Here is a 242,734-nt window from a genome sequence, read left to right on the forward strand (position 1 = left end):
CATCCTGGCTAACACGGTGAAACCCCATCTCTACTAAAAATACAAAAAATTAGCTGGGTGTGGTAGCGGGCGCCTGTAGTCCCAGCTACTTCGGAGGCTGAGGCAGGAGAATGGCGTGAACCCGGGAGGCAGAGCTTGCAGTGAGCCGAGATTGCGCCACTGCACTCCAGCCTGGGCGACAGAGCGAGACTCTGTCTCAAAAAAAAAAATAAAATAAAAAAATAAAGATAATTAGCTGGGTGTGGGACCATGCACCCTGTAGTCCCAGCTACTTGGGAGGCTGAGGCATGAGGATTGCTTGGGCCCAGCAGGTCGGGCTGCAGTGAACCATGATCATGCCCCTGCACTCCAGCCTAGGTGATGGAGCAAGACCTTGTCTAAACATATATATGTATATATCCCACAGTTCTAGAGGCTGGGAAGTCCAAGATCAAGCCACCAGCAGATTTGGTGTCTGATAAGGGCTGGCTCTTTGTTTCCAGCTGTGCCTTCACATGGTGGGAGCACAAAACAAGTGCCCTCAGGCCTCTTTTATAAGGGCACTGATCCTGTTCACGAGAGCTCTGTCCTCATGACCTAATCACCTTCCAGATGACCCACCTACCAGCACCACTGTACTGTGGGTTACATTTCAACATATGCATTCTGAGGGACACAAGGATTCAGACCAGAGCAACATGTAAAATGGAATAGGCTCCAGACCTGAAAGTATACCAACAGGCTTTTCACACACATAATAAGCATGTGGCAAGATAGTCAAAAGGTGATTAGAATGCAGAACAATCTGGTTTTTGTGCAGCATTGTGTCTGCCACTGTTGGACCTCATGTGATATCTCCCAATTCATTGTCGACAACCAAAAATACCCTATGAATTTCCAAACTGCTCCCTGCTGAGTAAACATCCAATGTGAATACTACTGGATCATTGAAAAGATTTGACTACTCTTTTCAAAGATTCCAGACCCACTTTCTTTCTTTTTTATCTTTTTCTTAGAGAAGGGGTCACACTCTATGCCCAGGTTGGAGTGCAGTGGTGTGATTATGGCTCACTGCAGCTTTGAATTCCTGGGCTCAAGCAATCCTCCTGCCTCATCCACCCAAGTAGCTGAGGCTACAGGTGCACACAACCACACCTGGCCAGTTTTTAAAATTTTGTATTTGTAGAGGTGAGGCCTTCCTATGTTTCCCAGGCTGGTCTCAAACTCTTGGCCTCAAGGGATCCTCCTACCTCAGCCTCCAAAATTCTGGGATTACAGGTGTGAGCCACTGTGCCCAGCCTGTTTTCTAGTAAGTATTAGTTTATATGTATTATATGTTGAAAGTGGATTTGAAGCAGTGCAAAGTGCCTCTGAAGCCTATTTTATCCAAGGATTGACCACCAACCCTAGTGATTATCTACTGATTTCCCCAGAAGGCTGCTGCAGAGAATCTCTGGAGGTTCGGAGAGGGACTTCTCAGCCACAAAGTGGAACAGGATATCACCTCTATGCTGGGGGAACAGGAGATACCATTTGTACACAGCTCGATACTTTGGAAGTTTGTGATTCTTGTTTGTTGTTTTTGGCCTTCTCCACTACTTAATAATTTTTAGGAAGAATTTCAGTCTATCTCAGCTATTCAGAAAGAGCACTGTACTAAAGGCAGGTGAAAGTCACTCTGCTTGACTAGGCCCAGTCTTAGGCTTTTCTCTCTGTCCTTGCAGAGCCGGGTGTGAGCAAGAATCCTGCTAAGTGGGTCTAGTGAAAAGCCTCTACTCTTGGTTGACCACCCTTGTTATCTGATCACCCTGGCCTGCTTTCAGCAGGAATCCTATCAGGTCTGTTTAGACAGAAACCCCCTTATCCTTGGGGCTTCCTCTTAGTAATTTTCCATGCGCTGCTTTCCACCCTGCTCCTTGATTATAAACCCCCACGTCCTTGGTAGAGTTGGTGTTGAGTTCAATTTCTCCCCACTGCAAGGCCCTGCAGTGCCCCCTACCCGTCACCATGGCCCTCTGGAATAAAGTCTGCTTTACCATCTGATATGGTTTGGCTGTGTCCTCACCCAAATCTCATCTTGAAGTGTAATCCCCAGGTGTCTAGGGAGAGACCTGGTGGGAGGTGACTGGAGCATGGGAACAACCATGTTGTTCCCGTGATAGTGAGTTCTCATGAGATCTGATAGTTTTACAAGGGGCTCTTCCCCCTTCACGTGGCACCTCTCTCTCCTGCCACCTTGTGAAGGACATGTTTGCTTCCCCTTCTGCCATGGTTGTAAGTTTCCTCAGGCCTCCCCAGCCATGTGGAACTGTGAGTCAATTAAAACTCTTTCCTTTATAAACTACCCAGTCTTGGCCGGGTGTGGTGGCTCACATCTGTAATCCCAGCACTTTGGGGGGCTGAGGCGGGTGGATCACCTGAGGTCAGGAGTTCGAGACCAGCCTGGTCAACACAGTGCAACCCTGTCTCTACTAAAAATACAAAATTAGCCGGATGTGGTGACAGATGCCTGTAATCCCAGTTACCAGGGAGGCTGAGGCAGGAGAATCACCTGAACCCGGAAGGCGGAGGTTGCAGTGAGCCGAGATCATGCCAGTGCACTCCAGCCTGGGCAACAAGAGTGAGACTCCATCTCAAAAAAATAAAAAGTAGGCTGGGTGTGGTGGCTCACACCTGTGATCCCAGCACTTTGGGAGGCCGAGGCGGATGGATCATGAGGTCAGGAGATCGAGACCATCCTGGCTAACATGGTGAAACCCCGTCTGTACTAAAAATAGAAAAAATTAGCCGGGTGTGGTGGCGGGTGCCTGTAGTCCCAGCTACTCGGGAGGCTGAGGCAGGAGAATGGCGTGAACCCGGGAGGCGGAGCTTGCAGTGAGCCGAGTTTGCACCACTGCACTCCAGCCTGGGCGACAGAGCGAGACTCCATCTCAAAAATAAAAAAATAAATAAATCTGGCTGGGCGCAGTGCCTCACGCCCGCAATCCCAGCACTTTGGGAGGCTGAGGTGGGCGGATCACGAGGTCAGGAGATCGAGACCGTCCTGGAGAACACGGTGAAACCCCATCTCTACTAAAAATACAAAAAAAAATTAGCCGGGCGTGGTGGCGGGCGCCTGTAGTCCCAGCTACTGGGGAGGCTGAGGCAGGATAATGGCGTGAACCAGGGGGTCGGAGCTTGCAGTGAGCCGAGATCACGCCACTGCACTCCAGCCTAGGAGACAGCGAGACTCCGTCTCAAAAAAAAAAAAAAAAAAAAAAATAATAATAAAATTACTCAGTTTGGGGTATTTATAGCAGTGTGAGAACAGACTATTGCACCACATTGAACAAGTGTCATGAATGATTTTTTCTTTAACCTTACCCACCTGGAGATTTTCCTGATGCTAAGACCTCAGAAATGCTGTTTTATTTTATTGAAGGAGGACAACGGCTTCACATCAGAATGAGCAGGATACAACATTTTGAAAGATACATTCCCTGTTTTTTATGGGCTCATCCTTTCACAGTAGAAGACAGAAACCCAATAACAGAGACAATGGCATAAGTATTATAAAGTAGGCATGCATCAAGTGTGATGATGGCACAAAAGAGGGGATAACTACTTCTGCCATTACAGTCTGGAAGAGGTATCATTTCAGCTGATATTGTGGCAAAGTGTTTTACCCGGCAGAGGGAGTATCCACTCAATGATGTTCTTAAAGTACCTAGGTAGGAGTGCTAGGCAGCAAATGATTCTCTTAATGTGTATATCCACACATTGTTACGTGTAAGTAGCCTTATTAATTTGGTTGTAAATAAAAGGTTGAGTAATAATAAAAATGAAATCACCAAATTCTACAAATTTGACCTCAAAATATGCTGTAAGTTCTGATATTATTCCTACTTTACCTGGGAAGGCAGAGCAGTTACCTAGGAAGGTGAACTGTGGAAGTCCGCTGTGGATTGGGTATACCTGATCTCATGATGAGTCAGGCTTACCCTGACTCCTTCTGGGTCTCTCTGGTGGAGACAGCCCTTCACCTCTACAAAGCTTATCCATGCGTCTGGTGATTTCTTTATAGCGTACATAGCTTCTAAGGTTTACAAACGTATACCTATTTCCCCAATGTAGAAAGCAGATTCAAAAACAGGTTCAACAAAACATAGTAAGGCAACAGGTGATTCCTAGAGACCAACAGATTGAGTTCTTGTAATAAAATCTAGAAAAGAGAAAAGGTGGAAATGTCAGCCAGGGCAACAGAAATGATATGCACCAGGAGTTCCAGGAATTCATAGTAAAGGTCGGATGAGTTACACGGGTGTATGGTTTCCTCCACCTCTGCACTTCTGACAATCCGGGTGGGGTAATTCTTCACTGTGGGCAGGAGCGGGGAGGTTGGCCCGGTATTGCTGGATGTTTAGCAGCACCCTTGGCCTCAGCCCATTAGATGCCAGTAGCACCCTCTCCCACCACGTTGTGACACCCAAAAATGTCTCCAGATATTGTCCCTTGGAGGTCAAATTTGTCCCCCTGCGAATCACTACACTAGTGCATCTCAGACTTTAAGGTGCGCACAAATTACCTGGGGTGTCTTGTTAAACGCCAGTTCTGCTTTAATAGGTCTAGGGTAGGGCTTGGCACTTTCTAGTGCAAACGAAATCCCAGGTGAGGCTGAAGCTGCCTGTCCACAGACCACTCTTGCTTCTTAGAAGACAAATCTGCAGCCACCAGTTAGCATGTTCAGGTCCTCAGGATGCAGAGTAGATGTACAATCAAGGTATGGATCACTATAGACACTTATGAGCAGAGTCTGGATGCCATACCATCTTGCATTTAGTTGCAAAGAATGTTTATAGAATTGAACGTAAGTGAAGGGTTTGTATTTTAAGCTTTAAAGCACTTTTTAATTTCAGTTCTCAAACTTTTCGGAATCCCTTTATTCTTAGAAATTATTAAGAACTACAGATCTTTAGTTTATGTGGGTTTATACCTATGAGTATTTACCACAGTAGGAATTGAAACTGAGAAATGTAAAAGATATATATGAAGTTCATTAAAAAAAATACCCATTACATATTAACATATCTAACACTTTTTAATGCAAAATTACTATACTGTCCCAAGCAAAAAAATATTGGAAGAATAGCATGGTTTAACATTTTGGCAAATGTATGCACGTATGTATGTATGTATTAATTTATTTTGAGATGCGGTCTCTCTCTGTCCCCCAGGTTGGAGTGCAGTGGCACAACCTTGGCTCACTGCTACCTCCACCTTTGGGTTCAAGCGATTCTTGTACTTCAGCTTCCTGAGAAGCTGGAACTTCAGGTGTGCACCACCACACCCAGCTATTTTTTGTACTTTTTGTAGAGACAGGGTTTCGCCATGTTGGCCAGGCTGGTCTCAAACTCTTGACCTCAAGTGAACCGTCCGCCTCAGCCTCCCAAAGTGCTGGAATTACAGGCCTAAGCCACTGTGTCTGGCGGGCAAATGTCTTTAATGTCTGGTTCAATAGAAAACAGCTGGGTCTTCATAGCTGCTTCTGCTTTCAGTTTGTTGGGATACACTGCTTTGGTTGAAGCATATAAGGAAAACCTGGCCTCACCTAGATACATCCCATGGTTGGAAAAGGAAGCATTTTAATAGCCTTTCAGGTGATACATTATTTTTTGATACTACACCATAACTTAGCAAGTGGTAGTTTCTTAAAGGTTAATTGCAGTGAGGAATCTGAAACCATATGAATGAACATTTTGGACTGTTACACTAAAGTTTATTGGTGTATTTTATGGTTCAAATTGATCTTTTATCCACGTAAGATTTCATAACATTATGCATCAGTCAACTGGAAAATCCAGTTATGTAGCTCTGTAGAGTGGAAAATCCAGTTATGTAGCTCTGTACAGTGGTCCAACTGTACAGTGGAAAACTCCACTATATACTTGAGAGAGTAGAAAATAAAACTAATGCTTAGCATTACTATGAAAATAGTTTTGGACTTTGCATCCCCTTAATGGGTCAGGGTGTAGCCCATCAACAGCTTCTGCAAACATAAAGGACCTTTTGACTGTCGTTTTCCTGAAAAATAACTCGAACGAACCTAAAGGTAAATGTAAAATGTACTTCAAGACTGTGAAAATGGGCTGGGCCCGGAGGCTCACGCCTGTAATCCCAACACTTTGGGAGGCCGAGGTGGGCGGATCACGAGGTCAGGAGTTCGAGACCAGCCTGACCAACATGGCGAAACCTCATCTCTACTAAAAATACAAAAAATAGCCAGGGTGGTGTCAGGCGCCTGTAGTCCCAGCTACTTGGGAGGCTGAGGCAGGAGAATCGCTTGAACCGGGGAGGCAGAGGTATCAGTGAGCCGAGATTGCACCACTGCACTCCAGCTGGGGAGAGTGAGACTCCGTCTCAAAACAAATGAACAAAAAAAGACTGTGAAAATGAACTTTACGAATAAAGCCTAAAGAAGCTAATAAAAGTCATACTTGTGCCTACTAAAAATAATCAATGTTAACATTTTGGCCCACTGGAACCTCTCTTTGAGGGTAGGGACTGTGTTGATCTACGAATCACAGATTTAGCACACTGGCTGGCACTTATAAGCACTGAAAATCCTTTTTTTTTTTTTTTTTTTTAGTACTCCATAGCCTATCCCTTTCATTTAGCTGGGTAGTGTGATCAATTTCCCCATAATATGCATTCTCACATAATTGTATGTATTTCTGGGGTACAGTATGATGTTTCCACACATATACACATTGTGCAACCATTTAATCAGGGTAATTAGCACATCCATCACCAAAACACTTGTCATTTCTTTGTGGTGAGAACATTCAAAATCCTCTCTTCTAGCTATTTTGAAGTTAACATTATTGTTGAGAATAGTCATCCAAATGTGCAAGAGAATACCAAAACGTATTCTTCCTAACTGTAACTTTGTGCCTGTTGACCAACCTCTCCCCATCAAGAATAACCACTGCTTTACTCTCCACTTTTACGAGATCAACTTAAAAAAAAAAAAACTTTTTAAAACGACTGCATATGTTTTCAGGCTCACACTCATTTAAAAACCGTGACTTTGGCAAAGAGTAACTTCATTCTGCTGGGGGAAAAAATTTAAATGGCCTGAGTCCGGAAGCTCGCCAGGGCAGAAGCGCAGGGTCGCTCCGCCGGGCTCGCCGCGCCGGGGACCCCTAGCCACCCGCCACCACGGCGGGGAGGGCAGGGTGCTGACTCCCGGGACCACGACACTCGGCGCCGGTGGTGGGGATTCCGCGCGGGACCCACGCGGGAACAAAGAGACGGCTGGATGGCCCAGCTCTCCGCACCCGGAAGGACCTGTTCCACCTCTCCGGCTCCCGTACCCCTCTATCCGCATCTGAGTGACCAGATCCCACTGCAGTCAACAGCCCGCGGGGTAGCCAGCTTCGAGGGACTGCCGGGAAAGACACAACGGGCGTGGAAGGCGCCGGGCGTCCAGTCTCGGGAGAGATTAGACGTGGCGCTCCTGCCCAGCGCCGGCAATCCAGGGGAATCCGCGGCCATCGCGGATTCACCAGGGGTGAGGCGGCCCTGAGCACAAGTGTGAGGCGGCACTAAGCAGAAGTGTGAGGCTCTCGGGAGCCACGCCTCCGCTGCCCCAGTGCCACCCGCTTTTACCTCAGGCGGTTCTGACCGCCGTCTTTTCAACCTGGAGAGGTGGGCCCTCCCCTACGGACGCACTTCCCTTCCCCGGCAGGAAGGAGGGCGCTGTCGCAGGGGGCGCACGCCCCTGGCTGCGCATGCGCCGTTCGTCAGCGGCGAGTGGCCTCGCGGCGCCGGATTCGTCGCTCCGCCAGTAGTGCGCCTGCGCGGTCGCTGGGGCTCGTACCTCAGCTTCCCCTCCCCCTGACCCCCTCGGGGGCTCCGAGCCCGGCGGGACCATGTTCACCACCACCGGCTCCAGTGGGCTCTGTGAGTACCGGCCTCCGCCATCCTGGCTGCCCCCTACACGCCATCCTAGGCACCTCTTTGAGGAGGCTGGGGCAGCGGGGACCCTCGGGTTTGCCGGAGGTTTTACCTTCGGGTTTGTCAGACCCGCGTCCGAACCCTGCTAGTTCCTGGTCTTGGGGGTCAGCGGAAACCGCCCCCATTTCGGCCTGGAGGGGCGAATGGGGACAAAGCCACGCCGCCCGCCCCGACCCCACCTGGTATCCCCAGGTGCGATGCCCAGGAGTCTCTTGGGGGCGCCGCAAGTGGGCAGGTGCCCTGGTGTTCTCGTGGGCCGGCCCCGGGCCCTTTGCGGAGCGTGTGTCGCGCTGAAGGAAGGGGCCGTCCCCCTCACCTTGCCCCATCTCTTTTAGGCTCCCGGGGACCGAACTGACTCCCCTCGCCCCCACTTGCAAAGTTCAGCCTCCGCTTTAGAAGCTGACCTCTCAGTTTCACTTGGATGTGTTTCTTCTCCAGTCTCCAAGAAGGGTTTTTAGACAAACAAACACTGATGAGAGTGCTTTCAAGTGGAGGGAAGTTAGGAAGTCGTGGCGAGGGAGCGCAGCTGTGCTGCTGGATGTTGCTGTTTTCCTGGCATGTTAGCGGTGGTCAGCAGGTAGGGGGCGGAGAAGTATTTTTACAGCCAGTTAAACGGCTTTTCTCACTGACACTGAGTGTGGAATTGACTTTCGGTAAGGTAGACTGCATGTTAACAGTTAGGCACGGGTACAGCAACGGAGAACAGCTCTAATTTTGCAATTGCTTGTCACTGTTCATACTCCATGTGAAGTTAATGCTGCTGGAGGACAGAAACATCTGACATTTCCAAATATTAAAGATCTGTTGGGAATGTCATGAATCTTCTGCGAATATGTGTCTTGTCTTATAGTCTGACAGTGAGTTAGTATCAGCGCACAGGCATAATTTTAAATCTTCCTCACTTCTCAACTTCTGAGGTTTTGAAGTGGTTTCAATATTTATGATTTCCTTTGTTTCATAATTAATTTGATTTATGGCATCTTTCATGCATTGGTCCCAGAGTATGCTACAACTACTAACTAATCTTCCCCAAACTATCCTTTAGATAAAGAGCGTTATGACTGTAGCTGAAGCTCACAGTTCAAGAAGGCAGTGTGGTTTTCCTGGGATCACACAGTGAGCCAGGAACTGGTGGTTATGAAATTAATGGTAGAATTCTTCAATTTCAGTTGTTTTTTAGCATTTTGATCTATCCTTGCTGGCCAGAGTACATATAAAAAACTTAAAGGGTAAGAGAAATCTTATTGGTTGCTGTACTGTATTAGCCATGAGATTATATTGGCCAAGTGTATTCAAATTTGATACAGGGCAACTGTGGGGAAGATAATATTTTATTATCTATGGCACATGGTGGTGAGTGTTGAATTCTGGGAACCAAACTGTTGCCCAGGGAGAGGCGTAGGCCTGGAGCCCCTCTGCAGCTGTCTTGGCCTGTTTCTAAAATTAAGTGCTTCTGCAGTGTAAAAGTTGCTGGGATGGCCGTTCCTCAGAAGGCTGTGTCTTACATGCTCATTTTACAAACATTTTGGGCATCTACTCTGGGCGATGAACTGGGCTAGGTGCTGGGAATGCAGCAATGAACAGGTCCTGGTCTCAGTGCTTACGGTGCTGACAGAGCTTAGGCACAGTTTTCCAGGACTGGTCATTAGAACAAGCTGTGTGTCAGCTTTAACATTTTTCTCTGGAGAAGCTATCCACTGAGGGGGAAGTGATTTCCTTTGTTTTATTTTATTTATTTATTTATTGAGATTGAGTCTCACTCTGTCACCCAGGCTGGAGTGGCACAATCTCGGCTCACTGCAACCTCCGCCTCCCGGGTTCAAGCAATTCTCCCACCTCAGCCTCCCAAGTAGCTGGGATTGCAGGCACCCACCATCACACCTGGCTATTTTTGTATTTTTAGTAGAGACGGGGTTTCGCCATGTTGACCAGGCTGGTCTTGAACTCCTGACCTCAAGTGATCCTCCCACCTCGGCCTCCCAAAGTGCTGGGATTACAGGTGTGAGCCACTGCCCATGATTTCCTTTAGATAAGTTGAGGGACCCTTTAGCAAATCAAAATTCTGATCCTGAGTAAGAATCTAAAAGAAGGATGATACGTGCACCTACCCCTATCCCCATGGGTGGTGAATAACAGTCCGTTTCCAGGGAGAAATCCTTGCCATTTCCTACCACCTGCATGTTTCCCACATTTTGTGGTTAGCAGATAATAGTATTTTAGTGTTAAACTTGCCTTTCTCTGTCATCCATTCAACAAGTGTCTGTTGAGTACCCATATCAGCCACACACTGTTGATATACAGAGGATAAAGTAATAAGCAGGATAAAGGAGACCAGCATCAAACAGGCTAACAAGTCAGTAAGATTCACATAGTGATAAGTGACATGAAGACAATGAGAGGGTAACTGCAAAGACCGAAGTTATGGTGGAGGACCACTTTAGCACGCATGGTCACGAAGGGTAGCCGGGAAGGTGACACTGAGCTGAGGCCTAGATGGTGTGAAGGAGCCAGCCATATCAGAGTTTGTTGAAAACTCTTCATTTTGAAGAAGCAATATAGTTTCAGACACAATACAGTTGAAAACACCCTGCCGTGCCTGTTTCAAGTGTTTGAAACAATATTGCTGTCTGCCAAGTCACGCAATTATGACCGGGTAAAAGTGCGTAGGATTAGTGATCATGACTTATTTTAGGTTCCTTACTTATTGACCTGGGGGGATTCATCCTTATTTGGTGAGAGGGCAGAGTATAGAGGTATAGCACATAGGCCTGGAAGTGAGACTGCCTGTACTTCAGATGCTTTCTTGATGGGAAGGAGGATGAGAAAAGTTAGTATGTGTGGAGGTCCTAGAATTTTGCCATAGTAACTACTCAGATTTAAGTAGTATTAACTGGATCCTTCTTCTGAGCCTATTCTTAAAAATACAAAAGTATAACCCATCCAACAATTCTATCATGTGCCTTCCCAACTGCCGACCACCTTCCTTCCAGCTCTTAAAAGGTGATCTTTCCTTATTTTTTCCCCCGTTCTCACCTCCCTTCACTTTTTAGTCTTGTGCAATTAGTCTGCTACTCTTCCATGGTGGGGCCCTGTTCTGGGCTCATTGTGGTCTGCTTCCGCCCTGCTGTACCACTGAGCTACTCTGAGTGAAACTCTTGTTTGATCCAAAACATTTGGTAGGGAGCCTTGGGCCAGATGCAGTTAGAGAAGTTTGATGAGCCTAAGGTCCACTGGTGTCAGCCTGTGGTGTGGACATTTGTCTCACTGTAGAGCTGGGTGAGCCCTCAGGACTGGTGGGGTCATTTGAGGCCTGCACTCTCCCCTTTCATTCCAGCTTAGGATCCTGCCTTTGGAACCTGAATACCTCGTCCCCTGCATACTGCTAAAATGGACACCAACGTTGACTCCTGAGGCTCTTTTTTTTGTGTTCTCATGAAGGAGCAAACTGTGTTCCTACTGACATTCTTTCTTAAGTATGCATTCAGTGTGTGGGAGATGATGCAAATAAATCTTTATTTTTGCCTCTCACTGTCTCTTTTTTTTTTTTTTTGAGATGGAGTTTCGCTCTTGTTGCCCAGGCTGGAGTGCAATGGCGTGATCTTGGCTCACTGCAGCCTCCGCCTCCCAGGTTTGAGCGATTCCCCTGCCTCAGCCTTCCAAGTAGCTGGGATTACAGGCATGTACCACCACGCCTGGCTAATTTTGTATTTTTAGTAGAGACGGGGTTTCTCCATGTTGGTCAGGCTGGTCTTGAACTCCTGACCTCAGGTGATCCGCCCTCCTCTGCCTCCCAGAGTCTTGGGATTACAGGCATGAGCCACCACGCCCAACCTTCACTGTCTCTTTCAAATACACTCGGTTGGGGAGCTGTTTGCTTTTATGAAAAGCTATCAAGCCTTGTGACTTACCCTTTATGCTTTAATTAACTGATTCAGCAGATACTTACTGAGCACTCCTGTGTGCCAGCCGGTCTTCTAGGTTCTCAGGATTTAATAGGAAGTAAAAGCCACATGTGTGTTTAAGTGGTGATGATCTTAGGTGATAGAAGTCTTGAAATGTAGGCTCCATTTAAAAATTAAGTGTCCAATTCAATATATTAATCAACACTTCAGTCTTCATTCAAAGATAAGACCTTCCCCCCTTTTTTTCCCAGTTAAGACTTGTAGTTGGCAACCATCTGTGTCAGAAAAAGCGGTGTGACAGGCTTCTGGTGCGTTCGGCTCCTCTCTGTCCCTCAGATTTCTTGTGTCTGACTTCACTAGGCTCTGGATTGAGTGGAATAAGAGGAGGAAGGAGAGGTGAGGCACTCAGATTGTTCTTCTGTGGCTCCCTGAGCCTCGCACATGGTTAAAGCCGACCCCGTGTCCTGCAGGTGCTTCAGTGGGCTCTTCAGAGACTCCCGACTTCTATCCCTGCTGCCTCCTTGACCTGGGGGTTTGCATCTTTATTTTGGTCGATTTATTTTGGGCAGTTTATTTGGTGACTCCTCAGCGCCTAGGAACTTAGATCCCCCTATAGTTTCCTCCTGCTGGAGTCCTTTTGGCCTGCCTGGGGGCACTGTTGTTTGAACCTAAGAAGACCCTCTGCTGGCTCTCGCACACAGCCTGGCTGGGACTGCATGTTCCTTGCCCTGGCTGTGCACGTGGGTCCCAGTACTCAGCACAGCTTCTCTGGCTCTCTAGATTTCCCAGGTTGGAGATCCACTGTACCCTTGCTGGTCACAGATTTAGCACGTGAATTAGGCCATCGAGCCCCTACCTCAGCTTGGTATGAAGGTGTGGCTGTACTCATAGCCCCTCAAGGGTTCACTTCACAAAGTCCCCTCTTCCTGTCCTGTCTTCACGTGAGGGAACCCTCACATTCCACTGTCTGTAGCCCTGACCTGGCTGAGAGGACTGTGGGAATCAGGGGACTGCCTTGCAATCACTCTTGGAAAGTTCTGCATTCTGCTATGGAGCCTCCCTTTGGTGGCAGCAGCCCTTCTCTTTTGGTACCTTAGTGGAAATTCCTGTTTTATCATCTTGTTTTGGTTGGTTTTCTATTTGTGGGCCAGGAACTGTTTGGCTCTCTTCTTTAAGGCAGGCTTTAGTGTTTATACTTTTCTGCTGTAACCAGGCCTGGGTTGCCCAAAGCTGAACAGCTGATTTACTCTTGGGGGCACACTCTTCCCCACCAGTCTTAAGTTTTTGGGAGCTGTATTATTGAAACTTCCAAGGAATACACTCTTTGTAAATTTTAGCGGCTGGGCACAGTGGCTCACGCCTGTAATCCCAGCGCTTTGGGAGGCCAAGGTGGGTGGATCACCTGAGGCCAGGAGTTCGAGACCAGCCAGGCCAACATGGTGAAACCCCATCTCTACTAAAAATACAAAATTAACCGGGCGTGGTGGTTGGCCCCTGTAATCCCAGCTACTCGGGATGCTGAGGCAGGGAGAATCAGTTGAACCCAGGAGGCGGAGGTTGCAGTGAGCCGAGATCATGCCATTCCATTGCACTCCAGCCTGGGTGCGAGACTGTGTCTCAAAAAACAAAACAAAAACCAAAAAACAAATTTAGCTAAAAAGGAAAGCTAGGCATTAACCAGGGAGGGACAAGCTTAAGAGAGGATGCTTTTAAAAAATGTTTCTTTTCATCATAAAAGTAATGTTAACCACACTGTAGGAAGTTTGGAAAATAGAAAAAAAAATGGTCTTAGCATTTCATTTAATTTCTTCATCTTTTCTTTTTCTATACACTTATGTTCTTGTTTTGAAATAACTGACTTTGTTATAAAATGAGTACGTGTTCATCAGAGACAATTCTGTGATGCAGGAAAGGAGTTCAGTGCAATGTAGGAAAGCATTAGGAAGAAATAAAATGGCGTTTATTAATATTTTGGTGTTTCTGCTGTTTTTCCAGTATAAAAATGAATATTTAAATAAATAGGTAAAAATAAATTTATCTCAATACTATTTTCTTGCTTTTTTTCCATCCAACAGAATCTTTTAAAATGTAATCATAATGAGCATGTATGTGCTCCGCTTTTTTCTTTTTCTTTTTCTTTTTTTTTTCAGACGGAGTTTTGCTCTTGTTGCCCAGGCTGGAGTGCAATGGTGCGATCTTGGCTTGCTGCAACCTCCGCCTCCCGGGTTCAAGTGATTCTTCTGCCTCAGCCTCCCGAGTAGCTGGGATTACAGACATGTACCACCACGCCCGGCTAATTTTGTGTTTTTAGTAGAGATGGGGTTTCTCCATGTTGGTCAGGCTGGTCTCGAACTCCCGACCTCAGGTGATCCGCCTGCCTTGGCCTCCTAAACTGCTGGGATTACAGGCTTGAGCAACCACGCCTGACCTATTTTTGTACTTTTAGTAGAGATGGGGTTTCAGCGTGTTGGCCAGGCTGGTCTTGAACTCTTGACCTCAGGTGATCCACGCACCTCGGCCTCCCAAAGTGCTGGGATTACAGGTGTGAGCCACCATGCTGGGCCCCGCTTTTTCCCTTTGTCATAAGCATTCCCCTAGGATGCTGCAGAATTAGGTTGTTTCTCCACCCCTTTTTTTTTATTTTAGTAATGCCGAGAGCATCTTAACTTTCAGATATTCATAGAAGTGAAAGAAGGTTAAATGAAATGTATTCTCGTATAACTTTTAGTACATACTGCCAAATTCCAATCCCAAAGGGTAGTACCAATTTAAACTCCACCAGCAATTTAAGGGAGAAAAGATTGCTTTTCTTAAGTTATTACATTTCATATTCACAGCAGCCCTATGAGGATAGGTATTGTTATTTTTTCCCTCCACAAACAAGTCTTTTAGGCTCAGAAAATAATTTGTCAAAGACCACATAGCTAGTAGTATGTGGAAGAGCTGAGATTTGACTCCAATTTGCCTGCTTCCAAAGCCTGTACTTTCTACTGTATCATACAATGAAAATGTAGTCCCTTTAGTAGAAAATGGCAATGGCAATATGACTTGTGAAGCGTTAGGACAAACATCTGGGAAAAAGAATCATTATTTAAACAAGGGTGCTACAAGTCTATATAGTTCTTACACCTTTTCAATCAACGACTAATAAGTGTGAGTTATTATTGGTTTTACTGATAAGATGCTATGCGTTAGGCACTGTTCTAAGCAGTTTACCTATATTGACTTACTTAATTCTCAGAACAGCCCTGTTAGGTAGGCACAGTCACTCTTCCCAGTTTGCAGATGAGGAAACTGAGGCACAGACATTTAAGTAACTTTCCTACTGAGGAGCAGGCCTAGGATTTGAACCCAGATGGTCTGGCTCCCTCTTCTGTGTTGCTCACTACTGCTTCTCAGCCGTCAAGAAGTTTATCTCCGTGTGTCTCCCAACCACTGGGATCATCTCAGGCGAGTGATGTAAGTAGTAGCTCAGGTTAGTGTAGAGCTTGAGTCCCAGTCATTGGAAACTGCATCATTGTGTCCTGGCAATGTGCTTTTCCCTCCTCCCCGTGGGACCATGGCAGCCTCCTTCCTGGGTTCTACCATGCTTCTTCTGGCTGCCAGTGCACAAGTCTCCCTCTCCCCACATCAGAACCAAGATCCAATTTACCTTCGGTAGACATGTTTTATGTCCTAATTAGGATCTTTTGTAGCAGTTAGTACTCTACAGTTGTTTTTATTTGTATATCCTCTGTTTTTCTCTTCCCTTACCAAGTCATCTTCCTTTTCCAACTTTTTCTGTTCTTAGCCTGTCTCAATATCAGTTTTAGTAATGTAGGTGGAACCTATCTTACATCAAGCAATTTTAAAATTGGCATTTTTATAGCATTTTAATAAGCGAAACTTCCTAAGGCATATCTCATCAATAATTTAGCATTTTTGAAGTGTGCTTTGTGAAACAGTACTATGAGGAGCTCCTGAAGTTTTAACCCTTATTTAAATTATGAGTGTAAATGAGAATTATAAAGTAATCCTTATTTAAATCATGATTTTCCCCCGAGATTTTTCCCTAAGGCTTTCTAAGTTACATTGCCGTTGTTTCAGTCATTTCCCAGAGTTTAATCCCTTCAGTGGATGTGATACAGTGGGAAGAGCATGACACTAATCTTTGGAAAGGGTTCTATAGCCAAGCTAGGTTGGGAATGCTGTTGGCCATATTGTTTTTTGACATTGACAATGCAGATTAACACTTCAAAGATACTTTGCAGCCCTGCAACAGAGAAATCTGTTTGACTTTATTAACTCTGTTTCTAAGATTTATTGGGGGACATAAAATATAGGGAAAAAACATAAATTTCCATTTCATTATACTGCCCAGATTTGATCATTATTTCTATATTGCTGTTGTATAAGTTTTTTTCTCCTTTATGTTTGCATATAAATACGCATTTTTAAAGGAAAGGTCAGCCTATCTACAGTTTCATATTCTGCTTTTTTCGTTTACTCTTCTTGAATGAATTCACTCCATGTCATTAAGTAATCTTCAAGGCCAACTTTTACCGTTATTTTTGTTTTGCCTTATTACAAAACAGAAACATGCTGAAAAAGTTCAAAAATTATACAAATATTTTATGTAGTGTAGAAGGGACTAGTCCCACATAATGATTCCCACACCCACGTAACCATTGTTGGTAGTCTAGTGGTCATTCTTTTAGACTTTTTCTGTGTATGTGCTTATCTATGCATTCTTCTTTTTTTCGACACATGTATATACACATACATACACCTATACATTTGATTTTATACAGAAATGGCATTCAAATACACATTTGATGTTCTTCCAACATCTCAGATATTAAAAAACATGAGTTTGAATGATTATAACTTTTTTTTTTCAATTTAAGATGGGATTTCGCCATGTGGGCCAGGCTGGTCTCGAACTCCTGACCTCAGGTGATCCGCACGACTCGGCCTCCCAAAGTGCTGGGATTACAGGCATTAGTCACTGCACCCGGTCGATTATAACATTTTATCATACTAAAATAAGTTTTTTTTGCAGTATTTTCCCATTAGAAACACTTAGAACATCTTTGTAACTAAGTTATTGATTGCATCTTTAACTTCATTTTAAAGAAATAATCACAAATGTTGAATTATAGAGTCAAAGGATGAGAATATTTTATTTTATTGTAGACAGAGTCTTGCTTTGTCACCCAGGCTGGAGTGCAGTGGCTTAATCTCAGCTCACTGCAAGCTCTGCCTCCCAGGTTCAAGCGATTCTCCTGTCTCAGCCTTCTAGTAGCTGGGATTACAGGTGTGCACCATCACACCTGGCTAATTTTTGTGTTTTTAGTAGAGATGGGGTTTCACCATGTTGGCCAGGCTGGTCTCGAACTCCCAACCTCAAGTGATCTGCCTGCCTCATCCTCCTAAAGTGCTGGAATTACAGGTGTGAGCCACCGCACCTGGCCTGATTATGTATTTATTGTAGAGCCAGGGTTAGAACCTAGGTCAGAAAACCTGTCCTGCTGTTTCTTGAATCTTGCATCATTTTTTGCCTTGGCATCTTTGTTTTTTTTGGTTTTTTTTCCTGGAATCCCTCCTGGAGTAAATTTTTTTTGTGTAAGGACACAAGTGTGAACTTCTGGATCTTGCTTGGCCATTCTTGTGCAGTCCTGAATAACTGGATTCCTAAGTACCTAGTGTGGGTTTCCTCTTTGTTTGTGGGTACAGCCTTTTCCCCGCAAGAGGCTCAAACTTCAAATGGCAGGGCTGACTCTAAGTTCTCTTCTACTATGCAAGGCATATGAATAGGCTGGTTTGCATATAGGTTGCAGAGGTGGGGAGCAGGTGGTGGTGGGGGAGGCAGACTGTGAGAACCCCCTGCAGTCATCAAAGGGTGGCTCAGTGCTTTCTGTGGCTTTTACTCCTGAGTGAAGCTGCCCTTCTTATTACCCTCCTTTTCCGTTCCCCGTCACCTGTGCTGTGATCTGGTTTGGAAGTTTGAAGTTACCCCAAGCTGTCTTCTACTTTTTTGCAGACCTCCAACCCCCTCAATGTTCTCCTTAAGCAGATTGCCCCCCATCCCACCCTTTTTGGAGAGTTTCTAGGATTTTATTTTGGGGAATAAATAAACTTCTTTCCAACTGAGATGGTGGTGGAAAGGCTGTTTGTAGACAGTGGGTTTGGGGACAGGTTTGAGGCCCCACTGTTGTCATGCTTGCTCGGTGGCATTTGCACCACTGGAGATGATTTTAGACAGGGTGTCAGGCCAGCAGTAAACAGGTCATGACTCCCTTTTCAGTTCTTTTCCTTTTTTTTTTTTTTTGGGATATGACCTTTATTGAGCTTATCCACCACAGTGGAAATAATGTCTGTACAAACCCAAATGTTTGTTACTATAACTTCTGCATTACAATTAAAATCCAAAAAGTTTTTTAAAAACAGTCAACTCAGTCAAAACCCACTACTTCAGAATCAATAGCTTCCTTGAAGCTGCAGTAACACTTAAATATGGTTAAGACTCAAATGCAGAAATTTGGTTGGAAAGCTAATTAAACTTCCAACTTGCTCAAATAGAATTACAAAAAGACAAAATTGTGTTTTTCACAGAAATACAGTCCACTGGCATCACCAACACTGGACAGCTGTTCTAGTGTTTAGACTCCTGAGATAACGAGGAATCCAGGCATCCATTAGACTATCTTCTGTTGTCCTTTCTTCCCAATCAGAGATTTGTGGATGTGTGGAATGACACCACCACCAGCAATTGTAGCCTTGATGAGAGAATCCAATTCTTCATCTGCACAAATAGCAAGTTGCAAGTGACGTGGGGTAATATACACTTTACCTTTAAGTATTTTGATCCATTTCCTGCCAGTTCAAGTCCCTCTGCGGCAAGGTACTCCAGGATGGCTGCGCTGTACACAGCGGCAGTCGCACCCACATGTCCATGACCTGTCGTCCTAGATTTCAGGTGTTGATGAATGCAGCCCACTGGGAACTGCAAGTTGGCTCTCAGCGAGTGGGAAAACCGCCTTTGTCTTGGCCTTTCCGGAGTCCTTCCCAGCCTTACTGCCAGCCATTTCGAATTCTGCTGAAGCTCAAGCAAGGCAGAGAAAGGGCTAATCAGACCCATGGTGAGATCCCACCATCTACTCCTTCGTCGTACCATGATTCAAACTGCCCTTTTCCGTTCTTACTATTCCTGATCGGATCAAAGAGAAAATCTTGATTTGGTGTTAGTCTGAAAGACCTCTCTAATAAAGGCTATTTTCCTATTGTAACAAAAAGAGCAGGAAGTAATATTAGTCTTTAATAAAACTTTGTTTTGTTATAGGTTGGTGCACAAGTAATTGCGGTTTTTGCCATTAAAAGTAAAATGGCAATTACTTTTGTACCAACCTATATTTGTGTGTGTGTGTGTGTGTGTGTATTTTTGCGACACAGTCTCACTCTGACGCCCCAGCTGGAGTGCAGTGGTGCAGTCTCGGCTCACTGCAACCTCTGCCTCCCTGGTTCAAGGGGTTCTCATTCCTCAGCCTCCCAAGTAGTAGCTAGGATTATAGGTGCCCCCCACCACACCTGGCTAATTTTTGTATTTTTAGTAGAGACAGGTTTTCACCATGTTGGCCAGGCTGGTCTCAAACTCCTGACCTCAGGTGATGTGCCCACCTTGGCCTCCCAAAGTGTGGGATTACAGGTGTGAGCCACTATGCCCGGCCTAGTGTGTTTATTTTTATAGTTACCACCTATTAATGAGAAAGCAACACTTGTTTTCCATTTACCGTAGTGATATCAAATTTTCTTTAAAATATTTATGTAAATCATAGGTGATTTAAAGAAAAATATTAAATAACAGGATCAGGGCAGGCAGAAACTGTGGTGCTGTAGTGGTAATGCCTGCAGTTTGAGAAATGCCCTCAATTCTCCTGAGGATTGTTCATATTCCTCCCCAGGTCTTGGTGTTTGTTGATTCTTTCTCTGGACTCAGTTGAAAGGACACATTTCTCTGGTGTTTTGAGGGTTCTTTTATTTTGAAACGACTTTGGAAGGGCGGGAACGTGGACAGGTGTCCTGGGTCTGCTGTCTTAGACTGGAATTTTACCCGTCGGTCTTCTTGGTTTCGTCGTTTTTGTTGGACTCTTTTCCTTTTTCTTTCTTTTTTTTTTTTTTTTTTTTTTTTGAGATGAAGTCTTGCCCTTGTCCCTCAGGCTGGAGTGCAGTGGCGCAATCTTGGCTCACTGCAAACTCTGCCTCCCGGGTTCAAGCGATTCTTCTGCCTCAGCCTCCCGAGTAGCTGGGATTACAGGCGCCCGCCGCCATGCCCGGCTAATTTTTGTATTTTTAGTAGAGACGGGGTTTCACCATGTTGGCCAGGCTGGTCTCGAACTCCTGACCTCGGGTGATCCACCCGCCTCGGCCTCCCAAAGTGCTGGGATTACAGGCGTGAGCCGCCGCGCCCGGCCTCTTTCCCCTTTTTCGAATTAATTTGAGTGTTTGGGGTTTCAGTGGGGCTTGTTCCCCCCTTCAGCTAGGCCATTGCTCAGCGTGAGTGGCTGGAGATGTTGGCAGAGTCAGTCCCCCCATCCATTAGGTGCTGAAGGGCCACTCAGAAGCCCAAACTTGAAAGGGTTTTTCTGCTCGGATCTCTTACGCTTTTCTCCCAGGGAGAGGTCCCGTGGCTTATCAGAGCTTTAAAAACCATACTTGGGTTTCTCCGCCATGCAGGCATATGTTCTGCCTGCCCTCTTTCTCCAACCTAGACCCACGTAGGCTATGCTGAAACTGGAGGCAGACCCTCTTGTGTGGCCTGGGGATGTTCCAGCGCCATCTTTGTAGCTCGGACAGCCTTACTTGTCACCCTGTTTGGTTGAGTCCGACTTCTTGGGTCCTTGAACACAGGGAGGCACCCCGGCTTGGGGCCAGCTGTTACCCGCGCTCGCCCCGGCATGCGGCCCTCTGGTGTCTCAGCTGCGCTGATGGACGCCCACCCCGCGGTGCTTCTCCAGGCCCCAGGCGTTTCCTTTGGTCTCTGTGGAGGTTGTGGGGGGCAGGTTGGAGAGGAGAGTTACTTGCCAGCACTTTTAAACTGGCTTATTTCAGACCTAAATTCAAGGTGTCTGTGACGTCCTGAGGCTGATGATCTGGCAGCCTCAGGGCCGAGTTGTTAGATGGGTGGCAGCGTCCACCGAGCTTGCGCCCACCTTCTTGCCATCGACTCCCCCATTTCACTGCCTGCCTGGCCTCCGTAGGCACTTGAATTTACAACACATTTTCTTGCCACTAACCACACATTTCCCCGCTTGAAAAGTATTATTTTTTTCTCTCTTACAGTTTATCACATGGTCCAGAACTTTCTGTGAGCTTCCTGATTTACTTTATTTAGAGTTATTCCAACTGTTAACTGATTTATCCCGTATTTGTGTGTTACAGTCATAATTTTTTAAACTTCTTTTGGCTTTTAAAATTATTATTTCATTATAATTATATTTCTTGTCTAATTAGTACCTTTAGTATTACTGCTTTTTACATTTAATCAGTGTTAATGTTTGTATAAAATCTCCCTAAGAAGTATAAACCCAACTGGTGGCCACCACAGTGGTGGGACCAAAATGAACATTTAGGTGCCCAGTGCCTTTGCTGACTTGCAGATTTGAAACACTTATCTCTGGCATGCAGGCCTCTGTGTTTGGTGCTGTTTTAGGACCAGGATTTTAAATTTTACAGCTCACTCTTTCCTCCCCTCTAATTCACACTGTTTAAGTATTTTAGATGTGGAGCACATTTTTTTGTATCTAGAGGGTAAGTCCTTCTCTTTCCTGCCTTTTTTTTTTTTTTCTTTTTTTCTGGAAACTTCTTAGCACTTTCTCCTGCTTATTTTCCTGATAAACTGTATAACTATTGCTTCGATAACAAGTGTTTATTGGCTGCCGTCCTGAGCCAGGCACTCTACCCAGTTGTTCGGGGTCCTGCATGAGGAGCGGTCAGTGTGGCAGGTGTCCAGTGTCACTGAATTCTCCCCAATGCGTTAGGGACAGGAGCTGATTGATGGATGGCTTCCAGTGTTTTACTTCTAAACACTGTAGGGAAACAGCTGTAACAAAAATAAACCTGGAACCTTTTGATCCCTGGACAGTCTTTGTTGAGATGATCACCAGGAGGCACTCATTCCTCCTTAACATGGTCACTGAATCTAAGTTTCATTAAGTTTTCTTCTAGGAAGTCCAGAGACTTGAGGAATAAATCATAGTGGAAGTGGAAGGTGTCTCTTGCAAGGCATGGGTTTACTGTGCTTTTATGGATTTCTGCCCTTAGTTTTGGTTTAGCTCCTTTCTGATGAAAAACTTTATAGGAAAGTTACTTTATGAGACACCAGGTCACCCCATTCTTGTGAGAATCCTGAGAAGTTTACCAAATAGTTAAGTAGTCAGACATAGGAAAACCAATGTTGTGGTAGGATATGGCGGCCCCTCCTCTCAAGGGTGTGAAGCATACAGGGCTTTTTGACGTGTGTATTTTTACATGCGTGACTTGTGGAGGCAGGCAGAGTTTCTGGGTTGCTCCCCTACCTGTCTGTCTTCAGCTAGAATGCTTCTGTAACAGCCCACAGGACTAAGCTTTGCAAGGCCTGTGGTTAGTGTCTCCAGTACCCAAAAGATACCTATTATTATTCAGATAAAATTGGCCATTTTAACCATTTAAAAATGTTCACTTATTGACTTCCAGTACATTTACATTTTTGTACAATTAACAGCAACCACAATATAATTGCAGAACATTTTATCACGCCAGAAAGAAACGGAGTACCCATTAAGCCAAGCTTGTCCACCCTGCAGCCCATGGGCCATATGCGGCCCAAGACAGCTTTGAATGCAGCCCAACACAAATTTGTAAACTTCCTTAAAACATTCTGAGATTTTTTCAATTTTTTTTAAGCTTATCAACTATTGTTAGTGTTAGTGTACTTTATGTGTGGCCCAAGATAATTCTTCTTTTCCAGTGTGGCCCAGGGAAACCAAAAGATTAGACATCCCTGTATTAAGCAGTCATGCCCCATTACCTTCTCCCAACTATCCCTGACAAACACTAATCTGCTTTCAGTCTGTATGGATTTTTAAATTCTGGACATTTCATGTAAGTGGAATCATATAGTACATAACTTTATATGACCGGCCTTTTTTCACTTAGCATGATGTATTTGAGGTTCATCTACGTTGTAGCATGTATCAGGATCCGTTCCTCTTATGACTGAACAATAATCTATTGTATGGATATACATTTTGTTCATTTGTTGATGGACATTGGTTTGTATCCACTTTTTGTGTTATGATAATGCTACTATGAACATTTGTATTTAGGTTTTTGTGGGAAAAAAAAAAACCCTGTTTTCAGTTTTCTTAGGTATATTCCTCAGAGTGGAATTGCTAGGTCATGTCGTAATTCTGTGCTTGACTTTTTGAGGAACCAAAAAGATATATCTTAAGTATTAAAATAGTACCCATATAAAGTTATCATACTTCCTTCTTATATATTAGAAAGAAATGGTTTCTTTATAGTCAGGCAGAACCAAGTTCAAATCCCAGCCCCTCTACTAACTAGCTGTGACCTTCAGTGAGTTGTTTAGCCTTTCTTAGTTTATTTCTTCACCTAGAGAATGCTGATAATTAATTCCTGCTTCAAGGCTATTATAGTAATTCACTGAGATGGTATTACATGTAAATAGCTTTTATTAGCACAGTGCATGGCATAAAATAATCCACATATACTGTAATATTTATTTTAGGATAATACATAGTCACCCAAGCCTGATTAGTATTTATTGCCTCAAAGAAATGACTATGTACTTGGGTCAAACCAAAGAGAAATCAGACCCAAAAGGAATTCTTAAACTTTATATTTTTATGTTATCTTTGCCAGAGAGGTACTTTGCATTTTTACTTTTAGATTAATGCATTGTCTGTTATTCTCAAAATCTGTAGCATCCACATTTTCAAAGGTGAAAGGATCTCCTGCAGAGAAGTGACTTTTTCTTAACCTTCTGCTTGATCTCTGCTTGGGTTCTGTATGTATGAACCATTTCCTGGCTCTGCTCACAGAGAGGCGGAAGATTGCTAGTGACTTGCCCCATCTCAATGCATAGGGATTCACCATATGGATCTTTTTCTTGAATTAGTAACTAGTTACAAATTATTTTTTCTAATTGTCAAATAGATTTTTTTTTTTGTAAAAAATTAAGATCTCCCGTGAACAGACCAGAGATTATCACTGTTAATATTTTGGTAGGTGCTTTTTAAAGAAAAGTATATATTATTTTTGTATAATAATACCACTAGAATATTTTGCAGTTACTATTTAGGAACATCTTTCCAAGGTATGAAATATTTTTCTACAACCTATTTCTTAATGTTGAATATTATTCCATTTTTATGGATAGGACATAATTTACTCATTTCCCAATTAGATATTTATATTGTTTTTGGTCTTTTCACTATTATAAACAGTGCTGTGATGAACATTTTTGTAGCAGAATCTTTGTGCACATTTATGATAATTACTTTGGGCTAAATTCCTAGAAATGGATTTCTTGGATCTGTGTTGCAGCCTCCACAAACTGCAGTCTTTTTATATTTCGTTCACAATTACATTTACTTTTGTTACACAGGGCACCACTTTGATTTCTGTTAGTGCTGTTTGTGATCGTGTATGTCTTTCACTTGAAATCCACCATGAAGGTGAAAATTTGTTTGAACCTTGGCACTATATGGCAATGCAGTGTAGTCAGTTGTGTTTGTAGTCCGGATTATCAGAGCTTGAATTCTCGTTCTGCTGCTCACTAGCCTCTTCTTGCGCGGTTTCAGTGTTCGCAGCCTCACCTTTTATTCTACTTCTACAGAGTCCCATTTGGTGTGTAAGCTGGTTTTTTGTTCTTATTTCTCTGTTCCTCCCGTGGGGCTTCTTTTCTGTGGCCACTCTAGACCATTGAGGATGGAAGCTGATAGATAAAAATGCTGCCCTGTTCCACCTGGGATGGTAGTTGAGACACATTCACAAGGCTTCTCAGAAAGTCCTGCAGGTTCCAGCACCTGTCAGAAACATCTGTCACTCATGGTGATCGCCTACTTGACAGTGCCCTTCTTTGGACTCTTCCTCTGTTTCGCTCCCTGTGTCCTTCACTACTGCCCCCTGGGATCACATTTCAAAATAAAGTCCCTGCCTGGAAGCCTTTGTCTCATCTTTTACTCTCAGGGGAACCCCGGCTAAGGCATTTTATATCATGGATAGGTAATGTACTCTCCGAGTCACAGTTTTGTCTTCTATATAAATCTGAGAAGAGTGATGTCTGCCTCATAGGGTTATTTTGAGGATTAAACCATGTAAGTAATTCATTCACCACATAGTTACTGAAAGGCAACTGTGTGCTAAGTGGTGGCATTCTGGCTATGGGGATATGGCAGTGAGCAAGACAACTAGGATCCTATCTTCATAGAGTTTACATTCTGATGAAGGAGACAGACAAGCAAACAAAGAATTTCAAGTAGTAAAGAATGCCACAGAGTAAATTAACCAGGATGATGAACTCAAAAGCAAAAAACCACGACGGGAGGCCACTCTGAGGGGGTGCTCTTTGAAATGAGGACTCAATGGTGAGAATAAGCTGGACATGGGAAGAACATTTTGGGTAGAGAGAGTAACAGGCACATAGGCCCTGTAGTGGGAGTGGCAGGAGCAAAGTAGCACACATAAAGTGTCATGCTAATACCTCCACTTCCTAAGTGCTTAATAAATGTTGGTTGGTGTTAGTAGTTACCAGTTGGTTATATTAGTAATTAATAATTGAGGTTAGATCAAAGGGATAGCCCATTGGTAATTACATAGCAGTAAGTGGTCAGTTTAGCCTTATGGATTGATGACAAATTGGTTTCATAGAATAAGCAGTAATTGGGCAGGATGAGAATGGTTTCATAGTATACTATAACTTGTTGATATGGTAAATTACATTGATTTGCTTTGCATTCCCAGGATAAGCTTTATTTGGTCATGATGTATTCTTTTTATATAACGCCAGGTTTGATTTACTGATGTTTTGTTGAAAATTTTGCATCTGTTAATATGTTCATAAAGTATATTGGTCTATTTTTTTGCCTTTTAATATCTTTGTCTGGCTTTGCTAACAGTGTAACATTGGCTTCATAACGTGAGTTGGAAAGTGTTCTCTATTTTTCTGTGTTGTAACAGAGTTTGTATAGAATTGGTATTTAAATGCTTGGTAGAATTCTCCCCCGAAGCCATCAGGCTTGGAGTTTTCTTTGTTGGAAGCCTTTTAACTATAAATTCAATTTCATAATATCTATAGGACTATTTAATTTACCCATTTCTTCTTGAATGAGCTTTGGTAGTTTGTGTCTTCCAAGGAGTTTGCCTGTTTCATCTAAGTTATCAAATTTATGGGCATAAAGTATTTCCTAACATTCCCTTTCAAAGAAAAATTTAGTTGTGATAAGAAATTTTAGTAGTGATGGCCGGGCCCGGTGGCTCACGCTTGTAATCCCAGCACTTTGGGAGGCCGAGGCGGGCGGATCACGAGGTCAGGAGATCGAGACCACGGTGAAACCCCGTCTCTACTAAAAATAAAAAAATTAGCCGGGTGTGGTGGCGGGTGCCTGTAGTCCCAGCTACTCGGAGAGGCTGAGGCAGGAGAATGGCGTGAACCCAGGAGGCGGAGCTTGCAGTGAGCCGAGATTGCGCCACTGCACTCCAGCATGGGCGACAGAGCGAGACTCCGTCTCAAAAAAAAAAAGAAATTTTAGTAGTGATAAGAAATACATACATAAAACTTACTATTTTAACTATTTTTAAGTGCATAGTTCAGTGACATTAAGTACATTCACATTGTTGTGCAACTTCTTACTATCCTTTTAATGTCTCTGGGATCAGTAGAGATGCCCCCTCTTTATTCCTGATATTGATAATTGTGTCTTCTCTCTTTTTGTCCTGATCATTTCTGCTAGAAGTGTATCAGTTTTATTGATCTCAAAGAACCAGCTTTGAGTTTCATTGATTTGTCTCTATATAGTTTGGTTTTTCCATTTCATTGATTTCTACTCTTAATTATTTCTTTATATCTGCTTGCTTTGGTTTTAATTTGCTCTTCTTTCTCTTTTTTTTTTTTTTTTAAGATTGTAGCCTACACCATTATTTGAGACCTTTTTTCTTCCTAATATAAGCATTTTTATGCTACATTTTCCCCTCTAAGCATTGCTTTATCTGCAGTCCACAAATTTTGCTTGGTTGTGCTTCATTTTTTATTCTATTTTAAATATACTCTAATTTCCTTTGTGACTTCCTCTTTGACCCAGATATTGTTTAGAAATGTGTTGTTGAGTTTTCACATATTTGGGGGATTTTCCATCTTTCTGTTGTTGGCTTCTAATTTTTTTGTGGCCAAGGAACATGCTTTATATGATTTTAATTCCTTTAAATTTTTTGAGGACTCTTTTATGCCCAGAATATAGTCTATTTTGGTGAATGCTCCATATGCACTTGAAAAAATGTGTAACTTGCTGTTGTTGAGTGGAGTGTTCTATAAATGTCAATCAGGCCAAATTGGTTGATAATGTTTTTCAGGTCTTGTATATCCTTACTGATTTTACTAGTCAGCTTGGGCTGCCATAACAAAATACCACAGACTGGGTGGCTTAAGGAACAGAAATTAATTTTCTCACAGACCCAGAAGCTAGAAGTCCAAGCTCAGGGTTTTGGCAGGTTTGGTTTCTCCTGGGGCGTTGCAGGAGCCTGCTGGCATCTAGCTGTGTCATCACATGGTCTTTCCTTTGTGTGTGCAAGCATCCCTGGGTCCCTCCCTTATAAAGACATGTCACATTGAATTAGGGCTCCATCTATCCTTACTACCTCACTTAACCTTAATTACCTCTTTAAAGGGCCTATCTCCAAACATAGTCAACATAGAGCTCCAACATACAAATTTTAGGAGGAAACATTCAGTCCATAACAGTGATTTTCTGTTTACTTGTATTTTCCATTACTGTGAGAAGAGTGCTGAATTCTCCAACTATATTTGTGGATTTATCTACGTCCCATTTCAGTTCTATTAACTTTTGCTTCTTTGAAGTCCTTTCTCAGCTCTCAGATTCTATGATTCACTGTGCACCCCCCACCCAATGTTTTAATTATGAAAAATTTCAAACATGCCACAAAGTAGAAAGAGGGGTACACTGAACACCCATATACCCACCACCTAGATTCTACAATTAACATTTTACTATGTTGGCTTTAGCAAATATCGATCCCTCTATTTATTTGATCAGTACCATATTATTTTTTAAAATGCATTTCAAAGTAAATTATAGTCACATTTTCTCTAAGCACTTAAATTGCATTGTTATTAACTAGAGTTTAATAATTATTTAAAGGGTTTTTTTGAGTTAAAATTTTTTACGTAGTAAAAGTACAAATCTTGAGTTGATGAGTGAATCTTGTTGTCTATAATGATACTGTATACTTATCCTGTGATGTGCAACTTTTTGGATATTTGTGTATTATTGCTTTCCACATAGGTTTTTGAGATCTGATTTTTGCTCATCTTGAGAGGAATACTTAATGGCAATTATCAGATCTGTATTTTTAGGGGTTTGTTTGGTCCTGGACAGAATTAAAATGGCTATGTAAATAGGGTCAGTTATTAGTTCAGTAAATATTTGCTTATATTTAGTTTTAATTTTTAATTGTGGTAAAATGTACGCAATATAAAATGTACAACGTTAACTATTTTTGTGTATAGTCCAGTAGTATTAAGTACGTTCATATTGTGCAGCCGATGTCTATAACTCTTCTCACCTTCAGAACTGAAACTCTGTACCCATTAAACAACTTCCCATTTCCCCCTTCCTCCCCCTGCGGTACCCTGCCTCTGGCAACCACTTTTCTACTTTCTGCCTCTGTGAATTTTATTACTCTAGGTACTGCAAATAAGTGGAATCATATAATATTTATCTTTTTGTGACTGGCTTATTTCACATGGCATAATGTCCTCAAGGTTCATGCATGTTGTTGCATGTGCCAGTTTCCTTCCTTTTTAAGGCTGAATTAAATTCCATTATATGTGTATGCCACATTTTGTTTACCCGTTTATCCATTCATCTGCCAGTGGACACTTGGGTTGCTCCTGCCAGTATGTGAGCACCTCCTTCACATCACTCCCCTTTTGTTTAACAAACACTCTTGACTGCCTTTATGTGCCAGGTCCTATTAGAGGCATGAGGGATGCTGCAACAGGGAATGTACCAGACAAAGCTGCTGCCCTAAATAAGCTTGTGTTCTAGTGGAGACTGAAGATGGGGGCATGGACGATAGACCAAGAAACATATTTCCTTGATTCTAAAATGCATTTATTCCCACGTTTTAATGATTCTAAAATTGGAACGTGCCTTATAATTGATGACGTCTTAGAATTATATTTGGCAGCGTTTATTTTTTAGTGGCGCTAAAAATAATGGTGTATCAGTTTGAATCATAGAGTTGATGAATCACTATTAAATCCACTGTTAAGTGCTATGAAAAAAGCAGGACAAAGGATAAGGTGACATTTGAGCACAGCACATGTTTAGTTGATATGTTTTCATAGCAGGACTTCATCCCTGAAGGAGGCAGTGTGTTGATTCACATTTGACACAAACTCTGACCCCACTGTGAGCTGGTAGCACTTTGCAGACTGGTTATTTTGAGTGGCACTGGTAGAGAGGAGAGAGAGACCTGGCAGGTGAAGGCTTGGGAGAGCATGTTGCAAGATGGGCCCAGATCTTGTAGGTAGGAAAGACAACATGTCAGTAACTTAGGGCCATCTCAGTAACTGCCAACAGTTCTTCCAGTTGTCCAGAACAAAACTTAGTTTTATTCTTGACTTCTCCATCTGCCCATACACCCAGTTAGTCAGCATATCCTGCCTGCAGTACCTTCACAACATATCCCAGTTCCGACCTCCCCCTTCATCTCCACCTCCACCCTGCTGGTTTGAACATCCTCCTTTCTTCCCTGGATTCCCTAACAGCCTTCTAACTGGTCTGCTATCTTCCACCGTTGCCTTGCTGTAATTTCTTCTCAATTTAGCAACCAAAGTGATCATTCAAAAACATGTCCAACCATGTTATTCCTCTACTTAGACCTCCCCAAAGCACCCTGTCACATCCAGAGGAAAGGTTAAAGTCCTCATGATGGCCTGTAGGGCTCTGGACCATTCCCCTCATCGCCACTTGTTTGACGTTAGCTCCCTCCGTGTCTGCCTTGTGCTCATTCTGCTTTTGCCAGTTGGCAGCCTTATCGTCTCTTAATCATGTTGAGCATGTTTTCAACTCAGAGCATGTGTACTTGCTTTTTTTTCCTCCAGAATCACCCTTCCCTCAGATATCTGCAAGGCCTACATCTTCAGGTCTCTGCCCAAATCCACATTACAAGAAGGTTTTCCCTAACCAGGTTGGATAAGACGGCACCCCTTGGCCGGGCGTGGTGGCTCATGTCTGTAATCCCAGCACTTTGGGAGGCCAAGGAGGGTGGATCACCTGAGGCCAGGAGTTCGAGACCAGCCTGACCAACACGGAGAAACCCAATCTCTACTAAAAATACAAAATTAGCCAGGCGTGGTGGTGCATGCCTGTAATCCCAGCTACTCGGGAGGCTGAGACAGGAGAATCCCTTGAACCCAGGAAGCGGAGGTTGCAATGAGCCAAGATTGTGCCATTGCACTCCAGCCTGGACAACAAGAGCAAAACTCCATCTCAAAAAAAAAAAAAAGACGGCACCCCTCCTTCCCCAGTTATGCTGCGGTAGCAAACAACTCTGAAATATCAGGAACCCGAGACAAGGCTTGCATCTCACTGGTGTTCCATCTCCACTGCGAGTTACCTAGGAGGGGTCCACTCCGCACTGTCGTCCGCCCTGGGAGCTGGCTGATAGGGTAACCACCATCTTGCACATTGGCAGATGAAAAGAGCAAGAATGATTCCCTGGTCTTAAAGGGTCCTCCTGGAAGTGACATAGCTTTCATTTACTTGGCCAGAGCAAGTCACATTGCCATGCCTTACTTCATTTGGGAGTGGGGGTGGGGAGCAGTCCTACCATGTGTTTGGGAAGAGACGGGAAATATGTGGTAAATAACAAAGCCACAGGTTTTATTTTCCCTAGTTCATTTCTCGTAGGATTTATTTCCATCTGACATAATGTATATCTACCTTGTTTTGTTTGTTGTTGTTTTTCTGTCCTGTCTAGACTCTAAACCACAAGGCTAGGGACTTTGTCCACAGTTTATTGCTATGCCTCAGGACCTAGAATAATGCATGGTACAGGTGGATGCCTACTCATATTTAGAGAATAATTGAGAATACCAAAGCAAACCATTCATTTATTCATTTGGTGCATGTGTTGGGAGTTTGGTATTCAAGTTGGGAGTGTGAATTAGGGAGGTTTGAGGAGAGAGGAAGAGATGGTGTGAGATAAGAAGTTGTAGAGCAGATATACTAGAGAAAATCAGTGGAAATGCTGGTCAGTGGAGAGTGTCACCTTGAGACTTGAGACCAAGAATTTATGGTGAAATCTTGTAGCTCAGCTGGGTGACTTTCTTGAGTCATGTTGAGTTGCTCAGAAGCTGGCAAGGAAGAGGAAGGAATGACGGGGTCCACTGCACAAGGACAGGTGGAAACTCAAGTTGAAGGAAACATGGATCAAGCTGCCCCTTGCACTTACATCACCCCTGCTCCATCTGCAGTCCTGTCAGAGTCACAAAGGAGCTTGCCTTTAATGGGGGAAGCCTGGAGTGTTGTGATGGTGCTGGTGGTAGGAGCAATATTCTCTATATTCATTCATTTTTTTTTTTTTTTGATACAGAATCTCACTTTGTTGCCCAGGCTGGAGTGCAGTGGCACAATCTTGGCTCACTGCAACCTCCACCTCCTGGGTTCAAGTGATTCTCCTGCCTCAGCCTCCTGAATAGCTGGGATTACAGGCGCCGCCCACCCCACTATGCCCAGCTAATTTTTGTGTTTTTAGTAGTAACGGGGCTTCACGATGTTGGCCAGGCTAGTCTCAAACTCCTGACCTCAAGTGATCTGCCCGACTTGGCCTCTCAAAGTGCTGGGATTATAGGCATGAGCCATTGTGCCCAGCCCCTATATTCATTCTTTTATTTCATTTTCTTCTCGTAACACTTTTGAGGTAGGTTCTCATCTCCATTTTACAGGTGAGGAAAATTGAGGCTGAAATGGCTCAAGAAAGGATTTAGGTTGGTTAGGCTCATAGTCATGGTGCTGTCTTCTACTTTTGAATTACTAGGCAATGAGGAACTCGGTTAGATTTTAGATTCCGTGGAGCCTTGTTTGCATTTTGGTCATGAAGAAAGTATGCAACCACTTTACTAATGGTTCCAGTTTAGATGCTTACGAGACCTTACCAGAGAGGAAATAGTTGGGCTATTTTTATATGCTTAAACGAGTACAATAACCACAATGTCAACTGTAACTGGTAAATTCGCCCCCAGGGAATTTCTTATGAATAAGATGAAGGTGCACCTCACAGAATCGGAGAATGTCCCCATCAGTGAGGCTTTTCTGTGATCTTGGCTGTTAATGCTCTGGACGTTTCATCTGTGCAAGGGATGGTGCTAGGCTTTATGGTGGATGTAGCGAAGAGTAAGGCATGTGGCCTCCCTTCAGGAATCTTTATTGTAATTGGGATAGCAAAACTGTACAAACCCTGGCTGCTCATAGTAGTGTGTGGGAATGAGGGTGCAGAGTGGGGGAAAAGCCCTTCAGGCTAAAATGGTTCACTCAGGCTGATGGAGGAAAGTAGAAACAACTGTAATTTGAAGGCTGCATAAGATTTAGATAAGGGAGTATCTGTGCTAATAAGGAAGGCATTGATGATATTGGAGATTTAAGTCTGGAAAAGTTTTCCAAAGACATGGAAACAGAAAGCAACATGTTCAGGAGGTAGTGAGCTGTGCAGTTTGATTGCAGCAAAGGCTCCTGAGAACAAAGCAATGGAGGTTGTGCTGGAGAGGCAGGAGGCCCAGAATGTAGGGAGGTCTGGACAACCAGGGACAGTGACTTGTCATTTGAGCTTGAAGGTCATACCAAAGTGACCACATTGCAGCCTTGTTTTAGGAAAGAGTATATACAAACACACACAGATAGTCCTTGCTTTGCAAGGTGATGCAGGACTGTAAAAATGACTGTGCAAGTTGAAACCAGGCAAAGCTATTTTAATAATCAATGGGGAAAATTTGGATTATTCTGTGACTTTTAAAAATCTTTGTTGAAAGAATGTTAAAACTTTAGACTTTCTCTTACAAATGTATAGTTATAAATGCATAGAGAAATGAAAAAATAGTAAAACAGTATACTGTAATTTGTTAAAAACATTAGCGACATTGAGAATTCAAGTGTTTTATTTCTTTGTAAGAAACTTACCAAGAGCAGTTTGAACAGTGTTTGCCTTCTTCCTGTTGTGTAACTTATAAGGAGTATCTATCTTAAACCTTGTGAATTGTCATACACCTTTTTGAGTTTGGCTGAGTTTCCATTATTTTATTCTCTTTGCTTTCAATGTGACAAAATATCTCTGATAGTTTCCTTAATATGTAGATTTTTGCCAGCATCATTTCCTCAGGGACATCATAATCACTGTTTTAGTGTACTATTGCTTCTCTAACAAATTATCACAAACGTGATGGTTTAAAACAAAAGAAATATGGCCAGGCACAGTGGCTCATGCCTGTAATCCTAGCACTTTGGGAGGCAGAGGCGGGCAGATTGCCTGAGCTCAGGAGTTCGAGACCAGTCTGGGCAACATGACAAAACCCTGTCTTTACTAAAAATACAAAAACATTAGCTGGGTGTGGTGGCGTGCGCCTGTAGTCCTAGCTACTTGGGAGGCTGAGGGATGAGAATCGCTTGAACCTGGGAGGCACCAGAGGTTGCAGTGAACTGAGATCATGCCACTGCACTCCAGCCTGGGCAACAGAGTGAGACTCTGTCTCCTCAATAAATAAATAAATAAATAAATGAATAAATAAAACAAAATAAATTTATTATTCTACAGTTTGAAGGCCAGAAATCCAAAATGGATCTCACTGGGATAAAATCAGGGTGTCAGCATGGCTGCATTTCTTTTGGAAGCTCTGAGAAGGAATCTGTTTCTTCACCTTTTGTAGCTTTTTGAGGCAGCTCACATTTCTTGACTCATGACCCAATTTTATCTTCAAAGCCAAGGGTGACTGGTGGACTCTTTCTTACACATTGTCACTCTGAAACTTACTCTCCTGCCTCCCTCTTGCACTTAAAAGGACTCCTGTGGGCTGGTCGCAGCGGCTCACGCTTGTAATCCTAGCACTTTGGGAGCCTGAGGTGGGTGGATCATGAGGTCAGGAGTCTGAGACCAGCCTGGCCAATATGGTGAACCCCGTTTCTACTAAAAATACAAAAATTAGCTGGATGTGGTGGCACACGCCTGTAGTCCCAGCTACTCAGGGTGCTGAGGCAGGAGAATCACTAAACCCGGTAGGCGGAGGTTGCAGTGAGCCAAGATTGTGCCACTGTACTCCAGCCTTGGCGACAGAGGAAGACTCCGTCTCAAAAAAAAAAAAAAAAAAAAAAAAAAGACTTGCGATTGCATCGAATCCAGCTGGATATCTTGGATAATGTCATCTCAAGGACATCTGATTAGCAACCTCAATTCTGTCTGCAACCTTAACTCCCCCTTGCTGTGTAACCCAACATAGTCACAGGTTCTGGGGATTAGGACGTGGACCTCCTTGGGGAGCCAGTTTTCTATCACAGTCACCTTCCTGTTGATAAGTTCGCCTTCACTGAGTTTCTCTAGCTGCCCACCTTGATTGATGGCAGTGTCAACATTCCTGTGGTTTGATATTTCTTTTATAACCTGATAACATTTGATTCATATTTCACTTCCAGCACTATTACTTTTGGTTTCTTTGCTGTATACTTTTTTTTTTTTTTTTGAGATGGAGTTTCTCCCTGTCGTCCAGGCTGGAATACAATGGTGTGATCTCGGCTTACTGCAGTCTCTGTCTCCCGGGTTCAAGTGAGTCTCCCACCTCAGCCTTCCGAGTAGCTGGGACTACAGGCGTGCTACCACGCCCAGCTACTTTTTATATTTTTAGTGAAGACGGGGTTTCCCCATGTTGACCAGGCTGGTCTCAAACTCCTGACCTTAAGTGATCCACCCATCTCGGCCTCCCAAAGAGCTGGGATTATAGATGTGTGCCACCACGCCTGGCTCTCTTTGTTGTATACTTTCATCTTTATTGACTAGTTCCCTCTTTTGATTATCTATTTTTGTAAAATGTCACATGAATTTATCATTGGAAGATGAGGCAACACAACTACATACTTTACTGTCTGTGCATGAATGGAATAACAGCTGCCCAGTGACAAGTCACTGACAGACTTGGAAAGAAGTGACATACATGATTGGTCGCTGATCATAATGCACGACTTATTGACATAATGATCTATGTACTGAAGAGCTGGTAGTGGTTTACCAAATCATGGTAACTGAAGTCTGTGCCTATCAGAGCTATGCAGAAATGAGGAACTGCCAGTGTGTGTATTTTTGTACCATGTCTACATGTGTATTTATATAGGTTAACGTGTGTTACTTGTTTTTTAAAAAAGAAAATGGGGAGTTAAGCTAGAAACTATTAGAAGTGTGTATCTATGGGAGTGGGTTGGGGGTATGGGATAGAGGGGATAAATAACTGAAGTGAAAGTAAACCTTTGTTTTTCATGGTTTTGGTTTTTGAACAATATAAATATTTAACATATTCAAAAATTTTAACGGAGAAAGGAGCAAACTTTAATATTGAATGTAAACAGAAATAAACAAATCTCTGTGTTATAACCACTAGGGAAAAGAATTATTTCAAGTAGCTTTTGAACACAAGACCCTGCCCATCCTTAGTTGAGATATATATATATATATATATACACACACACATACTCTAAGGACCAAAAAAAAAAAAAAAACCTTCAAAGGTATCTTAAACTTTGCCCAGTGGGCTTAATAAATAGTTTATTGTTTGTAATGATATGGATACTGTAATATTAAAATTTTTTGTATAACCTAGGATAAAGCAAGCAGGTAACTATTAATATTTAAGAGAGAAAAGACAGAAATGCAAAGAGCTTAGGAAAAAGCACTGTAGGCCAGGCATGGTGGCTCACGGCTGTAATCCCAGCACTTTGGGAGGCCGAGGCGAGCAGATCACTTGAGCTCAGGAGTTCAAGACCAGCCTGGGCCATATGGCAAAACCCTGTCTCTACAAAAAAAAAAAAATGGCCGGTCGTGGTGCCTTGCCCCTGTAGTCCCAGCTACTTCGGAGGCTGAGGCAGGAGGATTGCTTGAGCCTAGGAGGTGGAGGTTGCAGTCAGCTGAGATCATGCCATTGCACTCTAGCCTAGGCAACACAAGAAGCCCCTATCTCAAAAAAAGAAAAGAAAAATAGCACCGTAGTGTTAAATTGTTAAATTTGAATTGGAAGTATCATTATGAATCATGATTTCAAAAATATATTTTCTAGCTCTGATTACTGAAAGAGCTAGAAGCATTGGGACCCAAAATTACAGAATTACAGTGAGCACATCTAATACCCAGATTTGGTTTCTTTTTTTTTTTTTTTTTTTTTTTGAGACAAAGTCTTACTCTGTTGCCCAAGCTGGAGTGCAGTGGCGCGATCTTGGCTCACTGCAACCTCTGCCCCCCCAGGTTCAAGTGATTCTCCTGCCTCAGCCTCCCAAGTAGCTGGGACTACAGGCACACACCACCATGCCTGGCTAATTTTTGTATTTTTGGTAGAGACAGGGTTTCACTATGTTGGCCAGGCTGGTCTTGAACTCCTGACCTCATGACCTGCTCACCTCGGTCTCCTAAAGTGCTGGGATTATAGGCATGAGCCACTGCACCCGGCCTCAGATTTGGTTTCTAAAGACCATTTCCCAACATTCCCTAACAGGGATCCTTAGAGAAATTCTAGGTCTTGGGCAGGGTGGGTACGGGTGAGCCTAAAGCAAGGAAGACAAATGGGTAGGTGGGGCAGCCAGAGCAGGCATTGAGGGCCATGGTTGAAAGGCCACAGGAGCTGGTCAAAGGTCTTCCACCTGGACAGTTGGAATGTTGGAAAAAGAATGCAACTGATTGTAACACATTGACTAAGTAAAAATCCATGAGTGTAGTGTGATACCGAGATACAAGGAGAATGAAGACAGAAGGCCAGCTAAGAAATAGAAAAGTAATGACAGAATTATCAAAATTATCATTATGTAACCCCTAGTGTAAGTCTTAATTGTAAACTTTTTCACAGTAAAAGGATGGGAGGAAACAACTATATTAAGAGAAAAAAAAGGCAATGTTTTTGGTTCCTGATGAAGCTTAAGTGTTTCATTATTTGATGGAAATCTCAGCCATGTTTTTGTAACCAAATCTGCTGGTACCACTTGACTTTTCAAGACTAGTCTTTTGATACTATGAATATTACAGGGTTATTATTTTATTATTATTATTATTTTTTTCAGTTGCAGGATTTAATAGAGTGAAAACAGAGCTCCCATACAAAGGGAGGTATAGGGTTATTATATAAAGTAATTATTTCCAAGGAAAGCATGTTATTTCAGCGGTTTTCCTAGATTGAGATTCACTTTATTTTTCTGAGTCCCCATCATGGGCCGGACACTGTGCTAGCCATTTCTTTTTTTTTTTTTTTTTGAGACGGATTCTTGCTCTGTTGCCCAGGCTGGAGTGCAGTGGTACAATCTCGGCTCACTGCAACCACCACCTTCCAGGTTCAAGCGATTCAAGTGATTCTCCCGCCTCAGCCTCCCAAGTGGGATTATAGGCGCTTGCCACCACGCCCAGCTAATTTTTTTGTATTTTTAGTAGAGATGGGGTTTCGCCGTGTTGGCCGGGCTGGTCTCAAACTCCTGACCTCAGGTGATCCGCCCGCCTCGGCCTCCCAAAGTGCTGGGATTACAGGCGTGAGCCACCGTGCCCGGCCTGTGCTAGCCATTTCCACATGCATTACTTCATTCTTAGCATAACCCTGAGAATTAGGTCAGATGAGGTGACTGAAGCTCAGAGAGCTCAGATACTGTGTCCAACGACAAGCATCAGTAAGTGTGAAAATGAAGGTTCAAGGCCAAGTCTTCTGGGCCCCAGGTCCCTTCCCTTCTCATAGCTCTTGTTCTGTCCCATGGATTAGCTCAGCAAGTAGCTTCAGGGGCTTGTTTTCAGGGTCTATGAGAGAGGAAGGCATGAAAACACAAAGGTGGAACCAAGGAAGACCAGAGGGAGAGAAGAGGCTACCTAGATGTCTCACAATAGTGTACATTTTCATTAAATGACATACTTGGAGGAAATGTTCCTGAATAGGTAAAAGCTGGTATTTTGTTCTATTGGAAAAAAAAGTGAGCTAGAAGAAAACACAATTTGCTTCTTTTTTTCTCTCATATCAGAGGGAAGAGAGAAGACATTTATAGTTTCTAAAATACCCTCAGTAGTATAATTCTGTCATACTTAATATGTAAATAACTAGATCAAGGAGGAAGAGGGGCGTGACTGCTTTTAGTACAAGACAGATCATACTAGCCTCTCCTGGAAAACTGACCTGGGCTCCAACTGTACTCATGGTGGAAAATCTCAGGAGGCCACTACAGTCAGCAGTGTTAAGACTTTTAGCCTCTTTTAATTTTTTAAAAACAAAACACCTAGGAATCAATTAACCAAAGATGTGCAATATATGTGCAAGGAAAACAAACACTGATGAAAGAACTTGAAGAGGACATAAAAAAAAAATGAAAGGGTATTCCATGCTTATGGTTTGGAAGAATTAGTATTGTTAAAATGGCAATACTACCCAAAGCAATTTACAGATTCAATGAAATCCTCTCAAAATATCAATGACATTCTTCACAGAAATAGAAAAAAAGATCCTAAAATTTATATGGAAACACAAAAGATTCTGAGTAGCCAAAGCAATCCTGAGGATAAGAACAAGGTGAAGTATCACACTACCTGACTTCAAAATATACTACAGAGTAACCAAATCAGCAGGATACTCACATAAAAACAGACACATAGGCCAGTGGAGCAGATTAGAAGACCCAGATACAAATCCATGCATTTGCAGCTAAAAAAGGCGCCAAGAACATACAATGGAGAAAGGACAGTCCCTTCAAAAAAATTGCGTTGGGGCTGGGTGCAGTGGCTCATGCCTATCATCCTAACCCTTTGGGAGGCTGAGGCGAGAGGATCACTTGAGGCTAGGAGTTTGAGACCAGCCTGATGAACATGGCAAGACTCTCTCTCCAAAAAAAAATTAGCCAGGTGTGGTGGCTTGTGCCTGTAGTCCCAGCTACTAGGGAGGCTGAGGTGGGAGGATCACTTGAGCCCAGGAGTTCAAGGCTGCAGTGAGCTGTGATCATGCCACTGGACTCCAGCTTGGGCAATAGAGTGCTTGGGCAATTGTGCTGGTAAAACTGGTTAACCATATGCAAAAAAATTAAAGACCCATATTTCTTACTATATATAAAAATGAAATCGAAATGGATTAAAGACTTAAGTCTAAGACCTGAAACTATGAAACTACTAGCAGAAAATTTTGGAGAAATGCTCCAGGACATTGGTCTGGGCAAAGATTTTTTGTGTAAGACCTCAAAAGCACGGACAGCCAAAGGAAAAATAGACAAGTGGGATTAAATCAAACTAAAAAGCTCCTATTGCACAGCAAAGAAACAGTCAACAAAGAGATAACCCACAGAATGGGAGAAAATACTTGCAATACTTGCAGATTAATCCATCTGACAAGGGATTAGTAACCAGAATTTGTAAGGAGCTCAAACAACTCAATAGCAAAAACCCAAATAATCCATTTCAAAAGTGGGCAAAAGATCTGAATAGACATTTCTCAAAAGAAGACATACAAATGGCCAACAGGCATATGAAAAGGTGCTCAACCTTATTGATCATCAGAGAAATTCAAATCAAAACCACAATGAGATATTTCACCCGAGGTAGAATGGCTTTTATCAAAAAGACAGGAATAACAGAGGCAGGCTGCTGGGCACGGTGGCTCATGCCTGTAATCCTAGTACTTTGGGAGGCCGAGTTGGGTGGATCACCTGAGATCAGGAGTTCAAGACCAGCCTGGCCAACATGGTGAAACCCCGTCTCTACTAAAAATATAAAAATTAGCTGGGCATGGTGGTGGGTGCCTGTAATCCCAGGTACTTGGGAGGCTGAGGCAGGAGAATCACTTGAACCCGGGGGCAGAAGTTGCAGTGAGCCGAGACCTCACCACTTCATTCCAGCCTGGCCGAAAGAGCAAAACTCTGTCTCAAAAACAGCAACAACCAAACAAAACAGAGGCTAGCCAGGATATGGAGAAAGGGGAACCCTGGTACACTGTTGGTGGGAATGTAAATTAGTACAGTCACGATGGAAAACAGTATGGAGGTTCTTAAAAAAATAAATAAAACTACTATATGATCCACTACTGGATATGTATTCAAAAGAAAGGAAATCAATATATCAAAGAGATATCTGCACTTCCATGCTTATTGCAGCACTATTCACAATAGCCAAAATGTGGAGTCAACTGAAGTGTCCATCAATGCAGATGTGAGCCACCAGGCCCGGCCTTCTTTGTTGTATACTTTCATCTTTATTGACTAGTTCCCTTTTTTGAGTTTCCAATGAATGGAAAAAAAATGGATGATGGATAAAGAAAATTTTATGTGTATATGTATACACACACACACACACACACACACAGTGGAATATTATTCAGCTATAAAAAGAATGAAATCCTATCATTTGCAGCAGCATGGATGGAACTAGAAGACATGTAAGTGAAATAAGCTAAGAACAAAAAGACAAAGATTGCATGTTCTCACATGTGGAAACTAAAATAGTGGATCTCATGAAGATAGTAGGTTGGTGGTTATCAGAGGCTGGGAAGGGTAGGAGGGAGAGGGGGATAAAAAGAGGTTGGTTAATGGGTACAAATATACACTTAGAAGAAATAAGACTTGGTGTTCAGTAGATCAGGAGGGTGTCTGTAGTTGACACCAATCTATCGTACATTTCAAAATAGCTAGAAGAGAATAATTCAGCCTCAATAAAAGAGAGATATTTAAGATAATTATCCGGGCTGGGTGCCGTGGCCCATGCCTGTAATCGCAGCACTTTGGGAGGCCGAGGCAGGAGGACTGCTTGAGCCCAGGAGTTTGAGACCAGCCTGGCCAACGTGGCGAAACATGGTCTCTACTAAGAATACAAAAATTAGCCAGGCGTGGTGGCACGTGCCTGTAATCCCAGCTACTCAGGAGGCTGAGGCAGGAGAATTGCTTGAACCTGGGAGGTGGAGGTTGCAGTGAGCCAAGATTGCGCCACTGCACTCCAGTTTGGGCGACAAAGTGAGACTGTCTCTGGATGTGATTATATGAATGTATCAAATTATCACATGTACTCCCAAAGTGTGTTCCCTAATATGTATCAATTAAAAAATGAAATTAAAAAGGTATTTTTATATATGTATGAGTTTTGTGCATGCTCAGGAGCTAACTGGCTGATTTGATAGAAAACACACTTCTCTATTTCTTTACACTTGGGTAGCCATTTTCTGAAAGGGGTTCTATGGAAGTTCTGGCGTAAACTTGGTCTCATTTAAGAGCCAACTGGCAATGAATCCCTGCTAGGGCATTCTGCTTGTTTCCAGTGTCTTTTGATCACTTACATCCCCAGGTCAATGTTTTGAAAGTGGATGTTAGAACCAAATTTCAGAGTTTCTGGACTTTGTCTTCATTCTGATTTAAAAGAAATGAATTCTCTTGCTTTTCACCCATGTGGTTTTTTAAATCTTAGGAACAATCATTCTGAAAGTGGTTTCCTTTTTCCCTCCAGACAAGGCGCCTCTGTCGAAGAGCCTTCTGCTGGTCCCCAGTGCCGTCTCCCTCCTGCTAGCCCTCCTCCTGCCTCACTGCCAGAAGCTCTTTGTGTATGACCTCCACGCAGTCAAGAACGACTTCCAGGTGAGCTCTGCCTCATTGGCCCCTAGGAGGAGAGAGGACAGTTTTTTTTTCTAGATTTGCTTTTTCTTCCTGCTTTTAGTCCTGCAAAGCCCCCAATTTGTAAGAAATATTTATTATTAATATTTCATTAAGTAACTTTTCTAGTTGTATTTATTGATTTTTCAGCAAAACAGATAATAATGAAGCAATGGCAATATTTCCTTTTATTAGGCACATTTGTTTTCAGTTTCACTTTTTACTCAGAGAAGTGCAATTTATAACTTCAAGGGAATTAAAAACAATGTTAAATCTTTTTTTTAATGCCCAATATGCATACTTAGCTTTGCCAAAACCTTTTCTCAATTTGAATATTTGATTAGAGGAGGTAGGCTCTGTCAGTTGTATCAGATTATGAATTTATGATAACTTTTACAGTGGTGATTAAACGAAGTAAGACATTTCTCTTGAATTTCTGCTGTGGGAAAGAGCAGAAGTGCTTTTCAAGGTTTCTGGACTGATCTTGTTGAAAATGCTGGTGCTGGGTTCTTGTCTATGAATTGGAGTGTTAGTGCAAATTCTGGTATATGACTGCCACCCTTTCTTTGCTAAACACTTGGTTAGCCCATTTTAAGCACAATAATCCATTTCTGACACCTTTTCTTCATAGTGATATAATTAATACCATTGCTCAGATTGGCTTCACCAACTTCCTGTGCAGGTCTTTCAGTTATTTATCCGTATTATTTATCCATATTACTGATTTGTCAGAAGATAGTATAGCTTCTGTATTATTTCAGTTGCTATAATGCAGTCATTCTCAACCCTGGACACATTAGAATCACCTGGAAAAACTTCAAAGATCTGTCTCCATATCTATACTTATGTGAAGGTATAATTTATACCTAGATTTATATAAACCCAGTATCTCACCCCAGAACAACTGAGTCACAGAGTCTGGTGGTGGCGACTGGGCATTGCTCTACATTTAAAAACAACCCCTAGGGGATTCTGGTGTATGGCTGGCTTTGAGGACCACTAATGTAAGGGCCCCCCGGGCCTTTAGTTGATACCTTCCTAATTTCTGGAGTTAATTTGGTTCATTTGGCTAAGCCCACTCTGTGGGCATCTGTGCTTTAAAGGTGGTGACCTGCTTGGATGGAAGAGGACCACTCTTCTGTCCAGGAATGGGAATAGCCACATCCACATTAACACTTAAAATACCTAAAAGGCTCTCAGTGTGTATTCATGAGAGATATGGGAGTTTCAGTTCCGCCTTGGGAAATCTAAACACACACATACACATAAGAACGTGATTCTATAGGTCACAGGTGTACGTGATATCCTTGGGGGGTGATACAGGAAATAGGGACCAGTATTGGGGGCATACCTCTGCAGAGTCTTAGGGGTATGAGCTTTCAGTTTGGTCCGAAAGAAGGGATGACTGTTAATTAGCAATGAAGAGAGGGAAGGGCATTTTACTGCAGGAAGTAACATGAATTTCAGACCCTTAGGGGTGTGATACAGGAAGCATGCTTTGAGACAAACCCAGGCTTAGACTGGAGAAGTCCAGGAGGGCTCAGTTGATGAAGGGCTTTATTTTTTAAGTTCTAAACCTCCAGATTTTGGCAGTTAATGCAGAGTTACAGTCAGTTTTCTTTAGGTTGAGTTGCAGAAGCAGTGCTTTGCTGAGTGTAAGCCGGTAGCCAGTTATCAATCTTTAGGGGACATTCACCTGTATAATAATATGCAGTGGTTTATTCTCATACCAGCTCTCATAGTTTTGTGTCCTTGAGTATGATTGCAACACATAAATTATTTAAAACTGTAGCTAGCAGCTTTATTTTCATTAACTGAAAAAAATGGGGTTCTAGAAATGCAGTTTGTTATATCTTAGTAATTACAAACTGTCAATTTCCTTAATCCCCAGATTTTCTTAGTGGCTCTCAGAGCTTATCTCTGAGTAGAGTATTTTCATTGTAATATTAAATATGGGGATAGAGGACTTGGAGCTGCCTCTTACGGTTTTTTTTTTTTTTTTTTTTTTTTTTTTTTGAGAGGGAGTCTCGCTCTTTCGCCCAGGCTGGAGTGCAGTGGCGCTATCTCGGCTCACTACAAGCTCCGCCTCCTGGGTTCACGCCATTCTCCTGCCTTAGCCTCCCAAGTAGCTGGCACTACAGGTGCCCGCCACCGTGCCCAGCTAATTTTTTGTATTTTTTTTAGTAGAGACGGGGTTTCACTGTGTTAGCCAGGACGGTCTTGATCTCCTGACCTCATGATCCACCCGCCTGGGCCTCCCAAAGTGCTGGGATTACAGGCGTGAGCCACTGCGCCCGGCTCTTATGATTTTTGAATCTGGTGTTCTGAGGAGATGACAGTCATCATCATCTGACATTGGTAAAGTACTTGACAGTTTCCTATGTGCTCTCATATGTACTGCCTCATTGATCATACTGATGGAGGTATATGCTGCCTAAAGTTTCAGTGTGACTCTGGTACTGTTTCTCCTTGAGCCCAGCCATGGCCTCAACACAGCCTTAGAGGCAGCCATCCCCAGTTCAGCTGGGCTGGCAGGTGAGATGAACTCTGGTGGCCAGTACAGTCATGACAAAGACTCTGCCTGGTGTCTTGCTTGGAGTAGAGACATATGTGACGTGTTTTGACAGTTGATATGCTCAGACTTCTCATTTGTATTCTTATTTCTGTTGGCAAGAGCACAGGTTGTATGACTTTAGACAAATAGTTTCTCTGTGCCTCTTTTTCCTTAAGACAGTTGGCTGGGTGTGGTGGCTCACATATGTTATCTCAGCACCTTGGGAGGCCAACGCTTGCGGATGGATTGCTTGAGTCCAGGAGTTCAAGACCAGCCTGGGCAACATGGCAAAACACCATCTCTACAAAAAATACAAAAATTAGACGGGTGTGGTGGTGCACACCCAGCTACTCAGGAGGCTGAGGTGCAAGTATTGATTCAGTCCAGAGGGTTGAGCCTGCAGTGAGATGTGATCACATCACTGCATTACAGCCTGGGCAACAGAGTGAGACCCTCAAAAAAAAAAAAAAAAAGAGTTACTATTACCAATGTTCGCAGCAGCATTATTCACAATAGCAAAAAGGTAGAAACCCAAATGTCTATTAACAGATACATGGATAAACAAAATGTGGTGTATACATACCATAGAATATTATTCAATTATAAATGAGAGTGAGATTGATACATGCTTTACCACGAACCTTGAAAATATTATGCAAAGTGAAATGAGCAAATGCAAAAGGACAAATAAATGATCTTACTTACATGAGGTATCTAGTATAAGCAAATTCATAGAGACATTAAGTAGAATAATGTTTCCTGGGGCTAAGGGGAGAGGGAACAGGAAGTTAGCATGGCATTTCTGTCTAGGATGATGAAGAGTTCTGGAAACAGATAGTGGTGATGGTTGTACAATATTGTGAATTTGCTTAATACCACTGAATTGTATACTCAATAGTTAAAATTGTAACTTTTATATCTGTTTTACCACAATAAAAATACAAAGAAAAGTTGGAGTTAATATTTGTTTTACCTATCTCATAAGGTCATTGTGAAGGGGAAATAAGATTAGGATGTTTGTCAAATGTCATTGGGATTATCTTTAAAAATCTGAAAAATGTTTAAGCAGACTCAAAAATAGGCCTTCGAGTAGCTCTTTTTTTTTTTTTTTTTTTTTTTTTTTTTATGTCCCCTTGTGTGTTTTTTATGCAACCAGAAGTTGGGTGAAACAATGACTTAAATAAACTAATATTTCAAACCTAGTCATATTTAGCAGCAGTTGCCATAAATTACTTTGCATAGTTGCTATGAAGTAGGTTGATGATTAAAATTAAGCTCAGAAATGTATATTTTTGAGTTTATACCTAAGTTGTTTTTCAGTTACAACTTTGTCTTATTCAGTAACATAAAAATGAACATTTGTTAGTCTCATTCTAGCTTACGTATATAATTTTTAAAAATCTTACTAAACGTGATCCTAAAATTTCTTATAGGGAGTTTTCTGTTATCTTAATGAGAATGTGTTTTCTTATAAGCACAAAAAAATTTCAAGTACCTTTCGTGCCACTGTTGGAAGGAATTTTTACTATGAGAGACTTGAGCTCAGAGAACATACATATATAGTTTTCCTTTGGTGTGTGCGTTATGATTTTGTTTAGGATATTAAAAATAGGCAGTGTAAACGTAACAAATTTGCTAAGGAAGAGACCCGAACAAATTTTACTCTTGTTTATTGTTCTTTTTTAAATCCCCATCTAGATTTGGAGGTTGATATGTGGAAGAATAATTTGCCTTGATTTGAAAGATACTTTCTGCAGTAGTCTGCTTATTTATAATTTTAGGATATTTGAAAGAAGATATGGAAGCAGAAAATTTGCAGTAAGTTTTTATGTATTTCGTCTTTGCTACTTAGGCTGTAGAAAATAATTTTGTTTAAATGGATTTTATTTTGTTAAACTTGGTGGTGTTATTTACAGTTATCTTTTTAATTACACTATTCTCTATCTGATTTGAGGCACATGAACATTAGCCAAAGAAAATTTTAAAATGTAAGACACTAGCATAATAATAATAGTGATAATGATAATATGTAGTATTAGTTGTGAACACTAATACAAATTTTAATGCTTTGACTTTAATAAAATTATAATTTATTTTGCTTAGTGGTTTGTGTTTTACATGTTAAAAATATATCTTCAACGTACTTAAAAATTATGGAGGTTAATACATTTGAGCAATATGGGTTTACCCCGCCCATTTTCTAAAGTCTATTTTAATAAAAACAAATAATTTCGAATATATATACACACACATGCATGTGTGTATATATATATACACATGCATGTGTGTATATATATATATACACACACACACACACACACACACATATATATGAATACACACCTCTGAGCTGATTCTAGCTGAATAAATGTTAGTTTATTTTTAGGACACTTATCTCTATAATTTTTCTGCTGTTTTATTTTGCAGTCCTTTTTGCTGGGTTCCTGGGTTTTGTCAGCCTTATTTGACTTTCTCCTCGTCGAAGCTATGCAGTATTTCTTTGGCATCACTGCAGCTAGTAATTTGCCTTCTGGATTGTAAGTAGCACTTAAAGATTGACTTAATTTAGAACTACTTGAATCTGATTTAAAGTGTTGTTATTATATGTGAAAGTCAGTAAAAGAATATTTTAAACTTCTAGATATAAATTGATTCTATATGTAAAAAAAAGTCTAATCTGTGCCTACATTTTTATTATGTTCTTGAAATAGAATCAATTTTATGTTAATTCTTTAAAATTTATTTTACTTTTTTTTTTTTTTTTTTGAGATGGAGTCTTGCTCTGTCACCCAGGCTGGAGTGCATTGGCACGATCTCGGCTCACTACAACCTCTGCCTCCCGGGTTCAAGCGATTCTCCTGCCTCAGCCTCCCTAGTAGCTGGGACTACAGGCACGTGCCACCACGCCCACCTAATTTTTGTATTTTTTAGTAGAGACAGGGTTTTGCCATGTTGGCCAGGCTGGTCTTGAGCTCCTGACCTCAGGTGATCTACCTGCCTCGGCCTCCCAAAATGCTTGAGCCACTGTGTGAGCCACCACGCCCAGCCACATTCTTTTTTTGGCTTTGAAATTTTGTGTTTTAGAGAATTTTAAATGAATTTCCTATTCTGATCCTGATAGAATTAGTTTTGTGTGTTTTTATAGTGAAATTTGTCTTTGTAATTTTATGAACTAAACACAAAAATATAGTTTAATTAGATTGGGAAACAAAATTAATTTGTATGAAGTTAAGTTTCTGAAGAATAATTTTTTAAAAGCTGATAATGTTTTATACACTTCCATCAAACATAAAACAAAGCCAGTGTATAGGTTATAACTTTGTAGACAACCTGCCGTGGCCAACCCCACTCAGAATTTGTATGCTTTCATATTGCGTTGATCTTCTTTAAAAAAACAAAAACTATGTATTAGTGTGTGAAATAACTAGAATCTAGGAGTAGAGTTGACAGAGCGAGACTCCATCTCAAACAAACAAACAAACAAACAAAAAAACAGGCCGGCTGCGGTTTCTCATGCCACCTTTGGGAGGCCGAGGTGGGGGGATCACGAGGTCAGGAGTTTGAGACCAGCCTGGTCAATGTGGTGAAACCCTATCTCTTCTAGAAATACAAAAATTAGTCGGGTGTGGTGGCATGTAGTCCCAGCTGCTCAGGAGGCTGAGGCAGAAGAATCGCTTGAACCCGGGAGGCAGAGGTTGCAGTGAGCCGAGATCGCGCCACTGCACTTCAGCCTGGGCGACAGAGTGAGACTCCGTCTCAAGAAACAAACAAAAAACCCCCCAAAAACCATGTATTTGTGTGTGAAATAATTACAATCTAGGGGCAGAGTTGTTAGCATATGTAAATGACCTCCAAGCATCTGAATGAAGTATCTGAGACACTATTTGGGAAATGAGATAGTATGAAATATAGATACCAGATATTTAAAATTCTGTGTGTACTATCTTCAGTCTTCTTTTAATTTTAAATATGTGTTTTGAGAACTATTAAGCTACTGTATGTATCTTGATTCAAATTCACTTTGGATCCCTATTTTAAAATTATAATTAGTGTTCTAATACCTTTCGTACCTGCATTGTTAATGTTTACAGTGTAGCTGCCTTTTGTGAATTATAGTTGGTGTGAATATCCATGAATGTTGACCTTGAGCTGTTTTAATAATGTATGATTCTGAATAATGTTTGAATGGAGGCATAAAGTTCTGTGTCATAATTTGCATGCAGTTTGATTTCCACAGGTGGTCATTGTAATTAGACTGAGAAGTTAAAGTTGAATATTCTGTTATTGGGGAAAATAGTGTGGTCATCAGGAATGATTCCACATTGACTCAGGAAAGCAGCAGCATTGCTAAATCATCAGTTTTCCCCAAAACATCTCCTATCAGGCCAGTTCCTTTTGGTTCCCTCTATAGCCTACTGAGTGATGGGAGGTATGTGTGTCTGTTAGAATGAACTTTGGAGATGGATAGTAACTTAGCGTTATTCTTATTTACACTGTCTCCTTGTCTTCTTTTTCCTGCTGCACATAGAGTCGAATGACAGTAGAACTTTTGTATTCATTTATTTAATTATGGAATCCTATTAACTAGTGCATAAAAAGATTGATTCAATTTTGAAGTTGGTGGGGGGAATATTTTTGCTTACTCTCAGAAGAGGGAAGGGATTTACCTATTTAAATCTCAGTTTGTAGCAAGAGTTACAAACTTGAATAAATTGAAAAGTTATAGCATCCCCTTTGAAAGACACTATAAATGTTAATTCAGCCATCACCTGAATGAGAATATATTTCTCTTCCTTTTCAAGTCACAAAACATTATAGTATGTAGTATAACTTTTTTAAATCTTGAGGCTTTCTCAAACATAGACTTTTTGGAACACAATTAGTTCAACAAGTAAACTTTGTATAATGTAAATATATCTCTTAAAAACATTTTTATTATTATTATTTTTTGGTAGAGAAAAGGTTTTGCTATGTTGTCTAGGCTGGTCTTGAATTCCTGGGCTCAAGTGATCCTCCTTTCTTGGCCTCCCAAAGTGCTGGGATTGCAGGTGTGAGCCACTGTACCCAGCCACAAATATATCTTTTATTGATGGTAGCAAAGCTTCAAAAACTAAAGAGAGGAAACTACTGTTTTTTTTTTTTAAGTCAATGTACTTCATGGACACAGGGAGGGGAAATCACACACTGGGGCTGTCTGTGGGTTGGGGGCAAGGGGAGGGAGAGCATTAGGACAAATACCTAATGCATGTGAGGCTTAAAACCTAGATGACGGGTCGATATGTGCAGCAAACCACCATGGCACATGTATACCTCTGTAACAAACCTGCACGTTCTGCACACGTATCCCTGGAACTTAAAATAGAAATGTGTGTTTTACAGCTTTCAGTGTTTTTCACCTAACATCTAATATTTTTCTTTCCCTTCAGTACCAAATTTATCTGCACTCTCTATAGTTCTTTACTTCCTATTTAATTCTCTCTCTGTCTCTCTCTTTTTTTTTTTTTTTTTTACCTCACCACTATAGGAACTTCTCTTATAAAGGTCACCAGTGGCCACCTAATTTCTAAAGCCACTGGTCATCCTCTTTAACCTTTCAGTAGCACATTAAATGCTTTTAACCTCTTGTTATTTCATGAAACCACCTGCTCTCTTGAGTCCCACACACTACTCCCTCCTAGTTCTTTCTGACTTAGTTACTGCGTGCAGCTCTTTTCTCAAGCTTTTTGGGCTATCTTGCCCACTTTCTTGATTTCAACTACAGTGAACATGTATCATTTGCTTCCCAGCTCTCTTATTTCCAACCCACCCTACTCTCCTGATATTTCTTGAGTCTTATTTCCTTTCTTTTATTTTATTTTTAGAAATGAGGTCTTATTCAGTTGCCCAGGCCTGGAGTACAGTGGTGAGATCATAGCTCACTGTAACCTCAAACTCCTGGGTTCAAGCAGTCCTCCCAGCTCAGCCCCCTGAGTAGCTGTGACTGTAGGTGTGCCACCATGCCCAGCTAATTTTTTTTTTTTTGTTTGGAGACGGAGTTTCACTCTTGCCGCCCAGGCTGCAGTGCAATGGTGCGATTTCTGCTCATTGCGACCTCCGCCTCCCTGGTTCAAGCGATTCTTCTGCCTCAGCCTCCTGAGTGGCTGGGTTTGCCACCATGCCTGGCTAATTTTTTTGTATTTTTAATAGGACAGGGTTTCACCATATTGGTCAGGCTGGTCACAAACTCCTGACCTCAGATGATCCACCTGCCTTGGCCTCCCAAAGTACTGGGATTACAGGTGTGAGCCACTGCACCCGGCCATCTTTGTTTGTTTGTTTGTTTGTTTGTTTTTGTAGAGATTGGGTCTTGTTATTTTGCCCAGGCTGGTCTCAAACTCCTGGCCTCCAGCGATCCTCCTGCCTTGGCCTCCCAAAGCACTGGGATTATAGGCGTGACCACCATGTGTGGTCTAGAGTCTTATTTCCTAATGATTTATAGACTCAAAGAAAACTCATGTTCAGAAGCTCTCTTCTCTTCTGGCCTCCTCTCTATCCTCTTCCCCTCTTTCTTCTTATTTTAGTTAGTAACATCTACTCGGAGTCATGCAAGCTGGAAATCTTTCATTTTGCTTGTCAGTGGGGTAGGTGATTGAGTCTTCGTTTTTATTTTTTGAAATTTCAACTTTCAGATTCAGGGGGTACATGTGAAGGTTTGTTATATGAGTATATTGCATGATACTGAGGTTTCGGGTACAGATGATCCCGTCACCCAGGTAGTGAGCATGGTATCCAGTAGTTAGTTTTTCAACCCTTGCTCCCCTCCCTCCTTCCCCCTCTAATAGTCCTCCATGTCTATTGCTGCCATCTTTATGTCCGTGTGTACTCAGTGTTTAGCTCCCGCTTTTAAGTGAGTTCATGTGGTATTTGATTTTCTGTTCCTGCATTAGTTTATTTAGGATAAGGGCCTCCAGCTGCATCCATGTTGCTGCAAAGGACATGATTTCATTCTTTTTTATGGCTGCATAATATTCCATGGTGTGTATGTACCATATTTTCTTTATCCAGTCCATTGCTGATGGGCACTTAGGTTGATTCCATGTCTTTGCTATTGTGAATAGTTCTGCGATGAACATGTGAGTGCATGTGTCATTTTGGTAGAATGATTTATTTTCTTTTGGCTACGTCCTCAGTAGTGGGATTGCTGGGTTGAATGGTAGTCCTATTTTAAGTTCTTTGAGAAATCTCCAAACTGCTTTCTGTAGTGGCTGAACTAATTTACATTCCCATCAACAGTATATAAGTGTTCCCTTTTCTCACTTACATACAACAGTGTATAAGTGTTCCCTTTTCTCACTTACATACAACAGTGTATAAGTTTCCCTTTTCTTCCCAGATCTCACCAGCATCTGTTGTTTTTTGGCTTTTTAGTAGCCATTCTGACTGGTGTGAGATGGTATCTTATTGTGGTTTTGATTTGCATTTCTCTGATGATTACCGTTGAGCATTTTTTCTTGTGTGTTGGCCACTTGTGTGTCTTCTTTTGAAAAGTATCTGTTCGTGTCTTTTGCCCACTTTTTAATGGGGTTGTTTTGTGCTTGTTGAATCAAGTTCCTTATAGATTCTGGATATTAGACCTTTGTCAGATGCAGTTTGTGAGTATTTTCTCCCATTTTATAGATTGTTTGTTTACTCCGTTGATAGTTTATTTTGCTGTGCAGAAGCTCTTTAGTTTAAATGGGTCCCATTTGTCAATTTTTGTTTTCATGGCAATTGCTTTTGAGGACTTAGTCACAAATTCTTCCCCAAGGCTGATGTCCAGAATGGTGTTTCCTAGGTTTTCTTCTAGGATGCTTATAGTTTGAGGTCTTACATTTATATCTTTAATCCATCTTGAATTAATTTTTGTATGTGGTGCAAGTAGGGGTACAGTTTCATTTTCTGCGTATGACTAGCCAGCTATCCTAGCACCATTTATTGAATAGGGAATCCTTTCACCACTGTTTATTTTTGTGAACTTTGTTGAAGATCAGATGGCTGTAGGTGTGAGGCTTTATTTCTGGGTTCTCTATTCTGTTCCACTGGTCTGTATGTCTGTTTTTGTACCAGTACCATGCTGTTTTGCTTAGTGTAGCCTTACAGTCTGAAGTCAGGTAATGTGATGCCTCTGGCTTTGTTTTTTTCTTTTCTTTTTTTTTTCCTTAGGATTGCCTTGGCTATTTGGGGCTCTTTTTTTGGTTCTATATGAATTTTAGAATAATTTTTTCTAATTCTGTGAAAAATGACATTGTAGCTTGCTAGGAATAGCCTTGAATCTGTAGATTGCTTTGGTCAGTATGGCCATTTTAATGATATTGATTGTTTCAGTCCATGAGAATGGAATGCTTTTTCCATTTGTTTGTGTCATCTTTGATTTTTTTCTTTTTTCTGTTTTTTTTTTTTTTTTTTGGAGACTGAGTCTCACTCTGTCACCCAGGCTGGAGTGCAGTGGTGCGATCTTGGCTCACTGCAACCTCCGCCTCCCAGGTTCAAGCGATTCTCCTGCCTCAGCCTCCCGAGTACCTGGGATTACAGGTGCGTGCCACCATGCCCGGCTACTTTTTTTTTGTATTTTTTAGTAGAGATGGGGTTTCACTGTGTTAGCCAGGATAGTCTCGATCTCCTGACCTCGTGATCAGCCTGCCTCGGCCTCCCAAAGTGCTGGGATTATAGGCATGAGCCACCGAGCCTGGCCATCTTTGAATTTTTTCAGCAGTGTTTTGTAGTTCTTGTAGAGATCTTTTACCTTCATGGTTAGATGTATTCCTAGGTATCTTTTTGTGTGTGTGTGTGGCTATTGTAAATGGGGTTGTGTTCTTGGTTTGACTCTCGGCTTGAACTAAGTTATTGATGTATAGAAATGCTACTACTGATCTTTCCACATTGATTTGGCATCCTGAAACTCCAGTGAAGTTGTTTCTCGATTCCTGGAGCCTTTTGGCAGAGTCTTTAGGGTTTTCTAGATATAGAATCGTATTGTCAGTAAAGAGAAATAGTTTGAGCTTTCTTGTTTGGATGCCTTTTCTTTCTTTCTCTTGCCTAGTTGCTCTGGCTAGGACTTCTGGCACTGAGTCTTAGTAATTCAAAGTTCTGAATAACTCATTCATTCATCCCTTCTTCTCTACTTCCACTGTCATTATTATCTCAGTTTAGACTCTTAAATCTTTTCTTGTCTACTTTTTTACAGTAATTCTCTAACTAGTTTCCCTGTGAATTTCAAAGCATTCCATACAATGCTGTCAGAAGTTATCTTTCTAAAATGCAGGCTTAACCACACTAGTTCTTTTAAAAACCCTCAAATTCTCATTTCCATCAGAATAAAAGTCAGATTCTTCCAAGATGCTATCCAGGCAGTCTGGAATAGTGGAAATAGCATGGTCTTTGCCATCAGACAGACCAGATTTGAGATTCCAGCTCTGCCACTTACTAGTTATGTGAAATCTAGAGCAAGTTACTTCTCTCAAGCTCCATTTCCTGAGCTCAGTTTATAGATGACCCTCACATGTCAACTGTGGGTATTCTGTGCTTCAAAGGGTAGCACCAAGAATTAAAGAAGCTCTATTACGCCAAGCTTCTAGGAGCAAGTGTATACCCCTTCCATGTGTTGCTTTTCTTAAGAGACAAGGTCTTGCCATGTTATCCAGGCTGGCCTTGAACTCCTAGGCTCAAGCCCAGTCCTCCCACCTCAGCCTCCTGAGTAGCCGGGATTATAGGCACGTGCTACCATGCCCAGCTCTTCTTTCCTTTCAGAGCCCTCCTCATCTGACCACCAGCTAGTCTCTCAAACTGTTTCCCAACTGGTCATCCAGCTTTCTTCGCTTGCTACGCATTTGCATTCTCATGCCTACTTGGCTTGCTTTCTGCTTCCTCTTGCCCTTTGGCAGGATTAATTGCCCTTATATGTGTATTACAACACATGTATTAATGATCTCTGTTAGTATTTATTATATTACATTGTCATTGTCTGTGCCTCCTAGGCTACCCACTGGCTCTTTGAGGGAGAACCAAGTTTCACTTTGTGTACTCATTGCCCTACATTCAGTAATGTTGAAGGACAAGCAAGCCTTGATTACAGTGTAGCCCCAATAATACTGTAAGGGAAGGCCTTTGAACCACAGACCTGTTCATTTCTTTTTCTAGTGCTTTGCATAGAAATTGTAGCTGACATATGATAGATGCTCATGACTATGATTTAAACTCAGAAAATGTAACCATTAGGTTTTGAAAGTAGAGATAACTCCATTATTAAAAGCCATATGTATTAGGCATTTCTAGTAATTCATTCCTGCCACACATCTGGCCTTATATACCTATTATTTTTTGTTAGTATTTATATGTGGATGTTACATTGTTTTCCAGAATACAGTGAAATTTTGAATTTTTACATATTATGTTAAAATGTATTTGGTTATAATGCTAAGTAAATTATTTTAAAAATAACTTAAGTGATCTAAAATTAAATTATAATTTAGATTATTTACAATTTAACTGTGAGAATCACAGCATACATTTTCACTTTGTTGATTTTGTATCAATAGAATCTTCTGTTGTGCTTTTTGCTCTGAGACTAAACTCTTCTTATCAAGACAAGCTATGGCAGAGAACTTTTCCATCTAATAAATTTAAGAGTAGATTCATCTGTATGGTTGAGAGCAGGGTCTGACTATGTATATGTGTACAATAAACCTACATATCAAATACAAGAGTTGTTTTTCTTGTTTTAGAAATAATTATATGTTAAATATATGTAAGATCTATACATAATATATAAAGATATAATATCTATAAAGATACTTTATGTATATAAAATATATAAAGATATATATTTTACTCATTTGACTATTGAAACTAAAAACTGTGTTTTTCTCTTTATTGAGAAACTGCATCTCAGTACCACCTTATGTAGCTCTGAGAATGTTTACATTCTTTAAGTATGTTTGCTTTTTATTATTGAAAAATTGGTGTTTGACATGAAAGAACTGACCTTGGTTTCTAGATGTGGTTCTTTAGCTGAGCAAGTCACATAACCTCTTCAGACCTCAGTTTTTTATATTTCGAACAGAAGAATTGTGCTAAGAAGATTGTCTAAGGGACCTCCTAGTGCAAAAATGCCATTTTATTATTAGACTTTTTGTGTTTATCTTTTTTTTTAAGGAATATTAATTTACCTATGTTATTTCCAGAAATCAATTTCTTTTTTTTTTTTTTTTTTTTTTGAGACGGAGTCTTGCACTGCCACCCAGGCTGGAGTGCAATGGCGCAATCTCGGCTCACTGCAGCCTCCGCCTCCTGGGTTCAAGCTATTCTCCAGCCCCAGCTTCCCGAGTAGCTGGGATTACAGGAACCTGCCATCATGCCTGGCTAATTTTTGTATTTTTAGTAAAGATGGGGTTTCACCATGTTGGCCAGGCTGGCCTTGAACTCCTGACCTCAAGTGATCCATCCACCTCAGCCTCCCAAAGTGCTGGAATTACAGGCGTGAGCCACCACGCCCAGCCAGAAATAAATTTCTTTTTATTATTATTATTATTATTATTATACTTTAAGTTTTAGGGTACATGTGCACAATGTGCAAGTTTGTTACATATGTATCCATGTGCCATGTTGGTGTGCTGCACCTATTAACTCTTCATTTAGCATTAGATATATCTCCTAATGCTGTCCCTCCCCCCTGCCCCCCAGAAATAAATTTCTAACCAATGCATGTATTTGGTTCTAAGCCCCAGTAGGATATGATCATGTTAAGAGTGATAAAGGTAATTTAGCAGAGAGGAAGTTATAGTTGAATCATTTATTTTACTTCCATAAGTATTAAGGATAATAGGGGCTTTACAGATTATAGTTCAGTTTTTTTCTTTTAGATGGATAAGTTACTTGGTTTGTTACTTTATTAGGAGAAATTAAATGGCAAGGCTAATAATCCAAGGTTCCTACTAGTACTATTTATACTGTGACATATGGCCTGGGAAAAAAAATCAATTAACTTCTTTTGTAAAAATGGTATCTTTAACCAAATAAGAAGAGCAAACTGTTTGTATTGGAGAATGGCATTTCGCCATATAGTAGAAACCTCACATGATAGAAATGAACTTGGATTATTGGATAGAAATAGCATCTCAGGTTAGATTTTCATCATTAGTCCTAAATAGGGTTTGGTGCATAGTAGGCTCTCAGTGTTTGTTGAATGACTATCCTCTGTTTTCAAAAGAATGAATTCAGAGTAGGGGAGGGCTGATGGGGATGGCTTTTACAGGCCCCTTGGGTTCTTGTTCCTATTAATTTTGCCTTGTAGTAAGTAACAGTAATGAGTTCAACGTAATTTCTTATATAGGAATTCTGGAAGTCAGTGTTTGGGACATAAAGTATTGGATTTATAATTCCATTCCTAGTGCAAATTACACCTAAGGGATCTGCATCTAGATAGAAAATAATTTAATCAAATTATTTTGTATGGTAGCTCGATTTCTCCCCACTAACTTGATTAACATGCATGTGTCACTTGCACATAGAAATGCAAAAAGTTAATTATCTGTGTAAATAAGGCTTGACTATGAAAGAAAAATCAGATGCTTTTCTCCGAATAATTCACAAAAATGTTTTATATAAGTTTTTAAAATGAAGATAATGAATTTATTTTTTCAAGAGAAAAGGGACTTGATAGTATTATACAGAATATCCATTGATGCCAGAGTAATTAGTGAAGTGAATTTTGATGGGATTGAAATGAAAGAACTTTCCTATTATAACATTTCACTGTTTATATTGCTTAGTGACCGTAAACTACCAGATCGGAAACTTTTTCTGCGCATGCTTCGAAGGTAATTACGGTATAGCATGACACTAATTACTCGAGCCTGAAATTGTTTTGAAACGATGTAGTAGAGAATCACATCCAGACACGTGCTGAGGTTCATGAGGAAGGTGGTAAAGGCTCCCCAGGGATTATAACTGTTCTCCCCCGTTCCCAGCATCAGGAAAGCGAAACAGATGTGGAAGGGCATAAAGCAGACGAGCACCTGCACCAGCAGCGTGATGATGATCCTTATGGACTTCTCCTTGACTTTGGGTTTCAGCTTAGATGTCCTGCCATGAAGGAGATTATGAATAATGACCAAGTAGCACCCAATCATGATGAACAAAGGAATCAAGAAAAAAAATGTCAGTCGAGCGAGGTTCAGCACATTCACAGCTTTTAAATAGATGATGTCAGAAATCTTGAGGCAGGTGGCGGGGGTGGAGTCTTTATCTGGGTCTTTATAGAGCAGTAGCAGAGGGATGGTCGTGGTTAGGGTCATTATCCAGACTCCCACACACGCCAGCACGGCTTTGCACGTGTTTTTAAGTTCTTTGGCGTACTTCGGCTGTACTATGGCCATGTATCTGTCGGCACTAATAAAGGCAAGAAGCCATAAAGCAATGCTTGGGTAAAACACTGTGAGAGCTCCAAGAATCTGGCAGAAGTACTCTCCAAATGGCCATTCATCTTTTGCATAATAAAACATTCGAAAGGGTAAAGTCATTATAAATATCAAGTCCACTAATGCCACATTCATCATATAGATGGTTACCGTGGTTCTCTTCTTGGTGGTACAACTGAAAACCCATAATGCAGTGACATTAACAAATAATCCAATTATGAAGATACAGCTATAGAAGACAAGGGCTGCAATTTTGTATTCATCTGGATGTGAGCTGTTAAAAGGGACAGGTTGATCTTGATTGTTCAGGGTGATCATTTTACAGCTTGTTGGTAGGCATGATACTTAGAAACTGTAAAAATAGTTAAGAAAAATAAGAATAAAATCCTTTACTGCCAGTGAATTTTAAGTTTGAGAGCATTTTATGTTACAGACTCACTCTGTGCGTCTTAGTATTTATTAAGGAATCCATTCCCTAGAGATTATTACTAATTTGTATTAATCTATTAAAATGGTCCTGGTGTCATAATTCACTGGGCAAATTCATTCCTCTCTCTCTTCCTGCTCCTTCCCTTCTTCCTACAAGAATAACCATTTCTTTACAATTTTTTCCTATAGTGTGAAATTAGATAGCAATTGTTCCTATAATAAGTGTCCTTTGATTTGGACTAATTGGGAAAAGGCCATTCTGAATTTTGACTCTTATACAATTGTTTGCCACTTTTTATCATCTTCATTCTGTTAAAATATTTTGCAACCAGATGAGTAATGTCCAAATAATGTATTTTTGTTCATTAAATACAATTTTAATATACAAAATATGTAAATAGAAACGTGGAAAATTAAGGAACCATTCAACTGGTTAACTACTGAACATTCACAGTAATTCTCATTTGAGAGAGAATGGGAACTTTCCCTTTGTTACAGCTGTAGCCCCACTGTCTATTGAGCATGCAATAGTTACTCAATAAATAAATATTTACTGAATTGATGAATAAATAAAGGAAGGAACTTTTGATGACATGACTCACAGCACTCTGCTAAAAAACTCTAGTTTGTAATTCTCTGGTTTGAAAATGAAGACTTGTGTAGCTGGCTATTAAACTTTTTGTTTTTTTTTAAAGTGGAAACACTTCATAATATTTATTACCTTATGTTCTCCTTAAATTATCATAGGTCTAGAAACAGCAATGTTTTGGGCCATGGTCAGCAGATCAAGAACTAGACTGTTAGAGCAATAGATGAGCTATTTTCTAATGCACAATTGGGAGTACATAATGCCAAGTCTTCCAGGTTTTGTGATTTCAGCTGCTCTACTTCAGTGGTTCACAGAAAGCAGCACCTTGAAAAAAGCTAGTGCCATTAGTAACTTTCATATCCTCATTCCATCTAGATTCAGAAGCTTCAATATTATTTAAATTTTAAAAATTTTCAAAGGAAGTCCAAAACAAGTAGATATTAATAAGAAGTCATTCAGCAACTTGATGTGTATGTAGAAACTAATAAATTTCCATCACCAAAAAAAAAAAAGTCCATTTTAAATGGAAAGGAGGTTATTTGGGGTTGCAAATATCATTGATTCCTCAGTGTGAAACTTCACTCACCCATGATGCAACACCAACAACAGACTTTAAAAATAGACTTTGCTGCAATGAGATGGAACCTGTGGCATCCCCTTGAAATATGGAGGTGGATGAAAAGTTTCCTTCAAAAATGTCACTGCAGAGTGGGCTGTCTTGAAATCAGCCCAGAATTTCTCTTTAAGAAAAACTGTGGGGGAGATTTGCTGTCTGTGGTCAGTGGCATCACGGGCTATTGATAATTAATAATTAACTTGAGCAATTGCTGTGGATAAGCACAAGAAACGTGCCTGCCTTCCCTCCCCTCCCCTCCCCTCCCCCTCCCCTCCCTTCCCCTCCCCTCCCCTCCCCTCCCCCTCCCCTCCCCTCCCCCCTCCCCCTCCCCTCCCCCCTCCCCTCCCCCTCCCCTCCCCCTCCCCTCCCCTCCCCTCCCCTCCCCCTCCCCTCCCCTCCCCTCCCCTCCCCTCCCCCCCCTCCCCTCCCCTCCCCCTCCCCTCCCCCTCCCCTCCCTCTCCCCTCCCCCTCCCTCTCCTCCTCTCTCCCCCTCCCCTCCCCTCCCCTCCCCTCCCCTCCCCTCCCCTTCTCCTTCCCCTTCCCTTCTCCTTCCCTTCCCTTCTCCTTCTTTCCTTCTCAAATATTAAGGTTAAATATGATTTAGGAGTGTAATTCTATATATTTAAAAACATATTAAAATTTCCAAATATTGGTGTGACTAGAATATTAATTTCTGTCAAATGAGGAAAGTGCTACAGAGAAAAATTATATCTCTAGTGTCATTCAAAGGAGAGTAATCTTGGAGGCTTAAATCTTATTTTTAACTGGAATGCATTGTTAAATAGTAGCAATTATAATATAAATGAAATTTTATATTTGTTTTTCTTTTTTAGTATTGCATCAGGACTCCCTTCACCTATCCTCATCCTTTAATTTTGTGACATAAGTCCTGTACTTACAAACCATCTTGAGTCTTTTTTCCCACGTTATGCTCAAGCTGTTTTTATATAGCTTGTCACCAATACTTGTATTCATTTGCTCATGTTTGAAAAAAAATGAGTGATGCATTTGTTTTAAAGGCATTATAGTATTGATTGTGCTCTGCAAACACAGAAATTTTTGGATAAATATTGAAAAGTGATTGACTTTAAAGTCAGCTTTTTAAAAGCTATAGATACCATGATTATCTGTAGCTTTTCTTTTGTTAAAAACCATTAAGTTATTTCATGAAACAATATAATTGAAAACATGTGATGAACATTCCTAAATATACATATGATTTACCATAAACATTTTATTTCCTTAAGTTGAAAAAAATTACATTTACTGTTAATGTAAACCAATATTGAAAATAAATGTAAAATCATATTAATGTGGAAAGATGATTATATAGCCTATTTCAAGGTCTTTCACCAATATAGTTTATGGTTTTTATTTATTTATTTATTTTTTTTTATAGAGACAGGGTCTCACTATGTTGCTCCTGGGCACAACTGATCCTCCTGCCTTGGCCTCCCAGAGTGCTGGAGTTACAGTCATGGGCCATTGCGCCTAGCCTGTATTATTAAAATGAAATGATTTTTGAAATGTAGTACATAAAGCATTACTTTTGACAATAATCATGAAGTTAATTAAATGCTGCTTACCTCCTGTCCATCAAAAGTCTGTGTGAGAGATGAACATTTTTCAGCACTTCCACTTCTGTCGAAGGGATATCTTTGAGTTGCTTCTGTTAAAATAGCTCTTTCTGGAAACAGTGTATTTAAGAAATGTTGTATTTTGTTTTAGACTCTTTTGTTGCTTTAAAAAGTAGTTTCCAGTGTAACGCGTGGCATGGGAGTTGGTGCTGGGCTGACTGTAATTGCTGCTTTGTCTCTTTCAGGAAGTGCTCTCTGAAATAGGCTTTTTCACCTTATGACTTTACCCTGGATGTGGTTTTTCTCTTTCACAAATGATTTGTTTATGAAGTCACACTTAGCATAAGCTCCCCTTGAAATGATGGCATATATTTAAGATAATTATATACAAAGGATAAAGTTTCTTCAGTTTGTATACTTTGATGCTTAAAGTCTGCATCATCTATGGAAAGAGAAGGAGATTTGATATTGAGTAAAAGGGGGTTGAAAGTCTAGCTTCTTTGCTTTCTAAGCTCTGTGACTTTGTCTAGTTACCTACCCATTCTGACTAACCCTTTCTTCCTACTTCATTTCTGTACAGTTGAAATAGAGATAATACTATATCCAGTAGGATATTGACGGCCCTAAACCAGAAAGGTCCCAAGTGCTTAACATAGTACCTGGCACTTAGTAGGTACTCCTAAATAGAGTGTCACTTTTTACTACCAAGTTATTAAAAATCATAGAATATCCACATTTCCACTTTTTACTATTTAAACATTTCTAAATGCTTAAAAGTAGGATCTTTGATTATTTGCTTCTGCTTTGCCACATACATTTATCCACTTTAGTTTGCTGTATTTTCTAAGTCTGCTTTTCTAGTGCATGGAAGTCTAGAAATAATTTCTTTTGCATAAAAATTTCTGCAAATCTTAGCAGAAAGGACTCTGAAGTGTTTAGTGGACTGATTTACATATTAAGAGTGTTTTCACCTAAGAAGGGAAATGAAACCAGCAGAAAGGGAAGTGAGCAACGAATCACTGCCTGCCTTGTTAGGTTAATTTTTTTTTTTACTTTCTCATTTCTTAAAAAAAATTATCTCTCGTTTGCTTATCTTAAAATTTTAATTATCTTTATATTTGGTTATGCATGGTTTGTCAACTTTTAAAAGGTTCATGAACTTAAATGTATTTGTTTTTTTAAATTTTAGACAGTTTGGGGTCCATCCTTTTTTTTTTTTTTTTTTCCCTCAGACAAAACCATAGTAAGTCTGTGGCTTAGAAAAGTTACTTAAATCCTTGCCTTTGGTGATAAAATACTTTTGATTGTTACAACCTGCCAGAATAATGGGTTTTAGAAGTGTTGGAGATAACCATAGCAACTATTTCTTTTGTGGATGAAGAAATTGAAGGCCAGTTACTTGCTTAAGAACTCAAGGCAAAGCCAGGCCCAGTTTCTCCCACTGTAATAACTTCTTATGAGGTGATTATATTGATCTGTCCACTAGATAGGACTTCTTATGGCTGAATTACATTCATCAGTTTTTTATATGTGATGTTATATTTCATACATCACACAGTAGTTTGATGTTTCAGCTGGACAGAAATCTGCCTGCATGCAGACCTAATCTGTCCTTTGCCTTAATCACATAGCTTAGGACTTTTCTAAAATTAAGTATTGATTAGCCTCCCCATTGCTGCTAAAATCAACAGATACATTGATGGCATGTGTCTAGAAGAGTCCTCTCATCAAGACTTGAGTTCTTCACGGTACACAGGGGCATTCTTGTTTCTGAATTGCCAGACTCTTAGAGGAGGCATCCAGGAGTACCTGAGGGCTCTCCATAGGCCTGGCTTCAGGTTGGAGTGAGCTCTCACTTTTTCCTCATCTTGCTCTCCATTCCAGCCCTTTGGACTGGCTACATTTGCTCTTCCTGCCTCTCACATGCTGTTCCACCCACTGTGGCATTCCTCACCACTGTCTCCCACCTGATGGCATGGCCTGCTGCACTTTATTCTTGTAGCCACCTTCTTCAGGAAGCTTTCTCTGCCATCCGAAGCTGTGCTGGTTTCTCTGCCCTCCGAAGCTGGGCTGGTTGTTCATCCCTGCAAGTTTCCTTAGCACTTGGTACCTATCCCTGTAGTGGCACATGTTTGCATTGTTGCTGCATATTTACTTGCTTTTTCTCCTCCACTAAATTGCATTCCTTGAGAGTTGGCATGTGTTGCATATGTGTGTAGAGAAGAGGCATTTCATATTGGTTGAATTTCTGACTGAACAAGTAGGTGAAGAAATGGAGAGGTTGGGAGAGGAATGGATAAATGTCTGGGCCTTGAGTCAGCAGGCAGGGACACTTTGACCAGCTTATGAGATGGGGAGACTTAGGCAAGGACCTGAGGTCTGTAGTCCTTCCCTGCAACCCATGAGCCCTGTAGCATTGACCCTCATTCTCTGTGCTCCTGGATCTTCGCGATGGTTTTGTGTTGGCAGGGAATTATAGTGAAAAGAAACTGCCCAATCATTTGACAGCAAGTAAACAATGGGTCAAGGATTCAACTTGTATAGTGTAGACACAAGTTTCTTTAATACTTGAACCTAATAAATTTTTTTTTTCCCCAGAGGAACTTATTCAGGGACCATTCATGCAGCTTTAATTTCTTCACTTACTTTGGAATACGAGTGAAAGAGAAATTTTTCACTTGCAAAAGAGGGATTTTACTTATTCCCAGAAACTGCAAGATTCCCTTTGTTTTATCAAATAATGTGTTTTAGCTGCAGTGTTGGATTTTGGTTTTGATATTAAAAGCCATAAGTGAATTTTGATTTTAGCACTAGAAACCAGTTTTTGAGTGAATATAATTCAGGTAAGCCAGTTTTTAATGAGAAAGAATGTAGTTAATAGATCTGTATAGCAAATTCCCACTATAAAACATGCTTCTATACTAGACATTTGTCTATGCCACAGGTAAAATAATATTTCCTGTTCTGTTAGCATAGCAAGTGTGAGGGCAGCTTATCCTTGTTGCCTCCCATCAGTGCGGGGACCAGGGGTCCACTGTTGTTACTGTTCATGTATCCCAGCATGGGGACAGTCAGCACACAGCCAGTCCCCAGGGAGGAGAGGGTGTGAGGCAGACAAAGAGTGCTCTGAACTAGAGGAGAGGCCTATCCTTTGGCCTTGACTTCCTTCAACCTTTGTCCCCTCCTTTGTGTTTCTCAAACTTGTATCTAAACTGACTGCTCTTTGGGTGTGGGTGTAGGGGAGATATGTTGAATAGTAAGAGTTTCTGGATAAAGAAGATTGAGAAACTATTTGTCTAAATGTGTGGTTTTTCTTAAGTCCCAACAATTTACAGCTATAATCTTCTAACCCAGTTAGTATACCTCCTTTCTGTTTGGTTTCCTAAATTGTATTGTAAATTTAATATTCCCAAATTTCTTGTCTTTAGCAATTTTTGTGTGTAGTTTTAAAGATTTATAGACATGTAGACATTCAGACACTTAACCTCACAGCAAACAAGTTGAACCCATATCTAACCATATATAAGTGATGGCAATGAAATCAGTCCTGGAACCACTGAAGTCCCATGGGACGCCAGGCCCAGAGTTTTCAGTGTGACATTTTACTCTCGGAACAGAGATCCAGAGTCGCCAAGGCAGCACATTGAGTAGAACTCCGTGGTTATTGTGAGGCACACAACCTTCCACTTCACATTCTGATCTCACAGTTACCAGAGGTGCAAATGGAGATGGGTATACAGTAGTCCCCTCATCCGCAATTTTGCTGTCTGAGGCTTCAGTTACCTTCAGTCAAATGTGGTCTGAAAATATTAAATGGAAAAATTCTAGAAATAAACAATTCATAAGTTTTCTATTGCATACCATTCTGAGGAGCATGATGAAATCTCTCACTGTCCCGCTCCTTCCTCCCCAGGACATGAGTCCTCCCTTTGTCCAGTGTCTCCACACTGTAGACATTCCCACCCATTAGTCACTTTCATAGCCACCTTGGTGATCAGGTTTACTATCACAGTATCACAGTGCTTGTGTTCCAGTAACCCTTATTTAATTAATAATGGTCCCAAAACACAAGGGTACTGAGCCTAATGTATAAGTTAAACTTTATCATAGGTATGTATGTGCAGGAAAAAAAATAGTAAGTATAGGGTTTGGTACTATCTGCAGTTTCAGGCATCCACTGGGGGTCTTGGAATGTATCCCCTGAGTATAAGAGGGAACCACTGTATAGTTAACACCTAGTAATATGAGGAGGTGCATTTCAGAAGAAGGAGGAGGGCCGGGCACAGTGGCTCATGCCTGTAATCCCAGCACTTTGGGAGGCCAAGGCGGGTGGATCACCTGAGGTCAGGAGTTCGAGACCAGCCTGGCCAACATGGCAAAACCCTGTCTCTACTAAAAATACAAAAATTAGCTGGGCATGGTGGTGCATGCCTATAATCCCAGCTACTCAGGAGGCTGAGGCAGGAGAATCGCTTGAACCTGGGAGATGGAGGTTGCAGTGAGCCAAGATCACAGTGAGCTGAGACTGAACTCCAGCCTAGGCAACAGAGCAGGACTCTCTCTCAAAAAAAAAAAAAGGACTTGTGGAAGGCCAGAATTGGTAAACGAACAAGAGATGTGTTATCAGGTTATTTAAACATAAACTTATATAATAGTGTGTGTGGTTGAGGATTTTAGTACACAGCCATCTGTATAGTAAAAGTAACCATGTATCTATAAGGTTGAGGGTTGTTGGTTTAAGACAAGTTACTTAGGATTTTTTATTATATCTGCCATTATTCTTAACTAAATTATGAAAGGTAGTCAGAGGTGACTGTCAGGCATGATTCTGAGAGCCTCACATGCTTGAGCTAACTTAACCTTAATGCCGACTGCAAAGTATGTAGTTTACATGGTGTGACCTAGAAATATTTACTCATGACTCTCAGATTGTATGTTCTTTCTGTATTTTGCATTATAATATTATACTTGTTTTAGTAATTTTTGCTGAAGTTGGCCCTGCTTAATAGAGAATCATCATAAATGGTAATTTGACTTATAGCAAACAATCTCCTGAGGGAATAGATGATCTTTTTGTCTCCCTGTTTCTTGCTAATGAGTTGATATCCTCAAGGAAAGGTTTTATAGCTGGATTCTGGCAGCTTGTACATGTAATTGTGGTGTCTGGGATCTCTGTCATTCCGTGGCCAAAAGACTTGAACAAGCACTCAAGAATGAGTAGATCCAAATCGTCAGCAACATGTAAATCTGCTCAACTTTTTATTAGTAATTGGGAAAATGAAAATTAAAACGACAGCAGGGTATTATCCATTCACCAGAATGCCTACGATGAAAAAGACGGACAGTGTGAAGTGCTGGCGAGGATGTTGAGTGATGAGGATATCGAGTAACAAGGAACGTTGCTGGTGGGAGTTTAAACATGGAAAACAGTTTAATATTAAGTATTAAAATGAAGATAGCAACACTCCATGACTCAGAGTCCACTCCTAGGTCTATAACCAGTAAAAACACATGCTGCGTACCAGGAGATATGGATAAGAATGTTCGCGGTAACGTTATTTACAACAACTCCAAATTAGGAACAACCTGAATGTTCAACTATAGCATGATTAAGTCATTTGTGGTATAGGCATACAGTGGAGTGTGAGTCACAATCACAATTGATGATCCACAGGGGAGATAGAACAACATGTATGAATCTCATGAATCTCGTGTTAAGTTGAAAAAGCCAGACGTGAAGGAATTCATATCCTGTAATTCCATTTGTATAAATTTCAAAAAGCAGATGAAATGAAAATACAGTGCTTAGGATTTCATGCTTAGGCGGTAAACCTTTTGGGTGTGGTGTGGGCATGTGTAATAATAAGGAAGGGGCCCCCATCATCTGTACGGCAGGATCCTGGAGCTGTTGCTTTTCTTACCCTCACCACGCTTAGGCCCAAAGAGATCAAGGGAGGGAGAGGTTACTAGAACTTGGAAGGAGAGACCCCAGTCAAGTCAGCTGCCTTGGAGCAATGCTTTTCATTTGAGAGACGGTAAGCCTGAGGTTCCCTTACAGGAGGGAACCAGGGAAATATACACTCTGACCTCAGGTTCCTCTTGGCCTAAATCTCCCCCGAGGCTCCTGTTAGCAGGAAGCCAGGGGCCCATGAGCCTTTGCGTGGAGTTTGGACCCACCAGCCTCTGGGACACAGAACAGGCTAGGGAAGGGAAAAGAAGCAAATGGATTTTCTGGCACGCTATACTTTTCTGTATATGTATTACCTTTCCTATTTAAAAACTGCCTTATAGCTTGTGTAAAGTGCATGCTGTAGACACTAAGTACTAGTTCTCTTGGCCTCGTTTGTCCCCTTTTTTTCTTTGTAGCATATTTAAATTTTTCCTGTCTTTAGACTGGGACTGGATAGCTGTGCAGGAGCCCAGCCTGTGCCACTAACTGACCAGGTTGTCTTAACCATGTTAGCTCATTTCTCTGATCGTCACTCTCCCCAGGGGAAGTTGGGTGAGGCCTTCTGTGAGGGGTCATCCACTTCCAGCCTTGTTTAATTTGAAGGCATTCCTCTCCCCAACTCTTTCCATTGCAGAGTATTTTACCTTTGGTCTTCCTCTGAATTTCTGTAGGACTGTGGATAGGAGCCGGCAGGATAGGAGCTTAGAGTCTGCATGGAAGCCTGAATGCGTCCAGCATTCATTTCCTAAGTCCTCATCCCAGGGAGGAAAACCAAGAATGTGTCTGCTGAAGTTTGGGCCTACTCTAAATGCAAAGCACTCAGTCCCCTAATGGGGTCACATTAGTTCCTGATCTTTGCCATCGTTGTGTTTTGTTTTGTTTTGTTTTTAATTGTTCTTCAGTGTGTATGTTTTTTACCATATTTTAAATTTATTTTTAAGTTGACCTCTTGGAGACATTATAATCAACCTTCAGAGGAAGACATGTTATTTTTTTCTTGGTAATAAAACTGCATTGATTTTGGTTACTGAGACAAGGTATTTACCAGAACTCTCCCTTGTATGCTTGTAAAATAAAACTAGTGCTCCATCCAGTTGAATATTTGCAGTAATGTTATCTCCTTATTGCTAATACCATTTGTATGGGTAGACTTTATGAGAAGTTTATGACTTTCAGCTCATACAGCCTCTTGCGCTCAGCAAGCCACACAGTCTAAAGAGAGTCTTAACCGAGAAAGGAAGGAAGGAGGCAGGCAGGACCACCCTGAGACCCACAGGCCAGCTGCCGCTGTGCTTCTTTGGAATGAAGGGTCTCAGACCCTTGGCTTACATCTTTCTGCCTCTGGTGTAGGATTTGCTCTTCTAACATGAATGGAACATTTGATTTAGGATCAGTAATTACAGATTTTAGAACTGAAGTTTGAAGTATCTGTGACACATTTCTCTTTGACAGTTGTGTGGGTACTGATCCCTGATTGCACTTTGACCCCTTTTCTTCTTCTTCTCGTTTTGTGTATGCCTTGTGAACAAGGACCTGGCACGTGCGTCTTCAAACGTTTCAGCGCATCTAGAGTAGTGCTTCACCCAGCAGGCCATCAGTTAACAGGCATATGGATTCGACTGGTGTTTGTGTTTTTCTGTAAGAAAGGTTATGCCATGTCTCAAAAAATGAATGGCTAATATTTCTAGGTAGATACAATCACAAAGACATACCAAATAAAATAATGAGACAAAAAGAAATAGGTAGATTGGGATTGGCTGTGTAGAAGTTTTAAGGTGAAAGTGGGCAAGTTAAAAAGGTTTCATATTAGAGAAGTTAGTTGCAATTTATTGAATGTAGGAGTACTCACAGAGTTTATTTGAACATGAAATAGATCTAGGTTTCTTATGTATGGTCTCCGGTTTTCCATACTGATTGATAGTTCAGGGCTGCTTTGACATAAATACTGTGCTTCTACTGCCACCTACAGATGATTAGTGGGTCTTGGAGCTCTTCACCTTTACCGCTTCTAAAGTCTCTTCGAAATTGAAATAAATTTTTTAAAAAGCTATTAATTGGTGGAATATTATAAAATATTTTAATGTTACTTTATGAATATTTCTATATTATATTACATAATACTATATAATATATAGTTTTATATAATAGATATGAACATATTCCTCTAAAACAAGGTGGCCAATCTTTTGGCTTCCCTTGGCCACATTGGGAGAACTGTCTTGGGCCACACATAAAATACACTAACACTAATGATAGCTGATGATCAAAAAAAAATCGTGAAAAAAACTCATAATATTTTAAGAAAGTGTACTAATTTGTGTTGGACTGCATTCAAAGCTGTCCTGGGCCCATGTGGCCCATGGGCTGCAGGTTGGACAAGCTTACTCTAAAACATTTTGACTTGTAGACCATTTCTGCCCTCTTTGGAAGCATCCTGTTTTTTAGGAAACAGTTTTCCTCTGTAGGACTATGTGTATTCCTGGGCTAGGGCCTTGAGAAGATTCCATTTTAACTCTTATTTGTATCTGATATTATACTAAGATATTAAACATAAATGTGGCCTTAGAACAAATTTGACATGTTAAATATATATATATATATATGTATTAGAAAATTTATCGTCTTAACCATGTTTAAATGGGCAGTTTAGTAGTGTTAAGTTCATTCACATTGTTGTGCAGCCAACCTCCAGGACATTTTCATCTTCCCAGACTGAAAGCCTGTACCCATCATACAGCAAATATCTCTTCAGTCCCTACTTTCAGTTCTTTTGGGTTATATCCCTGAAAGTGAAATTGCCAGATCATGTGGTAATTCTGGTTTTAGTCTGTTGGGGAATGGCTGTACCGTTTTCCCCAGCAGCTGCACCAGCAACACAATGCCCAGTTTCTCCCTATCTTGGCTCGCACGCACATCTCTCTCGCACTCGCCCTTCCCTCCCCTCCCTCCCTTCCTTTCCTGTAGTAGCCATCCTCATGGGCATAAGGTGGTATCTCATTGTGGTTTCATTTCCATTTCCGATGATGGGTGACTTCAAGAATCTTTTCATGGGCTTCTTGGCCATTTATATTTCTTCTTTAGATAATTGCCTATTCAAATTCTTTGCCCATTTGTTAATCGGTTTGTTTGTTTCTTGGTTGTTTAGTTGTAGGAGCTCTTTATGTAATCTAGATGTTAATCCCTTATCAGATGATTTGCAAATATTTTTTCTCTTATTCCACAGGGTGCCTCTTTTCTTTGTTGATTGTGTCCTTTGATGCAATTTTTGGAGCATATTTTAGGCCTGCTCATTTATCATATTTTGATGGTAAGGATGAATTTCATAGCTTTAGATTTCTAAATGGTGAGGGGAAGGGAGGAGAGGTTATCCTGAGTAAAATCAATGAGTCCTTTTGGAACCTTTCCTCATGACTTAAGCCAAAGCAGTATTTTCCTGCAGTCCTCAGCACCTTTGCCTTGTCCAGGAGGATATAAGTAAGGCAGGAAGAAACTAGCTGTGTTCCAGAGTCTGCTCACTTCAGAGCCTTCCACTTGCTAGTGCTGCTTTCTTATGCTCTGAAAACTATCTGCCTTTATTATTACAGTCATTTGAAATTGAAAGAGTAACGTTTATCTTTTTATAGCATTCTTGGTCCCTGCTGTTCTGATTAATATTTTGTCAGTGATAAAAAATACCAAAATATAGTGTGTTTGCTCATCAGATTTGCAAATTACAAAAACTAGGAGGATATTTCAGTAATGGTGGAAGCTAAGCTTCTGTAACAAACCGCTGACACAGTGGCTCAAAGAGCGCAGATGTCCATTTCACTTTTGTAACCACCCTGTGGGGTACGCAGGCTCTGTACCAGTAAGTCGTCAAGGGCCTGGGCTGGCGAAGCAGCTCTGCTCTCTTCAACATGTGCCTTCCAAGGAGGCTCCATGGCTTCTGCTTCCCGCTGGTGTGGAGGAAAGAAGGGGCATACAGGAGGAGGGATTGCCTTTCCCGAGGTACCTTCAAGGTTGCAGATATCACTCCTGCTCCCAAACCATTGGCAAGAACTTGGTCACGTGGCCACACCTAATCATAGGGAGGCTGGGAGATGTAATCTTAACTGGGCAGTCGTGTCCCTGGAGATAAGGGAACAGTGGGTTTTGGGGGAGCTGCTAGCAGTCTTCTCAGAAGAGCAATAGCTCTAACACATTAGCTGCCTCAGCAAGCTGGAGTTTTGGGCTTTACAGTCAAAATATGAAACATAGAAGGAGGCCAGGCATGGTGGCTCTCACCTGTAATCTCGGCATTTTGGGAGGCCAAGGCAGGCGGATCGTTTTGAGTCCAGGAGTTGGAGACCATCGTGGGCAACATAGCAAAACCTTGTGTCTACATAAAATACAAAAAATTAGCCGGGCGTGGTGGCATGTGCCTGTAGTCTCAGCTACCTAGGAGGCTGAGGTGGGAGGATCACCTGAGCCTAGAGGGCCGAGGCTGCAGTGAGCCACAATCCTGTCACTGCACTCCATTCAGCCTGGGCTACAGAGTGAGACTCTGTCTCAAAAAAAAAAAAAAAAAAAAAGATAAAAGGTAAAGAAGGTAAGAGAGAGAACATCAGGTCTTTCTTGTGAGTCTTAAAAAATCAGCTGTAGAGGCACTGAATGGCAGAGTTGTTTGGCTTGTGAAATGGCATCATGGAGTGACTGCCAGTTGACACTAATGTGCTCCTAGATGCCATTTGTAGGATTACAGGGAAACAAGGATGTTGCTGGTGGTCCAGGTTGGCATCAGGATGGGGTGGAGATGGAGACTGGCCGTGGGAGAAACAGGTGGAGAACAGGCATTGCTTACCCCAGAGAGAAGAAACTGGGGCAGAACTGTCTTCCACTGTTGAAAGGGCTGCCCAGTGAAAGAGGAGTTAAATAAGCGGGGAATGGCCTGTGGTGAATGAAAACCACAGGGACATGCTATGGGATATAGCTTTGGGCTTGGCATAAGGAGTAACTTTGCAGCACTCACTGTCTGAGGATGAGATGATCTCCCTTGGAAGCTGCTGAATTTGACACTGAGGATACTCAGGCCTTGGCTGGGAGAGTGTGAGGCAGGGGTGTTGCAGGAAGTCCACTCATTGGTAAGTACCACAAATGGAGTGCCTATGAAATCCCTTTAAACCATGAGCTTTCTGTGGTTTAAATGAGCTATATTCTGATTCTGTGCTCTTCTTTATTGTGAGATTCATAGGTAGGCTTAGAGAACTAGAGAAATTAATTGGAGTCCAGCCAAGGGACCACATTTCCCAGGATGTTCTGTGCATCCTAGTACTGGTACAGCAGAACTTGTTCCAGGACATAATTCACTGCAATGTATAGTTATTATTACATTTCTCAAACTCTGTAATACAAAGAGGTTTGATATTTTTTCTATATAATCTAAGTGATTGATTTTTTGCTTTCTTATAAGCAAGGAGTATTTTTAAATTTTGAAGTACGTACTTCCAGAAAGTCTTTATAAATACTTAAAGAGGAACAGAATGAGAAAATCCTGACACTATTAAGGTAAGAGCTAAATAATGAGTTGGTAGGGTGACATATTTGAAACATTTATAAAATAAAATATTCAAAATAAATTACATTTTTCATATTATTACTACGAATTCTTACAGAACTTTAATCTAGACTGTAAGCTTCCATGTTAAAGCTGTTTTCCTCTTTCTGAAATGAGCATGCTCAGCAGTTCAATAGGCATTGCCTGCAGTAACACTGCACTAGATGGCAGTGTTACGTAGAACTTGATAAAAGCTTTAATTCCTCTAAAATAAGTTATTAAATGGGGCTCATATGGTGAAACATTTTTGTAATAAATGAAAGAATGGTATTATACTTTATACAAACACCTTTAACAGTTTGATACCCTGTGACTATTTCAAAAAGATGTGTGCTGTAGTTAGAATTAAAAACTGGTATTGTGTATATGTGTTAATTTTTTCCTAAACAACACAATAAAGTATTTTAAACACCACTGGTATAGCAATTGTGAAACTTGTATTATGTAAACCTAAGAATGACTTTTAGTTCTGATTATTCATGGGCCCAGCTCAGCACAGTTCCCAATTTTAACTACGTAAGGTGAGGCGACACACTACTTGGCCCTAATAGTAACATTAAAGAAAAAAATAATCATTATCTGAAAATTATTGAGCTAATCAAAGAGAATTGTAAGCAGATATTTTTATCAAGGGCATATAGTAATATTGTTTGCCATTTTGTGTCTCTTTGAAGTCTTATATGAGCCACAGACTGTTTTCACTAGAACGCACATGTATGTAAATGTTAATAAGAAAATAATTGGAATTTAGCAGAGGTGAATATTATGGTCACATTTATAGTCAGCTTTTGTCTTCCTAAATAATGCTCCTTAGCTAATTCTTGGGCACAAATCAAGTGTTAGATTTTAATTCCTACTTTTTACATTTCTATATCAATGTCCAAGAGTATAGTGGTATCAACAACAAGTAGAATAAAGCCCAGAAAGTAAGTAAGTAGGGAACGAGAGTTTGTACTTAGAAACATAGTTAGATAGAAATTGATGGTTGATGGTGTGGACATGCACATGAGTTCTGAAGAAGCATAAAAATAAGGAACAGGAAGCTGAACTGTAAAAGATGATTTTCAGTACATTGCGTACTTTTATTAACTTAGAAAATATGCTAATCTTTTATGGTAAATTATCGGGAAAGTCAATTTCAGTCATGTTTTAGGAGAAGAATGAATTTCCAAAGTGAGGAAGAGAATAGCTTGACACTTCCTTGTATAAAGTAGCCACTTAGTAAATGTTTGAGCATTTATGCATGCATGAATGAATGAGAGAATTCTACCTCGTATTTTACAAGAGCAATCTGCTCTTTTCTGATTTCCCCAATCTTTTTGCATTCTCTTTTCCTCTTGTTAAATTATTTGTTGAGTACCTACTTTAAGATAAGCATTGTTCTGGGCTCTGAGGATCCTGCACTGATCAAAGCAGACAAAATCTTTGTCCTCATTGACTGTACATTGTAATTGAGGGTAAAAGACAGTAAACAAAATAAAAATTTGTAATATATATATGCCAGATCATGATCTATGTTGTACAAAACTAAATAAACTAGGGAAGGGAATGCCAGGGTGTGAGTGGGATTGCAGTTTTAATGATTCTAGTAAGGAAAAGCTTCAGAGATCAGGTAGTATTTGAGCAAAGACCTGAAGGGGTCAAGGAGTGAGCTATGTGGAGATCTTGGGGAAAGTATTCCAGATATCAGAGACTGCCAGTGCCAAGGCCCTCAGGTGGAGACGGGACCTCCCGTATGTGGACAGCTGGAGCAGAGTGATGGGGGGATGGGGTGTGGGGAGATAGTAGGAGATGAGGCCAGGGAAGTAAGAGTGGTCACTGGCTTTTCAGGCCATTGTACTAATTTTGGCCTTTAATCAGGGCATTTGGGAGCCATTGCATGATGCTTTGGGAGATGAAGTCATGTTGGCCTGTGCTATCTTTTCATTGTTTCCCATTCTTTTTTAAAAAAGCACTTAATCATTTTATACATACTTATAGTTTTTAAATTGTTTTTCACTTTTGCTTCTCAGGTTGTCAAATTCTCCCTCAGGGTAGTCTGTTGTTTCTTATAGTTTTAATTTTTTATTGTGAACTCATTTTCAGTGGTTTCATTTGCTCTTCGAGTCCCCATGTCCCCCAGCTCACGAAAGTATCTCTGTTGAGGGATTTTGTGTTTACTACTGCTGGGTCCTGAGGGGTTTTTGTTGCCTGGATTAGCTTTTATATTATTTTCTTAACTTAGAGCTCCCAGACCATTCAAGTGGGGGTAAATCTAGGCCACAAATTCAGGTATGATGTTGGCCTTAGATTTTAATTTTTTGTTAGGACTGTTTGATCTTTTTGTTTCCAAGGCTTTTAATGTAAGCTAACTTTCTTTGTTGTTTCAGCAGACTATAAATGGAATATTTTTAGTCTTCTCTCTAAAAGACAGTGATCTTTGATGGTCTGGGCTCAGTCCCACCTCTCTTTCCTTGAGCTGCTTGAGGTCACCTCTTTCTAGCTCTACTGGACCTAAAAATCCCAGCCCACAACTCCAGGGGCTTGTATCTAGGTCAAGTGCTTTGTGGGCCACTGAAGCAGCCCATATTTTAATTTCTGTCTTTGTTTCTGATATCTGGGTTCATTAGAGAAATTTTTAAGCATTTATAAGAAAGGAGAGAACACTGTAATGAACCCCATGTTTCAACATCACCCACCTTCAACACTGATCGACTCATGGCCACCTTGTTTTATCTATATCCTTAATCTTAAGCCATTCTCATGGGCCTGTGACAGACTCTCTTTGGCACATAAACCCAGGAGCAGGAATGTAAGGTCATAGGATATACGAGTGTCTTAGAAAACTCATGCTGTCATAGAGTGGGTGGCTTACACAGAAATTTATTTTCTCACAGTTTTGGAGGCTAGAAGTCCAAGATCAGGATGTTGGCATGGTCAAGTTCTGGTGAGGGCCTGCCCTCTTCCTGACTTGCAGATGGACACCCTCTTGCTGTGTCCTTACATGGCTGAGAGAGCTCACTTTGGTCTCTCTTCCTCCTCTTACAAGGGCACTAATCTCATCATGGGGGCCCCAACCTCATGACCTCACCTAAACCTAATTGCCTCCCAAAGGTCCTACCTCCAGATACCACCACACTGGGGGCTAGTGCTTCGACATATGAATTTAGGGGTGGGGGGAGGCAAAGTTCAGTGCACAGCAGCATGTATGTGTGTGTGTATGTGTACATTGTGAGTCTGTGTGTGTATCTGCTTCTTTACTCTCTCTTCCATTGGTCCATGTGTCTGTTCATGCTCTAGTATTTTTAGCTATTTTGTTTTGTAGTATGTATTGATATCTAGTAGAACAGGTTACTCTTTTTTTTTTTGGTTCATCTTTTTCAAGATTAACCTAACTATTCTTCTGTATAAATTTGAGAGTAAGTTAATCAGTTATCCTTAAAAATTCAGCTGGAATTTGAAATATTAATATTTTCTTTTATATCCTCTATTAGTATACCTATTAATATATTTTATAACTTGAGGTTCATCTTTTCTAAAAATGTTGCTTTCCTAATTGGTAATATTGTTCAGTTTGTTTCTTTTTTGTTGTGACTGTGTTCTAAGGTTGCCTAGTGATTTTGGCCTCTGAACTCATGCTTCCCTGAAAGGTGTTAAACCACTTTGGCAGAGTCAGATTAGGTTAAGAGGGGCAGTGAGCACCCAGGATAGAGAATCCACAGCCACTGCAGGACCTTTGTGATCCACTCCTGTTTGGTGAGGTTCCAGAGGTGTCTTGGCTAGTGAGGGATTCTAAACTCTCAGAAATTAGCAGTATTGAGAATAAGCAGTTGCTTTATATGGTAGTTTGCTTCTCCTGGGGGAAAGGAAAGATGTAGAGGAAGAAATGGGTAAGGAAATGCTATCTCTTGTCACCAATACCTACCTTGCAGTGTGGCTGTTGATGAATTTAGTGTTGATCTGATTATTAATACTTTGTGACAGTTTTGATGAGGTGCTTTGGAGTGATGAATCCAAACAGATTCATCCATTTGGGTTGTACGCTTGGTGTGGGCCCTGTCAAACAGGTGATCTCTGTATTTCTCTTCTTGAATTTTTCCTGAATTATTTTGATCACCTCCTCTTCCATTTTTCTCAGTTCTTTCTGGAAATCCTATTATCTAGATGTTCAGTCTCCTGGACAGGTCCAGTTTTCATCTTTTTTTTTTTTTTTCCTGCTATCTTTCTCTGTGTTTTTGCTCTCCTTGTTGGGAGGTTTCCTGGGTTCTACCTTGCAATTATTCTAATTAACATTTAAAAATAAATTTTTATTGAGGTATAAATGTATATATCTTGAGTCCAGAGCTCATAGACTTTTTACAAAGTGACACCTTCTAAGCACCATCTAGTTGAAGAACAGAATGTGACCAACTCCCTAAAAGGTCCACTTCTGCTACCTTACAGTTACTCCTTCCTCCCAGAAGTCTACACTGACTTTTAACATCCTGATCTAGTTTTGTCTGTTTTTAAACTTTACATAATAGAAATGTGGACTCTTCTGTATCTTGCTTATTTTTTTCAGTATTCTGTTTAGTTTCACCTGTGTTGCTGTATGTAGCTGTAGTTAATTTTTTTTCCATTATCGGTATAGTATTTTGGTGTGTGAATACCACCATCTATCCATTCTACTGCTTTTTTTTTTTTCTTGAGATAGGGTCTTGCTCTGTTGCCCAGGCTGGAGTGCAGTGGCATGATCACAGCAGCCTCGACCTCCTGGGCTCAAGCGATTCTCCTGCCTCAGCCTCCCCAGTAGCTGAGACTACAGATGCACTCCACCAGGATCGGCTAGTTTTTTTTATTTTTAGTAGAGACAAGGTCTGGCTATGTTGCCCAGGCTAGTCTTGAATTCATGAGCTCAAGTGATCCTCCTGCCTTGGCCTCCCAAAGTGTTAGGATTACAGGCATGAGGCACATGCCTGGCCTCATAATACTGTTAATGGACATTGGGATTGTTTATAATTTGGGAATATTACAAATACTGTCATTATGAATATCCTTTTTCCTTTCCTTTTCTTTTTTTTGAGACAGGGTTTCACTGTTGCCCAGGCTGGAGTGTGGTGGCACGCAGTCATGGTTCACTGCAGCCTCAACTACCCGGCCTCAGGTGATCCTCCCACCTCAGCCTCCCAAGTAGCTGGGATTACAGGTGCGCACCACCACTCCCAGCTAATTTTTGTATTCTTTGTAGAGATGAGGTTTCTCCATGTTGCCCCGGCTGGTCTCAAACTCCTGTGCTCAAGCAGTCCTCCCACCTCTACCTCCCAAAGTGCTGGGATTATAGGTGTGAGCCACTGCACCCAGCTTGAATGTCTTTGAACATGTCTTTTGTTGCATATATGTATGCATTTCTGCTGGGTGTGTACCTAGGAATGGAAAGCGGAATCATAGTGTATACAGATGTTTAGATTTGGAAGCTACTGCTAGTTTTCCTGTGGGTCAGGAATTTAAGAGCAGTTTAGCTAGGTGATTCTGGCCTAGAGTCTCCCATGTGGTTGTACTCAGGATGTCAGGGACCACAGTCATCTTCAGGCTTTACTGGGATTGGAAGACTCACGGTGCTGTTGGCAGGAAGCCTCAGCTCCTCACCATGGAGCTGCCTCCTGAAGTGGCAGCTATTACAGCTTCCCCCAGGTGAGTGGTCCAAGAATGTTGCAGTCCTTTTAATTTTAGTCATTCTAGCAGATGTGTGGTGATATATTTTTGTGATTTCAGTTCACATTTCCTTGATGACAAATGAGATTGAGTACGTTTTCATTTATTGGTTTGTTGTTTTGGTTTTCTTAAAAACATTTATAACCTATTTTAAATTTTTATTAGCTCTTTAGTTTTTGAATATTCATTTTTCCTGACATCCTGTTTTCATTTCGCGGATGCAATATTTTTTATCCCTCTCATATTGAGGATAGTTTCTTCACCACCTGCCTCTTCTGCCCACCCCCCAGGTTTTATTTCTCTACACAGTTTATGTTTCTTCTGAGTTCCTTTTTACCTCTTTGTTTTCTGCTTTTGATGTCAGGAGTTTTCCTTACATATCTCTAAGCCTTTGGTTATCTGTTTGGATTTAAGATTCAGCTTTTTAAAAGCTGATTGGAGTCTCGGGATGAGGTCCTTGATGACCATGGGCTCTGTTGTAAGGTCCCCTGGTGAGGATGTTTGGGAATGCCAGTGTCAGGATCTGTGCATTTGTTTCTTCCCTGCTCACCCCCAATGGGTTGGTCAGATTCCCCAGATCATACTCTCCACTCTAATACCTGTAGGGTGTAAGCCTGGGAGTCTTAATATTTACTAATAAACCTTGATTTGAGTGGACAAATTTTGATTTTTAGTATTGTATTTGTACATCAGTGGTGTCTGTGAGTCCCTCCAGTCTCAAGACCTTCTGTTTTTCCGCTTCTGAATAATAAACCTCCAGCCATCTGCCAAGATGGGGAGAGGCAGCGAGGGGTGTTTTCCAACGCCAACAAATAGTACTCCAGTTCTTCTGAGTGTCCAGCAGTTAAATTCAGTTCTGACACTTTCTACCTGGAGTTAGTGTCAGATCCTACAAGTCAAAGAGCTCAGTCTCAGAAGACTGTCTCCACTTCAGATGCCAGTCACACGTTGCAGGATACCTGTTCTTCTGACTGACCCGCTGTAAATTGGGGGTTCCCACAAGGTCTGTACCCCAGTCAGGTCTGATACATTTGCAGGAATGTCTCACAGAACTCAGGAACGTACTTTACTTACGTTTATTAGTTTATTATAAAGGATACAACTCAGGAACAGCCAAATGGAAGAGACGCATAGGGCAAGGTGCGAGGGTGGGTGAGAGTGCATGGAATTCTCCTGCCTTCTCTGGGCACCCCACCCTCTCAGCACTTCCATGTATTCACCAACCCAGAATCTGTCTGAATCTCACTGTAGAAGAGTTTTTATAGGGCTCCATCTCCCACCACCCCGCTTCCTGGAGGCTGGTGGGTGGTGCTGAAAGTTCCACCCCTCTAGTCACTTGGTCTTCCTGCTGGTCAACCAGCTCCATCTGAGGCTATCCAGGGGCTCTACCCTAAATAACCCATTAGAGTAAATTCAGATGTGGTTGAAAGGGGCTCATTATGAAGAAGAAAAGGCACTTCTGTCACTTAGGTGATCCCAAAGATTTTTTGGGAGCCAAACACAAAATACATTTTTGTAGAATACCACAGCCAGCCAGCAGGTGGTTAGAGTTCAGGGGGTGGCTGTGCAGTGCTCTGCCTTCCTCTTAGCACTTCTGGAAAACCCTGGCCCTGCAACCTTTGGGAAGTCAAATGTTAATCAGGTTGCCTCTCAGATTTCACCACTGCTGGCTTAGTATTTGGTTTTCTCAGGTTTGCCAAGATAGCTACCGCTGTATAGTGTTGCTGTTTTCTAACTTAGAAAAATTTTTAGGATCATCTACTCTTCTTTATCTTTGTGGGCCTATACCTTTAAAAAAATCCTTTTAATGTCACTCTTACGAGATTTTAGGAAAGAACAGAGGAGATAAATATGTATGTTCAAACTACCATCTTTAAAAGGCAATATTAAGGCCAGGCGCGGTGGTTCATGCCTGTAATCCCAGCACTTTGGGAGGCTGAGGCGGGTGGATCACCTGAGGTCGGGAGTTCGAGACCAGCCTAACCAACATGGAGAAACCCCGTTTCTACTAAAAATACAAAACTAGCCGGGCATGGTGGCACATGCCTGTAATCCCAGCTACTAGGGAGGCTGAGGCAGGAGAATTGCTTGAACCTGGGAGGCGGAGGTTGTGGTGAGCCAAGATCGCACCATTGCACTCCACCCTGGGCAACAAGAGTGAAACTCCATCTCAAAAAATAAATAAATAAAATAAAATAAAATAAAAGGCAATATTGATTTTTAAAAAGGTGTGTGTTTTAAGAATACTTGCAGTCATGAAATCATTTTTTTCTCCATTGATAGTTACCTCTACAATCATTCAGACATTTTATTAAGGCCATTTTACATTGTGTCATCCTCAAGCATCACTCTCTTACTCGAAATAAAATAGGCCTTGTAATCACTGTGCTCTATTGTCTCACTCTCTGGGCCTACTTACTGGGGCTCTGAGTATTTCAGGCACTTTTGCCCCATCCCCTCTGTCACCACCCTCAAGCCTCATCAAGCCTCTAATCCGGAGCTGGGTAGTGGTAAATGAGCAAGAGGGAGCTTGCTTAGTCTCGGGATCCATCTAGAGGAACATAACATTATTCTAATTTCTGCAGATACCCAGTTTCTGCAGGATAAATTTCCTCATGGTTTCCCCATAAAAGGGCCTTTCCTACTGTTCTCGATGAGCAGGTTAATGTAGGGCACAGGTCTTACCTTCTCCATGTTTTCCAGTTCTGCCTCTTGCATTGCACAGGATAACGCTTTCCAGGACTAGGCACAGATAATTTGGGAAGCTAAGAAATAGCTGTGATGGTGCCACCAACATTATTCTGTGGATTAATTTGGTTATTTAGCTATTTAAAAGAATCCATTATAGGTATTTTATGTAATATTTTTCTTAAATTTGTAGCCCTGTGTGTGGCTTTCATTTGGGCTATGCTGTTATTAATTAACTGTTACCACATTATTAATACATGTGGTAATAGAGTTGGTACCAGGCAGTGGTATTCACTTTCTCGGGTGCGTGAAGGGATTGCGCTGCCTGGAGGTGAGGGCTAGTCAGAGAGTAGCAGCACACCTACAATCATCTGTGGTCATCTCGAATTGCAACCGTTGGAATATTTTTAAGGGAAGTGGGTATTGTGGGCAAAGTTGGCAATAAGTGACAGTTAGCTTTCTAAATTATTGTGTCTCTGCTTTGAATTTGGGCTAAATAGCCAACATATAAATAATCATCATAGTTTGAAAAATGATCAGTGTCTTTAAAAGTGAAAAAAAGTGATATTTCTCAACCTAAAAATAGGACTACCAGGATCTCCAAATTTGAAGCGATCACATTAACGTGTTTGGAATAATAGATTAGGTAAGTTGAATGGATAGATATTTTAGATAACTTCTCTCCTTTAATTCATATTTAAAAAATAAACTTTGCTGATAGGGTTATATCTGTTTTACTGGTATGAAAACATTTTTAGAGAGACTAAGAAATCTGTCCAGGAACATATAACTCAATTGAAATTTTAACCTACATCACTTGAATCTAAAACCACTGTACCTCCAAGTCAAGATAATGCAACAGAAACTGACAGGCTTATGGTTCCTCATGTTCATCAGTTTGTAGAGAATTATATTTCTGAGTATTGATTATAATAAATGTGTGTGAATGTTGACTTTCTTTCCTTCATGAGTTACTCAGTATTTATACTGAGAAAAGTAGACTTTAGTCTGCTGTTGTGTAGCCAAAGCCTTTATTTTAAGCTATTCTCTTTCTCCTTCCTTTTCCCACCTCCCTCTCGGCTTGCCACCTCTTTTCTCCTTTTCTCCCTTTTCTTACCCCTTTGTCTCCCCTACTTTTGCATTGATCCCCACTCCTCTTCCCCTCCCAACAGTACCTACTGGTTTGGTTAGCCCTACCAGGGATTTTAGTAAATAAATACTTAAATGCTTGAATGTGATTGCACAGAGCAAAGTTGACTAATAAAAAGTTTATCAAAATTTGTATTTAGAATGAAGGATGTGAGAAAATAAACTGCCACCATTCAAGGGTTTCAGGAGAAGCTTAAAGGTAATTTCTTGCAGAAGCTGTCTTTGACTACCCCCACCCTCAGACTAGGTCACAGTCTCTTGTGACTTGCTTTCTGAGAACATTTTTCTTTCTTATAGCACTCATCACTGTAGATAGTAAATAAGATGTAACAAATGATGTGATATCTGCCACCTCCACTAGAATACAGGCTTTGTGCCAGGAGGAGACTGTGTTAGTTTGTCTCACTCATGATGCCTCACTGCCTTAGTCTGTTCAGGCTACTCTAACAAAATGCCCTAGACTGCGTGACTTAAAAACAACTGAAATTTATTTCTCACAGTTCTGGAGGCTGAGAAGTCCAGGATCAAGGCACCGGCAGATTTGGTGTTTGGGGCTGTCTTTTCTCGGTGTCCTCACATGGCAGAAAGCAGAGAGTTCAATGGGCTCCCTTTTATAAGGGCACTAATCCTATTTGCGAAGACTACCCTCCTGACCTAATCACCTCTCAAAAGCCCCGCCTCCTAAGAGCATCACACTGGGGGTTAGGGTTTTAACATGTGAATTTGGAGAGGACAGAAACATTCAGTTGATAGCACGTGGTTAGCATAGTGGCTCCCACATAGTGGACACAACTGTGAGATGGATGGATTGATAGAGCAAATAGATTAATGAAAAGTATTCGATCTTTTGATTTCATCTCCTTTTGTTTGGACTATGGCTGTAGCCTCCTAACTGTTCTCGCTGTCACCATGTCAATGCCATCATCTGCACTGCCCCACTCCCCTAATTTTATCTACAAAGGAGATCTGGTCTTATTCCTTTACGCCTTGAGAAATCTCCTATGGCTTCCTCCTGCTGTTTTATAAAGTTTAACTTGCTTGTGACACACCTCAGAGCTCCAGCCAATCTTTGCAGCCTCATTTTCTGTCATTCCTTCCTTGTACTCTGCATGTCAGCTAAATTGTGTTACTCACTACTGCCTGTCACGCGTACATCATTACAGATTTCTTTGGATTCATTTATTACGACAGTTGTGGTTACAACATCCCTTCTCCCCTTTGCTTGACAAACTTCTACCAAGAAAACAAGGAGAACTTCAAGCGTCCCCTCAGACAGCTCTGCTCCACGAAACCCTGCTCCAGCCAGAGTTGGAATTAACCTCTCCTTCCTTCTTGCTCCCAGTTAACTTTGTGCTTGTAAGTTACATGAAACATTCATTACTTGAGATTGTAATTATTTACCTAATTGACCACTCTCTCAACTGGATGCTTTCGAAAGAGCAGGATCTTACTCCCTCTTACAGCTCCCTCAGCATGGAGTAGTGAAAAGCGTTCTTTAATACCAAAGAGACAAAGAAAGCTGACTGGGGTCGGTCTGCCACATGCTAGTTGCTTCAGTTATTTTTTTGCACTAAATTGTTGTGTCTCTGCTAATGTCCTTTTTCTTTTCTTCCTTCCCTCCCTCCTTCCTTCCTTCTTCTTTCTCTCTCTCTCTCTCTCTCACTTAGTAAGCTACTTCAAATCTGTTACTTAAGAGAAAAATATAGGCTGGGCGTGGTGGCTCACACCTGTAATCCCACCACTTTGGGAGGCCGAGGCAGGCAGATCACTTGAGGTCAGGAGTTTGAGACCAGCATGGCCAACATAGTGAAATTCCATCACTGCTAAAAATACAAAAATAAGCCAGGTGTGTTGTCGGGCACCTGTAATACCAGCTACTTGGGAGGCTGAGGCAGTAGAGTGGCTTGAACCCAGGAGGCAGAGGAGGTTGCGGTGAGATGAGATCACACCATTGTACTCCAGCCTGGGTGACAGAGCGAGACTCCATCTCAAACAAAACAAAACAAAACAAAAAAAGCCCAGCAACAACAAAAAAGTTTAAAAGTTGAATTTCGCATTTGGGTTCAGTGATTTTTTTTTAAGGATTGAAATGTGGACTTATAAAATCATTTCCAGCATCTTACCTAAGAGAGAAGCATATAATCCATTCATTCTTATATTCACAAGATACCTCCTTTCTCAACCAAAAAGTTCTCACTTTGGGCTCAGTTCAGTATTTGGGTGTTGGATACCATGTGTCCGGCATTGTACTTGGCACTACGTCACCTTGGTAGTCAGCAAGCACACGCCAGGCTTGTCCCAGACACTCTGCAGGTGTGCCACTTTCACTCCTCAGAATAGCCCCGGAAGGTGAGAACTCGCATCTCCTTTGAGGAAACAGGCTCAGAAACCTTCAGCGCTATTTTCTATAAATTGATAAAAAAAAAATCATGATGTTAGAAGATACATAACAAGAGGAAGAGGCTTTTCTTGTCTCACTTATGTCTTGACATTGCCTGAGGACTGATTAGGAACTGAGATTGCCAATCATTTTAACAAGATTTTAGTAATGTTTGAAGATCTGTGCCTTCTGAATCAAAGTGGCATGCAGAGGTACTTACCTTGTGGATTGCTGGCTAATTGTGAAAGGAGATTCAGGCTTTTAACACTGCAGGAATTTCAAACTGCAGTCTCAGTGGCCAGAGTGTCTTACCAGGGAGCAGACCTAATGTATCCAGTTTAAAAGGGCATGTAAGCTGTTGCCAGAAGGCTACGTGAAGCCACATGATCAGTGATTTTGTATTTGAACATGAAGGGCAGTGGCATCATTGACCTAAGCTAGAGTTTTCTCACCCTCAGCACTTTTGACATTTTAGTTGCATAACCCTTTGTGGTGGGGGCGGTCCCGTGCACTGCAGGGTGGCTGGCAGCATCACTGGCCTCCACCCAGTATATGCTGGTAGCAAAACCTCCTTCCCCAAGTCTTACCCAGTCATGACAACTAAAAATGTCTCTAGATAATGCCAAATGACACTTGGGGGGCAAAGTCACCCATGATGGAGAGTCATGACATGCATGATGCTGGGTGGTAGATAGAACCCTGGAAAGAGTTAGCCCACACCCTTGAGGAGCTCATGACCTAGGAAGCTTGTTGAGAACTTTTGACTAGGTAGAATATTTCTAGTAGTTGACTGAAATAGCTTTGGTTGAGGCTATTAGTAAAAATTTGTTTTAAAGAGGTTTAACATCTGTTTTCATTTCTGCTTTTCTGAGTTGCTTTGCTGCTCAATTCCTTTATTTTAGCTGTCTTCCTCTTGGGACTTCAAACATTTGAGTGTGTCAAAATTTCCAGTCTAATAGGAAATATGTTTTGTTCAAAAAGAAATAGAGATATTAATAACTGTTAGGCTAGAATGATGGAAGTTTAACGCTGGTTAAGTCAGACTCAAGTAACAGACAGCAAAGGAGATACTTTAATAGTGAAGGGAACTTGAAGTCTGGTTGTATTCAAGATTCACTTCCTGTTCTTGTTTATCATTGGAAAGATTTTAGATTTAGATCATTGTATTGTTCTAAGAAAAAAAATTCAAAATGCTAACCATGTCTTGGTAACCATAGCAAAATATACAACACACAAAAATAATCTCATACCTATCTTAGGGTTGGATTTTTTGGTATATGTTATGTGTTTGTTGAGTTCTGAAATGTCTAACGTGCTTGAAATCTAATGTGCTTTTGTTACCTGAACTAAAGGAAAAAGGCTTTGTCAGTTACAAGAGAATAGGCAGCCCTGTTTTGGCTGGATTGTTAGTTGAAGTAATAGAATGAATTCTGGCTGATTCAGCAGAAAGGGAATTTATTAAAGTAGCTCAGAGAATATTTGGGAAGGCAAATAATCAGTCATGGGTACACCAGAGCTAGAATCAACACTTTACAATTCTCCTCTCTCCTAAAATTATTTTGTTTACTTAATGTTTAATATTGGCTTCTAGGGTGTAGGATTCAGAGAGCAACTTGGTCTGTGTGGTTTTCAGCTGTTATTCCAGTCTGTAGAATAGCAGCTGGTTCATAGAGGCACTTGATAATTATTTGCTGTATAAATAAATGACAATACCAAGGATAGGTTTGTTAATATCAGTGACAATATGAAGGAAAAATATGGAGTAACGTTATGAAATGTTAACATTATGCATTCCATTTGGAGGGTTTTTTTTGACAGCAGGATTTACCCTTTCTCTTAAGAAATCTTAATAAATTTATATTGAACAATTTTGTACCATAGAGCCTTGTTTGACATATGTTCCTGATTTAAATGAATAGCCAGATTTAAATGAATAGCCACAAGCAGACTTGCAAGAGTAGATGTTGGTATTGCTGTGTTCTACATGAGAAAGCTGAGGGTCTGAGGATTGAGTCACTAAGTGACGGCTACTTAAGTGGCAAGCCTGGATGGAAACTCACGCCTGTCTGAATTGTGGCTCAGACATTTCCTTAATGCCTTAATGCCACCTTTTTTTTTTTTTTTTTTTTTTTTTTGAGACTGAGTCTCGCTCTTACCCAGGCTAGAGTGCAGTGGTTCTACCTCGTCTCACTGCAGCCTCTGCCTCCAGGGTTCAAGCGATTCTCCTGCCTCAGCCTCCTGAGCAGCTGAAATTACAGGTGTGTGCCACCACGCCCAGCTAATTTTTGTATTTTTAATAGAGACGGTGTTTGACCATGTAGGTCAGGCTGGTCTCAAACTCCTGACCTCGTGAACTGTCCACCTTGGCCTCCCAAAATGCTGGGATAACAGGTGTGAGCCACCACGCCTGGCCAATGCCACTTTATTTTTTAAGGTAAAACAGTCTAGTTAATGGTCACTATAGCAGGAAGCAACTTGAGCATTTAAACTTGCCAAACTGAGGCTGTGTATTTCAACTGCAGCAATGTAAATGTCCAAAGACAACTTATGTGATTGTATTGTCCAATGTAAATGTCCAAAGACAACTTATATGATTGCTGCTAAAATAGGAAGTACAAATAAACACACAATGCAAAGGAAAAAAAGTTCCAATTGGGGGGAAGTACCCCCATGAATGGGGCCTGAAGAAGCACTATATGACACTCCAGTTATTTAGCTATGACTTTTATTTTCGTTTAATAGACTGAAGAAACTGCTGTTTCTCTTCAGTAGCTACCAAATGCTGCCACTTATGTTTTATACTTTTTGAAAATTTTAAAATAGTTCCAGTTTATAGAAAAGTTGCAAGGATAAAACAAAGAACTCCTATATACCCTAAAACCAGATGCCCCCATTATTAACATTTTCCGCATTTGCTGTTATCATTTTCTCTCTACAAACACAGTATTTTTTCTGAATCATTTGAAAGCAAGTTGTAGACATAATGTCCCTTTGACTCCAAAATACCATGAATATGTATTACTTTATTCACATCTGGCAGTTGTCCAAATAATGCCCTTTATGGCAAAAAGGAAAAACAAAATTCTAGCTCATGGTCCAGTTCAGTATTACATGTTGCATTTCATTGGTACATCCCCTTACTGTTTAATCCGGACTGTTCCTCAGTCTGTCTTGGGCGACCCTGGCATTTTTGAAGACTGTAAGCCAGGACTTACAGAAAACGATACATATTCTAAGGCTGTGGGAAAATTAAAGTTTGTGAAGGTGAAGCAGTAGATGAAAATAATGTGTAGTTTTCATATTTCTCTTGGAATAACATTTTATAACTTTTTCATGAGAAATTTCAGTGACACAAGCAGAGAGAATAAAATGAGCCCTATTACCCAGATTCAGTAATTAACATTTTTGCTATCCTCTTTCCATTCCCTGGCATTTTAAAAGTATTTTGAAGCAATTTCCAGACATAATATCATATTTCATATTTCAGAAAGCTCTAAAATGGCATTTCTTATATAACCATAATGTTACCTTACCTAACAAAATTATTCATAATTCTGTAATATTATTTACTACTGAAACTACTGTTTCCACATTTATCCTATTAGCTTGGAAATGCCCTTTTACATTTGCTTTTGCATTCGATTGTGGTGTATCTTAACTAGCTGCTGCTGCTGCTGCTCCTCCTGCTGCTCCTCCTCCTCCTCCTCCTCCTCTTCCTCCCTTTGGTAGAGTATTTTTGTACTTTATTAGAATGGTATGGTGGGTATACTAGATTAACTGGCTTATTATCTTATTATTACCTTTTTTCTTTTTTTTTTTAAGAGACAAGTGTCTTGCTCTGTCACCCAGGCTGGAGTGCAGTGATGCGATTGTAGCTCACTGTAACCTCAAACTTCTGGGCTCAAGGGATCCTCCTGCCTTAGCCTCCTGAGTAGCTAGGACTACAGGCAAGTGCCACCACGCCCAGCTAATTTTTAATTTTTTGTAGAGACCATGTCTCGTTGTGTTGCCCAGGCTGGTCTCAAACTCCTGGCCTCAAGTGATCCTCCTGCCTTGGCCTCCCAAAGTGTTGAGATTATAGGCATGAGCCACCATGCCCAGCCAGCTGGCTCATGATCTGTTCCAGGGTTCTCCTGTTGTACTTCCCATGAAGCAGAGGTTGGAAAGCTGAATGCTCTATTTCTTAAACTCCCTTGCCTGGAGTTCTGGATATGATTTAGGTTCCATTATTCAGAAAAACGTGTGGCTCTTGAATTCAGTATGAGCCAAGGCATATGAGATAGCCATTTTCCTGGTGCAGTTCTACACGTCCAACAGGGTGCCAGAGTTCACAGTTCAACTCCCTGCAACTCCCTGCAACTCCCTGATCCCTAGACTCTGCCGAAGTGTTTTGACCTTGGAGCTCACAGTTGATGTAATTAACTTTTGTGATTTCCCAGCCGCCTCAATGTGTCAGAGGAAACAGTTCTCCTGGTAGACCAGTCCTTATATGTTCCAGGAGTTTATTCCTGGAGGCGCTGGATCTGGCCTTCTAGCCTTTTCAGCAATTGTATAAGCACTGAATTCTGTGTACTAAATCTGCTGCCCAAAATAGCTGACAAGATTTCTGTTATCTATAACTGAAACTTGGCTGACAGAACTGCTAATCAAAAGAATGTAACATTTATATTTGACTTCAAATGTATATATACAAAGCAACATACCTGGATCTGAAACATTTAGATTTGAACTGGGACATAGTTCTTCCTTGTGGTCCTTTGTGTTAGGAGATCAAGTTCTTCAAAGAACATTGTGTGTGTGTTTATGAAGCCTTGCTGATCTTTTCATGTGACTTTCTGGTATAACCTGTTCTTTGCTGGTGACTTTGTTACCACCAGCCATCTCTTATTAGGACTTCTTTTTTTTAAATTTTTATTTATTTTTAATTTTTTTCCCACTTTTAGGTTCAGGGGTACATATGCAGGCTTATTACATGGGTAAATTGTGTGTAACTCAGGCTTGGGGTACAAATGAGCCCATCACCCAGGTAGTGACCATAGTACCCCATATGTAGCTTTTCAACCTCCATCACCCCACACTCCCCCAGCAAGCAGTCCCCGTTGTCTATTCTGTTGTTCCTATCTTTGTGTCCATGTGTATTCAATGTTTAGCTCCCACTTACATGTACAAACATGCGGAATTTAGTTTGCTGTTGCCACGTTATTCTTAGGACTCCTTGAAAGTCTGCTGAGACTCCCCTCACGTGTAATCTTAGAATGTGGCCAGTGCACATCCCATTCTCCTATGATTTGGATTGCTGTGCTTAACTGATTGGAGATGGAGACTGGTAGCTGTGTCTCTCTCAGTTCTTTCTGAATCCGTCCCTGAATTTCTGCCTCTACCCCCTGATGTAACAAGAGTAAGGCCATGTGTTAGAGAACATACACCATTTTTAGAAATTTATTACAGAAATTTTCAAATATACATAAATACAGAGAGAATGGTATAATGACTACCATGTACCCATCACCTTTTAATCATTTTTTTCCAACACACAAACTTCAAATAATTTGACAGTTGGATCCCTAATGGGACACTGGTTTCCATTTTTCATTTTACCATATGGTTCCTAAAATCTGCATGGTGGTGGCCTACAGTGTCCCTCAACCCTGCCCTCAGATTTGCCAGTATCTCTACGGGCCTCCCCAGAGGCCTGAGTGTCAGGTGCAGGCACAGGCAGGTACCAGGTTTCAGGTAGAGCCCATAGGAGATTGTTGGGACTGAGAACCAGGATTACCTTGATTTCTTGTCACATGTATATCAGGCCTGTGAGTCTGTTTTGATAATGTCTTCTTCTTAACTGCTGTTCTTTTTTTTTTTTTTTTTAATTTATTTTTTTATTTTGAGACAGGGTCTCACTCTCACCCAGGCTGAAGTGCAGTGGCACGATCATGACTAACTGCAGCCTTGACTTCCTGAGCTCAGGTGATTCTCCCACACCAGCCTCAGTTCTTTCTGAACCCATCCCTGAACTTCTGCCTCCACCCCATGATGTAACAAGAGTAAGGAAAAATATCTTTCTTTCTTCTTTTTTTCTTTTTTTTTTTTTTTTTGATAGAGACGAGGTTTTGCCATGTTGCCCAGGCTGATCTCCAATTCCTGGGCTCAAGTGAGCCTCCTGTCTCAGCCTCCCGGAGTGCTGGGATTATAGGCATGAGCCACCATGTGCAGCCTTAACTGCTGTTCTTTTAACAAACCAATAATGTTCAACTTTAGGACCTTCTCCTTGCCCTTGCTCCCTTACTGGGGAAAATAATAAGCAGTAATACATGAAATGGCACTTGCATATACTTTCATTACTCTCTTGAACATATAATACATGATATGCTAAAACATACTGTTTGCATTTATTTTTATAGGCTAATATAGGCAGTAACCTTATACATTTTTACTATGTAGCCCCTGCCAAAAAATTTGATATTTCATGCCAGGACTTGATGGGAAAATTGTGGAACTGCTGCCCTCAAGCAATAAGAACGTATCAAAATGTTACTTTTTTTAGATTAGGTCGCAAACCTTTTGTAGCCTCGGTGTAGTTTCATTCTGACACACTTTTTTCTCTCAAAATCTGCCTGGGAAAAGTCAGTCTTGTACAGAAACCAGAAATAAATGTTTTAACACTCTGAGAAAACGGATAAAAGCCAATCAGAAAAGCACTTTAGTTCTTGTTTTGGATCAATTGCGGTAGGTGCCGTGTGGGGCAGAAAGTAACGTGGCCCCTGCTCTGGAGTGGTTTTCAGTTGAGTGGACAGGATGTCTAAGAGCATTACTAACTACGAGAAGCAACACAGTTAGCATGCAGATAGAGAACAGCTTTGAGAACAGCTTTAAAATTTTTGAGGAAGGTGAACTCTTGAAACAAAAAGGAAATAAGGTATTGTATTGCTCTCTTAAACAGCTTCTTCTTTCTAACAACTACAGTATTGCCAGGATTTCTCTCGGTTTGGATGTGCGTTATCAGAGATAAAGTAGGATAGCAGTCATATGCTGCTTTTTTACATGTGGAAGGAAATGGAAAAGCTAGTGGTGCTCCTCTTATACTCTCAACAGAAAAGTTTCATTTTGGAAAATGAATCCTGACTGATTTAAATGTCATTCTAGTTTCTAATTTAATGTATTTTCCATGATTAGCATTTTAGTACCAAGCAAGTATTAGTTATCTGTTGCTGCCTAACAAATTATGACATGCAATAATATCAACCTCTTACTCACTATACTTTAAAACTACCAATCATATAGTCTCCTCAGCTAATATTTGATGACCTATAGTCAACATATATTTTTTAGAGCACTGTCTATGTTCAGGGTGTCATGCCCAGTGCTGTCCAGAATAGAAAGAAGGAAAAGCTAGTGTCTCTTCCCCAGTGGAGTTTATGTTTCATTTGAGGAATACAAGAATATTGCACATGAAATAGACCATAGACTGTATGATGGCTGGCAAAGAGCTTGCCTGTTATCTAACGCTTACTTCACTGACAAGACAATTGAAGTCTAGAAAGACTCAAAGACTGGACAAAGTGGGATGGAGCTGGGTTGGAGTCTGACAGAACCAGGCCACCCATCTCCACACCAGTGTGTTTTTTCTTCCTTTGTTATAAGATCTAAATTAAAACTATGTGGCATGTACTGTAAAAGCCAAATAAGTTGAGGAAAGGAAGATGGATGGCTTTGAATAGTCAAAGAAGGATTAAGGGAGGCGGTGTGATTTGGATGTAAGTGTAAACAAGAAGGGGAGGAAGCAGGAGAATCCCACTAGAGAGAACCAAACATTTTATCCACAGGATGGACAAAACCAACCAGACAAACTCGAAAGGCCCGTATTGGGCAATGGAGAGAAATTAGGTTGGAGGGAGTTGAAAGTGTGGGAGAGGAACTTGAACTTGATGTGGTAGATCATGGGGAACTATTCTCAATCCCTGAGCATGAAATGACACAATGAAAGTAGAATTAAAGAAGATTGTTTGCCAAGATAACTGGATAGTGTCTGCATTTTTCTTTTCTTACACTCTGTGTATTGGTCTTTTTTTTTCATTCCAAGTAGGTTAAACACTGTATTAATCAGAACAGGTTAGCTTATGGTGCAGCCACGAAATAACCCTGAAATCACAGTGGCTTAATCCATAGTGTGTTTCTTGTTTGCACCACTTGTCTAATACAGTTGGGTGGGGCATGGGGTGGGAGTTCTCACTCATTCAGGGACCCAGGCTGACAAAAGTGCCACCATCTAGAACATTGCCGGACGCTGTGGCAGAGGAGAATGCCGCTCCCTCACACCTCAGGCTGGAAGTGGCACACGCCTCTTTTGCCCCCAACCCATTGGTCAGAGGTAGTCACATGCTCTTCCTCCCCACCCCCAAGGAACTTGAGGATATTTGGTGAGCAGTGTATGTCTCTTTTAAGGCTTTCTGAATACCTGGAACATATATGTTTATTTGTTTAAGAGAGAAAATATGATGATGAAGAGTGCAGACCGTGGAGCCAGACCCCAGAGTGTAGAGCCTGGCTCCCCCACTTGCTGACTGTGTGACCGTGGGCAAGTTACTCAACCTCTCTGGAGCATAGTTTCATCATCTGGAAAGTGCGACTGATAAATAGAACAAGCCTCACAGCATTCTTGTGAGATTTGAATGAGCACTTTATATATGTAAAGTGCTTAAAGCAATATGCTATATAATTGTTAGCAAGTATTTATTATTGTTATTAGTCATCATTTAATCTGCTGGCTTCTGGTATAGCATCCTAAAGAAAGGCTAAAGTTTCTGACTCTCATCAAGAGGCCTAGGGGACAGAGGTTGTAATTAGGTGTGCCAAGGCCAGTGTCTGGACTAGGATGATGGTAGTGGGCAAAGAAGATAGGCAAGGCCGGGCATGGTGGTGTACGCTTGTAATCTCAGCACTTTGGGAGGCCAAGGCAGGTGGATCACTTGAGGTCAGGAGTTCGAGACCAGCCTGGCCAACATGGTGAAACTCATCTCCACTAAAAATACAAAAATTAGCTGGGTGCAGTGGTGGGCACCTGTAATCCCAGCTGCTCAGGAGGCTGAGGCTGGTGAATCGTTTGAACCCAGGAGGTGGAGGTTGCAGTGAGCCAAGATTGCGCCACTGCACTCCAGCCTGGGTGACAGCAAGACACCATCTCACCAAAAAAAAAAGAAAAAGAAAAGTTAGGTAAGAGTGCATTTAAGAGGAGAGCACCCAGGTAGGGATTTGTTTACCACCTGAATCCCATGGATGAGAGAAAAGTATCAGGTGAGGGTGACAGAGAATGCAGGTAGAGTTTGCAGAGAAATTCAGGGGCTTGAGGGGAAAGGTGAACTGAATTCAGATGTGGTGATCGGGAGATGTCCAAGGCCCTGGAGGAAATAGAAAGGGAGGAATGGAGCTCAGGCTACAGGGTGGAACCTCTTACTAAGCAAGTTTCAGTAAGTGGTGGCATGAATGCTCCAAGTCAGGCCACAGGTTCTGGGGCCAGAGAGTGTGGGATTAAACCGGCTCTGCCACACCATGTGACCTTGTTGCTGTAGTTTCCTCATCAGCAAGATGGGGATGATAGTCATACCATGTCTTAAGGTAGTGAGGATTAAATAAGATGATGCCTGTAGAGGACTTGGAAAGTGGCATGTAGTCAGTGTTCAGCAAGGTCTTAATCGAATAGAAATTTGGGGGCTGTCTTTTAAGCAAACCGCTTTTCTGAGTTTAATGAAAACCTTCCATTGGCAGCAGTTCTTATGAGTACTCATGTAGTCCTCCCTGGGTTCAAAATAATGGCCTTGTCACCAGGTCACTTGTAATCCACATGCTTTTCATTTTCTCATTCTTCACCCAAATAGTCAGTGAGCAAATATTTTTTAGCTATGAAGAGAATAAGAAATTATGGTGGGCTGAAAAGTAACCAAAATAGACCATTTTAAGGGCTAATTTAAGATCAGTGCTTCCCCTTCTGAAATCGCATGCCACCTTGTACTCATTGGTAGGAGCCACTGTCTGCCCTTGCCTCTTGAAATATAAAATTATTTCTATATTTAGTTTTAAATTGCCTTGTTGACTAATTAGCGCTCTCCTTTAATGTGTCTAATTTAAATTACAGGATCTTCAAGGGCATATGCTTTACATTGTATAACTGCCTTCAGTTACACATGTGCTCTAGCATATGTAATTGAATATTTGGGTTATTTCTTTTCATTGAGAATTAAGAATTTCACAGATATTTCAGTAGGGCTTTAGAATTTTGTTAGTAATAGTACCAAACATACGTTATCAATTAAATAGATATTTGAGGACCTTCAATGTGCCAGGTTCTATGGCAATGTTGTATATATAAGAGAAGAAGCACTTGCCCTCACCGAGCCCACAGCTTAGCCAAGTTTATAATCTATATCTATTGTTGGGTTATTTGTCCTATTTAAGCATTATGCAGTCTGCTAGCATGTAATAAACCTTTTCAGGGCCACATGATTGAGTTGTCTTCTTTATGGCTAGGATACAGAATTGGGGTTACATTCGTTTTTTTTTTTGAGACAGAGTCTCGCACTGTCTCCCAGGCTGGAGTGCCGTGGTGCCATCTGTGCTCACTGCAAGCTCCGCCTCCCAGGTTCACGCCATTCTCCCGCCTCAGCCTCCTGAGTAGCTGGGACTATAGGCGCCCGCCACCACGCCCAGCTAATTTTTTTTTTTGCATTTTTAGTAGAGATGGGGTTTCACCATGTTAGCCAGGATGGTCTCCATCTCCTGACCTCGTGATCCACCTGCCTCGGCCTCCCAAAGTGCTGGGATTACAGGCGTGAGCCACTGCGCCCGGCTGGGGTTATATTCCTAATGCTGCCTTTAATTTATCAGGGTGCCTCTTCTGAAGTTAAGTTTCTTTATAAAGTATGGGTGACACTGTTTGCTCAACCTGTTTCACAGGATTGTGGAAAGGAAGATGTTATGTAATGTATGGACTGTTTTATAAATTATTGAGTTCTTCACATATACATGATGCCATTTCTAACATCTGACACTATATATACTATCCTCTTGCTGAATAGTCAGTGCATTTATTTACACTGATTCAAACTAAATAGCTTTGAGGGTTTTTTTTTTTAATGTGGTCAACTGCCATAATAATGATCCATTTTCCCAGATTAGTTTTTCTAGCTCCCAATTATTATTTAAAACTGTAAATAATATATCACCCGATTCATGGAGAAAATACTTATAGGGTTGTGATTTTCAAACAGTATGTTATATAATAAAGTCATGTTCTGTAACAGAATGTAACAATTATACAGCCCTGCCCTGTTCTCCAAGTTGACCTCCTGGTTAGGGGAATGCCCCAGAAATAAATGTAAAGCTAAATAATAACAAGACAGTGAGAGGATGCCCACAGCCGTGTATGAACAGTGGCTTGGTGGGTAGAATGGGCAGCCTTTAAGGGGAGTGATTAGCTGAGTTTGATTGGAGTACAGACTTTTAAGAAATTGGAGATAGGATTAGGGTTTACCTTTTTGGCAGTATGGTTGCTGATGACTGGATAAAATCATTTATATAGATTTGTGATATAGTGGAGGGAGGAGGCAGAAAACTGAACAGATAAAAGAATGTTATTCTGTTGTCAAATGCCATAGGTATTTCCTCTCTTGTTTACAGGATCCTAAGAATTGACTCCCTTAGCCCAGAGAGGACTCTTGCCTACCCTAAGACAGTGTGTTGGCTCATACATCCCAGAAAGCGTCTCTACTCCAGTGTAGTCACAGAACCAGGGCACCACAGAGAAGCTCTGAAGTGGAGGAAGCTTTCTTTTTGGTTTTCCTTTAGTAGTCTTCACGATGGTTCCTCTTTAGATATCCAGCTCAGATGACTACCTAAGTGCCAACTTACATACAATTGTTGTTTTGCCCTTTCTTTTCCTTCACTTGGGAAAGTTTAGAGGTGGAGTGAAGGAAAGACACTAAGATTTGGGCTTTCATCCGTGTTGTCTCACCTGTCTGCATAAGATGTTACAAAGACCAGTGCCTATTTTTGACAATGGCTTTAAAGTCAGGTGGCTCTTTGTGAAATAAATGTAATGGAAATCTGAATATACTAGTAAATGGTGTTGAATCAACCATTAAGATTAATTTTCTTACAGAGTAAAAGTTGAAACTGAGTAAGACAAGAACTTTAAATAAAATATTTTCAGGATATAAAGTCCAATAAAAATTTAAAGTGTAACAGAGTAAGACCCCCTTTCTGAAAAAAATTTTTAAAGTACAACTCAGAATTAACATTTTCTTTATCTACCATTATAAAAATTGGTGTCATTGCCAACAGAGAATACTGTATTGGGGTAGTTTTGGGGATAAAACAAATTTGAACTGGCAGACCAGTTGACTACTTGGAAAGCTCATGCTACTAATACTAAGGTACTCATTTCAGCAAGTATATAATATTGTAAAGAATCCTAAGATGCTTAGTTTTGTAAGTTTGCATTTTACTATGATCATATTTAGCAAGCAGCAACTATATTTTTCACTGCTCATCATGCACCACGCTTCTCCTACGTGATAACTCAAACCATTGAAATACAGATGTAGAGTACTAACAGCTTGGGGGAAGAAAAGAGAAATGATCCCCTAGCGATCCCAAGAAAACCAGTCATGTAGGCATGTCTTTTATTCTCAAGATGAATTTAGCAAGTAGACCCTCCTCCCAGTGGGCACCTCCATATAAAGTCTTTTTCATATTGCTAAGCAGAGGCCCTAAAAGACTGTGCTGGCAGCTCCAGAAAAAGCTCAGTGCTTTCATTGCCTCAGTCATCATCATCATCATCATCATCATCATTTATAATGTTGCAATTCAAAGTCTATTGCCAATTATCTTTTCCCGACACTCCCACTGATAGTTGACAGTGAGCATTGAGGGACAGACTCATAACTTTGCAACATCCTGCTCTTTATTCCAAAAGAGTTCTTTAACAAAGTTTTATGACTCAGAACAAAACAAAACAAAACACTGGTGTTATTGAGGGAATTAAATCTAACATTGAGAGAAATTGGGGTTTAAGAAATATGTTATTTAAAAAGTATGTTACAGTATTAACATCTGGCAATATATAATCTATTCAGTCCTTTTTCTTTAGCCATTTGTTGGCAAGAAATAATTAAATTTTTTATTAAAACAAAACTTTTTACATTGGGAGTTATTAAGAGCGCCTCCTTTTGGTGTATTCATTTACAAATAAAAATGAAATATTTATTTTATTTTTATTGTGTTTTATGTTATTTGCTTTATGTTGTTCTCTTGGGCTTACTTCTGAGTCGGAGATGGGAAAGTGCCCAATGAAAGAAATATAAAAGAATCCTAATTGGAAGCTGAACAATTATTTTGCTTTATAAGAAAAGTCCTGCAAAGTTTGTCATACAGTTTACTTCACTATAAACCAAAATACAATCCATTTCACTTTCCATTTGAAGACTTGGAATGTATCATCATCTGTGTTTCTGTCATTTCACGTGAGTTTTCTTCAGGGGCTGACTTCACAGCACTAGAAATCGATACACTGACTTGCCGTTTCAGCATCCTCATAACCTTTCTCTTATACCCTTTACATGCAAAGAAGTAGATAAAAGGGTCCATGCAGCAATTGAAGTTCATCAGGCATACTGTAAAGTGCAGAGAAATCTGGAACGAATGTCTTTGGCTACATTCCAGGAAATTAGAGAAACGAAGCTTCTTAATCATATGTTGAATAATTGCAACATGGTAAGGTGTGAAACAGAGAACAAACACAACAATAATAAGAATAATTGTGTTGAGAGCCTTTTTGTTTACACCAGATTTCTCAGTGAGTGGGTTTTGTTTGGCAGTTCTAAAGAGTTTGCAGCAGATCTGAGAATAGCAGATGAGAATGATTATAAGTGGAAGTACATATCCTATGAAACATGCCCCAAGCAGAATCCAGGGAAGAGATTTAGTTTCTTCAAAGTTTGGATACTCCATGCATGTAATCCTTTCAGCCTCCTGCTTTGACATAGGATTGATGAGGAGTGGGAGTGTCTGAGCAAATACTAGAATCCAGACAAATATGCACACGCCTTTTGCATGTTCAATCCTTTTTATCTTGTTGTAGCGTAGAGGGTGCACCACAGCAATGAAGCGGTCAATACTCAGGCAGGTCATAAAGTTCACACCTGCGTATGTGTTGATGTAAAACACTAGCGCAGTTATCCTACACAAGGCATCTCCGATTCTCCAGTCAAAGCCCATTGCATAGTAGGCTATTCGTGTAGGCAAAGCGGTGGTAAAAAGTATATCAGAAATCACCAAATTTGTTGAATAGAGGGTGGTAGAGTTGATTTTTTTCCTGTTTTGAACAATGACGACCAAGGCTAGTAAGTTTCCCACAAGCCCAATGATGAAGACGAGGCTGTAATGCAGAGGCATTACTATCCTGGCCGTGCTGTGATGTGCATAGAGGTCACAGTCATTTCCCTGAGGAGTTGCAGAGGGCGTAGTAAAATTGTTAGACATTTGTATATCCATTGGTGGTGGTCAAGGTGTCTAGAAAAAACCAAGAAAGATCATTTAAGTAAAAGCATATGTATTCAGTTTGATTACTCATTAGTTTTAAAAAAGTTTAAATAATGTATCAAAGCAATCCAAACTGTCTTTTATATATCTAAGTTTTAAAATTTCATGACATGCAATTTTTAACAATTTGTAATTATAATATGGTTACATATATGGTAACAGGAAGAACAGAATAAAATTTGTGTTTTTACTCTCACAATTTGCTGACTTTGGCAAAGCTCTGGCAAAGGAAACAGAACCATTTAAATAGGGCAAACACATTTTTGTGACAGAAGGGAATGCACTAAATTTTTAGGCAGAAATTCCCCTTCCCTTTTTTGAATCATTGTCTGGTTAAGTAAAGCACCCCACATTTCAGACAGGCATGAAGCTTTGCTTTTAAATTTAATTTCAGTTGGATTTTTTTTTAACCAAATGCATATCACTGCCAGGAAATGAAATCAGTCACCACATTTATGTAGTGAAATATGAACTTACCACAGTGATCTGATTTGTGTTAACCTAAAAGTCTGAGAAATAAGCTTAGTCCATGTTAGGAACTGAAAGTTAGATTTTCTTTTTAAAAAGAAGAAGATGACGACCACAACAACCATGACTAAAATGACAAAAAAAGAAGAAAGATAAAGAAAATGAGAGAGAAAAAGACTTAAGCTACTTCAAGGGGAAATTATTAAATTTTAAAACTCTATCAGTCTGCAAGTACTCCATGGATCCATGCAATCTACACTTCTACCTTTGTGCATAGTAGCAAGCATCACACATTATATTTTGTTTCTTGCTGTATTCACTAAACATCTTCATGTCAGTGCAACGTATGTATTTGTCATATGTGTAGATTTTATATAAACATTTGCTATTCTACAGTCTTCCAATGTGTCAGTGCATAATTTGCTTAGCTACTCCCTTGATGAACTTTTGGATTCTTTCCAATTCTTTTCTTGTTATAAATAATGTTAAAGCAGAAATTTTAAGTCCTAAATTGAAAAATGGAAAACTCCTACAATAAAGTTCTGTAGATGAGGGTAAACTTTGATTAAAGCAGGAAGAGCAGAGCAATAAATCCTGTGTGATTATTTTTAGAAGAAAAATAATTCCTCTGATAGAACTGTGTGTACATAAATCTCACCTGGAAGTCACCAAAATTAAAGGGCACTTTCGGCATATCTAGTGATGTTGCTACTGTATATTTAAAGAAATATACAGTATTTCCTTAAAGACTGTCTCTACCCTAATCAAAAGCACTGTCTTCAAATCTGCTTCTCTCCCTGCTGTATTAAATGAATTGGATCTCAGCTAACTTCATTCTAACAACTTTAAAACTGAGATGTTCATAGACACTGAGGGTTGTCAGAGGATTGTGGTCATGTTATGTTAGAGGTATGCATTCTGTACAGTGTTGATAGGTTAATCATTATAACCTAAATGGAAATAAAACCTAAAGCAAAAGAGAGCAAAAATGGAAATAAAACATTTTATTATCCAGAAAAGAGACAATGGGAAAAAAAACAAAGAATGAAAATGGTAAGTAGAAAACACAAGAGGGTAGGGATGTGTCACAACAAACTTAAATGGGTTGAGCTTGCCTATTACAGAACAGAGACTATTGGTTTAGATTAAAAAAAAAAAAACAACAATCCAGCTGTATGCTGCTTAGAAGAGATATGGCTCAAAGTCATACAGAAAGGTTGAAAATAAAGGCAAGGGAAAATATGTACCAGGCAAATCCCAACCAATGAAAAGGTAGTATGGCAGTATTAACATCAGAAAAAAATAGAATTCAAGGCAAATTCAATATTAATAGGAATACAGAGGGTCACTACAAAGGTTAAAAAGAACAGTCTACAAAGAATATAAAAATAATCATGAAATTTACATGTAACAGCAAAATTTGATGGAATTTGAAGGAGAAATTGGCAAATTCACAACCATAGTGGGAGATCTTAACACATTTCTATTATAATGTGCTAGATAAAAAAGAGATTAAAGACTTATTTACTCAACATGATTTAAAAGCTAACAGAACTTGTACTGAAGACACATGAGCATATCCGCAAATTTGACCATGTGCTAGGTCACCAGAAGACTCAAAGCTTTCAGAAAATAATTATTTTCTGATCACATTGCTTGACTACAGTGCAGCTAAATTATAAACCAATGATAAAAAGATAAAGGATAAATTTGGAAATGAAAAAATATATTTCTAAGGAACTCATGGGTTAAAGAAGAAATCACAGTGGAAATTTTGAAATGCTTAGAACTAAATGACGAAAGTACTACCTGTGAAAACTGTGGGATGCAGATAAGGCAATCTGAGATAGATATAAAGCCTTGAATGCATTTGTTTAAAAAAGGAAAGATTTAAAATAGATATGTTAAATATACAGTTCAAGAAGCTAGAAAACTGTCCAAAGCAAGTGGAAAAACAGTAGAGATAATTGCAGAAATTAATGAAATAGAGAAGACAATAAATATCAGTTTTATATTTTGTGCAGGAAAAAAAATGGAGTGGTTCTTAAATAGAAAATCATAGGGATTGCACTGTGGAATAAAAGTAGAAAAAGATTTTTCCATTTAGTTGGGAAAGGCTTCATGTGAGAAGCAGCTTTTCAGGAACTAGGACTAGACACAAGAGAGAGGTGAAAATTCCAGGCAAGGGTTGCAGCTTTGGAATAGGCAACAATAACTTTTATTAATGTTTTTCTAAGTTCTGTGAAAATGTTTTTTTCCCCAAAAATCTGAATGTGTATTTTTGAGTATTTCTAAGCAGATTCATGGGAATTGCCTTTAAAATACATGGCAGGAAAAAAATACTTCACTGTAGAGTCTGCAAATCCTCCATATGAATAATTATCATTGTAGAAATTAGGAAAGTAACACTCACGTAACACTCAGAGGAGAAGGTGCCATTGCTTGCCAGTTTGTATACAAATGCGTGTCTGACTGCATCACCAAATAAGATGCAGCATCTAGCAGAGCCAGAGATTGCAGGAGTTTCAGAACAAAGTTCAAGAATGTTTAACATAGCTAGCAAACAGTTCAAATATCCTTCATTAGAGGATTAAATATTTTATGGCATAGCCATACAGTGGAATACAGGAATACAGCCATGCAGTGAATACAGTGCAGCTCTGAAAATGGCAACATGAAAATGCCTGTTTCTTGACTGGGAATTATGTTAAGTGAGGAAAGCAGATTATACAACATGCCACTTTTTTGGGAGGTGGGGAAGCAAATACACACACACACACACACACACACACACACGAACACACACACACAGAAAGATGTCTGTATGCCAAAACATAATTTTGTATGAGTAATTTTGGGGCTTTACTCATATATTCTAGATTTTTAATGCTGAACATTTCTATTCAGCGACTGGAATGAATAAATAGGTAAAAAAATTTTAATGGGAAAAAATTTTAGTTCCCCTTTTCTTGTAAAAACCTTGTTATCTGACATGCTTTTCAAAGCTTGCACTTCAGTGTTCCTTTTTCAGATTTCTGCATTAACTTACTAGTTGTGTACCTTTGCATTGTGTCATCATGTAGAAACCTCACAGCAGCCGTATGAGCTTGAGCATTACTACCCCTTACCTACTTCGCAGGTGATGAAACTGATAATAAATATCAATTTTATATTTTGCACAGGAAAAAAATTGGAGTGGTTCTTAAAAGCCACGCTGGGGTTACAGGCGATGCTGGATCCTTCTCTGTGATGACCTGGCTTCAGGTTTCTTCCTCTGTTCAGTCCTTTGCACAGGCATCTGTTTCATGCTGCCCTTAAAGAACTGAGGGCTTGTGGTTTCAAAGTGGTCAAGGCTCTAAGGGCCATCCTCACTATAATTATGGCACATGTGCAACATGGCCCAGCTGCTCCAGAGCAAAGGGACAACTCCTAAGGGCAGGGGGTGCCCACTTCCAGGAGAGGTGCCTTCCCAAATGGGAAACCACTTGTGGCCACACATCATTGAGCCCCAAGGGGTAGCCTGTTGAGGGTCCTTAACTGACGACCATTGTGCGCTGGAGGTAGCCAAAGAAAGGCATTTGCAGAATGTGGACATGTAAGTGGGATGGCTTGGAAATGATCTTAGGTAAAGGTAAATGCATGCTTTGGATATTTGGATGTTTAGTAACCTCTTGAAGGATGATTCCACTAGGTAGCCCTAATATGTCACTTTAGTTCTTGCTTGTATTTATCCTGTGGTAGTTTTAGCCAATTTTATGATCCCAAATTGAGAGGAAAATCCTTTCATATGCATGACTGTTACTATCCCATTCTTATATCAGCCAGTCCCAATTTATTATAATCTTCCCTCAGAGATATTACTTTATATCTTCCTTTAATCATCTTAAGGATTCCTTTCTGAAACTTGAATTAAGTCCATTCTTTTATTCAGCAGAAAAATGGTTTTTAGTGCTTCCATGTGCTAGATGCTGGGAATACAGAAATGGTACCTTTTTGTATTAGAGGGTCTGGAACTGAAGGGTGAATATACAGCGCTGAGCATGTGCTGTTATCTGAGTGAGGTGTTCCTCAGGATTCTTTCCCACACATAGCAGTATGTGCTGGGTTCCTCCTCATATGTAGCAGTATTCTGCTCACTTTGTGCATTACAGTGCACCAGTGTCAATATTTGGATAGTACAGTTATCTTTTAATTCTTTTCAGTAGAAAATTTATTCTTAAGTATATTTTAAGTATTTTACATTTTAATTATTAGGCAGCAGCTTCTGACATGTTATTTAAGATATATTTATATACACTGAGGTATATATACTAGAAAGTATTATCGTTTATCGTTGTATTGCCTAGGGAAAAGCCCAAAGAAATGTTTGTTCTAAATTTTTTTTCTTTAGAACACTAATATCAGAATAATAGCTTCCTCATAATGCATTCTAATGAAAAGGTGCATGTGGCCCCTCAGCCGTCCTTCGTGCTGCCCACACTGAGGGACAGGAGTCAGGACAGAGGCCTTTCCCTGGAGGGCATGGATAATAACTGGGCCACAGGAAGCCTGGATCCTTATTCAGGTTCCACTTGTGGAACAGGGCCCTGTCGGCCTTCAAGGCTCCTGTACCTTCTGCTGGGAGCCACCCTGGAAGCCATCTATGCCATTCCCTTTTTTTTATTGGTAAACAAAGGAGACAGTCCCAGTTTTGCCTCTGTAATGCAGTATTTGGTCCTTTTAACTTTACTGTTATCCTAACGTGTAAAACAATAAGTTTCTTCCTTAGCAAAATATCTTCCAAAGTATTTTTACTTATGCTTTGGGAAGTGAGCCTGTGTGTGTTTTTCTCTAGAATGTATTTCATTGCTAGTAGAGTTGCTAACACTTCTTGAGATATTATCATCTCATTTTTGCATAACCGGACATGTTGACATGAACTGACAGGTTCTTTCTAGCCGCAAAAGGCAAAAAAAATAAAAGGCCCCCCAAAACTCATTTATTTAGCATCTAAGAAAATTATCTAAGCACTAACATAGTTTGCGCTCTGGAAATGTTTACCCTAAGTACCCACTTGGAGGGATTTGTGATTTTTCACAGAAGACATGTACCTTCTGTGGTCCTAATTTACTCGCTCAAGTAATTAAAGTGTTTTCTCAGCCTTCAATTTGGGCAGAAACAGAACAAAACCTTTACCATATTCTGGGATTTAGTTGGTGCTAGAATCACAGCTTTTGGCTTTTGCTGAAATGTCATCTTTGCCCGCTAATATTTATTTATTTTAATAATCATCAACACCTTGAATGAAAAGGGGCTTACCTAGGAATTCTGTTTAAATGTAGCCACTAGCAATGACTGGAATGGGTCAAGTTGTGCTGAGATGATCACCAATTGGAGGTGACTTCTCTATAGGTCAGGTCTGCTCTAGAGTCAGCTTATACCGAGAGGTGACCTGAATCAACGTGCCCACAGTGGATGTAGCAAAGAGGAACTTCCAGAAGCTCACTTTCAAAAACAGCCAGGGGAGCCACCCAGATGCGGCCACATAGATACTAATTGTATGTGTATATTGTTAAGTGAGGAGTGTTTGATCTGATTCTTTCTCTGATACACTGTCCTTGGCTACTTTGAGGAAAGGTTAAGACTGAGGAAGAATTTCTGGAACAGGGAGAAATAAAATCATTGGAAAGGAGAGGGAAGGTGAAAGCTCAGGGTTAATTGAAATTACAAGGATATGGTTCTACTGAGGAAATAAAGACAAGCACAGATGTATCAGGACGGCAGGCTGGGGCTGTTTCAGCTCCCTTGAGAATAAACCTGCTCCAGGGAAGAAAGAAATCATTCATTACTTCTTCCTCTGGTTACCTGGTTTTATAAGTATTTGTCAATTATTTGAAAATGCCTTCTTGTTCAAACAAGGACATCTAAATTTGGCCCAGTGTCACACATACTGGGTCCTAGCATTCAACTAGTGATTTTTCTCATCACCTTTTTCATTGACTAAATAGCCATCATCTGAGGTATTATGGGTGTCGTTTGCCTGTAAAATGGACAGTGGGAAACATGCATTCCTGGTGTGCAAGAGGAACCTGCACTGCTGTGGAGCTGTGACCAGCATAGTCAGAGCCTCCTGGTGCTTCATTAGTAAAGTCAAATTGTCCATTCTATTAATAATACGCTGCTAACCAACTGTCATAGTAGTCAGTACATGCCTTTGTGACCTGGTTAAATACATCTTTGTACACTGTAAGGTGACTTTTTCCCAGCCAACTTTGAGTCCTAAATTGATAGCTATGTCTGTGTCCATGATTCATTTTTTAGAAGGATTGAGAACAATATTCCCTATATCCTTTCAAAAAATCACGCATACCAGAGTGATATTCAGCATAGAGTTGACTGTGGTCCGTCTGTTTGGGGGACCTCCCCTGCCTCCTGGGGGACTTGCTTTCTGGCTTATGGAGTGTGACTAGCCGAGGGGCTTAGTAGAGGCAACCTTACTGAGGAGCTCTGTGACCGGCTTGCCAACCCCATTGTGCAGCCTGGGTCAGACCAGCTCCCAATAGATCTGCAAAAGGCCATTTATAGGACCAAGTACAGAGAACTTCTTCAAGACAGAAAAAGACAGAAAAACGTCTTCAAGACTGAAAAGGGGTTTAGCAGTCTACTGTTTCCTCTTTGTGCTTTATATGTGTCCCCAACCCAGTGGATGTGCAGCGAAGACCCACTTCAGCTTCATAGACGCGTTCCTTGGAAATGATGGAAAGGTGCTTGAGCACAGGAATTCTTTAGTTGAACACCCAGTTGCACATTTGGGGTTTCACATATTCCAGTTATTTTCTTTCACCTTTCACTGGTAAAAGCCACCTGTGTGTCTTTTGGTGGCTTTTATATTGAAAAGTATGGAAGTTGTTGAAGATGAAGATGATATATGTTTAGAGAACTAAGAAACTAAGAATCCCACCATAATACTCATTTTAGTGTAAGAAAGATATTCTGTGTTTGTATCTGGCATGATTTGTAGGATGCATCGTGTGGGAAAAGTGCATAATATAAAAAGGCTCTTTATAATGAAGCTCTGTGTCTATAATATTTCTCCTCTGAGTCCTGAATGTTTCTGGAAATAATATGTACCTTTTCTCTTTCAAGTTCAAGGAGTTTCAATTTTGTTTTTGTCTCTATTATCAGATGGAAATTAGGGGGAACATTAGATACCGTGATTTTATGGATAAACCGAATTCCAGGTCAACTCGGTCATTCGCTCAGGGATCTTACTGTGGTACTCAAGGCAGGGGTCATGAAGGCGCCCAGGACTCCGTGTTCTCCCTCACCTGCTGCCTCTAGTCAGCGAGCAGTCCCTGTGCCTCAGCCTTGTGCTCTGCTGCACATCCGTGTCTGTCTGTCTGCCTGTTGTGTGCCATTCCCGCCCTTCTGCCCACAGCCACGGCAACAGCTTCCCGCCAGGCTCTGAAACGGGGCCCATCCAACCCCAGGCAAACCACAAGCTCTGTGTCATGACTCACAAGTTCCCTCATGATCTGAGCTCCATTCCCTCTTCAGGAGGGTTGCTGGCCAGCTTCCCCTGATCGTGCCCTGGTTCCAGCCATACAAAATTACTTATAACCTTTGGATGTCCCATGTTCCCTCACAACTCCGTGCCCAGTAACACTCTTCCCTCTGTTTGATGTCCCCTGGCCCCTGTCCTGTATCCTCAGCTCCTACTTTCCTTCAAGGCTTAGTTCTAAATATCCCAGGAGCATTCCTGTTCTCCATCCTCTGAAAGGCAGTGTGGGTGTATTTGTGAGGGTGCTGTGCTCTGTCATAGTGTGTGTATCATTGATTTTCTTCCCTGTCTCCCATGAGCCTGTGAAGTACTGTGAGTGGGGACCCTGTGGTGTTAATTTCTTGTATCTCTAGGTGATGTATGATCGATATTCAATAAATACCCATTAGTTAAAGAATAGCAACATTGCAGCTTTCTTAATCCTTAATGAAAGGTTCTTTATTACACCGCAGTAAGCCCTTGATGAATAATAATCAATTAAAATTACTAAGCAGAGACTGTGTTCCAGGCACTGCCCTGGGCACTGTATGTGTGTTTACTCATTGAATCCTTTCAGAACTTTCACAAGTCCATTGACAGATGGTGAAACGGAGGCACCAGGGCACTTAAGTGACTAAAGACCTAGCTGTTAAGTGTCAGGATTCAGACCCAGGCAATTTGGCTTCAGAAGTCATATTCAGTACAATACATTTCATCTCCTATTTCCGACGTGATCTGCTATTATGGGTAGAAAACAAGTAAAATAGGAAGGCATCTCAAAACCTTAATGTACGCTGACTCTTACCTATCTGAACAAGAGAGACTAGGAGAACTGGGGGAAGGGAATGGGGGCAGGGAGGAAGAGATGTTGATTCAAATGAAGGAGTTTATTAGTTTATTTGTAGCATATTTTAAAGTAAGTAAAGGTTTTATAAATGGATTTAGACTACTGTTTTAACAATATTTTAATAATAAACCAATTTAGACTGAAATTTCAATGGAAAAAAGATGGTAAATACCTAGAATAGGCTTTTATGCTGTTAACTGATTTTTAAACTACTTTTTAGATATTTGCAGAGATTTAACAAAATATTTTTATTCTTCTCTTTGGGCTTCCAAAACACCACAGGCATCTGTGTCACTGTCACAGCTTTCAGAGGATTCTCACATGTGTTATCTCATTTTATACGATGCCGAGACTTCTTGGAAAGGTGATCAACCCCCCAGGCCGGAGGACACCACTCGTCCTCTACACAGGCCACGTCCAGGGCTGCCTAACAACTCCAGCAGGCCTTAACCATAGCAGAGAGAAAGGTATCCCTGTAAACGGCTTTATTAGGTGCGAAGCTCTTTTAAATGTAAGCTTAAGGATGATGACTTGATCTCATCCAACATTTTATCCCATAGAATGCTACAGAACCAACCTACAATAGATATCTAGTAAATATCTATAGAATAAATGAGTGAATTAAAGTCATATAGCAACTTGAGTTAATATTTATTCCATTAAGTGACTGGTCATGGTACTAATTATCTCTAGGAAGCCAGATGAAAGTAATTTATACAAGGGATCATTACCATTGTCACTGATATGATACATAAACATGTGAGTGAACATTTTGTGGAGTAGCATATTCTTTGTGGTTTTATGTCCAAAAAGTGCAGTGAACTCCCAGAGAGAAAGCATGCTAAAATATAAGAAGTGTGGAGTCCTTCCAGTAAGCACAGTTAGATGTGTGATCATCCATAGACTCAGGGCCGTTTATTTATTTATTTATTTATCTATCAAGACAGAGTCTTGCACAGTCGCCCAGGCTGGAGTGCAGTGGTGCAATCTCGGCTCACTGCCACCTCCGCCTCTCAGATTCAAGGGATTCTCCTGCCTAAGCCTCTCAAGTAGCTGGGATTATAGGTGAGTGCCACCATGCCTGGCTAACTTTTATATTTTTAGTGGAGATGGGGTTTCACCGTGTTCGCCAGGTTGGTCTCGAACTCCTGACCTCAGGTGATCCGCCTGCCTCGGCCTCCCAAAGTGCTGAGATTACAGGAGTGAGCCACCACGCCCAGCCAGATTAAGGGTCTTTATGTAAAATATCCATAACATATCTGTTGGATTCACCCTCTGGTAAGTTGGTGGCCAGAGAGATGAGAGAAGAATGATAGGAGACAGCTTTTTAGCACTTACAATGAGAGGCAATGTTGTAAGGACTTGGCAGTAGTAATACTCCCCATTTTACAGGTAAAGCAGCTGAAGCCAGATATTAGGTAACTTGTGTGGGGGGCCACACAGCTTGTAAATTACATTTGAGCCTGATTTCAGGGCCCTTGCTCTCATTACACTATATTATACTCAGTGACACCAAAAAACCCAAAATACCACACCCCCCTCCCCCAACACACACACAAATACACATATACAAAACCCTCACCCCTCTTTAAAGGAAGTCTCTTCACAGCTTCTATTTTGCCAAGTTTCTGTTACCACCATTCCCAACCTGGACATAAATGTTGCCAAAGCACTGCATAGAATTCATTGTGATTTTTTTTCCCCCAGGCACATAGAAAAGATACATTTAGTCTAACTAAACGTAAGTATAAACCACACAACAGACTTTTTTTCCACTTATCTAATTAGTAGTATATAGCATTTAAAAAGCAAAGATTGGTACTCTTTGCTGGCGGGTGGGTAAATTGGTAAAATGTTTTTGTAAACCAAAAAGTAATGTTTTATATCTAAAGCTTTAGAAAATATACCCTTTGCCCTAGGAATTCTACCACTGAGATTCTATCCTGAGAAATAATCTTATATTTCTAATAATTCCTGTAGTGTAGGAATATTCTATATTAAAATAACTTTGTTCCTTTTCCTTCATACTAAGTTATCCTGAAATATTGGCATTATTTGCGTAGTTTTGCTTGATACAGTTTTTTTGTCATTGTGAGTTTATACAGTAGTACATGAAGTAAGCCCTATTTTTTGACAAAGATATTTCTGGTGGGCCCATCGCTTTCACTCAGCTTTATAAGAACTAACTAGACCTACCAGTCAGCAGAGAGTCTAAACTTACGTTATTAATATAATTTTTGTTAGAAGTGATGGTAGCTTGTTCTTAAATAGATTCTTTTCCTTTTTACCTTTTACCTTAAAACTTAGGCTTTTAAAGTTTTTCTTAAAAAAATTTGTTGTAAAAGCAAAAGATCTTGTACTTACGTATCAGTGACTCGTTTGGGTCTCTGTGTAGTAGCTGTCAGTACTTGTCCAAACTGAAGTAAGTTAACTGTGGCATGTTGTTTTAAGAGAGGCTGTGCAGACATCCTTTTATGGTGGTGACTTTTTTTTTTCTGTCACCCTGTGACTGAGCATGTAATGAGCAGTTAGCCTCGTGTACGTGTGTGCACTTTTTTTTTTTGTTTTAAATGGGAAGTGAAATTTTTTATAGTGATAAAAAAAAACGACTATCCAAAAGCCCCTTGGAATTTATGAATTGTTGATATCTGTGGAACTTTATAAATTTTTCTGTAAGGTTTAAGTATCAAAAAATTCTTTGAAAGAGACTGAAGCAATAAACCTTAACCAAAAACAGGACCAAGTTACTGATGATTTTATATTGATTTTCTGTGTAAAATATGGGTTTTTAAATGTTTTAGGGAAAACAGTGTCAACTTTGACAGTGCTTTTTACCTGGAAACTTGGTATCAGGGAGTAGTTTACACATTCCGCCTTATCCACAGCTTATGAGAAAGAAACAGGTTTCTGTGGCGTGGGGGAGAATGACAGTCCAGGATGTGGAGTGGGCAGGATTAGTCGCCGTTTTCAGTCGAGAGGCTGCCTGAGTCAGAGACTGTGTGAGTACCTGAATAACAGGGAAACACTCGAAGGGAGGCCCATTATAGATAAAATCCAGCCTCTTCAGCACAGGGTGAAAGAGACTTATGCTGTTCACCTCATAGTTTTAGTTGACTCAGTTTAAACCAACAGCATAACGTGTCTGTCAGAATGCAGTTTATTTGCAGGCTTAATTACCAGATATGTAGCACTCAGATCAGGAGAGGTGATGTTTACGCTTAGTCAGGACTGATCTGGCCATTCCCAGCCACTTCTGGGTCTGCATTTTACGAAGACATAGATGACACCTGTGGTAGTGAGGGGCCTGGATAGCCGGTCTTAGGAGAACTGATTAAATAAGCTGGGGATGTGTATGCTTTGTAGGCATAGGGTCATTATCCTTATGCTTGTGGAAACTCATAGAAAAGTGTTTACATTGCTTAGTCAGTCTTCCTAACTCCAGAGGCTAGCGGGAGGGCCAGTAAGAAGTTACTGGAGATAGCTTTTGGATCAAAAGATGAGAGTCATTCCCAAAAGTTGTGATTATTTTAAAAAATGGAGTATGCTGTTTCTTATTTAGATGCTTGAGTAAACTTGATGATGATTTTGAGGGATGATGTAAACAGAATTGAATCATTTGGTAGGAATTTGTAACTCTGTGACCTCAGAAACCTTTCTGCTCCAGGATTCTGTAAAAATAAAAATAAAAAAAACACAGGATTTTGTAAAAAAAAAAAAAAAAGAGTAACTTTTGCCTCCCACAGATGTCATTAGGTTCTTCTAACTTCTAAAGTGCTGAGAGTATGGAGGAACATTGTCAGACACAAGAAAGAGCGTGAAGTAAGTCAGCTGAATTCTTTGGGCTGCCACCTCACTGTGTATAAAATAAAGGGTTGAACTAAATGATCTCCAAGGTAATTCCTAGTACAAAAATTCTATGAGGGGGTAACACAGAGATTTTATGACTTGGTGGATAATATGACATCATATTCTAGAACTAGTTCATTTAAAACTTAGACTGCAGAGTACTTGAAGAAGACATTGTTGATAAATTTTTCAGTTTCTTGAAAGACCATTCTGGTGGGGTTTTGGCTTTTAATTTTGAAATAGTTATATTAAGTAAAACATTTTTATGTAGTGAAGGACTCAACTAGTTAAAGTAATTCCTCTGACAAACTGGATCTGTCCTCCCAACTTTTTTTTTTTTTTGAGATGGAGTCTCGCTTTTGCCAGGCTGGAGTGCAGGGGTGCGCTCTTGGCTCACTGCAACCTCCACCTCCCGGGTTCAAGCGATTCTCCTGCCTCAGCCTCCCGAGTAGCTGGGACTACAGGCATACACCACCATGCCCAGCTAATTTTTGTATTTTTAGTAGAGACAAGGTTTCACCATGTTGGCCAGGATGGTCTCGATGTCTTGACCTCATGATCTGCCTGCATTGGCCTCCCAAAGTGCTGGGATTACAGGCATGAGCCACCATGCCTGGCCCCTTTTTTTTGATATCAGAGTAGTCAGGCAGATGAAGAAGAGGTGATGGGGTCATTATCCTGTAAGAGGCCACTGAAGCTGTATATTAGATCATTGCATGAGCTCACAAACCTTGTTTTTATTGCTGTTGAAAGTTACCAGGGTTTCTTGAGTTGTGATTGTACTGTAAAAGTAGAGTTGGCCTTTACGGTTTTTTTGTTTGTTTGTTTGTTTGTTTGTTTGGAGACAGGGTCTCACTCTTGCCCAGGCTGGAGTTCAGTGGCACGATCTTGGCCCACTGCAACCTCTGCCTCCTGGGCTCAAGTGATCCTCCCACCTCAGCCTTGTAAGTAGCTGGGGCTACAGGCACATGCCACCATGCCCAGCTAATTTTTGTATTTTTTTTGTGTGTGTGGAGACAAGGTCTCATTATGTTGCGCAGGCTGGTCTCAAACTCCTGAGTTCAAGCCATCTACCCACCTTGGCTTCCCAAAGTGCTAGGATTACAGGTATGAGCCACCACATCCAGTGACCTTTTCTATAGAAGAAGTGAAATGGACATTTGCAACCTTAACAAGGTGTCTCTCTTATTTTATGTTTTCTATCGAGTGTGATCATGAATATATAGCAGTAGATGCTTAGTAAATATTAGTGATTTTAAAGGATGAATTAGCAATGGCTCACACCTGTAATCCCAGCAATTTGGAAGGCTGAGGCAGGAGGATTGCCTGATGCCAGGAGTCTGAGATCACTGTGGGCAACACAGCGAGACCCTGTTTCTAAAAAAAGTTTAAAAATTAGCCAGGTGTGGTGGCACACACGTGTAGTCCCAGTTACTCCGGAGGCTGAGGCGAGAAGATTGCTTGAGCCTAGGAATTAGAGGCTACAGTGATCCGTGATTGTGCCACTGCACTCTACTCCAGCCTGGGTGACAGACAGATATCCTGTCTCAAAAAAAAAAAAAAAGAAAAAAAGAAAGGATGGATGAAATGATGAAATGTTTGTAACCTGCTTTCTCTTTTCTGTACTACTAGCCTCATCTGCTTAAGCCAGAAAGGGCTTCCAGAAGGTAGTTCTTCACAGTATGAAAAAGGTCAAACTGAATTGCTGTTGACAGTATAGAGAACAGATGTTGTCATAAAATAAGGAAAAGAAAAAGACTGGTCAATGACTAATAACATTATGGTATTTTGTGAAGTCTGTGTGTATAGAAATAGCAACGGAAAATTTCTACAGAACAGCCCATATAATTTTGGTCTGAAATGTGTATGTGTGGCCTAGTATTTAGTCATCATTTAGAATTATACAGTGATTAATATTTTTTAAGGAATCTTTAAACTTCTATTGGTATGTGAAATGTAAACTGTGGTCATTAAAATTTCTACCAGTATTTTTTTTAGTTTACATTGAAATGTAACCTCAAACAAGAACTCTGCTTTAGGTTATTTAGTTATAACATCACTATTTGTACTTTATTACTAAATGTACACAGAAGAACTTCTATGAATTAAGTGCCTCGAAGGGCATGTTCTGTGGTAAGAGACCTCCGGTGCAATTGGCTCCCCAAATAGGGTTTTATAATCACCAAGAGAGCAGGCCATATTTTGAGCTACATATGAAACCATATGTTTTAATCCCATTAAAAATGATAAAAAGGAAGGGGGCTTTTAAAACAAAAGGCAAGTTCTGCTGTATGGTTTTACTGTTTTAAAGGAAAATTCATTTCTTCTGCAAATATTTATTGAAACCTTACTCTATGCCAGGCACAATTCTAGACAGTGGGGATAAAACAAAACAGACCAAAATCCCTGTCTGTGTGAAGCTTCCATTCTACTTTTAAGATAGATAGGCAGTGATGAGAAGGCTGTAAGTGCTGTGGGGGAAGACAGTCAGGAAGAGAGTAAAGAATGCAGAGGGGGAAGGCTGTGAGGGCGGGATGTGCGGTTTGAAATGGGGTAGTCAGGGAGGGCTTCTCTGAGAAGGTGCTGTCCTGCGGAGCACAGGATCAGGATGGGGATAGGGACGCAGGGCCTGGGATGTCTTTGTCATGACTGTAGGTGGGGAGGCATTGGAGGATTTATGCCCAGGAATGACTAACTCATACTTTTCCATGAAAAGAAGGCCCAGCTGTTTTAATCAATTGTGCTTGGGTTTATAATTGGACAAAAGCAGTTCTTTTGTGTAGTATTTAAAAACTACTTTGTTAATTTTAAAAAATCCAACCAATATTGAATATGGATCATGTATAAGAATCTGCATTTGGCAAAGCTAGATAAAATATGATGCATTCTCTCAGAATTAATAATCTAATGGGAGGTTTTTGAGAACTTTGTATAGTCAATTCAAATATGAGTCATACAGTTGTTCTAGAATAAGGATTATTTTGTGGCCCTAAATGTAGTGAGCTCCTGAACTGTGCCAAGCATTGTGCCAGGTGCTAGGAAAACCAGGACTGCCTCTTCTTCCCTGTCCTGCGGTGCTCAGCCTAGGAGGAAGGCCTGATACGTGAGGAATTCTAGACTGGGCAAGTGGGGGTAGGAGCCCACCGTGCCATGCATCTCCGTCTGCCACCCAGTCCCTGCCATCCTTCTCACTGGATGGCCAGCCAGGTGTATCTCATATCTCTGTGTCCCCAGTCCTGACACAGTGCCTGCACTTAGGCCTTACTGGCTGGAGTTTTCCCTGTTCTAGCATTTGCTGCATTTGTGTTGTTAGCAGTTGATGCAGCTGCCATTTATCACATTTGTTTTGTGTGTGTTATATTTTGGTTTGGTTTTGTTTTTAATAGTAGAATTGAGAGGACAGTGCATTTTTTAAAATAACATGGTCTCTGTTAAGGATGAGAAATTGCACAAGAGGCCAGGAGGGTCCTGTGTTTCCACAAAAATGGCACCAAGGACAGTTCTTTGTAGAAGTGAAACATATTTTTTGCATTTTTCTTGTGATAATGAAATAATTCTTTTTTTTCTGGTGCCATTTTCCCAAAAGTGGGAAAATAAAACACAGACTGAGTAATTAAGCCAAGTGTTTAATGAAAAACATGGTGCAAGTTTGTGCCCAAACCACTCTACTCATTCATATTACCTGCCCAGCACTTGTAGGAATGTAAGATTTCAGTCCTGTGATGAGTTCCTTGAGGTCAAGGACTGCTTCTTTCTCTTGGACATAGTTGTAGCTCCTGTCCCAGGCATCTTACCATGACATCCTTGACACGCATTTGATTCACTGATTCATTGCAGTGGTGAAACTGACATAGCTTGGGGGCCATGAGGAGAGCCACCAGCTGCCAGGAGGAGTCAGAGAAGTCTTGTGGGAAGAGCTGAGCAGTGTTGCACAAGCTGAGTTTCCTAGGCAGTAAAGTGGAAAGCAGAACCTGCGTCAGTGGAGAGTCAAAGCAGCCAGCGTGTTCAGGGAGCAGCTGTGTGGATTTTTGAGAGGGCCTTGTGTGTGATGGGCCAGATGAGGGGAGGCAGAGAGGAGGACAGCGGTGGCAGTCTCTAGTGATGAGAGCGAACTGGGGAGCTTTGCCATCACATCTTTATGAAGCATTTTATCTTCGGATACTGGAGCCTATGGAAAGAAGGGTTTTTTTGGTTTTTTTGTTTGTTTGTTTGTTTTTGTTTGTTTGCTTGTTTTTGAGATGGAGTCTCACTCTGTTGCCCAGGCTGGAGTGCAGTGGCATGATCTTGGCTCTCTGCAAGCTCTGCCTCCTGGATTCACGCCATTCTCCTGCCTCAGCCTCCTGAGTAGTAGCTGGGACTACAGGTGCCTGCCACCAAGCCCGGCTTATTTTTTGTATTTTTAGTAGGGATGGGGTTTCACCGTGTTAGCCAGGATGGTCTTGATCTCCTGACCTCATGATCCGCCTGCCTCGGCCTCCCAAAGTGCTGGGATCACAGGAATGAGCCACCGCGCCCGGCCAAAAGGAAGGGTTTTTAAGCAAGGGAGTGATGTGATCAGAGTTGTGTTTTAGGAAGAGAATACTGCCAACAATGTTAAGAAATGGATCAGAGAGAAGCAAGACTAATTAGAAAGACACACAGGACTTTTGAATCTGTCAAGTTGAAGGTGTCACATTGACATTCAGAGCCAGGTGAGGGGTGGGCAGGCAGTTTTAGGTCTCACTTCATTTTCTTAGCCCAAGCTATAGAAAGGGTTGAGATTGTATGAGGAGATGAGAGAGCAAGAAGAAAAGGCTATAATAGAACCATGGAGAAGCCAGAAGACTGGTGTAAGAAATCACTGGGCAACCACTGAGAAGCAGGGTTTCAGACAAAGGGAGGAAGGAATGTGAGGAAGGGAGGGCCAGAGGTGAACTGTGCCAGTGCCATGGTGACAGATCACTGGACAGGGCCTGAGATGAGGCTTTTGGATTTGACTGTGAAGAATTCTAATATTTGCTGCTTTTGGTTTGTCTAGTTTCTCTCATTAGATTTTAGTAATACCTGGGAAGAAAACATAGCCTCCACTTTTCTCATAATTAGTAGGTGCTGAACCACTTCTTTGCAGTGGTTTCAGGGGGGTCAATAAGGATAGAATGATTAGAGTTTTCATAAAGTGTTCTATAAGTACAAATTATTTTGGACATGAATCATATTTGAAAATCAATATGTATATCTAAGACCATGCTTTCAGACTGAAATAAAATTATAAGCAGTGTTACTTCAAAGATACATCTGCCATTGGTGTTTAAAATTCACTATTATAGCGATTTTTTTTTTATTTGTTTGCATAGCCTGGCACCTGTGTTTGCTCTGTTTGTACCATTTTACTGCTCCATACCAAGAGTCCAAGTGGCACAAATTCTGGGCCCGTTGTCCATCACAAACAAGACATTGATTTATATATTGGGACTACAGGTACAGTATGCATTTTTATGTTCACTTTTCTTTAACCAGATCTTTTTTTTTTTTTTGGTCTTTTTCTCATTTGATCTCCTTGAAAACAATGGTTTTTTTCCCCCATAATCTTGGCTTCATGATCTATATCAAATATTTAAAGGAAGTGTTACAGAACAAGAACATCAAGGTATAGAAGGTACTAGAATACTTTCATAGTCTAGAAATCTGATAAGAGCTTTCACTGTAATTTGTATCTGTGGAAAATATTTTCATTTCGTTGTACAATTGCACGTGAGTACTTTTTAACAATCGTAGTATGAAGTGGAAACAAATGAGAACAATCAAAAAGTAGAAAGTAGAAAATCAGTGTCAAAATTAATTTATTGAATACAGTGTCGCAAATAAAGCTCTGAAGAAGAAACCCGGTGTGCTCTACCAACCCGAGCTTTGGGGTTTTCAAGAAGCCTTGTCAGCTTCATTATTTCCTTGTTCGTGAAGCTGTGATGGTAGTGTCACCATTTGCTAAATGGTTTGCTGTGAAGACTACTAGAGTACTACTGTCCAGGTTACATTTGAAAAGCTTCTTTGCCAATCCTCAGCGAATGTCAATTGCTCCCTGCTGGGCTCCAGGTCTGTGGTAGGAGAATGATTTTCAGTTTTCTATCTGTACTACCTGTCACTTTTCTTTTACTCTCATGGCTTTTGATGTAGTTTTATTCTACAGCTTCCTGTGTCACCATGTGTTGCTTGGCCTTTTGATCCACTGATTAATACTCATAACATTCCTTATCCCACGCACATCTAACCGGATACTAGTGTCACTTCAGAATGCCTTCCTCCCTCCCCTTTTAACCTTTAGCATTTCCTCTCACTTCTCCAGTCTGCTGTCATGTGTTATCAATGGCTCATCTGGGGCATTTTCTTACCACTTTTACAACCGTTTCTCATGAAATCTTTTTATTCTCTGTCTCTCAACCCCCGTACCGTTACACACCCCCTGATCCTACCTGATATCCATGTAACCAAATAGCCCGTTTCTGCAGTTGATTCTTATGAGTAGGATTTGCTATAGCAGATTTAATATTTTTAAAGTTGTTATGGCAGAGGCCATGTGGAATTCGAAGAGCACTCCAGACCTCGCTCAGGAGACCGAAGTCCTAATCCTAGCATGGCTCTCTCCAGCCATGAGACTTGGGTTGAGTCATGGAAACCCTCTGAGCCTCACATTGACTGTATAGTTCTTCCAACTCTAAAGCTATGTAGAATCTTTGAGAATGAAAACACTGTTTTATTAATTGTGGAGTAGGAGTTCAGTGTGGCATTGTGGAAAGTCTTTGGAGCCAAGTCGTTGAATTTCAGTTTAATGACTTGGTCTGGTAATGATTTGCTTTGTCACTTACCTTTTCTGAGCCCCCATTTCCCCATCTGTCAAATGGGGATGATAATATCTACCTTGTAGAGGTATTTTAAGGATAGCATGAAGTGTTTAGTGTAATCTGAACAGATAATAAGAGCTAAGTCAATTGGTTACTATTAATTAATAATTTATATCTCTATAGCCACCACTATTCGTTTTTCTGAGATTGTGAATGTATTTCTTGTTTTGTTTTGTTTTTGGCATAAAGCAAAATAAGTAGTGTGTTTCAGCTCTCGGGGAAAGGGGGTCTTAGTTGGATGAAGAGGCACAGCATGGCCTTTGTCACAGGGCCATTGTAGTAGGTTGGGGCAAAAGTAATTGTGGTTTTTGCCATTAAAGTAAGGCAAAAACCGCAATTACTTTTCCACCAACCTAACACCTAGTGCAGTTTCCGCAGTATTACACAGCTTACCATGAGGGATCCCCCTTAGCCCTGCTGAAAGCAGAAAGGTAGATGCAACTACCATGTATAGTTTTTCAAAATAATATAAATTTCCAATATTTTTGTATTATTTCCGGTAACTTTGAGAGGGAGAAGTTGAGATCAGAAAATAGAGGTGGAGACGCCTCATTGGCTCCTTGATAAAATCTAGGTCCTTAGCATGAATGGCTTGCAGGATTCTTCTTGCCTGTCTGGTGTCAACTCACACCTGTGCCCACCTTGAAGGAGTGTAACTGAACTCCTTATTGCTAAAGTGTCTGTCCTCTGCCTGCCTCTCTCCCCTCCAAGCCTTTGCATGTGTTTCTGTGCCTTTGTCTCTCCCCACTACAACCAGGGACATTGTTGAATGAATGAACGAATGAATGAATGAATGAAGACTTGAATCATAATCGAAAGAGCCAAAATGCTTAAGGCTCATTTAAGTATCCGATGACTTGAGAGCCCATAACATCATGCCCTGTGCAATGGGCTATGATGTTATGAGCTCTCAAGCCATCCAATACTTAAATCAGTATCACCCACTGGGTGAGATGTAGCCCCTGTCCTCAAGGAGCCCAGCCATGAGAAAACACACAGACACTGTGAAGATGCAGGCAGACATAATGGGGACCACACAGGCAATGAGAGGCTTCAGAACCCAGAGGAAATTACTTTTTTAATGACAAAATGATAGGCTCTTTTTACTTGCATAGGAGGCATGGAAGAATGGAGAGCATGGCTGTAGAGCCAGTCCTAGATACGCTCCAGCCCACCACCTGCCAGCTGTGGATGTGCGGCAAATTGCTTAACCACTCGGTTTTACTGAAGTGCCTTGAGAGCAATGCCTGACACATAGAAAGTGTTAGCTAGTCTGTTATTCCTTCTATTTTTAGAAGAAAATTACAGCAAAATATTTGTCTACATAGTTCTCATCCTTCTTATTATCAGAGTCATTTCCACTGAACAAATGTCCATGCTACATCAAAGGTTCAGATTTAAAGTTGCAGCCAGTGCTCATTTCTAAGTGAGCCTATCACTAGAGCAAAGCTTGCCAGCCTCTTTATCTGAGTGTGTCAGCTCTTACCTTTTGTGTCTGTCTTCTTTCTCCATGTCCTTGGTAAGTGTGCAGAACTTTGAGGTTTTCATCTAGCACAATGCCAGCGATGAACCTGGACTGTCCTGCCTGAGTATCCTGCCTCTTCCTCTACAATCAGAAGTAAACCCCCAATCTGAAGTTCTAAAAATTAACCAACAATAACCCACAAATCATTTCTTTGTTGCAGGAACACTTTCAGAGTCCTTATGATTTTTTTTTTTTAATTACCCTGAGCACAACTCTAAGATATAAATGATTTGGAAAACAAAGGGAAGAATTTCATGAGATCTAATTCTAATTACTTTGCCATTAATTAACTTTGTTCTGTTATTTAGTTTGCTCTTCCTTGGGTGAACTAGAATGATAATATCAACACTTGAGAAAGTTACCGTTGGACGTAGACCTAAGTAGGCTGGCAGGGTTCTTCCCATCTAAATTTAGGATAATAGTGTTAAGAAATTAAAATGAGAAAGTTATTTACATAAATATCACATCATTGCCAAGCATGGGATGGTGATTACCTGTTTTGTATGTTGTTAATTCTAATAATTTCTTTATATGTAGTATTTTACTTTAAGTCAGTTGAAGTTTGTAAATAACATCATACTTGGGTTTCATTTATTTTTCTTTGCATGGGGTGTGGGCCAGGTTCAACTTGTTTTAGGCTATACAAAATCTGGTGTCTGAATAAAAAAAATTAATATATAATTTTCTTTTAAGTAACAATTGATATTTACTAATTTTCCATTTGCTTCTCTGTATTATGGCATATATAATTAATACTTTATATAAATGGTCATGACTGTAGTTATGTAAAAATAAGTGTGCTGTGACTGGCAGTTGAATTTTATTTTTAGTTGCCTTTTTTTTTTTTCTTTTATAGCTTTTCACCTCTGGTTCCTACATCTGGATTGTAGCCATAAGTGGACTTGTAAGTGCGACTACCCTTTTACACCCAATTCTCTCTCTCTCCTGTAAAAACATTAGGAAGATTGTCCTATTTAGATTGTGTGTCATATTCAACTGTCTCACCATTTTTTTTTTTGAGACAGAATTTCGCTCTTGTTGCCCAGGCTGGAGTGCAATGGCGCGATCTCAGCTCACCACAACCTCTGCCTCCCGAATTCAAGTGATTCTCCTGCCTCAGCCTACTGAGTAGCTGGGATTACAGGCATGTGCCACCACACCCGGATAATTTTGTATTTTTAGTAGAGATGGGGTTTCTCCATGTTGGTCAGGCTGGTCTTGAACTCCTGACCTCAGGTGATCTGCCTGCCTCAGCCTCCCAAAATGCTGGGATTATAGGCATGAGCCACTGCATCTGGCTCTCAACATTCTTTTAACCCATGGCAGGATGGCAGGTCTGGCTCAATGCTACTTCTGTGGTGATTAAAAAGGGCCAGTCATGGTCAGGCGCAGTGGCTCACGCCTGTAATCCCAGCACTTTGGGAGGCCGAGGCGGGCAGATCATGAGGTCATGAGATTGAGACCATCCTGGCTAACATGATGAAACCCCATCTCTGCTAAAAACACAGAAAAATTTGCCAGGCGTGGTGGCGGGCGCCTGTAGTCCCAGCTACTCAGAAGGCTGAGGCAGGAGAATGGCATGAACCCGGGAGGCGGAGCTTGCAGTGAGCCGAGGTGGCGCCATTGCTCTCCAGCCTGGGCGACACAGCGAGACTCCGTCTCAAAAAAAAAAAAAAAAAGGGCCAGTCACATGGAAAATTGAGACAAAGGGGGCCAGTTTGTGCTTTCAAGGTAATTTTGATGAAAGTTTTAGCTGGGCTTCTTGTCAGTGTTGTTTTTAAATCATAGAAAAAAAAAAAGCCTAAAAATGAAGAAGTTGGACTTACTAAAAATAAGGAGAGATAGTCTGCTCATTTTGTAAAAAGACATTGTCACACGAGGGAAAAAAAATAATGCCAACTGGAAAGTCAGATGGGTTGGACCTGACCAAAGACTCATCATGGAAGAAGGGAATGAACCAAGCAGCCTCAGTATGTGTGCTGGAATTTTTTCATCTTGTCTATGCTATTGTATTTTAATAATAAGCATTTGTCCTAAATTCTCTATGAGGTATTAAAAAAAATTAGAGCATGAAGTAGAGTTTTATTCTTCATCCATGACTTAAATTTGAACCTCCAGATTTATAAAAATAAATTTTAACTAGTGGTTATAGAGCATAGATTTCATTTCTTTCTTGGAAAAGACTTAAGAAAATGACAGAATGGATTCATAATAATACACATTTCACTGCAGTCACTGTACACATTTCAAGTAAATTATCACTATTCTTGTTTCTTGGGTGAATGATTGGTATTTGGGGCCAGTGTGTCATCCTGTATGCCTGCTTACCCCTCTTCTTCCTTCAAGCTCTCTTTATTATTCCTTTTCTGTGTTCATTCTTTGCTTAAAATTCACGCCTTCATTCCCCACAGCTGATATGCTTGCAGCCAATATTCTGGGGCTCCAAGTCACTTTGTTTTCTCCTCCCTAAAAATTTTCACATCTACCCAGATACCTGATTTGGCTTCAGGACCACAGAGCTAAACCCTATTGTGAAGTCTTCAAAACACCTGAGCTATCTGTCTGGTATTCTTGAGACTTGTGGTGGCTTAGGGCCATCCTGCGGTTAGACTGATTCTCTGGGACACAGGTGCCAGACTCCCCCAAGTCTAGGCTCACCCAGTTAGAACTGCTGCGTGACTGAGGAAGACTTAACCAGCCTGAGAACAGCAAAGAAGGAGCTCATTGCTTTGATCATGAGAGCTGCCTGAGGATGTACTGTCTCTTCCATGGCATATTTGTTTCACTTAGCAGTAATGGTTTTGAGGTCTGTTTTAAATATTTTCCAAAAGCATTCAAATATTGAAGTACCTTATTGTATACGATTTCATTGTGTTAGCTACTATTAATTCTTTTACTCAATATTTGTCCCCTTCTTTAGTAACTCTTATGTGACTCAGTTTTTTAAAACACATTCCATTTTCTTTCTTTATTCTTTTTTTAGACTCCTGGCTTTAAGTGCCTGCTGTCTCCTCAGAAAGTTTCATTGTGTGACATTCAGTGCACTAAAATTGGAGGTTGCATTTTTCATCTCTTTGTAGTCTTTTTAAAATCTAAAATTACATGTTATGATCATAGTCTTTTCCAGTACACGTGTTTAACAGGTAGTGGGGTACCTGTTTTAACTTTTTAAAAGGAATGAGATGTTTAAAATAAAATTCTTGACCAAAAAAAAATTCCTTGTTTCAGAAGGGTGAATAGAATTACAGTGTGTTTGGAATATAATTCAAAGATAATGTAGCATTTTAAAGAACCCTACTAATAATAAACATTTCTGAGCTTTTTACAGTCATTGATTCAGCCAAAGTTACCAACCTTCTACTGTGACAAAAAATCTGATAAATCTTCATATTAACCTTGTTCTTTATTATTATTTTACCATAATTAGATGACTGTGTTTATTTAAAATAATTAATATTCATGAATCATAGCCAGTTTTCCTATGTTCCTATACCATAAATGTTGGTGCTTGTTTTGAACCTAAGGAACATTTTCTTTGTCTAGAAAATTCTCATTTTTATTATGAAATATTTACTGTGATGTGGCATACTTTAGATAAGGAAGATTGTAAAAGACAGCATCAGTATTATTTGTGAGTGTTTGATTTATACACCACTGACTATAGGATCCAAGCCTGAGATTCACAAAGCCACAGTTTGTCTATTCCAGATGTCTCTTGCTCAACATGACTTCCCCTCTTCCTTTATAGATCGAGTGACTTCCCTTTTTGGGGAGTTATTATGCTAAATAAAATATTAACAAAATAAAATTCTTACTATGCAAAAGAAATGCACAGATAATTATAATTATAGATGATATTCAGTGTTTTGGGGAATGTTACAAAACCTGTTGATGAGATTTCACATTTTAGTATTGAAACCAGTAATTCACTTAACCATGTGTGTTAAGCAATGATTTTATTTCATTCTGGCAATTAATGTGGTTTTTAAGAAAAAGAGTATTTTTTAAACAAAGATATTTGTGTGAAACATGAATAATTTGTTATTTGCTGTCATATAAACCAAAAACTTTACTCATGTTTTTCTGGAAAGCTGCCAACTTTGGATTGAGCTTATTTTATTTAGCTAGGTACTAGTTGATTTATTTTGTTTAGGCTAGCTTTTCTTTTTTTTTTTTTTTTTTTGGAGACAGGCTCGCTGTGTCACCCAGGCTGGAGTGCAGTGGCATGATCTTGGCTCACTGCAACCACTGCCTCCTGGGTTCAAGTGATTCTCGTGCCTCAGCCTCCTGAGTAGCTGAGATTGCAGGTGCATGCCACCACGCCTGGCTACTTTTTTTGTATTTTTAGTAGAGACGAGGTTTCACCATGTTGGCCAGGCTGGTCTGTAACTCCTGACATCAGGGGATCATCCGCCTCAGCCACCAAAGTGCTGGGATTATAGGCGTGAGCCACCGGGCCTGGCCTAGACTAGTTTTTAATCTCTCCGCGGTGTCCCTTATTCTTCCATAATTATAGATGTCTTTGAATATATAACTTTAAAATATTCCACTGATTAAAATAGAAGGTTGATAAATTATGTCAGTACAGTATTTTACTAGGTAAGTTGACCACTTTTTATCTTCAGTGATATCACAGAAAATAACTAAATCATTTTTCTGAGTTGAGGGAAGACAGTTTTTAGCTTACAGGAGCAATAGTAAGTTAGTTTGCCCAGGATGGCTGTCAGACCTCAGTCCTATTTTGTTATCCAGTAGAGACTCCAGCTGCTGCCCAGGAAAGGTGAGGGAGGGGGATTCCCTTGTACTTAAAGATGACTGTAAGATTATTCACATGTATCATTGATAAATGTTTTTGTGTTGCCTTTTTCATCATTTGACAGTTCTGATTTTTAATGCAAACATTTAGTATTTAAAATAGGACTTTTCATGAAATGTTGCAAAATTGTAATTGGAAAGCTTGGCTATTACAGCCAAGTGACATGTATCAGTTTAAACAAATACTTCAGCATTTCAGTGACTGTATCAACTGTTCTTCTAAATGTCTGGTGAGAGACCTTCAAAAATTGAAGTCAGTCTTTATATATTCATAATTCCACTAATTTTGTTACACATTAATACTTTTCCTTAAAGCATTGCTTACTTACTGAACTTCATATAAATTCTTCTTGTGGTTCTGCAGAGAGCTTTTGAGCCATCTACATCTCAGAAGTTCTTCATTTTCTACAGTTTTATGAATCATAGTACTGAGTCATTACCACAGGGATGCACCCTAATTCTCAAAAGCTGAGGTCTCAGGACTGATCTGATTCTGGCATGATTAAAATAGAAAGAGCCTTCTTTTGCCAATTTTCTTTTTACAGTTCACACATTTATCTTTACTTGACCTTCTTTCAAGCTGTTTGAGAGTGAATTAACAGGCCTATATTCCTCAGACTTCTCCCTTCAACGCAGCCCTTCACTGTACCCATTTCCTGCGTTCGTTACTTGTCGTGTACAGTATATCAGACTTTGATTATCTCTGATCCAGCAGCCGTAGTGTGGAAAAAAAAAAATCTGTTACACCCAAAAATAAGATTTGGGACTTCGAATGTGGTCTGAGTTTGGATTGTTTTCTGTAAGGAGTGGGGATCTTTAAAGCACTTCAAGAAGAAACACTTTACGGTGGTGCAAGATTACAGAAGCTTTATCAGGGTTTGTAGATCATAGGATGGGGGTAGGGAAAATGAGCCATCTGGAGGGAGTCAAGACAGCGCATTTGCAGGCTGTGATTTGCCTTTCTCTCTTCCCTCTGTGGTACTTTTAAAGACAAACAAAAAAACCCACACCACTGTCTTAAAGTAACTGTGAACAAATGGAAACAGCATAACCTGCTGTGGAAGCATAAGCATCCTTAGAGTACTTTTTGAGGCCCTGGCCTGCTTCTGGGCGAGGGATGGTAGGTGCGGGTTCCTCTGCGCCGCCTCTGCTTGTGCCCAGCTCTCTCTTCTCTCCATGCTTCCTTTTCTCCTATTTAACCTTTTTTCCCTTAGATTGCTTCTCCATTGACCAAAGAGTGGTTTAGGTAGCAGGTCAGATAACTCCTCTCATGCACAAGCCTCCCAGTTAAACTTACTTTAGAGATTTGGATTATTTTCTAGTAGTTCATTGAAAATGAGGACAGAAGCTGCAAAGAAAAATCAAGGATAACCAGATACAGTGGCTCATGCCTGGAATCCCAGCACTTTGGGAGACTGAGGCAGGTGGATCGCTTGAGCCCAAGAGTTCAACACCAGCCTGGCCAACATGGCAAAACCCTGTTTCTACAAAAACCAAACAAAAACAAAAATTTCAAGGCTGACCAAAGCCATGAGGGTGGTGGGACTTGTGAAAGGACCACGTGTAGAAGTTGAAGGCAAGTAGCAGGTCCTTAGGAAGCATCCAAATTTGGAGGGTGCTTTATAATTAAAATAGCAAGTGCGATGTCAGTGCTTGTCCGTTGTACACCCCACACGCACTCACATTCATGTTGACTCATCCATATGCACTCCCTTCTCTCCTTTTTCCTCCCCCACTCTCTATGCCACCTTTCCCTCTCCTGACCACAGGGAGCCGGGACCAACTGGAAGAAGCCTTCTATTAATATATTCTTCCTTGTGGCAATTGCAACTTAGGCCGTTGTTAACACAGGGAGGTAGTGACCAGTCGACATGTGATTTTTAAATGCTCAGTGTAGAATAAATGAAATGATGCCATTGTCTTAATAAAGCTGGCAGATAGAATTGCCTTATAAAATTCGTGAAAATAGCTATAAAATTTTATTGCAACTTACGTTCTACCTGTAGGCAAAAATCTAGCCTTCTTTCAAAGCCTTTCAAAATGCAACCTCCTCACCTACCCCTGTCACTTCTGTGAACCATACACTCCAACTAAATCCATTCCCAAACATCCACTTTCAGGATTCTGTGTCATTGCGCAAACACGTATTTTTCTTTAACAAACACACAGCACTTAGTATGTACCAGACACTTGTGGTAGATTTTTTATTGTAGTATTTTTGTTTGTTCAAATATATTTGGTCAAAATATGTTCTGCCCCTCTCTACTGAAGCCCTATAGGGCCTCTGCATGCCCTGTTGACATCAGGTTTTGTTCTTTGACTTACACTAGCCACTAAAATATGAGCAGAAGTGACAAATGCTTCATCCAAGCAGAAGCTTGAAGAGCCACTGCCTGGTTCCACCATTGCTCTGTCCCTTTTGCCATGAGAAAAGCAGGGCCCAGAGAGGGGCTGCTCCTCAGACTCCAGAATGAAGAAGTCAAATGGAGCAGGGCTGTACCAACATGTAGCATGAACAAGAAATAAATCTTTGTTATAGGCTACTGAAATTTGATAATTTGTTACCACAGTGTAACTTAGAAAAAGCTGACTAATAGTACTCTTTTTTAAGCACTTTACAAATATTATTTTAATTAGTCCTCATAAAAACCTGAGGAACTAGGGAATATTCTCCCTATTATAGATAAGGAAACTGAGGCACAGGAAAATTAACTACAGTCACGCACTGCATAACAATGTTTTGGTCAACAACAGAGTGCGTATTCAGTGGTGGCCCTGTGGATTCTAATGGAGCAAAGGTAGAAACCTGGTGTATGGCACTCAGTGTTGGCACTGCAGATCAAGTAGGGGAAATGACTGATATTCAGTCATGGTGCCAGAACACTTGATTTTCTGTATGAAAAAATATATATAAATAAAAATATATATCCCATCTAGGTTTGTGTAAGTACACTCTATAATGTTCACACGATGACCAAATCACATAACACATTTCTCAGAATGTGTCCTTATCGTTAAGCAACACATGACTGTAATTTGCTAAGAACACCAGCTAGCTGAAAAGTAGTGGAGACAGGATTCAAATGTAGGTAGCATAACTTTAGTGTCTATGCTTTTTTTTTTTTTTTTTTTTTTTTTTTTTGAGGCGGAGTCTCACACTGTCACCCAGGCTGGAGTGCTGTGGCGCGATCTTGGCTCACTGCAAGCCCCACCTCCTGGGTTCACACCATTCTCCTGCCTCAGCCTCCCAAGTAGCTGGGACTACAGGCGCCCGTCACCATGCCCGCCTAATTTTTTTGTGTTTTTTGTAGAGACGGGGTTTCACCGTGTTAGCCAGGATGGTCTCAATCTCCTGACCTCGTGATCCACCCGCCTCGGCCTCCCAAAGTGCTGGGATTACAGACGTGAGCCACGGTGCCCGGCCTATGTCTATGCTCTTAAAAGATAGCTTTGCATAACCACATGCAGTTTCTTCCGACTATATCCCCTCTTTCACTCACATACCCCTTCTAGGAAATCTTACTCATTTAAGTCCTGGCGCAACCCTTTTCCTGGGTCAGTCCTGACTTTATTTATGAGAGCTTTCCTCTTAAATTTTTAAGTTACAGTTTATAATTGTTGACTATAGGTATGGGGTTGTGCAGCAAATCTCTGGAGCTTATTGATCTTGCTTAACTGAAACTTTATGCCTGTTGGTTTTTAACTCTGTTTTTCCCTCTGCCCCCAGCCCCTAGCAACCACCATTTTACTCTCTGATTCTGTGAAATTGACTATCTTATATACCTCATGTAAGTGGAATCATGCAGTGTTTGTTTTTCTGTGACTGGCTTGTTTTACTTAGCACATAGGTCCTCACGTTTCATCCATGTTGTTGCATATTACAAAATGCCCTTCTTTTTGAAGGGCTGAATAGTATTGCATCGTATGCATGGACCACATTTTCTTCATCCCTTTGTCTGTTGATGGGCACTTAGGTTGTTTCCACATGTTGGCTATTGCAAATAACACGGCGATGACATGAGAGTGCCGAGACCTCTTTGAGATCCTGATTCATTTCTTTTGGATGTATACCCAGTAGTGGGATTGCTGGATCATATTAGTTCTATTTTTAATTTTTTGAGGAACCTCCATACTGTTTTCCATAGTTGCATCATTTGCATTTCTGCCAACTGTGCACAGGGGTTCCAGTTTTCCCCACATCCTCCCCAACACTTGTCTTTTGGTGTTTTTTGTTTTTTTGTAATAGCCATCCCAGCAGGTGTGAGGTGATACCACATTGTGGTTTTGATTTGCATTTCCCTGATGATCAGTGACATTGAGCATGTTTTCATGTATCTATCGGCCATTTGTATGTCTTCTTTGGAGAAATGTCTGTTAAGGTCCTTAGCCCATTTTTAAAACTAGGTTATTAGTTTTTTGGTATTGAATTGTAGGAGAGTCCTTTTAGTTTATAGGAATTATATGTTATTCGTCATAATCTTCAGTGCCTAGCACAATGCCTACTTGATACACATTCTAAAAATAATTTTTTAGTTTAAAAACTTAATATTATCAAAAAATAATTTCTGTGCTATAAAACATTATACTACATGATTGTCAGGATGCTTGCAGCGTGTACTGCCTTACTAGGTTCTTGATGTGTTCTCTGTAGTGGTAGAATACCTGGACTGCCTATTTTAAAGATAGGGAGGCTGAGGTTCAGGTTGCATGAATGATGGGTGGTAGAACCAGGACAAAGGCCAGGTGTTCTGCTCCAGGCCCAGTGAGTCCAGCACCTTACACTGCACATTTCAAGGCTCTCGTCCATGTCTCTTCCAGCCACGAGATGCACAGACAGAGTTATTCTTAAAGTTTCCCTTAGCCACACCACTAGGATGAGGCCCCATTCATCAGCAATGGAGACATGATTCTGGAGGGCAATCTTGGGTATGAAGAGGTTTTCAAAGTCCCCAGAGGCCCTGAAAGACACAATCAACAACTTTTTGCAGCCTTCTGTATGCTGACCAATAGCCAAGGAAAATTTTTTCTCATTAGCAGACTCTATTTTCTTCGTAATATGAAGAATGTGGCCTATAGCTATGCTTTCTCTTCTAAAATCATCAAGATATTTAACTGTTCCTCTCTCCATGCTTGGTTAAAAACTCAGCTTAAACCTCACCTTCAACAAACTCATTGTCTTGTGTTTCTTGCATTGTCATACTCAATCTGAAGTAAAGAAACATTTAGAGAAAACTTAAAGGATAATTTGAAGTATATTAAGCTGGTGTAGTAGTGTTACTGAATAAAGGAAAAAGAAGTGGAGATAAGGAAGAAGTTGCCAAGAAACACCCATACTTTTACATTGTAGAGATTACTGGTAGATTATCATGTCTGTTGCAGCACAGAACATTTTCCCATGGGGTCTTCACATTGTCTTTTTATCAAGAAATTAAAATTTTTTCATCAGTTTTGATTATCTCTTTAAACTATATGTAGTTTTGGTTTTTGGTTTCTCTCTCTCTCTCTTTCTCTCTCTCTCTGTGTGTGTGTGTGTGTGTGTGTGTGTGTGTGTGTGTGTGTGTGTGTGTGTGTGTGTTTAAGTGTCCAGTGTTTGTGTTTGGGGACTGACTGTGTTGATATTTTCCTTCTGTCTTGATGATAGCCTCTGGGAAGGGACTATGGTAAAATTAACATGTGTTGTTTTGAATTTATTTATTATTTATAAACAACAGCATAGGATGTTATCAAAGGTCTTCTCATGTTATCTTCTCATGTTAGTTTATATTGATAGCTGAGAACATTTTCAAAGCAGCAGAAGTTTTTTGTTGTTAAAAGCTTGTTTTTTTCTGCTAAAATCCTACCTATTATAAAATTTAAAAGATTTATGTATCTGTTTGAGATCTTTCTAGATCTTCACATTCTTTTTTATTAAAAAATTCTTTTTCCCTTTTTTGTTTATTAAGATGTTATTTACATACAATAGAACTCACTAATTTTAAGTGTATAGTTCGTTGAACTTTGGTAGTTATATACAGTCATGTACTCATCACCATAATCAATATGGAAAGCAGTCTCCTGACCATGAATGGTGTCTTCATGCCCCATGCTCTCTTTCCCCACATCCAGCTGCCAGCCCCAGGTAACCACTGTTCTTCATGTAATTATAGTTTTGCCTTTGCTGGAATTTCATATACTTAGTATTGTAAAATATGAAGTATTTTGTGTTTTACTTCTTTCATTTGAACATGAAAATTTCACCAATTTTTAAAATTAATTTTTCATTTATTGTATTAAGTAACAATCAATAGATTAAGTATTAATGTATAGTATGGATGCACCATACTTTGTTTATCCATTCACCAATTGATGGACATTTGAGTTGCTTCCAGGTTTGGATTATTGTGAATAATGCTGCTGTGAACATCTGCGTACACATTTATGTGTGGACATATGTTTTCCTTCTTTAGGAACGGAATTGCTGGGTCATATGATAAGTGTATATTTGACATTAGGAAATACTACCATGTTACTTTACAAAGCGGCTGTACCATTTTGCATTTCCACCATCAATGTTTGAAACTTCCAAATTCTCTACACCCTTGTCAACACTTGGTATTGTCAGTCGTTTTAGCTTTAGCCGCTCTATTGGGTGTATAGTGGTATCTTGTGGTTTTAATTTGCATTTCTCTAATGATTAGTGATGTTGAGCATTTTTTTCATGTGCTTAGTGGTCATTTGCATATCTTCTTTTGTGAAATATCTGTTCAAATCTTTTATCCATTTTGTTCATTGGGCTATTTATCTTCTAATTGACTTAAAATAATTCTTTATATATTCTAGATATAAGCTCTTTGTTGGACATGTTTTATGAGAATTGTATTCCAATCTGTGGCTTGTCTGTTACCAAAAAGCAAAATTTTAAAATCTTGATTAATTCATTGTTAACTGGTTTTTAAAATAGTTTGTGCTTTTGATGTTCTATTTAAGAAATCTTTGCTAATCCAATGTCACAAAAATTTTCTCTTATATTTTCTTCAAGAATTTAATAGTTTTTGCTATTACATTTATGTCTGTGATCCAGTTTGAGTATAATTCTTTTGAGGTGAAGGGTAAGATTTATTCTTTTCCACACAGATACTCAATTGTTCCATTACCAGTTATTGAAAAGACCCTTTTCTCATTGCATGACCTTGGCACCAAAACTCAGTTGACCAGTATAGGTTTGTTTCTTGACTCTTTTCTTTCCCAATTATCTATATGTCTGTCCTTATGCCAATACCACACTGCACTGATTACTACAGCTTTATGGTAAGTCTTGCAATCAGGCAATATAAGTCCTCCCACCTTATTTTTCTTTTTTAAAACTGGTTTGTTTATTTTAGGACATTGACTTTTAATATACACTCTACAATCAGCCTGTAATTTCTTCAAAAAAAGGGGGAAAAGAGTTAAGATTTTGCTTGTGATTGCATTGAAACTTTAGATCAACTTGGGAAGGATTGCCATGGTGATGGTTTTTAAATGTTTCCACAGATTCTTTTGAACATCAAAAGATAGAGCTTATTTTTCCTCTGCTAGAGTTTGAGCTGTACTTGGTGATACTTGTAATGAATAGAATGTGGCAAAAATGATGGAATGTGACTCCCAAGAGCAGATCATAAAAAACACAGCTACTCCTGTGTCTTTGCTCCCTCCTGGATCTCTTGCCCTTGGGGAGCCCATCTGCCATGCCATGAGGACTCTTAAGCAGACCTGTGGAGAGGTCCACATGGCCAACAATCGTGGCCTCCTGCCAACAGTCAGCACTAACTTGCTAGGTGTGTTTTTGAGCCACCTTGGAAGGTTATCCTCCAGTGCCAATCAGGTCTTCAGATGAGTGCAGATAGGCTGACACCTTGACTGACTACAGCCTCATGAGAAACCTTGAGCCATAACCACTCAGCTAAGTTACTCCCACATTCCTGCCCCCACAGAAACTGGATAATAGATGCTTGTTGTTTTAAGCCACTGAGTCTTGGGTAATTTGTTGGTCAGTCATCGACAGCTAATACAACAATCTTAACAGTATTGAGTTCTCCAACTCATGAACATGATAAGTCTCTACGTTTATTTAGCTCTTCTTTAATTCTCCTTTGCAATTTTTAAATTTTCAATGTACAGGTCTTACACATCTTTCATTAGATGTATTTTTAAATAATTCTGGTATTTTGATGCTATTGTAAGTGGAATTGGTTTTATAAATGTTTTCCCAATTGTTTGTCACTAGCGTATAGAAATACAGCTGATTGGCTGGGTGTGGTGGCTCATGCCTGTAATCCCAGCACTTTGGGAGGCTAAGGTGGGCTGATCATGAGGTCAGGAGTTCGAGACCAGCCTGACCAACATGGTGAAACCCCATCTCTACTAAAAATACAAAAATTAGCCAGGCATGGTGGTGCACGCCTGCACCAAGAAAAAAGAAATACCGTTGATTTCTGTATTTCGTTCTTGTGTCCTGCAACTTTTCTAAATGTGTTTATTATTTCTGGTAGCTTTTCTGTGGATTCCTTAGAGTTTTCAACATAGATGGTCTGTATCATCCAGAAATAAGTTTTATGTGTTTATATGCTTTACTTCTTCTTTCCCAATTTGTGCCTTTTATTTTTCTTTATTATACTAGCTAGGACCTCTAATAGAATATTAAATAAAAGTGGTGAATGGACATCCTTGCTTCTTCCTGGTCTTAGATGGAAAACATTGAGTTTTTCACCATTGAGGCTGTATCCATAAATCCACAAATCTTTTAGAGCTTCACATTCACTTTTAGTTTGTTATTTTTCATCAAATGTAAGAAATGAGTTTCAACTGAAATAAGCCCATATTTTTATTAATTTTTCATTCATTGAGTCCATTTAAGAAAGTGCATGTAACTTTTAAAGGAGGGTGGTCCCCTTGTTAAAATGGATATTAGAAGGTGTTTGTTTACATATAAGAACCTGATTATGGTTTTCTCCATGTGCTAGAGACTCTAGTTGCCTCCCAGTATATTTTTTCCTTCATAAGGAAAGGTTCATTTTATTTGAGCCAGCAATGCCTCCAGCTGAGATCACATATCTCAGTATCCTTCGCCTCTCAGTCTGACCGCTGGACTAAAGTCCTGGCGTCCTGGCCATTGAGCTATAAACACACATATTCGTGAGACTTCTGAGAAGGCTCCTTAAAGTCGCCTTTTGTCCTTTCTTATTTTTTTCTTCTGGCTGCTTTGACTACAGTTAAGATGGTTGGAGCTTTTTAAATATGACGGTGAAATAAACTTCTCTTGTATTTAAGCCACTGTTGTTTGAAGTTTTCTACTTAGCATAGTTGACCTAATCCTCCTGATGCATGATTTCCCAAAAGGAAAAGCCTAGAGCAGGTTTCTAAGACAATATGTGAGAAACAAATAATCTGTGATTAGTCTAATTATTTCTGTCTCTATTCCAATTTGGTTTTCCAGGAATCAGAAGGATATCCAGCGTTTTAATTGGGTACCTCAAAATCTTTTAGTTTAGTATCATTTCTATTCCCTCATATGAGATAGAAAAGCTATAGAAAGTTCAAACTGAATCACTTTTGCACTTAAAGAATAACAAGTCTCAGAGTAACTGCCAAAGGCACATGGTTCTGTCTGTCATGAAAAGAATAATCTTTTCAAAATGTATGACAAATGGCAGAAATAACTTTGGGCATCCCTAATTTGCATTCACATTCTTGGGGTAATAAATTAGGGAATGTACAAAGTTCCCTTATTCTTTCTCTAACATCAGTGTGGAAGAAGAAATAGGAAAATGTAAGCTGCATCAGGGCAGGGATTTTTCTGTTTTGCTCCCTACTATGTTTCAGTGTTTAGAACATAGGCTGGCGCATATTAGCATTGAGTAAATATTTGTGAAATGAATAAATGAGGTCTCGGTGGCCTTGAGGGCACACGAAGTCTGTGTGCTGGGGCTCAGTTGCAAGGGAACATTTATTCCTTTGGCTGTTCCTTGTCATGCAGAGGCAATATCATGCCCCTGGGAAAGCAGCCCCTAGGTTTGTCCTGTTGTCCCAGTAGATGGTCAGTTTCTTGAATGTGGGACCAGTGGTTGGCATAGCTTGCCTTGTGGGTTTTTGTTCAGCCACAGTTGGCCAAAGAAGGCATTTGACACCTGTGTGTCATTGCAAAGTCATGGTTTCTAACCTTTGCCTGTTGTGGTTTCAGGCTAGTACTAAACAGGACCAGAGGACAGTTGAAGTTTACTCTCTGTAATCAAGAGTGTTTTGCATGTTTTCTACCCAGGAAATTAAATTATTTGCCTGATGAGTATTATTTCATGATTCCCTTCCTAAAAGGATGAAGCATCTGGAAAATCTGAAGAGCCGTGTAATTGATGTCCATGTTTATTAGTGGACTAAGAGAAAACCATTTCCTCTTGCCTTACATTCTCAGACTTACAGGGTCACAGCTTCTGCTGTTAGCATATGGGGGGCTGCTCCCTGTGACCTGGAGCCAGCCTGGGTCTTTGGCCTAGACTCTCAGTGGGACGTGGGCCTGGGGTTCTCTGGTTGCATGACCATGTGTCCCCTTTCCTAGCCAGGGTTCCTGCTTCCTGTTGCCCAAGTGCTCAAACTCCAGCTCAAGCTTGTCTTCCCAGGCATATGCTCTTTGTTCCTTTTTGCTTTATCTGATCGTCCTGCACTGACCCCTTGCCTGCCGGAGACTGCACCACTGCTGCCTTCTTTTTCAGTGGCCCCTCCGTTTGCTCTTTGGCTTACCCAGGTCTGAGGGCCTGCAAGACCTTCTTGGTAGAGCTCCCCCAGCCCCCTGACACGCAAATCCAAGCATATGGTCTTTTTCTAAAGCCTGTTTTTCAGAGGGTCTATGGATTTCAAGAAAACTCTCTCATTCAGAAGACGCAGTGTAAAAAAGGTTTATGAGATAATGAAAATTAGGTCAGGCATGGTGGCTCACACCTGTAACCCCAGCACTTTGGGAAGCCAAGATGGGAAGATCACTTGAAGCCAGGAGTTTGAGATCAGCCTGAGCAACATGGGGGGGAAAAAAAAGAGAGAATGAAAATGAAAATTAAAAGTAATGTGTAAATGTAACGTAGTATTATAATAACTGGTGCTCTCTCAAAGCTGTTGGTAGTAATTAAGTGAAATCTAATGTAATTATTTTTGTCCCATCTTTCCATAGAATAGGGTTTTAAGCACTTTATATTTTAATCCTTTGTGAAAATCTAAAACATTGTGCAGTAGCACTTTATTTGACAACTTGAAGTCATGCTGGCATGCCAGTGACATGGACAAGTGAACCCTTTATCTTTTATCATATGGGAAAGTATAAACTTGGGACCAAAAAGAGCGTATAACTTTCCAGTTTCCTTTAAAAGGATCTAAGATAATTATTTATTTTTGTGGAGCATTTGTTAATTCACCCAGGAAATACTTAGAGTACTGTGTGCCAGACACTGTTCTAAGTGCAGAGGCCAAGTAGTGATCAAAAGCAACCCAAATCCTCCCCATTCAGAGTTTACATTTAGATAGATAGGATAGAAATGTAAGCAGATGAACACAAAAGCCCTACTTCCCTGCCAGAATTTGCAGTCCTATTTTTGTTTATTACTGGGTGGGGTATCCATATTCTTCACAGAATGGTCCTGCTGAAATTGAACACATAGTTTTGTGAGTGTATACTCACGTCTGATTGTCATTGTGGGGGCAGGGAAGGCATGGACAGGAGAGTGAAGATCTTTAACCTTCCTCAGTTTCTTAAGGGAGTCTGTGGCCTCCCCCCCATAAATTAAGAGCTTCTACCAAGTTGTGAACTCCATAAATACTGGCAAAAACTATGCATTTTCATTATATTTTTCTTATATTTATTTAAAAACATGATTTATAAAACAATTAGCAACAAGATCTTGCTCTGTCACCCAGGTTGGATGCAGTGGTGCAATCATAGCTCACTGCAACCTCGAATTCTTGAGTCAAGTGATCCTCCCACATCAGCCTTCCAAGTACCTGGGACTACAGGCATGCACCACCATGCCCAGCTAATTTTTTAAATTTATTCTTATTTTTTTGTAGAGATGGGGGTCTTGCTCTGTTACCCAGGCTGGTCTTGAACTCCTGGCCTCTGGTGATCCTCCTGCTTCAGCCTCCTAACATGCTGGGATTACAGGCGTGAGCACAGAAAAACCAACATTGTATTGTTGAGCTTTTAAGGTATATAGGTGTAAAATATGACAGAAGTAGCGCAGTGGATGGGAAGACATTACATGGAACTATAGTAAGTCTTGACCTTGTCGGTAGGTTCTTGGAAATTCCAACTTTAAGCAAAACATCATTCAAATAATGTCATTTCATTCAGCGTCGTTTCATTACAGCATTGAGGAGACAAAATTATACTTTGTTTCAGTTAAAGTTGGAGTTTCCAAGAACCTATCAGTGAGTTAAGTGAGGACTTACTGTAGGGTCTTGCAAGCTTCTCCTGTTTTACATGAAGTAATTCAGTATTAACTCTAAATATATTATGCTCAATTTTGAATGCATATTATAATCTCTAGGGCAAATATGAGGGGAAAAATACAGTGATACATAGCTGAAAAAAACCAAAATGCTAAATAATATTTGATGGCACAAAAGAACGTAGGAAAGGGGGAGTAAAGAGTAAAAAACAGATAAGACAGACAGAAACCAAATAGCAAAATCCAACTATTCAAGCAAATACATTAAGTATGAATAATAGCTAAACACTCCAATCAAAAGGTAGAGATTGTCAGACTAATTTAAAAGAAAAAAATTGCTATATGCTATCTACGAGACACACTTTAAATACAAAGACACAAAAAAAGCCTGAAATTAAAAGGATGAAGGTATATTATGGAGACAGTAAGCATAAGAAAGCTGAAATGGCTGTATTAAGATTAGACAAAGTAGACTTCTCTATGAGTATTACTAAAAACACAGCAGAATGCTTTGTTATGACAAAAGGGTCAGTTGTGTTTGTGTGCCTAATAACAGCGTCCACAAACAGGAACAGCTTCCAGATACATGAAGTTAAAATAGCTAATGGGAGCAATGAACAAATCAACAATCACAGTTGGATACTTTGAGACCGAAAAATAAAAATGTTTAATTTTTTACTTCATTCAAATCTCACAGCTCTAATTTGTATTATATTTTTAATATTTTGTTATGTTTATAACATTTTGCTATCTTCTGCTGAATCAGCGTAATGCTGATATACACCCTATTTTCTGTTTTATATCAGATCTTCAGAAAAGGGATTTCTACTTCCTTGCCTCCAATTCGTTACTGTTTTTTTTTTTTCCATATTGACTTCATATGTCTCTGTTCATTAAAAATATATATTTGTTACAGAGAATGCCACTCCCTACCCCCTACCATGTCCCCCATCACCCCTCTACAGCAAAGGCTGCTTTCTGTGATTCTGTAGTTACCGCAGACAGATGTGTGCACAAACGGCATAGACTATTATTTTGTTTTCTGAAATTTTGCAAGAAGATGAGCGCAACATGTGATACCTTTTATGTGTATTTTTCATTCCACTTTAAACACGTCAGTACACGCACATGGAGTTCATCTGGATGGCTGTATAGTACTGTGTTGTATGAATAACCCACTCTGCAGCTGTTCCCCTCTTGGGGATGATTTTTTTCTGCTTCCTCTCTCTCTCATGCAGGGCTGCAGTGGAATGAGCATACGGCAGCTCTACTTGGTGTTGCCACATTGCTCCCCAGAGGTGCCATAGCTTCACCTTCCCTCGGGACTGTGTGAGAGTTCTCAGTTCCCTCCATCCTTACCAAAACCTCACATCTGGAATCCCAGCACTTAGGGAGGCAGAGGCAGGAGGATCGCTTGAGCCCAGGAGTTCAAGACCTGCCTGGGCAACATGGCAACACCCCATTCTCCACAAAATGGAAAAAAAAGAGAGAGAGAGAGATAAAACTGGATGATAGAGGACCTTTACATTTTTGCCAGTTGTTGCTGTATTTAAGATTGCTCATTTTAGATTTCAGCGTCCTAAAAACAAGTGAGGATAAACATCTTTTCATGACTTTGTTAGTCATTTGAGTTTTCTCTTCTGAAATTACCTATTCTTTTTTTTTTTTTTTTTTTTTTTTTTGAGATGGAGTCTCGCTCTGTTGCCCAGGCTGGAGTGCAGTGGCGCGATCTCGGCTCACTGCAAGCTCCGCCTCCCGGGTTCACGCCATTCTCCTGCCTCAGCCTCTCTGAGTAGCTGGGACTACAAGCGCCCGCCACCATGCCCGGCTAATTTTTTGTATTTTTAGTAGAGACGGGGTTTCACCGTGGTCTCGATCTCCTGACCTCGTGATCCGCCCACCTCGGCCTCCCAAAGTGCTGGGATTACAAGCATGAGCCACCGTGCCCGGCCTGAAATTACCTTTTCATATGCTTTTAAAACTGGGCTTTTTCTTACACATTTCTAGGGTTTCTTGATATGTTCTGAATGCTGCCTTGGTTGGCTGTATGAATTCTGAGTACTTTCTTCAGGCCTCTTACTTGTGTTTTCACTTCATTTATAGTAGCTTTTGGCATACTATGGCTTTTAAATTGTAAAGTAGACCAAATGTGTGTTTTCTTTTCTAGTTTGTACCTTATGTTTCTTATTTTAAAATATTTTGCCACCCCATTGCCAAAAAGGTATTCCTTCTGTATTTTGTGCAGAAAGATTTACAATTTTATGAATTCTATTTGAGTTCTTATTCCATTGCAAGTTTATGTTTGGTGTCAGGAAGGGGCCCTGTTCTGTCTCTTCCTTGTGTATAGCCCATGTGCCCCTTCCCTCCCAATCTACCCATGTCTGCAGAATACCAGGTGCCCTTACACTGAGAATCCTATTTCTAGGCTCTTGTTCTCTTGGTCTATTTAAGTAACCCTAGATAAAGACCACACTGTTTTAGGTAGCCAAACTTTATAGTATGTCTTGAAATCTGATAGGATTTATGCTTCTTTAAAATTGCCTTGCCTTTTCTGGGTTTTTTGTTTCTTTGTCTTTTAACTCTTAATTGTGATATGCAACACAAACTAACTGTCACAAAGCCGTGCAAATCACTATAAAGCAAATATACCCATAATCCACCATGCAGGTACAGACCATGCCTGGCCAGCCCCGCAGCCCATGGTGCCCCTCTTCCTTCCCACCTCTCTTCCTCCTTCCCACCTCCCTCCTGTGACCCCTTTCCCCTTCTTTCTCCCTCCCTTCTGTGACCCCTCCTAGCACACATAGTCATCACCTTTGCACTTTGCTGTCTCATTTTACTGCTTAGTGTGTGGTTTAGGTTCATTCATTCACAGAAGTGGAATCGTGTTTTCAGGCTTTGAGTCTGGCTGCTTTCTCCCAACATGGTGTTTTTAAAATGCAAACCTTAAATATTCGGCATGAATTTGAGGATTGGCATTTACATTCCAACAAAACACCCTGTTAAGATTTTATTTTGAATGATATTTAATTTACATATTAATTTGATGAAAATTGGTATCTTAACAGTTTTGCATCTTCCTATTCATGGAACTGGTATCTTTATTATCACTAGGGTTGGTTTTGAAAAAATATCCCTTATTACCCTTTTCTTTTTTTTCTGTCAAAGCCTTATATATATATATGTATATATTTTTTTATTTATTCCCAATTATCTTACAGTTTTTGTTGCTGTTATTTGCTAACAGTTTATTTTTTCTTTCTAAACAGTCTGTATTTTATCCCTGGTTGCTTTTAAGGATTTCTTTCTTTTGTTTCACCACAGTGTATCTAGATGTAAATTTCATTTTAGCATTCTTTTAGGGACTCTTGCACTTTCATCCTAAGGATTTATATTCTTTCTTTATTCTAGAAAACTCTCAGCTATTTATCTCTTTAAATATAATATCCTTTCCCCCATATTCCCTCTGTTGTCTTCTTCTGGAACCCCTATGCTGACAGCCCCATGAGATGCACATAATCTGCCTGTGCAGAGGCCTTGGCCTTCCCTAGCCAACTGGACCCTCCTTGGTTCATGCCCTACACAGCTTTTCCCTTCTCTCTGTGGAGGGGAGAAAGGGTACATGGAGCATGGGGAGGAACTGGGGTGCCTCTTACCCAAACTTAAGTAACCCTCTACTTCTCTCCTTCTTCCACAGGGCCTAGACCCTCTAGTCCAGGGGTATCTAGTCTTTTGACTCCTCTGTGACACATTGGAAGAAGAATTGTCTTGGGCCACACATAATATACACTAACACTGAAGACAGCTGATGAGCTTTAAAAAAAATTGCAAAAAAATCTCATAACTTTTTTCTTTTTCTTTTTCTTTTTTTTTTTTTGAGACAGAGTCTCACTGTGTCGCCCAGGCTGGAGTGCAGCGGCACAATCTCGACTCACTGTAACCTCCACCACCCAGGTTCAAGCGATTCTTGTGCTTCAGCCTCCTGAGTAGCTGGGACCACAGGTGTGTGCCACCATGCCTGGCTAATTTTTGTATTTTTAGTAGAGACGGGTTTTTACCATGTTGGCCAGGCTGGTCTCAAACTCCTGACCTCTTGTGATCCGCCCGCCTTGGCCTCCCAAAGTGCAGGGATGACAGGTGTGAGCTACTGCGCCCGACCTTGTAATGTTTTAAGAAAGTTTACGAATTTGTGTTGGACCACATTGAAAGCTGTCCTGGGCCACATGGGGCCCGCAGGCCTCAGGTTGAACAAGCTTGCTCTAGTCCCTGTGCTTGTCTGAGTCCCACAGGACTCTCTGCAGGCATTTGGACTTACACTGCTTATATGCAGAGTGGTTTATAATAACTTGATAAGCTTTCTATTTTGTTAGCGTGGTTTAGGATTGCAGTTTCTGGTTTCACCGACCTTGGAGTTTGTTTCTGTTTTCATTTTCTTTGTCTTGTACTGTTTTTGAGAGAAGGGGCACAGAAATTATTTGAAACCAGAAGTTGTCCACCATTCACTCTTCAGCCTATTACAGTCTGTCTTTGGTACCAAAACTGTTCTTGTAAACACCTTGTTTATCAAACACCTCCATTTGCAACATCCAGTGGCTAGTTCTGTCTTACTTACCAGCTGCATTAGATACAGCTGACCATCCCTATCTTCAAACACTTCTTAGCTTCAGTGATACTAAACTCCTCTATTTCCCTTCTCTTCACTGGCAGCCCTGTCTCAGGTTTCCTTACTGGCGTTTCCTACTCTGTCTGTCCGTAGAATATTCGTGCATTCCTGGGTTCAGTCCTTAGTCCTGTTCTCTCTTCTGCTGTGTCTCCTCCTCCCCCCCATTTTATCTCTTCTAGTCCTGTTACCCTAAATGTCATATATCATATCCAGTGACTCTGAAATCCTTATCTTCACCTTTTCCTTGAGTTCTAGAATTACATAGCCACCTGCCCACTCAGTAGCCCCCCAAGATATCTAATAGGCACTCCCAAGCTCGGGCTGCGCAGCATCTGCTGTTTTCTCTGCCCAAAATGTTATTTCCCTGGTTCATCAAGTCACGGGCACCCCATCATCCTTAAGATCTTCGCTGAAGTATCACTTTCTCTGAGGGCTCCCCTGATGTCCCCCGCCATCCCCAGAGTAGGTTCGTGCCCCAGGTCACTTTGTTTCCTTCCCAGAACTTGCCAGAAATAGTTTTATGTGTTGACTTGATTACTGCCTGTTTTCCACATTGACTGCTATAAGCCCTGTGAGTGTGGGGCCTTGCTTATCTTGTTCTCTGCTGTATTCTAAGTTCCCAGAACAGTGCCTGGTGTGTAGCACAGTCTCAAAGAATTCTTGCCAATTCATCATTTAAATTTTATTGTTAAACATTGAAGTATACTTTTCTCATATTAGAAAGTTGTCAAATATATTCTAATTTGATCTTCTAATCCTAAGAATCAAATTCACATCAAGTTTTTTTTTTTTTTTTACAAAGGAATAGCCATAGTCATTTTTAGCTAGAAAATCATAGGAAGCCTTGAGACTTCTGAACCATACATTATAAATGACCTTCAAGATGAAGACAAGGTTGGTTTATAAATGGAACTAATATTGGTGAGGATTTTAAATGTCTAGAAAAATCAGTAGTTGAAAAACTGGTTAAAACACTATGTAAATAAAAACCAAGATTCTGGATTGTGTTTATTCTCTGATAAATTGATCATGTGACTGGGTCAGCTGAGACATGGCAGTTGTTTTCTGCTGGTGTCTCTGATGGCCATCTGCCAACAAAGGTAACCACAGAGTCAGTACAGTGTGAAAGTGTTTCAATAATCAGATCTTTTACGGCTTTTTAAAAAATGAAGACAGTGTCTTGACAATCTTTTACTAGAACTTTGAATACTAAATGATTAGAATTTTGCTAGCTCTTCTAATTCAATAAAAAACAATCTTGTTTTACTGAGTAAATTCAATTTTGTGTTGATGTGTACTGCTTAGTGTTCTGCAGCGTAGTAGAGGATTTTGTTTATTGCCTAACACTGCTATGACTAAGAAAAATACCGTGTGCAGTGTCTGGAGGCTGCTGATTTTTGTGTCATGTACATTTTTTTAAATGATACTACATTTAAACATCACATTGGACGTTTTTCTTTTAGATGTCCGGTCTGTGCTACGACAGCAAAATGTTCCAGGTGCATCAGGTGCTCTGCATCCCCAGCTGGATGGCAAAATTCTTTTCTTGGACACTTGAACCCATCTTCTCTTCTTCAGAACCCACCAGCGAAGCCAGAATTGGGATGGGAGCCACGCTGGACATCCAGAGACAGCAGAGAATGGAGCTGCTGGACCGGCAGCTGATGTTCTCTCACTTTGCACAAGGGAGGCGACAGAGACAGCAGCAGGTAAAAGTGATAATAATCACTAAAACTTTAGAAATTCTCAGTGGCCCAAGCAAATCTTTCCTCTGTGATTGCATATGAGATAGAGACTTCATTTTATTCCAGTGCCTTGCAAGTGGATTTTGATATTTCTGAAGAGATTGTAGGTCTCTGTTCGTGGCTATTTTTAGTTTTTTAAAAAGGTAAAAAATAAATTGCAGCTGAAAGATTGGTCAAACTGGACATTCTTGTTCCACCTATGTTAGATAAGCATGACTTCTTAGAGAAACGCCAACCTAATTAACAAGATGTGCTATTTATCTGTTTTTATGATCTTGTAAAAGCCACAGTGTCTTCCTGTTAAAATGCTAATCATATGCTATGGAGTGAAGAACAAATGTAAAACTTCTTGATTTTCGTTTGTTGAAATGAAGAGGATATGAAGGTAAGAAGATTTTCAATGGAACAACCAAGGAATAGATTAAAAAAAAAAATGCTGTGTTTTCTCAACCTTGCTATCAGTAATCAGAAACTATTGCACATTTGTCTATAAATTCTGCATCCAAACAATCTGATACTACACTTGTCTTCCATGGGCAGCGAGCGAAGGAGGGTTAGTGCACATCAGGCTAAAACCTCAGGCCTGATCTTTCTTGGACACTTCTGTGAGCCAGTCCACAGGGCTCCCCATTTTTCGCCTCCACCTTCTTTACCCCTGGGGTAGTTGTAAACCATACAATTACCTCTGCCATCTCTCTGTCTTCCACTAGCATTGGATGCAAGAAGTAGGTCTGCAGATCTCACCATGGTTTGGAGAAGTGAAATCAGGTTTGAGGTCCTTAGAGTCCCATTGGAGATGCAGGTTCCAGAGTTTATATCAGGGTGGGAGGAAGGGGGCACCTTATCAGGGGCAGAGCCTACAAGAGAAAGAGAGAAGCAGAAGTTGTTTCTTAAAGATGTGCTTGAATTTGAGTGACTCTGGAACATGCCATAAAGATGCCCATGATGTATTTAAAGCTGGAGGATGGACATCTCTGTCTTGGAGATGTGGAAGCTACATATATATGTAGGTGATGGAGTCACCTCTGTAGGGATGAGAGCTGAGAGCCGAAAGCAAATAACTAGTAAGTTCTGTAAGAGAAGAACTACATCCAAGATGAACACAGGCTACAGATGAAGCCTCGTATTTAGCAGGAGGTAAATCCTGCGAGGAAACTGAGAGAAGAGCGAAAGGTATGAGAAATCAGAATGATCAAGGTCAGAAAAACTGAGTAGTGATTGAGTATAAAGGTAGAGGCACAGAGCTCATGAGGGAGAGAAAGAAGTAGGGGATGGTTCTGATGTTTCTGGCCTAGATAATCTTAGATAGATGACTGATAGTTCCATTTCACCAATATCAAAAGAGCAGATTTGGGGGAAATATGTTGTCTGAGACACCTTTGGAATCCTGGGAGGAGATTCTCCATTGGAGAGCTTTGAATTTGTCCTCATAAGCAAACCAGAGAAGTTGCATTTCTCAGATTGGCCTCCCCAGGAAGATTTTTATACAAGGAGTTTATGAGAGAACACTGTCAGCATCAGTATCTATGGTGGCAGGCTGGCAAAGGCAGCAAGATGGGACAGAGGGAGCAGCTGCAGTTCCAGCAAAAGCCTCGCTGGTCTTAAGGAGCACAGTGGAGCTGGGAGAGCCCTTCTGAGTTGTCCCAAAATGGGGACCAGTCCTGTTGGGTAAGTCCCATCCGTATGACCTCATTGAACCTTAATTACCTCCTTAAAGGCCCTGCGTTTAAATACAGTCACATCGTAGGGTTAGGGCTTCAGTGTGTGAATTTGGCACAGGGGCAAGGGGTGGGACAATGTGTTCCGTAACACCACAGAGTGGAAAGGGCCCAGCATAGTCTCGGCGCTGAGTGACTGTTCTGCTTGCAGATGGTGGTTATCAGGCGCATGCAGTCTCTGTGGATGCCAGGTTGGATGCTCCATAGTGGCAGGAGATAGGTTGGCCTAGGTGAGGGGGACCCACACATTCCTCTGTGCCACCACCATGGCCATCCATTCGTGTGCCAGCGCTGGGTTATCTGGTGATGGAGCCACAGTCATTCTGCCCACCTTCCACTTGGTACCTTTTCTATGGTGGATTCCCGTGGTGGGCACAACTTGCAAAACACTTGATGCTGTTCCTTTAGCTGGATCCTCCCCTTCCAGTCCCCTGACTGACCAACCAGGTGATCTGCCATGCCCAGCAGATCCACACGTGTAATTGCCTCAGGCCACTTCTCTTTCCACATAGAGTTGATGACCAAATGTGCTGCCCAGGCTCTGCCCATAGGGGATTCCCCTGATCGCTGTCTTTCAAGATCGAGCCATCATGCAGCTGTTTCCTTCAGCTGCCACTTATGTCCTGAGCCAGCCTGTCCATTTGGCTGTTTTCCCCTCTGTCACTTGGTCATGAGGGGCCCACCAGCTATGGCAGTCGGTGTTAACTGGGAAGAGGCTGTGGTGCAGCAGAGGTGGCTGCCAGGGTGGTCTGGCATGCCTGCTTCTGCAGCTCACCCATGCCCTGCAGCCTCACCTGTGCTGAGCCCAGATGCCCGTGTCCATCTGATGATGGGTTTCTGTCGGCCCACCTGGCTTGGTAACTTGGTGGGTCTCCACTGCTGACCACATGCTCACTTTGTGGCCTACAGACAGGCACTTCGTGGTACAGCAGCAGTTTATGCAGGTGGGATTCTTGGCTGTTTGCGCACGCCCTCGCTCCAGGACCCTACAGACCAACATTGTGGTTCTCCTTTCCTGCCTTGCCATAAACTCCGCACGGTGTCTTTCCCCACCCCAGATACTTGGAACATCACAGGATCTGCCAGGTTGCACCCAGGCCTCAGGGAATGAGACAGACCCAAACCCCAGCCCTGCTGGAGCGTGCATTCCCAGCAGGCGCCTGTGACATGGCACAGGCCTTTATGGCTGTCCACACTGCTGTCAGACTCCTCCACTTTCATAGGATGGTCTCACCAACAGGTCTGAAGTCCAGAGCAGGACACCAGCCCCGGGCTCTTGCCAGGCTTTTACGTTGAGTAGTCTGCTGGGCAGCACAGACCAGACTCTTGATTTTTTCCTAAGCTTCGTAAGTTCTCTTCTAGGGTCTGCACATGGGTATACCCAAACCTGAGCCCTTAGCCTCCTGCTGAACTTCTTTACTCAGCTGTGTCTCAGTTTTATTCACATAAGTATGATAAATCACCACATAGAGAACTCTTTTGTTAAACCACTGCTGCAAATTATCTGCCGTATTTGTGTGCATGCACGAGTACTGTACAGGGTGCAGTTGTATCGGAATGTAATACCAGGGGAAAAGTTTATTTTCATTTACTTTTCAACAAATAAGTACTTAGTGCTTATTATATGCTAGGCCTAGGGCTGGACATTGAGGACACAGGTGTAAGAAAGATAGCCCCCAGTCCTTTTTCTTATGGAGCTTAGGTCCTGTCTCTCTTGCAGAATTAGCATGTTTCACTCTTTATCAGTAAGAAGACCACCACCATTGATTTTGCCAGTCCTATAGTAAGTACTCAGTATATGTTATTTCATTTATGCCCAGTGTCTGCCTAGAGAGTTGCAGGTATTCCCTCACGACCCCGGAGGCTCAGGGGAGTGCTTGCTTGTCCAGGGGCATGCAGCTGTTGATGGGGATCTGGGAGTGAGACCCAGCTGTGTCTGACTCTAAGGTCTCTGTTTCTGATCCCTAACTCATATACCTCCCAATATGAGAGCTCCTTGGTGATTTTTTTTTTCCCCTTTTCACTTTGGCTGGCAGGAAACTCAGTGCCAGGCTTCAGGTTTAATTAGGGTTAAGTTAGAACTTTTGCTTCCGTCTTCTTCTTTATGTTTCAAATATATGTTTTTGTTGTTTGCTCCTGTATCTTTTATTGTAGGCAATCTCATACTGTGTATTTCATTTAAAATACAACTGTTATTTAGTTAAAAACTTGATTTTTAGATGCTTTTCATAGAATCTGAGTTTATTTAGTCAGAAAGGCATTTTTTTCAGTTACCAGCTACTGTATGTTACACATGATCTGTCTGCAGTTTTTTGTTTCAGGTATTCCAAAATACTCAAGTCTTGATTCAGTGTTGTGTTTCTTTAGATTTCTCTTGCCTGCTTATGCCAGAGTTCATCCTGCCATCTGGCAGGTGCTCGCTGCCACCCCCTGCCACGTGCTCCTCATGTGGCTCTGGGGGCACAGTTAGACTGCTTGGGAAGCTCTCTGACCAATACTGGTGGCTTCTCTGTGGGCATAAAATAAATGAAGAACATGTCCTTTCCCTCCGTGAGTTTGTGGCCAACTTCAGGGAGCTCACGCAGTTGTAGTTGAAATAGATGAACATCCAAGAAACAAGGAAATATTTACTGAAGCACCCATGCAGTGAAAATCTGAGGAGAGAGCCACTGGTGTGGACTGATGCTGCCAAAAAAGATTTCAAGAAGTAGAAGGACGGGTGGAATTTGGATGGGTGGAGAGGGTAAGGCACATCATTCCAGAGGAGAGGACCAGCAAGAGTGAGGCATGGAGGTGCTAATGAGACCTTAAAAAGGAGAGGCCTCCAGGAGCCCTGTGATTGACATGTGGGCAGATATATAGTGAGAAATGGGAAATGATATAGTAACTGATAATGAAGGGAGGTAGTTTAAGCCTGACAATAGATTTCGGCTTGGACATTGGCTGTGAAAAATTGTTTATTCAGTAACAAAGATAGGACAGTTATCTCAGAAAAATGTCATTTTATTGCACAGTGTAAGATGGGCGGGGGAAAGGAGAAACCACAGAGGAGGAGACAAATACAAGGAGGTTTCTAAAGCCCAGCTCTCAGAGGAGTGCCTTGGCTGGGCTGATGCTGTACTCTGGATCGAGCTCTCCTTCCTCTGTTCACTCCCTAAATAGGTTGTTTCCCAAGACTCAGTTCTCTGCCTACTGAGCTTTTCATGTTAGACACCCAAGGGGACCCAACCAGCCCCTGTCCTCACCACTTTGTTGAGCTCATGGCTCCCGTGAGTCCCTCAAGATCTAGAGACTGGACCTCCCTCTCTCCTGGGGCTCCAGACCGAAATATCCTACTGCCTATAGTACATCTCCACTTCAGTGTCCCATCAGCTCTTGACAGGTACTGTTTCTTTTTTTTTTTTTTTTTGAGACAGAGTCTCACTCTGTTGCCCAGGCTGGAGTGCAGTGGCGTGATCTTGGCTCACTGCAACCTCTGTCTCCTGGCTTCAAGCAATTCTCCTGCCTCAGCCTCCCGAGTAGCTGGGATTACAGGTGCTTGCTACCACGTCCGGTAATTTTTGTATTTTTAGTAAAGATAGGGTTTCACCATGTTGGCCAGGCTGGTCTTGAACTCCTGACCTCATGATCCACTCACCTTGGCCTCCCAAAGTGCTGGGATTACAGGCGTGAGCCATTGCACACGGCCAACATGTACTGTTTCTTTGCTAAGTTCATTTCCCTTTCTCACTCCCTACCTAATGAAAAGCACCATCGTTTACCCAAAATTCCAAACCTAGGGTTTCACCCCAGACATTTCCCACTTATGCATCCATGTCCTTCCTGCCTTCCCCAGCAGTTCAGCCTCAAAGAGTCTCCCTCCTTGATGTAAGTCTGTCATTCATCTCCAGTGCTGTAGTTCAGGCCACCAGCACCATTTGCCTGGATTTCTTCCCTCCCATCTCTGTCACCGACTGCCTGCCTCCTGAGCCTGCCCTACAGCCTCCACCAGTGATCTCTGTGAAAACACAAATCTGATTGTTTCACTCCAGCTATCATCCTTCAGGGCCTCTCCATAGCTTTCAGGGTGGTTCCAACACAAGGCTCCTGCCTGCTCTGTGGCCGCATCTCCTTTCTGCTGCCATGTGCAAGCCCTTAGGCCAGCCATGCCACACTGGGTTACTCACAGTTCACCGCTGCTCATATTGTTTCACGCAGTCTCACCCTTACATCTTCCCTTTCTTCTGCCCAGAATGAACTTCCCTGTACCAACCCCTTCACCCCACCCCTCCCACATACACATCATTTTCACTTGCCTAGCTCCTATTTACTCGGCATCCCTGACAAATATTGCCTCCTCGGGGAAGCCTTCCCCAGCTTCCTGGGGGGCTTCCAGGGCTCTCTCTACCCCTGTAGCCACTGCTTGTCTCTTGTGGCACCGCCAACCCGATGTTGACTGCTGATTTACTGCCCTTTCTCCACCAGTGTGTCTCAGGATGGAGCAGATTTGTTTTCTCCATATCTCCAGTATGTGAATAATGCCTGGCAGATGTTAGGAACTGTGGGAATTAATGAGCAAATATGAGCATAATAAATAGATACAGAAAGACTTTACGCAAGCTGAACACAGATGAATAATCAGGGCTGGAAACATCTACAGAGGTTGGGCGCAGTGGTTCACGCCTGTAATCCCAGCACTTTGGGAAGCCCAGGCGGGCAGATTACTTGAGCCCAGGAGTTTGAGACCAGCTTAGGCCACACAGTGAGACCCCATTTCTATTTTAAAAAAAAAAAAAAAAAGATCTACAGATACTCTGAGAGAACAGTAGAAAGTAAGACCCATGTTTAGAGAGTGCAAAGAGGGAAAAGAAAAGAACCCCCAGGGACCAAGGAGAAAACCAGTTCAGTGGCCAGGGAGCCTGCAGAGTAGAATGTTTCAGGAAGAGTAGGTGTTTCAGGAACGGATTCAGATGTTACTACCCCTGCCCCCGCCCCCCCAAAAAAAAGCCAAGTGAAGATGACACTGGAAGAAGACCACTGGATTCAGCAGAATGAGTTCACTTTTGAAAGGGGTTTCAGTGGAGAGATGGGGATGAGAAGGGCTGCATGAGCTGGAAGTGGGGGAAGGTCAGTATCACTCTGTTCTGACCGGCTGGCCTCATTCTGGCACATCACTGTGGTCACGCTGGTACCCGTTCAAGTTACTTTCACTCTGTGGGAAAGTCAATATGATCTTATGCTCCTGAAGCATTTTTAGTCCATTGTGTGGCATATTCCCATTCCACAGCTCTGACGAACAGTGACCAGGGTGATGGCTCTGTAGATCTCACTTCAGCTGGGACGTGAGACCTAGGTGCTGATGGGGGCAGGGTATAGTGGTTCCACACTCATCATTAAGCACAGGCATGTGATAACATCATCCAGTGTGCTTTGACCTCATACAGATCTTTCTGGACATTTCCCACCAGCACTGACTATCCAAAGGCCTTTGGAGGCTTGTCTCACGGGCCTGTGGCAGTGAAGATGGAGCGGGCTGCAGAGTGTTGGCTGCAGCCTGTGATGCCCACTTCTCATCTCCCTCCACATCCACAGCTGTCCCATTCTTTTGTAAACTCGTGTTGGGACACTATGCTGTACACACATAAGCTGCTCTCAGTAGTTCCTTGCCTGCTGACTCACTCCTGTCTCCCAGCAGAGCTGCCTTCTCCAAAGCAGGTGGCATTTCAGAGTCATTTTGCTACTTGCAGCTGTGATCATCTTTCCACTGCCAGGGCCATTACATACCTTTTCATGGGTTTGTGTTTTGTTCATCCCCAGTAGAATATGAGCTCTTGGAGGACAGGAGCTGTTGTACTTCTTTGTCTTTTGGCTCTAATGCAGTGTACTGCCCTGGGGGATTAAGTAAGACGCCGCCTGCACCTTCAAGAAGTTTGCAGCCAGCGAGGGGAAGACATGAGGCTGTACTAGGCACTAGGTTTCTATGGGAGTCTGTGCAAAGAGGAGAAAAAAGAACCCTGAGGCCTAAACAGTGGGTATGGCCAGTTCTTCCTAAGGGATGCAGCGAGGGTAATCTTGAGGCCAGCACTGGGGCAGGTGTTTCAGTCACGGGGGACCTTATGAAAAAACGCACGGGGGCTCAAAGCAGCTGTGGGGACAGCAAGGAATTGCATTCGCCTGAGATTGAGGTTCCCATAAGAAAGAAGCAATGAAAGACATGGCTGGGAAGAGAGCAGAGGCCAGGACAGGGGTCTTCTATCAAACTAAGAATTGCTGTTGTGTTCGTCCTGCCAGAAGTGGTGGATCAGTGAGGCCTTTTAAACAGGAGAGTAAGTTAGATTTATTTTTAAGAAAGCTCACTTTAGTCATAATATGAACATTGTTTGAAGGGATGACGCTAGGCTGGGCACAGTGGCTCATGCCTGTAATCTCAGCACTTTGGGAGGCCAAGGCAGGAGGATAGCATGAGCCTAGGAGTTTGAGACCAGCCTGGGCAACATAGTGAGACCTCTTCTGTACAAAAAAATTTTTTAAATCAGCTGGGCGTGATGGCATGTGCCTGTAGTCCCAGCTACTCAGGAGGCTGAGATGGAACAATCACTTGATCCCTGGAGGTCAAGGTGCAATCACGGCTCAAAAAAAAAAAAAGAAAAGGTGACATTAGAGGAAGAAGACCAGGTGGGAGACAGTGAAAATTCTGTGTGCTCAGGATATTGTTGGTGATGAGCTAGAGTGTGCTCAGCTCATCACAGTGAAGGACCAGGGCAGGCTTTGCAGAGCCTCCTTGTCTTCAGACTTCCAGATCAATTACTGGAGTCTCCTATAGTAACAATCATCTGAATGGTGCCTGTGCAACCTGAGTCTCCACAGCTTCACGGTGCATGTCTCCCTCCCTTTGCTTGCTGTAGCAAAGAAGCTCTGTGTGCTGCAATGAGAAAGATGTATCTGTTCTCTACCACTGGCCCCTGACACACAGCACCTAAAGCCCTTGGAATCTCCACAGTGAGCATAGGGTCCAGCCCTACAGAACTTAGCGGGTGTTCTCCCCATGTGCGGAGATGAGATTGTAATAAATAAAGACACAAGACAAAGAGATAACGAGAAAACAGCTGGGCCCAGGGGACTACTGCCATCAAGACACGGAGACCGGTAGTGGCCCGAACAGCTGGGCGCGCTGATATTTATTGCATACAAGACATGGGGGTCAGGTAAGGAGGGTGAATCTTCTAAGTGATTGACAAGGTGAAGCAAGTCACGTGATCATAGGACAGGGGGCCCTTCCCTCTTAGGTAGCCGAAGCAGAGAGAGAAGGCAGCATATGTCAGCATTTTCTTCTATGCACTTATAAGAAAGATCAAAGACTAAGACTTTTACTATTTCTTCTACCACTATCTACTACGAACTTCAAAGAGGAACCAGGAGTACAGGAGGAACATGAAAGTGGACAAGGAGCGTGACCGTTGAAGCGCAGCACCACAGGGAGGGGTTTAGGCCTCCAGATGACTGCGGGCAGGCCTGGATAATATCCAGCCTCCCACAAGAAGCTGGTGGAGCAGAGTGTTCCCTGACTCCTCCAAGGAAAAGAGACTCCCTTTGGCGGTCTGCTAAGTAATGGGTGTCTTCCCAGACACTGGCATTACCGCCTGATCAAGGAGCCCTCAAATGGCCCTTATGCGGGCGTGACAGAGGGCTCACCTCTTGCCTTCTAGGTCACTTTTCACAATGTCCCTTTAGCACCTGACGCTATGCCCGCCAGTTATTCTTAGGTTGTATTAGTAATGCAACGAAGAGTAATATTGAAAGCTAATGATTCATAATGTTTATAATGATTGATAATGTCCATGATCATCTCTATATCTAATTTGTATTATGACTATCCTTCTTCTATTTTCTTTATTATACTGAAACATTTTGTGCCTTCAGTTTCTTACCTCGGCACCTAGGTAATCCTTCACCCACGGTGAGAAGTGTCTTTTCACATGGATGACTGATGTCCGGGCTCTCCTGGATAGCCTCAGATGGGGGCTGGTTACCAGGGGAACTAATAAGTGATTAGAGGGTTGAGACTTTCAGCCCCACCCCCAACCTCTGTGATTAGGAAGAGGGGTTGAGTTGATCACCAATGGCCAGTGATACAGTCAATTATATCTACATAATGAAGCTTCCATAAAACCCCCAAAGGACAGGGTTTAGAGAACTTCCAGATTGCTGAATATGTGCTGGAGCAGGGTGCAGGGGGTGCCAGAGAGGGGCAGCGGCCATGCCCCATGCCTTGCCCTGTGCATCTCTTCCTTCTGACTGTTCATCTGTATCCCTTGTAATATCCTTTCTAATAAATGGGTAGACGTCAGTGTTTCCCTGAGTTCTGTGAGCCATCCTGGCAAATTAACTGAACCCGGGGAGTGGACCACAGGAACTCTCATTTACAGCACATTGGTTAGAACCGCAGGTTAGGGCTGGCGATTGCCATCTGAAGTAGGGGAGCAGTCTTGTGGGAGTGGGCCCTTAACCTGTGGGCTCTGATGTTATCTCCTGGGAGATAGTGTGGGGATTGAGTTAAATTATAGGACACCCTGCTGGTGTCCACTGGAGCACTGCTTGGGGTATGAAGCCCCCAGCACATCTTGTGTTGAGTGGTGTGTGAGTGTAGAAAGGAAGAAAACAGTGTTGTTTTTCTTCAGAGCCATGCTCACAATAGAAAGTGGCGTAATATAATGAAAAGAACAAGAATGGGCAGTTAGGGACTCAATCCTGGGTTGACAGGGACATCTGTACACAATCTGTGGAATACTATTGTCATTGGGGATAAAAAAATTATACAAAATTACCTTAGGTACCAGAGGCTCTGTCAGATATTAGTTATTATCATAGTATTGGGCATCTGTTTTTGTGGCTCTCAGGAAGTTTGAGAGAGTCCTGATTTAGGAGCCAACCTTGATAGTTATTACTTGTAAAAGCTTGAAACCTCTAGAGCAACAGTCAGCAAGTGATGGCTTGTGGGCCAAACTACCTGTTTTTGTACAGTCTGAAGCTAGGAACAGGTTTTACATTGTAAATTGTTATATAAGTAACTACATAATATCCTTGATCTCTTGCCTCTTTGTCTTCCAAACCTAAAATGTTTCCTATCTGGCCCTTTACAGAAAAATATTTGCCAGCCCCTGCTCTGGAAGTTACATAGCCAGCAGTTTTCAAAGTAACCTTTTACCTGGAAATGTGAATTCTCTCTTAGTTCTGGTCATCTATTATTTGTGGGAACCAGTCCTCTCTCTGTTGGCTGATGATGAGAATGCTGTTATATACGACAACACAAACTTGGGGATAAAACTTTCCAGTAGGCATTTCTGTAAAATTTCCATCTATTTTAGAAGCAGAACTAAGGTGAAGCCCAGTATGGATGAATCCTGCTTGTTGGTACAAGCCAAGTGGGACATTTGGCAGCAAAGCCCTGGAGTCCTTGGTGCTCTTCTTTTAATTGCCTCCTCATCTCATTGGGCTGCCTGGTGTTAACTGGTTGATTATCACCTCTGTTTCGCCTGCAAGGAAAGAAGCTACTGACACACAGAGCAGCTCAACGATATTCACACGTGCTTTCAGTTATTTTCGCAGCATTTGGTTAAAGTGAGTTTAGCTGCACACCCTCCCTTAGTAACATTTGCAGCTGTGAAAATTGTTTCTCTCTTTATCCTCCCCCAGCAACAGTCATTTGGTATCATCTGAGATATGCATCAGGAGGCAGATCCGCCCTGTCAATCATGAGAGTTCCTATCATTAATCAAGTATTTTGAATTCAATAAGTTTTTTTAGTGTTTTAAAAGTATTTACTGGTCCTTGCTGTGTTTTTTAGCAGCTGATAGAATTCACATACCATATAACTCACCCCCTCGAAGTGTACAGTTCAGTGGTTTTTAGTATTTTTTAGTTGCGCAAATGCCACAATTTGAGAACATTTTTCATCACCCCAAAAGAAACCGCGCCTCGTTAGCAGTCATTCCCATCCGCCCAGTCCTAGGCAGCCACTTATCTACTTTCTGTCTCTGTAGACTTGCTTATTCTGGACATTTTATAGAAATGGAAGCATATGTAGCTGATCTTTATGACTGGCTTCTTTAGCTGAGTTTCACGTTTCTGAGGTTGACGCATGTCGCAGCATGGTTGATTTTCCCTCTGTGGTTTAGATAGCAAGATCTGCCTAGTGGGGCTTTATGTGTGCAAGTGCCACCCCACCAAACCAGTTTCTGTCACTGCCCCTTCATCAGGCCAGCTTCCTTAGGAAGCTTCCTGTTGCCTCTTGGCCTCACCAGTGCTGCCATTTTCATTACCATCTATTCCGCAGAATACACTCAGTGCCAGGCTCTGGGGAGTCCCACAGTGACCAAGGCAGCACGATCCCTCCACTCCCTGAGCTTAGAGTAGAAAGCGTCAGTTACAGTGAAATGTGATGGTCACTCTTCTGGGAGAAATGTGTAGTGCAGCCAGGAAGAGTCAAGAAATCGTGTCTGGAGGCAGCACCATCAGAAACTCTCTACCTCCGTCTCCACCCCTGTGTCAGGTGTAGGGGCGGTGCACGTGTGTCACTCCCCAGGAATCCAAAGGGAGTGAATTCTCATGTGTCCCGAGCATCCTCAGAGACAGCAAGCTGGCACGTGGCACCCTCCTCAGCACTTTTCCTTTTTGGCTATGCTCTTTCACTTTTTGGTGCAATTTGATTTGAAAATGATTCTTTTCAAGTTGCTATGCTTCCTTGTCAACAAAGCAATCTAATCAGTTAGAGCTAGTTCTTTTATGACTTTCTTCTTTCAAGAGTTTATATAGCATCAGATGTGGAATAAGTTACTAGTGCTTAGTTGATAAAAATCTGCAAATTAAATGAAAATTACATGCAAGAACTCTATTTTCAGTGAAGTTACAGCTACGCTGTTTATCTCAATCTGTACCTCCTTGCAGAAGCTACTGCTATGTTTCCAGTGCTTTTGTAGTTGATCATACTTATCTTTTTGACAAAATTCAGAACAGAAAGATAGGATCAATCTAAAGTGTGATCCTTTTCCAAGACTGACTCATTAAGTGACCTTGAGAAAATCATTTCTATTTTCCATTCTGCCTTGGTGTCTTCATGAGAAAGAAGAGCGAGGTACAGTCTCATGATAGTTCAGAAAACAAGCAAATGATGATGATGTACTTGGCATTTTGAAGATGTAAAAGTTATCAGCAATCCTAATTCTTTTCCTGGGTTGTCCTTTTGTCACTTATTAATCAGTTTTTGAAAGGATGAATGAATTTAGAGATGTACTCTGGAGCAGTATCATGTTAAACCAGGGGTATGTTAGAAAAATCATCCTCATAATCATTTTGGGAAGTTTTTCCTCCCCCAAAAAAGCCATCCTGATGGGTTTTCAAAATCAGAAAAAAGCTCTTAATGAGGAACAGACCACTGGAGTACCCATGAGCATCTCAGGAAAACTGAGGCCCTTGAGAGGCCTTGATTTCGTGCAACCCCCAAGGATTCAGAGCCAGCAGCCCAGTGCTGTGGTTGACAGACGTGGTTTTGTGGAGAAAGCAGCCAGAGGCCAGGAATTTTCAGAGTCGTGAGTCACGATCTCCCACCCAAGATTAGAGCACAGATTAGCCATACTGAGATTTGGTAAAATCATTCTGTCTAAGCAATGGAGATGTGTGCACACATGCAGTGCCTGTTCAAAGGGGATGCAGGCAGATCGTGGGTTTAGGATGGGGGAGGCCACCGCACCCCCCTTCACTCCTCTGCTTCTGCCTCCTCATGTGGACACTGTCCACAGCTGTGGCTCTCAGGACAGTTGCCCAAGGAGCTCATATCTTATTGGAGATAGGGGGTCCTACAGGTAACATTCATGAGCAGTGTGAGGAGGGTGACATGGGGGTGTCAACCCAGCATCTGTCCAGGAGCTCCTCCTGCAGCGGCTCTGGCAGGTGGCCTGAGGCTCCTTTTTGAGAGAGAACTGTTTGGCCTTCCAGATGTTCTTTAATATAATGATTGGGAAGAGACAGCTCATAACTAGCTTAAGGCTATCTAGTCCAGCTTTCCATTTTACAGCTGGGGAAACCCAGACTCAGTGTTTTATTCTCTGTTCACTTGGCGGCTTGGCTGAGTTCTGTGGAAGTTCAGCAGAGCAGGGGAACAGGAGGGTTTGGGTTGCTGAGAAAGAAGCCACTTACAGATGGGAAACAGGAGTTGGGCCCTATGCAAATGGAAGGGACCAGGGAGGGCACTTTAGGTGGCAGGGACAGTTTGAGCCGACATAGTAATTTAGGATGTAATTTAGAGAAGTAATTTAGGATGGGGCTGGTTTGGGCAGACCTGCAAAACAGGACAGACTCAGACAGGATGCCCGAAGGTTTTTGGTTGAGGCAGTATCATTGTGAAAGGGCTTCTTGTGCACACTCACTGACCGTGGCATGCAGATTGAATTGGGGAAATCTTATTGGCAGTCATGTCATCCAAGAAGTTGTTGGCATAATCTCGGAGTGCAACAGCAAGGACCTAAACGGGCAGATCCCCTCCCAGGGGAAAATCAGTAGTCCTTGAGTGTTGGCTGGGTTTGATGGACAGAGGAGAGCTGAGTCCAGACATGATCTGGGAAGTGGACATCCGCCTGCCACGGTGAAGGCAGATAGGCAAGTGCAGGAATGAGACTCAGGCGGTCACTGAAGACATGAAATGGATGAACTCTCCGTGGAGGAAATGTAAGAAGAGGGGAAACCTTGAGTAATCCCCAGTCTCATTTTTAATTAGGAGTTTCACCTCTGTTTCTGTCAAAACATTTACTGTAGCAAGTACCAAAACTAATTTTAATTTTGACTTTTACTTTATAATTTGTGTGTAGAGCCAACCCTGGGAAGGAAAAAATGACCCCAAATTTGGCAGACAAAAGAATGAAGGAAGGGTAAACAGAAGAGACGATGCAGAAATGGGTAATCCACACTCTGAGAGATGCACTTCCATTCTTAAGTCTTCAAGGCCGCTGTCTCAGTCCTCGCTGTGTGGCCCTTACTGTCACCAGCATTCAGTGCTTAAGAGGCATGTCACTCAGTCGAGGGAGTGAGGAAGCTGCAAGACAAGGCCTTGGCATGCTGTTCCTGTGCTGATGTCCCTGACCTGCAGCTGGGCTGTGGGCTGTGGAAGCCTGTGGTCCCTCCACGCCACGCTCGCACCACCACCTCCTTCTCACAGAGCAGCCTTAGCGTTCTCATTCTCTACCAAAACCAAAACACAGGAAAAGGTTGGGACACCTCTGGTCCTGACGGTCCCTGGAGGAAAAATTCCCCATGAGGAGTGATGGGTCAGTCACGTTTTCAAAACAAACGAGAGCCAGGGCACCGGCCTGTGGCTCAGCCCGCAGTGTGCTTGGTGCCACACGACCCCCACAGCTGCCTGGAGTCTCGCCCCGCTCTGTGCAGGGGGCCTGGAGGGCAGCAGCGGCACAGACCCACTGGACGCCCTGGTGCATGGCTGAGCCATCTGTGTCCCGTGGCTCTCTCCAGAGTCCCTTCCCCTCACCTCCAGGGCCTCCCCAGATGGAACTGGCTGGGAGCCGTGCTTTGTTGAAACAAAGGGAAAACCTGTCTCTCTTGGGTTTGCAGCTGCTGTTGAAAGCAGTTGAACCTGTTTGTAAAATTGTACCTATGTCACAGTAAGATCAGCTGTGCTAGGTATGTCAGGCCTCTGAAAAGAAATGTCATTAAAGTAAACAAGACTTGGGACACATGTCTGTCATATTGTACACAGTAGAAGCATCCCTTGCAGGGGCTGTTGGGTTGCATCCTAAGCTGTGCTGGAGCTTCTCGATGTCCTCTGTAGGTGTCTTTGCACCTTCTGTCCTCACTGCCATCCCCAGTCAGTCCCTGGAACACCAAGCTGTGGCCCTGACCCTTTTAGCCCCTGCATGGAATGCACAGGCAAGGCCTGTGGCCTTTGGGACTCCAGCCGACTAGAGCAAGACAGAGGAAGAAGAGACGGGGCAGAGGGCAGCCAATGGTTGGAAACTTCTGTCCCCTAAGCCAAAAGGTTCTCAAAACTGAGCAACAGGATGTATTGTGTCTCTTGATCGTATTGCCATGGAAACTGCCTTCTGTTCTGCCTAGAAGAAATAGTACTGTTTGAAGTATCTCATCCATCAACACTGGTCACTGCGAGAAACCACAAAGGAAAAGTGAAACCGAGAGCTGCAAAACTAGCCTGGGACTTTGTTCAAGTGATCATCTCCTTTCCCTCTAGTTTATTATTTTTTCCAATACCTACTGAGACTACTGCGAAGCAGCACAGATACAATACACTGTTTGTATAGCACGACACAAAGGTGATGGGTGGCACTTCACATGACAGGGTTAGATTCAGTCTTCTGAGTTTTCTAAGGTTCATATTTTTAAGACTTTACCAAGGAACCAAGGTTTTCAAATACTCAGCATGGTTTCTTCTGGGCCTTGCGTTGCCCCATCTCTTATCCAAGCAGTGAATGTGTTGCCAGTTTATGTGTGTGGTGCTGGTGGTGGGCCTTTTTTGGTTTTCTTTTTTTGGGCTTTGTTTGGTTTTTCCCTGGTTTTGCCACAAAGCTTTTGCTGAGGACAGCAGCTTCTGTGGTGTCTTTTCTCTCTGTATTGTGCTCACTCTTGTAGTCATGCACCACATAACAATATGTTTTGGTCAACGACAGATCGCATGTATGACAGTGGTCCCATAAGATTATGATGCCATATTTTTGCTATGTCTTTTCTATGTTTAGATACACAGCTACCATTGTGTTACAGCTGCCTCCAGTATTCAGCACAGTGACTTGCTGTACAGGTTTGTAGCCTGGTGGCCATAGGCTACACCAAGCAGCCTTGGTGTGTAGTAGGCGATCCCATCTAGGTTTCTGTAAGTACACAGCAACAAAGTCACCCAACAGCACATTTCTCAGAATAAAGCCCTGTTGTTAAGCGACACGTGACTACAGTTCTAAGTCTAACAAGATGCCTCTTGTTCAGTCCTGAAGTGCTTCTTGTTTAGTTTTAATGTACGTTTGTTTTGTTATCTCAGCCAAACTCTTTTCAGGGCCATAGGAAATTAGTCATTTCTCTGTGTCACAGCCTCCTTATCTGGCCCCAGGACAGTGCACCGCGCATAGAAGGCAAATGAGTGAAACTAAGTGTAAGCATATTCATACTTACACCAAAAGCTGCAGCTTCCACAGAGCACAGGGAATTGCAAATAGCTGTCTTCTATGAGGAGCTGCCATTTGTGGTTTCACCACAGTTTCCCAGCATTGCTTCTTTGTAACTCCTGGTTCTTGTGTTAGAAGAGGATGCTATGTCCATGAAGAATGTAGATATCAAGCATGTCCTTTGGGAGCCTCCTTGTTTTAACCCCTCTCACCCCTTCCACCCCACCTTCATTAGTAACCTACCACCTGGGTCTTCATATCCCAACTAACTACAGTCTTGGCTAAGAAAACCCCATACACCTTAACTCAGCAATATACCTCACTATGTCTTTGTCCATTCAGTTATCCATTTCGTGACTGTTTCTTGAGTACTTGCTTATGCCAGGTTGTACAGGGGGCCAGGTCTACAAACAGGACAAGATGGAGAATCACAGCCCCCATGGAGCTAATAGGCTGTTGTGAGATTCAGGTTAGCCTGCAAGTGAAATGGGATGTGCTGACAGCTGTCCTGGGGAAGGGACGGTGAGGCGTGAGAGCACGCAGAGGAGTACGGGGTGGTGAGAGCAGGCTCCCCAGTGGGAGTAGAGAATGTGTGGGCGGGGTGGTGAGAAAGTGACTCCAGTGGCAGACAGGAGTCTGGTAAGCCCAGGTAAGAAATTTCTGTCAGGTTCTGAAAGCAACAGGGATGCATTGAGTAGCATCAAAGGGGAGGATGTCTGTAGTCATCCGAAAAGGCCCTTAATGTACTCTCCCTTTCTTTTCTAACTATGTATCTATGTGGCTGGATTTGCTTCATGTATTTCAAAAGCCAGAGTAACATAGAACAGAATTGAATGCAGAAGCAGATGGGAGAATCCAGCAACCTTCTAGTAAGTCAGACATTAAAGAGATTTGCAAAAATGGAAAACAGTGCCATTCTTCTCAGTAATTCTGTTTGGGAAAACATGGTTATTTTTTATTTCAAAATCTATATTTATGTTAGCAAGTAATAGGCTTGTGATTGTTAATGAGTTATTAAATATTTTTAAATTAATAAAAGGGCAATGAGGAGCCAGCGAAGGGTTTCTATGTAGAGGAGGGGCTTGACAAGATTTGTATCTTAGGAACTAACTCTGGAGCCACCCCGGCTATGGACTGTGGTCTCACACGGGGCAGTGAGAGTGAGGGTGGAGACAGAGGCGGAGGAGTTCCAGTGGACAGAGCCTGGAGATCTGGTTTATGCAGTGGATGGATGTGGATGTCATGCCCCAAGACAGGGGACACAGCAAGAGATATGGGGTTGGAGATGAGTTTGTTTGGGATGTGTTCTATCTTAGGTGTCTCCTTAACATTTAGATGAAATTGTGTCCAGGAGACAGTGGGTTACATGGCTCTGAGACACAGTGTTTGGGTTGGAGGTTCGAGTTTGGGAGTCTCTACCCAGTGAAGCCCTAGGAATGGATGGGCACCTAGAACACGGAAGAAGGAGAGAAACACTCCCCACATGGAACCTTCAAGAACACCCGTGTCTGAAGGACAGGAGTGGGAGGAGGAGAATCTGAGGACACTGAGAAGGCATAGCCAGAGGGCTAGAAAGAAAGCGGGATGCCACAAAGCCCGGGGAAGAGAACGTCGAGGAAGAGTGGTCAGTAAGACCTGGTGCTGCCAGAGGGCAGGTCAGAGAGCGCTCAGGAGGATCCACTGGATCTAACAAAGGGTGCTTTGATAACCTGGAAGAAAAAGGAAAAACTGTTTCATTATTAAAATACCAGACTATGAGCTTCTAAAAGGCAAGGAGGTTGTCTTAATTCTCTTTCTACTTTAGTTGCTGAAAGTATCACCAGGTACATTAGTAGATGTGATAATTTTGTGATTTTACATTAACTCATTCAAGTAAAACGATCTAGTCTTTTTCTGCCCTTGATCTCCGTGGTAGGTCATCCCCTTTGTCAGAGGCTCCTGTTAAATCAGCCTGTTTCCTGAATGTGTAGGTATTTCCTTATGGCCTGGGGTAAAGCTTCCCAGCCACTGTGCCATGGTCATAGATGGGCTGAGATACTGGTCCCCTCCCCCCTTGGGGGCAACTGGAAAGGGCCTGAAGACACTGGGCCAGCTGTAAACAGTTTTGGCTTTTCCTGTGGGCCATGCAAATCTGTCTTTTTCTGTGTGTGCCATGAGGTGGAAAACATTTGAAAGCCTTGGTCCATAGCACACTGAGTAATTCCTTGTGTGGGCCCTGCCTCGCCTCCTGTATGCCCAAGCACAGCACCCCTAAACAGTCACATCGCCCTTTGCTGCCTACCCCATGGTCTCCCCCAGAACCTTCCCTGCATGGTGGCCTGCAGGGGGCCACCAACTGTAAAGTGGAGGTGCCCCTGCTGCATGCTTCACACTTCAAAACCTGGCATGCTGATAAAGGCTTTCTGAGCACCAAAGACTAAGAAGAAAGGGTACATTTGTTTCCAATGGCCAACAGTCTTAAAATAAGATGAAGATGCTTTTGGAAGTCAATTTGGCTTTTCTAAAACATCACATTCATAATGCCCCCTCTGTAATTGTTCTCCATTTTACTCTTTTATGGGGCACCAACTTGTACGAGGAGTCAGCTCAGGCTGCACTGAGCTGAGAGTGGTATTGGCCACCTGGGAAATATGTTCAGGTCTTCCATCCATCACAGCCCTCCAGGATCCTATAGTCTAGTCGGGAAGACGAGAAACAATACTGTATAAAGTATAAGGCCAAGTAGTAAGGATGAGAATAATCATAGCTAAGCTGCAATAAGCTTGTAGATGGCTTTACGTTCTATTTTAAATGTTTCACATGAATTAACTCTTTTGATTCTCATACTCTCCATGTGAGGTGGGTGCAGTTATTATTACCACTTTACAGGTGAGAAAACCAAGGGTCATGGAAGTGTTTGAAAAGGTGTTACAATAAGAGGCAGAGCTGGGATTTGAGCCCAGGTATTCTGGCTCTAGAGACTGTTCTTATTCAGCTTCCTCTACCTTTTTGTCCCTCTGCCGTTATTCCTTAGCATTGCTTTGCTCCTTGAAGGCAGTATAAACCCACTTAGGCCCCTTTCTTTGAACACCTTGGGGAAAATGCCTTGCTTGCTCTCTTCTCCGTCGTTGAAATCATTCTCTTTTAATATTCAGCCCCAGCCCCATCCTCTTGGAAGTCTTACCCCTGTGCTTTGGCCGCAGTGGGTTGATGTCCACTCTGAGCTTTTCTAGTCCTTTTAATTTAGGCCTCCCATCTTAATTATATATCATCTTGCATTGTTCTGGCTTTTCCATTTCTGGGTATCTTGCCTTCCCCCGAGGAGATGGTGCACTCCTTGGGAGCAAGGACGAGACTGCGTGCCTGGCTCACACTCTCCTGTGGACGCTCGAGTGCCCGAGGTCAGCCACCCGTGAGCTCTTCTGGCTTCTCTGATGTAGACACTGCCTGACCATCCCATCCAGAAACCTTTCAATGCCTGTAGAACATAGATTTCTGTTCCATGGAACTTCTGCTTAATAAAATGTCAGAAACTTTTACTGCTCCTCAGCTGGGAAACCACATGTATGTATGTATTAATATATACTATTCATTCATACATGTATATATACTCAAGAATTTTTACTTCATTTGAAATCTTCTTACAAACTAATAATAAGTATTTCATAAAACGCCTGTTCAAACTGCAAGCTGTTTCCTTCTTCATTTTTAAAATATGTGGTTATTGCTTTTGAAGAAGACAAAGTGAAGGAAACATTTCCTGTTTATAGAGGCTCATATTTAACCCTACGTAAAGAGCAGATTCATGTCAAAACATCCTAGAACCTAGAGCCGTAACTTTCTGCTTTTTAAGCACTTTTCTACTATCACAGGAGTAGAGGGATTGGGGTTTTGTTTGCTTTGCCTACTCTTTGATTCTCTCACTCTCTTGTAAGAAATGAAATGGAACTCAAAGCCCATTCCCCTTCCACTGTCCTGAAGTGGGTGTGTTGTGTGCCTTTGCATGTTTTTGTATCTTTACTACATATGTACTTACCAGGGTTTCTCAACCTAGACACCGTTGACATTTTGATCCAGACCATTCTTTGTTATAGGGGCTGCCCTGTACATTGTAGGATGTTTAGCAACATCCCTGATCTCTACCTACTAAATGCCAACAGCACCACCATCCTGTCCCCGCTCTCCTCCTTCACTTAACAACCAAAACTGTGAGCAGACATTGCCAAATATCTCCTGGGTTGGGGGTAGGAGAACAGAGTCACCATTATCATATATCCATCTAAAAAAGTTAAAATAGACCAGACGCAATGGTGCACAGCTGTAGTGTCAGCTACTCAGGAGGCTGAGACGGAAGATTGCTTGGGTCCAGGAGTTCAGGACTGCAGTGTGCCATGATTGTGCCTATGAATAGCCACTGCTCTCCAGTCTGGACAATGTAGCAAGACCCTCATCCCCAAAAAAAGTTAAAATAGTATATATACTCTTGTTCTGAGTATTTTTTAATTTATGTAAATAGTATTACATTTTATTTATATTATTTACATAAACTACATACAATTTATGTAAATGGTATATTTATATATGCATATTCTTGTACAACTTTATTTGTTCATTAAACATTGTATATTTGAGATTTACCCATGTAAATCCAGTTCATTTATTCTAGCTGCTTTTATAATGGTCTTTTATATAATAGAACCACTTATTAATTTATTTCCCTCCTTAGGAACAACTGAATTTTTTCCATTTTCTTACTTAATATTATAACCAGTGCTTCACAGAAGATCCTCATACATGACCTCTTCAGTATTCACAGCTCCCTGGAGGTGAAGTTGCCAGGTCATAGACTAGAATAGTTTCACTAGATCTTGACATGTTGCTCTCCAAAAGGCTTGTGTCAGTTTATACTCTCATCAGCAACTTACCAGAGTTACCATTTCTTTCACATCATTGCCACACTCAGTATTGTTGGGCTGTGTATTTTTGCAAGTCTTGTGGGTATAAAATAACTTGTTTTCATTTGCCTTTCCCTAACACTAGTGAGATTGAATAGCTTTTCATAACTTGGGATTTCCCCTTCTGTAAATGGACTATTCATATACATTATCTGCTTTTCTCTTGAGTCACTTATTTTTTTCTCGTTGATTTATAAGTGTTGTCTTATAAGTTCGTAAGTGTCATCGATTTATTAAGTCTCATTGATTTGTAACTTTTGAATTTTGAGCATATAGCAGTTATATGTTGTAAACATTTTCTCTCAATCTGTAGTTTGTCTTATTTAATTCAAACTTTTAATACAAAAGTTCTTACAGGTAAAGTAATTTTTAACCACTTTTTTGGTTGTGATTTATGCTTCCTATTTCTGTTTTAGATATCCTTTCCTATCCTAATGACATGAAAATAATCTCCTGTTTCTTCAAAAAAATTTTCACTGTTTGGCTTTCCACATTTAAATCTTTAATCTTAGTGTTTATTTTTGTGGGTGGTGTGAAGTAAAGGTCTAGTTTTATCTTCTCCCTATCTATAGACAGTTGTCCCAGGACTGTATTCAGTGCGGACTCATAACCAAGTGCCCATGTTTACTGTTGATTCCTAGACTCTGTCTTCTGTTTGGACTTTTTGCCTAACTTACACTAATACCACATGACTTTAATTACTGCAGTCTAATACTAAGTCCTAATAACTGGTAGAGAAATCCTTTCTTATACTTCTTTAAAATAGTCATGCCTAGTTTTGAGCTTTAACTTCAAGTAGTCTAGTCCCACCAAAATATACACATGTGCATACTTTTGAATTTTGAGTATATAACAGTTAGGGAGTAGGAATAATAATAGGAATCTGACTCCAAATGACAGATAACACAAAATAGCAGAAACTCAACCAAGGTAGTTTATTTCTGTCTTGTATAGAAGTCCAGCAGTGGGCAGCCCAGGCCAGCGGGGCAGCGTCCTGAAGGTATCAGTCCCCGGCTCTTTGCTGCTGCTGTATCCTCAGCACAGGGCTTCCACCTGATCCCCTAAGAAGGGCGAGCCCCTGCCTCTGAGGATCTTCCTGGTCGGCCCATATTCCCTTTCTGCTGACATACCCATGTCAGAACCTAGTCAACGTGGCGGGATACTGAGAAAGGTAGCAAGTCACACATATATACACACCCAGGAAAACCAAAACTGGTTTTTCCAAAGGGAGAAAATGGATATTGGAAATGAACCAGCAGTCAGCTATACTGGAGTTGGCAGTGTCTGGATAGATTATAGGGTTACATGTTACCAGACTCAATTCAGGAACATGCTGAATCTTTCCATTTACTTAGAGATCTTGCAGATCTTTTGGTTGATTTTATTCTTAACTACCTTATATTTTTATTGCTATTTATAAATAGTAATTTTTTGTACTTACATTCTCTAAATGATTTCAATAGAGGAATGTTACTTTTTAATCATACTGTCTTGTTAGTTCTCATGCTTTGAGAGACATTTGTAAACACTCTTGGATTTTCTAGGTAGATAGTCATCATTTGAATAATGAGTTTTGTTTCTCTTTTTCTGTCTTTACATGAGATTTTTGTTTGGGTTTGGTTTTGTTCTCATTATGCTGTGACTTGTGCTGAATGCAAGAATTGGTAATAGGCATTTTTGTCTCTTCATGAATGGGTACTGAATTTTGTCAAATTGTTTTCATATCTATTGAGATGAGCGTTTGATTTTTCTCCTTCAAACTGTTAATGTGTGGATTATGTTGCTAGTTTTTCTAAGATTTTTTAGATAAATCCTAATATAGTACATCGTACTAGATAAGAGAATTATTTTTTAAACATTGTTGGATTGAATTTGCTGATATTTTATTTAGGACTATTATATCTACCCAAGAAAAATAAACTATATATTGTATAATTTTTCTTGCTCATAATGGCCTTGTCTAGTTTTGGAAACAATGTTATGCTAGTCTCAAAAAATTAGGTAGGAAACTCTCCTTCCTTTTCTGTACCCTAGAGCAGTTTATATAAGATAAGGAGTCATTAAAGGTTTCATACACTTCACCTGTAGGTTTTTGGTGGGTAGATTTTTAAGTACTGTTTCAATTACATTAAAGTATGACATGTATCCAGAAAAGTACATGCTGTATAATAATAAGCATACAAATGTACTTTTTGTGTTTATTTTGTTCAACATCATTTGAGGGATTCAGCCATATTGTTGCATGTCATTATAGTTCATTCATTCAAACTGCTTTATTAGATTACAGTAGGTGAATATGCCATAACTTACCCATACTATAGTTGATGGGCATTTGGGTAGTTCCCATCTTTGACTGTTATAAATAATGCTGCTGAGAACATTCTAGTCCATATCTTTTGATGAACATGTGTTTGAATTTCTTTTATTCAGGAGTGGAATTGCTGAGTCTCACTATGGCTCAGCTTAAGTAGATGGTCCTGAACAATTTTCAAAGATAATTACCAGTGTCTGTTTTCTCTAGAATAAGTTTTAATAAGTTATGCTTTTCTAGAAAGTTGTCTTTCATCAAAGTTATTGGTATGAATAAAGTATTTTTGTGATTTTAAAACAATCTGCCATCATATCCCTTGTATTATTCTTAATACTGTTTCTTTGTGCTCCTTCCTTTGTCTTTTCATCAAGCTTGCCAGGTTTGCCTATTTTATTTGACTTTGTAACAGCCAGCAGTAGGTTTTAGTGACTCCTTCTGTTTTTTTGTTTTCCATTTTACTGGCATTTGCTCTCAACTTTCTACTTTCTTCTTTCTCATTTCTTTAGATTATTGTTACTTTCTCTAACTTCTTAAATTGTGTATACTTAACCCTTTAATTTTCAGTTTTCTTTTTTTAATTTAAGCTCAATATTTTAAAATTACATCAACCACTTTATTACATCCCATGAACTTTGATAGGTAGGTAATAGTTTTATTCATTCTTAGATATCTTCTAATTTCCATTATGAGGATTTTTTTGGTTTCCAAATGTGTGAGGTTTTTTGTTTTAGTTATTATTTTGATACTGATTTCTAGTTTAATTGCATTATGGTGAGAATATAATCTGTGTAATGTTTATGATTTGGTATTTGTGAATATTTCATATAGGATCTAGTACACAATTACTTTGTAAATACTTTAAATGTAATGGAAAAGAATGTATATTCTCTAAACATTAAATGCAAGGTATATATGTCCATTCAGAAATAAACTTGTTATTTATTTTTACATTTTTTTTTTGTCTGGTTGATCTGTCAGTTACTGAGTTATATGCTGAAAATTAAATATATGTCTGGATGCTTCCACTTCTCTTGTAATTCTGTTAATTTTTGCTTTCTGTGTTTTGATGCCATCGTGTTACATATAAATATGATATTCATATATTCTATTGATTTTATCCCTAATACTGCCTTTTTTTGCCTTTGAGGTCTATTTATTTGGCATGAATGTAGAACAACAGCTTTCTTTGATTAGTATTTCTCTGATTTTTTTTCATCTCTTTACATCAACTTGTGTACATCTTTATATTTTAGATTTATCTTTTGTGGGGAGGAGGTGAGAGGTGAGAGTGGCTTCTGTTTCCCTAATTTTTTTTCACATCTGTTTTTTCTCGTAATACCTTATTCTTTTCTTTAAAGTCCTCCTGTGACATCCTAGTCTTTTTGAAGCGTGTAATCATTTTCAGATCCTCCTATATTCAGGTCCTTGGGGACCCAGTCCTCCTGTGTGTTGTGTGTGCTGACTTGTCATGGGTGATTTCCTTGTGGATTTTGTAGTTTTGAATTCTGAGTTTTTCCCCACTGGAGCTTTAACTATAAATCCTGTGTAACCCCAAGGCAAGAGAATATCTCTCCCAGAGTACTTTTACATTTGCTTTTGCTTGGCTCCTTCGATACCTCCATCCCAAAACCAATCTTTATGTAACTTTTTTGATGGGTTCTGAGACCATGAATGTAACAACATATGTATAGTATAACTTGAACCCCAAATTTGCCTGTGGTTCTTAATTCTCAGGCAGGACCAAGATTCCTGCTGTCTCCGGGAGAAGACAGGCTTTTTAGTTTGATTTTTTTTTTTCATCTCTTTCGCTGAGGGTGCTGCCATTTGAAGATTGTATCTTTAGACAGATAATTGAGGTCAAAATTGCTGCCTCTTCAGACCCAAGGCTGCATCTTCCGAACTCAAACAATGATAAAACCCAAGTGGTCCTGGGTGAGCAGGGCCTGTGCTCCCGTCTCCCGGGCTGCTCACTGTGTGCAGCTCTGCTTCCCACGCCCACTTGTTCCTGAGGCCTTGCGACTCCACTTACTTCTTTCATATTTAGCTGTGTATAGAAATATTTATCTATTAATAGCATTTTTAGGTGTTTGTAATAGGAAGATTTTCAGATCTTAAATTTTGTCAGGACTAGAAGACTTCTAGAAATAGAGATTTAAATTAATAAATTCAAAGATTGCCATATAGCTAGAAACATGGATTTTTTTAAAGCAGCATGTGATGCATTTTTCTTCCCATGGTGGCTTCTTTTTTGTTGGTGACATAGACTAAGCAAGGAACGGCATTGCTGTCGGTCTTAGCCGTGGAGCCACCCTCAGAAAGACGGTTACTGATCCTCACTTCTCACCTTTTCCCTGTTTGTCAGATTTCCCTTCACCCTCTCTAGCCTGTTGCTGAAGTTTTATCACAGCCTGCAGTCTTCCTCCGCTGTGCGCGCTCGGGATTTACTTCAGTCGTAAGAAGAAGAAAGGTAGAGCGGGGGAGCATTTTAAGGGCCGTGATGGAAACACCAGATTTCTGGCTGCCCTCAGTTACTTAGGCACCTCCTCTCCATGTCTTCCTTCCTATCACGCCCTGCAAAGCCCTCAGCTCCTAACAGTTAACTGGAGTTGGGACAGTCAGTGGTGTCACAGTCGGGCTGAAATTAGGAGTGTCTGTACAGTGTCTTTCACTGCCTTCCAGAACCACAGTGCACAAACAGCTTTTGCACTGCCTATTACTTTCTTTTCTCCTGAGCACCTACTGCAGGCTGCCAATTTTGTGCTGTTGACTGAAGGATGTTATGATACTTTTGGATTTGAATTGCTTGCATAGAGTGGATCAATATGACACTTCATTCCCAGTCTATAGATATAACTGCATTGAGAGAAAGCTCTTCTAAGCATTATGATGGTTCTGCTCCTTCTGTGTCTGATAACTGTGTTGATCTCTTTTTAGGGAGGAATGATCAATTGGAATCGTCTTTTTCCTCCTTTACGTCAGCGACAAAACGTAAACTATCAGGGTGGTCGGCAGCCTGAGCCAGCAGCGCCCCCTCCTCTAGAAGTTTCTGAGGAACAGGTAATTAATCAGTAATACCTGGTACTCATTCTAAATCCATGTTTCAGAGTTGAAGCAGTTTCGATCAACAGGACTCAAAAGTAATCAAGCGTGTAAATACAAAGATGGTGACAGCACTCCATCTGCCACCATGATAGAGACTTTGGGCCTTTTTTGGCTACTGTGGTTCTTACGAGTTTAAGGAAGGCATTATTGGTTGGGGGGTGGCGGGTGGGAATGCATGATGGTAGCTTGTTTTAGATGCTCTTACACTTCATATATACAAGAAACTAATGAGACTGGTTCTCTGTAAAGGATCGGGGACAAGGAGGTGGGAGGATGGGGAGGGAGTGTGCCTTTGGCATGGTTTCACTTTTGTATGGTTTTGAGTCATGTTAATGTTTTACGTATTCAACAAGCAAACCAAAAGGACAGGGACAAATGTAAAACGGAAAAGAAACAAATGATCTAACTGCATTTCAAATGAATAACATAATCACATTGAAGGAGGGAAAATGGATTTCAGTAACGTTTGAACCTGATATACCCTCAGTCTAATGAAGAAACAAAAAGAACTACAAACAAATCTTAAACATTTCTTCAAGGTTTAGTTTTCATAAGAGTATGAGTATAGCAATTCTGAAATTATGCTGTGTGTATTATAGATTTGAGCAAATGAGGAACTAGGTTGATTGTATTAAGGAAGAAGGAAAATAAATATATAAAGCAGGGGAAGGCAAGGGAGAACCCAGTGGGGTTGGAAAGGAATTATCACTATCATCGTAAACTCATGAGAGTGTGTGTGTGTGTGTGTGTGTGTGTGTGTGTGTGTACACATACCCTCACTCTGACCGAGAGGGGCTCAGAAGCAGTGGCCTCCTGGTAGCAGTGGGTTCACCTACTGCCCAGATCTGGTTTCTAAACACTCTTCCCCACTAAAAGGAACCAGTGTTCCTTCCCTACTAAAAGGAACCAGCCTCTTTAGGGAAACAGTGGATTCCAGGCCCAGGGTAGGGAACGTACAGGATAGCCCTGGATCATCGTGTGCCAGGAAAGTAAGGAAGTGATCAGTCACTGCTGGGGCATGTCAGAAGGACACTGGAGCCAGCTGCGGGATCCTGCTGGCCACATCTAGGGCATCAGCTTTGGGGATCAAAATAAATAAAGGATAGCAAGAATTCATGCATTTTAATAGTAGATAAATATTTATATAAATACATACACTGGAGGAAAGGAAATGCTTTTCCTAAATGGAATGTCAAGTAATAAATACACAAAGAATGATGGTATTGGAAAATCACAAATTTGCAAGCATTATAATAAAAATCCATTCAGGGAAAAATCATCAATATCTGAAGACTAGGCTATTTATATATAGATGGTCCCCTGACCTATAATGGTCAAACTTTAAAAATTTTTCAATTTTACAGTGGTGCAAAAGTGATACATACTCAGTAGAAGCCATACATCAAATTTTGAGTTTTGCTCTTTTCCCAGGCCAGCGATAAATGGTACGAGACTCTTTTGCGATGCTGGGCAGCGAGTGTGAACCATTCTGTTTTTCACTTGCAGCACGGTACTCAATAATTACATGAGATAGTCAATACTCTAGATTTGTGAGAGATGATTTTGCCCAACTGTAGGGTAATGTTAAGTGTTCTGAGCATGTTTAAGGTAGGCTAGGTTAAGCTGTGATATTCAGTAGGTTAAGTGTACTAAATGCATTTCGACTTACAATATTTTCAACTTACAGTAGATTTATTGGGACTTAACTCCATCGTAGGTTGAGGAGCACTTGTACTCTCAAAGTATCCCTCCACAAGTTAACTTACTAATTATAAAGGAAAACCGTAATTCTACAGAGGAGAAATTGGACACCACATTAACCAAGTTATCAAAATTAACATCACCAATTATGGAACAAAGAATTATTATGTTCATATCCTGAAAAGGACATATCAGTTATGTGTTACAATCAACATGCATAACTTTGATTGTAAAGGAAAATAAGATAAACTTAATTTGAGGGACATTCTGTAAAATACCTGGCCTATGTTCTTCAAAAATATGATTTTCCAGATTAAAGGAGACTTGGGAGTCATGCTGCCCAAATGGAAAATGTGATCCTGGACTGGATTTTGTACTGGAGAAAAAATGTCTGATGAAAGGCCATTTTAGGATCAATTGATGAAATTGGACTATGGATTGGATATTGGTATTACATGAATTTTACATTTCCAGGACTTGGTACATACCGACCATGGTTAGGAAAGAGAATATTCTTGTTCTTAGAAAATACACACTGAAGTATGAAGGAAAAAAGCACCATGATGTGTGCAACCTGCTCTCAAATGACTTAGGAATATCTGTGCATGTCAGTACATAGTGTGTGATTGTGTGTATGTGTGACAGAGACAGAGAAAGCAGCTGTGGCAAAATAACAATTGGTGAATCTGGTTAAGGAGGAATCAAGGGTTCCTGGTACTATTCTTGAAACTTTTCTAAGTTTGAAGTTATTTCAAACTATAACCTTTTAAAAATCTATAAAAGAAAGTTAAGAGTGTTGCCGTCATAATACTTTGAAGTTTCCCTCTGCCTGTTGTTTTTCCCTTTCAGCAAACAAAACAAATTGAGATCAGCGTTTCACAGCTGACCAGGCCATCCAGGCCATCACTTTCCCATTCCCTGTGCCCAGAGTGAACAAATGCCAGGCACCTGCTGCCTCTGTGGCAAAACTTTGTCCTCACTTTTCCCGAAACTCAAAAGGCGCCCCTGGGCAGGGATCTCATAGTCACCCATGTGTTAGGCTGTGACAAGTGTTTTCGAGAGAAACCACTGTCATGTGCCCATTGACATTCAGCCCCTCCCGCTTGCCGCTTCTCCACTCAGACTGATGGTTTCAGCAGCTCTTCAGGATTAACAGGTGGAGTATGGAGCCACAGTTATCCTCTTCTACCTCCACTAGAGAATTTCTAGACAAAGGTTATCCCCATGGATAAGAAAAGCCCAATAACCTGCCATGTGTAAAATCTTTCTATAACATGTTTAACAAATAAGATACTGCTGTCAAATTTAGCTGAAAAGAAATATCAAAATTCTATTATGTTACTGTTTACTTGGTACAGCAGTGAGTCACATTCCTCTTGGGGCAGCCGTTAAGACGAGGTATTTAAAGGTGATATATTTCTCAGTTTGGGCACTTCAGGAAAAAAAAAAGTGTCTAAAAGGGAGTGAAAGGAGTATGTGTGTGATTGAAGTCTTCACGGTTGTTTTTTTTTTTTTGTTTAATGAGTCATTTTTCCTTGATCATCCCAGAATGACAACAGCGAGGTTACTTGTTGTCAACATTGGTTTAAAACAGCACTTAATTTCTTCCTCGCTCTGTGTCATGAGAAGTTGTAAAAACATGAGGGGTTGTTTTTAACATACGCTTTCTTATACATTGATTTTCTAAATCTTGTTTTTGGTGTTTCTTGATTATCCTGCAAATAGCTGTTATAAACCATTGTTGCCTTAAAGACGCAAGGTTCTTACTGGCGTTATTCATTCTGCAGGCTCTTGGTGTTTCTTGCAGTGTGTACTATAGAGATTATAAAAGATAAAAAAGATACTGTTCTTGCCCTCAAGATGCTTACAAAAAAGTTTATAAATAATAATAAATAAGTTATAATCTCTTGGCCAGTTTGTTTAACCACTGTCTAAAATATTTGTTAATAACATATTAAGATAGCTTGAATTAACAAAAGCTTTTTTTGCTTAATTTTTCAATTAAATGTTTGTATTTTCTTCATTTAAATATCAGAGCCACGTAATTTTAATGCATTAAGAAACTTAGTAATTTTTTAAGCCAAGAAAAATAGAAATTATTATTCGAGTTTTTTCTGCTGTAAACAAATACTTTAGGAATTTAGTGAGAGTTCAAGAAAACCTGGTAGACATGAAATGTATGCCATGTACTTTGAAAGCAGAATATTCTAAGAAGAATGTGCGTCCTTTAATAAATCCAATAATAGTTTGATAGCCATAGAAATCTTTTGCCACCTTTTCTACTTTTGCTATTTTTGCTGTTATTAAGATTCAAGACTTGTAGTTCTTCAGAATCCACTCCCGTTTTTTGGTGAGTAAACCCACGGCACCTCTGCCAATTCATCACCCCTCAGAGATGCCACCCCAGCCCCATTTAAGAATATCCCAAGAAGGAGGCTGCTCTGCAGGCAGGCGGTGCAAGGCTGGAGAGTGCCAAGCCACACAGTGCGCCCCGTGCTGCCTGGCCTGCCAGCTAGATGGTCGGGGTGGCAACAGCGATCCCCGGAAACCACAGGGCGGGATGTCTGCTTATGCCTTCCCTGTGCAGACGTGCGGGGAAGAAGATCAGAAGAAAACCCCACAAGTTCCTATCAATTTCACAGAACTTTTCAAGTGCTCTTAGAGTTGAAAGATAATGTCTGGGGAAGGAGAAGTCTAAATATGATGAAAGGACAAAGGTGGATAAAGTAGGCTGTGGGGGGAAAATGAAGGATTATGGACCAGCTAAGGGAGGCAAGGAGAAGGCCCCAATGCCCCCCAAAGACCACTGCTTGTTCTGTTCAGGATCCCCAGCATGAAATCCATAGACCCTGGGATTGCTTTTGGAGATGCGTAGACAAGCTTGGTGAGCTGTGGAATCAGTGACTATGAGAAGCAGCCTTAGGACACCAAGGTGGGGAAGCTGCTGGAGAAGGCCAGGCAGTGTTACCGGCTCTGAGTCTAAAGGGAAAATGGGTGGCAAGAAGGTCCTGCCAGGGTTGCCCAGAGAAAGGTAGACAGGAGGATGAGGAGGAAGAAGAAGATAAATAAAAACTGTTTGTCAACAACAAGAGCAAAAATGCCAAACCAAAGGCCACTTGATAAAACTCTTTTGAGTAATCAAATGTGCTCAAATATTTGCTATCTTAGAAATAAGTATATCCAGGCCAGACGCGGTGGCTCACGCCTATAATCCCAGCACTTTGGGAGGCCGAGGCGGGCAGATCACGAGTTCAGGAGATCGAGACCATCCTGGCTAACATGGTGAAACCCTGTCCCTACTAAAAAATAAAAAAGTAAAAATTAGCCGGGCGTGGTGATGGGCGCCTGTAGTCCCAGCTACTCGGGAGGCTGAGACAGGAGAATGGCATGAACCCGAGAGGCAGAGCTTGCAGTAAGCTGAGGTCGCACCACTGCACTCCAGCCTGGGTGACAGACCAAGACTGTGTCTCAAAATAATAATAATAATAAGAAGAAGAAGTATATCCATTATTCCATCTCTCTCTTTTTTATTTTTTTTTTAAAAAAACAGGTATCTTTATACTACTACAACCCATACTCAAAATTAACAAATGATTAAATTTTTCTCATATTTGCTTCTGATTTTTTTAAAACCAAAGGGGAAAAAACTCATCAAGTGTATCTCTTCTGAACCTTCCCAAAGCTTAGAAAATGACTGTTAGGTAAAATCAGACAAGAAAGTTAAATAAGACTAAGCCAAAGCTGGGACTTAACAAAAGGAAGATGAGCAAATTTCAGCTCCCTCTCTCCGATTCATGTCTTTCCTTCCTTTAGCCGACAGTGACCAGCTGTCTGCTCTGCACCAGGGCTAAGCACTGTGCTGAGTTCTGAAGACACTGAGATGGATAAGGCGGAATGTCCTGCCCTGAGGAGCTGTGAGCCCAGGGCAGGGGAACAGGTGGACAAAAGAGCATGTGGAAGTGTTCAGGTGCTGCTGAGGCCGAGAAAGGCCGTCAGGGCAGTGGTGTTGCAGAGGAGGGGCCTGAGGACAAGTACATGGGAGGTGGGGAGCCACGGATGGGTGGGCTGGAGTGGAGGGGACTGGCGGGCCGGGGCACTGCTTGGGATTCTAGAAGCTGGACAGGAAGGAGGCCAGACAGGCTCGCCAAGGTCTGATGTGTGGCATGTGGTTATACTCTAGACACCAAGGAACCATGCGGGATCTTACACAAGAAACACCATCATTGGGTTTCCTAAGAGGATGGACTAGACACAGAGGAGGGGGCAGGCTGTAATCTTATAATTTTCTCTATCCATGCCCAGGAAACATGGTGCAACTGCCCAGACAAGAGATGTTACCATTTGGTGCATTAATATTAATAATACATTTATAACGCATGTCAAATGACAGAATTACAGCAAATTTAGTGACAGATCTATTTGGCTTTTATTTGCAACTTACAAATTAGTGCAGCCTCCATTCTACAAAACAAAACGTGAGCTCCCGCCAGGCAGTACTGGAACAGTGCGTTTTGTAAGAAGGAAACAGAACAATAGAAAAATAACTGATAGGTTAACATTGAATTACTTCAGGTTGCTTTTTTTTTAAGGGTTAAAGCAGAGGGGAGTTCCTTATTATGCTGACTCGTGTAGTCTGGGATCTCCTATTTTTAGAAAAAGCAGGTCTTCTTGTTTTGGGATCTATCTGCTTCCTTAAAGTTTCAATTTGATTATGTGGCATTTAGCATGAGTGACTCCATTTAGTTTGGTATTCTGGTTTGTTGGAGCCCTAAACAATGGCGTCCCATAATTTTTGTTCAATTCACATGACACGTCGTGTGGATTCTGTTTATGTCTCTGAGATATCCATTAGCCCAAGTAGAGAGAATGGCTTTAAACCCACAAAGTGCTTTCACTCTTAGCTGATAAATAGCAAAATGTATTTAGTATTAGAGAATCTAAATCTTAATGAGGCTGTCTCCTCTCTTCTCATCTCAGGAATCCTTACCACTGTCTCCAGAAAACCCACCTAAACTCCTAAAATGCACAGCTTCTGAAAGCAGGGGGTCTAATATTTATTGGTTTTGAGACACCTCGTGCTTCTGCTCTGAGGAGCCAAGCATGGCAGCACATTGGGTATTGGGTTAGCCTCCCATGGCGTCTGGTCTCCCTGTGGACAGCGAGCTCCCTGAGGGCTGGGGCCAGGTCTGCCTTGTTTCCTAGCCTATGAAAAGCCTGATACACACAGGTGCCCCAGCATCGGTCGGAGAAGGGTTGAACACGAAGGTGTGGCCATTAAGCTTCCCTTTCAGAATTCTTATTTTCACATAAAAAAAAGTGCTAGAGAGTGGTATTATGCCAGGTTTTTCCATTGCTTGCTCTAGTAGATTGGAAATATGTTTTCTAACAAGATCCCAAAGTTAGATGTGAATGAAATACTAGATGGTACTCAAATAGTAACCAACTTTGGTGGGGTGTCTCATTCTGCTGGGTGCTCTGAGAGAGGTACACAAAGGAGCTCGGCCAGCCTTAACTAAAGACCTGCTCCATACAAGATTCTGATGAGGCTCTAGACACACTTGGTCTCAGAGCGTCCCAGAGCCCTGGCAGGGGTATGTAATAACCAGAAACCTGAGTTCAGCCAACAGATGTGAAAGGAGCGGGGGATCTAGAGTTCTCCCAAGGAAGAGAGTGGCCAGATGGGGAGAGGGGGTGGGGGCTGCACTGCCTTGCAAGGATCGGCCATGCGTTGGCATGGGGGTGGGCAGCTGGTGCCAACAGGTAACCGGTGCCAGTTGCTATGACAGCAGTGGGTGAGGCAGGCCCAGCACATCTGGGCTCCCCCAACAGGGTGTGCATGCTACCCTGCACCCAGTGTGAGCTCAGGATCGGGTGGGGGCCGTCTTCAGGTGGGCATCGCTTTCTGCAAGCGTCAGAATATGGGAAGTAAAAACCCCCCCCCAAAAAAAGTTTGTTTTTGACGTGCTTAGCTAAAAGGGAAGTTAAAGAAAACCACACTCCAGTCTGAATAAACCAAGAGGAGTCTTTCAGTGAGGGGAGTTGCTAGAAATCTCACTGGAATGAATGTCCCATTTTAATTATGTCAAACAGGAGTTGAATTGCAAGTAAAATACCAAAGTGGGATTTCATTTATTTTCTTTTCTCTTTTCCTTTTCCCCCCCCTTTTTTTTTTGAGACATGGTCTTGCTCTGTATCCCAAGCTGGAGTGCAGTGGTGCTGTCATGGCTCACTGCAACCTCGACCTCCTGGGTTCAAGCCATCCTCCCAACTCCGCCTCCTGAGTAGCTGGGACTACAGGCACATGCCACCATGCCCAGCTAATTTTTTTTTTTTTTTTTGTAGAGACAAGGGTCGCCCAGGCTGGCATTTTCTTAAATGAGAATTATCTTGAGGTAGTAGGGACACACATCCCAATCATAGATGTTTAAAAATAAAAAATAAGGAAAGAGAAACTGGTACAGATTTATTTCCATCTCTAGGGTGTTTTCCTCATTCAGTGAGTTCTCTGAAAAGCACATTATAGGGGAATGTATTCCATCTTGCTCTCCTTTGGAACATTGTCAGGTGACGGTGACAGTGCTCTTGTGGCAACGCCTATTTCTGTCATGCTCCCCTGCCTTGGTCAGCCAGCCATGTGGAAGTGTCACACCAGGGCTGGTGGAGGGCTGCTGACACCTGTGGTTCAGGAGCTCGTGATGAAAGGCAACTGATGGAGTCATGCCTTCCTCCACTGGGGCACCCTAGACACCTCCAAGAGGGTCTTCATCCCTGTGGGAGCTCTGGTGGGGCACCCTGGACACCTCCAGAGTGGGTCTTCATCCCCGTGAGGGCAGAGCTGGAGTTTGCCGTTGCCACAGCACCAGCCGCCCCTTGGTGTCCTCATCTCTGCTTCTGACCTCTGGAAGTCAGGTTTCCTGTTACAGAAAGCAGGCTCTGGATGTTACATTTGGGGAATGTTAGTGTCTAGAAATAAGAAATAAGTAGATGTGGAAGACAGGAAAGCATAGCACGCTGGAGGTGAACCCAACTAGAGCTGGCTTCTCAATGAAATTAGAGGAAGGAATCATTTCGATTTGGGGGCTAGAAACCAAGCTGCACTCTAATCTGATATTTTGTGGTGAGGATTTTTAGGCAGAAACTTCTTGTGATGCCTGAGCAGGAGGAAGGTACTGATTGTGCTCTGAGATGGAGAGGGAATGTTGAAAGAACACCTTTTTAGAAAATTTCTTTGAGACATTTTTAAAATTTTCCAGACCAATGAATGACCGCAAGCCCATCAAGCCAATGCTGATGAAGTTGCAGCATGCGGCGCTGTGCCTCGCCTTGCCTTGCCATTGCCTCGCCATTGCCTCCACTCACGCCAGGACACGTGTCTGTCCTAGCACAGTCTTTTCCAGAGTCTCAGTGTCCTACCAGCATTCTCATTTTGTCCTCCACATGTTTATTGGTCACTTTTGATCTTCACGTTCATCCTTCTCTAACCGGTGCTGGGCACCGGGTGTGTCAGGCTCTGTGTTGGGGGGAAGCAAGCCAGGCCTGGTGCCAGCCCTCAGGGAGCTCACTGTCTATGAGGGAGACCACATCCAATGCAAGGTCCTAACCCAGTACCCAACTCATACAAGTACCTAGTGCCAGTCCTTAGAGCAGAGGAGACCGTCTGTAAACATTCATTCCTGTACTTTAACAACTTGACATCAGGAGATTTTACACTGAAACTTTCTCTTCCTGTGGATGTTAGATCAGATCAGGTGCTCGTGGTGAGTTCTGATGCTTCTCATCCCAGTAGCTGGACTACAAAGACAGGAAGCAGCCTGCAGAGAAAATGAAGTAGTTCAGGGTTTCAGTGTGAGTTAATGTGTGTTGTGGCTAAAATACGGTGCTTTCGATAGGGAGAGAGATGGGCTGACCATCTATAAATACCATTATTTATACAGTCATCAGAGTTGTGTATTTGCTAAACTTTATAAATACATAAAGTGTATTTTAGAACAACACAGGCTTTTTGTTAGAATGTTATGCTCACCATTTAAAAAGATTGCTCCTGTCTTTCTGACTTCATTAGGGCCCACCACACACCTAGCCCCGCTGCCCTCCATAGGAGAATAGTGGTCCTGAGAGGTCATGTTTATTGAGCACTGGTCGTGTTTATGGAGCGCTTGTCATGTGCCTGTCACTGTTCTGGGCTTCTCACATACATCCCTCTCATCTCCCAAACTGCGAGGAAACAGAGCCAGAGCCTGGTCCCCTGCATGTGGTCACACGGGGCCAACTCCAGAGCTCGGGTCTCCCTGCCACCCTGCGCTGGAGTCAGACCTAAGACAGCATGCAGTCTCCCCTGCATTTTTATTTCATGGAAGCATGAACCTGATTTTCTGTCCCTGCAAGTTGAGTATCCCTTATCCAAAATGCATGCTGCTGTAGTCCTTCAGTAAGCCTATCACACGTTTTCTCCATGTCACCTGTAGATACTTTTTCTGCAGTGTTAACATCATCTCCATCATCACTGCTGTCACAGTCACCTTGACTCAGAACCATCTCAGCTATTTCACCATGGGTCAATTAATGAACAGCTGGAGCCCCCTTATCGATGTTAAAAACTTCAATATCTGGCTAGGCTCAGTGGCTCACGCCTGTAATTCCAGCAAGTTGGGAGGCCGAGGTGGGCAGATCACTTGAGGTCAGGAGTTCGAGACCAGCCTGGCCAACGTAGTGAAACCCCATCTCTACTAAAAACACAAAAATTAGCTGGGCATGGTGGCACATGCCTGTAGTCCCAGCTACTTGGGAGGCTGAGGCAGGAGAATGGCTTGAACCCAAGAGGTGGAGGTTGCAGTGAGCCGAGATCACGCCACTGCACTCCAACCTGGGTGACTGAGCGAGATTCTGTCTCAAAAATAAAATAAAAAATAAAAACTTCAATATCCACTTCTTCCGGCTTACTGACAGACTCCGAAGGTATATTTTTTACCTGTTAGGAGGCCAGGCATCATTTTGTCCTCACCTGACATGTGGAATCCTTCAAAGTCACCACCTTGTTCGTCGTCATCACTGAACATAGCACAGGCCAGAGGTTGTGCCAGGCTTGCATCGCTGTGTTTTCAGTCACTGTGTTCCATGCATTGGCAACAGCATGTGTGGCATCCTTCATGCTAAATGCCTGTTGAAAATCTTCCGTACCCATTCATTGCCGCTAGCATGTTGTTCAAGAGGCACTTTTATATTTTTCCTTCATTGATCTAAGAATACCTTGGCCACATGGCTGAATTAATGAAGTCACATTTGAGGAAAAGTACATGGCATAAACATTATTTTTGATGAGCATTTCAGCTGGAGGATGAACAGAAAAGTTGTCAAGGAATAACAAAATATTTCAGTCATCATCCAGCCCAGCTTCCCTGCAGTGAGCACAAGCCGCAGGTCCAAAATGTTTGGGAGACCAATCAGAAAAGATATCCCTAGTTAAACATGCCTTTTTGTTGCATAATAATGGTCTGGTAAGAAGTTCACTCCTTGAAAACAGCAAGGACACAAACTTTTGCGTGTCATGCAAGTTTATGCTTATGCACGCCTGCTGCATTAGCATATCCCAGCAAAGTTGTTCTGCCCTTGATGTCCTCAGTTCCTCGAGGGGCTGTCTCATCAGCTGTAGTTGTGTCTTTCTGGAGCAATAAAACCAAAACAGTGATGTTCCATCAGCATTATAGACTTGTTCTGGCATCAGATTTTTGTCAGCAATGACCTCGGCAAACTCACCAATGAATTTCTTTGCTGCTTCATGATGCTTTATCACCACATTAAAAAATTTAGTTTCATGTTTTTTCTTAAATTTCTGCAGCCAACATGTTGAATATTCATAGTTCCCTTTCATTTTCAGTTCATCCTGATAGATCCTTGCTTGTTTCCTGACCCACATAGCATTAAGTGGCAGGTGCTCACTGCAACACCAAGGGATCCATCCTCAGTACATGATCAGGATCTTCATTTTTAGCTTTATGCAGTGTTTCTCTATTTTTCATTAATTTCTGTTCATCACTTTTAGCACAGAACTTCAACAGTTTATCCTTCTGTTTCTTCAGGTCTTATATGATGGTCACTCCAACACCGTACTCTCCTGGAAGACGTTTCACACTTACGCTGCTCTCCACTTTCTCCAACAGCTTGACTTTCTATGCTATAGATAAACATAAATCTTTTCCTTGTCACTGTTACCCAGAAGGGTATCTGCAGGCCTTTTAGATATTTTAACAACATTTTTATAACACAGAGCAGACAGTAAGCAAAAAAACACAGTGAGTGATGCACGTGGGTTTTGGCCCCATGCAGGGCATTGTGGTGAACCTGCCCACTGGCATGTGCTTGCATGGGGGAATCGGGGCATGTGCAGAAAAGGCACATCACAGCTGAAGGAGGGTGAGAAGTGTCTCTTTTCCCTTGGAGACACTGAATAAACTACATGTTGTGGCCTGCATTTTGACTGCAGCCCATCACATGAGGTCAGGTGCGGAACTTTCCATTTGTACTGCCATGTTGGTACTCAAAAAGTTTCAAATTCTGGAGCATTTTCGATTTTGAATTTTCAGATTAGGAATGCTTAATGTGTGTTTTGCTTACCTGACTGCACGTCTGCACACTCCTCAATTTCGTCTTACTATAATTTGAGCACAGGAGTTGATGCTTCACATGCCAAATAAGCTTTCCCAGGAGAGACCGTAATGAGATGTGTGGGGATTGGGTGTGCTGGGCTTCTCTGAGCAGATGAATAGTGAGAGCCACAGCAGTAACTGTTAGTGTCCACCAAAGAGCCCTACAGACAACTGTTCTCTGTGCTGCTAGTTTTTGCTCCAGTTCTTACTGTCTATATGGTGAACCACTGAAACTACATAAAGAAAGGACAGCAGGGGCCACTAGGCTAACTTGCAGGGCTGTGAGCACTGCACCGCACCCCTCCACTGGGGAGTATTGGGTAAGCACCCATCGGAACACCTATCCCCTGACCCTTCTCATCCTTGCTGGCTGGTTGTCATCGCATACCCAAGCCCAAGCACGCAGTTTCACTTTGCCATGGATGTTTAGTTTTGGACATTATGGGAAACCTTCAGGTACCCTTTCTTAGTGTAATTGTTTATTCCTTTTAAAGAACTGTGCTAACGTTATTGCTACTTAGCAATTGTTTTTAATCTGGTGAAAAATACCAGGTCAGTGGGCAATGAAAGTTCTCCTATCACACTTGTCTTCTCACCCATAAAAATTGCTTAAAGCTCTGAAGCCAGCTTTGGCTAAAGGGGCATGATCTGCCCCTCAGAGGATGAAGAGCGAGCTTGCTGCAAGCTTGTGACAGCAGACACACTCTTCTGCCAAGACCTGTGAAAAGCCAGTCTTAGTTGTCAAAACCAGCACCACGGCACATGTCATTCATGTCTGAGAGAATGAACTCAGAAGGAAGTCTCATGTACATAGAAAGCTTGCGTTCTTACTCTAGGATGTCACCTCCATGACTTACAACCCAGCCCAGCCATCCCAGACCTAAGGGGTTCTTCCCTCTGCAGGGCAGGGCCTGCATGCTGTCCGTGCTGCTGCCCTGTGTTGGTGACCTATGTGTAGCCAGCCCATTATCAGCATCCTCTGGATTTAAAACCAAATGTATCATCAGTGGAGGGAGAGCTCAAGTGACAGGTGGAGCTGTGGCCTAAAGTCACACTTCATCACTCCAGATTATGAATCGTGATTTGCCAAATCTCCAAATTGCTGAGTGTGGACAGCAAATGGATTTGTTTTTGCTGGCTGGGTGCAAAGAAGCAGCCAGTCCTCAGCTGTGCTTGAAATACCACAGGTAGTGGTAAAGGTAGCTTTCCCAAGCCATTTAAATAAACGTCATTAAGAGTGGCCAAGTTGTTTGGGGGCCATGGCATCATGGTGGTGGATAATAGGTGGAAGGAAGGCAGGCCAGCTGCCGTTTGGCCTGAGTTATCTCCACCAATGACAGTGGTCCTTAACTGGAAGTAACTGGAGGAAACATCATACAGGTTATTTCCACCCAAGATTGGAAAGACCACCTTGATCAGAGAGTTTTCCTTCCACATGACACGTACCCAACCTGAGTCCTCCAGCCCCTCTCCCTGCACAACCTGATGGAGGCTTGAGAAAGCACAGGGAGGAGGAACACTTAGCTTGGAAATGTTCCTGAGGAAAAGGAAAGTGTGAATTCTGAGAACCGAGTGGCAGAATTGAAGTTTCACGTCTGGCAAAAGCCTAAACAGATTATTATCAAATAGATGATTTGTGAACGTTGAAAAGACAGCTGTGGTCTAGGACACCAAACCAATCCTGTTGGCAAGATATCACCAAGACCTTTGACAGCATCTCATCAGCTTATGAAAGATGTTAGTGACATGCAGAATGGATAATGATAGTGCAATAAAGTGGGTTTGAAACTGGTTAAAAAATGTTGATTAACCCCTTGAACACAGAGTTCTGGGCTCTTTGACCTGACCTGTTTGGCGTTTTCATAATAATAACTTGAACGAAGTTGTAGAGGTTTACTAATCAAATTTAGGCATGATACAAGTTTGAGGGAGATGATTAACAGTAGATAACAAAACAAGAATTGAAAAGAATTCATTTTGGTTGGCTGGAAAATGATCAGATGGAATTTAACAGAGATATGTACAGTCCTAGACTTAAAAGGTCAGGTAGGATTTGAGAGACCTGACTCGAGAACATTTTATGTGAAAATTCCTGAGTGTTTTCAGCAGGCCCAGCTTAACTGGCCACACCAGTGATGCAGCTCCTTACACAAGAGCGTGCACAGGCACACACACACATATGCACACTACTAATGCATTCCTCTGCTCTCATTGAAGCTAAGGGCCCAGACTATTGGAGGGCAGCGGCCTCACTGCTCGTTGCCCTGGTGAGACCACGCCCGTGGTGTCACACTCAGTTCTGGGCACAGTGTTCTGAGATGGTGTGCACAGATGGGAGGGGATGGGCTGAAAGGAACTGGATCCTGAAACACAGGAATGAGCAAAGGCAGCCACAGCCCTCATACTGGGAGTTCACAGCGGTAGGGAGAAGCTATCACCCCACAGACACAGCTGCAGGGAGCCCAGGACAGAAGGCAGTGGGGCAATGAGGACTTCGCTCTGGGGGCCTTCTAGTCTGGGAGACATGGGAAAAGGCAGGGGACCCAAGACCCACCAGGGGAAGAGGAGTCAGCAGATTCAGGGCAGAGGGCAGGGACAGCAACACGGCAGAACAAGCCACAGTGCCCACAGGCCTGGGTGGGGGCCGAGAAAAGCCAGTGGGTCGAGGGAGGAAGGAGAGGGCTGTCACACCCGCAAAGTGCTTTATGTAGGAAAAGAGAATAGGGTTGTTCTCGGTGACTTCAAAGGGCAAAATCAAGAGCTGTGGCGTTGTGTGGATGGCAGCTCGTGAGAGGCAGAACACCAGGGTGGCAGCATTCTCAGCCACCTGGCAGCGAGGCCAGGGCACTCAGCCACAGCTGATGTGCATATGATGCATTAGTAGTGTGCATATATGTGTGTGTGCCTGTGCACACTTGTGTAAGGAGCTGCATCACTGGTGTGGCCAGTTAAGCTGGGCCTGCTGAAAACACTCAGGAATTTTCACATAAAATGCTCTCGAGTCAGGTCTCTCAAATCCTACCTGACCTTTTAAGTCTAGGACTGTACATATCTCTGTTAAATTCCATCTGATCATTTTCCAGCCAACCAAAATGAATTCTTTTCGATTCTAGTTTTGTTATTTACTGTTTTTTTTTTTTTTTTATCTACGACACTCTCTCCTCTGGTGGGAAAACAAACTAGGTTTCTGCCTTCGCTGTATGCTGTCCACCAGCCCTGGGCAGCTGAGCATGAGTCATCTGAGGGCACCATAGTGTCCCAGGTGCTGGGCATCTTGCTGCCCCAGGACAGCCCTCCCCACCGCAAGGCGTTTAGAAGACACCTGGCAGCCCTTCTTGGCTTCCTAGCCAGGGCTCTGCGTCAGTCCCTGTGCTAAGGGTTGAAAGCAACGTTCCAGGGGGGAGCGCACTCACTGTGTGCATTTGTAAGCCTAGTCCTCACCCACAGAGTGGTCCCATGACATGGGCGGCACCCTCCGTTTGGAAAAGCCCTGGCTGGACTCCAGCTTCTGAGCAGAGTCCACTGCTTGTCGCTGTTTGCCTTCAACTCTTCCCTAAGGCCTTTGGGTGAGGAGGGGTCTGGGTGTCTGGGCCTGGGTGGTCACTGGGGGGTTCCCTCCCCCACCTGCCTCTCTCCTCTCTGCACTTTTCTTCCTCACCTTGCTGAGTCCTTGGGTTAATTTTGCTCAATATCAAGAGTTAGCCACTAGGCTGCGGGTGAAATGGGTTGGAGAGGAAGAACAGCAGGCTTTCTGGAGCCACATGCCCAGGCCCATGCCCGGCCCCTCCTCCAGCCACCCCATGCCATAGTCTCCACTCACACCCCCTGAGTCCCCTGAGCAGAGGAAGGGGTGGCAATACTGGGCCCCTTCTCTTTCCACCATGTAGCACCAAGTAGCTCGCTCTCTTTCGGAAAGAAAAATTGGAAACTCTGACTAAGTCCTCAGGTGAACCCACAAAAGCCTCTTTAATGCGCAAGTGGCTGAAAAACTCAACATGTACAAGACTGTTGACTTTTACGAGGTGTTATTGCAAGTGCAGTTTGTTTTAATATAAGTAAAAAAAATGTATTCCTGTGGCAATCTGGGGCCATGAATATTTTTGTAATATATTCTTGATTGGGAAAAAAGGTTGCAGATAAGCTTTAGTAACCCTGCCAATTTCAATACTGGAGACTGCCTGTAAAGAAAAGTACAGGAAATCTCCATATTCACAGAATCAGGATTTGTGGTCAAAAACAATGCACGCCTGCTCCTCCCTGCTTCTGGTGGCTTTCACTACCTCCTTCCTCGGTCGCTGCCCCAGGCTCAGCCCCACTTGCTGCCTGCGTAAGCCCCAGGCTGCAAGCGGGACAGCTGTCAAAGTAGTCCGAGCACCCAAAGGCAGACAGTTCTTGGCAGTGATGCCAGGGGTGTGATGCCAGGGCTGAGCGTGGCAGTGACGCCAGGGGTGTGATGCCAGGGCTGAGCGTGGGTCACCACCATAGGGAATCAAACTTGACGCTGAGGCGTGTGGCCTGGCAGTGAGCCTGGGCAGCTCATGCCGACCTGCTCCCGAGGCCTGGTCCCAGTAGGCCACTTTACCCTCAGAAGCCCTATGTCCTTGTCTGTAGAATGAGGGTTATGTGCGATAATGCATATATATTGGCTACACATAGTGAACATGGAAAAATTTGTACCTGGTATAACTTTTAAGTATCAGATTCCATATTGAAATGAAAATTGGTTTTTTTGTAAACAGTTTTGACCTTTGCCACAAGGCTCACATGAAGAACATTTAGGGCCCGGGGATAAGCAGCAGTGTCGTCAGCGCCCTCAGGTTTCTGCGTTTTCTCTGCCTGCAGGTCGCCCGGCTCATGGAGATGGGATTTTCCAGAGGTGATGCTTTGGAAGCCCTGAGAGCTTCAAACAATGACCTCAATGTCGCCACCAACTTCCTGCTGCAGCACTGATAGTCCCAAGGCCAACACTGGGACCGGACCGGCAGCCGAGTGACAGTGCGTGGTCCCCACCATCAGATCAGCCCGGGGACCAAGCACCTCTGGTGCTGATGTTCTTGTGGGAAGAGGGAGGTTCCACCGCACCCCTGCCCTCAACCACAAGACTGTTGCCGTTTTAGTGTGGAGATAAGTTTGCCATTACATTAGCATGTGTTTTCTATCTATATTTTTTATTGGGCATTTTCCCTAGGTTGGAGAGTCGTCACTCGTTTTGAATGTGTTTAAAATGCATTAAAATGGAAGATTTCTGCAGGCAGTTGAATGGCACTCCAGATGGGGAATTGCTGTAACCCTCTTACTGTAACGTGTCATCTCCTGTGTCGTGATGGGGAGAGGGTAATGTTATTTCACAAAGGACATGTCAGATCCTTCTTCATGGACTTTTTTAGTTACTATTTTTTCTCTCAAACTTGTTTTCGAATCTCCTGGGAGTGAGGGATAAACGGGGAGCTGAATCTTTCCCCGAGCTGTTCCAGGCCAGAGGACTCTGCAGTACCTTCTCCTACGTCTAGTAACAAAGAATGGTGATAACCATGCACTGGTTCAAGGTTCTGGAGTTCTCCATGAAACTTGGGTTAGTTTTGCTCAGAGTATCCAGAGTTAGCCACTAGGCTGCGGGTGAAATGGGATGGAGAAGAACAGCAGGCTTTCTGGAGCCACATGGGCTGGCTAGGGCACTCTGTGGCTGGCCTGGCACGGGCTCAGCCCAGGAAGAAGAGAAACGATCCCTTGCCTGCCCCTCCCTGTGGCAGGGCTAACTGCCTGGCTCTCCTGGCTCGCAGCCAGCCAGCCAGCCCCCTGGCAGCAGGTTCTCCTCAGGGCTTGGGTCTTCAACCTGTGGCGGCAGGAGGCAGGGCAGACTGTGGAGGACAGGATGCAGGTCGGGGAGAGGGAAGGCAGGGGTGAACCGCCATGGGCATGAAAAGACCCGAAGCAAGTTGACTCTTGCAATGTGCAACTGTTATGTTCTGCAAAATGAGCAACGATGTATCAAATTGATGCAAATTTAGATGTTGATACTTACAATAAATTTTTAATGTGTTTTACTCTTCAGTATTTTTCTATCAGACTTGTACAAATAAAGCCTTGTTCCAGGCTATGCATTTACCAGTCAACCAAATCCTCCGCACTGCTTATCTTTCTTCAGAAGACTGGGTGCTCGTTTGAAGTGAGTGAAGTGCTTTTGTTCCTGTAAGTAGCACTGCCCACAGAACACCCCAGGTCAGTGGCATTACCTATGCAAACCTGGAAGCTCGGCCTCACTGAGGCTGCCTGGGGCCACTAGCTGCTCAGAAAGGGGGGTCGAGGTGACTTTCTTGGAGCCCAGCTGGTCCCACGCACAAGCCCCTCCTTGAATCTGAGTTGCGCCATCTCGGGTTGCAAGGAACAGCTGACGGTGGTGGAGACGTCCCTGACTTCATTCCCTAACCAGGCCGCAGTCAACACCTCCTGAGAGTGCTGAGCAAAGCCGTGTGGGTCTGACCTCCGAGGCAAACCAAAATCCCCTCTCTGTGTTCCCCGTGCAAAGGAGCACAGGCAGAGAACAACCAAAAATACACCCCGTCCTCCATGCCACCCCTTCAAACAGCACCTATCCAAGTAAAACCAAACCAGAGGCAAAGGTCTCCCTTGGAGACTGGGGGGCAGCAAATAGCCCCTTTGCAAGTAGCTAATTGGAGGCCTCGATTCACACCTGTTCTTGAGTGTTTGCTAATCAGGATTCCCTTTGGAATGAGATTGTATTTTGGAGAACTTTGTCCTGCCCACAGGAACTTCAGTGACCCTCTATGTCAGTTGTTTAGAGAGTAGAGGATTGAGGACCTAAATAGTGGCAGAGCTGAGAGACAACTACAGGCTTGGTTTGTTCTCTTTAGTTCTTTCAGCCTCTTTCCCAGTTCCTTACAGCTGCCAAGTCCTCACCTTTGCAGTGGTAGCCCGTGGTTCTCCATCCTTGTCATGCAACTGCCAGGCCACTCTCCCTCCATCACCACTCTGGACAGTCTCTCTCTCTCACACACACACGTCTGCCTTTTCACGCTTGGCCATGTTTTCTGTCTTGGGTTCGCGTTGCTCACCCACTCTTGCTTCCTGAAAATATTGACACAAAAACATCTACACAGACATTCCCCACAGAAGTTTGAATACCTGAGAGCTCCCACACCTCTTGTCAAGACACTGGGACTCTTTTTTCAGGCTGATGGCACCCCCAAGGAAGACCTGCGGAGCCATCCCAGCCAGAGGAGGGCACCAGTGAGCCACTTGACTGGGCTTCCTAAGGTCTAGAAAAGGTTTAGCCTTTTGATTTTGTGCACGTGGTAACAGATTGGGCTTAATTTTCGGGTGAGCAGATTCTAGATTGTGAAATGAGAAGGGAAGATTGTCCATAGTGACCCCCTGCCCCTGACATTAAGGAAAGCCTGTCTGTGAAGTTCTGATTCATAAAGCTAGGGTGAGTTTGGGTTAGAAAGGTGGAGATACTGGCCAGGCGCGGTGGCTCACGCCTGTAATCCCAGCACTTTGGGAGGCCGAGGCAGGCGGATCACAAGGTCAGGAGATCGAGACCGTCCTGGCTAACACGGTGAAACCCTGTCTCTACTAAAAATACAAAAAATTAGCCAGGCTTGGTGGCGGCCGCCTGTAGTCCCAGCTACTCGGGAGGCTGAGGCAGGAGAATGGCATGAACCCAGGAGGCAGAGATTGCAGTGAGCCGAGATCATGCCACTGCACTCCAGCCTGGGCGACAGAGCAAGACTCCGTCTCAAAAAAAAAAAAAAAAAAAAAAGTGGAGATGTTAGGGAAATTGAGTACAAAATTGTGAACACATTCCAGTGTCATTTAGAATATTCTGTGAGTCCCTGAGTTTATGTTCCTACGATTGTTAAGTTGAAATGGAAGTGTCTAAAACCATAGACTTAAGGATTTTATCTTAACCTGAGAGTTTACCTGATACTTAATTTGTGAGAATCAGGAGTATTTTCTTCGCTTCCAAGTTCCCCTAACCAATAGTGTTTTTATAAAGGGGTGGACCAAGAACACCAAAATGGGCTTTACAGCTTAGACTAAGATTCCAGCTCTGAGACTGAAATCTTACATGTGATAAAAATTGCCAGAAGCATGTGAATTTATAACCTGCCAATACAGCCCTGTATGATGGAGAAACAACCCCACTAGCTACATTGTAACAATGCCATGGATAGACTTGGGGTTCAGGTAGAAGGGCTGGGGGAAGTCGTCACTGGATATTGGAAATCAATCTGAACAGAGGCAGGGACTAGAGAGTCAAATCACAAGTCCTGCTTTTGGGATAATGGAGTAAATTGATGACCGGGAATTAGGAGAGAGGAGGGCTGGGGATGGAACCCTGAGGAACTCGGCATCTGGAGTGGAGGAAGAGGCGGAGAGGTGGCAGGAGGATCAGGAGAGGGCAGCCCAGGCAGGGACGTGGGAGTGTCAAGGATGGCGGGGGGCGGCGCTACTGCTGGGAAGGGCCAGGGCAAGGGCAGAGTGGGGGCGGTGCTACTGCTGGGAAGGGCCAGGGCAAGGGCAGAGTGGTGGCGGCTTCCAGAGGAAATGTAAGGACCAGTGAGAAAGCAGAGGTGGGGCACAGGCTCAACCAGGGCACTTGGCAGTGGGGAAGGGGAGAGCCAGGGAAGAGACCGTAAGATCCAGGTCCAGAATGGGGTGCACTCAGGAGACACGAAGCAGGGCACCACAGAAACCGGAAGCATGCTTCATTCGGTCCCCTGGAACTAGAGGAAGGAGAAGATGAAGGTTGTAATGAGGACCGAAGGCAAGGAAGCTCCTGTCCTGGAGTCTGTAGCTCCCTAATAGAGGAGGGCCTGGGGGTTAGCAGAGAGCAGATGGGCGTCTTCAAATGAGGAAACACGAAGGATCTACATTGGCTGGAAACAATGGCTTTGGCCTCTTTTTTATTTTATTTTACTTTATTTTATTTTTGTTTTGAGACATAATTTCAGTCTTGCCCAGGTTGGAGTGCAGTGGTGCCATCTTAGCTCACTACAACCTCTGCCTCCCAGGTTCAAGCAATTCTCCTTTCTTAGCCTCCCAAGTAGCTGGGATTACAAGCGCACACCACTACACCCAGCTAATTTTTGTATTTTTAGTAGAAACGAGGTTTCGCCATGTTGGCCAGGCTGGTCTTGAACTCCTGACCTCAGGTGATCTGCCCCTTGGCCTCCCAAAGTGCTGGGATTACAGGTGTGAGCCACCGTGCCCGGCCCTCTTTTGTTTATTAACTGCAGTGTTGTGGTCTGCCGAACCCCCTGCCTAATGGGAATTTCAAATATCCTAGAAATTTACACAGTGCCAAGAAACTAGCTGGAGTGTGTAGGCCCTTTATAGCCAGTCCACAATTCTCAGGGAAGTTGATCAGTTCTGTGACCTTTCTGGAATGTCCTGTGTGAGCTGCCCTGGGAGTCTGAGTAGACTTGGAGTGGGAGGGAAGAAAGTAACCTAGGTCTGTGGAGGAGTAGGGGAGAGAGGTCTGCAACAGGAATCTTCCCAGACACACCAGCAAATGGAGTTACAACCCACCATGGTCCTCACCCGGACACAAAAATCGTTTAGGGAAAGGGGCTGTCCCCAAATGGCCAGACTGACAGATTCCGGGGCCTCCAACTTCACCACAGCGAAACAGAAGAAGCAGCAATAGTCCTGCATGACCTCCAGGCAGAAGGACTGGAGAAACCCTCCAGAATCGCACTGAGCCCAGGCATGGGGGGCTCTCCCCAATCTGACGGCACCCTTGCCCAGCCCCTTCTCCCCAAGGGGCCGTCTGTTCTGAAACGTAGGAAGCTCGCAGATTTGTAGAATGTTGGAACTAGAGAGCGTTTATCTGGTGTAGCCCACCTCTTCAGGTGAGGAGACAGGTCAGAGAAGGTGCCAGGGTAACTTGGCCGGGATCCCGAGGGCCATGATGGACTTGAGGCCAAAGTCAGCTCCCTGGGCCAGGCCTGTCCTCAGCCCTCCCCTGGCTGCTTCGGGCCTCCCCTCAACCTGGGCAGTGGGAGGAGAGCAAGAAGGTCCCCAGGCTTGGCCCTCAGATTCCTCTTTGGACTGTCCTGCTCGCTCATCCCACCCACACCACGCCCAGCAGCACCCACAGCTCCTCTCAGGCCAGCCCTCGGTGCTGTCTGCGCAAGAGGGGAACCCAGAGGGATGTGGCAGCGAAATGCAGGCCCGATTCTCCCCTGGGGCCAGAGTTTTCTTCCAAACCCACTACATCTGCCTGAAGCCATGTCCACCTGGCTGTCACCACAGACAGAATGGGAGACTCGGGCCTTGGAATCAAAGGTGCTCTCCTGCCACTGAGGGAGGATGGTGGCCCCGTGACATGCTAAAGTGGGCTGGTGGTGACACAGTGTCTCCTGAGATTCAACTCACCTTGAAGACAATTCGCCTTTGCAAAGGTGGCCAGGTGGAGCCTGAGCAGAAAGCTGGATTTGCTGTTGGGTTCTCTCCCCAGATGATGTACAGCTGTGGAGCCTTTGCACACCACTTTGCATCCACCAAAAACAGACCCAGGCTCAGTGAAGCATGGAGACTGCGGATGTCAGGGAAGGCCTGGGAGAGCTTCCCTCACTTCCGTCCAGTGTGTTCACCGGCCCGCTGTAAAGGGAGGAGTTGCCAGAGGCTCTGGGAACACCAAAGGTGAGGGCCCTGGGAGGTGGTGGCAATGGGCCCCAGGGACTGGCTTCTTGCTCCTTGGGGGCCCAGGGAAGCCACTTCTTCCCCTTCTGATCAGCCCTGCCACATCGGAGACGGCCCTGCTCCCCGGTGGGAGAAGCTCCCGCCATCCTCTGCCTTCCTCTGCCCCTAGACAATCATATTGGAGCCCACGTGATGGCCTTTTCTGTTTAACAAGGCGTTCAGTGCTTCACGGGGCCATAGCCAGTTTTGCTCTTTTGCTATCTTGGCAGTTCTGTGTACGGAGTTCCTATCATACAATGCTAATATGAGGTTAAACAGAAGCACCATATTATATCCGGAAGCTGATCAGCCTAGAACTGTCAACGCAGATTTTGTAAAACCCACGTTCGTGTAACCTATGGCTGACCCCAGTTTTTCATATGAACAAAGCTGTCGGGACCACAGAGATCTTTGGCAAAATAGGCAGTCTCTTTGGAGGACAGGTTGCCTCCTCTCAGCAGACAGGCCCTACTGTACTTAAATGTGCACAAAGATGAATGTGATACTAACACTTAAGGCCTGTTTAAGGGAGGGCTGCGTTTATTTTGCTTAAACGTAAAAAGTCTAGCAAATAATTCAAAAAAACCAACCCCCATAACAGAGTGAGAGCAGCCAAGGCGAGCCCTTTTCCAGCCCTGGGGAGACGTGATGAGGCTCCTACTTGGAGATCACCCGAATGCAAACACAACCATGGCTGGTTATTTAATGTTTTTTAATTAAAAAAGAATAAAGCGGCCAGGTGTGGTGGTTCACGCCTGTAATCCCAGCACTTTGGGAGGCCGAGGTGGGTAGATCACTGGAGGTCAGAAATTCGTGACCAGCCTGACTAACATGGTGAAACCGCATCTCTACTAAAAATACAAAAATTAGCCAGGTGTGGTTGTGGCACCTGTAATCCCAGCTACTTGAGAGGCTGAGGCAGGAGAATTGCTTGAACCCAGGAGGCAGATGTTGCAGATAGCGCCACTGCACTCCAGCCTGGGCGACAGAGCGAGACTCTGTCTCAAAAAAAAAAAAAGAATAAAGCCAAGTACTCACTCCTAGCCTGTCTTATTCCTGATTATGTGAATGGCCATTTCAAATTATGACATTTCAAATTATGAAATTTCTAAATTCAGAGCTCTAAACTGCTTCAAAATGATAAAAGCAAATCAGCATACAGTTGCCTTGGAGGGCAGGGGAAGACAGTGGGTAGGGCTGGGGCAGGGCACCCCAGGGCTTCAGAAGCTCCAGTAGTTTGAATTTCTGAAACTGGGTGGAGGTACAGGGTTTCTGTTTTACTGGTTTTTAAATGTCCTACATATCTCCTGTATGTACTCTTCTGTATTATGACGTATTCAATCAAAAGTTGAAATTCTCTGAAGACATATTCCCTCCCCTCTTTTGATCATTTGCCAACTTCTTCCAGAGATTCCTATGCACTTGTGCACCCCTTCTCACTGGGAGAGAGCTCCAGAACCCTGGAGCTGGGTGGACGGGGGTGTAGACCAGGCAGTGTGGTGCAAGGGATTCCAGCCTGGAGCCTGAGCACCAAGAGTCAGGGAGAATCCTGTCTGGGGGAGCCTCTGACACCACTCCTCTCTTTTCATGTGAAGGCTGTGTTTCCAGCCCCTGCTGCGGCCTGGGAGAGGGCACAGCTTTTCCTCGGTGTTTACCCACGGATTCTCACACTTTCCAGATGATTCCTGTTTGCTCCCAAACCTTATCCGTCCTCTTCAAGGCTTCTACCTCGAGGGGAGAAGTAAGGACACTGCGGCTGACCGTCACCCAATAGGCCACAGAGATGAATGAAGAGAAAGGGGAGGCCTTCACTTTCCAGACCTCTTATAACCCAGCCATCAAATACACTGGGACTCCAGGCAGAGCCCCTCCTGTCCCCCGAGGCTGTATGGTTTGGATGTCAGGGCCTTCCTTTAAGATGGGAAGACGCCCTGCTCAGCTCCACCCGCCTGGAGAGCTCCCATGGGTGCGAGGGAGATGGGGAGTGCGGCTCTGTTTCCTAAACTGTCGAATGCTGAGTTCGTGGCATATTCTTAGTACCACCGGAAATACCAATGAATAATAAGCTAGGGTCTGATTTTGAAAGTGAATAATAAAGATTTTGAAATATCTTTAATTGGCTGGCCTTGGGAAATGTTCCCGCCAAGCCAGAAAAGATTCAGGAGGACAGAGGCGCCCTCCCAGGCACTTACCAGCGGTGCAGTTGTCTGTGCGCCCACCGCCTCCTCTCCCCTGAAAAACGGCTTGTGTTTAAAAGGGGTGCTTCAGGAGCCCTCTGTCCATCATCTCCTCCTTCCTCCTCTGAATCTCCCCCTTTACCCTTGTTACTGACACTTCCCTAACAATTTCTCTGGTTAAAAAAAAAGAAAAAGGACCATGATATGGTTTGGCTGTGTCCCCACATAAATCTCGTCTTGAAAATTGTAATCCCCAGGCCGGGTGTGGTGGCTCACACCTGTAATCCCAGCACTTTGGGAAGCCAAGGCGGGTGGATCAGCTGAGGTCAGGAGTTTGAGACCAGCCTGACCAACATAGAGAAACCCTGTCTTTACTAAAACTACAAAATTAGCTAGGCATGGTGGCGCATGCCTATAATCCCAGCTACTTGGGAGGCTGAGGCAAGAGAATCGCTTGAACCCGGGAGGCAGAGGTTGTGGTGAGCCGAGATCACACCATTGCACTCCAGCCTGGGCAACAAGAGTGAAACTCCATCTCAAAAAAAAAGAAAAGAGAAAAGAAAATTGTAATCTCTGTAATCCCCACGTGTCTAGGGAGAGACTGGGTGGGAGGTGACTGGATCGTGGGGGCGGTTCCCCCATGCTGTTCTCATGATAGTGAGTTCTCACAAGAGCTAATGGTTTTATAAGGGGCTCTTCCCCCTTCGCTCCTCACTCCTCTCTCCTGCCGCCTTGTGAAGAAGGTGCCTGCTTCCCCTTCACCTTCTGTCATGATTGTAAGTTTCCTGAGGCCTCCCAGCCATGCAGAACTGTGAGTCAATTACACCTCTTTCGTTTGTGAATTACCCAGTTTCAGGTATTTCTTTAATGACAAATTCCTTGAAACAAGTTGTGACATGCGTTGTCCCCATTCTCTCAGCTCCCTAACACCTGGCCTTTGTCCCCACTGGCCAGTTTTTGGCTGGATGTTATGGCTCGCTCTCAGGCTGCTGGTAACCCCCTCAGTTCCATGGCTGGAGCAGTGGCCTCCTGTCCTGGCTCCCCCACCACCACCTCTCTGTCTCTCCCTCAGCTTCCTCAGCCTCTTCCCTCCCCATGAATGTTGGTGCTCGTGGGTCCTTTCTAGGCCTCTGTGTTAGCCAGGGCTTTTTACTCTCTGCATTCCAATGCTTTCATATCTTGGGGCCTTGCTGACCCTGGAGGGACAAACCCTGTACCCTGGGGCCAGCCAATCCCTAGAGACAGGAAAAGGCTTGAAGGGAGCACACTGTTCAGAGGCAAGACAGCCAACCCAGTGCCTGCACCCCCGACCTCCACCACCTGTCTGGGGCTCTCACACTCCAGGCCACTATTCCCCTTCCCTTGTCAAGCAGTACCAGGTACCAGGTCCCTAAGGACAGCCCCTCTGCCCCAGAGCCTGCATGCCCCCACCCTGTTGATGCTTCTCCTGGAAACCACATTCAAAGCTTTGCCCACGCTCTCCTGACCCTCCCTCTGCCTGCTGACCAGCCCTGGTTCTCCCCTGGCTGGCCCTGGGTGTCAGGGTGTGCCCCTCTCCTTGGGAGCTGTGAGTAATGAACTGTCTTTTCAGTGGTGTTCAGCGGCTGATCTGTTGGCCTCATCATACCTGAGAAACAATAAAGCCTCCAGTTTAGAGAAGCCCCTCAACTCTTCCCCCGGACTGTCGTCCACCTCACCCCTCCCAAACCCATACCCTCACCCTAAATCGCTCTTCCAGACTGCACGCCTCTTATGTCCCACTTTATACTGGACACTGCCATGTGCCTGTCCCAGGGCCCCTAAGCCCACTTCTTCTACCCTCAAACTTCATCTGACCCCACACACCCTATCTCAGGAAGTGACAGCACCCTCAATCCAGTCCCCCAGTCCCAAACTCGGGAGCTCTCCCAGAGTTTCCCTAACCCCTTCTCCGACATCAGTCTCCACCCAGCACCTAACACACTTCGCATGTTACGTTGTAATTGTCTAATTACAATTCTGTATGTCCCCTGCTGGCCTACCTGGGCCACGAGGCTGGACACCATGTCTACCCACTGTGTCCCCAACACCCAGGACCACACGTGGTGAATGTGGGAATGAATGTGGAAGATGAATACTGGCCTGGAGACAAAATTGTAAATTACTGGAGATGAAGAAGGTGCCCGCCCTGCCCTTTGTGCACGCGTCCTCTCCCATGTCTCAGAGAGCAGTCCTTTATACGTGGGGATTGAGCTGAGTCAGCCTGGGACTGAAGTTCTGGCAATGTTCTACCTTGGTCAGTTTCTAGCATTTTATACCTTATGTGCAACCTACCCAAGAGGCTTATATCAGGTGTTACTGCGCACACGCAGGTGTTACTGCGCGCACACACACACACACGGGCTCCTCACCCCCTAAGACCAGCTCCCCCGATGCCTGTCCGGCTAATCACAGAGCTCAGCAGACCATGTGTCAAGCCCCCTTAGGATCCACAGATCTGAGCCTCAGAAGGAGAAGTTGGCCTTTGGCATTAGAAAATGTAACTTTCCAGATTTCTACAATTACAGCGGAACAGGGCACCGACACCATGAGGCACTCGCGTTGCCTGAGGTGTGGTCTGACCCATGTGCTGTAGGGTTGCTGTGCCCTCAGATGGCACGGCCTGCCCCGAACCTGGCTGCCCACAACCATCGCAGGCCAGGGGAACTTCTTAGTCTCTGTGCCATTCTGTATGCTCTCACTTGGCGAAGTGAGACAGAACCGTAGTGAAAGCTGGACAGTGGTTACCTGCGGTGTGCAGCAGTGCCCAGGAAGTGGGACTCTCGGTGGAAATGTGCTTTCTGGAGAAAGCCGAAAGCCCATCGGAACATGTGAGCATCTACAAACATGATGCATGAAACTTTCTGTTCCTCCTTAAAATGTCAAGTGATTACAATTCTTAGGTGTCATTACACCATCCTCCAGCCAGTGGTGAAATCCTTGGACATTCTGGTTGGGTGGTCACTGTCCGCCCCCAGGGAACAGGGTTCAAGGCCTCATTACTGTAGAGTAATGTAGAGCCCTGGCTGACAGGGCTTCTCCTGGCCTGTGCCCTGCCTCTGTCCTGATCTTCTGGGATGAGGAAACCCTTAGAAGTGGTCCCTCTCATGCTTCCATTTTGATACGAGATTATTTTGATAGGGTCTGAAAAACAAAGCATACAAGTTAAACTTTTTTTTAAAGCAACTAATGTTTAAAAGAGACCCCTCTCATTCCTTCTCCAAGCCTCACCTTTGCAGTCAGGCTCTGAGGCAGTGTGTGGGGGCTTGAAGTGGGAGATTAGATGGGACTCAGAGAAAGGGAGAGTGTCTGGAAAGAGGGGTGTTCAGAAATGGGTGGGTGTCGTGGGCTGAATCGAGTCCCCCCAAAAGATATGATGAAGTCCTAACCCCTGGTGTCCGTATGTTCTTAAATGGAAATAGGGTCTTTGTAGATGTAATCAAGCCACGATGAGGTCATTAGGGTGGGCCTAACCCAACATGACTGGTGTCCTTATACGAGGAGAGAAACACCAGGTGAAGGCAGAGACACAGAGGGGGAGAAGGCCACAGGAAGATGGTGGCAGAGGCTGGAGCGATGGATCTGCCAGGTTGAAAACGTCAAAGAGCTCCAGCAAGAACCAGCGGCCTGGGGAGGAATGGCAATTTCTCCCTAACAGCCCCCAGAAGGAACCAGCCCCACCAGTGCCTTATCTCAGACTTCCAGCCTCCAGAACTGTGGGACAAGAAGTTTCCTTTGTGTTTCAGCCTCACAGTTCACAGCACTTTGTTACAGCAGCCCGAACCAACTACCACGGTGGGCCAGAGTCAGGGGTTGGCAAAGGTCTCTAAAAAGGGGCCCTGGATCTGGCCTATCAAACTCACTCACATTCTCCCCACACCCACTTCCCTGCCAATCTTTCCTATTTTTATTCACATTCCCGTAGACATTTGATCTTGAAGTCACCTGTGATGGTTCATTTTGTGTGTCAACTTGGCTAGGCTATGGTGCCCAGCTGTTTGGTCAAACACTGCTGTAGATGTCATGGGGAAGGTATTATTTAGATGAGGTTAACACTTAAATCAGTAGACTTTGGGTAGAGCTGATTACCCTCCATAAGAGGGGGAAGGTGGGCCTCACCCCATCAGCTGAAGGCATTAAGAGCAAAGACTGAGTTTTCTGGAGAAGAAGCAATTCTACCTCAATCCCACAACATAGAAGTCCTGCTCGAGTGTCCAGCTTGCCTGGCTTCCCTTGTGGATTTCAGATTTGCCAGGTCCCACTACTCCTATGGTGCAAACACACACATACGTGTGCTTGTGTCTGTGTGTGTCTGTGTGTGTGTTGTGTGTGTGTTGTTGTGTGTGTGTTGTGTGTGTGTCACATTGCTTCTGTTTCTCTGGAGACCTCTCATGTATAATCCTTCACTTTATTTTTCCAAAAAAAAAAACCACAGGCAGGCCTCCCCTCTTGATTTCAGCTTTGAAATGTCTCTTAAATCTCTTCCTTTCTTTAGTGCTCTGGTTCTCAGAATAGGCCACACATCAGAATCACTGGAGACCTTTGGAAAATCCTAACACCAGCCACACCCACAATAATTGCATCACATCTCTGGGGATGGGACCCAAGTGGGCATCAGGATTTTTTAAATGTCCCCCAGCGATTCTCATGTGCAGCCAAAGTTGAGGACCAACGGTTTGATGAGGAAAGAAAGCCAGGAGGGAAACAGGCTCCGCCACCTCTGAATGTGGTGTCTTCTGAGCCCTCACTGCTCAAAGCACAACCCCTGGACCAGCAGCATCAGTGTCCCCTGAGAGCTTAGACATGCAGACTCTCGGGCCCCAGCCCAGACTGACTGGAGAAGAAGCTGCATCTTAACAAGACCCCAGGTGATGCCTGTGTTCACATTAAAGCATGAAAGCTTGAGGAGCTTTGTCCAGGACGAACCTAAAGCAATCAGTGTCCCAGGGCAGGCTGTCATAGATGAGTTCTGTGGAAACTCAGGGGTGCAGGGGGGCTGATCATGGGTCACGCTGATCTTGTCATGAGCTTGGGGTCTGCTCTCACAGCCCTTTTGTGACCAGCGTGAATTTGTACGTGGGCTTTGCCATCAGGCGTGGCTTTGAATCTCAGCTCTGCTGTCCACCCCCGTGTGACTTTGATGGCCCCGTTTCCTCATCTGTTGTGTGCCAATAATAGTGATGCCTAAACGAAATAATCACGAGAAATGCAAAACAAGATAGTCTCTGTGAATGGCTTAGCACAGGGTCTGCGAAAATCAAAGCCTCAGTAAATGGGAGAGCTGCTGTCAACAGCAGGCCCAGCAGCACTGTCAGAACCACCGTGAGCCCCCCAGCCCACTGCGGGTTCTCAGCAGACACTGGCTGCACCAGGAGGGCCCGATGGGCTTGGTGTGACCAAGATGGCCCTAAGGTTCTCCTCACCTTGACTCGGCTGTCAGCAGGCTCTTTCCTTATTCTAGGCCTTTGACCTCCCTTTTATAGGCCCCTGATGGATTTACTTTAGAAAACTTGCAATTGTCAATTCTTTTTCTGCCTCTATGAGACAGAAATCTTCCCCCAGCCTCTTAGCAGTTGTATGAAACAGGACTGTCCTCCTCAATGACCCAGGAGCCATCTCTTTGAAATGTCATCATCAAGGAAGACAGTGCCTCTGCTTCCTGGTCCCTTTGGCCGGGTGGGCCCCTTGCTCCCCACAAAACTATCCCCCATCAAAAGCTATGAGAAGTTTATTTCACCTTTGGAGAAAGCCACTTAGCAAACGCAGATGGCCTTGGACCTCTCCTCACATCACCCAGGACTTTTCTGGCTCACCACAGCGTTTAAAAACCCTCCACCCTTTATTTCCACAGAATTGACTTCTGATAGAGCTTTGGCCTCTTTGCTCTTGCAGCAGCCTTGAGTGAAGTCTTCCCTGCCTGTTTAATATTGCCTGCTGCAGCTTTACTTTGGTGAGTTCCAGCCTCAGATCTTCTACTCAGATCTTCTGCGGCTGCAGAAGATGGTCATTAGAACAGGGACAGTTGATCTTATCTCCTAATCTCAGCAGGATGTCAAGATCAGAAGCCACATCTGTGCTGGAAGAACTGATGAGAACTCAGGTGGGAGGGTCTGTACCTGCCTTACCAGCCAGACGGTTAGGGTTGGGGTGCTGAGTGTTCCCAGCCACTGTCAGGTGGCCTAGCAGAGCCCTGGTGGCATTTGGGGGTGAGTCAGGGTCTGTTCCGTGACCTCCTCCTCTCTGCAACTTCTTGCTCCTCCCACCTGCCTTCACCTTCTCTCCTGTCTCAACCCCTCTCCTTCCCACAGTTGAAGCAGAAACCCCCTGACCCCACCCTCTGATCTGTCCAAAGTCCAGAAAACACAAACCCTCACTACGGTCCCGCTCTTCCTTCCTTCCCCATCTATTCAGACAATCCTTGAAATCCACCCGAAGTGACTGGGAGACTCTCCTGCTGTCACCAGTCCCTCAGCGGCAGTGGCGGCCCCCATTAGCAAGCACAACACAGGCCTGGCACCCTGCTCGCAGCCATCCCATCCCCCACCCGTGCCCACCAGGCACCCGCCTCAGCCCCTCTTCTTTGATGGGGCCAGGGACTGAGTCCATCCCCAGGGCTGTGGACTTAAGTGGAAGATTTAGGAGTGAAAGTGGAAGGGGCACAGCCGCCTCCTTCAGGAGTGAACTGAAGTGTGCCTTTAAAAACCTCTTCTAGCACCTGGGTTCCAGCCTCCCACCAAGGCGCTGCCTCCCCTCTCCTACTGCCCCCTGGGAACTCTGCCTTGCTCCCACTGCCTGCAGAGAGAGCAGCGCCCCAGCCCAGGCCCCAGGCTCCTGCTCAGCTCAGCCCCAGCCTCCGCACATCTCAAGACCTACCGAGCTGGTCTGGGACTACCTCCCCCTGCCTCACTGTTTGTCAGCAAGGCACAGGCTCTCAGCCTCTGTTGCTCTTGGGAACCTGTGAGAAGCTTTTGAAATAACCTGTGCCTCTCCTCAGCAAATGTAAAAGAACAGAAATGATAACTAACTGTCTCTCAGACCACAGTACAACCAAATTAGAACTTAGGATTAAGAAACTCACTCAAAACCGCTCAACTACATGGAAACTGAACAACCTGCTCCTGAATGACCACTGGGTAAATAACAAAATGAAAGCAGAAATAAAGATGTTCTTTGAAACCAATGAGAACAAAGACACAACATACCAGAACCTCTGGGACACATTTAAAGCAGTGCGTAGAGGGAAATTTATAGCACTAAATGCCCACAAGAGAAAGCAGGAAAGATCTAAAATTGACACCCTAACATCACAATTAAAAGAACTACAGAAGCAAGACCAAACAAATTCAAAAGCTAGCAGAAGGCAAGAAATAACTAAGATCAGAGCAGAACTGAAGCAGATAGTGACACAAAAAACCCTTCAAAAAATCAATGAATCCAGGAGCTGGTTTTTTGAAAAGATCAACAAAATTGATAGACTGCTAGCAAGACTAATAAAGAAGAAAAAAGAGAAGAATCAAATAGATGCAGTAAAAAATGACAAAGGGAATATCACCACCCATCCCACAGAAATACAAACTACCATCAGAGAATACTATAAACACCTCTATGCAAATAAACTAGAAAATCTAGAAGAAATGGATAAATTTCTGGACACATACACCTTCCCAAGACTAAACCAGGAAGAAGTTGAATCCCTGAATAGACCAAACACAGGCTCTGAAATTGAGGCAATAATTAATAGCTTACCAACCAAAAAAAAATCCAGGACCAGATGGATTCACAGCTGAATTCTACCAGAGGTACAAAGAGGAGCTGGTACCATTCCTTCTGAAACTATTCCAATCAATAGAAAAAGAGGGAATCCTCCCTAACTCATTTTATGAGGCCAGCATCATCCTGATAACAAAGCCTGGCAGAGACACAACAAAAAAAGAGAATTTTAGACCAATATCCCTGATGAACATCGATGCGAAAATCCTCGATAAAATACTGGCAAACCGAATCCAGCAGCACATCAAAAAGCTTATCCACCACGATCAACTTGGCTTCATCCCTGGGATGCCAGGCTGGTTCAACATACGCAAATCAATAAATGTACTCCATCATAGAACCAATGACAATAACCACATGATTATCTCAATAGATGCAGAAAAGGCCTTCGACAAAATTCAATAGCCCTTCATGCTAAAAACTCTCAATAAACTAGGTATTGATAGGATGTATCTCAAAATAATAAGAGCTATTTATGACAAACCCACAGCCAATATCATACTGAATGGGCAAAAGCTGGAAGCATTCCCTTTGAAAACTGGCCCAAGACAGGGATGCCCTCTCTCACCACTCCTATTCAACATAGTGTTGGACGTTCTGGCCAGGGTAATCAGGCAGGAGAAAGAAATAAAGGGTATTCAATTAGGAAAAGAGGAAGTCAAATTGTTCCTGTTTGCAGATGACATGATTGTATATTTAGAAAACCCCATTGTCTCAGCCCAAAATCTCCTTAAGCTGAGAAGCAACTTTAGCAAAGTCTCAGGACACAAAATCAATGTGCAAAAATCACAAGCATTCCTATACACCACTAACAGACAAACAGAGAGCCAAATCATGAGTGAACTCCCATTCACAATTGCTTCAAAGAGAATAAAATACCTAGGAATCCAGCTTACAAGGGATGTGAAGGACCTCTTCAAGGAGAACTACAAACCACTGCTCAATGAAATAAAAGAGGACACAAACAAACAGAAGAACATTCTATGCTCATGGATAGGAAGAATCAATGTCGTGAAAATGGCCATACTGCCCAAGGTAATTTATAGATTCAATGCCATCCCCATCAAGCTACCAATGACTTTCTTCACAGAATTGGAAAAAACTACTTTAAAGCTCATATGGAACCAAAAAAGAGCCTGCATTGCCAAGACAATCCTAAGCCAAAAGAACAAAGCTGGAGGCATCATGCTACCTGACTTCAAACTATGCTACAAGGCTACAGTAACCAAAACAGCATGGTACTGGTACCAAAACAGAGATATAGACCAATGGAACAGAACAGAGCCTTCAGAAATAATACCACACATCTGCAACCATCTGATCTTTGACAAACCTGACAAAAACAAGCAATGGGGAAAGGATTCCCTATTTAATAAATGGTGCTGGGAAAAGTGGCTGGCCATATGTAGAAAGCTGAAACTGGATCCCTTCCTTACACCTTATACAAAAATTAATTCGAGATGGATTAAAGACTTAAATGTTAGACCTAAAACCAGAAGAAAACCTAGGCAATACCATTCAGGACATAGGCATGGACAAAGACTTCATGACTAAAACACCAAAAGCAATGGCAACAGAAGCCAAAATTGACAAAGGGGATCTAATTAAACTAAAGACCTTCTGTACAGCAAAAGAAACTACCATCAGAGTGAACAAGCAACCTACAGAATGGGAGAAAATTTTTACAATCTACCCTTTTGACAAAGGGCTAATATCCAGAATCTACAAAGAGCTTAAACAAATTTACAAGAAAAAAATCAAACAACCCCATCAAAAAGTGGGTGAAGGATATGGACAGACACTTCTCAAAAGAAGACATTTGTGCAGGCAACAGACACATGAAAAAATGCTCATCATCACTGGCTATCAGAGAAATACAAATCAAAATCACAATGAGATACCATCTCACACCAGTTAGAATGGCGATCATTAAAAAGTCAGGAAACAACAGATGCTGGAGAGGATTTGGAGAAATAGGAACACTTTTACACTGTTGGTGGGAGTGTAAACTAGTTCAACCATTGTGGAAGACACTGTGGCAATTCCTCAAGGATCTAGAACTAGAAGTACCATTTGACCCAGCCATCCCATTACTGGGTATATACCCAAAGGGTTATAAATCATGCCGCTATAAAGACACATGCACACATATGTTTATTGTGGCACTATTCACAATAGCAAAGACTTGGAACCAATCCAAATGTCCATCAATGATAGACTGGATTAAGAAAATGTGGCACATATACACAACGGAATACTATGCAGCCATAAAAAAGGATGAGTTCATGTCCTTTGTAGGGACATGGATGAAGCTGAAAACCATCAATCTGAGCAGACTATCACAAGGACAGAAAACCAAACACTGCATGTTCTCACTCATAGGTGGGAATTGAACAATGAGAACACATGGACACAGGGTGGGGAACATCACACCATGGGGCCTGTCATGCGGTGGAGGGCTGGGGAGGGATAGCATTAGGAGAAATACCTAATGTAAATTACCAGTTAACAGGTGCAGCACACCAACATGGCACATGTATACATATGTAACAAACCTGCACATTGTGCACATGTACCCTAGAACTTAACGTATAATAAAAAGATGAATTAAATGAAAAAAATAAATACATAACCTGTGCCTGAGTCCCTCTCCTGGAGATGCTGACTGAACTCATCTTGGCCAGTGGTTCTCAGACTTGGGCACTAGGATTTTCCAAAGGTCCCTCGAAAGGCTGGTAAAACAGTGCAGGCCCCACCCTAGTGGGGCAGACTCAGCAGGTCTGGGCAGGGTCCGGAGTAGCTGCTGCTGCTGGTCCCCAGACCACACAGTCTGAGAACCGTGGCTCCTGGGTTCAGGGAGTGGCCTGAGTGTTCACACCTTCTAACCCCAGTAACAAGAAAAGATGCACTGATATCCCCAGTGACGTGAGTTGGTCTAGCATCCCTTACAAATATCAGCAGCCACAATCTGTTTCCATTTTAAATGAGTTCTTTAGTGTTAAGTAATTGACACACATGTTGCTCCATGGAATCCCCACAAACATTCCACTTGGCAAATACCATAGTCCCTTGAGCACATATGATACTTTCCTTTTACAGATGAGGAAAGTGAGGTGTGGGTGTGTGTGGGTGCAGATCCTTGGCAAGGTGCCTTCTCCCATCGCCCTGGGTTAGTCTGTTTTCCTTGCTATAAAGAAATGTCTGAGGCTGGGTAATTTATAAGGAAGAGTTTAACTGGCTCAGGTTCTGCAGGCTGTGCAAGCACGGCGCTTGCATCTGCTTGGCTTCTGGGGAGGCCTCAGGGAGCTTTGACTCCTGGTGGAAAGTGAAGCAGGAGCAGGCGGTCACACGGCGAGAGTGGGAACAAGAGAGAGAGGAAGGAGGTGCCAGGCTCTTTAAACAACCAGATCTCGCCTATCTGAATAAGAAGTGACTCAACACCATGGACAGGGCACCAAACCGTTCATGACAGAGCCGTTCTGATGACCCAACCTTGGGGATCACATTTCAATGCAAATAACCAATCCATATTCAGAACTCAGCCTTCGGAACTGAGACCTCTTTCTCTCTGTAAATCCAACCCATCGCGGCCATTCCTAAAAAGAACACCCACCTCCAACCATGGCCAGTACGGCAAGTAGACGGGCATCTTGGCTGTGCTCTCTCTTCCCACCCGGTTCTACCTCTTCTTGCCAGATCTCGCGATCTCGGGCCTATTTCCTGCTCCTGTTTCATTCTCAAATGCCCTCTGGTATGACCGTCTCCTTCCTGCTTCCTCATGCTCATAACAGGCGGGCCCCAAGCAGCTTTGGAGCTGAGCAGCCCAGCGTGCAGGCCAGGTCAGGTGTGAGAAACACTTGAGAGGTGGCCCAGGAGGATCTGTAATGTCCAGAGGCAGCCAGACCTCGGTGTCCCTGCTGGAGGTCCCTCTGCAGCCCCTGGGCCCTCCTCCTCATCACACCACTGGCTGGCCAGCCCGTCTCGTACCTTCATGCCCTTTGAGAAGTGCTCAGTTAGTGCAAATGCATCAGGGGTGTGACCTTTGCATTTAACCCCAGCCAGGTGTGGAAGCAAACTACTGGGCACCTACAGGATTTGCTCAGAGTGGCCACCAGCGGGTGCAGAAGGGGACCTTTCAGCTGAGGTTCTTCACTCCTGAATTCACAGGGCCCCTAGAGCAGAGTTCCAAATTCTTTGAGACTTTGAGCCTTTCTGCCTCCAAGCTGGAAGCAGACATGGAGGAGAAGTGTGCCCAGGACCTCAACATGAGCTCCTGAGGGTTTTTCATAGGATTTGACAAATCAGACTTCATAAGAGAAATGATCCTCATCCATTCAAACCAGTGGGGGCATCTGGAGTGCTAACTCCGTGCCTGGGGTAGTGCCAGCTGTCCAGGGCATGAAGCAAGGGTGCCAGAGCAGACATTTCCTTCAGGACCTTGCAGTCCAGTTGCCAGGATATAAGTGGAAAAAACCGTGCTTTTTTATAAACCAACAACCAATTCTCTGTGGACACCAACTGGATGTCCCACAATTTAATTCAATCCTGACACTAGCTACTCAGAGTTAGTGCAGGCCCCCCAGGGTTAGGGCCCCATCCCACAAGACTGCCCCCCACTTCAGATGACAGTCTCAAGTAGTGGGCCTTCAGGTTACCACGCTTCTGTCCAACTTGGCCACAAATCGAGGGTCCCCTCCTCAGGCTTGATAATTTGCTATGACACCTCACAGCACTCAAGGGACACTTTACTTACTATTAATTACCAGCTTATTCGAAAGGATATAACATAAAGGATATAGACAAGCATCCCGATGAAGAGATGCCTAAGCTGGGAAAGGGCCTGATTTCAGGGGCTTCTGTTCCCATGGAGTTTGACATGTACCATCCTCCAGGCATGTGGAGTTCACCACCAGAAGCTTCTAGAACTCCATCACTTCGGGGTTTTGTGGAGGGTCCATTACAGAGACGTGATTGATTAAATCATTGGTTATTGGACTCAATCTTCGGCCTGTCTCCTCTTCCCAGGAGCTAGGGGACGGGGCTGAAATTTCCAACCCTGTAACCACATGGTGGTTCCTTCAGCAACCAACCTGATCTTCTGGGTCCAGGCAAGAGTCGCCTCATTGGCATAAACTCAAGTGTGATTGAAAAGGGCTCGTGATGAAGAACGAAAGATACCCTCTCACCCCTATCTTTTGGAAAATTCCAAGGTTTTAGGAGCTCTATGCCAGGAACTAGGGGAAAGACCAAATACATATTTCTTATTTTAACACAACATCACAGGATGAGACATTCCCCACTCAAGAAAGTGTATGTGAAGTTCTGCCTTGAAGAGAGTCAAATGTCCAAAACGTAGCCAGAAATTGGAAGAGGCAAGAAGCATCAGGAGAGGAGGGTCTCTGGGGGACAGCGACTGGGGAGGGCTTGAGGCAGGACTCCACGCTTATTCCTGTCTGAACCGCCGGAGTAGGGGGGATGGTGGGGACAGAGGGAAAGGCCAGGGACTGTCGTCAGGAACACATGCTTGGCAGGAAAGCATTCTATTAGGTTGGTGCAAAAGTCACGGCAGAACAGCAGTTTTGCACCAACCTAATGCTTTACAAAACACAAAATCACCCATGTCAAAATGCTCCATAAATGGCATCAGACTTGGCCGGTCACGGTGGCTCACTCCTGTAATCCCAGCACTCTGGGAGGCCGAGGCGGGTGTATCAGGATGTCAGGAGTTCAAGACCAGCCTGGCCAACAACGTGAAACCCCATCTCTACTAAAAATACAAAAAATTAGCTGGGCATGGTGGCATGTGCCTGTAATCCCAGCTACTCTGGAGGCTGAGGCAGGAGAATCACTTGAACCCAGGAGGTGGAGGTTGCAGTGAGGCGAGATTGTGCCATTGCACTCCAGCCTGGGTGACAGGGCGATACTCCGTCTAAAAAAAAAAAAAAAAAAAAAAAAAAATTGCCTCAGTAAGTCTGAAGAAGTTGCAATGAAACTTCTTTCAAAGTTCGTTCTTGCAAAGGTTTGTTTTGATCTAATGTAAGCAGCATTTAAACGGATACAGCCTTTCTGACACACTAAACAAATGAACAAAAAAAGTGCCTGCTTTTCTGACTTTTTCCTTTCCCAGTGTTCCTCCCAATGACACATGCATCCGTGAACGCTTTCACAGTGTGCAAGATCCAAAGCACCACGCAGAAGCACACAGAGTCCCTTCCCCACTTGGCACAGCCCCTCCCGATCCTCTGCAGAGGCATCAGCTCAGCGCCTGGCTGTGCATCCTCCCTGTGTTTTCCAAGTTTTTCAGAAAAACCTTGACATTTTAGTAAATGTTAATGCTAAGAATTGGGAAGTTTTTTTGGAAGAGAAGGGGAAGTGTTCTTGCTCTTTACAGCATTTCACCCCCCAAACTGGAAGCATCCTCTAAATTGCTGATCTAGTGCTCAGCCACTTCTTTCAGGCTCTTCTGCATTTACCATGAAAATAGACTTTTCCTGGAAAAAAATACCACACATCCCTTTAGGGGCGAAGGAACTCCACTACCATTTACTAAGAGATATTAGAGCTGTGTTTGTCAGGACACTGAAGTACAAACTTCAGGGCTCCATCCTTACACTGTCCCTTCAAAGACCCTGTCTCTAATTTTGTATTTCTTTCTTTCTTTCTTTCCTTTTTTTTTTTTTTGAGATGGAGTCTTCCTCTTGTCGCCCAGGCTGGAGTGCAGTGTTGTGATCTCGGCTCACTGCAACCTCTGCCTCCCAGATTCAAGTGATTCTCCTGCCTCAGCCTCCTGAGTAGCTGGGATTACAGGCGCCCACCATCACACCTGGCTAATTTTTGTACTTTAGTAGAGATGGGGTTTCACCACGTTGGCCAGGCTGGTCTCAAACTCCTGACCTCAGGTGATCTGCCCCTCGGCCTCCCAAAGTGCTGGTATTACAGGCGTGAGCCACCACGCCCAGCCTAATTTTGTATTTCTTATTCTGTATTCTTTTCCTTAAAGAGCCTTTTGCCCAAATTGTATCAACTTCAATACCCCAACGCTGGACCCCTCCCTAGATACAGTCATAAAGCAAATGACACGTTAGACCATGTGCTCTCCTAAGGACATGGAACCTCTGGCCCGGGTGACACTTGGTGTTTCTGAAGAAGCTTGTCCTGGGGCGGAGGAGGAGGAGGAGGAGGAAGATGCTTTGAGCTTTAAAGTGCCCAGGAGCCATTTCCTGTAATGGGTGGATGCAAAGAAGTAAATGATGGGGTAATGCCACAGTTCATGTTCATGAGGGCCACAGTGGCCTGAAGGGACAGTTAGAAAGCCCTCCGCTCGGCACAGGATGGCAGGTGGAGCATCCCTCTCGCCACGAACTGCATGATGTTGAGGTGGTAGGGGCTGAAGCAGACCACCACGGCCACCAGCACCAGCAGCGTAAGCAGGCAGCACCGCCGGGGGCGTCCTTTCCCGCTGGTCACTGGGTCCTTCCGGGCTGCCCCACCGGTGGCATCCTTTCCCGCTGGTCACTGGGTCCTCCCGGGCAGCCCCACCGGTGGCGTCCTTTCCCGCTGGTCACTGGGTCCTCCCAGCTGTCCTGCACAGCTTCCAGGTGATCTTCACATAACAGGACAGGATGATCCCCACTGGCCCACAGAAGCCAATGGCACAGGCCACCAGGACCATGAGGGGCAGCCCGAGGGCCAGCTCCATGCTGCTGTACTCCATGCAGGCCAGCTTGCCCACCAGCGGCTTGGTCATGGGCATCAAGAGCAAGGGCATCGTCCGCAGCAGCGCCAAGGCCCAGCTGGCCACGCAGACCAGCCTGGCGCGGCCAGCTGTGCGGAGCCACGGGACCATGTGGGCACAGATCACAGCTGGGTAATGGTCCACGTTCACACAGGCCATCAGGTGGAGCCCCCCCGTAGGTGTTGGTGTAGAGCACAAACGCCATCAGCCTGCAGAGTCCCTCGCTGAAAGGCCAGCTGGACCCCAGCACATAACACACCACCCTTCCCGGCAAGGCCACAGTGAACAGCAGGTCAGACACAGCCAGGTGCACCAGGTAGATGCCTGTGTAGTTGATCTTCCTGCCCTTTTGACAGGTAAGGCAAAGGGCAAGGATGTTTCCCAGGGCACTGAAGACCAGGAGGGCTTTGTAGAACAGAGAGCGTCATGCCGGCCATTGGGGCTGGGAAGTGAGGACGGCAGGAGCTGGCATTGCCGGGGAGGCTACTCACGCCAGCAGTGCTGGAATCCATCTCACGTGGGTGCCTGGAGAGGGCAAAAGAAAAAAAAAAACAAACACCGTATCTGTGGGGTTGTGCCTCTGGGATTGTAATAATGAATAGTTTTGCTGAGGCAACTTGCACAAGTATAATAAAACATACCTTTTTCAGGAAGCTTTTTGTTGAAGTGTAACAAACTGTTCTAGTTACTGTGGCTGTGTAACAAATTACCCCAAAACAGCAACTGGAAACATAGTTTTGTCATGTTTGTGGATTCTGTGTGTCAGAATATTGAAGAGGGCACAGTGGGAATGGTTTTTACCTGCTCCCTAATCTTGGAGGTCTCTGCTGAAAAGGATCAACAGCTGGGGGTTACTCTGGGGCACGGGTTGGGGCCTCCTGGAAGCGACTTTGCTCCCGTGTGTGGCTGTTGAAGCTGACTGCTGGCTGGAACCTCGGCTGGGGCTGTCCACTGGAGCATCTGCCTATGGCTTCTCCCAGCATGCCGGCCTCAGGGTAATCAGACTTCTGATACGACAGCTTGAGGCGCTGAAAGAGAGTGTCCCAGCAAACAAGACAGAAGCCGCGTGTGTTAACCACGTCTTTTATTTTCTGTATTCTGATGCTTTGACATTTGGGGACCTTGCTGACTGTGGAGGGACTGCCCCTCCCAGGGTTAGCCAATTCCTCACCCATGAACATGCTCTTCAGTTCCTCAACTGCAAACCTACCAATCCAGAGTCCTTAGCTTCCACGGGCTCCATTTACGGGCTCTCACACACCAAGACACTATCCACCTGCCCTAACCACCCCAGGGCCAGCTACCACACAACTGGGGACAGTCCCCGTGTCTCAGAGCTTGCTGAAATGATTCAAACCACCCAATCCTAAGCCTGTGTACCCTAAAACCACCCTTGCCCACATTTTTCCCCTCTCCCTTCACCTCCTGACCAACCCTATGTCTCCCTGGTGGCCCTGTGTGATGGGGCATGCCCTCTCCTCTTGGGATCTGTGAGTAGCAAACTGTCCTTCAATGGCAGTTATCTGCTGACCTGTTGGCCTTCTTGAACCTCGGCTTTTCTTTCTTTTTTTTTCTTTTTTTGAGACAAAGTCTTGCTCTGTTGCCCAGGCTGGAGTGCAGTGGACTGATCCTGGCTCACCGCAACCTCCACCTCCTTGATTGAAGCAATTCTCATGCTTCAGCCTCCTAAGTAGTAAAGATGGGGTTTCACCATGACTCCTGACCTCAAGTGATTTGGCTGCCTCGGCCTCCCAAAGTGCTGGGATTATAGGCATGAGCCACAGTGCCCAGCCCCAGATTTTCTATCAATACACTCTATTCTAAAACACTGCCTCACCTTTTCTAACCTAGTCCTGAAAGTGTCATATCATCACTTCCACCGCCTTCTATCACTTACAAGCAAGTCACAAGCTCCTCTAGAATCAAGGTAGCACAGGGGCACGGGGGCAGAATAACCTCCACTTCTCCATGGGAGAAAAGTAGAAGAATTTGGAGACCTTTTTTTTTTTTTTTTTTTTTTTTTTTGCTTTTGAGATGGAGTTTCGCTCTGTCACACAGGCTGGAGTGCAGTGGTGAGATCTTGGCTCACTGCTGCCCCCGCCCCCCCGGGTTCAAGTGGTTCTCCTGCTTCAGCCTCCTGAGTAGCTGGGATTACAGGCGTGCACCACCATGCCTGGCTAATTTTTGTATTTTTAGTAGAGACGGGGTTTCCCCATGTTGGCCAGGCTGGTCTCGAACTCCTGACCTCAGGTGATCCGCCCACTTCAGCCTGCTAAATTGCTGGGATCACAGGCATGAGTCACTGCACCTGGCCTACAGCCCTTTTTAAAACCACAACACATACATACAAAAATGGATGCAGATCATAAAAGCACAGCCTGTCGATTTTCACAAAGTGAACTCACCCATGTGATCGGCACCCAGATTAGGAAGCACGACCTCACAGCCTCCCAGCAACTCTCCTTTGCCCTCCCAACCTCCACCTTCACTCAAGTGCGGCCGCTCTCCTAACTTCTAAAATCACAACTCAGCTTTGCATGCATTTGACCCTTAAATAAATGAAACCATGCTATACGATCTTATGTGCATCACTTCTTGGGCTCAATGTTAGTTTGTGAGTGTCACCTGCATTGTTGGGTGTAGTTGTAGTTTGCTCATTCTCATTGCTGAATGGTATTCCATTGTATGTGCATTTGAAGAACTAAAGAGCGTGTTCATGGGTGAGTTGTTTACTGTCTCTAGGAATTGGCTAACCCTGGGAGGGGCAGTCCCTCCACAGTCAGCAAGGTCCCCAAATGTTAAAGCATCAGAATACAGAAAATAAAAGAAGTGGTTAACACAGGCAGCTTCTGTCTTGTTTGCTGGGACACTCTCTTTCAGTGCCTCGAGCTGTCCTATCAGAAGTCTGATTACCCTGAGGCCGGCATGCTGGGAGAAGCCATAGGCAGATGCTCCAGTGGACAGCCCCAGCCGAGGTTCCAGCCAGCAGTCAACTTCAACAGCCACACATGGGAGCAAAGTCGCTTCCAGGAGGCCCCAACCCATGCCCTGGATTAACCCCCAGCTGTTGATCCTTTTCAGCAGAGACCTCCAAGATCAGGGAGCAGAGAAAAACCATTCCCACTGCGTCCTCTTCAATATCCTGACACACAGAATTCGCAAACATGATAAAACTATGTTTCCAGTTGCTGTTTTGGGGTAATTTGTTACACAGCCACATTAACAAGAACAGTATGTTACACTTCAACAAAAAGCTTCCTGAAAAAGATATGCTTTACACAGCCATGGTAACTAGAACAGTACAGTGCACCACCATTTATTTATCCGTTCTACTGTTGCTGTGTGGTGCAGTTGCTGCCATTCGGGATAATTACACACAGTCCTGCTCTTCGTGTTCTTTGTGTGTTTGGTGAAACACACCTACATGTTGCTGAGCATACAGCCGGGAGTGGAATTGCTGGGTCACAGGCTCTGCGTGTTTCTACTTTTAGTAGGTCCTGGCAAACAGTTGGTCAAAGTAGCTGTTCTTAATCATTCCAGCAGTGTGGGGGTGCTCCCCTGGCTCCTCTTCCTCACCACCACTTGGTGTTGTCAGTCTTTTTCAGGTTAGCTGTTTTGGTGAGTTGTGGTTTTAACAGGTAGTTCCCTGATCACTACTGATGCTGGGCACCTTGTCACATGTTTATTGGCCATGCAGTAATCTTTCTGTATGCCCGTACAAATAGTATGCCCCTTTTTCTATTGGGTTGTTTGTTGAAAACGTGTACATATTTTCCTATTTCAAATGCATTTTTCCCAGTCTGCTAAGTAACTTAGCCTTCCCTTCTTTTCACCCACCTCCATTTCTCTCAGCTGCATTCTGATCATCCTTTAAGCCTTAATTTCCACACTGTGACAAACAGAAGAGTGGGAGTGGGTCTATGCAGTGCTCTGTGCACAGCAGACTGGGGCCACGTGATGGTATAGGTGGTGCACACATGGGCACCAAAGTGTACAGAGGGTGCACAGCTCACCCAAGGACCATTGCAGCTCATGCGGCCAGCACCAAGATCCAGGTTGTAAATGGCTGACTTCTGCAGTCAGATGCTGACTTGAAGGGCACCAGGTCCATGAGCCCCTAAACCTCCCTTGATTCAGGACATAGCTGTCCCCTCCTGAACAATCTGCAGCTGGCTGATAGGGATCCTGCTGTAGATTGTGCCTCATGTCAACCCAGGTATAGACATCTCTGTCTCGTCTCTGCAAATAGAGAAGGAGCTTCTGTTCAAATGGAAAGGAAGGGAAGCAAGGCTGAAAGGCAGAGAGAGGAGCACCAGAAAGCCCTTTGAACCTCAGGATAGGTAGATGGATGGGTGGATGGATGGATGCATAGATGGATGAATAGATAGAGACAGAGATGCTAGATTAGATAGGCAGGTAGACAGATATGACAGATTACTTAGATATAGAGATGATTGGGATGATAGATAGAGATGCCAGGTGACTGATAGATAGATGGATATAGAGATAATAGATGAATAGAGGGATAGAGGATGGATGGATAGAGAGAGAGATTGGATAGATAGACGATAAGTAGATAGATGATAGAGAGATATAGAGATGATAGATTACATAATGGATAGATGAATAGAGGGATAGAGGATGGATAAATCCATAGATAGATAGATAGATAGGTATGTCAGATGAATATAGAGGTGATAGATAATGGATAGATGAATAGAGAGATAGATGGGTGGGCAGATAGACAGATATAGATAGGTGAAGATAGAGATGATATATTGACAGAGGTAGAGATAGTCATGCGCTCTGAAAATTGAGTTTATACATATTTTTAACTTTATCAAGAATTCCCCAAGTGCTGTGCCAGCTACTGGTTATATTTGGAAGATGCAAAAGCATGGTCTCCTACTGCCTGCGGTAGAGTGTTAGGACCTGTTTGAGAAGAGAGGACGTGCAGGGGAAACATCGCTAAAGCAAAGCTGCGGCTAGAGCTGTTGAGGCTTTGCCTTCTTCTGAGTCTGGACCTGATAAAACGGCAATACAGTAAGAAATATGTAAAAACCCACGCAATGATCCTTTTGCTACTTTGTTTTATATTGTTCTTTCTTTTACAGATTACACTCAAGCAAGAGTTGTTTTTCTAGCATTCTAACCCCTTAACTAAGTAAACAGACATGTCCTGGAGTTGGTGAGAGAAGCCACGTCTGCCCTGTCCCCACCTTCAGTTTATGAGCTGCTCCCAGGGAAGGAGAGTGCAGAGAACAAAAGAAAGGAATGGCAAGATCTCGGAGCACTCGGCCCAGCTCAAGAGTCAAGGACAGCCCCCAGGTGTCTCCTGCCTGCTGTGGGAAGCTGTCAGGGGAAGCGATTTCCCAGGATTTCCCCTGTAAGCAGCCCAGCTTACAGAGGAGGGGCCGATGAGGGATGCTGGGCACAGGCCTGCCATCTCCTCTGTCTAGGCCGGCCCCAAACCCCAAACTGCACCCCCTACACACACACACACACACACACACACACACACACACACACACACGCGCGCGCGCGCGCACCCACGACATTCTTTTTGACCAAACTTTAGTAAGGCTTCCCTAAGCTTTCTTTGGGCTTTCCCAACTTTGGGCATCCATACGGAACCATCCAGCCTTGATCTCTGGTCACCCTTCTTATCTGGTCAAATTCCTCACCCCCACCCTCGGCATCAGATCACCCTGGCTGCTTTCAGCAGAAATCGGCTTAGGTCATCTTAACAAGAACCCCCATGTTTCCTTTCAGTAATTTCCCATCCCCCAACTCCCCTCCTTGGGGATGAACCCTATTTTCCTCGTCCTTTTGGGAATGGAGCCCCGTTCTGTCCTGAGGACTTTTCTCCAATTGCAAGAGTTCCTGAGCAAGATCCGCGTCCACCGCTCCAACTGCTGTCGGCTCCGGTTTTCTTTAATAGCACCCACACCCACTCACACATGCACACACTCCCTCACCCATACACATATGCACACATTCACACATGTGCATACATACCCATTCACACGCTTGCACACACACCACTCACGTGCACACCCCCACTCACACCCCACTCACATGCACTCACACTTGCACACCCACTCATACACTCACATGTGCATACTCACACACCTGCACTCGCTTTCATACGTAACATTTGCACCGGCTCACACACACTCACACACATACTCATGCACACACACATCCACTCATTCACACATACCCACTCACACGTGTGCACACACACTACACACACCCATCCACAGGTGTGCACACACTATATACTCACACACTCACACCCAGGCACACACACTCCATACACACACCCCACATATGCACACATGACACACACTTATTCACAAATATGCACACGTATATACACACTATACACACACCCACTCACGCCCGTGCACATGCACTCCACCCACACACCCACTCACACACACACATTCGCTCACATACATGCACACTCACACACCCACTTACTCTACACACCAACACACACATATTCAAACGTGCACACACACTTGCACTCACACACTTGCACCCCCAGTCACACATATTCACTCACACACACTGACACCTCCCACACACTTGCTCACACACTCGCTCACACACTCAAACTCACTCTGTGGAGATGTGACCCGGAAGCCCCAGGGGTGGGGCAGGCCAACCAGCCCGCACTGAAGTGACTGAAGTGACTGAACCAGCACACAGGCTCAAAGGCCCTCTCGTGAGTTTCACCAGCTCCCAACCACGAGAGAAGGTTCCTCTTCCTCCTCCCTTCCTTTCCTGAACAACTTGGTGGCCGAGCAATGTTGGGGGCTGTGGGGAAGGGGCCTGAGGCCTGAGCTGACCTAGGGTAGTTCAGGTGGTGCTAACCACGGGTCCCCTCATCTTCTAGAACTGACTTGACCAGTCACAGAGCCGCTATCTGGTGCCTTTGGAAAGTTGTGTGTTCATTTTTTAATTTGTTCAGGCCTCACAGGGCAAAGGGATGGGACTGGCTCCTGACGCACCCCCAACCCTTGGCAATGGGCCCCCCTTCCTGATTTTTCAGGGGCCTCTTCCTCAGGGCACATCTCCCCCTGCCTCGGCTCTGCCTGGCCCTCAGGAATTCCAGCCTCAGGGGTCACCGCGTGCTGTGGTTCCCTGCCTCAGCTGGGGTGCCTCATGCCCCCTTTGTGGCCAGGACACCGCACTAGCCTCGAGGCCCAGCTAAGGGCTACCTCCTCTCCGAAGCCTCCCAGGCTCAGCGGCATTTGTGAGCCCCTCCACCCTTGGGGCTTGCTTGGCACTTGGTGGGGACTGAGCCTCCGCAGTGACTCACAGGCCTCTTTCACACCTCTGCAGCTCAGCAAACCCTCAGCCCTTGAGGGGCTGGCCTCATCTTCTTCCTTTTCTTGGTATTTGGCACAAAACAAGTGCCCAGGATGCTTGGCCCTGCTGGAAGCCGCAAAAAAGTCACATCCATACCCCAAGGAGGGGGTGGCAGGTGCTGTCACCACTGCTGTGAGTCTGGGGAGGTCAGCAGGGTTGGACAGCCACGTAGACCCAAAGCAGGGGCCATCTAGAGAGGCCAAGCCGCTGAGCCTCACACCTTAGTTCTAGCTGCCTGTCCTCCTGCTGGTCCGTCCCATTCCTTTGCTCATTGATGTCGGCGAAGATATGGGGACACAGGGCACTGACAGCTCCCGGACTGCGCTGCGTGGGCTGTGGCCCCACACCTGCCCAAAGGTGAGCTCCTTTGCACCCCGTGTTCTGCACCTCCACCCCCACGCAGTCTCTCCCCACAAGCACAAGCACCCCACCCTTCCCCCATCCCATATGCGCTCAGGAAAGGGCCTAACATCGGTCATTCGTGCCTTCATCTGAAGTCACCCTCTTAATGCATTTCCTTCTCACAAGGGCCTTTGCCTTCTTGAGGCTCATGGCGCTGACTGCAGCGTGCAAGAAATGCCTCTGCTCAGAGATGATCAATCAGTGCAGTCATGAAGGGGGAGAATTATCAAAAGCGCTTCCAGAAGTTTTCTAAAATTCCCCGCCAAGGGGTGACCCAGCAAAGCTGGTCTGGTCCTATCGGTGGCTGAAGGCTGACGCTGGCCTCTGCTCCTTCTGGCCTGACAGCAGTGGCCAGGATCCTGGAGCGTCCGCGCAGGTGAGGGAGTGCTCTACACCCCGCGTAGGTTAGGGCGTGCTCTACACCGATGACGGGTGGAAGCAGAGTGAGCTGTGGCCCACCAGGCCATGGGGGCAGAGCAGCTGCAATCTGAGCCCTTTTCTTGGAGCCCAAGCACCTTTCCCATGCCCTGGGAAGACCGCCTGGCCCACTTACCTCACCCACCGAGGACATGTGCAAGGAAGCCAGCGGAGGCCTGTGCAGCAGCCAGCCTCCTTCCTGGGTGGCTCCAAAGCCTCGAAGGGTGTCCCCTGCACGTTCTCCTCTGCAGAAATGGAATCTGTTCATGGCACAAGACTCGACCCTCGACACTCTTCCTCCCTTTACACCCCTGCTGAAAAAAAAAAAAAAAAGAGAGAGAGAGACAGAAAAAAACACCCAGGGTACCAGTCAAGATGATCTCCCCGCCACAGGATCCTGTGCACAGCCACGAGTCCCCCACCATCCCCTAGAGAAGACAGGAGGAGGAAAGTCGCCCCAGGAGGCCAATTTCCTTTCAGCTCCATTTCCCTGCCCACCCCTCAGGCTGGGATTCAGACCATAGATGTGACAGTGAAGCCACCAGAGTCAGGAAATTCAAAAGCAGCCACCGTTCTCCCCGCACTGGGGCAGTGAGCCAGAGAAAGCAAGAAATGCCCCCTGGGGACCCAGACACTGTCAGCTCCGTGTGTGAAGGCGGAGGGGAGACGGCCCTGGCCCTGGGTTTCCTGGGTTTTGTGACCCAGGCAAGGTGCCTTAATGGGGCCTGAAAGGTGCATCTGCAGCCCAGACAGGCAGCGCTCCCAGAGCAGCAGTTAGCAGGCGCTGGGCAGTGGGACTGCAGGTCAAACCCACCACTCCCCAGCAGGGAAAGGCTGGGGGCTGAGGCCACCGGACCACCGCTCTTTTTCTCCTCTCATTTCAAAGGGCAAGAATGGTTTTCGCTGCCACATCAATGGCTAATAAATGAGGCATCAAGCAGCTCCTTTGATTAAGACTACGCGGCCCTCACCACGTCATTGTCATCACTGACACGGTAAGTGGGCCTGTTCTTTCTGAGGCTGCCTATGAACGCAGCGTGAAGCCCACCCCAGTCAGCAGCCAGCTCTCCAGCCCAGGGCAACAGCTGCCCCCAGTCCACTGTGTCCCAGCTTCCCCCAGTCTAGAATGTGGTCAACACACTCCCCTACCTGGCCTCCCATTGACGGAGGCTATGGGACCCAATTTTCCCCACATGTAAATCGGGCCTTCAAACATGCCCCCAAAACTCCAGGCCTGCTGGAGATAACTTAGATGAAAAGGTCCTATCTTATCATACACCTTTACCATAAACTTCTCCTCCCGCCACCCCCAGAAGGAAGAGCTGAGGCAGTTTCCAAAGGTGACTGACTTGTCCACAGACCACAAGCCCCAGGAGAAACGTCCTGGGCGTCCTCAAGACATTTAGGATTAAATGTTAAAAAAAAAAGAGACCCAGAAGGCCCCCAAGAAAGGGCAAGAAATTATAGAATACCACCCACACGGGGTTTATTCCTGATTCACTCAATAAGCATTTACTGAGCCACAGCTGGGCTCAGCCACGGGCTCTAAGCTGACTGTGTACAAGTGATGGAGGGGTGCGCGGGGGAATCCCACACACAGGAGGGTCTGGAGTCTGCCCCACCCCGTGCCAAGTTATCGTCTCTGCTGCCCATCAGGGACCCTGTCTAAGCGGGAGCTGCAGCCCCCACAGGCCCAGCCAACCTGACAGAACCAGGCCCTGCCTCAAGCTCCGCGACTCCCCCCACCACTCTTGCGGGTCCTTCCTTCTGTGTTTCTCGCTGAGGCCACGCACCGAGTATCACATCGTCTTGGGTTATTGTCTAATTGTTTCCTGGGCAGAGACATTTCATTTCAGCCAACTGAGTTCCATGGGGTAGAAATGGCAGCAGGCTCCTATATAAATCATCTGTTGGGGTGGGAGAGATTATCCAGCCCGTGGTGGGTGACAGAATTCAGGGGGACTGTGAGGCTGGATGGGAAAATGGTGCCATCTTTGTTTCCTTTAGGCTGCAGCTGAAATGCGATGTTTCATTTATGGACACGGATGGCCAGCCACAGTACGGGGAGAGTGCCTGAGACTCGTGTGCTGTTAGAAACCACAGCAGGTCTTTTTGTCACCCAGTGCAGGTGATACAGGTACCTTAAGGCATTATTTATGCTCATCACTACCTTGAAATTACAGTCACTATTAGACATGTCAGTAGTGAATAAAGAAGTGTGTAGGACATTATATTAAAAGATCTGCTTTTCTTTGACCAGGCGTGATAGCTCGCGCCTGTAATCCCAACACTTTGGGAGGCTGAGGCAGAAGGATTGCTTGAATCCAGGAGTTCGAGACTAGCCTGGGCAACATAGCAAGAGTTTGTCTCTACAAAAATTAAAAAATTAGTCAGGTATGGTGATGCGTGCCTGTAGTCCCAGCTACTCTGGAGGCTGAGGTGGGAGGATCACTTGAGCTTAGGAGGTCAAGGCTACAGTGAGCTGTGACTGTACCACTGCATTCCAGCCTGGGTGACAGGGAGAGACCCCCCCATCTCAAAAAAAAAGTACTTTTAAACATTTTGATCGCTGTATTTTAATATGAAAGGTTTCTTGTCATCTTAGGTGTTTTGCTTTATACATTTAAAAACCAGGACTCTGGGAAGAGGTCCACAGGCTTCAGCCAAGAGGGTTGTGGCTCAAGAAAAGGTGAAGGACCCTCGATCTAGTCTAACCATTTTGCCTTCTAACTGGGGACACTGAGGCATGGGATGTTTCCAAAGCCTCCCAGCTTATCCATCAGACTTGATTGGAGCCTCAGCTGCCTGAAACCCCCTCGGCTTCAGATGCAGTGGCCTTCCATCCCCGCACTCCTCACCCTGAGCCTGACTTGTGACTTCCTGACCCACTGACTACCCTGGTTCCTCCTCCAGGTGCTTCATCAGCCCCCTTCATCTTAGTCCATCTGTCCTCTTCCACCTGGCCCTGGACAAGGGTCAATAGAGCACAGTGGCTTCCTGTTCACTCAGGTCAGGAAACCAATGGCAAGAAAAGTGACAACAATGGCACCCATGATTGAGGACCTCCTCTGTGTCAGACATTCCTAGCTTTACTTATTTACACCTCACTTTATCTGCAAAGAGGCATCATTATCCCCCTTTCACAGATGAGTAAAATGAGGCTTAGAGACGTTAAGTGATTTGTCCAAGGCCAACTGCGTGGAGATACAGGTCTCCAGGTGGGTTCAGTTACAAGGCAGTCGAAGCTGGGGCTGGAGTGGGGAGGTGGCCAAGGTATAGGCTGTCCCAGATCTCAAGGACACAGAGACTTTGGGCCACTGTTCCTGCGGACGGGTAGAGCAGGGGCTGTGGACGGTGCAACTGTGGCTGAGATAAACTCTTGCTATGTTGCCCAGGCTAGTCTTGAGCTCCTGGATTCAAGCAATCCTTCTGCCTCAGCCTCCCAAAGTGTTGGGATTACAGGGTGCCAAAGGACACACAGGAGGAGGCTCTCCCCGGTCCCAGGTAGCCGGGGAGGTTTCCCAGAGGTCCAGCTTGAGGATGAGACGATCTGCCCAACCCCTCCAGCTGCTGACACAGAGGGAGGGAGAGCACAGGGAATGGCGTGCCAGACCGTTACTCTCCCACCCAGAGGTTCCTTGTCACTTTCTCTCATATTTCCTTGAACAACACAAGTCACGTGGCCACACCTAACTTCAAGAGGTGGAATCCTGGAGGGGCGCAGTGGCTCACGCCTATAATCCCAGCGCTTTGGGAGGCTGAAGCGAGTGAATCACCTGAGGTCAGGAGTTCGAGACCAGCCTGGCCAACATGGTGAAACCCTGTCTCTACCAAAAATACAAAAATTAGCCGGGCGTGGTGGTGCATGCCTGTACTCCCAGCTACTCAGGAGGCTGAGGCAGGAGAATCGCTTGAACCTGGGAGGCGGAGGTTGCAGTGAGCCGAGATGGTGCCACTGCACTCCCGCCTGGGTGACAAAGCAAGACTCCATCTCAAAAAAAAAGGTGGAATCCTGCCATGTGCTGGGAGCAGCACTGGAAAACCAAGCAGTGTGGACCACACTACAAATGTGTCCTCTCCAGCCCCAAACTCGTGTGGATCCCCACACAGCACCTACCCAAGGTCATCCTGCCTGCCCCACCTTGCTCTTCCTCACGTGCCATGCCTATCCGCCCCCCCGCCGCCATCGCCCCAATTTTGGGTCCTCATTCATCACCTCTGCTGCATTCTCGTGGCTGTGGCCTCAGCCCAGGCCTCACCATCTCTCTCCAGGACAGCCAGAGCTTCTTGCTTCCTCGTCTCCAATCTTAATTCTCCAATCCAGTTTATATTCTACATCCCGCTGAGGATTGCAGAATGAGTTTGCTAAAGGCACAGCTGATTGTGTTATTCGCTACCTAAAATCCTTTGAGGGTCTTTAGAACAAGATCCGAATTCCATGACCTGGGATATGCTGTTCTCTCTGTCCTGAATGCATTTTCCCTCCCTGTGAGTCCTCATCAACTCTGCTTAACTCCTTCTCACACAAGACCCAGCCCTCCTCCAGGCAGTCTTCCTTGGCTGCCCCACACCCTGCATCTCATTTTGGTGCTCCCCTTCTAGTCCCCAGATGTCTCTATATTAGTGTACACTATAAATGACTAGCGTCTGTCAGACTGGGAGCTGTTTAGGGAAGTGGCAAAGTCTCAATCATCTTCAACTCCTAAGGCCTCCACAGGGGTCAGCCTGGCGGGTGCATGCTGAACGATTGCTGAATGCAAGGCCAGTGGTAGTTACTGTTCCAAACCTGCCCTCCACAGCCTGTCTTCCCACATCATCCAGAGACTTCTTCCCACAGGACACATCAAGCATCTGCTTAGCTCCCTGTGCTGGCCACTGGGGAGGGGGTGTGAAGGCACACCCATGGCCTGCAAGGAGCTTACAAGTTGAGGGGAAAGTTGAGAAACCCCAAAGTCACTGGGAACCACATGGCACTCAACGTGAGGATGACAGCTGGGGATGAGAAACCACCCTTATGTCTTCCCCTGGCCTCATAGAGTCACCACATAGAGGAACCCGATCGAGGCTCCTGTCTAATCCGGCCAGGTTGCAGGTGAGGATGCCGAGACCCAGAGAGGTGGGCTGAGTCACTGCGGTCACTCAGGTAGCCACCAACGTCACTGCAACCCAGTGACCAGCCTCAGACCTCCGCAGCAAACGCTCTTTAGGAAAAAGCAGACGTGGGCACCTTCCACTTCTATGCAACATGCTGTGACGTAAGGCAACCCTCAAATATCTCAAACCAACGGTGTTTTTTCCCCTGCACTCTTCCTTCAAGAGGAAGTTGCAATTTAATTGAATTATTTCTTCTTTCTCTCCTTTAGTCAAAAATTGTGATTTAAGCACCTTTTATGTTTAAGCCACCCTGCTGACCACTAGATGATAATCCAAGAGAAATAAAACCACCCTCACTTCAGGGCGTGGGGACAAGACACATGTCCCTTACATCAGTGAACCAAGATTGGGAGGGAAATGCCGAAGGAGTGGTTCAAGCAGTTGCAAAAATTTCACAAGAAAATGCCCCAAGGAGCTGTTTAGTCAGAAAAGCAACTTCTGGGGAGATCCCTGGGTTCAGCACAATCCCCCTTCCTGACCATCCCCGACCTGTGATCCTACTGTGCGGGCGGCTTCAGGGCCCGAAAGGTGCAAAGTCGGTAACATTAGATGAGAGTCTCTTCACCCGGTCAGACTTCGTTAGGGCCAAGCTCTTCCAGCAGGACGGAGGTGCCGTCCTTCCCCAGTGCCTGACTCAGTTGCCAGCACCCAGAGTGTGCACTGGGTGAATGCAGACACTCTTCTTTCTACAGTTCCCATTGCAGGGGTCAGCTCCTATTTAGTATGATGGGGTTCAGGCCACACTATCCCAAAACATGGCATCTTGGCATTTAAGAAAACACGAGGAGAGGAAGGGCACTCCTACCCCCACCATGCCCCTCCCTGCCCCGGAAGCAGCTTGTAGACCTCGTTTGAAAGGTCCCCTCCACACACCCAGAAGAAAGGAACATCCTTACCTCTGAAGGCACCAGGGTCACAGCGAGGAGCCTGAGCAAACAGGACTTGCTAAGTCCCCCAGGGTTTCCCCATTCAATCAGACCCTTTTCGTCCTCCAATCTTATTTCTCCAAAACCATCCACTCTTCATCTAACCTAAGCACAGAAAAATCACAGGTCTCTCTGTTTCTTTAGGTTTCTTCAATTTCCTTTTTCTTTTTTTCTTTTTGAGATGGAGTCTCACTCTGTTGCCCAGGCTGGAGTGCAGTGGCACAATCTCAGCTCACTGCAACCTCTGGGCTCAAGCGATTCTCCTGCCTCAGCCTCCTGAGTAGCTGGGATGACAGGTGTGCACCACCATGCCCGGCTAATTTTTGTATTTTTAGTAGAGACGGGTTTTCACCATGTTGGCCAGGCTGGTTGCAAACTCCTGACCTCAAGTCCTCCTGCCTTGGCCTCCCAAAGTGCTTACAGGATCATAGGCGTGAGCCACCATGCCTGGTCCTGGAAGGAGGATCTTACGATCTGATTTCTGGTGAAGTAGGTCAGAGGATTCCTTTATGGCCAGCTGTCACATAGAAGGGTGCGGGAAGGGTCTTGTGATCACCTTGTTTCTTTGTTTTATCAGTTGCCAAGGTGCTATGTTTTGGGGTATCAGGCGCCGAGCCCAACAGGTGGAACTCATCTACATTGCTAACAGTTGTAGTTCATTCACCCTCGTTGTTATATACTATTCATTTGTTTGGCTGTACCAACACTTATACATTCATGCTCTTTTTTTTTGAGACAGGCTCTCGCTCCATCACCCAGGCTGGAGCACAGTGGCATAAACATGGCTCACTGCAGCCTTGACCTCGAAGGCTCAAGTGATTCTCTCGCCTCAGCCCCTCAAGTAGCTGGGACCAGAGGTGCATGCCACTATGCCTGGCTAATTTTGTATTTTTTGGTAGAGACAGGGTTACGCCATGTTGGCCAGGCAGGTCTCAAACTTCTGAGCTCAGGCAATCCACCGGCTTCAGCCTCCTAAAGTGTTGGGATTCCAGTTATTCTCCTTTTGATAAACATCTGAGTTGTATTTCATGCAGGGCTGTTACAACAGTGCTGCTGTGAACATTTCTGTACACGTCATTTGGTGAACTTGCATACTCATTTTCTTTAGGATGTACCCAGACTGGGGAGTGCTGGGCCACAGGGTGTTTCGGTTTAGCTTCAGTTGAAACTATCCTCGGTTGATTTTTTAAAAAGAAAACATTGTAAAACTTGATTTTTTAAAAAACTGAAAATATAATTTAAAATTATCAATGTTTTGTCAAAGAGGCACTTTTCCTCTGTGATTGAACAATTAGATTTTTAAAAATAATTGGAGGAGAACTTAAATATGTGTAGTCCAGTATTTTTCAACCATTGGGTTAAAATCCACAATTAGTTGGTTTAAAAAAAAAACAAAACACTGTTTTGTGCCAGGCAAGGTGGCTCCTGCCTGTAATCCCAGCACTTTGGGAGGCCAAAGCAGGAGGATCCCTTGAGCTCAGGAGTTTGAGACCAGCTGGGCAACATAGTGAGACCCCATCTCTACAAATAATTTAAAAATTGGCTGGGTGTGGTGGTGCATGCCTGTAATCCTAGCTACTCGGGAGGCTGAGGCTGGGAGATTGCTTGAGCCTGGGAGACAGAGGCTGCAGTGAGTCATGACTGCCACTGCCCTCCAGCCTGGGTGGCAGAGCAGGACCCTGTCTCAAGAAAAAAAAATTGTTTTAATTGTGATAAAATACACATAAAATTTACTACTTTAACAGCTTATAGTGGGTTTCGAGATCATTTTAGTGGGCCATGATCAGAATTTTTGAAAAATGACATAGAAGAGAAAAGGAAACAGAACAGAAAAGAAAATGCATCGTAATAAGGACAAATACTGTTTCGTAAGACTTCTGTTTCCGTTGTGTGTGCTCTGTGTTTTAAAAGTTTGTAAAACACGGGTTTAGTCCAACTCTTTTAATTTACAGAGAGGGAAATATACTCAGAGACAGAAGTGATATCCCAAACAAAGCTTGAACTAGAACATGGCATCAGGCTTCCAACTCAGAGTCTGATATTTTCCAACTCCAGTCTCACCATCTTTGCTGTTGATCTCTCCAAACTCACGTGCTAGATCAGGCTAGACCTTCGTGGCCCCATCTTTTCTTGGTGGAAAAGGGTCTCCTGTTCCCTGCCCCTTGAGTTAGTCCCAGACAGGCTGCAGAGAGGAGCCAGGACTCAGCCAGCACCTTCTGAACGCCACTGTGATAACCCAAGGATGCCCCATTTGACCTTGTCTCCTTTCGGGTCAACCAGGACTAGTACAAACCTAGATCTTAACAGAAGAGAGAGGAAAGGACCCGTGGTTTGACATTTTTCAGAATTTTTCTCTTCTGTGTGTTTCAAGGGCACTTTTCTCGCGGAGCTCAAGAGAGGAAGCGCTATAAATAGAGGGCCTGGAGGAGGGGCGGCCGCGGGAGGAGGAAGTTCTCAGAACACCTGCTTGTCTCGAAATCAAGGGCCAGCGGGGTTTTTCAGGGGGCAGTTCCCAAGCAGGCCCCTATCCAATCCCCCGGCCAGAAACTTTCCCAGGCTCTTCTCCAGCTCATCGGAACCAGTGCTTAGCCCAAGCTCTCTGGCCTGGATCCCTACACCCTAAATGCAGCCACGACCCCAAGTCCACCCCAGAGCCCTGGGAGGGGCGACATTGTCCCCCTGGATCTAAGGTCCCTGGTCACTCAGCTCAGAGGCACGAGCTGCTCCCAGCCCATAGTTGACCTAAATGAGGTCAGGGCTGACCTCAGGCCACACCTCAGCAACGACTTCCTGTGTCTGAGGACAAGACCCACCAACGGCAGATTGGTCGTCTCTGACCCGCAGGCGGGATGGGGAATGGGCTGTCTTGAGGCTGTCCCTGCGGCAGCCACTGTTTTTACTTGGAGTGTGTTTCTCTGGGGGCTGCCTTTGGTGGAAGAGGAAAAGGCCAGCAGATTGCTTGGGGAGGGGCCAGACTCCCCCCTCATTCCTCCACTCCCTTCTCCCCTGCCCTCTCAGCACCCAGCCTTGCACCCCTCTCCTGCCACTGAGTGGCCTAGGGCTTTTCTGCTGCCACGCTGCCCACTCTCCTCTTCTCTCCTCACCTGGGGGGCGCCTCTTGCCTTGCAAGTCTCCACCTCAGTATCCCCTTGGCCAAGAGCATTTCAAGGACCTCGCTGTAAATTACACCCCGGGTTACATGGCAGGCTCATCCTTCAGACACCATATGTGTTCAACTCAGGCTTGGATGTGTGTCATCACGAGGTTAATCTCTCTCTCCCCCAGCGAGCTGCGAGCTCTGAAGGCGGGGCCAAGTTGGTTTTGCTCCCCGCTTCTACCACCTTCCAGCACAAGGTCCAGCAGGAGTCATGCCCAGCACATTCCTCCAGCCAGCAGGGAGGGGGAGGGAGGGGAGGACGCAGGAGAGATGGGGGGAACGTGGGAGGGGAAGAGGGAGGGGAGGAGAGAAGAGAGGATGCAGGGGAGAAGGGAGATGGCGGAGGAGAGGATGGAAGAGAGGAGGGAGGAGAGGGTGGAAGGGATGAGGGAGGGGAGAAGGAAGGGGAGGGGGAGGAGGGAGGGGAGGATGGAAGGGAGGAGAGGGGAGGGTGGAGGGGAGGAGGGAGGAGAGGGTGGAAGAGAGGAAGGGGGAGAGTAGAGTGGAAAGGAGGAGGGTGGAAGAGAGCACAGAGGGTAGGGTGGGAGGGAGGAGAGAGGGCAGGATGGAAGGAAAGAGAGAGGGCAGGGTTGGAGGGAGGAGGAAGGGGAGGGTGGAAGGGAGGAGGAGGAGGAGGGAGGATGGAGAAGAGAAGACAGAAGAGGGTGGAAAGGAGGATGGAGGGGAGGGTGAAAGGGAGGAGGGAGGGAGGATGGAGAAGAGGAGGGAGAAGACGATGGGAGGACAGAGGGGAGGGTGTGGGGGAGGATAGAGAAGAGGAGGGAGAAGACGATGGAAGGAAGGATGGAAGGGAGGATGAAAGGGAAGAGGGAGGGCAGGGAGTCAGTTTTCAGCAGGAATTGAACAGCTCTCTCCCTTCTGGTCACTCCATGAAAAATAGTTTGAGAGTTTTCCCCTGTTCTAGCCAATCATATGGCTGTTTTAGCATGGAGCCCCGCTTCCTCTCAGGGCACACTCTTTCTTCTTGGAAGCAGCCAGGAAGCAGCCGGAGCCAGCAAGTGGGGCGCCTCAGCCTCCCTCCGGAGAACAAGCATCACAGGTTTCGCATCTGCCATTCCTGGGCATTGCACAGCCCTGGGGAGGCCAGGAGCCCATAGGATTCATCCTTTTCAAGTGAAGGTGAAAAGAGTGAGTCCTATATACCACAGGACTCACTCTTTTCACTATTTCCAGTGTGATTCAATAATTTCTAGTTAATTCCGAGTTGTGCAGCATTACCACAATCCAGTTCTAGAACTTTCCAGTCACTGAAAAAGAGCCCTGTGTCCTTTTGCAGTTATTCTCTGTTCCACCCTAGCCCCAATCAACCTCTGATCCACATTCTCTCTCTATGGATTTGCCTTTTCTGGACACTTCCTATTATGGACTCATACAATACATGGTCTCTGGTGTCTGGCTTCTTTTGCTGAGCACGATGTTTTCACGGTTCATGTTGGAACATGCTCCTATTAGTAGTTTGTTTCTTTTTATTTTGCTGGATGGTATTCCCAGGCCTTGGTTTTTTATCAATGGGGGGAAGATATTTTTAGTCACATAGAAGCCATTTCTTCCTTCAAGGACACAACTAAAAGGAAGGTTGGCTCGGGTGAGGCTTCCAGTCTGGGTTCCAGTCGGGTGAGGCTTCCAGTCTAGAAACTCTGGGTTTCTAGGAAACCCAGAGACGCGTCTCCTTATGGATATAGACCTGGGAAAGACGTCCCTACAGAAAGCACGGCTGTCCTAGCCCAAATGCACTGGATGGCAAAACGGATCAGAACGGAAAGATCTCAGTGGGACAGAATGATGAGCAGAAACCAGTTAGGTCAAATATTCTTTACAATTCTCTTATTTGGTTTCAAATATCAATTGCAAAAGTTGCAATCGACACACCGGATAGCACTCTGGGGGTTCAGGAGAGTGGTCCTTAGAGCATTGCCCAGGGAACTTTTAAGAATTCCAATGCCAGGGCCACTCTTGGAGCAAATAAATGAGAATCTCCATGTGCAGGGCCAGACATCAGTAGTGTTTATCCCTCCCAGGTGATTCCAATGTGCAGCCAACATCAAAGTCAAGGACGACTGTGCTAAATGGTTATTAGGCACCCAAAGTAACTGACTGGTTTGGCAGAATCCCGTGCCTTCATTTCCAGGGAGTGGAATCTCTGGTCCTGCCCCAAGCGGTCCCGCCGGACCTCCTCTTCTGGAAGCCCACCTGGGAGGTCATAGCTATGGCCCCTCACATCCTCCACACTAACACTGATCCCAAGCAGATGGGCTGGAGCAAACACCATGGTGTGGCGCCATCTGAAACCCTGAGCCACCAACCATACCTCCCCTGCTGGAGACAGAGACAAGGCCAGCTTGTCACAGCACTAAGAAGCCTGTGTCTTACTGTTTTATTTAAAAAGAAAATAATTGACAAGTACCACATGAATACATTCTCATAGAAAATTTCTTTCTTTTTTTTTTTTTTAGATGGAATCTGGCTCTGTCGCCCAGGCTGGAGTGCAGTGGCACGATCTTGGCTCACTGCAAGCTCCGCCTCCCGGGTTCAAGCCATTCTCCTGCCTCAGCCTCCTGAGTAGCTGGGACCACAGGCGCCCGCCACCACACCCGGCTAATTTTTTGTATTTTTAGTAGAGATGGGATTTCACCGTGTTAGCCAGGATGGGCTCGATCTCCTGACCTTGTGATCCACCCGCCTCAGCCTCCCAAAGTGCTGGGATTACAGGCGTGAGCCAACGCACCCGGCCATTCTCATAGAAAATTTCTAAAGGAAATGGCCCCCAGAACTAACCACAATCATGGTTTGACACGTATCTTTCCAGGCATTTTTCTATGCCATTACCTCTATCCATAAATATATCAACATATTGTTTTTGTTTATGCTTGAGGAATTCTCTTAGAACTTGCTTTTCAATATACCACCGAGATCATTCCATGTCAGAACTCACAGCAATGCTTCCTTTCTAAATAAAACACTGCAAATGTGATGTAACATTATTCATTTAACCATTCTCCTGTTGATAAAAACTCACATTGGTCTCAATGTTTTTGCCCTTGCAAATGTTTTTTCTGAGCCTCTTTGTACGTATACCTTTGTGCACATGTCCACTTTTTAAAAACAGGGTGGATTCTTCAAAGTGGAGTGGCTGAGAATTCTGGACTCTCCACTCGGCTTTGTTCTTTTATTTGCCTGTTCTAATCACAAAAACTCTGTATTCTGGTTTCATTCTTGGTTATAGGATGGATCTTGTTGCTGTTGTGAGTAGCTTCCTTTCCCGCTTCATTTTCTCGTTAAAAATGAGTGATTTTTAGCCAGGGGTGGTGGCAGGTGCCAGTAGTCCCAGCTACTTGGGAGGCTGAGCGGGGAGGATCGCTTGAGCTCAGGAGTTTGAAGCTGCAGCGAACCGTGATCGTGATCGCTCCACTGCACTTCAGTCTGGGCGACAGAGCAAGAGCCTGTCTCAAAACAAAAATGGTTTTTGCAAAATCATTGATTTTTGTATTGTGGTAAAATACATATAATGTCAAATTTACCATTTAAAAATGATTACATAGCATTAAATACATTCACATTGTTGTGTAACCATCACCACCATCCATCTCCAGAACTTTATCTTCCTCCCAAACAGAAACTCTGTACCCACAAAACACTGACTCCTCATTTCCCCTCCCCCAGCCCCTGGCACCCCCCCATTCTACTTTCTAAGAATTTGATGACTCTAGGGGCCTCATACAAGTGGATTCATATAATGTTTGTCCTTTTACAATTGGCTTATTTCACTTCACATAACATCCTCAAGGCTCATCCCGTTGTAGAATATGTCAGGATTTCCCTCTTTTTGGAGGCTGAATCATCTTCTGATGTAAGCATATATCACATTTTCTTTATCCGTCCATCTGTTGATGAACACTTGAGTTGCATCCACCTTTCAGCTAAGGTGAATAATGCTGCCATGAACATGATTGTATAAATCTCTCTTCAAGTCCCTGCTTTCAGTTCTTTTAGATACATACCCAGAAGTGGAATTGCCAGGTGCTAGGGTGATTCTCGACTTAATTTTCTGAGGAGCCACCACAGTGTTTTCCATAGAGGCCGCACTGTTTTACATTCACACAAACAGCACACAGCGTTCTGATTTCTGCCCCTCCTCAGCAACACTTGTTATTTTGTTTTGTTTGATAATAGCCATCCTAACGGATGTGAGAGCCATTGACTTTTGTATGGCAATCTTGTATCCAATCACGCCACCAAGCTCTCAGATTAGGTTTTCATTTGATGTCTTGGATTTTCTAGGCATATTGTCACATCATCTGGAATGGTGACAATTTTGGTTTTGTTCACTTTAGTATTCATGCCCATTTTTCTGACTTTACTACATTGACAAGGACCCACATTACAAGGTTGGAGAGAAGCAGTGATGGCAGGCACCCCTGTTCTCTTAGATTTCGCTGTTATATGTCTTAATCTCTGAGAGTTTCTGTAGCCACCCTTACCAAGTTAGGAATGTGGCATTCTGAGCCTGGATTGCTAGGAGTTTCATCAACAATATTCAAATTTGCCAAATGCTTTTTGGGGTGTCTATTGAGATGCCTGTACGACTCAGTGCAGCGAATTACATTGATCAATTTCGTAATGATTACTCCTGCTTGCATTTGTCAGAAAAACCTGTTTGTCATAAACTACTTGTGTCCCACCCAGAGTCCCGATGAGATAAGGACACCACAGGGACTCTGGGCTGCCCTAGGTTGCCCCAAATGAACAGGTGTCCAGTGATTGCAGAAAAGGAGGAGATAGTGATAGATATGGATCGTGTCTTTGCCCCCAAAGAGGGCACATCCGTGGGAAAAAAGTCCCAAAGGAGCAAGATTCTTCAAAGAACCATTGACCCTATTGTAATAAGATGGAGAAAATTGTATTCATCAAAACTAACCCTGAGGAGAGTTCTGGGTGCATTCAGGAGAAATCCGTTGATTAATAGCTTGAAATGATGGAGCTGACTACCCAAGGAGACCCTCGTGTTGGCCTGAGAACCTGAAGGCTGGGCTGAGCGGGCCAGGACAGGAGCTTGGCCAGAGCATCCTCGTCTGTGGAGTGATGGGAGAGGAAGCAAAGAAGGAAGGCGGAAAGCCAGAAAGCACAGCAGTGGTTGGGAAAAAGGAGAAAAAGAAAAGATGCAGCCGGGCGCGGTGGCTCACGCCTGTAATCCCAGCACTTTGGGAGGCGGAGACGGGTGGATCATGAGGTCAGGAGATCGAGACCATCCTGGCTAACATGGTGAAACCCTGTCTCTACTAAAAATACAAAAAAATTAGCCGGGCGCGGTGGCGGGCGCCTGTAGTCCCAGCTACTCGGGAGGCTGAGGCAGGAGAATGGCGTGAACCCAGGAGGCGGAGCTTGCAGTGAGCTGAGATCACGCCACTGCACTCCAGCCTGTGGGACAGAGCGAGACTCCATCTCAAAAAAAAGAAAAGAAAAGAAAAGATGCAAACCCTGGCATTGAGGCCCCCCCAAAGCCACCAAGGAGGGCCCCTGGGAGAGCGCAAAGTCTGCTTCGGCTGCAGGTGGTTGCTGTGGTCTGTGCCTGTCACTCCCTGCTTGCTGAGAGCTTTCGTGCCTCAGGTCCACTGGGGAGCAGGAGAAAGTGCCCAGTTCTGTGTGTAGAGAGGATGTCACTCAGGGAGAGGGGCAGGAGCTGAGGGCACCTGACTTACACCAAGGCTAATGTGCAGCGCGAAGGCTCTGACACCTGAGCCCCTGGGGGTTGAAAGGTGACAGGCTAACTTGGGGGATGAGCGGTAGAGTCCGGAGGTTCTAAATGGAGCACAAATGGACCCTCCAGCGACCTGAGAATACAAGCCAGAGGGCCCATGAACTGACGTGGGAAAACAATGACATCTGTTTTCATTCACCTCTCGTTGAAACTGAGCAGTTCCTTGTGTTATGAACACAGGTGGCAACCACTTAGTGTTATAGCCAGCAGAAATAACGGGAAGTTTCATTCCACACTTTTGTTGTTGCCAATATCTCAAAATGTTATTCAGGCTCATTGCTATTTCAAAATCCCATGGTCAGAGACCCATCCTCCCGGGTATCAGAAAGCATGGGAGCCCTGACCCTAACGGCCACCAGGCTGCAGGCAGAGGGGCATGGCCCACTTGGACCTGAGGGTGTTTCATTCAATCCAGCAAATAATCATTGAGCACATTCTCTGTGGTGGCCACCAGGTCCAAAGATGCACGAGGCCGAGACCTCCGGGAGGAACTCAGGGAATGCGACAGGCACAGAGGAGCAAGACAATAGTGACGACGCGACATGATTCATGCTGAGAGTGCCGGGGAGGGCGGGAGGCCAGGCAGGGTTTCTCACGGGAAGTCACATTTGAACTGGCTTTTTCACACTTGCGAAAGTGCGCCCAAGGACGCAGGACTTTCCTTAACCAGAAAAATCCCTGCTGGCGAGTGTGCACGTCTCCACTTAGAGTGCAGAGGAGCAAACAGCAGAAACTTCCCTCGGCTGTGGAGCCGAAACAGGAAACCACCCAGGAGCCCTGTGCAGAAGCGGCCGGGGATTCCCAGTTCCCCGGGACCCAGTGGGCGTTTTCACAGGAAGTCTGTCTGGGTGAAGCCCCTGCTGTACCCCTCCCGATAGGGATGGGAGGCTCCATGAGGTCACAGGTTATTGTCTGTTTCGTTGGCTAATGAATCCCAAGCATCTATGCCTGGCACGGATTTGCTTTCTACAAATATGTGTTAAATGAATGAGGAAACACAGCTGGATCCTTCCAAAATTGACAGGGGCCCAGCACAGTGGCTCACACCTGTAATCCCAGGACTTTGGGAGGCCGAGGCAGGAGGACTGCTTGAGGCCAGGAGTTTGAGACCAGCCTGGACATTGTATTGAGACCCTGTCTTGACGAAGAAATTGTTTTTAATTGGCTGGGCGTGGTGATGCACGTCTGTAGTTCCGGCTACTCTGCAGGCTGAGGTAGGAGGATCACCTGAGCCCAGGAGCGCAAGCCTGTAGTGTGCAGTGATTGCACCACTGCACTCCAGCCTGGGCAATAGAGTGAGACTCTATTTTTTTAAAAAATGCTGGGGGCAGCTGGATAAGGCAGGCCGTGGCTCTGTCTCTGTCTGCGGCACTTGTGTCTCCAAATCGCCATGGTGCCCTGCAGGTAGGTGACCTAGAAAGACGCCTCCTCCCGGTCCAGCAGATGCGGAACTGTTTCATGCCATTGAGCAGGTGGAGCGCTGTTGAGGTGTGGCTGACGCTGCCCTCTCCCGGGACCGCGGGGTGCACTCTCGCGGGGGTCTGGAGGGTCCTAGCAGATGTCTGAGCTGCCTGGATTAGGGATCTCTTTCCTCAGAGTGTGATCTGAGCTGGAAGGATGGGTTCCAGGCTAGTGGGGGAGGGCTGGGACCATCTTCTCTGGGAGCCTCCTTCTTTGGCTCACAGTGGGTGGGCACAGGCACCTCACGAGGCCTGACATAGGCCGGTCCCCAATCAGCGTAGGGAGAGCAGAGCATTGGAAACCATTGAGCAATATCACCTCCTTCACTTCCAGCAAAGTCAGGGGTGAATCGCACCCCCACACATTTGTAGGTTGAAGTCCTAACCTCCAGTACCTCAGAATGGGACTGTATTTGGAGATAGGATGTTGAAGGAGGTGATTGTGATTAAAAAAGTTCCCATGACTGGTGTGCCTACAAGAAGAGGTGATTAGAACACAGACGCACACAGCGGGAAGATCACGTGAAGCACCTGGTGGAAGACGCTGTGGAGAGGCTCAGGCGAAAGCAGCCCTGCCCACACCTTGACCAGGTCCTCCCAGCTTCCAGACGGCGAGGAAATACATTTCTGTCGTCACAGGCCCCGCCCGAGTCGTCTGTTACTGCAGCCCCAAGTCTGTTACGGCAGCCCCGGAGACCCGGCCGAGCCTTCTCACTCAATGAACTTCTTCAATGGGCTCCCCAAGGTAACACCCACATTGTCGCCACAAAGAAGAAATAAACAGAGCTGCCCTCCAGAGTCATAGGTCAGAAAGGCCTCGTGACTCAGGAGTGGGTTATCTGGGTGACCTTACTGCTCACTCAGTAAGAAAAACAGCCTTTCAGGCCTGCAGTTCCCAGCAGCATAGCCTGCTCCTTCCTGGCTGATGTCAGAGGGCCCGAGTTCCGATAAGCCGCTGTTTGCTAACGTAGGTCTACACACAGAGAACCGCAGGCCCTGAGGCAGGTGAAAGGCCTGATGTCTGCGGGAAGCTTAGTGGGTTTTTATGTGAAAAAAGAAAAGTCTTATGCCATTGGCTGTCTTTCAGCAGGGCTGTTAGAAACGCACCTGGCTTGAGGGCACCAGGAGGATGATGAAAGTAAGTCCAGTTTGGGAGTTCCGTGAGGGATTGGCAGCCAGTCTTCACATTTTAAATACATTTTACTTATTAACTGGAAATGCCTTGGGGGATTCTGGCAAGTGTGCAGGGACCCCATTCTCTCCACCCCTCTCAGCTCACTGCTTCTTCATTGCTGGGCCTGTCTCTGCCTCCAGCTGGGCTCCACTTTTTTTAATTTTTATTTTGAGACAGGGTCTCACTCTGTTGCCCAGGCTGGAGTGCAGTGGCAGACCATGGTTCACTGCAGCCTCGACCTCCTAGGCCCAAGCCCAGCTCAGTCACTGGGACAACAGGTGTGAGCCACCGCGTGAGCTCCAGTTTAACACATCCAAACCTCCCTGTGCCTTTGGGAAAGTCCAGGCAATTTCTTGGTTTCCTAAATAAGAGTGACTGACAGCCAAAACTCCTTTAACCTTCCCATTGGGGCATTTCCCCTACCATGGTCCACACTGCCTGCCTGACATTGTTAATGAATCCTTCGTGGGCCCGAGCCTGGCACAGCAGGGCAGGCAGGGATTCCAGACGTGCAGGTTTTCTCTTACCTGGCAGAGTAGCTTCCCATTCTGGGCTTCAGTTTACTTCTCTGCAGGATGAGGATCATAATAACAGCTCCTCAGAGGTCCTTTGTGAATATTAAGGGAGTCACATGTGTATAAACTGTGTCTGGGGTACAATAAATGCTAAAGGTCCCTTCCCTTCCATCCCTTTCCTCTCCCTTGATGGCAGGACTGTGGCTCCTCCTGCTGTCTCCCCTCTTCACCAAGCGCAGTGCTATACACACACTGAGATCTGAATACAAACGTGCTGATGAATGGATTCCCTGACCTCAGCATGCACCCCATCATGTATCATTCACCTGTATCTGCCTCAGCTGGGACTGGATTTGATGAATGTGAATCTTTAAACTATAATAATTCATGCTCTTGTAGAAAGCATGGGACATGTTTGCAAACGCAAAGAAGAAAATAAATATAGTCAAGACCACAGAGTCTGTTTTCCTCAACTGCCTGAGCTCTCCACGATAATTGTCCCAGAGCATCTTAGCGTAACCGCTTGGCTTCTCAAGCCTCCAAGAAAAAGAATTTCTTTATAGCAGAGCTACATTTAATAGCTTTTTATCTTACAACAGATGAAGTACCTGTATATACCGGGTCCTGTCTCACACTTCTGCCCTGTGGACAATAAAAATCTCCTGCACCAGAAACACTATTGTGAAAGCTGCCTGGATAGTTCAGGCCTCTCAGCTGACAATGAGTACCTATTTAACCCAGGCTGATAATTCAGAGAAAAGAATTTCTCAAGGCTGGGTGCGGTGGCTCACACCTGTAATGCCACACTTTGGGAGGCTGAGGCAGGAGGATCACTTGAGCCCAGGAGTTCAAGACCAGTCTAGGCTACAAAACTAGACCTTGTCTCTACTAAATAAATAAATAGTAAATAAATCAATTAGCCAGGCTTAGTGGCATGCGACTGTAGTCCCTGCTACTCAGGAGGCTGCGGTGGAAGGATTGCCTGGGCCCAGGAGGTTGAGGCTGCAGTGAGCTGTGATCACGCCACTGCACTCCAGCCTGGGCGACAGAATGAGACTGTCTCAATAAATAAGTAAACAAAGTATTTTGGTCCTGAGAATATCTGCTTCTCTGTACAATTTTTCTTCATCTTGTTTATGCTGTGCACTCCACCCTGAAATATACTAAATACCTAGAATATATTATATGGGCATATGTACATATGATGTGTGTCTGTATATATGTATGTATGTACCCACAGGTGCTTGCGTGCACACATGTGTGCACACACACACAGACAACACAAACATGCACACTCACAGACACACGCAAACACACACAGACCCACGCACAGACACACACAAACACACACACAGACACACAGACACACCGACACACACACACACACACAGACCCACAGACACGCACACACACACAGAGCTTCACTCAGAGCCCAGCAGATAAGCAATAAATTACAGCTATTTTTATTATGGATGCTTCCGATGAGAGTCTGGACTTTAGAACCCTGTTCCTGGGGCTCCAGGAAGGTGGACCCCGAGACGCCCAGGAGAGCCGCCTGCTGCGGACGCAAAACCTGCGCCCCCCAGCGGACGCTCCGGGTTCTTGCTCAAAAAATAAATCAAACTCGTGCCTGCGCCTCCTTGTGGTGGGAAGGGAGCATGACGCGGTGACTGGCCCGGGCGCTGACAGTTTCTTGCTGTGACGTCAGCCCCCCCACGCTTTCTGCTGGCTGACTGGTATTCATGAGCATAATACAAAATTAGCTATATAGCGGGCGCTGTGCTAAGGAAGCCCTTTCCAAACCCCATCTCATGAAATATTTATGACAACGCTGTTGGGTAACTATTGTTAGCATTGCCATGTAGAGAGCAGGGAGCCACAGCTCAGAGAGGTTGAGTTGCCGGTCCAGAGTCACGCAGCACAGAGGAAATGGGTATAGGACTTAACCCCAGGCCAGGCCCACTCTCTGAGCCACTTACCCTCTGCACGAGTCCCACCAGGCATGGTTGGAGTGGCCTGTCTTAAACGCGAGATCCATGCAGGCCCCTTTGAAAGAAAATATTTTCTAGTGAATTAAAAAAAATAAAAATAAAAATAAAAGGGAGACTTCAGTTTGAGAAACTGCATTAAAAATAAAACCCTGCCAGGGCAGGAGATCGGCAGGCACATCCCACCATCAGCACAGCACGGGCCTGACCCTGCAAGCATCGTGCTTCCCTAGAACGCACCATCCAGTTGGTCCAAAAAAAGACCTACTCATTTTTTAAGATTATCATGGACATGAAAACATCACCAAATTTAATTCCCAAAGGACAGGTGACAAGGCACCACCTTCCTCCCTCCACTCTGCCAAGCATTTTTAATGGGCCTTGGTGTAATAAACCCTAGTCTAGAATATGGGAAAAGAATAAAGTCATAGGTGTCACTTTGTCCAGTTAATAGTGATCATAATCACACTTCTAGTTGGCTAGTCTTTTAATCTTCCATTTATAAAAATTCCCTTAATATCCACATGCAGAAGAATGAAATGCCACTTATCTCACACCATGTACAAAAATCAACTCAAAATGGATTAAAGACTGAAACATAAGACCTGGAAGCTGTAAAAGTACTAGAAGAAAATATAGGGGGAAATCTTTATGATGTTAGTCTGGGCAATGATTTCTTGGATATAACCCCAAAAGCACAGGAAACAACAGTGGAAATAGATAAACGAAATTGCATCCAATTAAAAGGCTTCTGTGGAGGAAAGGAAACAACAGTGCGAAGAGACAGCCTACAGAATAGGAAAAAATAGGGTAAACCCATGCATCTGATAACAGGTTAACATCCAAAATATATTCGGAACTCAAACAACTCAATAGTAAGAAAATAAATACTCTGATTTGAAAAATGGGCCAAGGACCTGAATAAACATTTATCAAAAGAAAACATACAAATGGCCAACAGGTCCATGAAAAATTGTTCAACATCACTAATCATTAGAGCAATGCAAATTAAAACCACAGGGAGAACCACCTCACATCTGTTGGAAAGGCTATTACCAAAAAGATGAAAGATGTGTGGGTGAGGAGGTGGCAAAAAAGGGAACGCTTGCACGCTGTTGGTGGAAATGTAAATTAGTATAGCCATAATGGAAAGCAGTATGGAGGTTCCCAAAAAATGAAAAACAGAACAGATATGATCTGGCAATCTCACTACTAGGTATATATCCAAGGACAACAAAATCAGTATCTTGAAAAGATACCTGCATTCCCATGTTTATTGTAGATACTTGTTGCCCCCTTCCAAGGGCTCTAGGGGAGGGTCCTTCCTGACCTTCTCCAGCTAAGCTTGTGGCCACGTGGGCTTGTCACTCTGACCTCTGCCTCATCTTCATATCACCTTCTCCTCTGCGTGCCCTCACATCTTCCTCTGCCTCTCTCTTAGAAGAACACTTGTGATGACATCCAGGGCCCATCTGGCTATAAGATGGGACGCTCTCCTCATCCGAAGATCCTTAGTCACATCTGCAAAGACCTTTTCCCGAAATAAGGCCACATTTATAGGCTCCATGGACTGTGACGTGGACATACCTTTGGGGGGCCATTTTTCAGCCTACCACGGGTGGGACGCAACAGACCAGCTGCGCTCGCTTGAGCTGAGACTTGTTGGGGCTGTTCACCCTCCCCTGGGCTGGAATCAGAGGTGAGGCTGACAGCATGAGGACAAGAGGCTTTTGACAGGACAAAGTGGGACAGAACTGTGCACCTTGGGCCAAAACAGCAGAACCGGCATGACAACCGTGCAAGCAAGTCTCTGCAATGTGAAGGACTGCGCAAATGTTCCTACTCAAGTGTGACACTGGCTTGATTCACTTCTGCAGCAGAGAGCCAGTTACCACTTACCAGTTCTGTCCAGGGACGCATAATTAAGATAACCTGGGATTGACAGCTGCTGCAGCTCGTTCTACACGGGTTTGCTTTTCACTCACCTTTGACGTGACTGGAATAATCGTATATATATAATATATTTATATTTATATATAATATATAATAGAAATATATATTTATATAATATAAATATATAATAGAAATATATATTTATATAATATAAATATATAATAGAAATATATATTTATATAATATAAATATATATAATAGAAATATATATTTATATTACATATTATATAAAACTATATCTCTATAGATATATAAAAATATATTTATATTACATATATTATATATTTATATTACATATATTATATAAAATATATATCTATAGATAAATATATTTATATTACATATATTATATAAAATATATATCTATAGATACATAAATATATATTACATATATTATATAAAATATATATCTATAGATACATAAATATATTTCTATTACATATATTATATACACATAGATATCTATAGATATATAAATATATATTATATATTATAAATATAGGTCTACATTTTATACTGTATCTATATAAAAT

At 43.3% G+C, this 242,734-nt stretch overlaps 3 protein-coding genes and 1 pseudogene across 5 annotated transcripts; 1 reads left to right on the forward strand and 3 right to left on the reverse strand.

The window, feature by feature from the left end:
- The first annotated feature begins 7,390 nt into the window (after positions 1-7,390).
- UBAC2 (UBA domain containing 2) lies at positions 7,391-189,536 on the forward strand. 2 transcript variants are annotated; one of them, XM_030813624.1, is made up of 9 exons: positions 7,391-7,920; positions 41,841-41,968; positions 46,236-46,355; positions 46,965-47,074; positions 117,193-117,316; positions 121,116-121,163; positions 143,647-143,892; positions 170,981-171,103; positions 188,335-189,536. In XM_030813624.1, exons 1-9 carry the CDS (start codon positions 7,890-7,892, stop codon positions 188,440-188,442), a joined length of 1,038 nt encoding a protein of 345 aa, XP_030669484.1. In that variant the 5' UTR covers positions 7,391-7,889; the 3' UTR covers positions 188,443-189,536. The 2 variants fall into 2 exon arrangements, with proteins under 2 accessions (XP_030669484.1, XP_030669486.1); XM_030813626.1 differs by lacking the exon at positions 121,116-121,163 and having other exon boundaries at positions 7,750-7,920.
- Positions 18,201-18,952, reverse strand: LOC105739832 (annotated as a pseudogene).
- Positions 57,131-64,904, reverse strand: GPR18 (G protein-coupled receptor 18). 2 transcript variants are annotated; one of them, XM_003279214.4, is made up of 3 exons: positions 64,699-64,904; positions 61,191-61,623; positions 57,131-58,322 (listed from the first exon to the last, which is right to left on the reverse strand). In XM_003279214.4, exon 3 carries the CDS (start codon positions 58,286-58,288, stop codon positions 57,293-57,295), a length of 996 nt encoding a protein of 331 aa, XP_003279262.1. In that variant the 5' UTR covers positions 58,289-58,322; positions 61,191-61,623; positions 64,699-64,904; the 3' UTR covers positions 57,131-57,292. The 2 variants fall into 2 exon arrangements, with proteins under 2 accessions (XP_003279262.1, XP_003279263.1); XM_003279215.1 differs by lacking the exon at positions 64,699-64,904 and adding an exon at positions 59,121-59,312 and having other exon boundaries at positions 61,191-61,465.
- GPR183 (G protein-coupled receptor 183) lies at positions 97,521-110,530 on the reverse strand. The gene is made up of 2 exons (XM_003279216.3): positions 110,378-110,530; positions 97,521-99,149 (listed from the first exon to the last, which is right to left on the reverse strand). Exon 2 carries the CDS (start codon positions 99,129-99,131, stop codon positions 98,046-98,048), a length of 1,086 nt encoding a protein of 361 aa, XP_003279264.1. The 5' UTR covers positions 99,132-99,149; positions 110,378-110,530; the 3' UTR covers positions 97,521-98,045.
- Positions 189,537-242,734: the final 53,198 nt, after the last annotated feature.

The sequence above is a fragment of the Nomascus leucogenys genome, chromosome 5 (assembly GCF_006542625.1).
Source record: "Nomascus leucogenys isolate Asia chromosome 5, Asia_NLE_v1, whole genome shotgun sequence".
Lineage (NCBI taxonomy): Eukaryota > Metazoa > Chordata > Mammalia > Primates > Hylobatidae > Nomascus > Nomascus leucogenys.

What these genes read in the sequence shown, in the direction of transcription:
- GPR18 (XM_003279214.4), bottom strand. Translation starts at nt 58,288, where the DNA reads ATGATCACCCTGAACAATCAAGATCAACCTGTCCCTTTTAACAGCTCA.
- GPR183 (XM_003279216.3), bottom strand. Translation starts at nt 99,131, where the DNA reads ATGGATATACAAATGTCTAACAATTTTACTACGCCCTCTGCAACTCCT.
- UBAC2 (XM_030813624.1), top strand. Translation starts at nt 7,890, where the DNA reads ATGTTCACCACCACCGGCTCCAGTGGGCTCT. An exon ending in ATGGAAGCAGAAAATTTGCA is followed by an intron (nt 46,356 to 46,964) that starts GTAAGTTTTTAT and finishes TTTATTTTGCAG; the next exon opens with TCCTTTTTGCTGGGTTCCTG. An exon ending in AGTAATTTGCCTTCTGGATT is followed by an intron (nt 47,075 to 117,192) that starts GTAAGTAGCACT and finishes TTGTTTGCATAG; the next exon opens with CCTGGCACCTGTGTTTGCTC.